The sequence below is a fragment of the Pestalotiopsis fici genome (assembly GCF_000516985.1).
Source record: "Pestalotiopsis fici W106-1 unplaced genomic scaffold PFICI_Scf_8, whole genome shotgun sequence".
Lineage (NCBI taxonomy): Eukaryota > Fungi > Ascomycota > Sordariomycetes > Amphisphaeriales > Sporocadaceae > Pestalotiopsis > Pestalotiopsis fici.
In genome coordinates, this window is record NW_006917098.1 from 136,761 (window position 1) to 410,433 (window position 273,673).

At 47.2% G+C, this 273,673-nt stretch overlaps 80 protein-coding genes across 80 annotated transcripts; 36 read left to right on the plus strand and 44 right to left on the minus strand.

Moving 5' to 3' along the window:
* Positions 1 to 5,325: 5,325 nt before the first annotated feature.
* Positions 5,326 to 6,984, plus strand: PFICI_10742 (Ammonium transporter 1; the record flags this gene model as incomplete). Its single annotated transcript, XM_007839323.1, has 4 exons — positions 5,326 to 5,415; positions 5,513 to 5,835; positions 5,902 to 6,579; positions 6,633 to 6,984. 4 exons carry the CDS (start codon positions 5,326 to 5,328, stop codon positions 6,982 to 6,984), a joined length of 1,443 nt encoding a protein of 480 aa, XP_007837514.1.
* A 4,444-nt stretch (positions 6,985 to 11,428) lies between these two features.
* Positions 11,429 to 13,727, plus strand: PFICI_10743 (uncharacterized protein; the record flags this gene model as incomplete). Its single annotated transcript, XM_007839324.1, has 2 exons — positions 11,429 to 12,039; positions 12,107 to 13,727. The coding sequence occupies 2 exons, from the start codon at positions 11,429 to 11,431 to the stop codon at positions 13,725 to 13,727; spliced, it is 2,232 nt and encodes a 743-aa protein (XP_007837515.1).
* A 193-nt stretch (positions 13,728 to 13,920) lies between these two features.
* PFICI_10744 (uncharacterized protein) lies at positions 13,921 to 14,924 on the minus strand (the record flags this gene model as incomplete). Its single annotated transcript, XM_007839325.1, has 2 exons — positions 13,921 to 14,225; positions 14,306 to 14,924. The coding sequence occupies 2 exons, from the start codon at positions 14,922 to 14,924 to the stop codon at positions 13,921 to 13,923; spliced, it is 924 nt and encodes a 307-aa protein (XP_007837516.1).
* A 2,918-nt stretch (positions 14,925 to 17,842) lies between these two features.
* On the plus strand, positions 17,843 to 18,880 carry PFICI_10745 (uncharacterized protein; the record flags this gene model as incomplete). The annotated part of the gene is made up of 4 exons (XM_007839326.1): positions 17,843 to 18,052; positions 18,138 to 18,250; positions 18,309 to 18,525; positions 18,548 to 18,880. The coding sequence occupies 4 exons, from the start codon at positions 17,843 to 17,845 to the stop codon at positions 18,878 to 18,880; spliced, it is 873 nt and encodes a 290-aa protein (XP_007837517.1).
* A 471-nt stretch (positions 18,881 to 19,351) lies between these two features.
* PFICI_10746 (uncharacterized protein) lies at positions 19,352 to 21,338 on the minus strand (the record flags this gene model as incomplete). Its single annotated transcript, XM_007839327.1, has 7 exons — positions 19,352 to 19,623; positions 19,672 to 19,886; positions 19,949 to 20,023; positions 20,075 to 20,738; positions 20,797 to 20,815; positions 20,872 to 21,118; positions 21,172 to 21,338. 7 exons carry the CDS (start codon positions 21,336 to 21,338, stop codon positions 19,352 to 19,354), a joined length of 1,659 nt encoding a protein of 552 aa, XP_007837518.1.
* Positions 21,339 to 21,884: 546 nt separating this feature from the next.
* PFICI_10747 (uncharacterized protein) lies at positions 21,885 to 23,047 on the plus strand (the record flags this gene model as incomplete). The annotated part of the gene is made up of 3 exons (XM_007839328.1): positions 21,885 to 22,107; positions 22,161 to 22,282; positions 22,346 to 23,047. 3 exons carry the CDS (start codon positions 21,885 to 21,887, stop codon positions 23,045 to 23,047), a joined length of 1,047 nt encoding a protein of 348 aa, XP_007837519.1.
* Positions 23,048 to 23,316: 269 nt separating this feature from the next.
* On the minus strand, positions 23,317 to 24,984 carry PFICI_10748 (uncharacterized protein; the record flags this gene model as incomplete). The annotated part of the gene is made up of 1 exon (XM_007839329.1): positions 23,317 to 24,984. One exon carries the CDS (start codon positions 24,982 to 24,984, stop codon positions 23,317 to 23,319), a length of 1,668 nt encoding a protein of 555 aa, XP_007837520.1.
* A 1,941-nt stretch (positions 24,985 to 26,925) lies between these two features.
* Positions 26,926 to 27,801, plus strand: PFICI_10749 (uncharacterized protein; the record flags this gene model as incomplete). The annotated part of the gene is made up of 3 exons (XM_007839330.1): positions 26,926 to 27,130; positions 27,186 to 27,276; positions 27,339 to 27,801. The coding sequence occupies 3 exons, from the start codon at positions 26,926 to 26,928 to the stop codon at positions 27,799 to 27,801; spliced, it is 759 nt and encodes a 252-aa protein (XP_007837521.1).
* A 420-nt stretch (positions 27,802 to 28,221) lies between these two features.
* Positions 28,222 to 29,334, minus strand: PFICI_10750 (uncharacterized protein; the record flags this gene model as incomplete). The annotated part of the gene is made up of 2 exons (XM_007839331.1): positions 28,222 to 28,461; positions 28,519 to 29,334. The coding sequence occupies 2 exons, from the start codon at positions 29,332 to 29,334 to the stop codon at positions 28,222 to 28,224; spliced, it is 1,056 nt and encodes a 351-aa protein (XP_007837522.1).
* Positions 29,335 to 31,641: 2,307 nt separating this feature from the next.
* PFICI_10751 (uncharacterized protein) lies at positions 31,642 to 33,598 on the minus strand (the record flags this gene model as incomplete). The annotated part of the gene is made up of 6 exons (XM_007839332.1): positions 31,642 to 31,842; positions 31,902 to 32,039; positions 32,116 to 32,385; positions 32,474 to 33,119; positions 33,246 to 33,309; positions 33,400 to 33,598. The coding sequence occupies 6 exons, from the start codon at positions 33,596 to 33,598 to the stop codon at positions 31,642 to 31,644; spliced, it is 1,518 nt and encodes a 505-aa protein (XP_007837523.1).
* A 799-nt stretch (positions 33,599 to 34,397) lies between these two features.
* Positions 34,398 to 36,137, plus strand: PFICI_10752 (uncharacterized protein; the record flags this gene model as incomplete). Its single annotated transcript, XM_007839333.1, has 1 exon — positions 34,398 to 36,137. One exon carries the CDS (start codon positions 34,398 to 34,400, stop codon positions 36,135 to 36,137), a length of 1,740 nt encoding a protein of 579 aa, XP_007837524.1.
* A 98-nt stretch (positions 36,138 to 36,235) lies between these two features.
* On the minus strand, positions 36,236 to 37,801 carry PFICI_10753 (uncharacterized protein; the record flags this gene model as incomplete). The annotated part of the gene is made up of 1 exon (XM_007839334.1): positions 36,236 to 37,801. The coding sequence occupies one exon, from the start codon at positions 37,799 to 37,801 to the stop codon at positions 36,236 to 36,238; it is 1,566 nt and encodes a 521-aa protein (XP_007837525.1).
* Positions 37,802 to 40,234: 2,433 nt separating this feature from the next.
* PFICI_10754 (uncharacterized protein) lies at positions 40,235 to 40,903 on the minus strand (the record flags this gene model as incomplete). The annotated part of the gene is made up of 2 exons (XM_007839335.1): positions 40,235 to 40,626; positions 40,684 to 40,903. 2 exons carry the CDS (start codon positions 40,901 to 40,903, stop codon positions 40,235 to 40,237), a joined length of 612 nt encoding a protein of 203 aa, XP_007837526.1.
* Positions 40,904 to 45,219: 4,316 nt separating this feature from the next.
* PFICI_10755 (uncharacterized protein) lies at positions 45,220 to 46,796 on the plus strand (the record flags this gene model as incomplete). Its single annotated transcript, XM_007839336.1, has 4 exons — positions 45,220 to 45,282; positions 45,343 to 45,590; positions 45,657 to 46,509; positions 46,566 to 46,796. 4 exons carry the CDS (start codon positions 45,220 to 45,222, stop codon positions 46,794 to 46,796), a joined length of 1,395 nt encoding a protein of 464 aa, XP_007837527.1.
* A 434-nt stretch (positions 46,797 to 47,230) lies between these two features.
* PFICI_10756 (uncharacterized protein) lies at positions 47,231 to 48,337 on the minus strand (the record flags this gene model as incomplete). Its single annotated transcript, XM_007839337.1, has 1 exon — positions 47,231 to 48,337. The coding sequence occupies one exon, from the start codon at positions 48,335 to 48,337 to the stop codon at positions 47,231 to 47,233; it is 1,107 nt and encodes a 368-aa protein (XP_007837528.1).
* A 2,840-nt stretch (positions 48,338 to 51,177) lies between these two features.
* Positions 51,178 to 52,782, minus strand: PFICI_10757 (uncharacterized protein; the record flags this gene model as incomplete). Its single annotated transcript, XM_007839338.1, has 1 exon — positions 51,178 to 52,782. The coding sequence occupies one exon, from the start codon at positions 52,780 to 52,782 to the stop codon at positions 51,178 to 51,180; it is 1,605 nt and encodes a 534-aa protein (XP_007837529.1).
* An 8,254-nt stretch (positions 52,783 to 61,036) lies between these two features.
* On the plus strand, positions 61,037 to 61,504 carry PFICI_10758 (uncharacterized protein; the record flags this gene model as incomplete). The annotated part of the gene is made up of 1 exon (XM_007839339.1): positions 61,037 to 61,504. The coding sequence occupies one exon, from the start codon at positions 61,037 to 61,039 to the stop codon at positions 61,502 to 61,504; it is 468 nt and encodes a 155-aa protein (XP_007837530.1).
* Positions 61,505 to 70,697: 9,193 nt separating this feature from the next.
* PFICI_10759 (uncharacterized protein) lies at positions 70,698 to 70,997 on the plus strand (the record flags this gene model as incomplete). Its single annotated transcript, XM_007839340.1, has 1 exon — positions 70,698 to 70,997. The coding sequence occupies one exon, from the start codon at positions 70,698 to 70,700 to the stop codon at positions 70,995 to 70,997; it is 300 nt and encodes a 99-aa protein (XP_007837531.1).
* Positions 70,998 to 72,108: 1,111 nt separating this feature from the next.
* Positions 72,109 to 72,768, minus strand: PFICI_10760 (uncharacterized protein; the record flags this gene model as incomplete). Its single annotated transcript, XM_007839341.1, has 1 exon — positions 72,109 to 72,768. One exon carries the CDS (start codon positions 72,766 to 72,768, stop codon positions 72,109 to 72,111), a length of 660 nt encoding a protein of 219 aa, XP_007837532.1.
* An 8,063-nt stretch (positions 72,769 to 80,831) lies between these two features.
* On the minus strand, positions 80,832 to 82,255 carry PFICI_10761 (uncharacterized protein; the record flags this gene model as incomplete). The annotated part of the gene is made up of 5 exons (XM_007839342.1): positions 80,832 to 81,303; positions 81,357 to 81,526; positions 81,577 to 81,650; positions 81,737 to 81,967; positions 82,021 to 82,255. The coding sequence occupies 5 exons, from the start codon at positions 82,253 to 82,255 to the stop codon at positions 80,832 to 80,834; spliced, it is 1,182 nt and encodes a 393-aa protein (XP_007837533.1).
* Positions 82,256 to 87,046: 4,791 nt separating this feature from the next.
* On the plus strand, positions 87,047 to 89,702 carry PFICI_10762 (uncharacterized protein; the record flags this gene model as incomplete). Its single annotated transcript, XM_007839343.1, has 6 exons — positions 87,047 to 88,075; positions 88,137 to 88,636; positions 88,690 to 88,714; positions 88,772 to 88,844; positions 88,899 to 89,471; positions 89,524 to 89,702. The coding sequence occupies 6 exons, from the start codon at positions 87,047 to 87,049 to the stop codon at positions 89,700 to 89,702; spliced, it is 2,379 nt and encodes a 792-aa protein (XP_007837534.1).
* Positions 89,703 to 90,464: 762 nt separating this feature from the next.
* PFICI_10763 (uncharacterized protein) lies at positions 90,465 to 91,901 on the minus strand (the record flags this gene model as incomplete). The annotated part of the gene is made up of 4 exons (XM_007839344.1): positions 90,465 to 90,843; positions 90,897 to 91,345; positions 91,399 to 91,654; positions 91,705 to 91,901. 4 exons carry the CDS (start codon positions 91,899 to 91,901, stop codon positions 90,465 to 90,467), a joined length of 1,281 nt encoding a protein of 426 aa, XP_007837535.1.
* Positions 91,902 to 92,926: 1,025 nt separating this feature from the next.
* On the plus strand, positions 92,927 to 93,996 carry PFICI_10764 (uncharacterized protein; the record flags this gene model as incomplete). Its single annotated transcript, XM_007839345.1, has 2 exons — positions 92,927 to 93,866; positions 93,932 to 93,996. The coding sequence occupies 2 exons, from the start codon at positions 92,927 to 92,929 to the stop codon at positions 93,994 to 93,996; spliced, it is 1,005 nt and encodes a 334-aa protein (XP_007837536.1).
* A 558-nt stretch (positions 93,997 to 94,554) lies between these two features.
* Positions 94,555 to 95,743, minus strand: PFICI_10765 (uncharacterized protein; the record flags this gene model as incomplete). The annotated part of the gene is made up of 2 exons (XM_007839346.1): positions 94,555 to 95,635; positions 95,700 to 95,743. The coding sequence occupies 2 exons, from the start codon at positions 95,741 to 95,743 to the stop codon at positions 94,555 to 94,557; spliced, it is 1,125 nt and encodes a 374-aa protein (XP_007837537.1).
* Positions 95,744 to 96,820: 1,077 nt separating this feature from the next.
* On the plus strand, positions 96,821 to 98,185 carry PFICI_10766 (uncharacterized protein; the record flags this gene model as incomplete). The annotated part of the gene is made up of 1 exon (XM_007839347.1): positions 96,821 to 98,185. One exon carries the CDS (start codon positions 96,821 to 96,823, stop codon positions 98,183 to 98,185), a length of 1,365 nt encoding a protein of 454 aa, XP_007837538.1.
* Positions 98,186 to 98,830: 645 nt separating this feature from the next.
* Positions 98,831 to 101,057, plus strand: PFICI_10767 (uncharacterized protein; the record flags this gene model as incomplete). Its single annotated transcript, XM_007839348.1, has 3 exons — positions 98,831 to 100,192; positions 100,241 to 100,759; positions 100,812 to 101,057. The coding sequence occupies 3 exons, from the start codon at positions 98,831 to 98,833 to the stop codon at positions 101,055 to 101,057; spliced, it is 2,127 nt and encodes a 708-aa protein (XP_007837539.1).
* Positions 101,058 to 101,792: 735 nt separating this feature from the next.
* PFICI_10768 (uncharacterized protein) lies at positions 101,793 to 102,366 on the minus strand (the record flags this gene model as incomplete). Its single annotated transcript, XM_007839349.1, has 2 exons — positions 101,793 to 102,118; positions 102,192 to 102,366. 2 exons carry the CDS (start codon positions 102,364 to 102,366, stop codon positions 101,793 to 101,795), a joined length of 501 nt encoding a protein of 166 aa, XP_007837540.1.
* A 2,852-nt stretch (positions 102,367 to 105,218) lies between these two features.
* Positions 105,219 to 106,172, plus strand: PFICI_10769 (Lathosterol oxidase; the record flags this gene model as incomplete). The annotated part of the gene is made up of 1 exon (XM_007839350.1): positions 105,219 to 106,172. The coding sequence occupies one exon, from the start codon at positions 105,219 to 105,221 to the stop codon at positions 106,170 to 106,172; it is 954 nt and encodes a 317-aa protein (XP_007837541.1).
* Positions 106,173 to 106,313: 141 nt separating this feature from the next.
* PFICI_10770 (uncharacterized protein) lies at positions 106,314 to 107,585 on the minus strand (the record flags this gene model as incomplete). The annotated part of the gene is made up of 1 exon (XM_007839351.1): positions 106,314 to 107,585. One exon carries the CDS (start codon positions 107,583 to 107,585, stop codon positions 106,314 to 106,316), a length of 1,272 nt encoding a protein of 423 aa, XP_007837542.1.
* A 2,724-nt stretch (positions 107,586 to 110,309) lies between these two features.
* PFICI_10771 (uncharacterized protein) lies at positions 110,310 to 112,014 on the plus strand (the record flags this gene model as incomplete). Its single annotated transcript, XM_007839352.1, has 4 exons — positions 110,310 to 110,786; positions 110,862 to 110,883; positions 110,934 to 111,874; positions 111,976 to 112,014. The coding sequence occupies 4 exons, from the start codon at positions 110,310 to 110,312 to the stop codon at positions 112,012 to 112,014; spliced, it is 1,479 nt and encodes a 492-aa protein (XP_007837543.1).
* A 462-nt stretch (positions 112,015 to 112,476) lies between these two features.
* Positions 112,477 to 112,941, minus strand: PFICI_10772 (uncharacterized protein; the record flags this gene model as incomplete). Its single annotated transcript, XM_007839353.1, has 1 exon — positions 112,477 to 112,941. The coding sequence occupies one exon, from the start codon at positions 112,939 to 112,941 to the stop codon at positions 112,477 to 112,479; it is 465 nt and encodes a 154-aa protein (XP_007837544.1).
* A 738-nt stretch (positions 112,942 to 113,679) lies between these two features.
* Positions 113,680 to 115,927, minus strand: PFICI_10773 (uncharacterized protein; the record flags this gene model as incomplete). Its single annotated transcript, XM_007839354.1, has 12 exons — positions 113,680 to 113,865; positions 113,926 to 114,122; positions 114,183 to 114,277; positions 114,341 to 114,468; positions 114,540 to 114,597; positions 114,654 to 114,957; positions 115,038 to 115,101; positions 115,181 to 115,214; positions 115,264 to 115,417; positions 115,495 to 115,593; positions 115,653 to 115,722; positions 115,793 to 115,927. The coding sequence occupies 12 exons, from the start codon at positions 115,925 to 115,927 to the stop codon at positions 113,680 to 113,682; spliced, it is 1,524 nt and encodes a 507-aa protein (XP_007837545.1).
* Positions 115,928 to 116,423: 496 nt separating this feature from the next.
* On the plus strand, positions 116,424 to 117,525 carry PFICI_10774 (uncharacterized protein; the record flags this gene model as incomplete). The annotated part of the gene is made up of 3 exons (XM_007839355.1): positions 116,424 to 116,530; positions 116,610 to 117,293; positions 117,360 to 117,525. The coding sequence occupies 3 exons, from the start codon at positions 116,424 to 116,426 to the stop codon at positions 117,523 to 117,525; spliced, it is 957 nt and encodes a 318-aa protein (XP_007837546.1).
* Positions 117,526 to 118,314: 789 nt separating this feature from the next.
* PFICI_10775 (uncharacterized protein) lies at positions 118,315 to 119,679 on the plus strand (the record flags this gene model as incomplete). Its single annotated transcript, XM_007839356.1, has 3 exons — positions 118,315 to 118,579; positions 118,631 to 118,710; positions 118,768 to 119,679. 3 exons carry the CDS (start codon positions 118,315 to 118,317, stop codon positions 119,677 to 119,679), a joined length of 1,257 nt encoding a protein of 418 aa, XP_007837547.1.
* Positions 119,680 to 119,893: 214 nt separating this feature from the next.
* Positions 119,894 to 121,780, minus strand: PFICI_10776 (uncharacterized protein; the record flags this gene model as incomplete). The annotated part of the gene is made up of 2 exons (XM_007839357.1): positions 119,894 to 120,967; positions 121,025 to 121,780. 2 exons carry the CDS (start codon positions 121,778 to 121,780, stop codon positions 119,894 to 119,896), a joined length of 1,830 nt encoding a protein of 609 aa, XP_007837548.1.
* An 866-nt stretch (positions 121,781 to 122,646) lies between these two features.
* PFICI_10777 (uncharacterized protein) lies at positions 122,647 to 123,782 on the plus strand (the record flags this gene model as incomplete). The annotated part of the gene is made up of 3 exons (XM_007839358.1): positions 122,647 to 122,689; positions 122,745 to 122,936; positions 122,992 to 123,782. The coding sequence occupies 3 exons, from the start codon at positions 122,647 to 122,649 to the stop codon at positions 123,780 to 123,782; spliced, it is 1,026 nt and encodes a 341-aa protein (XP_007837549.1).
* A 428-nt stretch (positions 123,783 to 124,210) lies between these two features.
* Positions 124,211 to 126,310, minus strand: PFICI_10778 (uncharacterized protein; the record flags this gene model as incomplete). The annotated part of the gene is made up of 4 exons (XM_007839359.1): positions 124,211 to 124,939; positions 125,105 to 125,280; positions 125,339 to 125,741; positions 125,945 to 126,310. 4 exons carry the CDS (start codon positions 126,308 to 126,310, stop codon positions 124,211 to 124,213), a joined length of 1,674 nt encoding a protein of 557 aa, XP_007837550.1.
* Positions 126,311 to 127,425: 1,115 nt separating this feature from the next.
* Positions 127,426 to 128,523, plus strand: PFICI_10779 (uncharacterized protein; the record flags this gene model as incomplete). The annotated part of the gene is made up of 2 exons (XM_007839360.1): positions 127,426 to 127,624; positions 127,682 to 128,523. The coding sequence occupies 2 exons, from the start codon at positions 127,426 to 127,428 to the stop codon at positions 128,521 to 128,523; spliced, it is 1,041 nt and encodes a 346-aa protein (XP_007837551.1).
* A 28-nt stretch (positions 128,524 to 128,551) lies between these two features.
* Positions 128,552 to 130,397, minus strand: PFICI_10780 (uncharacterized protein; the record flags this gene model as incomplete). Its single annotated transcript, XM_007839361.1, has 3 exons — positions 128,552 to 129,481; positions 129,540 to 129,890; positions 129,939 to 130,397. The coding sequence occupies 3 exons, from the start codon at positions 130,395 to 130,397 to the stop codon at positions 128,552 to 128,554; spliced, it is 1,740 nt and encodes a 579-aa protein (XP_007837552.1).
* A 1,120-nt stretch (positions 130,398 to 131,517) lies between these two features.
* On the plus strand, positions 131,518 to 132,496 carry PFICI_10781 (uncharacterized protein; the record flags this gene model as incomplete). Its single annotated transcript, XM_007839362.1, has 3 exons — positions 131,518 to 131,801; positions 131,847 to 132,363; positions 132,416 to 132,496. 3 exons carry the CDS (start codon positions 131,518 to 131,520, stop codon positions 132,494 to 132,496), a joined length of 882 nt encoding a protein of 293 aa, XP_007837553.1.
* Positions 132,497 to 133,374: 878 nt separating this feature from the next.
* On the plus strand, positions 133,375 to 134,886 carry PFICI_10782 (uncharacterized protein; the record flags this gene model as incomplete). Its single annotated transcript, XM_007839363.1, has 8 exons — positions 133,375 to 133,468; positions 133,523 to 133,556; positions 133,611 to 133,948; positions 134,007 to 134,174; positions 134,226 to 134,300; positions 134,359 to 134,612; positions 134,662 to 134,738; positions 134,811 to 134,886. The coding sequence occupies 8 exons, from the start codon at positions 133,375 to 133,377 to the stop codon at positions 134,884 to 134,886; spliced, it is 1,116 nt and encodes a 371-aa protein (XP_007837554.1).
* Positions 134,887 to 135,512: 626 nt separating this feature from the next.
* On the plus strand, positions 135,513 to 137,213 carry PFICI_10783 (uncharacterized protein; the record flags this gene model as incomplete). Its single annotated transcript, XM_007839364.1, has 1 exon — positions 135,513 to 137,213. The coding sequence occupies one exon, from the start codon at positions 135,513 to 135,515 to the stop codon at positions 137,211 to 137,213; it is 1,701 nt and encodes a 566-aa protein (XP_007837555.1).
* A 207-nt stretch (positions 137,214 to 137,420) lies between these two features.
* PFICI_10784 (uncharacterized protein) lies at positions 137,421 to 138,083 on the minus strand (the record flags this gene model as incomplete). Its single annotated transcript, XM_007839365.1, has 1 exon — positions 137,421 to 138,083. One exon carries the CDS (start codon positions 138,081 to 138,083, stop codon positions 137,421 to 137,423), a length of 663 nt encoding a protein of 220 aa, XP_007837556.1.
* Positions 138,084 to 138,603: 520 nt separating this feature from the next.
* On the minus strand, positions 138,604 to 139,824 carry PFICI_10785 (uncharacterized protein; the record flags this gene model as incomplete). Its single annotated transcript, XM_007839366.1, has 1 exon — positions 138,604 to 139,824. One exon carries the CDS (start codon positions 139,822 to 139,824, stop codon positions 138,604 to 138,606), a length of 1,221 nt encoding a protein of 406 aa, XP_007837557.1.
* Positions 139,825 to 141,007: 1,183 nt separating this feature from the next.
* On the minus strand, positions 141,008 to 144,907 carry PFICI_10786 (uncharacterized protein; the record flags this gene model as incomplete). The annotated part of the gene is made up of 6 exons (XM_007839367.1): positions 141,008 to 141,085; positions 141,140 to 142,821; positions 142,879 to 143,701; positions 143,754 to 144,092; positions 144,371 to 144,766; positions 144,890 to 144,907. The coding sequence occupies 6 exons, from the start codon at positions 144,905 to 144,907 to the stop codon at positions 141,008 to 141,010; spliced, it is 3,336 nt and encodes a 1,111-aa protein (XP_007837558.1).
* A 996-nt stretch (positions 144,908 to 145,903) lies between these two features.
* PFICI_10787 (uncharacterized protein) lies at positions 145,904 to 146,872 on the plus strand (the record flags this gene model as incomplete). The annotated part of the gene is made up of 1 exon (XM_007839368.1): positions 145,904 to 146,872. One exon carries the CDS (start codon positions 145,904 to 145,906, stop codon positions 146,870 to 146,872), a length of 969 nt encoding a protein of 322 aa, XP_007837559.1.
* A 563-nt stretch (positions 146,873 to 147,435) lies between these two features.
* Positions 147,436 to 149,320, minus strand: PFICI_10788 (dihydroxy-acid dehydratase; the record flags this gene model as incomplete). The annotated part of the gene is made up of 2 exons (XM_007839369.1): positions 147,436 to 149,191; positions 149,241 to 149,320. The coding sequence occupies 2 exons, from the start codon at positions 149,318 to 149,320 to the stop codon at positions 147,436 to 147,438; spliced, it is 1,836 nt and encodes a 611-aa protein (XP_007837560.1).
* A 449-nt stretch (positions 149,321 to 149,769) lies between these two features.
* PFICI_10789 (uncharacterized protein) lies at positions 149,770 to 150,899 on the minus strand (the record flags this gene model as incomplete). The annotated part of the gene is made up of 4 exons (XM_007839370.1): positions 149,770 to 150,185; positions 150,256 to 150,324; positions 150,395 to 150,497; positions 150,552 to 150,899. The coding sequence occupies 4 exons, from the start codon at positions 150,897 to 150,899 to the stop codon at positions 149,770 to 149,772; spliced, it is 936 nt and encodes a 311-aa protein (XP_007837561.1).
* A 764-nt stretch (positions 150,900 to 151,663) lies between these two features.
* PFICI_10790 (uncharacterized protein) lies at positions 151,664 to 153,979 on the minus strand (the record flags this gene model as incomplete). Its single annotated transcript, XM_007839371.1, has 8 exons — positions 151,664 to 152,140; positions 152,200 to 152,649; positions 152,705 to 152,988; positions 153,063 to 153,286; positions 153,336 to 153,499; positions 153,567 to 153,670; positions 153,732 to 153,748; positions 153,789 to 153,979. The coding sequence occupies 8 exons, from the start codon at positions 153,977 to 153,979 to the stop codon at positions 151,664 to 151,666; spliced, it is 1,911 nt and encodes a 636-aa protein (XP_007837562.1).
* A 505-nt stretch (positions 153,980 to 154,484) lies between these two features.
* PFICI_10791 (uncharacterized protein) lies at positions 154,485 to 159,330 on the plus strand (the record flags this gene model as incomplete). The annotated part of the gene is made up of 7 exons (XM_007839372.1): positions 154,485 to 155,558; positions 155,610 to 155,980; positions 156,085 to 157,243; positions 157,315 to 158,250; positions 158,334 to 158,567; positions 158,627 to 158,856; positions 158,913 to 159,330. 7 exons carry the CDS (start codon positions 154,485 to 154,487, stop codon positions 159,328 to 159,330), a joined length of 4,422 nt encoding a protein of 1,473 aa, XP_007837563.1.
* Positions 159,331 to 159,788: 458 nt separating this feature from the next.
* Positions 159,789 to 160,949, plus strand: PFICI_10792 (uncharacterized protein; the record flags this gene model as incomplete). The annotated part of the gene is made up of 1 exon (XM_007839373.1): positions 159,789 to 160,949. The coding sequence occupies one exon, from the start codon at positions 159,789 to 159,791 to the stop codon at positions 160,947 to 160,949; it is 1,161 nt and encodes a 386-aa protein (XP_007837564.1).
* Positions 160,950 to 161,505: 556 nt separating this feature from the next.
* Positions 161,506 to 162,903, plus strand: PFICI_10793 (uncharacterized protein; the record flags this gene model as incomplete). Its single annotated transcript, XM_007839374.1, has 1 exon — positions 161,506 to 162,903. One exon carries the CDS (start codon positions 161,506 to 161,508, stop codon positions 162,901 to 162,903), a length of 1,398 nt encoding a protein of 465 aa, XP_007837565.1.
* An 814-nt stretch (positions 162,904 to 163,717) lies between these two features.
* PFICI_10794 (uncharacterized protein) lies at positions 163,718 to 166,916 on the plus strand (the record flags this gene model as incomplete). The annotated part of the gene is made up of 12 exons (XM_007839375.1): positions 163,718 to 163,783; positions 163,841 to 163,992; positions 164,045 to 164,262; positions 164,325 to 164,564; positions 164,623 to 164,699; positions 164,777 to 164,997; positions 165,052 to 165,646; positions 165,705 to 165,786; positions 165,853 to 165,959; positions 166,016 to 166,472; positions 166,549 to 166,754; positions 166,806 to 166,916. The coding sequence occupies 12 exons, from the start codon at positions 163,718 to 163,720 to the stop codon at positions 166,914 to 166,916; spliced, it is 2,532 nt and encodes an 843-aa protein (XP_007837566.1).
* A 493-nt stretch (positions 166,917 to 167,409) lies between these two features.
* Positions 167,410 to 169,276, minus strand: PFICI_10795 (uncharacterized protein; the record flags this gene model as incomplete). The annotated part of the gene is made up of 6 exons (XM_007839376.1): positions 167,410 to 167,695; positions 167,763 to 168,072; positions 168,154 to 168,683; positions 168,745 to 168,873; positions 168,928 to 168,985; positions 169,054 to 169,276. 6 exons carry the CDS (start codon positions 169,274 to 169,276, stop codon positions 167,410 to 167,412), a joined length of 1,536 nt encoding a protein of 511 aa, XP_007837567.1.
* A 643-nt stretch (positions 169,277 to 169,919) lies between these two features.
* Positions 169,920 to 171,617, plus strand: PFICI_10796 (uncharacterized protein; the record flags this gene model as incomplete). Its single annotated transcript, XM_007839377.1, has 1 exon — positions 169,920 to 171,617. The coding sequence occupies one exon, from the start codon at positions 169,920 to 169,922 to the stop codon at positions 171,615 to 171,617; it is 1,698 nt and encodes a 565-aa protein (XP_007837568.1).
* Positions 171,618 to 172,421: 804 nt separating this feature from the next.
* Positions 172,422 to 174,117, minus strand: PFICI_10797 (uncharacterized protein; the record flags this gene model as incomplete). The annotated part of the gene is made up of 5 exons (XM_007839378.1): positions 172,422 to 173,290; positions 173,348 to 173,505; positions 173,572 to 173,700; positions 173,761 to 173,842; positions 173,934 to 174,117. The coding sequence occupies 5 exons, from the start codon at positions 174,115 to 174,117 to the stop codon at positions 172,422 to 172,424; spliced, it is 1,422 nt and encodes a 473-aa protein (XP_007837569.1).
* A 1,585-nt stretch (positions 174,118 to 175,702) lies between these two features.
* Positions 175,703 to 179,607, plus strand: PFICI_10798 (uncharacterized protein; the record flags this gene model as incomplete). The annotated part of the gene is made up of 6 exons (XM_007839379.1): positions 175,703 to 176,284; positions 176,349 to 178,393; positions 178,457 to 179,113; positions 179,173 to 179,258; positions 179,333 to 179,439; positions 179,491 to 179,607. The coding sequence occupies 6 exons, from the start codon at positions 175,703 to 175,705 to the stop codon at positions 179,605 to 179,607; spliced, it is 3,594 nt and encodes a 1,197-aa protein (XP_007837570.1).
* Positions 179,608 to 179,950: 343 nt separating this feature from the next.
* On the minus strand, positions 179,951 to 182,417 carry PFICI_10799 (uncharacterized protein; the record flags this gene model as incomplete). The annotated part of the gene is made up of 2 exons (XM_007839380.1): positions 179,951 to 182,199; positions 182,309 to 182,417. The coding sequence occupies 2 exons, from the start codon at positions 182,415 to 182,417 to the stop codon at positions 179,951 to 179,953; spliced, it is 2,358 nt and encodes a 785-aa protein (XP_007837571.1).
* A 406-nt stretch (positions 182,418 to 182,823) lies between these two features.
* PFICI_10800 (uncharacterized protein) lies at positions 182,824 to 184,872 on the minus strand (the record flags this gene model as incomplete). The annotated part of the gene is made up of 6 exons (XM_007839381.1): positions 182,824 to 183,552; positions 183,606 to 183,692; positions 183,749 to 184,055; positions 184,113 to 184,547; positions 184,600 to 184,729; positions 184,794 to 184,872. 6 exons carry the CDS (start codon positions 184,870 to 184,872, stop codon positions 182,824 to 182,826), a joined length of 1,767 nt encoding a protein of 588 aa, XP_007837572.1.
* Positions 184,873 to 186,517: 1,645 nt separating this feature from the next.
* Positions 186,518 to 188,202, minus strand: PFICI_10801 (uncharacterized protein; the record flags this gene model as incomplete). The annotated part of the gene is made up of 2 exons (XM_007839382.1): positions 186,518 to 187,678; positions 187,747 to 188,202. 2 exons carry the CDS (start codon positions 188,200 to 188,202, stop codon positions 186,518 to 186,520), a joined length of 1,617 nt encoding a protein of 538 aa, XP_007837573.1.
* Positions 188,203 to 189,711: 1,509 nt separating this feature from the next.
* On the plus strand, positions 189,712 to 191,082 carry PFICI_10802 (uncharacterized protein; the record flags this gene model as incomplete). Its single annotated transcript, XM_007839383.1, has 1 exon — positions 189,712 to 191,082. One exon carries the CDS (start codon positions 189,712 to 189,714, stop codon positions 191,080 to 191,082), a length of 1,371 nt encoding a protein of 456 aa, XP_007837574.1.
* Positions 191,083 to 192,228: 1,146 nt separating this feature from the next.
* PFICI_10803 (uncharacterized protein) lies at positions 192,229 to 192,762 on the plus strand (the record flags this gene model as incomplete). The annotated part of the gene is made up of 1 exon (XM_007839384.1): positions 192,229 to 192,762. One exon carries the CDS (start codon positions 192,229 to 192,231, stop codon positions 192,760 to 192,762), a length of 534 nt encoding a protein of 177 aa, XP_007837575.1.
* A 183-nt stretch (positions 192,763 to 192,945) lies between these two features.
* On the minus strand, positions 192,946 to 197,194 carry PFICI_10804 (uncharacterized protein; the record flags this gene model as incomplete). Its single annotated transcript, XM_007839385.1, has 8 exons — positions 192,946 to 193,776; positions 193,831 to 194,709; positions 194,956 to 195,177; positions 195,258 to 195,353; positions 195,922 to 196,199; positions 196,273 to 196,699; positions 196,825 to 196,941; positions 197,024 to 197,194. The coding sequence occupies 8 exons, from the start codon at positions 197,192 to 197,194 to the stop codon at positions 192,946 to 192,948; spliced, it is 3,021 nt and encodes a 1,006-aa protein (XP_007837576.1).
* A 1,055-nt stretch (positions 197,195 to 198,249) lies between these two features.
* PFICI_10805 (uncharacterized protein) lies at positions 198,250 to 199,890 on the minus strand (the record flags this gene model as incomplete). Its single annotated transcript, XM_007839386.1, has 4 exons — positions 198,250 to 198,280; positions 198,344 to 199,021; positions 199,079 to 199,391; positions 199,449 to 199,890. 4 exons carry the CDS (start codon positions 199,888 to 199,890, stop codon positions 198,250 to 198,252), a joined length of 1,464 nt encoding a protein of 487 aa, XP_007837577.1.
* A 673-nt stretch (positions 199,891 to 200,563) lies between these two features.
* PFICI_10806 (uncharacterized protein) lies at positions 200,564 to 202,090 on the minus strand (the record flags this gene model as incomplete). The annotated part of the gene is made up of 3 exons (XM_007839387.1): positions 200,564 to 201,089; positions 201,157 to 201,629; positions 201,689 to 202,090. The coding sequence occupies 3 exons, from the start codon at positions 202,088 to 202,090 to the stop codon at positions 200,564 to 200,566; spliced, it is 1,401 nt and encodes a 466-aa protein (XP_007837578.1).
* Positions 202,091 to 202,774: 684 nt separating this feature from the next.
* Positions 202,775 to 203,731, plus strand: PFICI_10807 (uncharacterized protein; the record flags this gene model as incomplete). The annotated part of the gene is made up of 3 exons (XM_007839388.1): positions 202,775 to 202,824; positions 202,888 to 203,430; positions 203,491 to 203,731. The coding sequence occupies 3 exons, from the start codon at positions 202,775 to 202,777 to the stop codon at positions 203,729 to 203,731; spliced, it is 834 nt and encodes a 277-aa protein (XP_007837579.1).
* Positions 203,732 to 204,948: 1,217 nt separating this feature from the next.
* PFICI_10808 (uncharacterized protein) lies at positions 204,949 to 205,614 on the minus strand (the record flags this gene model as incomplete). The annotated part of the gene is made up of 1 exon (XM_007839389.1): positions 204,949 to 205,614. One exon carries the CDS (start codon positions 205,612 to 205,614, stop codon positions 204,949 to 204,951), a length of 666 nt encoding a protein of 221 aa, XP_007837580.1.
* Positions 205,615 to 208,177: 2,563 nt separating this feature from the next.
* On the plus strand, positions 208,178 to 210,046 carry PFICI_10809 (uncharacterized protein; the record flags this gene model as incomplete). The annotated part of the gene is made up of 3 exons (XM_007839390.1): positions 208,178 to 208,934; positions 208,992 to 209,246; positions 209,481 to 210,046. 3 exons carry the CDS (start codon positions 208,178 to 208,180, stop codon positions 210,044 to 210,046), a joined length of 1,578 nt encoding a protein of 525 aa, XP_007837581.1.
* A 443-nt stretch (positions 210,047 to 210,489) lies between these two features.
* Positions 210,490 to 211,820, minus strand: PFICI_10810 (uncharacterized protein; the record flags this gene model as incomplete). Its single annotated transcript, XM_007839391.1, has 5 exons — positions 210,490 to 210,660; positions 210,713 to 211,074; positions 211,125 to 211,248; positions 211,312 to 211,650; positions 211,710 to 211,820. The coding sequence occupies 5 exons, from the start codon at positions 211,818 to 211,820 to the stop codon at positions 210,490 to 210,492; spliced, it is 1,107 nt and encodes a 368-aa protein (XP_007837582.1).
* Positions 211,821 to 212,512: 692 nt separating this feature from the next.
* On the minus strand, positions 212,513 to 213,672 carry PFICI_10811 (uncharacterized protein; the record flags this gene model as incomplete). The annotated part of the gene is made up of 3 exons (XM_007839392.1): positions 212,513 to 212,842; positions 212,907 to 213,474; positions 213,527 to 213,672. 3 exons carry the CDS (start codon positions 213,670 to 213,672, stop codon positions 212,513 to 212,515), a joined length of 1,044 nt encoding a protein of 347 aa, XP_007837583.1.
* Positions 213,673 to 217,887: 4,215 nt separating this feature from the next.
* PFICI_10812 (uncharacterized protein) lies at positions 217,888 to 219,495 on the minus strand (the record flags this gene model as incomplete). The annotated part of the gene is made up of 1 exon (XM_007839393.1): positions 217,888 to 219,495. The coding sequence occupies one exon, from the start codon at positions 219,493 to 219,495 to the stop codon at positions 217,888 to 217,890; it is 1,608 nt and encodes a 535-aa protein (XP_007837584.1).
* Positions 219,496 to 220,004: 509 nt separating this feature from the next.
* PFICI_10813 (uncharacterized protein) lies at positions 220,005 to 221,909 on the minus strand (the record flags this gene model as incomplete). Its single annotated transcript, XM_007839394.1, has 7 exons — positions 220,005 to 220,167; positions 220,229 to 220,392; positions 220,452 to 220,577; positions 220,644 to 220,937; positions 221,004 to 221,238; positions 221,300 to 221,621; positions 221,675 to 221,909. 7 exons carry the CDS (start codon positions 221,907 to 221,909, stop codon positions 220,005 to 220,007), a joined length of 1,539 nt encoding a protein of 512 aa, XP_007837585.1.
* Positions 221,910 to 222,488: 579 nt separating this feature from the next.
* Positions 222,489 to 225,346, minus strand: PFICI_10814 (uncharacterized protein; the record flags this gene model as incomplete). The annotated part of the gene is made up of 6 exons (XM_007839395.1): positions 222,489 to 223,360; positions 223,419 to 223,562; positions 223,614 to 223,875; positions 223,991 to 224,871; positions 224,915 to 225,153; positions 225,204 to 225,346. The coding sequence occupies 6 exons, from the start codon at positions 225,344 to 225,346 to the stop codon at positions 222,489 to 222,491; spliced, it is 2,541 nt and encodes an 846-aa protein (XP_007837586.1).
* Positions 225,347 to 226,360: 1,014 nt separating this feature from the next.
* Positions 226,361 to 227,371, minus strand: PFICI_10815 (uncharacterized protein; the record flags this gene model as incomplete). Its single annotated transcript, XM_007839396.1, has 2 exons — positions 226,361 to 226,527; positions 226,624 to 227,371. 2 exons carry the CDS (start codon positions 227,369 to 227,371, stop codon positions 226,361 to 226,363), a joined length of 915 nt encoding a protein of 304 aa, XP_007837587.1.
* A 557-nt stretch (positions 227,372 to 227,928) lies between these two features.
* On the plus strand, positions 227,929 to 229,126 carry PFICI_10816 (uncharacterized protein; the record flags this gene model as incomplete). Its single annotated transcript, XM_007839397.1, has 2 exons — positions 227,929 to 227,952; positions 228,095 to 229,126. The coding sequence occupies 2 exons, from the start codon at positions 227,929 to 227,931 to the stop codon at positions 229,124 to 229,126; spliced, it is 1,056 nt and encodes a 351-aa protein (XP_007837588.1).
* A 24,396-nt stretch (positions 229,127 to 253,522) lies between these two features.
* On the minus strand, positions 253,523 to 253,936 carry PFICI_10817 (uncharacterized protein; the record flags this gene model as incomplete). The annotated part of the gene is made up of 1 exon (XM_007839398.1): positions 253,523 to 253,936. The coding sequence occupies one exon, from the start codon at positions 253,934 to 253,936 to the stop codon at positions 253,523 to 253,525; it is 414 nt and encodes a 137-aa protein (XP_007837589.1).
* A 1,930-nt stretch (positions 253,937 to 255,866) lies between these two features.
* PFICI_10818 (uncharacterized protein) lies at positions 255,867 to 256,936 on the plus strand (the record flags this gene model as incomplete). Its single annotated transcript, XM_007839399.1, has 2 exons — positions 255,867 to 256,239; positions 256,302 to 256,936. 2 exons carry the CDS (start codon positions 255,867 to 255,869, stop codon positions 256,934 to 256,936), a joined length of 1,008 nt encoding a protein of 335 aa, XP_007837590.1.
* A 1,278-nt stretch (positions 256,937 to 258,214) lies between these two features.
* PFICI_10819 (uncharacterized protein) lies at positions 258,215 to 259,727 on the plus strand (the record flags this gene model as incomplete). The annotated part of the gene is made up of 3 exons (XM_007839400.1): positions 258,215 to 258,752; positions 258,827 to 259,252; positions 259,321 to 259,727. The coding sequence occupies 3 exons, from the start codon at positions 258,215 to 258,217 to the stop codon at positions 259,725 to 259,727; spliced, it is 1,371 nt and encodes a 456-aa protein (XP_007837591.1).
* Positions 259,728 to 259,847: 120 nt separating this feature from the next.
* On the minus strand, positions 259,848 to 260,630 carry PFICI_10820 (uncharacterized protein; the record flags this gene model as incomplete). The annotated part of the gene is made up of 1 exon (XM_007839401.1): positions 259,848 to 260,630. One exon carries the CDS (start codon positions 260,628 to 260,630, stop codon positions 259,848 to 259,850), a length of 783 nt encoding a protein of 260 aa, XP_007837592.1.
* A 1,443-nt stretch (positions 260,631 to 262,073) lies between these two features.
* On the minus strand, positions 262,074 to 263,679 carry PFICI_10821 (DNA primase large subunit; the record flags this gene model as incomplete). The annotated part of the gene is made up of 2 exons (XM_007839402.1): positions 262,074 to 262,251; positions 262,325 to 263,679. 2 exons carry the CDS (start codon positions 263,677 to 263,679, stop codon positions 262,074 to 262,076), a joined length of 1,533 nt encoding a protein of 510 aa, XP_007837593.1.
* Positions 263,680 to 273,673: the final 9,994 nt, after the last annotated feature.

A 273,673-nucleotide genomic window follows, 5' to 3' on the forward strand; every position in this document is an offset into this window, starting at 1 on the left:
AGTTGCTTTTGTTTCTTTTCTTTTCTTGCTCGCAGCGGGCAAAAAGAGTTTCCCTTGGCCATTCTTCATACTTCTAGAGTGAAATTAGAGAGAATATAGGAAGTACGTCTTCTGAATTCCCAAGTCATACTCTTGTATATATGGCCAGCCTCGACCACTCAGCTCGCTTCGCTTTGGTAGCGTATTCCTTGGATTATATCACAATTACTTTTCTTATGGAATTAGTTCTCTGACCAGGTGGTAGATGTGGCGCGCAGTCGCTGGCCATGTATACCCACCCTTGAAAAATTACAGCAAAATGGCGATGGACTGGAGGTACGGCCAGATGGAAAGCGTGACAATTTGTAGCCGTCTGGATTCTCTTCTATTAACTAACTTGAGTTCACGTCCGGCTCTGTGATCGTCAGATTCGGCGGCTCCTTGATCGACATAGATTCTCTCTGGGGTGCATAGGTACCATAGTTTTACGTTGCGACTAAGCACGCATAGGTTTAGTTGACCCTGATCAGCACTCAGTTATTGCAAAGACCACGGCCTGAATAATGGCACAGAGAGATATTGTCTCTTGATTGACTCGCGGTCAGGGACGGTCAGGAGCTAAATAAGCGGTTCCTGGGGCTTAGGTTGCTTCCAAGCATCGGTCAATATTCCTGAGGACAAGACCATCTTTGCATCCAAAAACATGCAGACGATATCGGCCACAGCATACCAACAGTCATGGCCAGAGAGTCGCACCGCACAGGAGCCGCGTAACCGGTGCACTCTACCCAGCCGAACGGCCGACCTTGCCGGCATGTGGCCAGGTTAGAAAACAACAAATACGATGTGGTAATAATTTTGAACAGTCAAATGCCTGGAAGCCAATCAGCGCTCGAGCGCAAAACTGAAAAAATGACCATGCCTTGTACGAAGTATCTAATCTATGAAAAGCGAACGGTCCCCTGCAAGATCAAATCATTCTTTTGGGCAAGATCAAGTCTATCATTCGACGGACAGGCACCCTGTCTTGACGCTAGTGAAATCCATCAACAGGTGGGCTTCATTCTCGAAATTGGCCAGTGTGACGGTCGGCGGGAGCTAAGCAAGCACCAAAGAAAGCGAGCATGATTCCAACACACACGCTTTTGCCCAACTTCCCCAAAGACTTTCTTGTGGGTGTTCTGGTCGAAAGGGGGTGTGGGTTCTTCTTGGTAGGCTTGATGGTGTGCTGCTGCTGCGGCTGATTTTCGTGTGGGAAACAACCGCATATGTGTCGAGATAAGACCAACGATCCCGACAGACTGGTCACTGGTCACTGGCAGCAACTAAAATCACCTATCTTAAAGGTAGCGCGTGGGTGAAGGGTCCCGTTTCGGGTATTACGTACAGAGTTTCATGGTAAAGCAGATCGTAGGGCAGAAGGAGTGGTAACCATTACTTAATGGAAAAGAGGCTTATATCAATCTTCAACGACATGTCTAGATTTGTTGCAAACAGTGCGCCATTAGAATCAACGGGTTGCATGGAAAAGTAGGAAATTGAGATCGATTTCCCCGTGTCGTGCGCGAGATTGAGAGGGACCAGCTCGCCGGGCCGCCGGGCGAGAGCTTGGAGAGGCGACATTGAGGTATCGGCGCCAGCGGGCCCCTGAATAAGGTACATTAAGGTACGTACGACGAGCAACATTGGCCGCCTAGGAAAATCAAAGCCCACGGGTACGAGTGAGGTATAAACAACATCGATGAGAAGACTTATGCCTCTGCTTAATTCCGTTCTACTCTAGTAGTTGTCGGGTTTCTCTTTCGCCCCCTCCAATTACAAGATGCCTACAAAACCTGCCGTGCTTGCCGCCAAGTTGTGGTTTTGTTGACCAGTTTCTTTCCACTAAATCCACACGCCATAGTGCCTCGCGCGCCGTTTGCCCTGATCATATGCTGTCGGGATTCAAAAGTCGCTGCCCAGTGGGTAGGTATGTAGGTCTGTCGGCTGATAGGTGTATCTCATGCATACGCCATGCCGCCCGCCATCTACGCCGAAGATCACAAAAGTCCCCAGAATGATCAAAGATTGAACAGTTTGAAACGCGGAATAATGTACGTTATGACCAAACGAGATCCACGTGTATGCTGTACAGTAGGTCCGGGAGACGTGCCTTGCCGTGCGTACATATACTTCCTTGAAGCTATCCTGGAGAAAGCAGTGCGCCTACAGCGAACAGACTCTTGTCGGCTGCCCTGAGCGCCTGTGACTAATGTACACACAGCACACACAGCACGCGCTGCATTTGTTCAGACCCACGGGAAGTCGCATCGGAAATCGGTCACTGTTTCGAGAAAGGTGTTTTGCTGGTTGAGTAGGTACATCTTCCGCGTCCTTGTCCGCTCCTCTACCTAACAGGTAAGCGAGGAGAGGAGCAATGAGGATTCGAGACGAATGAAGGTGTCTCAATGGGCTGCTACTTTGTTTCTAGGGTCCTGGTCCAATTGCCCAGGCCCATTCGCCCCGGCTTATGCAGCGTCGTCTGCTATTGGTTCTTGGTTTTTCTTATCTCTACGTCTAGTGGATCCCGGGAAGCTTGGCGGCTTACCGAAATGCAAAGCTCGTCTTGCCATGACCCTAGGCAGGCCAGGCAAGTCGACTTTGCTTGGGATGTGAAACGATAGGGAGGGAAAAAAAAAGATATTTGGCGCGGACGACAACTTTTTGATGAATATAGATGGAGATTAATACTACTATGGAATCGAACAACGGTAGGAACACTTGTGTAATCGCCCTATTTGACGCAAAGAATACAGCCGGCTGGCTAGCCACGTTCGCCCAACAGTCACTTACCATGTGGCCAGAAAACCAATAGTTCAACCCTTGACTCCATGAGTATGCTGGTGTGGCCTATTGCCTCCATTATTTGAGGATCCAAGGATGAATACGCACTTCGTTTTGGGGCGACTCAAGCCAATCCTAGCGACAGAGGGTATGTGTCAATTTGGTATAATCCCAGATCAAGTACAAAGCATTCGGTAGCTACCCTAGCTTCAAGGGCTTGAAACATTATACACGACGGCGTAATGGTATTATCTGGGTTATCGATATATAAAAATATGCTATAGAGAAAATCCCCGTACTACTTGGATCAAGAAACGTCTAGACTTACTGCTTTGTTTCACCATTGTTCATCCATTCATGGCGATTGAGCGGGAAAAATTAAGAAATGAAGTTGAACTTCTTGGGGATTGTCAAGTGGACTTTGGTGGAGCAGCAGCACTGCCCCACCATCGTCGGATGGCCGCCGAGGACTTTTTCTTAGGAATCAGCGTGTACGCATAATCCATAACTCCCACCTAAATGTAGTATTTTCGTGTTTGCTTTTCGCGTTTGAAAGCTCACATGGCAGATGTGCCAGACCTGCTGAGTATTGCTTTTTGAGCCGTCACCGCGACTTCTAGATGTCCTGAATCCCTGCGTCACGCGTCACTAGTATATAGTAATAACCTTGCGTCGCTCCACTAACCGTTACACGCAATGCGTGTCTGCGCTGCGCGGGGTATGTCATGATCGTCTCAAGAGGCTCAAGCCCACCATCACGTCTTTGACTTTGCTCTGGGGCTCATGTCAGAGCTGCATATGGCACCTGTGACTGAAAACTTTGATTTTACCTTACCGACTGACCATGCTGTGTAAGCTAAATAACCGCACCACATCAAACGGTGTAGGATCAAGAATTCTTAAATTTGATTTCGCTGCAGAAAATATATCATAATTAGGTATCCTCTCCTTGCGTTGGCTTATTTCTTCTGCATCCAGACTCTGAGTTACCACTTCGAGTTAAGCTTCCACTTTCGGATACGTGCGATGCGGTAAGCTCGTCATGTAACACAAACCTAGTCGTCGTTCAGCTTCTGCAGCCTTTTAAGTTCCCCGCAGGCATCTCCGTTCGAACACACCCTACGTGTCTCAAACTCTGAATTGAGATTTACTGCATAGGGCTCACTCAGGCCAAAAATGGCCCGGGACGGTGTGCGGATGCAGGGCCAGCAAATGCATGGACAATTTGATGAATACCCGACGAGCCTAGGTACCTGGGCAAACATTATTCAACAAGTGGTGTTCACACGGAGCCTCGTCGTTTCTTCCGGCATCTCTGCCCATCTTGTCTGTGCCGCATGGTCATAGTTCAGCTCTAGCGGAGTGTGACGGTCGATTCTCGGACGCCTACATCGAAGGATTCATGCCCCGAAGCGCACCTGGCCTGGGTCAACATCGTAATACTATAGTTTTATTCGAGGACGAATGGGGATCGAAGGCTTCCGATCTCGTCGGCTTCCCGCGCCACGATTGGATGTGCTACCAAACGTTGGTAAGATAGCTGGACACTAACGGCGCCTCTCCCAGATTTCTGTACGTATCAAGATTTCCTTATCTGAAGCTCAACCCCCGCCCCCCGTTTGAGACATGATCGATGCCGTGAGATGCCTAGAAACCTTCAAGAAAAATTCTCTTGGCCTGGCATCAGCCGTGGCCGTGTTGCTCGCACCCTCTCGCTCAGGTCAAGTGTCCCCCGTGAACATCTTTACCCCAAGCGCCCGATGCACCACACTGCTCGAGTCCACGTCTGCCAAGCCGAATAGCTTGTCAACCTGGCTGTCCGGTCGAGCCTTGGGATAGCACCACTACAAAATACGCACGTTTGACGAGTTGCGGCATTCTGCCAGTCATACTCGTCTTAGCTTGCAGGTACACAGGCCCTGCAGTAGCTCTAGCAGCACTGCAGCACTGGGAGGAGCAAGCAGCAGCAGCAGCGCCCGGAGGACCGTTTCTCTTTATGGTCATATCGGGATCCACCTGCTAGTGCCAATGGTCAATTCTGCCAAGCAACAAGGGCCTTATGGGGGGTCCCCCATGCAAGCAGGGGGGGTCCGTAGTCCCTCGTCCGTCCGACTCTCGCACCATACCATAATGCTACTGTGTACTACCACTACCATGTATTTTTCGTACTATGATGCCCAGCAGATTGGAATGTATCCCTCCAAGCCGCCGCGGACGCGACCCTGGCAAGAGGATGGCCCCATTGCTACTCTTAACTTCTTGGTACCTCTGTTCCAGCCCGGCGACTGTTGATGGGCGGGAAGCTCCAGCTTGTCTCTGATCATATTTAGCCTACATACCCTCCCCCCAAGCCGGACAAGTGCTGACTTTACTCGCCCTCCTTTCTTCTTTTCCACGGCTACTAGGTATATATCGAGTCGTTGTGAAGCAAACGACACCTTGAGCAAGTGTCAAGTAAGGTCGTGCTTAGCGCTACCTCCGGCGTCCCAATTTCTTCCCACGCCTTAACAACTGCTTGACAAGATGTCGGCCGGTCTCTATGTCGAGGAATACAATGGCACCATCCCAACGGGTGGTGACTCGCTCACCGAGGACTTGAATGTCTACTATGAGGTATGCTATATCATGGTCAATCTGTATTATCACGATAACACGCAACTATTCCGGATGGAACAGGCAGCGGGAAACTCAGCTAACAAGGTACTCACAGAGCGGTGATTTCGCTTGGATCATGACATCCTCTGCACTCGTGCTTCTCATGATTCCCGGTGTCGGGTTCTTCTACTCGGGTCTTGCTCGTCGCAAGTCTGCCCTTTCTCTGATATGGCTATCGATGATGTCGGTGGCCCTGATCATGTTCCAATGGTTCTTCTGGGGCTATAGTTTGGCTTTTACACACACCGGAAACAACCCCTTCATCGGTAACCTCGACAACTTTGGCCTCAAGGACACCCTTGCAGCCCCCTCGGTTGGTAGCTCAAAGGTCCCGGATATTCTCTTTTGTCTTTTCCAGGGCATGTTCGCTGCCATCACGTAAGTTGGATCTGATCACCGACTGCATCACTACATCTGGGCAAAAGCAACTAACAAAATACCCAGCCCTGCTCTCGCCATTGGTGCTGCCGTTGATCGTGCCCGCATGCTTCCTTGCATTGTGTTCATGTTCATCTGGTCTACCATCGTTTACGATCCCATTGCTTACTGGACATGGAACTCGACTGGTTGGTCCTTCATCATGGGTGGTCTCGATTTCGCCGGTGGCACACCCGTCCACATTTCCTCGGGTGCTGCCGCTCTCGCCTACTCTCTTATGCTCGGCAAGCGAACTGGCTACTCCAAGGCTGCTGGTCTTCCTTACCGACCTCACAATGTGACTCACGTCATTCTCGGCACTGTGTTCCTGTGGGTAGGCTGGTTTGGTTTCAACGGCGGCTCTGCCCTTGCCGCTAACCTGCGTGCCGTTATGGCCTGCATGGTCACTCACATTGCTGCCTCAGTCGGTGGCATCACCTGGTCCATTCTCGACTACCGTCTGGAGAAGAAGTGGTCTGCCGTTGGTTTCTGCTCTGGTGCTGTCGCCGGCCTTGTTGCCATTACCCCTGGCTCTGGTTACGTTGCTCCCTGGGCTGCTGTTGTCTTCGGTGTGGTTGGTGGTGTTGGATGCAATCTTGCCACCAAGCTCAAGTTCTTGATTGGCATTGACGATGCTCTTGATATCTTTGCTGTTCACGGCATTGGTGGTATCCTCGGCAACATTTGCACTGCCTTCTTTGCTGCGTAAGTTATACCAGCACTTTTTCTGGAGCGAATCGGCACTAACTCTCTCATAGCGATTACATTACTCACCTCGATGGCTTCAGCGTCATCCCTGGTGGCTGGGTCAACCACAACTGGATCCAGCTCGGCTATCAGCTTGCCGACTCCGTCGCCGGCTTTTCGTACTCGTTCGTTATGACTTGCCTGATCCTGTTCCTCATGAACTTGGTTCCTGGCTTGAGCCTTCGCGTTAGCCCCGAGGAGGAGGAGATTGGTCTCGATGATGGCCAGCTTGGAGAGTTTGCCTACGACTACGTTGAGCTCCAGCGTCACACCAGTGATATCAGTGCGGGCGAGTCCTTCACTGCCGAGCACCACAGCCAGACTCTCAAGAATGGCGAGAAGAGCCCTACCGAAACCGTCTAAATGCGATACACAGGACTTTTCGAGATAGCACTCTCGGGGGTGACAGGCAATTGGCTATTTTTGATGTTACCTGTTGACGGCCGGTTCGGTACTACTGAGAGAATGATTATTTGTCGGCGGCTCATCATGGTGCATCGTTTTGTTATGGATTGAATATAATTACAAGGTCATCACCTGGCCTCAGTTGCCAGATCATTGTATCTGGTTGGACATACTTTAGAAAATATATACCCCTTTCTTTTCTACCACAATACTCGGCATTTCTTTTTGTTTACGATCAAACTCAATGTTGTGGGAAAGTATTGATCATAAAAAGGATACTACTACCACCGTTCTGCATCATTATATGCTGTCTTGAATTACATCGACTTGCATCTGAAGCAGCATATAATTCGGTAAGCGCTTGAGTTTAATGTTCGTGTGACGCTACTCTGTACTGGCATCCCCCGCTGTGCCTTCGGGAAGTCTAGTCATCGAGTGTTGTTTCTTTGCGAGATACCTTGTGTCGTTGACGCCTTCGTACGCATATACCTATGTCCAAGAGGAAGCGTCACTCCTGTCACGCGTATGGTTCATAACTCTTTAGGCTCGTATCCGGTACAGATTGGCATGAACGCATCATGAATGACGAAAAGGCAATTCATTCCACCCTTCTAGGTGAATCAGCGTCATTGTGTCACGAAAATTGACGCAGTATCCATAGCACATGTTCCTAGCCTTAAGTACGGCTGTAGCTGCTCATCTCGCGGCACATGATGAGTCTATCAAGCCCGCTCTGCAACACTGTCAATTGCGATGATCTGGACTCATCCATCACCACTGGATGCTAACAATAAGAGCTAAAATTCCTGGTGAGTATCTGTGATTCTTCTTTGAGTGTCAGGACGTAAAGGTTACTAGTCCCGTGCCTGCTGCCGCTGTTTTGCCTGCACCTTGCCAGTCCTATCACAGCCACCCAGTGCAAACGACCAAGTGGATGAGCGACATTTATAATGCCAAACAAGCCGCATTCTTTCAACAACAATCCGATGTCGTCTAGAGGTTTAGGATTTTGCGTTTTCATAACATACTGGTACAGAAGACCGCAAAGGCCAGGGTTCGAACCCCTGCATCGGAGTTTTCTTTTTGCCCTCCCTCTGCAAACATCATAGGGATTTATTATAACGAAACAGGATTCTAGTCTAGACTGGACTTTTCAGCTGGCCTATCCGTATCTTTATACAAGAATCTACTACCTGGAAAGCCCATCAACTGATTGAGATGTTCCTCACAGCAACGGTGTAGCTAGAGTCAGCGGAGTGATTGGTGTCACAGGTGGCTCTTGCAGTAGCTCCCAGCTAGAACTTATTGCTGTCGACATTGGGACCTCCTGAATCTCAAAGCGCAACACAGGGTAGTTGGTCTCGTCCTGGTGGCCATTCACATTCCACTTGGTGAAATGAACACAATGATCTCAAAACTCCTGTCGGCGTCCTTTATGACTCGCCGATTCGAGAATTAATAACATATTGTGGCAGTTCACTCTCATCAAAATCCTGAAACTTCAGCGTCTGCGCGTGTAATAGTCTCATTGTTGCAGCAACAGATCCTGAGAAAGCTTCACCTTCAACCGTCGTTAAGCTGTCTGTCCACAATGTAAACGTGGGTATATACTGTAACGCCGCGACAAGAGGTTCCAATGAATCCTCCACCTGCAGAATGAATGGGCGCAGCCGGAGCTTGTGTCTTAGTTTTCGTGCTCGTCGTCTCTTTCAAGGTCGGCCAGAGTTCTATACAACGAGCGCTGGTTATTGACTGTTTGGAGAAGTTCACATACAAACCACACTCATGAAAGCCTGGATGCGTCTTAGGTTGTCAGTAGCAACTTGAGTGACTGGTGCTGGCTATTGCAGCCTTATCATTTGTAGGTGTTCATGGACACCATGAGTGAGTGCCCTTGAATCGGGGCGTAGCCTTTTGGAGCAGGCAGGTGAGGGCTTGCCGGCACACCATTTCTCCGAAATGTTACACACCTACCTGTTGCCGGGCTCATACTGCTTAGTATAGATTACTAGGGGTTACTACCACACACTATATTCTTCGGGAATGTTCACTCTATACTCACGATTCATATGACAGAAAAGGAGTGGAAGTATGCATCGATCAACTCTGAGTGCGCCTATTAAACAGAGTTGGGACCAAGATTTCGATAGATGGACGAAGCCAGTCATCACCAAGCCATTTCTGTCTTTTTCGATGTTCACAGCGGCCAAACCAGGGCGGAAACGGTGGGTTGGACTGGCGGCATTGTTCCAGGGCTTCGTGGCGAATGGCTTTATCTTGATCGAAAACTCTCAACACAAGTATCTGCATGGCTTCACAGCCATACTTCAGTGGACCCATTTTCGGCCGATGTGTCAACCCGATTGATATTCATGCAGCAACTGCAAGGGATCCGGTCAAAATCGAATCAAAACGAGGTTGCCGTCCCTTGGCGTGCGCTGTACAATACCCGTAGCCTACGGATTGGCCAGAATATCGTCAAAAATAAAACCGTCCTCCAAGACGGACTCCTGCTGCATGTTTCCCGTATCATTTCCAAAGTGTAATGTGTCGTCGGTCTGGCATGCAATTCCTTTAACTAGGGAACCATGCGCAACCTCAGCTTGCTGGCCTCGGTGTTCAGTACGACCGTGTTCTTCAAGGTCATATGCCATCTCTATGTAGAGATTCGATGGCTGCTTGTAGGTAAAGTGAGCCAACCTTCTTGCTTGCCAAGTGCTCCACCGTTCGATCAACTACAAGCAGTTCCGTACACCCCATCTCCCGACAGGACCAGGGCGCATTCATTGGCTCGCATCCTGTCACGTTTCCAACGAAGGCCGAATTGTAGTAGGGATATATCTGAGTCAGCCGCCGTTCTTCAAGCTTGGCACTAGTTGGCGATTAGCGACTCCGCTGAGTGTTCAGACGCGCGTCTGGGATTGAATGGATTTCGGCAATCTTCGAGCCATTCTGCTTCCAGCCGACAAAAATTACAATGGCAATAGTGATTCCAATACATAGTATACTAGGTTGGTGTTCGAATTTTTCCTGGTTGGGCAGCGATCGACAGCGTTGCACCAACGGCAAGCTCGAAAAGTGTTAAATGTGCACGGGCACACTGGGAGGGCAGCCTCGAGATAAATGATGAACGATATTTCCACAGAACGAATATGGAAAATAGGATGAATACGGAAAACAGCCAATATGAATGAGTTTTTGGCGGCTTTCAATGCGCCCTCGGCAGGCAGCTCACAATGTGACAATTTGGAACACTAACAGCATCCAAATCCCCACGATGCGTCCCCGCAGGGTCTCTTCTGGGCAAGCTCTAGTCCGAATCTTTTCAGTTTTCTGGGGAACGTTTTTTTGATGTGGAGTTCTTTGTGAATACGGTGGTACGTACTTTACAAAACCATGGCCACTGACGATGGTCATGTAATTTGGCATGATCTCGGACAGACGTCGAGAACATTGAAGAGTATTTGCAGCGCCCATTCCATGTTTATGTTTACACCTCCTCAAGGATTATAAACGTTAGATCGTTACTTGCCCCACGCGATGGCCCAGCACCTCCCATCGGAATTTTACCACCAAAACGAAGCCAGTTTTCTGGTTACTTCTATGACCAGTGCTGGAAGCTTCCACAACCCGTATACAAACAGCATAAATAGTAGGGATAGATACCTAACAGATCAGAGGGTTAGTAGGTGGAGCTTTGTACCAATCTAACGTTTATAATCCTTGAGGAGGTGTAGACTGATTCAGCCTTACCGGCAACACGGCACCGAGCCAAGCAATCAGTGTATGTAGAGCTCCGCTTTTCTTTCCCTGAACGGGTCACGGCACCTGTCCATAGACTTATACTGTACTCGTAGACGCCGTGCCGAGTTCCGTCCACGACGCGGAGCCCAGCAGATTCCTATTTCAACCAAGACTTGGCATTCCCGCCCCGTCTTACAGAACGATCCCCTTTGAGCATTCTCAGCCTCTCTTTTGCACATTCCGGGCTCAGAATAGAGCAAACATGCTGCGGGTAATCTATGGGTCATTGTGCTCCGATGCAAGTGCCCACTTGACTCATTGAAGAAAGACCGTCTATCCCCGAGCCACGGACACATTCTTTTCTGCTTCTTGACTCCGACGTCACCAAAAACGCCTGGCTCGATTGGTCACCGGGCTCGTTCCATGAACCCACAGTACCCCCGGCATATTGTCCGCAGCTTGGAGAGAGTCAGTCAGTCAGCTGTCCTTCCGTACAAAGAACATGCAGGGTGCTGAGAATCTGGGCGAAATTTAGCACAGGCCCGCACTTGCCGATCTTATAAGTTCGAGACTCCAGTTGATCCCACATGGTTTTGCGGACTTGGAACAACACTCCTTTTGCGACGTCCTCGCAATTCGAACCTCGAGAGAAAACACCATGCCGGAACACAGGCATTCCGAGGAGATCCCCCCGGACGCCATGTCGGCCCCAGAGAGGGTTGAATCGGGAATACCAGTTGAAGATGAAAAGTTCGAAGATGAAGTCCTACCGCCGGTTCTCGACCTCTTCCAACCGCTGCCAGACATCGTGGGCAGTCAGGCAGAGGGCGATCCGCTCACCACCCGTGCCCTCGTCGTCGGTGTGATACTCGGTTCTCTTGTCAACGCATCCAACATCTATCTTGGTCTCAAGACAGGCTTCTTGTTCGGAGCATCCATGTTTGGAGCCATATTCGGCTATGGTATTGTCAAACTACTGACAAAGATGTTCCCCAACGTGCCAATAATGGGCCAGCCTTTTGGACCTAAGGAAAACTCCATTATTCAAGCGACGGCAGCTGGCGCTGGCGGACTTGGGGGACTATTTACAGCAGGTCTTCCCGCAATGTACCAACTCAACCTCTTGTCTGAGGACCCCTCGCATGACTTCTCGAAAATGGTCACTTTGACCTTGATATGTTCCTTTTTTGGCCTCTGTTTTGCGATTCCACTTCGAAAGTTCTTCATTGTCAACATGGCAAGAGAACTGCGACTCGTGTTCCCAACTCCGTAAGTCTAAGGCCTTCCCCGCCTCTGTGTCACTCGAAATGTTGCCCAGAGCTAATCAACACTCAAGTACCGCCACGGCCCTCACGATCCAATCGATGCATGCTGCCAGCAGCGAAGGCGCGCAGGCCATAAGACGGATCAAGGCTCTCACGTTCACTTTCTTGGGGGCATTTATCCAACGCGTTGTCTCTTACTATGCGATCGGTATCTTGTACGACTGGCACATATTCACCTGGTTTTTCATCTGGGGAAACTACAACAATGCAGCGATATTTGTTGAGAATTGGGGCTGGTCGATTGAATGGACACCCGCATTCATCGGGAGCGGCATGCTGGTTGGTATGAATACGGCTGTGTCCATGTTCTGTGGCACGTTATTTGCGTGGGGCATCTTGGGCCCAATATTGGTCCACTATGGCGTTTGCATCGGCATTGCCATGGCGCCCGAAAGCGAGCGCTGGCACAACGTCGTGTCGTTTTCGCAGATGACGGGCGTTGACCAGCCTGGATACGTGCCTTCACCTCGATACTGGTTTCTTTGGCCGGGAGTTGCTGTTCTCGTCTGCTGTTCACTAGCAGAGCTGCTCGTCCACTGGCGGAGTTTCTATTACGGCATCAAGTATGCCTGGAAGAATTCATCGTGGGACTTTATGCGCAAGAAGGGTGGGCGAAGCAGAACATATCTTTCTAGCCAGTCTTCCCGGCGTCGACCTTCCATGTTCAACGAGAACGTGTTCACGCACGAGGATCCTGCCAAGGAAAAAGACCAAGTGCCGACTTGGGTTTGGGGTGGAGGTACGATAGCCATGGTCGTCGTCGCCTGCATCATCTCAGAAGTTCAGTTCAACGTCAACGCTGGACTGGCATTGTTGGCATCCATATTTGCCATATTCTTTGCCTTTCTCGGAATCCATGGTGCTGGAGTGACGGATATTGCTCCCTTGACGGCTAGTGCTAACGCCGCGCAGCTCGTCTTTGGTGGCATCACTTCCAACCAAGGACTGGCGGTACCACAGCAGCAGACGGTCAATCTCGTGGCGGGAAGTATTGCTTCGGGAGCTGCGGAAATGTCTCAGGAATTGACGTCGGATTTCCGGACGGGCTATCTACTAAAGACTCCGCCAAAAAAGCAGTTTTATGCACAAGCGCTCGGTGCCGTGGCTGCCATGTTCATCGCACCTGGTGTTTTTATCCTATTCACGTCGGCGTATCCATGCATTATACACCCAGACGAGTACGCAAACTGCGCCTTCTCGGCCCCCTCCGTTACTGCCTGGCGAGCTGTGGCCCAAGCCGTGACCGAAGACAGCCTCGACATCCCTCCCTCGTCGGGGATATTCGCCTGCGTCCTGGGAGCTATTGCCATTATACAAGTGGTACTCAAGCACATGTACCTAAAGGGCGAGCGTGAAAAATATCGGGACTACCTGCCAAACTGGATGGCTGTGGGTGTGGCGTTCGTGATCCCCCAAACGGTTTACAGCACCGCAACTTTGATGGGAGCCGTGGTTAGTTATGCCTGGTGGAAGCGCAGAAGGATGAGCTACGAGACATACTGCTACGCCGTTGCGGCTGGGCTTATCGCAGGCGAGGGCCTCGGCGGTGTCATTGGCGCTGCGTTGCAGCTCGGTGGTGTTGGCGGCGATGTCTACGGCACCCAGGCGGGCTGCCCATTGGATTCATGCTAGATTTGATAATGTAATGGCCTTTGACTTTTCTGATGATTATCACATAATCCATAATGTTGATGAAATTGATTACAAGCTTTATACCCAAGCATGCAAAATGCTGTTACTGTGACAAGTGCATATTAGTCGTGCTTCCAGTTGAGTAGAGGCCTTCCACTGATTGTCATACGTCATAAATTTGGCATGTTCTGTCTCAAAAAAGGATAACCGCCGCCAGAACTGCTATAGCAAAGGTGATTGTCACTGGCCCATGCGATCTTGAAGCCATAGAAGCTGAAGAGTCGCTTCCATCTCCAGTATGATTGGCTCTCGCGCATGTTAGTTGCACAGTGGGCTTTGTGCCATCAGAAACGTCGGCTCGGGTGTTCCAGCCCCAGACCACCAGAACCGGCCACACCGTCTTCACAGCGTTGTCATAGGCCGTGTTATCGTCTCCATCATGAGGGCCTGATGCCGTCACAAAAACCTCCGTCCCATTAAGGTGATCGAGGGCATATTCTGCAGGGATGTCAGCCCGTCCATTGCTTATCCGGCACATGATGGAGGTGCCAGAACGATACGGAAGGTGTAAGACATACGCTGTGTTGTCAAGTTGGCTTGACTCAATGAGTCGCCGCAACTATCGGGGATACTTGGTTGTCTGTAGCAGTCCTGGAGCTTGGCAAACTGGTCGGCGTACGCATCCTGAAAGTCGGAGATGCACTGAGAACTCAGCGAACTGCAAGTGCCATTGTCAGCGGATGACGTATCGTCCTCTCCAGGGCCGCCTGTCATGACTGTGACACATATCTTCCAGGTCGTGTTGTCGGCCGCAGTGTCCGGGTCCAGGGCTGCAATGACGTCGTCGGGTGCTCGAAGGTATATGCTTGTCCCTGTGTAGACTTGGCCAGTCGCATTGCCTGGATTCAGTGTGTCGGCATCAGAGATGCTACTCGTAACGTTGACGGCGAGCTCCCAACCATCCACAGTTTGTGGCGGAGACGTGAAGGCCTTGGAGATGTCAAAGCCCGTGATGGGGAAACTGCCCGTCGCATTTGGACGCTCCAGGTTTTCCTCCCATGTCGATTGGTCAAACTGGATCGCGTCGCCCTGAATAATGGTGCCCGACCTCGGCCAGCCCGGAAGGGCCATCGACGCTGGGAGAAGGACGAGGCCAAGAGCTGCTAGAGCTGATTTGCGTCCGGACGTGTATTCCATATTGATGAATGATTGATAGCCAAGGCTGTCTAAGGGGGCCTAAATAAGCTTATACTGCTTCAAACACGGCATCCTCGGCTCCTGATATATATAGTGTGGTAAATTGGCTCAGAGTCGACCCATGCAAGTATTCATTTTGGAAAATCTGGGGAACCCCCGTCGCTTTGGCGCCCTCCAAACAGAGCCACGGCATTTGGGCATGCAAGATGCAGATCTCGTGTTAGTCTCGTGACGGGATGACGTTGCAAAAGTAGCCCGGAGGGGCGTGAGAACAAGTTTAGGTCGAGTAGGGCTGTGCCCAAGCCCCGCGATCCGCTGTCACACCAAAGACTTCGGGTGTCTTTCTAGGCCAAGGAACGTCAACGACTGGCTTTGAATCTGCATGTGGCTGCATGGAGGATGCGGGGGAGGGGCTGACGTTGGATTGTTTCATGTTTCGTTCAATGTTGGACACATGGACGGGAGTAGGATACCCCTCACTGGATGCCGCGCCTGTAGAATCGGCATGTTCCTTGATGCCTTACAGATGAGAAAGTACAATTGATTCAGGCCGATTGCCTCCGCAACTCCGAGGCGAGGGGTCAGATGAATTGATCCATATAGCAATTGGAAAAATCAATCCAGTTGAGTGATACTGGAGCTTGGGATGTACAATCAGTAAAAGAGCTCTCGATTGTCAGGTTGTACGGTAGACTTAAAACTCTTCGGCAGAAGAAGCGGTTCGGTATCTTGGTTTACGAGACTTCGGGTCATGATTTCACCAGGATTAGACCGGCATTCCGACGTCTACTTCCACCCAGATGGCTCTTCAAGGGTAGACCCGTGTGTATGTGCGTGAGGGTAGATACGCCTCGGCATACTGTGGCAACAGTCCGTTGCTTCAGCAATGTGCTCTTCAGTGCTTACACTTGCGCCAGACCATATGCTCAGATCACAACGCGAAGAGATGAACCACAGGCCTCCGTGATCGCAGCAATAACACCGTTCGATATCAATGTAAGGTGGCCCAGCGATCGCTAGCCTTGGTCATGTCGGCCATGCGTTGTCAAAGTCCCAAACTCGTGAATTTTGCAACCCAAGCCTGTTGTGCTCCTTGGTGTGCCTGGTTCAGCACCTCATTCCAGTCTCACAAAATACGAGAGAGCATGCTTAAAACTCATGGCAGCTGTGCTTTAGTCCAGATGTCATATGTCGAGAATTGATGAAAAAGTCCATCTTCAATGATAAAATACTTTACGAAACCTTGTCGTTCTGGTGAAAAGTGGGAGTTATATTTACAAGATCTTCTGATATATTGGTAGCTAAACAAACCATACGCAGATTTGCGTGTGGTCAGCGTATCCCGACCTAGCTTTGAGGCCATTTCTGAAAAGATGCGGCTGATTTTATTTTTCAATGGATATTCGCGTCTATACCAACTACATGCTCGATAAACATCCCATTGCCAAGTTGATCCTTCAAAATGGACGACCCAACGGGCGATTCTGGGGGTATCCCTTCATTCAAAACCGTATCTGTAGCGTTGAAACCCGTAGTAGAAAGAGTTGACAGAGACTAAGTGGAAGAGACGTCCCATTCATCTCTTTTGTGAGCCAGATGGTTGACGTCGGGATCTGCAATACAACTATTTTAAAGATCGAAGTGGGTGAAAGAGGGAACAGAATCACTCTGACCATTGCTTGGATAGACCATGTAGATGTCTTTGGTGTTTGACGAGTTAGTTCCTTGTTTTTGAGTATCAAGAATTCTAGTGTAATCGGGGTTGCTTAAATCCAGACAATCAAGTTTCACTGCAGCGTTGGTAACGATTATCTCATCCGTGTAATGTTCCCACTCGTCTGCACCTGTCTTTTTGTGTACCAGGTATTGCTGCTGAAGTTCCAATTTGCCACCCGCTCCAGGTATTGGTGTTGTTTGTACATGCGACGCCTATATACCTAGGCAGCCCAGCATAGGCTTCATCAGGCACGAGCTTATGATAATGAGAAGGCCGGCAATATAGATGAATAGTAAAGCAGCCATGCTGAGTCCTTCCAATTATCTGTGCGAAATTGTAAATTCTCGTTGCATGCTGTATCAGTCTGCTTCTGCTACATAAAATTGGACGGGCGGGATCGGGATTATTGGCTAGAGGACCTTGTGAGGGCTTTACGGAAAATAGCATTTGCATTGGTCGATACCCTGTTGCGGACTTGCCATCGAGGGCGACTTCATACGGCTACAGTGGTAGAAATATGTTGCTGTATATTTACATGCTGCGACGCAGGGCTACTAGGTATGTAGTTGGTATCGGGCAGTAGCAGACATATTCTAGACTGGCAATCAGGCACAGTCAATAGGTGCCTTGTGGAAGATCAAGACTGTACGAACATTTTGTTCGCGGTTTTAAGTCGCGTCAATTCAAATGATGTATGAAATCAGGACAATTGGATACTAGGTACCGAAGACTTGTGTGTTTAAACAGGATGTTGCAAGAGCGTATCGATATCCTAATGACAGCTCTCTAGTACTCTGTAGTCTTGGATGTTACATTATTGATGCAGGTAGTACGGCACGATAGAGCACTTGAGCGTGGGGGACTTTGCCCCGCCCGCCAAGGTACCTAGTTCACTTTACTCGGGTATCTGATCTGAGATAAGATGATATAGCAGCAACTAGCTGCTCTCCTCTCCTCTACCATGTTCTATTCTTAGGTACAATCTTCCTGCAATATAAAGACTCGCTTGCAGTAGCCATGCAAGTCTCTCTGGACGAAAGAGCCTCCGCGCTGTTGCTGTGCCGCAGCAGGTTTCAGCAGGTGACATGAACTCCGCATAGGACTGGAGAAAATAAGGGTATTAAATCAATCAACACAGCCTTTCTAGTCTCCGCCTGAAGTCGCTTCTCTCTTCAATACACTGATCAAATGGACCATCGTCATGGCTAACATCATGTACCACGGAAACTGCCATTGTGGTGCCTACCGCTTTGAGGTGGCCCTCCCCAAGATCACGCAAGTAATTGCTTGCGACTGCAGTTTATGTGCTAAAAAGGGCCATTTATGGGTTGTGCCATCCCCTAGCGAGTTTAAAGTCACAAGAGATGATGGCAAACTGGTTAAATATCGCTCCGAGGCCTTGCATAACCAGGTGAGGACATATACCTACTCTGCCGAGACAAACTCCATGTACCGCGGCCAAAACGACGGACTTTGCTTACAAAGCGATTTGGCAGTTTTGCAACATTTGCGCTTCACCGGTACTGGGTGAGCATGTGGCTGGGCCATTGGCAGGAAAGCTAGCCATTAACGCCCGCACGATTTTGGAGATTGACCCATTCGAGTTTGAGTATGCTTCGCTATCAACACTTTGGCCATCATGAAAAGCTAACTTGAGCGCCCCAAAGGGTCGCTAATATCCATACGGATGACCACAGAGAGACACCAAGCACTGTCTCTTCGGATGGCACCGGAGCAATACACAAAGGATCTTGCCATTGTGGCAAGGTACTGGTAGAACTCTTGACTCCTCTAGAAGATGAGTTGAGTGAAGACAATTGCAGTGCTTGCCGCAGAGTAAGCTTGTCCCAAAGAAAATCTGTTGACCTCAGTGCATGCCGCATAGTTCTGACTTTCATGACAACAGACTGCACAGGTACTGACCTATCCTACCAAAGAACAAGTCCGCATTGACGGCAAGGAACATACACTGGAATATGCCCGGGGAAACAAATGGACTGCATACGCGTTCTGCGGAACGTGTGGCGTCAGTATGTTTGTGGAGAATTACGGTCCACCAGAAGGTGCAAGTTTCTTTGATAGGGTCCCTGCCGAGAGACGCGAGTTCGTCCTGTCAGTGTATCAGAAGAACATAAACTCTCTACCCGTGCAGGTCAGAAGTCTGGATTCAGTTGACTTGGGATCATTAAAGGTGCAGCGCAAGAACACTGGAACCGAGGGCTACGTTCTAGACCCGTAGGAAAGGGAGGGTGCATAGCTCTCTTATTGGGGATATGGTCGCTCTACACAGACCGGGCATGCGGTGACTCATCTCATTCATGGGCAAGCTAGTAAAATAGGGTTGTATCAGTAGTGAAGCAATGATGGATTAAATGATGTGATTGTCCGAAGCCAATGCTGCCTAATGATTTCACCCTTCCGCCTCTGCTCTTCCGTCCTCATGCTGCTGAGTCCCTTCAGACCATGAAATTATTACGCCGAAGCCACATTTGACACAATTCACCAAACCTGATTCAATCGTTTGTGCTTCATCCTTCAGTTCATATTAGATTCGCGGGCTATCCTGCCAACATCCCCGGGCCAGAATATCCAGCATCCGGCGGACTGTGGGGCGCCCAGGTACCCAGTCAATAAGGCCCTTTGCATAAGGTCACTTATGATCAACTCTACTCAATTCCATCTTATGCACCGACACAAACGTGAACTCTGTTTAAACTCCAGGTTTGACCCCATCAACCCCCTTCTCTCCTGTTACGACTATGTCCTTTCTCTTATCGCCCAAGCCATCCACGCCTGTTATGAATTCCGGCTGCATCTCTAGCATGAAAGGTGAACTTCCACGCTGACGCTCCTGCGGGAAGACGAGGTATAACAGATAATACGTCGTGAAGGATGTAATAAAGCCGTAAAAGTAGGCAATTTGATAGAGGTGATCCCATCCATTATTATTAGAAGTTCCCTGAACCGCTCGCGCAAACCCGGCTGTAATGTGGTCAGAGAATTACTGGTACTTGTCGGCAGAAGACTTACGTAGCAACGGCGCCATCCCCAGAATCCATGCAGCGAAGCCTCGGAAATTGAACCCATGTGTATACCAGTACGCGCTTCGATGATCGCCCAGGTACAAGTCGCCAACGTGGTACTCTCCGCGGCGGACCATGAAGTAGTCTGAGACAACAATGCCTGTCATGGGGCTAAGAAAGACGCTCCAGCCACTCAGGACCGTGATAAAGGTGCCGGGGTTTCTATCATATGCATCACGTTATTATCATCTGGCAAACGGATTCATGTGAGGGCGTTGACCTACGTAACGTAATTCCATGGACAAATGGCAATGGCCACGACGGTCAAGATATAGCAGCCACGGCGAATATTTATCCACCTTGTCCATATTAGTGGGGTGCTTGTACATCATGGGGATAAAGGGACATACTTGGGACAGAGAGCAGCCATGTCCATTCCGGTGCTTACACCATTCAGCATTTGGCACAAGGCCAACTGGTCTGTCAAAAAGCCAAGCCCTGCAAAGAAAGTCCCTGCGCGTGCCGCCGGAGTCATACTGTGGTCCTGAATAGTGAGAAGCAGTTCAAACGGATTCCATATGTACTCTCCGTAAATGGTTGCCGCTCCAGACGTGATTAGTATACCACACAGGGCTGTGACCACAATAAAAATGGGCGCCGTTACAAATTGTCCAAAGAGGGCCGAATTAGGACTTCGTGCATAACGAGTCCAGTCTGATTGACCTAAACAACCCGAGGCTTGTGAGCCTACAATGGACTGCAGCCCAAACACTGCATTCCAGCTAAGCGCCGAGCCGCTCAAGGTTGCCGGCGTGCTCATTAGAACTCCTGGGCCCCCAGCTACCGACACAGCCCAACCTAGCATTCCGAACATTGTGGCAGTGATCATGACGAAAGTGATGCGGAACGGCAGCTGCAACTTTTCAGGGGGTATCATTGGGAGCGGCAAGAAGATGACAATAAAGACAAAGAAGCTGATGAGACTGGCAGTGTCTGTGTTCGATGATTCCGGTAGAGTGTTTCTGAGGTTCACGAATGCTGGACCAATGATGGCACGGAGCATAATCTTGACAGCTACGAAGGTATTGTTAGTAGACTTGAACATATGACAATAAAAGTCACATAATCATACCTTGTCCTCCCCAGTAGGCCTGGCCGACGGTGATTAGCCAGTAACATCCAGCGACCTCGAGCTTTGTTGACCTACTTGAATACCCATCCAGACACATGCTGTGACAATTCGATTGAGAACCGGCCAAAACCCACCACGCATCCCCCAAGATGCGCGGCTGAGGACAGTGAATCCCAAATACACATGACTCCCCGGCCAACCAGCCAACACGGCTATGAGAGCTGAAATGAGTGCAACACCCACGACGCATCCTATGGCTTGCTGTGCATTAAGTCCGAGCGATAACAGTGACGAGCCGGCCGTCCACGCCGTAGTGTTGATCCTGGAGAGTCAGGTCAACGATATGCTCCAACCGGGACAGGATGCACGACGTACCCGCAGATCACCCAATACCCGGCAAACCCCTGCCATGTCCAAGTCCTTCTGTCTTCAGGAATGGGGATCAAATCGCGATTGCACCAATAAGTATTCCTGTAGTTTGCGTTCTCATCGACTGGACACTCCAAACGTTTCATCCAATATGCAGTCTTGCGTTTAGACATTGTCATGATAAATTCTCCGAGATAGTTGGGATCTCCGGAATATGAAAATCAATCGAGTCTCAGGGCAAATGGTATGGCTCGACATCATTGGAGACGTTTCCTGGAACCAAGACTATAAACAATATTTGGCAGGATCAAAACAGGGCGATTCTTTATCATCAATGCTACCCTGTGATATGCTCCGCGATCGACATACGATAAGCGAGTCATCGGGGTAGTATTACAGAAGTAGTGAACGATGCATTTAATTGGGCCATTTGGAACGAAATCTGATTGCCAAGGCCATTTAAACTTTAGAGCGGTATTTCCGACGGATATTCGGAGGAGGTCCGCAATCATAATCCCATATCATGTTCATGCCGGTTGAACCAGTTACTAACCCCGCTTCTCGTGAGGTCAAGAAAGTAGTGATAAGGGATGCGTGATGTGATCTTCAGGTGACAATCGTGGTTTGGTACTTGTAGATTACATTTGATCAATGCACCAGTCCATACGTTCAACAAAATCAATTTCCAAACCACGGGGAGGAATAATTTCATAGTCAATATGGCATCCTTACCTATTATCGACTTTGGCAAGTGGCGGAATGGCAGTACGGAAGACAGGCAGCAGATAGCGCAAAAGCTTGCGACTGCGTGCAAACAAGTTGGATTCGTATACATCATTAATCATGGAGTGCGGGATGACCTGCTAGATGATGCTTTCGGCTGGTCTAAGAAGCTTTTCGATTTACCAGAGGAAAAGAAAATGCTGGCCCCTCATCCGCCAGGTAATGTCTGCATATTGAGCATTTATAGCCTCAATACTGACTGGTGTGGGCAGGTCCGAATGTGCATAGAGGATACTCTTGGCCAGGACTTGAAAAGGTCTCTCAGTATATCCACAAGGAGGACCAAGACTCGGATGCCGAGGACGAAGAGTTGAGAAAGGTGCAGGATTGCAAGGTAAGAGGGTGTGCTTTGGAAGACTGTATCAATTGCTGAGACTACATTTCGTGGTGAAAATAGGAAAGCTACGAAATCGGAAGTGAGGATAACGCCGAGCAGCCTAATGTGTGGCTTCCTGAAGAAACTCTTCCTGGTTTCCGCAGATTCATGACGGCATTCTACGGGCATTGTTTCGACACAGCAAGAGAGATCCTGCGAGCCGTCGCGCTAGGTATCGGCCTAGAGGACGAGGATTATCTCCTGCGCTTCCATAGTGGTGACAACAATCAGTTGCGCTTACTTCACTACCCACCAGTCGAGACAGAAAAGCTCTCGAGTAATGCTTTGGCACGGATGCCGGCCCATTCAGACTGGGGTTCCATCACCATGTTGTTCCAAGATGACTGCGGGGGCCTACAGGTTGAGGATCCCAACGTCCCTGGCACATTTGTCGATGCTACACCACTCAAGCGAGCCCTGGTTATGAACGTGGGAGACCTGCTTATGCGGTGGAGCAATGACTATCTCAAGTCCACGCTTCATCGTGTCACAGTCCCGCCATTGCAAGCGAGCAAGGACGGCGCAAGGTTGATGACCCGTGCACGGTATTCCATACCTTACTTTGTGAGCCCAGACTCAAAGTCGCTTATCGAGTGCCTGCCAGTGTGTTCAAACTTGGAGAATCCGGCAAAATATCCTCCCGTCATTCAAGAGGATTACAGACGACTAAGAGCGAAGCTACAGTATCCAGAGACAAAGGCGAAGACAGTGGCAGTTGCTTAGGTAACCGTAATGTATTCAAGGGAATTTTTAATAGCCAATTTTGGTGATTGAGTTTTGATGCGATGCAACTGTGCTAGTCGAAACTCGTAACTCGACGTAGATAGACACATGGGATGTGCGCTTTACTTTTTTCTTCTTGGTGAGCGCGAGGGGAAATACTTACCTCGCGCTACTAATTCAGTTCTGTTTCCGCCAATGCTATTCATGTTTTCTTCGTTGCCGAGCAATACATATATTGGAGGCTCGAGATACAAAAAACGTCAGGCCTATTATTCATCATGTTCTTCCTCCACCCAATCAAGGGGCATCCGCCAGCCACCAACTTGTCGAGCTGCAACCGCTCTGGCATTCTCAGTGGCACAGATGAACAGGTCAACTCTACCTCTAGTGACGGATAACAATGAACCATCACCATAAAACCCTATCTGACGTGTGAAGTCTGCTTCACCAATGGTGTCTATCAGTCTAGTACTTGCCAGTCCGTGTAAAAATGTCGAGGTCGGTTCTTTATCTTGAGCGAGAGCCCTCGCTTGTGGATAATGACACCTTGGCATCTCTCCACCAAGGAAGATGCCTTGTTCTTTCGCTCTCGCCTCCAGATCTGCCACATAATATGGTTCAGCGCATTGCTTGGCTTCGCGATAGAGTACTGGGTGCGGATCTGGACGAAGCTTGTCCCAGAGCCGGCGGTAGTTGCAAACAATACAGGCATGCGCCACGGCTTGTTTCATCTCCGGCTGAACCCTCACAACCTCTTGGAGTGTTGATTGATGCGGGCGATGAGGGTACCAGATCATATAAGGCAAGTGGTTCTTTGGCGCATTTGAGATGCGTGCAATATCGTTTGACATGATATAGCGAGCGTTGATGGCCATTGAGATATTCCGTATCTTGTAAGGACTTGGGTGGTCTCCTGAACCACAACGCTCTGGCAATCCCTGTGCAAGCTCTCCGCTCCACCAACGGGCGAACGCTGCACTGTGGTGGATTCCGCGAATGACACAGAATGCCTCATCTTGAATCAGATGTGGACGTCGAAGACGCGCATAGCGGTCAACATTGCCCTCGTAGGCGGCTGTTAAGATGAGCAAGTCTTTATTGATAGGCGGAAGATCCAACGGTAATGGCGAATAGAGCAAGTGAGCGTATTCTGGCTGCAGAGGTGGATCGTCAACCTCTATCCGTGAATTTATATCTTGTCGTAGCCAGTCTTCGGTGATATCCCAATGCATTGTGGCCCAATGTCCTTTGAGGGTGCCCTCTTCGTCTGGATCTCTCAGGTCGAATTTGGATCGAACTGCTGCATCGTTGTTTAGGTACGCCGCATGTGGATTTTCGAGGTTAATCGTTCTCTCGTAATCGTTCATGACGGCATATTTCACAGGGCTCGCCATGATGAGATCAAAAATCTCACCGCCACTTGTCTTATTGTCCTGCGCCTCCTCTGCAATGGAGACATCTGGCAAGAGCTCCAAGGACTTGTACAGCTCATTGTAGCCTGCCACCGCACAGGCACGTCCGACTTGATATCGCATGGCAGGGTATTGTTTCGCCAGGTCTGCATATGTTTGCTCCGTCGCCAAATCGGGATACCAAATGCAGTATGGGTAAGACTCCGCGGAGTTCATCCTCGGGATTTTGTTGCTCATGATGAGACGGGCATTCCTCGCTCGCGCAAACATTGGGAATTCATCGGCCTTTGATGCACAGAGTTTCCTCACTGGTCTTGACTTTGCAAAGTCGAGATTCCGGCGTATGCCAGCCACTACGCAGGAGCGCACATGATCATGTCGAAGCTGATGTTCTGGGGGAAGACGCTCGCTGCGCAAAACAAAACCGAGCACTTCTTCTTCATCGTAGAGATCCTCCTCATCAGAGCTACTTGTGGTATCCTCTTCATCATTGGCCAAGTCCTTGGATGCGACACGTTGAGACATGATGCAGAAGAGCTAAGTAGTGAGTAGGTTGTTGATATTGGGAGAATGGTGTACAAAAGATGAGAGGAGGTTCGAAGAAAGCCAGTCATCTGGAATCTTGAAGTACTGCGCCGCATGACCGCAAGCGCTCTGCTGTTGCAGGATGCCGATTGGATGTTGCGCCGAGGCAGATGCTACTACCTACGGGGTGTTGATGGATAGAATTACTGCTTGGGCTAGCCGCTAACTAGGTAAATTATGAGTAATGCTAACAGCGCTATGTCACCTTGGCTAGCAGCGCTATGCATCACCATATCCCGTTATCTGCACCTGCATAAAGCCTGCCGTAAATAGGAGAACAGCGAGAAATTATAAGCCTATTTCGAAAGAAACTAACTTATGCGTTGCATCGTGAGTAATTGGCTTAATTACTTACTAGGTATCTACTTTTTGAATAGGCCCTCGTCGTCAAAAATAACGATAAGTGCAGCAGCTATTTACAGCAGCTATAACACTGCGCAAAGGCTTAAGATACTACTTAGATAAATAAAAATCAAATCTAAAGCTATTTCTAGTAATTAGAATTTGAAATATAAAATGTTGGCGGGCTGTATGCAGGCGCATATTACGGGATATAGTGGTACATAGCGCTGCTAGCTGAGGTGACATAGCGCTGCTAGCATCACTCTAAATTATGGGCTTCGAGCACTCTGGAGCATGGGCTTTTTACTCTTTGACTACCTATATAGCAAATGCACATCATACTTTGTATAAGTCGAGTCGAGAAAGACCGTCAAGTTCATAAAGAAAAGCTTCACTAAATTAACTTGGTATTTTCCAAAAACTACATATCCACAAATTACCTGCATAATCTGATCTCCCATCCGTAATCTCTGCAGTGCCAGTATCCTCAGTGCCGTCGTACGGGTCCGTCGCTAGCACCCCAAATAGTACCTGCCCGCCTAATACTCTAAGTTGACTCTGCCCTTGCCTACTAGCCTGCCGGCGCCATACACTCTGGTTACTAGGTGAATACCTAGGTACCTACTTGACTTGCGTCCCACTCAGATTACTTAAAGGACTCGGTAATAGGTAAACGCAATACTAGTCATTTAAAAACTTTCCATCTACTGGCCAGAGGCACTCCCAACGAAAGGAATTACACCAAGAGAAATCATCAAGAAGTCAAGGACACGTGATTTTGAAGATTTATGGAGGCTGCAGACTATGTGTACACGCCAATACCTGGTATTGTGAGTACTATTGCTTCTACCAGATGATCAATCTAGCTAATACGTTTTCTCAGGAGGAATCAGAATGATCTCTCTACTGCACCTATCAAGTGGCATCAAAATGGAGACATCTTGGCAAAACGCCTTGCAAAATGCCTGGCCAATGATTTCTTGGTCTTCCCTGCCAAGAAATATGTCGTGCCTACATCTGGTTACAAATTACAATAGTGCCATCATTTGGAGGTTGACTCAACACCCGAACCTAGGTACCTATTGGGCAATTTGATCATCTTAGTCTTTCACCATGATTTTTTCACTCGAATAATTACAACTTTCGCACATAACTGTACCGAGCACCGAATTAGCGCATCTAGGAGCTTATTTAGTTCCTATGTTGTGAATGGTGGCTTTTTACAATCCCCGCGATTCAATTACCATCGCGGAGGTGCCAGCGGGGCTTTGCATACTGGCCTGAGTCCCGGTTGGCCGCATGCCTGTGGGTGGGCCGCTGCCAAGAGTATATTAGCATAAAGTCTGGCTCTATATCTAAACTTTTCAATCTCAATATAGGTATGATTTCAATGTTGCATCATTATCTACATCTCCCTAATCAAATATGAAGCTGCAGTCTATACTACCCGTATTGTCGCTTGCTTGGGCTGGGGCCGTGGCCCATAGTCATGTTGAGCCCCGGTTAAACCAGACAGTATGGCTCTGTGGTGACAGCACCATGGCTCCGGGAGGCGGGCACAACGGAACTGAAGGCTTTGGGCAGTATCTGCAATATTCTTTCGACTCTGATTTGGTTCGCATCAATAATTCCGCCTATGCCGGTAGAAGCGCCAGGACATTTACGCGCGAGGGTCGGTTCCAAGCCGTGGCGGACAAGATAGTCCCTGGAGATTGGGTGGTTATTGAGTTTGGGCACAATGATGGTAGGTTTTCCGTTAACTTGACACTTTTATGAATGATCCATCTGACATTGTGCAGACGATGGAAAAGGAACAGTTCCAGCCAATGACACCAAGTCTCGTGTTGTTTGTCCCGGAATGGGGAACGAGACGTGTATTGGGTATTACAAGTGAGACCCCATACGCAAAACCAGACCTGTGTCTATATTCCATGACTGACTAATGAAAATAGCAACCAAACCGAGATTGTGCAGACCTATGTGACCTATCTTCAGAATGCCTCATCCATCTTCCTATCGCTGGGAGCCCGCGTTATCATCTCACCACCTACGCCAACGAACCCCTACCTGACCGCTAATGGCACCTTTGAATGGACGCCAACCAAGTACTCCTATTACTCGTGGTACATTGTTTCGTCTTTAGGCGGTCCCGATGCCGGGATCTATTTCGTGGACCACAGCAGCTACAATGCACAAGCTCTCCAGCGTTTAGGTGCCGATATTGTCAACGCCGGATTCCCAATGGACAATACACATACTAGTCCATATCTTGCGGATATTTTTGCGCGCGCATTCATATTGGGCTTGAAATGCGGAACAAGTCCGTTGCAAGATCATGTAATAAATGCGACGAGTCGTATCCAGAGTCCGGAGTTGGGCGGTTGTTTGAGTGTCAACGATACGCTGCCGATTTAGTCCGGTAGTTTGATGCACGTCGACCATGACAAGCATGAATAATATAAAAGATTTGATTGTCCATAGTTTCAATTCTTCACGTGGTGCCTTCAAAAACACTGATGCCATTATGGTCTCCCTGAGCTTCTGTGCCGATACCAAGGAATACATGGGCAGAGACCTCGGATTCCCTCTTCTTTCATGGCAATAGATGATACATGGCAGACTGCCAAGGACATGCTGCACCGCTATAGGCATTGCAATCTGTTCTTTCGTGGATTTTGGTCTTTACATGGCAGCGCATCTATGCCTCGATACTTGGCTTCTTTTATATGCAGCTTCAGTCAGTATTATTTGACTGCTGGTTCAAGAGTTAATAGTGCCTCATGCGCCGCGTTATGTGTCATATACCCCGTATTTCCAGGGGCTGTTGGGCCGGATCTACAAAGCAATGGGAGGCCCGAATGGATCATCCGCATTTATTGTCTTTCGACGCTTTGCATCTGGTTCCCCAAGTGATCCACCGAAGACCGCGGCGTCGTCTTTCAGTCCAGGTTTAGGCTTCTTCTTTTCAGCCTGCTCGCGGCGGGCCTTTTGCAGCGCAACTAGGTCCACCCTATCAGGGTCTCGACATTTCTTGAGTTTCTTCACCAGTGGTTTCATTGCCTTATTTGTCTCTTGCTGCGAATTATTAGCTTTGACAACCCAAGTGGACAGATGATCAAGCCAGGTACTTACGCTACCCCAGTGCTCGGTCATTCTCTCTGGAGGCTCCTTCTCGAGCATTCCACGGCATGTTTGGATAACGCTCCAGATTTGATCTTTTGCTGCCTCGCCCTGTCCTGCGAAAGCATCTCTCAGCAATCGTTGCGCCAAGCCTTCATCAGCCATCGCCAGTGCAGCAAGCATAATTTGACTGGGCGTGTAGTGGAAATAGGCATCCGTGACAATTGGGCTGAACTTTAGAATCTCCCTCGCTCGGGCGTGGCCGCGATCTATCCTCGACTGCTCAAAATCTCCGAGACGCCGCAATTCCATGATTGTGCCCTCGAGTGCCCGAAACGGATGTTTAACGTCGAATGCAAACCGTATGCCCTGGCACAGGACGTATTCCGCAGCCAATACCACCTCGGCGCTCGTATTGGGGAATTTATCTGCAAACTTGGACAAGCGCATGTAGTATCCCTCTGCTTTACATCCAAAGAAGAGGCATGTCTTGAGCAGTTCCGTAGGAGGGTACGTCATTATGCTGTTTGTAACGTAGAATCGTCGCAAGAAGATGGCAGCCGTCGCTCGGATCTCGGTGGGAAGTTCTAGGAAGGCGGCCGCTCGCAGGAGCTCGACGGTGTAAAATGTGAGCAGCGATAGCTCCTCGGCCGGCGTCAGGAACTCGGGCAACGGATCGACTGGCGGATTGGAGCCTTGAAGCCTTGCAGATATGGCCGTCTTGGCCAGGTTGTTGCTATCAGTGCGAAGCGTTGACAGCTGTGAAGGCGTAAACGACCAGAGGCGAAACTGGCTTGAAGCCCTGTAGCGGGCGTCCTCAGTAGCCATGGTGAATGAAGTTAGGGCGCTCGTCGTCGTTCAGAAGCGTCGCAAGTCTCGGTGGAGTAGGTTTGAGTTAGGTATGCCTCGCGGTGCCTTCTCAATAGCAAAAAGCGCCTCTTGCGAATCTATCACCTGCCTTCCAGAGGCGAAGCGCTCGGATTGCGCAAAAGGGAAAGGAATGATGCCTGGCGTTTGTTGGTGCAAAGGAGGGATGTCGCGGCTTACAATGGCGCCCACAGCTCTAGCTACGGTGCCTTAGGGAGCTCCGATAAGACACAGTAATCGCTTGGACAAAATCTGCACTGTACAGCGAGCCCCTGTTATTATGGTATGGATCATTCCAAGTTCCAACGCCATCTGATCGTAATAGCTTCACTTCCTTTCATGTTGTGATAGCTCCATCCCCCGAGATATTTATGCATTACATCAAACTACTTGGTATTCGACACAGTCTATTTGTCTGCTCCCTCTGAAAGCTGATTGTGATGCCTTTTGACTCTGTCTCCCTTGGCCATCTCGACTCAGCTTCATACAATCGTGGTCAACTCAATCTTTGCTGGTGTTGGTAGCTCGCTGCCGGCGCATTCCGCAAGAGGTCGAGCTCGACTCACAAAGATCCTGTGGCGGATTATGGCATCTGCTGTGACTGCCAATATACTGACAGCACACAATGCAGTCACGACACCACACCATGTCGAATCAACTTGCACTCTGTCCTTGGATGATTCCTGGCTGAAGGCATATTTCATGCCGCCGCTAGCCACAAACGACAGCGAAAATGTCGCCACAAATGTTACACATAGGTAAAGCCAGAGAGGCAAGCGTGTCTGTCCTATAACAATGCACTTCTTGGCCTGTCCCGAGCTGTTCCTTATCTGCTGCCCCTTGCATTCCCCTACAATTTTGAAGAGAGAGCCAAACGCGAAACCAACGAAAGCCGCGATCACAGGTTGAAACTAAAAATCCAAGTGTTAGCAGCAGCCGATCTCAAACAGCAAGCTTCATAGCTCGGCTGGTTGTTCCTTACGTATGAATGAATCCTGAGGAACTCTTCAGAATCATGGATCGATTCAATGCGATTCACCAGCACGGTCGCACAATTGATGTATATGGTCATTGCTACCATGAACCAGCAAATGGTAGCATCAAAAAATGCGTGGATGTATGCCTTTCTCTGGGGGTGAAGCCACTGTCTCGACCAGGAGCGGCCAAGCCCGCCTTGCCTGCTGAACTTGATTCTTTGGAGTTTTCCAGGCAGCCCTCGTCGTCTAGGGGCATCATCAGCATGATGACTACTTATAACTTGGCTGGCTGGCAACGATTGATCAACCGACGGGCTGGCGGGGCGAGAATCGGGCATGGCTGCTCAAATGAAGTGTAAGAGATGGGATGGATCTTTGCGGCTATCTCCATCCTTGCTTGGCGGCTTCGAGGGAATAAGTCATTTTAAACACGATAGGTCGTAAAGTTGTACAACTTTGTCTCTCAAGCAGTGGCTCAAGCCCGTACTGGCACCTCGTTTATCATCAATAACCACTGGTTCCCTCTCAACCTGCTCACGGCTACACTACAGTCCATGGACCAACGTATTGTTTGCTATCACGGCCCATTCCTGTCCGACGCCATCCGAGAGAAGACCGAGCGGTTATGGCCGAATCGAAGCAGATATATTCAGTCGGTTCGGGGACACAGGTTACGCGAGGCAGATGGTTGCGTGCGACATGTCACGCACGCACGACCACAGTTGCTACGTCGAATGCGACTCGCCGCTTGTCTGTCGGCTAGTTCCCCACCATTGTTTGCTGCATTTCATGTTTCGTGCGCAAGCGGAAGACTCACGATCACGACAAGTGGTTGCGAGGTGGACCACCTGCTTAATTTACAGCTATACTTTGAAACACCGGCTATCATTACTTCCAAAAATCACCGTGAAAATAGCAACCTACTTTCACGGGCCCGGACCAAGACATGGTGGAATATCAGCATTGTTGGGAAATGACAGAAAGCATTTGATTCCTGCTGAGCATGCGCTACAGCACCATCATCTGCATCATTGGAGTCGCACTGCCAATTGATCCATGTGCACAGCCCAATAACACGGGTAAGATTATTCTTGGAATTATTGCAATTAGTCTGTCTTTGGGATCTTCAAAGAGTATTGTCTATAGCATACCGGTCACTGCCCGGTCACTGCTTTCTTATACTTGAACGGTTCAGTGCTTCGGAGAAACCAGAGGAGACTAATTTGTATTATAAGGTCCACATTATAGCGGGAAGTAATATGTGTAAACATCCACGATGCCATTACGTGACTCATGTTTGCCTCAGCTTCACATTGACCAAGAAGTCTTTTGGTTTGAGCAAGAGGTGATTGGTTGTCACCCAGGACGACTGAGGTCGTGCCAATTTCCCAACCAGTTCAAAATCAAAATCGCGCATCAGTCGCGGAACCAATTTGCATATCTCTAGCATTGCAATATGACGCCCAATGCAAGTTCGAGATCCAGATCCAAACTAGAGACAAAGAAACCATGTGTCAGTATTTGACCCTCATCATCAATTGTGCTACTCACAGGCATCGAATGTCTATTCATAATGGCCAACTTGTCAACGTCGTCAGTGAGCCACCTCTCTGGACGAAACTCGTCGGCGTCATTGCCAAAAAGTGCAGTGTTGCGATGCTCAACCCAAGGGTTGATTGCGACAATCGTCTATATTGCAATTTGTCAGCCTTTTGGTTGAAATGAATAAAAAAAAAAGAAAGAAATCGATCTCAATGAAACTTACTCCTTCTGGAAAGAATCTACCGCTGATTGTCGCGCCGCCTTCGGGAACAACTCTTTCCAGGGGCAAAGCTGCTGCAGGGTGCAGGCGCAATGCTTCTTTGATGACGGCTTGGAGGTAGACCATGCTTTGGGTGTCTTTAAACTTCACTTTCTTCTCGACAATTTGATATCGATCAAGCTCCTCTCGGAGTCGTTGCAAACATGGTGGGCTCTTGAGCAAGTAGTAAATGATGGCAGATAGAGAGTTGCCAACTGTATCTGAGCCAGCGGCCTGTGCTGTGATCAGTGGCTGCATAACATGTTACGTAGTAGAGAGCAAAAGGACACGGTAGACTAGACGTCAATCAAACATCACGCACCATATTCTGAACGCAAGCAACCATGATGTGTGTCGTTGTAAAGGTGTCTGGAATGCGTGTGTGCTGGGCGTAGAACTTGGTGAGAAAGTCGGTCGCTTTGCCCGATCCATCATCTGCTGCATCTGAATCAAAGGCTTTTGGATTGCTTTGGTGTTCCTCGATACAGCCTTTGGTAAAGCTCTGCACATACGTTCTGCCCATTCCTTTGGATCCAGCCATGTAGTTCATCATGGGAAATATATACGGGTGAACGAACGAGTATATGCCTGCAAGGGAAGCATATGCCGCCATGTTGCTGATGGCCTTCATGACACCTTCGACATCTAGGCCTCTGTCGAGAAATCCCAGACGCTTAGAATAGGTGATTGATCCAATAACGTCGAAAGCGTAGCACTGCAACCAGTGGCGCAGGTCAAAGTTAATACCACCATGCGCCATTTCGACCAGCCTCTGGCTGACGAGATCTGCACACTCGTCCACATATGGCTCATAGGTCACAAGTGAGGACAAGCTGTATGTGTGCTGAAGTAGCCTGCGGTTTGCCGCATGTCTCTTTTCGTTCTGGTCGGCGAACAATGTCCATGCCCCTGGAGACTTCCAGGCGCTATACCATGAAGACTTGGGGAAGGGTGACGCATGTCCATAGCTGTGGGGATGAATGTGTTAGCTTTTGGTTCCCTGCAGGGCGCTATAGAGGCTTATATCATGTTGACTCCGTTGTGCGTTATGATATCCCACCAGGACATCATGTGTTTCTCAGCCAAGTACTGACATGATTTTTCCTGCGTCGAGAGTGGCGAAACTGAATCGATTGGGACCGTAGCGGACGATGGGACCTAGATAAGGTATTTAATATATCAATGTGTCGGATGGCCTCGTAGAATCCGAGCGTTGCTGCGATATCCGAATGTTATATTTTCACTTACCATATTGGTCATGCAATCTTTTGTTGGTCAACTCAAAGTCACCACGACGTATCTTGGCCAGATACCACAGATCGGTGAAGCGGGTCACGAAGGGCCCTGGGATTGAGCGGAGCGGTGATACAAATGGTCGGACAAGGATTAGAGTCGCATAGACAACGATACCACCAAGTGCGAGACACTGCAGAAGTATGATACTCATGTTGGTTTTGGGCTTTTGGTATATGTAGTACGAAGTCTAGCCGAAGGTGGGTTCAATCTCACAACGTAGAGGGTTAGGACTCAAGACCGTCTTTCTTGGTGAAAGTTCAGGGCGTTATTCGCAGCTCAAATATTGCTAAGAATTTATCTTTCGGGGGCTCAGATATATAGAGCAATACGAGCTCCGCCAACATCGGTAAACACCCACGGGAATAACAGTCCGAACACCAATTCGCGAAGAGGTTCTCCGCAAGTACGTATATAAAGAACCAAGGTAAAATGCAATGCGACGTGGGCAGCGCTTGTGCGGGGTCAAAGACGCAGTAGTGTCTCATGATGGCGTGGATATGAAAGTAGTGAATATCTTGTAATATCACAAGCCGTGATTCTTCTATGGCGATGACTTTGTGATTCGCAATTATTTTGCGAGTTCTTCTCATCTGGTTACGCGAGTTGACCTACGGGAACTCGTGTGGGTGATCATGTATTCTTGGCCTGCAGCTGGGCGCCAGCTGGCACTGAAAGCTCAACATTTTGGGAGAAAAGGTTTTGGGCCGCAAGCTTGTCGGTTATTCTAGAGGGGCTGCAGAATTGGAGAAGTCCAGCAACTGTGCTCATAACATTAATTACATTACGAATACGTCAGTCAAGCCACTGTCTCACTATCTGCGTCGCCATTTCACAATTGACCAAAGCTCCCTGCCTACAGAGTACATGCAGATCGCTGTGTTACACACCCTGGCTCTGATCCCTCGCACTATAAGCCAAAGACCTGGGGCAGCTATTTCTTGCCCGTCATAATGGCGGCGTCGATTTCAGAGCTTCCGCCCGAGCTGCTCAACTTGATCTGCAATTATATGCACACCAAGCAGGAGATTGCAAATTTCTCCCAATGCTCTCGTCAGTTTCGTGCGGTCGCCGCGCCACATTTATACCGTCACATCGATCTTCTCTCAACTTCTGTGTTCAATCATGCTCTTCGCAAAGATGCCGTGAGCCACCGCGTCGAAGCTCTAGTCAGGACCTTTCTACGAGATCGCAATTTGGGCTTGATGGTGCGACACCTTGCAATCAGACTGCCAGAGGTTGTTCAGAACAATGGGAGAGCATTGACACCTCTGGACCCGCAATGTGAGGATGTCGTAAAGGCCATCCTCCCAGATAGTTTGGATAATAGCCTGCTTGCCCAAACAGGCATAGTTGGGTCTACGTCTAGTGCCGGTTCTGTCGACAGTGGAAGCGATTGGGAAGAAGCAAATGGCAGCGACTGGGAGTCTACAGATGAAAGCGCCGATGAGGATGAAGTTGAGATACTGACCAATCACAATGAGTCGATCCCAGTCTTTGAGACCGAAGCAGACCGGTGGATATATCTTGCTGCTAGAAGCAAGGCCATTCGCGGAAATGTCATGTTCACGATACTTCTCTCCTGCATACCAGGCTTAGCCACTTTGGATCTCGAGATGCCTTCTGATGGATGGCGGACTGGGTTCCTTGATCGTGCTCTCCAAAGAGACATGACTCACCACAATGCACCATCACAACCAAGCCCATCATCGTTTCTGGCCAACCTTCGCCATATCTGTTTTGGATACACTTCCCCATTGCGACGAGGAGAATCATGGGTTGGGCCGTTTGTACTTCCATCACTCGAACAGATTTATCTCCACAACCTGTCCAGTCTAGGACCAATCCTCAGTTTTGTCAGGCCTCAATCTCTCAACATCACCCATCTGGAGCTCCGCGATTGTAGAGTTCCCGCTACGTCTCTCATCCGGCTTCTCTCTAGTCCCAAAGCGCTCAAAACCTTCATTTACATTGTTGGCGAAGAAAAAACAAGGGAGGACCACTTCGCGCCTATTAGTTACAGGTCTCTTCGTCTTTCCATGGAGAAACAGAAGGACAGCCTAGAAGAAATCTGGCTCGACTACCCGCACGACTATCACTGGGGCAACAGCACCAGCCAGAACACGGCGCCCATGGGAAGTCTTACTGCCTTTACAAAGCTCAAGCATCTCCGCATCGCCGGCACCTACATATTTGGTTTTGTGTGGACAAGCAATGTGGATGAGAGACGTCTGGTTCGAGCACTGCCAGAACAGCTCGAAACGCTTTGTTTGTGCCACGCCGACGAAGACGATGAGACCATTGATGGAATCACTTTTGTGCTGGACGCCAAGAAAACGGGCCGCTTCCCCGAACTGAGGGAGATCACTCTCGAAGCAGGGGCCATGTGGCATTTTGGCAATCGTCGTGACCTAGCGCCAGTCCTCGAACTTGCCGAAAGCGTTGGTGTCTACATGAAGCTTATAGATAACCATAGCGACCAAAGACTCGAGGAAATGTGGGAGCGAACTCATGCAGCTCTTCATTTCATGGAAAATCCTACGCAGAAGTCACGCAGAGAAAGTCCTTGGGGCTTTTACAGGGAAAAGTCGTGGCCCGTTCGAGTGAGTGGCATAATGCAGATGCCACAATACAGGGATATAACAGAGAATACAAGAGTGGTCCGAGCATCGGATGACTCAGATGATTCATGAGGTGGCTGTACGTCCGCTTGTAGCACACTGTACTCGGTCGATGCTGTCAATAGTAGGATATATGCTGGAAATCAATATGACTTTTACAAGAACGACTTTTAACGCCTCAAATCAGGGTATAATCCGACCAAAGTATCCCCCAAAACACCCTCTGCCAATTGCAAAGCCTTTCCGCAATAAGTTTTTGCCAGCAAATGGCATCCGGTCAAGACAAGTTCTTCCCACATGACCTTCTCAACGTCGTAGCCAAAGTCTCGAATTTGACTTTCAGCGGAGCCCCAGAGGCGTTGCGCGCTTCCCGTGGCATTTTTCTCAAATAGGGGACTCCCGTCCTGCAACAGCTGCTCAACATCGAGTTTGACAATGTTATTGTGGATGAAGAATGGCTTTGCGATCACCTCTTCAGCTTGCCTGGTCATCGTGTTGTTGGAGCTATCCTTGCGCTTGAACTTCTTAAGCTCGATTGGGCCCAACTGGAAGCCTTTGCTAAATTTTGCGCCGGGCGCATTAAACAGCTGCCAGTCTTCCCTTGGGTCCGCTTGCTTCATGCCAGCCGAGTGCCAAGTCTCATTCAACCTCCGTCCCATGACTGTCACACGGCTCTTGACATCATAAAAAGGGGTCTCAAGAACAAGCGCGGCATGAAGAAATGTCTCCTTGTCGCCTTCGCCAGCGGCTCCTTGACTCAGCATCGGATAGTAGAAACGTGGTCCGAGAAAGTTGTAATACAGTGCGAGGAGCAGATCGCGCGCATGCCGCGACTTATCGTAGAGCATAATGCCGGACTCTGAGCTCCGTCTTTCAGCTAGTTGAGGTACCGGTATATCTGCGATATCATAGGCCATATGACTGGCTGTGTTGGCCCAAAAGTCGGGCCATACCACCATGCCTGTAGACGTGTAAGGCTCCGCCATGAAGAGCAGGTCTGGGTTGTGCGCTGGAAAAGCGTCTGCGTCCAGGAAGAGGATCTCCTGGAAGGGGGAGAAAAGGAGGGCAAAGACCTTGAGCTGGCATTTCTCTTGCTTGATGGAAGGTGGCGCCACGTCAAGAAGCTCGGACAGCACGACGCATTCGGCGCCCATGGATGGGAAAAGTTCGTCGCAGACATGCTCGTCATAGTCTTTGGGGGTATCAAGAAAGGCCACCACTGGCAGTCTGGAGCCTGCTCGTCGCAGCATACGCAACGAAAGGATGACCATTTTGAAATACTTTCCGCCCGCCGTTGTAACTATGCCCCGGGTTCCTGGTTGATACGGCAGACCGGGAGCCATCGTGCTGGTAATGTCGAGGAAGGACTTGTGACTGCCTCGTAGGTAATTCACTGCCTCTTCTGGAAGTCTGGCAACGTCGAGCCGATGATGTTTGGGGTTCTTGTCAAAGTCGAACGCTTGGTCCGCATCGCTGGAGCCCCTGATCAACCTCACTGCATCTACCGTGGGAGTCACATCGCGCAGGTGGTTCCGAAGAGCATGCCAGTATTGTTGTACTCTTGGCGACCGAATGTGTTCTTGCCCTGATGCAAGTTGACTGGCCCGAAGAATGGTTATTTCTGCGTGCTCCTTCCTTATCCTGTCTGCGAGTTCGAAAGAGAGGTACAGAAAAGAAATAATTGCAAATGCGACGAGGATGCGCCAGGCTCGCGGACGTAGGGGCCGAAGAGCCATAGCGTTGTACTTGAAGAAACAATGAATAGAGTTGAGAATAGAGTTAAATCAAGAATAAATGCAAAGAGACGACGAGAGATGACAATCTGCAAATAAATTTGGAAACGTAAAGATCGTCAGTTGTAGGGGGTGATATATTTTGCTGTCGGTTGTTGGTGTTGGTTCTTTCTCATTAGGTCGCCGAATACCTTACCTGTCTGCTCACAGCGATGGTCGGACAAGATGGCCAGTCTCCAAGGCTTGCGATTACGCATGTTCTATCCGGTTCTCGTGAAGTGGGCCAGGGTGTTCCATATATCATAGCGAAGGGTCGTGTCGCAGCAATCCGGGGGTGGCCGATGGGTTAATTGGCTTCGGTATGCAGTTTCATAGGTTCGTCGCACCTGTCCGTTGCTCACAAGACATTGTTTCTTGAGTGGAGACAAAGGGGAAGAGGTTGAAACAGAGAGACAGCAAGAGAGAATATAGAACACAGGAATTCATAATATTTCAGTTTAGACAATAGGGAGCAAACTAATCATCTTGATCTCGAAGGAACCGTCTTCTTTTTTCTTTTTCTTTTCCCTCCTTTCCGTGCATGGCGAAAATCATACTTTGTTTTTTTCTCTGCCCAGGCTAGCCCGTTGCCCGCCCACCTGGAGCCTTGTGAAGCGCCGTACCATAATCGCGAAGGAGCAGCAATGAATCATGTGTATTGGTAGTACGATATTCTCGTTTGTCTAATTGCTAATTCCCACGCATCCTCACACAAACGCATACAAATTGGGCGATGAAGTGGATCAATCAACCTCGTTATGAAGGCAGCTGAAGGGTGAACATCGGTCATGCTAAAGATTTCCAGCCTGAGACACCTCTCCAATCGATCAAGGGGGCTCAGTCCACGTAACGTCCACAAAGATGGAAAAGGTACGATTGAAAGTCCTGCATGTCTCTAGTTTGATTGATTGCCAGGCTCGCATTTAGAGACTGCGATTAGAGTTACGATAACAAGAGTTTTCGGCACTTGTTTGTGGTCCGATTTTCGTGTACTTTGATGCCTCCTGTTTCCTGTGAGCGTGTAGAAGGTTTTTGGCGGCGGCCGCCAGGCTTTCCGGGCGTTGAGATGACAGGAAGAGGTTGTCGTTGCAATTCTTTTCGCACTGATAGATTTGCGTTATGCTATAGTGACGGAGTATAGTCAGATAGATTTAGTGTCATGGCCACTGCCAGTTAGAATTAGCAGGCATATTAACCTGTCCAGCACACCCGCTTTTTTGACTTGAGTGACAGCTATCATAGATGCACGGCATTTTTGCTCCACTGTCTCAAGTGTCAACTCAAAATGAGATCATTCCATTGAGTCATTTCTTTTTCTCTTATCAAAGGCCATGTAATACTCGGTACACACTCAGAAAGTCAAATAGATCAGCTCCAATCATGGGATTACTCTTATCCGATTGTCCCTTCAATGCCAAAGCCATTCCCACGTTTGTGGGCGGCTGGCAACAAGTAAATGTGCGCCCAACAGGATTGGCAAGCATGCCGCCGCCACCACCAACAACCAAAGAAATCACGCTCAGCCCAGCACGGCACAACAAAAAGGCTCCTTTAAAACACCCGTCCAATCAAGCGTCGAACCACGCATAATTCCTGTTTCTCTTCTTCACAGAAGGCCGTGTCGATCAGGCTTCCTCGACCTTGCGAGGCATCACTAGTCTTTCTAATTATAGTTGTCGTGCGCGACCCGGAAACGGGTGAATGCTGTCTTTTAATGACATCCCCATGCTTCCTTATGAAACGCATCCGAATTGTCAAATCAGCTTTGCGCAAGTTGTTAAGATTACCTACATATAGTCTTACCAATTGCCAAAGGGTATAATCAGCAAATGCGATAGTGATGTTGCGATTGTGACACTACAGGTCCGTGCTGGGCTATGTTGCGCATTTCGCATGAGGGATTGCTGGATGCAGAGGACTTGCCCAATCATTCTTTGAAGACCCTCTGCGAGAATTTGGAGTTAGCAAGTGTCACAAGAGTTCCATCAACTCTATATTAGCGGTTGCTTCTTTCGACTCGATTTCGGCATATACACGCACAGTCTTCTGTGAACAAGTTGAGAGGCGAGACAATTGTGCAACGATTTTGGCACCAGGAATCAAATATATCGATTAAGGTAGTATTTACAATTGATTTTCTGGCGTTTTGATTCAAGTACAAAACTTTATCAACCCGTATTAACGTCCATCACTAAAGATGCCGGCAGTTTTTTATGCCAATGTTCCTGGTTTTCTCATTGACGATGCATGATCCCTTGGCGCCATCCAGTAAGCAAACATGCCTTGTCCTATGATACCATTGCCCAGAAGTCCTGTTCATTGCTTCTTCACATCAGTATTATTGATGCTTCGGATCCATCCATCCGTTGATCCAGGAGTCGCAATAGTCAGGCCACTTTAGATCATGGCAGCGAGAGCGCCGAGGACGAGCATGCCAACAGAGCCGGCAGTAGCGACGGCGGCACCGGCAGTGACGACGGTCGACGGGGCCGAGGTGGCCGAGGCGGTGCTGTTGGTGTGGGCCTTGGTGCTGGTGCTGACAATGGTGGTGGGCACGTAGCTGGTGCTGGAGATGACAGTGGTCGGGTAGCTGCCGCCCTCGCTCTCCGAGGCCGATGTGGTGGCCTCGCTGACGGTGCTGGCGGCCGTGGTAGTCGGCTCGGCGACGGTGGTTGTCTCAGCAGCGGAGGTGGTCTCGGCGGCAGAGGTTGTCTCAGCAGCGGAGGTGGTGGAGTCACCGCCGGCCTCAACGGCGGCGCAGAAAGCCTGGGTGGCTGGGAGGACGTCGTCTATGATAGCGCGTTAGAAGGATGGCTTTGTATTCATGGAGTGAAACTTCAACTTACTGACGGCGACAGTGGCACCGCAAGCGCTGATGACACAGGTGGTGGCGTCACCCTGGATGGCGGTGATGTTGTCACACAGACACTTGTAGTCGGTCTCACCGCAAGTGGTGACAGCGGCCCTCGAGGCGTCAATGCAGGGGATGGCGCAAGAAGGGATGGTGGAGATGTCCTGGGCGTAGACGGTGGCAGCAAGGGCCGCGGCGGCGAAAGCGTACTTCATTTTGACGGTTGGGGGGTTTTTATTGGGTTGACGGAAAGACTACAGTGTCAAAAGTAGAAGAAAGACGTAGTATACAGTCAACAAAGGTTGATATGAATGGACTCGTGATTGGAAAACGAATGTATGGATGGATAGGGAAAGAAGGTAAAGAGACGTAAACGTTGCAATGGAGGGACACTCGAGCTTTTATGCCTCCTCCCCTTTTCCATTACATCCGGATATCCTCAACAATACACAACCACCGTCATAACGTAGCAGCATGGTTAAAACAAGGACCTGCGACCATGAAGCGCAGGCCACTATTGGGCGCAGGACGTCGGGCCGTCCAATCGACTAACATAGTCGATACACTTGGTAGACTTAGTAGAGGCAGGGGTTTAGTCGCCATATGTTATTCTGGTTTCGTAATAGTATCACCTTCCAGAGGCTTAACGAGAGGCAAGATATATTGAACTTGCCATATTCGGGCCAAGCTCCGATATGATCTGCAATACGCTGACCTGGTTGGTTCGCCTCTCTAGTCTGGGGAAACAAGGTAGCAATTATGCTTGTCGGGCTACGGCCTATGATCGACGGTTGTCGGGCTCTTCGGTAGAAACAGGTCTTGTCCGTATGCATTCATACCTGCACTGCGAGTACGTCCAGGGTCAAATCATCGATTGGATCATGTGAAAACCGTCAGGAATCCCTCGTATTAAGTGAGACAAGGAGGCAACACAGGGCAATATTCACCTCGGCTCAATTGGGGTAATTGGGGTCTGACTGGCCCTTAGAATCTCAGAGTTATGCAGTAAGCAGAAAGGCGATTTCTGGCGAGAATTAAACAATCACAAATGACCGCTGCGATAATTCCAAAGTCACAGTTCAATTTCCTCAAATTTCGGCGCATGGGATGCAACCGTAGCGGGTGATTATTGAGGGTAGCATTACTGCAGGTACGCAGGCGCGAGTGGTGAGCATGCCGAAGGGCAAACAGCCTGCACGCACTGATTCCATACAGCCGACCGAACGAGCGAATGGACGTATTGTACATTTCACGTACGAGAGAAAACGCCACTATTTCCCATAGGATCAAACAAAGAGGTTATGTTCGCCGGCCGAAAGAACCAAGAAACCAGGTACGTGCAAAAGTTCGTTCACAGACCCAACTCTATCTCTCGGAAGTGGGTACGCGAATGGGCTTAGCGCGGCCAAGGTTCATCTTACGCGCCAGGGGTTGTTCAAAATCCGGGGGTGGAGCCAGGCCTGGGCTAAACCTGTTATGAACTTATGCGTTGTGTGGATGTGCTGATGACCACCACACCTCCTCTTCGTCGTCCTCTTCGCGTCGTCTCCAGCCATTCCCCGGACCTGGGGGGGCCCTGCAGGTCTTCGCCCGTTTGGCACTGTCCACTACGTATATTCATGCCGAGGTGCACCTAGCTTCGGCAAGTCATCGATGAGAAGCAGCTGATGATCATGTCATGTTGTATTCGGCAGCATATGATTCTCTTTTCTCGAGGTTAGCGAGATGAGGCGGAGCTGAGAGGCTGATGGTGATACTGTACCTCGCTGCTACCACGTCGAGAAATTGGCATCGGCAGAAAAATTCTCTCACGGCAGTTTGTTAGTGGTCCCTTCCATTCCAACTACAATAGTCCTTGGAATTATGTCCGGAGGCAAGACAGCGTGATCCGGGTTGTGGTCCCCGGACAATTAGTATCGAGCATTGGTGGATCTGGAAATCACCTCACAGTCATTTCCCCAGATTTTATTCCCTGCACAAACCCCCGATCCCGAGGTCAAGCTTCTTCGAGTGGATCACATTTGAGGAGAACGAGATTAAGAGAACAAATCAGGGCAGCTACATGTGCATTCAGAGCATTTTAGCAAAAGTCTTGAACGTGTTCTGAGGACTGGAAAAGATCAATAGATTTCTCACTTTGTGGTAACTGGACAAACAAAAATTCGGAACCAACCTCAACATGGTGTCAGCAGTACTTCTGCGTAAAAAGACCGGCTCGCTCACTCCATTGCCATATTCATTGGTCCCGAAGCTAGAAGTCTAGAACTACTTGAAGTGACGCTTGCTCATTTCGCTCTTTACTCGCCTATGCATCGGGCGACGCTATGCTACGTTCATGCATATAACTGCAGCAGCAAATCTCCCAAGAGGCACATAGCACCATGTATTGATTCCAGGCTGAAAAAGTCCGACTGCTTGGCCTGGTTTCGCGCATGTGAAAGCGGCAATGAACCAGTGGTTATCCAGTCACACAAGTATGACGACCGGAGATTGCATTTACAGGAACGGTCATCTGGCACAGGGTCTTGATCCCCAGGATGGAAGAGACCGTGTATATTCCGTGACGAAAGTGATATGTCTTTTGCCATCATGATCTCTGGTAAATTTCATTCTTCACTTAGATTACCTTTTCTGTGTTGGATATTTTGAGACACTTTGATTATTCTTTCTTGGGCCATCCCCCTGAGCCAGAACCGCCCGGCTGGTAGCCAGTCAGACCTTTGACCGACGACTGCTTACACACAAGTGGGTGCTATAACTTACCGCCGTGCATCTAAACTTGTGGGAATTATAGTTAATTTTCATGGTGGGATATGGTCTCTCAGTGTTGTCACCTTTTCTTCCAGCTTCACCTGTTACCAGCGGACGCCCAGCTAGTTACGCAGCTACCATAGCCCAAAGAATAAGGGCGAGATCTGGCCCGCTGTCAGCTTCTTATCTTGGGAGAAAAAAAAAATTCCATATCTGATCTACGCTGTATATCACGGTTCGCGATGTGGCATTGCGTGTGCTGACGGGAACTAAGTTCTCTTCTGTTCTTTCCCCTAGTTGGTGCTGGCTAACACTAAAGGCCGCGACTAAGATACTCAACTCGATCACACCCAAAGAGCGAAACAGATACCCAATGCCATCTTCATCAAAAGCAGTGGCCTGAATATTCAGGTCGTCAAACTGCAAGCACTCGCTACCTCGAGTCGACCGCCTCGTTCAGATGTCGCAGTGGTACGAATGGGGGCTCAAGAACACAAGCAAATGTCCTCCAGCTTTGGCTGTCTTCTTCATGAAGAAGCGTATTGACTTGGGTCAAAGTTTAGCATAAGCTGATCTCCATTTTGGAAAAAAGCACTTTGCAATTGCCGAAGACTCCCGTGATAGTACCATCATTCTATTTTGACGGATCAGAGACCAGGACGCGCGACAATCGGCTTACCATATGACTAAAAGGGACGACTCACGATACTACGAGTATAGTAAGTGACGCCAGTCATGACTGAAAGCGGAAGCGGACCGTATGGGTCCACTCGTCACAGTCCGACGTCTGAAGTTGCCCAGCAAGACACAATTAGACTGAACTAAGATACGACTGGCATTTCAGGCCCGACCACGATAACTATCTACCTACCTGCCTGCTTACCTGCCTCCTCTCGGCTCGGTGCTCTCGCTCCAGCTTCATTAAGCGTACAGTGACGATTCGCGCGAAGGATTTCTCCGGGGGCAGCCGATGATTCTCTTAGCAACAATGAATGACTCGGATTCATTGCCTGAGCGCAACGCTATTCGCACCTCTAGCTTGCGTGAATTATAGATGACGAGGAATCAACAATCAGTTCTTCTCAAATATGACACAAGACCAGCCAAGGGCAGGAAGAAGGAGAAGAAGAAAAAACCATTCATCTTTGCAAATTGCCTCATCCTGAAGCTGACGTTTCGGCATTGCGGAGTCCTTGACGCGTCCCTGTCTTGTACCAGCCGAATCATGGTTTGACTATGGTCGCAGATTCTCGTGAAGGAGTCGGCCATTGCTTGTAGTAAAAATATTGCCGAGTATCATCAATTGAAAATCTCGTCAATTTAATCTGGGAAGATAATATCAATAGAAAGACTATATACTACGAACACGCAATTGAAGTCAAATTGACGACGTGTGTTTTCCGAACTCGGGAAAAAGCTAAAATAAAGTCCAGTCGCCGTGGACCCTTAGATCTCTTCCTCCCCCCTACTACCTACTAGGTACACTACGTAATGTGTCCTTGACCTGCGCGGAATTTCCAAACGCAGTAGACTACCCCGCCAACTTTCTTCAGGGCACTAGATTGCCCCTCCAAACCTGACTGCAGTCACATCCGAAGCTGATTCCATTCGAATTGTTCGGTAGTAAATTGTCGACAGCAGGAGAATAGGTTTCAACTGCCACAAAATTGCGAGCAAGATGGAGTTCGACACGAAAACCCGTAAGCAACGTCTACTATTCGAATGATCACCGTCCTTGCGCGACGACAGGCTAAGAAATACGCGTTGCACAGCCCCGTACATGACCAGCGACAAGACGTCGTTTGCGTTCATCTCTGCCCGCGACCGCTGGCCGGTCATTATTGTGTGTACACTCGTCCATGCGCATATTGTAGCGAAATGAGGGCTAAACGCAATTTCTTAGACGCAAGCCATCGACGACGTCTACCGAACGATCACCCAGACCAACGACCAAGCCAAGGTCGACGAGGGCAAGAAGATTGTCGAGGAGCTTGCCAAGCTCAAGTATGAGCTGCAACACAACCGCCAGTTGACGCCCATCCAAGATGACGGAAAGCCAGATATAGCACTCTACAATCAAGAGCTGGAGAAGCTTGGGCAGGTCGCATGGTTCAATGTTCCATGGCTGTACAGCGAATGCTACCTCTACAGGTGCGGACGACTCGAAAACCCATGAGCAACGCAATAAACACGCACGTCTGACTGACAGCAAGTTAGGCGCATCGCGACACACTTCAGCCTATCGCAGCACTGGAAATCCTACGACATCTTTGCCCGGCAGAAGATGAACACGTTCCGGTCCTCTCGGCCGGCTGTTGTAGAATTGGCCGCCCGGTACAAGGACCTCGTCACTCAGATCCACAACGACAAGAGCAAGACCGGCCCCGAGGCGGACGAAGCGCAAAAGATTCTCTTCTACGAGATGATGGAGATCTGTCTGTGGGGAAATGCCACTGACCTGTCACTCTTGACGAGTCTGACGTACGAAGATATTCAAAAGCTGCAGGGCTCCGAGGCACGCAAGGCCAGCGAGAAGAACATCTTGATCAACGACCTGGACAAGGCTTTTGATGTTCTACGCAAGGCGCGCGACGAGGGCAAGAAGGAGCGACGCGTCGACATCGTCCTCGACAATGCTGGTTTTGAGCTGTATGTTGATCTGATCCTGGCGGGATATCTCCTTTCCGCCGGCCTCGCGACCAACGTGGTTCTGCACCCCAAGGACATTCCCTGGTTCGTGTCCGACGTCTTACCCGGCGACTTTGCTGCCCTGCTCAGTGCCCTTGCGAACCCCAAGAACTTCTACGAGACGCCCTCGGATGACGAGAAGCACCAGGATAAGGTCCCCGAGCCCTTGGGCGAGAAGGAGGCCGGTGAACTCTCGTTCCTCTTCCAAGAATGGGCAGGATTCCACGCCGAAGGCCAGCTCACCATCCGCCCCAATGCTTTCTGGACTCACGGCGGCAGCTTTTGGAGGCTGCCAGCCGAGAAGAACCTGGTTGAGGATCTCAGGGCTAGTGAATTGGTCATTTTCAAGGGAGATTTGAACTACAGAAAACTGACTGGCGACGTGAGTTCCGTTACTTGACCTGACAAATCATTGAATACTGACTTTTCATAATGCAGGCTGCCTGGGATCCCACAACGCCTTTCACACAGGCCATTGGCCCGCTCGGCCCTGGATCTGGTCTCAATGTTCTTGCACTCCGTACCTGCAAAGCAGATGTCGTGGTTGGACTGAAGCCTGGCCAGGATGAGGAGATTCGTGCAACTGAGGGTGGAGGCGGTGACAGCGGGGCCCGGAAATGGGCTTGGAGCGGCAAATGGGCCGTAGTGTCGTTTTCTGGAGGCAAATGATAGATTTGGAATAGAACATCAAAAAGCCGGATTATAGAACGTAGATGATCATAGAGGAATCAAGAATTACTATTCCAAATCAGGATCCCGAGCCAGCTCACTGGCAACAAACAACGATATGTGATGGCTTCAACAAATGAGACATTTTACCTGGAAGCATAAATACAAGCCTCCATTGGCAACATACGATTGTATGATTTGCTGTGTCCCTGTTCTGATGATATATGTATGCGGCTTTCTTTCCGCATATCCACGTATTATGACTTTATGGCTTCATACCATCAGGACTAATTCACGAAGTTGGGCATCATATCTATTATTTTTCTCTACCCAAAATTGAAAAAAGGAGCACATTTATTTTTCTTTGCTTTTCCAAACCCAGCAACCTTTTTGCTCTTTAAAAGAGAACCCTTCCCAAACAAGTAAGTTTAAGTCTAGTTAAAGACAACAGTCTTGTGGCCGTTGAGGAACACCTTCTTCTCGCTCCACCACTTGACAGCGGCGGCCAGGACCTGACTCTCAACGTTGCTGCCCTCCTCGACCAGCTCCTTGGGGCTCAAGCTGTGGTCGACGCGGGCGACACGCTGCTCAATGATGGGGCCCTCGTCCAGATCGGCGGTGACAAAGTGAGCGGTAGCACCAATGATCTTGACACCGCGGTCAAAAGCCTGGTGGTAGGGCTTGGCGCCCTTGAAGGAGGGCAAGAAGCTGTGGTGAATGTTGATGATCTTGCCGCTCATGGCCTCGCACAGACCGGGCGACAGGACCTGCATGTATCGGGCCAGGACGACGAGCTCAATGTCGTGCTTCTTGATCAGGTCGAGGATCTGGCGCTCCTGCTCCAGCTTGGTGTCCTTGTTCACGGGCAGGTGGTGGAACTCAATGCCGTAGCTCTCGGCCAGGGGCCGGTAGTCTGGGTGGTTGGAAACAATGATCGGAACCTCGATACCGAGCTGGTTGGCCTTGGTGCGGAACAGCAGGTCGTTGAGGCAGTGGCCAATCTTGGAGACCATGATGAGCACGCGCGGCTTGGAGCTCGTCGCCCGCACGTCATAGTCCATCTGCAGCTCTTTGGAAAGCTCGGCCAAGGGCGCGTCCAGGGCCGCCGTCGACTCAGCGTGGCCAAAGTGCACGCGCATGAAGAAGCGCTCCGACGTGCGGTCCGAGAACTGCTGCAGGTCCAGGATGTTGAGCTTCTGGCTTGCCAGCAGGCCCGTCACAGCGTGCACGATACCCGGCTTGTCGGGGCATGACAGCGTGAGGTAGTAGTCCTTTCCGGCAGACATCTTGGCTTCAAGTTTGTTCAGCTCGGCGACCTTTTTCTTGGGCGGGCTGCTGCTGCTGCTGCTGTAGAATCTGGCCTGGGACCGTGACTGCCAGCTGTTGAAGCTAGCGGCGATGATTGGTGACTGAGAAGCTGGTCTGCCTGTGGCGGCAGTGGTGGTGGCACTGGAAACGGCGGCTGTGATGCGATTTGTTGTGCAGTGGCGCCGGCCGATACTCGTCAGCCTGACAGTGCGACAGCTGAACCCGGCGATCATCTAGCCCGTGTCCCTTGGAGTAAAGAAAAATGGTTTGAAGATTGAATTATGTTTTTTTTATCGTTCCGAGTCATCGCGGCCCGGCCCTCTGCAGGTTTGGTTAGAATTTGCAGGCGGTGACTAGCTGTGACACATTAGTTTGTGCCCCACCCATGGCATGGCTCCGCTGTCGGCTCATAGTCATTCGTAGGTAGCTGGGTATGTAATTAATGGAAATTAATTGGACTGAGACAATTCTAGATCATTTAACGTTTCCTGGTCCGCATGGCTATAATGGAAACAATCTATTGTATGGTAACCGGGCAGTGTATAATTACTAGCCGCCTGCTATATAGTGAATGGGGTAAGAGACGATCTCTCAAGAGTTCCACCAGTAGCGTTGCGATACCTGAATTATGCGACTCATGATTCGCTTATCAGCAGCAGGTACACCAAGCGAACATGTGGGGGAATATACAGCTGTAGGGCGTACCCAGATCGATGTACAGAGTCATAGTACTCAGATGTTCATTGAATTTTACATTTCAATCATCTAGTCTCATTAAAGTTCCTATTGTCGCAATCCAATGATTTGGCTCATTGTCAATCAATCGTCGAGCATGGCAAGAGTGTACCTAGAGGTTCGTCAATACATTGAATGTTTGCAATGGTGTCGAGCAGTTGAATTTCCGTATTGTCGTACCTTCGCACATGCATATTTCCATTATTGTACTATCTCAGTCGTTGTGGCACGACCTTTTTTGTAATCTTACCATAACGTGATCAGTAAGCACAAAAACATCCTGATACTATCCATATCACCTTTTCAACAACAAACCTGTTTCTAGAGAAGAGAACTGTAGACGGATCAACCCCCGCTACCTCGCCTGCAAGTCAATTACTTGCGTACATACCTAAACTTCCGGGTCGCCCAAGCAATGTACTGACCGCTCTTCGGCCGCCTGGAGAATATTCAAGAGCACACGCATCCCAGCTATAAGCCTTGGCGTTAGCAGTCACCAGGACGCTATGGATGTCTTCTTTCTCCTCGATGTACCTGTGGAACTAATGAATCATTTGCAACCATTGTCTCCTGCCTCACTTTCCAGAGCGCCGGCTTTTCGTGGAAGTCGTCGAGGATCGCGGGGGACAATGAGATCTCTGCAAGTTGTCGCAGACATGAAAAACCATGCATAGTATTGCAAAGCCCATGATTATGGTCTACCATGAGGTTAAGCGGCTAGGCATAGAGTTTGAATATATCCCTTGAATATATACCCCTTACTTCTGCCGAATCGCCTGGGGCTCTATATTGGCGCCACGTGCAGCGTTCATGGACGTGAGGACCGATTACAACATTGGTTACCCAATGGCCGAGGCAATAGACCATATCCATCTAGCCGCTCGCAACGTAGAGATACAAAGGCTTTGGTTCCCGCATACACCAGAGATACACTTTGCCTCACTGCCTTCGCCTTCGCCTTCGCAGCATTGGAGACAACACGATGAGGTGCTTGGAGATGATGTTCCGGTCATTTTGATCCCTCCGGAGCTCGAGTCCTTTACGTTCACCGGAGCGGACCCAAAATAGATAATCCCCATTCGCAACTTCATCATTGCAAGTGGGCGGCATATTTCCGAGTCTCGGGACGATTGACATCCCGGAATATTTATACGAACAGCGTCTAGAGTGTGTTGCATAAGGATTGATCACGGATGAGCTGGTGTCGAGGTTTGTTAATTCGAGGCAGAAACCTCATCGGAAAAAGCAGGCTAATCGAGATATGACGTGAACGAGCCGGGTTCTATGTCTCTCCCATATGCAGGATCATTTCCAGCTGTCTAGACCCCCAAGGCGTCCCGCACAACATGATTATTCGCTGGGGGAATTCGGTACCGTTTTCTTACTTTCAAACGCCCTAGGGCTCTTGATATTCACTGCGCCAGTGATAGTCTGCGCAGTCAGAATTCGACTGTGGACTGAAGCTCCCAATGCCAAAAGGTTCACACATCGTACCAAGTCTAGCGACTCAAAGAAGAGGGAGATCAAACCCTATTTTCTCGTCTCTTGTATATCTTTTTCAGTCACCTTATACGTGAGCGTGATTGGGGTGAGCCTGGGGATGAACTTTGATTTCTCTAGACCGGCCAGTTGCGATCTTGGAGTCCTCGCAGATGCGCCGAACGCCTTCTCGCAACGAGACTGCAATCCCAGGACCAACCCATTCTTGCCGGAATTCATACATGATACTCTTCTGTACGTAAAGAGTACATTGCACTCCTCTGCCAAGCCCACCTTCGAGTGCGGCTCTCTTGGCAGCCCCCACCATCTCCAATCCTTGGCTGAACGAGTGACAGCGGCGCAGCTCGGCATTCAATGCCAAGGCGCCGTTGGACACAAACATTACTCCAATGTCAACGTGGCACAGGATTCTATACTTCGTTAGATGACGACGACTGCTCGACCTGGCGCAAAGACATGACGAATCGTCTGACATCAATAGATAGCCTTGGGGCAGTGCGAATTATGATTTTGTTTTCCATTACTGATACAAAAGTTTGCATGAATTTCATCTCTATAGTAGCACTTCATGATATGTTTGTGAAAAAAAAAAGAGGCTTAGAAAAAAGCATTATTCCTGGACAAGAGCCCTACTACCACAATTATGAGAAGGGCAAAGATGCTAAGCAGGACAAGGGAACCATGAACATGAAAGGGGGTTACTCAATGCTATGCACATAGTTTATTGGGAATATCAACTCAAAACTCCAGAAGAATCCTTCATGAAAAGATGAACTGTTTTAAAACGATTCAAACTCCAGAATGCCTCGACATTAAAAGGGCATATGCTTGAATGTTTTTACAGAGCAATCATTCCAACTCCAACGGCAGCTGCAACAAGGGTGTACAGACCAATGGCAAAGTCACCAACGGTGAAGGCGCGGTCCATACCAACGGGGGCAGCAAAGTTGGCAGTGGAAGAGGATCCAGAGGTCGAGGAGGCACCGGTGGCGGTAGCAGCAACCGAGGCGGATGAGCTAGCAGCCTCCATCAGAGCATCACAAGTGTCATCGCTGACGGGCTCGCTGTTGATGGTGGCGGAGCCATCAAAGTCGCAAGCAGTGGAGGCCGAGTTCTGGTTCTCGTAGTAGGCCTGGAGAACGGCACCGAGCTGCTGAGTGGAGTTGCAACCGACGTAGGGGCCGTAGACACCAGAAGACTCATCGTGCTTAATGCTGGAGCAAGCATCCTCATCCTGGGCGCAGATGTAGCCGAAGATGTCGCCGTAGTCCTCGGTGTCCAGGTCGGCGGAAGGCTGGCAGGTCAAAGAAGCGTACATGCACTCGCAGAGCTCACGGTTGGGGGTAGGAGGCAGAGCCTCGGCAGCTTGCCAGTCATCACCAGTAGCAGGGCAGGACTGAGCAGAGTTGGTGGCCTCGTAAGCGTCCATGGAGGTGGAGGAAGGAGTGGCGGCGGCGATCTTGCTGGACAGGACATCGTAGTTCTCCATGGTGCTAGCATCATCACCGTCGAGCTCGACCAGACCGTAATCGTTGTCCTCCTCGAAGTACATGTAGACAATACCACCAGAGAAAACGCCAGTCATCTCGTCAGAGAACAGGGCAGTGGTGTCGTCCCAGGTACGGCCTTCGGCGCCACCTTGGGTGTTGCAACCATACTCAGCAAAGAAGACGGGGACGGAGTAGTTGGAGAAGAAGTCAACCTGGTCGCTGTAGCCAGACGCCTCAAAGCTGCTCTCACCGCACCAAGAGTAAATGTTGTAACCGAAGAAGTCAATGGCCTCGCTCTGGTTGCCGCAGTTGAAGTAGTCTGCAAGGTTGTGGCGAATGTTGGCATCATCGTTGGCAGCGTAACCAACACCCATCCAGCGTCCACCAGCAGCCTGCTTCTCAGCAATGTAGTTCTTGGTGTCACGAACAGCAGCCTTGACGTAGGCAGAGGCGTCCGTGTTGGAGGCGTTGTTGGAGACCTCGTTTCCGGCGAAGAAACCAATGACGTTGTCGTACTGGCTCAAGTCGTCGACAACGGCCTTGTAGCGGTCAAACAGGTCGACATTCCAGGCCGGGCTGTCTCGGTTGATGGAGAGAGATGGCTCACTCAGATCAGAAATGACGTAGATGCCAGCATCGGACAGCAGCTGCATGCAGGCCGAGTGGTCGGAGTCAGGGTTGATGGCATAAGTTCGGATCACGTTGGTGCCCAGAGCAGCGAGAAGGGGGACATCACGCTTGCAGTTGTCCTCATCGGCCAGGGGATCGACGTAAGTGTCCGTGGTGGAGGAAGTGTCACCGCCAGCGGCAGTGTCTTGCTGGTACGCAACACCCTTGATGAAGAACTGTGTTCCGTTCTCGTAGAAGAACTTGGTACCCTTTACGATGACGGCATCGAGGGCGGCGACGTTGCTCGCGAGGAGCAACGAGGAGGCCAAGGCTGTCTTGAGCATTGTGAATATCTGTGTGTGGTTTTGCAACAAGCGAATAAGTGTCGTTTCCTTCCTTCTATGTTATAGTGATGTGGAAAAAATGGCGCCGATGTAGCTGAATAGCTAAACGTTTTGAAAAAGATGGTGTATCAATGAGTGGCAGAACTAATAAGTTATTCTTTAATGAGTGTGAGGGACAGAAGATTCCTTTTCTTCCCGATCGCAACCTAAGTAATTACAAGAGGACGACGAAAGAGAAAAAAGAGAGTTGAACTGATCAAAATGCAAGAATCCAGAAGTATGCCATGGAGGAGGACATTGGGGGGTGAAAAAGGGCTTGCTCGTTGCCAGCGACCAGGCTAAGACCTGTTAGTTTGATACCCAGAAGACCCACGCAAGGATAGGGGATGCTAAGTGATTGAGATTGGGACTAGCGCATCACATTCTCCATGTGGATTTATTTGGAGCCCGTTATTAATCATAACGAATCGATGGATGGATGGATGGATGGGGGCGCATGGATGCCAGGAACAGCGGCGAGAAGGGGGAAGGCAAGAAAAGTGGTGATGGCGCGTCTCCATAATAGCTGCTGGGGGACGCGGTTATTGTGTGTTTCATTCGCCGCCTGAAGAAGCCCTCGAGAGGTTGTCTGTTTGTCCGTCTGTCAATTTGTCACGATTTTACTTGCCTGTAGGTATACACAATACCTGCTGTGATTTTGTTTTTGCTGGAGCTCAGGCAGAGGCGCAGCGGACGATACCACTAATAGCATATAGATGCAACACTAAATAACAGCGGTACTTCGGAAATGAAGCAACAGCAGCATTGTTGGATGTTGTTGTTCCCCGACTTGCTGCTTGCTCTACTGTTGCTCCTGCTAGACAAAGATGGGCGAGATGGGGCGATTGGATTGGCCTGACCACGGGCTGCCATGGAGAAGCTCCACGTTCATTTCGTCTGTCGAGTTGCGGGATCCACAATGCCAGCTCCGAGCCTTTGACATCCCAGCCAAGGACTGCAAGGAGATGGGACAATACGATGTTGCTGCATCTGGGCCCCCTCTGTCCGTCTCCAGTTTCAGTTGATCGCAGCCCCCGAATGCCCGTCGGTGGTGGTGTCTTGATGGTCTGCTTGTCTCGCCGTCGATAGTCTTATAACTTGCTCAGGACAAGACGTGGAATTGCGTACGACGATTCGGACCTGACCAATAAGATGCTCACCAAGTCCAGCGACAAGAGTTGACCGGTTGCTTGGGAGTCTTGAGGGTCATTTGAGTGGTTGGTTGGCATTCTTGGAAAGAATACTACCAGGTTGGCAAAATGGCAGTGCTCTGCGCTCTCGGTGCTGCACTCGGGACCATTCATCAACGATCTTCCAAGATTGATTATGCGAATGTACTAAGGATTCTTGGCACGATCAGCGTAGGAGCCGATGCGCACATTGCATAGGTACGGCATGCCACACTAATTCCTTGTGTGTTCGAAGTAGTAGCTCGCACATACCGGCAACTCACATTGTGGCTTTGTATCATTTGATGCTCCTTTCCTTTCATTGAGTCTCTCTTGCTATCATGTTCTTCTTGCGCTGCCCGGCCTTCCAAATCCGAATAAATGCAAGAAAGAAAAGAACAGCGCTACGCACCCCCTTTAGTTAAGCTTGGCCCACCGCACTTACTCTAAACTTTTCAGAGTTTTTGGCTCATGGGCACTTGCCACAGTTTGCAGCCGCCGGGCCCCAACCTTACGATAACTCTAATGCCAAGACCCTGTATTCGCACTACCCTGATCATCAATTGCGCGTCCCTCTCAATCTGCCACGGGGTTGGACAACGGGGTCATCTTTTTTAGTGTCCACTATTGCATCTGGCAAGCCACTATCCGCCAACTGGCTTGACTGGCAGTACTCTGTAGCTGGCTGCTGGCTGCGGGCTAGTTGGCTAGAACATTACATAGTACAAACCATCCAATGTCTGGCCTCATTTCATCTCAATTCTTCCATGTTTCTAGAAGCCCCAAATTTACTTGTTTCGAAATCCTTCCCGTACATCCACCAAGCCAATCCGCCAACACCATGTGAAAGATTGACGGCGTCAGTGAGATGCACATATAGGGAATGAGGATGCACAAGATACGCGCGGGTTGTTTTGCACCGCCTCGTTAGCCTCGTACATTGTCCCTGCCTTGCCTTCCAATTCGCTCTTGTGTGTCGTCTGCCAAGCCTGCTAGATGCCGATACATTCCCTCCCCGGCCTTCCCGCCCTGCTAAACCACTTGATCGGCCGTCCCCTTATTTATTTATTTTCCTTTCTCTGGCCTTTCTTTTGCGCCGTTTCAAGCCCGTCACGTATCAGATAAATTGGAGCCGGCCGATCTCTTCTCATGCATAACTCCACCCTCGACGTCACTCGCTGGCCGTTGGGTGAAATGCATGTCTCTCGCCTGGCAGTCTGGAACGGGCGCATCGTTTCAGCCATCGGCCGAATCACCGTTGCCAATCAAATGGATGCTTGTTGATGATAATTAGAAGAATTGCCAGAAACTTCGGTCCGGGTCTGGGAAGTCTTTGAAGGACCGGGCATTTTTCATCTCTTCCTAATTTTGAAATATATTGATCCCAGTCCATACAGGACGGCATCCCACAGTTCATAAACTTCCTTCGCCAGCTGCGAAAGAGCTCTGCGCGACATGACCGTTTGCTTGTCTGTGTCACTGGAATGGCGTCGGATGAGATGAGAAGGAATAAGGTGAGCAAACAATGTTGCGGAGAGTATATGATCAAATTTGGCGGCTTTGACGAGATCCTACGAGGATCTTGATTACTGCTGCAGTAAAGCAAGAAAATGCCAAACAAAATGAGCTTGCTCAAGGTCAAGGTCAAAGAAAACCTAGAATCTGCAAGCCTCAAAAAGCCCGAGAAAATTGAGGCTTTTATAACATCCAGCCCTCGACAAGTTTCGACTCGCTGCCCAACAATAGCTCGAGCTTGGCGGCGAGGCTGTAGCCTACCTACCCAACCTCAACGGCGTCATCTGAAGGCGATGCCCACCACTATCCGCTGATGCCAAGCTACCTTGCTTATGCCGTCCGCACACTTTGGCAGCACAGCCGGCAGAGAAATCTTGACATGCCGATGACTGCAAAAACACATCATGCAAACAGACATGCAGCTGCATTACACCGATCCTGACCCGGCCTCGGATACAGTTTTGCATGGAATTCAACAAGAGTATACTCAGGCATCGGACCGGTGGTGCCCATCTCACCAATTGTGGATTTTTGCGATTTCGGCCGCGCTATGTCTGGGACTTTCAAAAACAAACACGGCGCCGATCGGTGCGTAATTTTTTTTTTTTCCCTTTCTCGAATTCTCTTCCTTACCGCAGAGCTTTGATCCCCCGATCATCAGGAGAGCAACCCAAGTCAGCTGGCTCCGAAGACCCCGCAACACAGCCTCTGTCAAACGAAGTATGGGGAAGTTGTGTCGACGATCATGCACCTACTGCTCGCACACATCAGCTGCCAAATTACGATACTGCAATTAGCCGAGTCGCATTCCTGTCAGGACCGTATTTCATTCTAGACACGAGCTCTGCTGCGATTCCTTGCTGGCTCAGGTTTTCGGTCATGGGTCGTTGCATTCTGTGGCCCACGGAGAACTTTCTGGATTGACTCATCCATAGGCTTGACCAAGACACCAAGTGAAAGGCCCTACGGATACTTGCTGACATTGATGGAGAGGGCGGCCGAAGGAAGGCAAAGGTACAAGCCCGTAGTGCCGCCCGCCTTACTGACCTTGCGCAAGAGCGACTTGAGCTTGCATGGACTAATCATGTCCTCGTCCACGCTGGAACACAACCAGGATTACAATCGTCGCAGCGGATGACAGCTCTGCTACCATGAGTTGGGATATCTTCACTGATACCGCGCCGAAGTAAAAGAACGTCGTTCCATCTTGGAGTACATCTCGCGCATTTCATTTTAGTCAGCTCCAACGACTTGACCAGAATTGGCGTATCCTAGTGACACCGGGATCGAATAGCCTGGTTTCGATTTGCCAATGTCCAAAGATAATGTTGTGCCCGAATGCCGCAGCGCGGTTACGAGACAAGAATGTCTTTACAGGAATGATTCAACGCAAACAGGTCTGGATGACAAGCGAACAGAAGAGATAATCGCTTATCACTATGCACCAGCTGCAGTCACGCCAGATACCCGTCGAGGACGGCATCCGAGTGAAACCAAGCACGTCAACGCTTTTACTCAAATGTGCGGCCTTGGTCAATTCAAATTGGCAACCCTTAATTCCTGGCTACTTGATAAGAATGTCTCACGAGGAATTTCAAGGTGTATCTTACCAACCAAAAAAAAAAAAAAAAAAAAAAAAAAAAAAAAAAATCAATACTCCTCGTCTCATCATCCCTTGCGGAACGGAGGCGTAGACATCGACTCGGGTCGAATAAGATCCGTTCAGCCATTCTATCGTCCGCTTTGCATACTAGACACCGAACGTGCGCGCGTCGACAAGCATTCGGGTGGCTTCTGGCCAGCGCGTGGCAACAACGAGCAACGCTTCTTGACACACTAGAAGTATGTAGGTTTCAGCCTGGCGGCACCCAGGCTCTGTACTGAAGAGCCGGCATATGAACGACCCCTCCCGTCGACCGCAACACAAACAGAGGTCGAGGCTGCAGCCTTCCGCTAGAAACGACTGTCTGGCGGACACATGGCCCAGATATATCTAGAGGGGCTCTCAATTGTACCTATCTCACTGTTCTCATTTGCTCAATCCCTTGCTGCACGTGAGATCTTAGCAGAGGGCTCAAATGCCCTTATCCGGTCCGACCCGATTGATGCACCTCCAGAATCCCGACAGTTCTGTACATGTAGCACATCGCAAAGTACCTGAAAATGAGAGAGGCTAACGTACGGCTTGAGGTGACATGTGGCGCTGTGCCGACGAGGGGGCGATGAGCTTGGGCTGCCTTCAAAATAGTTGTGATTGCAGTCGCATCATGTGTAACCCACTCCCCAGGAATGGGCCAGCGAGAGGGCGCACCACCTTGCCACCTTTGCAGGTTCCAGCCCCGAGAAGACGATGGACTAGCCAAAGCCAGACCAACTATGCCCAATAACCAATTCGCCGTTGTCAGCCTTGAAGACGACTTTATACGAATATTGACTCGTCAACTCTCGGTATGCAACGAATACAGGGCGGCACAAGATAGGGTTGAGGATCTGCACTTGCTTCACATCTTATGCCGTCACGGGCTTGCTCAATTGATTCCCGCCCAGACTCGTTGCTTTCGTCGCACCCCGCTCGCAGTCACATCTGATCAACTGATCCAGGACGATGTGTGACGCCCAAGAGAGAGAGAGAGAGAGAGAGAGAGAGAGAGAGAGAAAGAAAAGAAGATGCCGTCTGAGGGCGGCGTGGGTAGACAGACCCCTGATGGGACTTTTCTTCTGAGGGGTATTCTCGTCACCTCGGATGCATTAAAAAAGTACTTTAACTCCGGATCCCTGTCCCTGGGCTGCGATCCGGCTGCCAGAAATGGCCTCATAATCTATCCTGGCTTTCCATATATGGTCAAGCCACAACGCCGTCGCATGAATAGGACAGGCCGCATCTGGAAATCGTGCTGACCTAGCTGTACTTTTATCGTCTTCTTTGAGCGACGGTATCCTTATCGTGCTGTCTTCGGGAATACGGAGGCTGAAGTTTTCGTCCCGCTTCTGGAAGCAAAAAGGACTACCGGTTGTGTGTTCCTTGCCAAGAACTTAAGCGACGATCTTCACGTGCTTTTTTTTTTCTTCATGGTGTGTCTCAGGTTGATAGATGGCGCTGAGAGGCGGTCAAAAAAAACCATCCGCGGTAGCTGCTTGGGTCACGTGGAATATTCGAGACGAGAGGCAAGAATCACCATGCCGGCCGTAACGTCGCCTTTTCTTTTGTATTTTGCTTTGACGTTGGAACGCTTGACCATGTCCGCAGAAACTGGCCAAGGAGAACAAACAAAAACAGTCTTCGCGGCTTAACAAGGTGAAAGACACACCTGTGCCAAGTAAACAAGCTCCAGTGACGCTGCGTCCGAGAAATGTAACGACGGCCGAGACTACTGCCTCTAATCGAACCCTCCCCGACCTCGAACTTTCCCACCGAGAGGGTCGGGGAGAGCAGAAAACGAGACGCATGATCCGCTTTGCAACAACTTGAGCTTCAACTTAAGAGCAGAGAGACATGATATTTGTTCGTTCGGCACAATATGACGGGTCTCTTGATAACGGGCTCTTTGCCGTTGTCGCACAAGGAATTGCACCTCTTGGAGCCCAGACCTCGACCGTAGAAAGTAAATCAGAGATTGGTATCCCAGATTGCTTGCTGATGCAGCGATACAATGCTTCCCCTGCTCTTTGGTACCATTTCACCGGGCCGCAGTGATGCAGTCATGAGATGAGATGATACTCGAACGACTAATTCGAAACCAAGCAGGAAGCCCTGTACATACATACTCCCGTTCTTTTTTTCAGCCTCCCATCACATCTAGTTGTGGGGCCTTTCAGTTCTTCCCCTGGCGATTGGCCTTGTAAATATGCAAAGGCTAGCCAATTCCAACAGCACGATCACCCCGGCATTAGCTTCGTGGTTCCAATCGTCAAGATCGTGAGTTGCATCGAATTGATCAATCCAACCATCCGGATACCGGCTGCACCCTGTTGTCAGGGAACACTCAGACCTCCTGTTCCCACCAAACTATCACTCTCGGTTCCTGTTCCGAAATGGGTTCGACTTATAGGGTTACTGGTTGACACAAAGCTCTGGGTCCTCGAATCTCTCCTCGATTCTTGTCTGCTACGTTGCCCTGTTGCCACAGCAGCCCTTTGGTCATGTAGAGAGATGTCTTAACTTTTGTCTTAATAATGTCTGTTCTTTACTCCGGGAAGTGCCCGCAGCCACCACGAGGGCCAACCTCGTTGGACCACGCCTTTGTATTAGGGTGCCACGTGAAGGACAAGCTTGTTTATTCCCCTATTCTCCTTTATATGTCTCTCTTTCCTTCAGTCTTCAAGGCTCACAGCCAAATTTTGTGGTGGTCGGACAAGAGACGGGCTTCCAATTATTGATAGCACAGCTGTAGATTAGGGGGTCGCGAGGGCTTGAACAACAGGGGTCTTGAGGGAGTTTTTGATGTCTATCGTGAGGTTTCTTGTGGTACTGGCGTTGTGGGCTATTCCTCTCAAATCTCGGGGCTTCAATCTTGTCTTGATCTTGTAAATGGTGACAAGAAGAAACAAGGCGTGGAAAAAAAAAAAAAAGAGGTCGCGTCGGTACTTTTCGGCGTTTGTGTCGCGTGCGAGCGCTTGGACTACAGTCGCGGTGTGCGGGTCCTCGAAGGATGAGTATCACGAACCGAACTTTGGTAGCATAGGGAAGTGCCGCGTGGAGGAAAAACCAGATTATACTGGCTGATTTGTTCTCACCATTGAGGGCGGAAGTCCTCCAGGGGGGGAAGACCTAGAGACACACCACGAGGCAAGAGTCCTGGCACATGGGGCCTGGGTCTATATAAGATCTATCCGTCGGCCTGGATGGGGATTCTCCTCGAACCATCATCAGAAAGGTCCTATCTCCAAACGAAGCGAGGCAGACCCTTGAGTCAGTCACTACCCATGATCACACGGCAGACCTATGAAGTGATCATCTTGTTATAACAACACCACGGCATCAAGGCGTCACCAAGTCCCAAGACCTAGACCGCTTTGCCTTCAAACTCTATTGCACATATCGCTAGACACCTCCACACCATCCCAGTGCCGAGATCATGCCATATTGTGCCCGGAGCAGGAAGAGCTGAACATCAGTGGTATGATACGTAGGATCCCTTGCGGCATCATACACTTGATATCCTGGCTTTACCGGAAGATCCGATCGAATCAGATCAGCGACTTTGTTACAAAGAGTGCCTGGAGCATACAAAAGTCGACGTGCCTGGCCTCCCTCACCATAGACATACACATACTAGATAAGCGACAAATCGAGAACAATTTGCAGCAGTCTATAACATCACAATCAAATACAACATCCAACAAGCCTGTTGGGAAACCCCCTCATAGAGACCCCTCTCCAGAGAGCTCTCGTCTGGCGGCCCAAGCAGATGCCAAAGACGGCGTCTCTCGGAGCCATGTGTACCTACTATTACCTACATTACCATCATGTCCAGCCATGTATGCGGGACATTGAGTACAGCTTACAATACGACTTTTGCGAAAATGCAACCATGGTACCATCGGTACCATCGCCGTCTAGCCCCCCGACCAAGAGGAAAACAGGCAGTAGCGGAACCGGTGGCACGGGGCGGTCAGGTCGCGCATCCTCGTCGTCGACTTCCGGTTCGAGGTCATCCGCGGCCACGGCGTCATCATCATCATCATCCTCGGCGCAACAGCAGCAGCAGCAGCCCGAGTACGTCCAGCAGCCCTGCGCTTCGCTCATTTACGCGCCCGAGTACAACATGGCCGAGGGCAGCATGATTGACTATGCCAACCCGTGCGCGACGGGCGGGTGTCTGGTCAGCCCGGGTTGCACATCGGGGTCCTGCCGGCTTGAAGACTTGGGCGGGCGCTGGATCTGCTGCCAGTGCTACCGCGGCGGCAACACGTTTCGCTGGTGCGCGCACCCCATGAAGAAGGTCCCCGACACCATGTGTTATCACGTCGTTTGCGAGAATTGCTGCGCGGACAGCTAGAAGAGCTGAAAGTCTCCAACACGCTTCAAATGGGGCTTCAAGGGCAGGACTTGGACCAGGAAAATTGCTGGTCGAGCTATAAATCTGAGAATACAGTACTGGGCTGGCTAATAGGCCCCCGAGTTGGTTATGAGCTGAGTTTGGTCATGTGTGGAAAAATTCAGCGAGAGGTGGTAAATCTGATCTTTTGGGTTGAAACTTCGTGATCCATAAGACGGACAAGGCATGTTGGGGGTGTTCCGTTGTTTCTGAGTACGAGTTTTGGGAGGAATTCTCCAACTGCGAAAGGTTTAAGCGGATGTTGATCCCAGCTGGACACGAAATATTGAAGATTCTTCTTCCGATGATGATGATTGAGGTAGGTCATGGCGAGAGGAAGAGATAGCGGTGTAGACACGATTATGGGGCTCCCAAATATCTGTTGGGGGAAGTTTCGGTCTCGTGAGGCTGAGATGTGGAGGATGAAATCGACGAACACGGGGGCTGTGTTCCGCCTGGCGTGCCGCAAATTGCTTTCTTTTTATCTCCCAATATCGGGGCGAGATCTTGTTGATTCTTTTTTTTTTCTTTCCCCTCTCCTCCCCTCCCCCCAGGCGACCGACGGACTGGGGTTTCAAATGGCCAAGAACACGAGCAGCCACAGGGCGCCGTCCAAAGCGATATTTCTGAGACGGGCTTCGGGTGGCTCGGGGAGGGGCTCGAGGGGGTTGCCAATGATGTATTGATTTTCTATCTTTTAGGATTCTCTTTGTGTTTTCCCCCTCTCGTTCTTCTTTAGTGGGGACTCTGGTCACGGGACCTTTGTTTTTCTCCTCGGCTTTTACTCTTCCTGTCATGCTAGCGAAAAACCTCTTGATCTTCTTTGCAGAGTATTTGACTCTTATGAATTGACATGATTGGGCGCGTATACGCAAGAAAGACAGAATCAAGAACAGCAAATGCGACAATCGCCGACCATGGCACGTGGACCGTGTTGTACATGAGGCCCTGATGAAAGCTGAAGCCCCCCAGTCTCTTGGTAAACAATGACGAAGTTCGGCAAGACGGCTTGCTTTCTTCTTCTAGGGCCACGGCTTCGTAACCGAAAATAGTAGGCGCGGGTAGGTAAAAATTGCTGCCCATCTTTTTAACAATTTTTCCATTATTTCGACGGCTCAAACGGGTGGTTGCAGATCATCATCAATCCGCGTATGAAACATTGCCTGTTATCTGAAGAGATGTGCTGCAATCGGAATGCCGTTGGGGGACCCTGTTTCTCTTCCTTTCGGCCATAAGGTGAGCTGGATAAGCCGTTTTAATGATTTTTTCTTCTTGCCGTTCGGTTGTCAAAGCTTTTCACACGAGATTTTTCCTCCCCCCCTGCGCCAACTACCGCTGCTTGTGCAAATAGCTTTTTTTTTTTTCCCTCCTCCCCTCAATATGGCAGCAGAAGCAGTTTCGTCACAGGCGTGCTGGGGAGGAGGCTTTATCCGACAGGAACCTGGTCAACAACGTGGCAACCTGGTTCAATATTTCTGAGCTATGGCTCACTAATATCGCCGATGATGGGTCAAGCTGAGGATGGCCGACAATGAGAGGGGAGGCTCTCAACAAGAGCTGTGCTCAGTCGTCGGGTATAGATATCATGGCTGGAAGGGCTCCGTTGCTGAGATGGGGAAAGAGAGAAGATCAGAAAATAGCAAGACAGTCTCGACTATATCATCTGCTTGCCCGCCACTGTTATCAACAAAATATACTCATAATCGAGAAGCAGTATCTTGGTTCTTTGCGCATCTTTCCACCCCCTTCAAAGATCTTGACGAGAAAAAGCAAAAGAAACCGTTTCTCTTACAAGTAGTAAAGTTCGCGATTGCATCAAAAGCACAACAGCAGCACAACGAACCACAACCGTTTCATCCGATCAATCAATCAACCAATCGGCCAGCCCACCACCATGTGTACAGAAACGACCTACACTCTACCTTGCGAGCACGTAGTCACACGAATGACATACTGCTCGAATGCGACGTCGAGTTCCAAGCACTCGTCTTCGTCCTCGTCCTCGTCCCGCAAGCACAAGAAACCATGCAAAAGGCTCGAGCGCATGTCGGTCGGTCACGCCCCTCCAACCGAGTCTGGCCGGGCGGCCAAGTGTCCCTTGTCACCGTGCCCGTTTGAGAAGAAAAACGGCCTGTGGAATTGCTGCTGGTGCGGCAAAGAATGGAACACCACCGGGAGGTGTTGTTGTATCATGATTACCAACCAGCAAGAATACCGGTGCGACCACATCTGTTGTGAGACATGCGAGGCTGCTGTCGAGTAATGAGGCAAGGTGTAGAGAGTGAGAAAGAGAGCAAATACATGGGAAGAAAGTTAGAGAGAGAGAAAGATAGACCGGGCCAAAGTGTGAGAGGGTGAAAGATCAAAGAGATGGCGGTGAAGCACAGAGCGACCAACTAGCTGGTGCCAATCAACGTTGGGCGTTATCACAATTGATAGAGGTTTTGCAGATGGGCGATTCGATGCCTGACTGCGGAACACATGGAAAGCGATAAATTGCCTTCCTCGGGCGATCTTTGATGTTGTACATTAGAGTGGTTTATGGCGTTTCAGTAAGCAGATCTCGCTTGAGTGCCTGCATAAAGAATTTTGTGCCAAAGAACGTCAGAGCGTCTTTCATTTCATTTTCAATGTAACTAAATGTGACTACCGCAATCAGAGAGTCCCTTGTACCGAGATGAGCTGAAATCGCTGTGCTACTACCTGTGGCGAAGTACTGACCCAGATGGACACAGGTGCCCAGTCTGTGGCGTCGAGGTTCGCTATGGATTAGGCCTTCAATTCGCAGGGTGTGTAGTATCGACTCCATAGAGGCAGGGGCAAGGCTGACACGGAGGCACCAATGAGCAGAGATGAAAGCCACAGAACTGGAATTATTGGATATAAAAGACAAGTGAATGGCGTACATCAAAGAACTAGGCACGGGACGTACCGGTACTGAACATAATGCCACACGGATCTAACCGAGAAAAGTTGATGCAAGCAAATCTGGCCAACGGGGAGTTCCTAGATGTAGAGGAGGTAGAGATACTCTCCCGTACGTACGAAAAGGAGGAAAAAAGCAAAATCATCCCTGGCGCACGGTACTGATGGGGATGCAGCAAGGACATCCCCGGGCATTTCTGCGCTGAAGACTTGGCTGAGTGTCTTGCAGGGTTTCCGATGACCGGGTGGATGGGTATGAAGCCTTAAAAGCAATGCCGGACCACACTATGACCGCATAACTCCCCTGGGGCCCGGCAACTCTCCTGAGTCCCGATTGCTACCGTAGATCGATCTCGCGGCGCACAATAGGATCGGGCCAAAAGTGGTGTCGTGCAGCAGACACACAACCAGGGCCTGCCGGCCTATCCACCTGGCTTAGCTACTACTACCTGGTGTCAGGCTTCCAGAGCAGCTGGTGGACGCCATCATTGGACCGGATGCGATAGGGACCAAAGTACGGTGACCTTGTCGGAACCTCTAGAGTGACACATGACTTTGAATACCCGAAGAAAGAGGCGGTACAAGGGACTTTTGACGACATATTCGATGGTAGTGCATGTGTATTTCTGTCCACTCACAGCCCATGCAGCTGAACTCACATCTCCTGGGCTATAGCAGTCGGCGTCCTAGTCTAGAACGGACTGCATTGCAGCCTGTGGACACGGACAGCTGGCATGGATGGACAAGTGATCGGTGCGAAGAAGAAAATTCTTGCCCGAAACAGCAGGCCAGGCACAGTCGACAGTGAGAATCGACATGATTCTCGTTTGTGTGAGCTATCAGACATCGATGTATAAAAGACCAAGAGTCGTGGTCCATCATAATGGCATCAAGAGCACAGCCCAGGCCATTTCTTCGCAAAATATTAGAGTCCGTCATACTTATATTCGTGTCGTCGCATTTACCAAGTCGATCTTCATCATGTGCCACGGCCACCCGCACTATCATGAGTGTCAGCACACTTCAGTCAAGTGGCTTTACTGTCCAGAAGCCGGCTTTGACCTAGAGACAGGTTATGAAACGCCTTGTTCAAATCCGATATACTCGGCACCCCAGCCATCAACTCTATCATGCCCACTCCAGAATTGCCACTACAAGACCCTGAGAGGCAGTTGGACATGCTGTCGGTGTGGCTATGATTCCAACACGCAAGGCTGGTGTGATGGCCAAGTTGAGGACGCAGGCGGATACCACCTCTCGGGCTACCCGGAACCGACTGTACAGACATGTGGCCATGGCTGCTGTAGCAAATGCATTGGAAACGGTAGGAGATCATCACTTTTCTATGTTTGAGAATGTAGATTAACCAAAAGATGACAGGATCGTCATCGTCAATCTCAAGCCCTGAGCCGACTTTTGCAGTTCGCAAAGGCAAGCACCGGAGCAGACGGAACCACGATTATGATTATCGGACGAATGTGTCGGGAACAGAGACTTCTTCCACCTGTTCCCCAGGCGCTGAGATGGTTACTTTCAGTTCAGACGTTGCATACGCAAAGAAGTCGAAGTCATCAAACCGGGAAAAGAAGGATTCTCGACGCAGTCGGATGACAGTGTATGCATAGACTGCCGGTAGCAGGCAGCATTTGAAGCCGCGGTATTTTGTTGTTTCACGTGTTATTTTGGAGATCCAGACTCCAACGCGTTGGACTCCGTGGGCCTCCTTGATAGAGCTCATTAGTTTGCTCATGTCGAGGTATTGATGAATATAGCACTGTAATTGCTGAAGCTTTGCAGACTAAAGCACCTGTGTGGAATACACTTGATCAAACGCGATCAAATGGCGTTTCCCGCTTGTGCACCTGTTCGAATGTTACGTGTGAGGTCTTGACAGAGTTGTGCTTGTGTGACTTGAACCCTGCGGGCTCGCGGCGATACACAACACAGAGAGCACGGAGGCGGTATCGAATTGAACACCGCAAAGCCCTCCCTTCGTCTGATTGTAGTGGAACGAACCGGGAGGACAATTGTCAAACGTCCGATTCCAAGAATCAGGTTCCGTGGTTTCGGCGGGATGCTGTGCCCTTAGCACGGCGCCGAACACGGCCGGATCGGCAATGCTGAATCACTGCTGGTTGCCGTTGGATCGTGCGTCAGATCGATTGGATCTCGGGTGTCACGAAACCCAGATCGTGCTTGTTCATTCTGCAGTCGACCGAGGGTGCCTTGCGCATGGAGCCAGAGAAACCAAAGCAAGCGAGCCCACGTACGTTTACGTGGAAGAGTCCATGCAACATCAGGTCTGACACAATGCGACCAGATCTCGCGGGCCAATATCCTGGCCGTATGGTAGAATCCTCGTAAAGATCTACTGGCTCAGGACGCCATACTGTGGCGTAACAAAGGCCAGCATGTGGGTTAAATCAAACGAAATCTGCATACATCAATGTTGTATGTAGCCAGTGCTGTGAACGCACTGCAGACACTTGGGACATTCTCAAGAAAGAATTGTCTGCGTTATCCTACGATGCGTTGTACCAAATCAGGATTATCTTAGGACCCTCCCGTTTGGCTCTGCCACGTGCTAAACCCTGCCACACAATGCACTGAGGTAACAGTGCATACAGGGGCTGCGAGATTTTAGACGAGTCTGGCCATCGCATCTAACGTGATCCAGGATACACAGACTTCAGATGCTAGTGGCTCTTGACAGTGAGCACCCAGTACAGAGTACGCAGCAGTCTGTTGATTATGTTCCAAATGCTGGTGCTGTGAGCAGACGTTGTCTCCAAATCAGCTTGGACAGGTGATGCTAGTATCTGCCATGGTTGTTCCGGAAGCCGTAGGCAGCGATGGCCCAACGGATTAAACTGTGTCGATCACCAGACTTGGTTACCATCCAGGCAAGCAACCAGGCGAGGTGGAAGCTGGTGTTTGATTCTGCTACAAAAAGTTGACTGGTTGGTTCATAGTAGGCACACTTGGCAACTTGGCTTTGCTTATGAAGCGCTTTGGTAAAGGTGGTGTGGGTGCTCAGTGCTGGAGATACCGATCACCATTGGCGGATGCGCACGTTGACGCTCGAGGCGATAAGTGACAGGTGCTGGCGCGAATACAATCCTCGGCTTACTGGCAGGCTGGCATGCTGGTAGAAACTGAAAAGGATACCTGCACCACCAGACCATGTCAACCACTCTTGTCTGGCACGAGTACTGCCTACTTCATTGCATGTCAACTTGGTCAAAGTTGCCAACCAATTGGATTGTGTTGTCGCTGCTGTTGATTGGCATTGCATTCTGGATGCCGAGGTAATACCTGAGAATGAGCGGAGCTGGACCTCAGCCAGGCTAAGCTCGCGACTACAAGAGAGTCGTAGTGATGATGTTAATACTGGACACTCAGAATCAGACCAAACCACAGCCAACGAGGCCTGGCCATCTCTAATGAAGTTGCTATTCCCTTACCCCCTGCCTCATGACGTCGAACAAGATGATCACGAGAAAATTTTCTCCCACATTGACCATCAGAAATCCAATCCAACCCGACCCCCCGGTGTGTTTCAGCGCGATGAACGAGAAAGCCGTTGATGACAAAGGGTAGCGCAATGGCCTACACAGTAGATTGAGCCAGACTAAAGAAGGGAAAAAGAAAAAAAAAATAGGTCCCCTTACGTACCCAACATGGAGTTGAAAAGGGCACCGAAGAAGGAGTCCCGGCGGTCGGTCAAAGTGGGAATTTCTGGAAAGGGGAACGGGAAATTTCTCCACCTGTACGAAATGATAATCATCTAGGGTAGCGCGCGGTCAACCCGTCATCGTGAGTCCAAATAGGAAAGAGGTGTGGCGGAATTAGACATGGCATGGCAGTGATAGCCAGTCGCCAGTAGTACCAGACATGAATAGTCTTATTGCTAGGTAGTAAGTGTCGTGGTGTACACTGTCATGGGTTACAAAACACTGGGCAATCGATTAGTGGTTGTCCGGGTATAATCGACTTTGACATCGCGTTTCGATCCGTCGCTGGACTCTGATGCTGCATCTTGACCACATGGCATCAGATGAACTGGCAGTGGACCTAGTAGCAGGTAGTCGATGCCCAGCATCTTTTTGGTGCGAGAGGAGGGAGGGAGGGGTGATGGGGAGAGGAAGGGATCTGCCTTCCTCCTGCAAGATGCCTGATGGGGTCGCATTGGAGGATCCTGCGGCGTGCGCTTGCCATGTGGCAGAAAGCACGCTAAACGCATTTGGGGGAGCGCCATTCATGGTTGAACTTTCTTGAGCGGTTCGATTAGTGCTCATTGCCGGACGCGTTAGCAGATTTAGGTGCTTCATGGCAGTTCATCCCCGCCAAAACCCCGTTTTCGCAAGTGATTTCCAGGTACCCTCATTGAAGCTTGCGGGCTGGCAGGTACCTGTATCACATTCAAGGTTAACCATTACAGCACATCAAAATAGGCGCGCCCCGAGACAGAAGCATGTTGCGTAAGATCGACCGACGGTATGTATATGAGCCTTGAACTTTGCAAGAAAAGCATGTAAACAAGAAGATACGTGTCAATTTCTCTTACCCTCCTTTCAAGGCAGACGAGTTGGCAAATATCTTTTCCCAAATACTTCCCACACTTATAAGACAAACTCATTTCAGCACTTGATGAATAATTCTCAAAAGACGGGAGTATCCCGGCTGTGAATAGGGGGGGTCACCCATCAAGAATTGGACAGTGGACACAGCAATGTGCACAGTAGTGCGGTGTGCCCACCTGGAAGTTGCAACGCCAGGCCCTACCCATTCAGTCTTATGCCGATCCACTCGCGACCGCTACAAAACTCGAGCGGTGGCGGTTTGCTCCATTTGGCAGTGGGCTCATGGGCGCAGGGCCGCTGGGGTTTCGTTGGCGCGATGGAGCCTCTGGGGACAGACTTTGAGGGATGATGGATGTAAACTTGTTATCAGTACCTAGCACGCTACCTAGTAGCGCTTAGACATCCTCATAAGGCACAGCGTCCAAGAGTAAATGTACAGAGGCCCTCTTCTTGATCGAGCGTCAAACTTGACGAATTCGGACGAGGAGGAGGAAGAAAGATAGATACACTTTCATAGGCATTGGATGGAGGAGAAATGCAACAAGGTGATGCGCCATAAATATTGTTCTCTCTCTGTGTTTCGTAGTAGCATGCCGCTGGGACCCTGATCCGAACCTTGCGAATTGTAAGGTTCTTGTTGTGCCTAGGCCGAAGCAGCCCAGTCACATTGCATACAGGTACCTCGTTCACGGTTCTCGAGCCCACCTCGAGCGGCTAAAGCAGTTTTAAACAAGAGTCGTCCGTCCGCCCATTCGTCGAGAGCTAGCCAGCCGTTAAGCCCCCTTCGTTGTCGCTGCCTCCTCCAGCTGCTCCGTTCAATCCCCGTACCATCTCGTTGTTCATCCTGCTGCTTTCCCACTCACACCACACGCAACACCACTCCTCTCCTCTTTCGACTCAAACCAGACCAGTTGAGGCCCGCCCAACTCCCGGCCCTCCCATTCTCTTTTCGTTTTCCCCAAAGATCATCGCAGCCAAAAGAGTCAAGACGTTTGATTTGCCTTCTTCATCGACTACTTGGACAAGATTTCGCACCGGCAGTTTCAATTCCACGTGCCCGTGCCACCGTTACACCACATAGCTGCTGTGCCAAAAACCCAAGTTCTAAGAATTCCCCTCTCATCCTAGTCTACGGCGACGTCAGCTATCCCGAGCTATCTATTCGGCCATTCCACATAGCCCGACGAACCAGCGCAAAAACATCATCCACTTACTTGACACCAACTTCCATCGTCGACTAGTCTGCTGCCGCAAGCAGTCACTCATCTGCTTTTTTTTTTCTTTCGTTTAGCAGTCTCCAATCCACAAGCACAAGACTTGCGTCTCGGATAAATTGTCTAGATCCAAAATGCCTGCATCCTTGGACTCATCGCGCCCCATCATGGCCCCTTCGGTAGGTTTGGTCTGGTCTAATCCAATCCACCACCCATTATGAGGACTGTCCCGTGCTCTATGCTTTCTTTGCATCCCCATGCCCAATCTAATTGACTGCCGAACCCCTGTTTTCTTCGTCACTTTGAACATTTCTCAAAGTTCTATACCTATTTCACATTACGCCAAATCGAATCGGTTTCCTAGCCTCTGAACACTCGCACACCTCCTCGATCAAGACCCAGTCATCAAAGCTAATTCTATCTTCTTTCGCAATGAAGGCCCGAACTTCTGTCCGCTACAGCCAGTACAGCATGCAGGCTCCCTCGGTCGCCACGACGGACAGCGCCCACGCCGAAATCAGCAACATTGGAACCGGCCTGGAGCGCATGGAAAACAAGGCCCTCACCAAGCAGCGCGTCGAACTCTCCGAGGCCAAAACAGCCCATATGAGCAAACTGGCACTTGGTGCCAAGTTGGAGCGCGCCCTCGACCGTCGCATGACCAGCCAAGACGCCGTTATGCGGCCACGAAAAGCCAGTGTGTTGAACGAGAAGACTGCCGTACAGGCATAAATATGCCAACTTGTCTTTTGAGCGCCTCTGGCCCACGCGGCCAAGTTTTGCAAGAACCCAGAGAATGCACCCATCAAAGAATTCGACTGTTTAGCGAGCGTGTACATAAATATCAACGACAAATCGCTGCGCCGCTTTGTCTCGTCTGCCGAGACTACAAATACGAGATACCACGGAAGACACTGCTTGTACCAGACATGCTATGCTGGTTGGAAGGATGACCGAGAGAGGAAGAGAGGAGAGAGCAAGAGTGACGAGAATGCCAAACGTTGACGCGAGCATGATGGCGAAGTTGTAGATTTTTGGTTCGCTCACGCATGCGATGAGTCCAAAATCATGACTGGTTTCTTTTGTTACGCACAGTATAAGGGAAAGGATAGTTCTGAGCCAAGAGCCATGGCAAATCCAGGACATGATAGAGCCTAGTTTCAAGCCGCGACTTTTCGGCGCGCACCTATCAGGTACAGCTCAGCCAGACACTTGAGAGAAGCGCATGTAGATTTGGAATGTCGTCTCAGAAATCGTACCATACCTATAGGAGTTATCGTTATTTTCTCGAGATTGGAATGCACATACATAGTCTTTCAAGTCAATTCAAGATTTTGTTCAAGTGATTAGTGCCGTGTTACATTCTCGATTTGAGTCATTGATACTTGTCAGACCATGGTGGAGCATTTGAACCCAATTCCTAGAGCTTGATTTCAAAGTCAATTTGACTTTATGGTCGAGTTTGAAAGTCATCAAGCAGGAATCAAGGTCGGTTGTTAGTTGAAAATTCCATTAAGTAATCATTCAGGACGGGCAATAATGCCTTCTTGTTCTCCAGAAACGCCGATGTAAACTAAATGCATAACCGCAACCACGAGACACGATGGTATTTTTGTACAACTCCCATAACAGTTTGGTCATTCCCCTTCCATTTCGGTTGTGGCAAGGCCAGCACACTCCATGATTGGTGTACAGACAAGTCCACACGATGACTCGCGACCTGTCGTAGTGTCCATGGCCAGGATGCAAGTACAAAGCCGAGGACTTGACGCACTAGACGCCGGCCGCGTTACATGAGCCTGTCTCGCATATACTATCGCCACTTGTATATTATCTGCGCCTCTCACGAGCTCTTGGCGGCAAGCTTGGTCTTGATATCAGACAGCAGCGTCTTGAGTTCAGCCTCCTCGCCCTCCATCTCGAGACCTCTCGATACCCAATCGCGGGCCTCGTCCAGTCTTCCCATCTCGTACAGGCAGCGACCGCGGCGCCACCAGGCCTTTGCATTGCCGACCCGCTTGGCTTCCACGCTGGCCTCGGCGTCGACGGCGCCCTCGGCCCAGCTTTGCAGGCCCATGTGCGCCTGGGCGCGGTTGGCGTAGAGGCTGGCAATCTCCTCGCGGACGAGCTGCTGGGGTTCCCAGTAGGGCCGCTTGAGGGCCATGTCGATGCCGAGGCCGTAGAACTTGATGGCTTCGGCGTACTTTTGCTTGCGGTAGCAGTCGTTGCCCGAGTCGCGCAGCTTGGTGACCTGGGCGCTGCGCTTGGGGTTGACGGGGATCGGGGGCGGAGGCGTCTGCGAAGGAGTCTCGAGAGTCAGCAGCGAGCGGTGCAGCGTGTTGAGTGCCGCCAGCTCGGCCTGCAGCGCCTTGTTGGATGCCAGCGAGGGCGCTGAGATGGCTTTGGTCTGAGGGTCGATCTGCAGCGGCAGGATCTCGATGATCTCGTCCACGGGCGGTAAGGCAGGCGCCGGTGCTTGGCGCATAGGTTGTTGTGCGTTCATGATGTCGGGATGTGTACGTGTGAGTGAGAGAGGAAGCGACGAAATCTGGTCCTTGTCGCAGGGGAGTGACAGGAGGTAATTAGACTTTGATGGTCCTTGGCTGGTCTTTATTTCCTCAAAAGATTGGACCGATCTCGTTTTCTCTGCATGTAGTGAAAAATGCCGTCGCAATTGAGATCCTGAGTACCGATTTGACGCTCGTTTGTCGGTCGTGGCTCGTCAAGAAAATGATGGTTGGTGTTGCTCAAGAGCAGTCATGGTAGGTGGTCTCGAGGCCAGCACAAGACCAAGACCCTCTGCTGCCACGTAGCGGGACCAGCCTAGCTCGCCAGTCAGTAGGGTATCTACTATGCTTATCGATATAGGCGTATTACCTAAGCCACCAACTTTTCTGTCAGCCACGCTAAAAAGTTTCATAACTTCCAATTGCGGGGGACGAGAAGGAAACAGTATTAATTGGCCATATCGAGTATAACACTCACTGTATGTCGCTATGATCCTTGCATTAGTCTCGCTTATGTATCGACCGCTGTTAATGCATGCTTGATTTCAGCCGCTCTCTAATAGTCTAATTGGATTGGCACTGAGCAGCAGCTTTCATTGATATGTCAACTTTTCTGACTTGCTTCTCTCGCTAGCTGGAAACTCTGTGAACAATAGATCGTCCTGCTCATCTCGTCAAAGTCTGCCGCTCACTCCAAGATCAGTAATCAGCTCGTGATGACATCCTGTCAAAGCAATTCGATATCACCGAGTTCACAGTTTGACCCATTTTACCAGGTCCCGGGTTCCAGGATTTGAATATGCAACGTGTTTTTGGACGTGCAGACAGGTCGGCTACATATAAAATGATCTCTCACCTACATGTGAGCTGTTTTGCTCTAGCAAGTGTAAGTATCCCCAATAGGCATAGTATATTGTTCTTTTCCTGAAACTTGATCGGTCCCTTGTGGTACAAAGTGGACAATTCCTTGAGTGTTTCATTGATTTTCTCGCCTGCAGGTCTTGGCTCGTCTATGCCCCAAGTACCTTGGCCATTATCTACGTACCTCTACTTTGTCGAGTTCAGAACCGTATCTTGAAAATATGACTTGTCACTTTGGGTCGCGGAGGTCGGAACGTCCCGCACCCGATTCCTCGGCGGATTGATGGTTCTCCTGCATGTAAGCTCAACCAGATCGCATGCTGCAACAAGTTATCGGTCCCTAGGGCACTTCTATTCGGAAGTACTTGTGGAAACTTTGATGAGTGCGGTCGGCCCGTCGAGTGTCGGTAGAGCTTGGCCGGAGAATCCAGCCTAGCGTAGTCAGAAAGTTGCCAATCTACCAGTACCTGTGAGAACTGTATTAGCTATCGTTGCTATTTCTTGGTCGTAGAAAGCACAGGGGCGGTGAGAAGTGCAGAAACCGGATGTGAACTGAAATCTCCAGAAGTCAGGCGCGCGTATCCTACAGCTCATTGCATGGTGCTGCATGGCCCTTGATATCTCGCGATCTGTTCCATTGGCCGAAAGATGCGGAGGCCCTCCGGATTCTCAAGTCGAGGCTGATCTCAGCCTTCTCAATTTTGTTTCCTGCATGAAGTACGTCTTGGACCCTTTCATTTCGGCCCACCCAGGGTTGCACACAGAGTTGCATACAGAGATCTGGACCAGTAAGTGTCAAGCTGCATCAGTAAACTCAATCTAGCCTAAGTGACCGGTCTCACGCCTGCCAATAATGTCACTAGAAGGTAAATATGCGTGATGATGTGTCCTTCAGTTTCATGTAGTCATGGTTGTAGATGCTGCCTAGAACAAGTCTCATTATGCTACGTCACCTCTAGATCCTTCAAAATATTGTGTTCTATTTGATACTTCATCTCCTGGCAGCCTCGTTGTGAACACGGACGTTCAGCCACCACAGATTGCAACCGTGTCAACTTGCATATCTTCACCGCAACTGCTTGTTCCCCCCTACCGCGATCCCTGACAAGGGAAATCACGCCACATCTTCCGGCTGCGAAAGCACTGGGTAGGATGCATACCACCATCCACGCGCTACGATCCTCCGATGTGGCAACGTACATGCCATGAAAAACGAATTGATTGGAATGAAAAATAGATCTTGAAAGACAAGGGCCATCGAGCGATATCTGCGCTCGGATATGGAACTTGACACGATCATCGGCCTCATCCTGGCTCATGAGGGGAATCTCATACACGAGGATCTGCGCCTTGCACATCAGAACGCTCCACTCGTGATCATTAAAATAGTCTTGGCGGACTGAGAACGGCTTCCTAATCCGTACTAATAGCCTCGCTCTGGGTGCAGAACTTGTGAACTCGAGTACCCGGTGGTACTGATGCGACTTGGAAGACGAGGAGGAAGGAATGACCAAACCTAGAACGGACCTATGAAGTACTTGAGATTGGTCTTTGACAACTCTAGTAAGTCTTTCAAGAGCATTCCTCCATCACAAGCATAAACTTATACACAGTACAACTTTGCCTGTGATGCTTTTCATCTCAGCTCCGTCTCTTTAGGGTGCCGATTTCTTCTGAAAGGCCTCGACAATGTTTCGCAAGCAGTGGTTTTGATTATATAAGCATTATGGCGCTGTTTCAAAGGATCAATCATTGCTTATAGCTTCACTTCTTCACTCAGCCCGTGTCCTGGGCTTGTAATTGGCAGGGTGCGCGGAAATTATTTCGCGACTGAGCGTTTCCATCAGCATACTTAGCAGATTGTATCATAAGTGTCTTATGCCAATCAACCTTTCAACAGAGTCCATGTTGAATATACTCTTGGTTCCTAATATCTGTGTTATTTCCGCTTCAAAATGAATGCCTTTCGTAGACTACTTGGAGAAGTGTTAGCCCCAGGGAGTGTCGTACTTGCGTGTAGCTTCAAGGGCAAGTTTCATTATCTCAACCTTTAGTATTAACCCCTGCACTATGATTCGCCATGCTGTGGTTGTATATTCTGAGAGCCATGCCGGAGGTCCATCAGAGTGATCAAAGCTAGATACCCGGCATCTCAACTGAAATCCATTGACTGATGGTGAGTCCCCCGTAAAAACCGAGGGTGATTTGAAATTAGACCAAAAATTGGAGCCCGATGGTATTTCAAGACTCTGACATCAATAGCGAAACAAGGTATGAGATTGCTGTGTTGTAGTAATGTCTCCTTGATATTTGTTGTCGCTTGGTCTATTCAAACAGATTCGGTAGTCCCAAGACATAACGTGCTGCAGCATATTTCAAGATGTAATTATGCATATCGTGATTGAACGTCTGCTTAGCTCGGAATTGCCTCCAGAGTCGCCTGGATAGGCTTGATCGAGACAGCATAGCATTGCGTTGCTTATTGAGCTGTGCATTAGGTGTTTTACTAGAAGCCCAAAGTGATGTGACTGAGTCCTTGTGGTTCTTTTGGATATAAAGGTGGTATATCTTTGGTCAATAACTTGTATGATGGTGGCTGTCGTACTTCGAGACCAAACACAATGGTTCATTATCACACTAATCAACTCCATTGACAAGTCTGATTCATTATACTTTACATTTCTGGAAAAAGCTTTATTTATTTAGATATACAGTATCTCGTGTGATCATAAGTCCGCAGATTCGATTTGGCACCATCATCCTCAGATCATCCGTACATGGATTATGAGCACTGAATCATCAAGACTGGGACGAAGAGTGGTAAGGAAACCCGAACTCTGTATTAAGTTTGTACCTACATTAGACAAGTTCTGATCATGTTTTGCGCAGGCTTCCAAGTTTTGAAATCACGAGTTTGTGATTCCAATTTGGATTCGGTAAGTTTGATAGACTATGTCACTTTCAGCGTATCTTGGAGCAATGATGCACAACAGCCTGGTATATAGATTATAGAGGCCACTTCAAGGTATAATTGCTCCTGGTAAGGAATCACCGAGATCATTATATCGTTTGGGATCTAACGGTCACTTCCCATATAAAGGAATATTAGTTATCGTCGAGGATTTATTTGGGAGCTCAGAAGGATTTTTCTGTCGTGCTAACTTCATTCATATGCATACGGCAAGTCAAGAGTCAAGTTGCAGCTTGGCTGTCTAGATGACTATAGCTTTGAAGAGAGTCGAGCATATCCATTTTGACTTGATACCTACGAATGAACCCACCAGGGTGCGTTCGGTTTGAGAAAGTGTGCTTGTGATATTTGACTGTTGGAATGATGCCAGAAAAATAATTATTCTTCCGCCTTTAGTCAAAAGAGCATACAATAAAAAAGTGAACAGCTGTATAATCACCTAGCCGACGTAAACATACCTAATCATTGTGGTATATACTAGCATCTTATGTCAGACCTTTCGGATGGCAGATGAGTGAGCTTTGGATGAAAATCTCGTGGCATTTCAAAGTGGTGTTGAAACATGTTTATCATGAAAATATTCAGTAAGGGCTCTGAAAGACTCATTGATCTAGTGCAGATAAACTGAACTTGGATGTCCATGAATCACCTATTTCTATGGGCGTGCGGTGGAAAGTCCTGCGGAATCCAAAAGGACGAATATATTACTGGTGCTGAAATATTCAAAGGTACTCACATACCCTCATATCCGTAAGGGAAACATGTCTTATCATATAAGTAGGAAATTATTACTTGTTAGCAAGAGGGGACACCGCCCTGGGATTCACTAATCCAAATGGCGATTCTGGGAAATTCTTGAGAAATCGAATATCGAATGAATTGTCGATGGCTTATATGTGATTAATAATCCCCATATTCATAGTTCCAAGTATTTGATTTGATAATTCTCCTCTGTGTCCTGATGTCGAGAATGTTACGATTGATTACACAGCGACAATGAATCCAAGGACTCAAAGATACTATTAGTCTTTACGACCTGAGCCGCTGCTCTCATTCTATTTTGTACTTAGATTCATCTGTAAACCGAAATTTGAAAAGCTTACGTAGACTTGTTGAATGCAAGGCATTTATCGCATTGACGTTAAAGAGTTTGTCTGTTACTAGACTGAGCCAGCAAAAGTCTCCCTATGTAATCCCGTTTCTGTGCGGTTTCCCCTCCTGCTCAATTTCCCGCATCTCCTGATTTCCTTCAAGAGAAAGGAGAGAAGAACATAAATCAAGTATATCGAAACCTTTGCAAATTTTCGTAGAAGCCACGGAAGTATTTGCTGACTTATTGTATTGCGGATATGAATCCCGTGATAACGCTCAAGCAACCCCTATTCTTGCACACACCTGGTTGAATAAAAGTTCGGATCCATTTCCTCAAAATTTACATCTGACCCGGATAAAGAGACATTGTCGCGGTTAGAATTGACATAATAGCCTGAAACTCGAATCCACACACAATTTCCTCAAATGTTGATGCAATATCTTCCAACACGAGAGTTGCAAAGCCGGCAAGTTAAACTGGCACGAGTTGCCATATCGAACACTCAATTATGAGACACGCAACTTTTCCCGGGTGTCTGCACTACGCACAAGAATCTGCCACCAGCCGTCGCGTTTTAAATTATTAATTGAGCCAAAGTATGCTACGAGGCAATGGCAACCGATACATGGCTCATTAATTGAAAGGAAAGCCCAAGACATGGATTATCAAACTGCCTGGTTCATGTCACTCATTCCACGCATGGTCACTCGATTATTTTTGAAATGTAGGGTCAGAGTTCTTGGAATTTTGAGACGGTAGAAAGAGGGCCAAGCGCCGACATTGGAGTTCCATGACATATAAAATTATGTCGTGCCCGACAAGACCCCAATGTAGTGTAACCAAGATGCTCAAATGTGAGCGCGGTCGACCCAACGGGCGACCGCCCACCTCTCAAACAATGCCTTAGTTTCACAAGAACAAAGAAAGCCAGTACCCGCCTAATACGATTGTCGCAGCGCAGGACCCCTCCTCATGAAAACCAATCGCTATGCGTGGCGGCTAAGACACGACGACGATTGCACCGTTTTGAGCCTCACCGGTTGATGGATGATTTTTTATCATTCCTTTCAGACATCCATTGATGATTCGGCGACTACTTGTGCAGGCAACCTTTTACTGGGTCATCGGCGTCCTCGGAGAGATCCATCCTAGTTTCAAAAAAGACCTCAACAGCTCAATTAGCACAGCCGCTCGTGCGTGATCCTCCAGCTGATGTACCAAGTAGTCGAGTGGGGAGTGTCAAAAAAGAGATATATCGCCTAGTTTTTGCTTTCTTGTCCTGTTGCTCACCGAGAGTGGTGGCGGTGGGCCAAATGAGCGCGTATCATGGTCCTTTTGGCCAGCAGACAGCAGCAAGCACGGCAACGTTACTTGATCTGAAGGACCCAATGCCAATGAGATGGGAGGGATAAGTATACGTTGGCCTTGTGGGTCAAGGATGATGTAGAAGCAAAAGGATTAAGGAACAAAAGCACTGTAGATAACCGCCGGTCTGGGCAATCCTGCCGATGGTAGTGAGTGACCGCCGCTCGGAATGCCGGGTTGGAATAAGTAACAACATGAGGATCCCGGAGGATCCAGCACAAGCATGGGAAGCAACTATCAGGGCCTTTGGATATAAGCTTTCTCGTCGTGGTGGACTCATTGAATTATGCCATCTTCCGGCGCTTACATGATCATCATATTCTGTGGTATATGCCATTTGCCACGAGGCCACTCTCGTACCACGGAGGCGAAACCGTTATTTCGTCATTGCTTTTGACTGCATTACATAGTGCTGTACTCTGTACAGTAGCTACACACAAGCAATCAATGTGTCATTGATATCCCTACTCTCAAGTTGAGATAATCAACTCTTGCCGCGGGAAATGTCCCCGCTGAAAGGCTAGCAATATGACTCTAAACCTGATCTTCAACCGCAGACGAGTTGCTGTAGTACTCCGAGGCCTCGACTTCGATCTCCGAGAGGACCAATTTCGGCAGCTTCGCGCCGTCATCCCGCGCGCGGACAACCTAATATGCTGAAGGGGTCCTCTGAGCTCTTTGACTTCGTTGACTCCCTGACTATAAACAAGTGCCGACATGTGCGGAAGCAACCTTATCAGTTGAGAAAAATAAAATAAAAGGATCACCGACTAGGTTCAGCGCCGCTCGAACTACACACTGCATATGGCAGCTCCCAAAAGCAAGTTACAATAAAAAATGCCTTCATCAAAAAGAAATGAGTACGGAAAAAGGAATTATGAGTTATAGTACAACTGGCAAATAGAAGAAGAAAGTCGTTGCTCCTAACCATGGATTCGGGAAAAGAAAGAAATACCTTGTCTTGCTTGTTTCCTAGCGTGGTCAGAAGTCATGTGGTTGCCCACACCGGTCTCTTAAGCGCCCTGATCCAATTATAGATGATTCTACTATGATGTAGTCTTTTATGCAGCAGAGACGTTATTGCCCACAAATCCGGGGGTATCGCTCTTACTAATGAGGCAGCCGCTCAAATCTTGCATAGACTTGATCGATGCTTTTCGTAGACCCTGACTTAAACTGTGAGTTTGGTGTCTTTTGTCCTCTTGTAGTTAGATGCCGTACTGCTCACTCGAAGCGCTCAAGGGATTCATGACGAGCGAGGGGTAAAGGCCAGTAAAGATTCCAGGTCACCTGGGAAAGATAAAGACAGCAAAGCGCAGAGAGGGTGAAATTTGGCTAGATAGGTATTTAAACTTTGGATATTGCTTTTCCAACCAACCGAAAAAATGTACCAAAAACGCTGTTATACCACTCTAAGAACACTTGCAAGCAATCCCAACAAAAAAAGTTATTTCTCGTTCCCATGACACCCAATTAGCGCACCCAGACCGCTGGTTCCTGTTCAGCTGTCATGTGAGAGCACGTGAACTTCACTAGATGTTTCCTGATGTGCCGCAGGACCACCGGCTAGCTGGACGGGTTCCTCTTCCTCTTCATCTTCATCGTCAGGCACAAAGGCCGCCGTTCCGGAGTTGTACCTGTTTGTAAGAGTTATATTAGTCATGAGTCATTCGAAATCCCCGAAATGCAGTGTCACGCTGATATAGGACCATCTCAGACTTACTATTTCCATAGTTAGCATGAAGAAACAAATTCTGAAGGGGTCAACTTCAACCTACCTTGCTCTCAATATACAAAGGCATTGGTATCACCGGATAACTGTGATTGATGATTTTCTTTGACCTCTCGCCAAAAGTGCAATCCCAGATCAAGTGAAAGCCATCAGGAATGGATAGCCCAAGCGTCGGGTTGTGCAGCCAAAGTCTGACGAGATGCCGGGATGTTGATTCACCGTCTTGGTAAGCTTCTCTAGCATGAAGAACTGTGTAGTTGTTCAGAAAGACCAGATCGCCAGCGCGATGGTCAAGCTTCACTTGGTGTTTACGAGCCACAGTCTGGAGGATCATCAAAGCCGCCTCCTGCTCACCAGTAAGTGGTGGCGCTCTGTTTCCCTCGCGTGGTCCCAGTCGTGCAGGGTCCATAGAGAACATCAGGTTGCCTCGATGATATGTCAAGAGGGGGCATCGAATGAATCCCTTGGTACTACTGTAATCCAGTCTGTCAATGACTTGCAACTTCAACCTGATAGTTTGTGAAAGCTCAGCTTCCCTTCACGTTGCGCCGGAGACACGTACCTTCTCACGGGCCACTCCGCCTGAGCAAGTGCTTGTACAACCAGTGGATGGTTCTCCATGAGATCATTATAGATTGCACGAACTGCAGACACACAGGTTTCTCCACCGACCTTGGCACATTGCCGAACCTGGAGTGCAAGGATATCGGTTCCCATATCAGTGTGAAATGGCTAATGAAAGGTCAGCCATAACTCTGACTGGTACGACTTTGACTTCTCACCAAAGACACGTTTGTGTGTATGCCATGTCTTCTCTCGGGCGGTGTCGTCCAAGACTTCTTCTGAACAATGTGTGCTATTTCAGTTCGTCAGAAATTTGAACTATAGTCTTCAAAAGGTAGTTGGGGGGAGGAAGGGGGAAAAAAAAAGAGGACAACGTACACAACATGGCCCCCTTCGAGCTTTGTACACCTCGTTTCTGGCCTAGATAATCTCCAACACCAAGCTGTATCATCGTGTTGTCCTCATCAGAGTACATTGTCGAGTCAAGGCCTCTAATTATGACTACCCCATGGCCACGATGCAGCTCAATAGCACAACGTTCCAGCCAAGGACCAATCGCCGGCAAGACAAAATTCTCACGACTGATCTCATCTCCGTCCAGCCCCAGTTCTGAAATGAAGGGATTAGGACTAGCTTGAGCAGGATCCTTGTGGGATTCTCACCTTTGAACCTGGAAAGAGCCTTTTCAATCTCATCGATGTGTTTCCGGTCCAGGTTTAGGTAATGCACTCGCAAATTCTTATACAACTTGCCATCGGGGTCGACGGCATGATCAGGCCAGTTTTCCAGTGGTGAACATGTGTCGGTCTTATCGAAGACCAAGCCAATATCTCCCACCGATCCCGAGTGAGAGCCAAAGGAGTTTTGGAGAGCACGAGGATGAATGTGAGCTGTCATGTTTTTTGTTTGCTGCTTGCGTTGGAGAGTGTCCGTCGACAAGACATCAAGAAGCCGTCACCGGATCCGTCGCTTCTATTTAAGTACGGCTTCATACAACGAGATGCTTTTGCATGTCTGGAAATCGCATACGATTGAGAATACTTCGACCATGGGACACCGCTTGGTATCGTGCAACCAATCGCACAACCTTTCAGGGGTGCGTTCAATAAAGATTAAGGGGGATCAAAAAAGAACGTAGACATACTTTCCTAGTCTCATGCTTGCCAAGGGTATAATTTTTTTCTTTCTCAAAGACTAACAATTAGGAGAAGCCACAGGACCTCCACAGCCGTTGATGTTGCACATGAGCATCGGTGAAGACCCAAAGTATACACGATGCATACTATATCGGAGGGATCCCGGTGAGAGGAAAATTGGACTCTGCCGGAAGAAGACATGAAGGAGGAAAAAAAAAAAAAAGAAGAAGACTTCATTCTCACCGGCGATCACCATGCCCAGTCAAAACTTCTATTGCGTTACATTCGGAAAGTGGACTCGTAGTATCATCCATCCATCAAAGGCGAAGATATAATTTTCAGAGGAAGACAAAGCCGGCAAACGAATAGAGTTGGACCACATTGGACATACCTCTTGAGCAGGGGTGGCAAAGTACGCAACTGCTGTAGCATCCCAGAGCAGAGAATATCCAAGGGCACGAGGTTGAGAAGCAAGAGGTCGCAGCGGAGCAATGACGTTGACCCCATGGGTTGTTTTCTGCAGTCTGGTCTCAGAGGCAAATGTGCTCGGATGTGAGAGAATTGCGAATAAGAACGACTAGGGTTGGTAGGTAGTAACTTCGACGGCCGATTGACGTGGCTCCAGCCAGGAAGGCTCGATCCGAAGCATCATGTTTACTGACGATCTGAAGTGTGGGAGACAAATCTTTGGCGTTGTATTGGGTCAAGAAGAAGGTGAAGCCCGATTGCGCTGTTACTTGTTGCTGCGGCGGCGGCTGCGCGGTTGAGGGCCTGAGGAGGCACGGGCCCAGCCAGGTACTGACAGGTGACGCGCGCATCTTGGCCAAGTCCCAGTATCCGGGTAGGGGAAAAAAGGAAAAAATAAAAAAAATAAAAAATAAAAACGGTGGGGAAACTATGGGAACTGGGAAATAACACGATGGAAGAAAAACAAAAACCAAAGAAAAATCTAGAAATTAAAGATAAAAAAGATAAAATAAAACCATGGAATTTGTCAAGTAAAACTTCATGATGGAGGTGTTCGTTGTTATGCAGACAGGCCTCTCTGGCGGGCACACCGGCAAGGAGCGGGTTGCCAATCCTGGTGTAGCAAGCCGCTGCCGCCGCCGCTGTCGACAAAGAACGACAAGCCATGCAGAATGTACGCACTGCGGCCGGGCCCGCAAGTGGGCTCGTTTAGACAAAGGATATCCTGGAAGATCTACGAGTTGATTTGGCACATGGCCATCGGAAATGGACTGCATTTTTGATGTATGTAGGTATTTTTGCGTAGGCGGGCGGCGTGGGCACGGGAGATGGCGAGTGGTGGGTGCGGCAGGTTTTGACGATATCTATCTACCTATAGCAAGCACCGTAGCCAGTCGCTTAGGTTGTCAGAAGACCTGCATACATGAGGTATAACCTTTTGGCAATGTACCGGTCAAGTATGTTTGGGGTGGGTACATACATCAACTATCCGAAATGCCGCCTTGATCGATAACAATGATCGGAGTTTCATGTGCTGATATCCTCTCCTTCCAGCAGGTCTTTGTACCTACAAGTAGTTGCCCACTTGCCCATCTTGACTGCAACATATGTACTAGGTAGCTATTGTGAGTGGTTGGCGAGAGAATACAGGCTTCCGTAGTGTGGGCGCGCTTCTGGAGGTATTCAGAGACGGAGCAGGCATATCATCATGAACATTGAGGAAACAGCAAACGTTGTCTTGTCTATCATCTCGAAAAGGATGGAGAGGTGATCAAGGGGATGCATCAGGTCGCCCCGAACTATCCTCTCATCCCCGCCCTCTTTCCCACCCCCTAGCCACCCTTCCCTCCCTTCCTCTCAGCCTCGCGTGGGGTTTCACGTTATGAGCTTTCAGCACCGGCACGTAGCAAGAGCCTCGGTGACCCCACATATTCATTACATGCTGCACTTTATCACTTTATTGCCGCCCGTTGGGTCGTCCCGTGGGTTAGGTACAGATAGGTCAGTTAATGTAATCAGTCATGTACCCAGGATGCCAGGTCTGATCCGGTTGCAGCATTCTTAGATGCTGGTCAATCAATAAGCGTCCACCTCTGCCAGTGACTTGAGTAGCTTGGGCGGCCTGGCTGATTATCTTGCATCGATTGATAAAATGTTCGGCAGGCAGGTACATTACATACAAATGTGGGTATATTCTGTATACTCTGTACGTACTTTCAAGAAAGTCTCGGCCTTTATGTAGGCTAGGCTCAGCTTCATGTTGCCACAGTAGTACATACATGATATCCTTCGCCTGCCATTGTATAATCGATACCCTCCCTACCTGCCCCAGCCGCATTTGCAACATCGAAAAAACCTTTCTCCCCCCCCCTTTCGATGTCAAGCAGACATGGAGTACCAGAGCGTTTTCGAATCAACAAGCAAGATAGTAAAACTATCCGAGGGCGTCTTGTGGCGTTGGTGATCGGATGCTGGAGATTGCCGGAGATTGAAAGCGCGTGTGTAAAATCCTGGTAAGCGAGTTCATTCTAAGGAAACCGGTCTGGAGAGTACGACGCTGATATCTGCTGGACGCCGGCAAACGATTGAATGGAGTAATTAGGTTTTGTACCTTTGCCAATAGCCGTGGACCAGCCAGCGAGACTTATTGGACCCTTACACAGACATGAAGGAAGTAAAAAGTGAAGTACCTCCAACTGTTGCTTACGCACGTGGTGTACATTGATTACGTGCTGTACCCCCGCTTTCCCGCTTTCCGTCTCTGCTAGGGCTGGGACCGGGGCCTGTCCTCTGGAAGTCAATTGCTCTGATATGGAACAGGCGCCTAATTGACCCGGTAGACTAAGTCAACGACATTCCAGACTCCAGCATGAGGTGGTAGGTTTATTGCTTTATTTCAACTGCTATGCAGAGCTTTGAACCGGCAATCCAGAGTTCGTCGTATCAGACTGCTGTTAAATTTCTTTTTCCTCTTTACTGATGACAGATTCACGTTGTCAAGAGTCATCATTATGTGGACGGGCATGGGATTGTGGGGAACGCCTTTTGTTTTCTACCGCCGAATCCGCTTTCACTTGGTGACCTGTATGTTGTTGGCGGCATGGCGGTTGGGCTCTTTGGGAATCTGCTGATGCGCTCTGGTGTTGCTTTTCCATTGAATGAATCGCCGCTTTCATTATTTTCTTTTCATATTTTGGAGAACCGCTCGAGTGTGCACCACTATCGCCTGACCGGCTACTGACCCTAGGTCGGTCGCGAATCTCCGTTACCCAAGTCTAGAAGCCCTGGAGGTCCTCTTTGCTGCTTTGCTGCTTTTTCTTCTTTTAATTCGGCCTAGTAATTCGGCAATCTTTCTTCAAGAGAGGTGAGCTGGAAATTATCGCAACAACAACCCAAAAGAAATTTGTTTAAAAAAAAAAAAGAAGGGCCCGAGGGAAAACAAAAAAGAAATAATTAAAAAAATTAAACCAACAACCTACACTTGCCGACAGCCCCCCCTGCAATGCTAGAGCGGACTGATCGGCTGGGAGGCGGTCACTATCAAGCGCGGCTGAGCGAGACCTTTTAGAAGAAGAGGAAGAAAAAGCAAAGTTGCTAGGCCACGGCAGAGACAAATTTTCGAAACTCCTCATCTGGCACATGGAAACCTTCCAACTCGTGGCCCAGAGACCTGCAGCAAGCAAAGCAGCAGCAGCAGCAAGCAGGCAAGCAAGCACGCACGCACGCACGCACACAAACAAGCAAGCAGGCAAGCCGGCAAGCAGCACCAAGCAGCATCATCATTGCACGACGACAAGAAACGTTGTTGGGGCCGCGCTTCGCTCCCGCATACATTGCAAACCACCGCCAAGGGGCACCCCAGAATAGTCAAACCGACCAGACGTCTGTCTCAATTTCTCTGCTTTCTGAACCTCTCTGCTTTCGTCTCTACCTCCTGTCTTTGTCTCTGCGCTGCGCCGCCAATGCCATGCCCCGGACCGACATCCCTGGCGTAGTGTCGCTAAAGGCAAACCACGATCATTGTTGTTGTATGTACTACCCACACACCGGTATAGACCTGGCTGCCGTTGCCTCACCGGTTCAAGAAGTACTCCACATCGATAATTGCCTCTCACTCGCTGACGGCTCGTTTGGACTTTGGCTACAGTCACACGAACTGACGACTGAGAGAAGAGTCCCTGCGGTACTCTGACCCTCCTCCCGCCATTGCTGGCGCCCTCCCCTGGCTGCCTGACCACGGCCCTGATCATGGACAAGAACCCTATCCTGCATGCCGTCCATCCTTCTGTAAGGGCCCTGCTTTACTTACTCCCCCTCCTGACCTGTATAGACCTTGCCAAGAGGGTTGGGTAGTAGCCCGCGGGGGGAAGGGCGAGAGAAAGAAAGAGATAGGGAGGGAGAGAGACAGACAGACACAGGAAGAGAGAAAGATAGAGGGAGGAAGTGAACATCAATAGCAGCAGCTGACAAAGCCTGTGGCCAGCAGCGAAAGAGGGCTCGGCCCGTGTCGTCTCCCATGTTAGCCCCTTCCAAGAACAAATCCAGGTACCACGATGGTAACTCGCCCAAGAGAGGAAAAAAAGACATGGCTACCGCAGCCGACGGGTCGGTGGAGTACTGGCCTTGTTGGCATCAGGCGAGTAGATTGATGTTGCCAGTCGTCACCACTGGCGCCCTTTTGAGTTCGGTCTCGTCAGCTCCTGCAGACCAGGAGATTGGGATCGATGTCGGATATCAATGTGAGCCAACCATGGGACCGGGAGGGCGTTCAAACCTTCTTGGTGGGGAGACTCGCAGGGCCATGCCCAATGCGGCCCTGCAGCCTCCAGTCTACACCACCGTTCCTTACCAATATGTTTCGGACTTTGCTCAAGTTCCTACTGCATTCATCCCGAACGGAACCCCTCTCTGTGTTCCATCTAGTAGTGCCTTCGAGTTCTGCGTGCCCGTCATGCGCTACCAACCTCTCGATCCTGGTTGGCATTGCCAGGACATGCCGTCTCATCAGCCTTTTACTCAGGGAAACCAGAATTATGATGATTTGCCAAATGAACCCGCTCTTGGTGATGATGGCTCCGCTACCATGAGTTCCCCTCACTCTGACATTCCCCTCCCCGGTGACATCCCTTTCTCAGGCTTCGACGGCGTGCCTTATCAGCATCAGCACTACCATGATCTGTCATTTATCGATTTCCCACTGATTGCGATGGATGATAATGGCTTCCCAGTATATCAGCCGATGGAGGAATTCCTGCAACTCGGTGACGACTCAGACCACCAATACAGTCCGGTCATACCATTTTGCATGTGTCCGGAATGGCCTGACTCATCTCAGTCCAGTGTGGACAGCCTCTCCAGCATTCAGGATGAGCCTTATCAAATGATCCACCCGGTGCTTCCCGTCGAGAGCGATTACTTTAGGCACGAATTCACGGAGGAGTACAGCACCACACCTCCCTCGGGCCCATCGAGAAATAGTTCTCGCTCTTCTCGGACAGGGGAGACAAGGAACACTGGTGGTCGTAGCGGACCACTCGACCCCAGTGCACGTGAACAGGCCAGCAAGACTCGCCAAATCGGAGCTTGTAGGCGATGTTCGTGGCAAAAGAACAAGGTGAGCTCCCTTTATTCTCCCTTTCACGCAATAGTCTGTATCCGACTGATCTAAGCCCCAGTGTGAGCCCGGCCCGGATGGAACCAACGGTCCGTGCCTGCCTTGCTTCAAGATTCTTACCAATGATTCGAAAAAGGTTGTCCACCGGTTGCCATGTAACCGATCTAAATTGACAGACGCTGTCATGTTCCGTACCGGCGGACTAAACTTCACGAAAAGGCGGGGATGGGAGGGCGCCGCGATGATGGACATGAGACCAGATGACTGGGCGGACGACTCAATCATCACAATCCGCCTAACACTTGGCTATTGTGATCAACCTATCGAGTTGCAAGTCCGCAGGTTCGTACCTCAGGAAGGCGTCGACATGATCTCACGCTTTTGGCTGGATCCACATGGTCGACAGCAAACGACGAAGATCGCACCATACGCGCTGCACAACATCAAGGCACACAGGGCCGTATTGGTGTCGCATGTCATGGCGAATGCGTTTCAAGCAATCAAGCGCTATGCGGAGAACAAAACCGTGCACCCTATAGTCACGGAGACCTACAAAGTCGCGTAAGATCTTTTCATCAGGCATCGATGACTTTCATTTGGCTAATGGAAAACAGATGGGACCACATGCGAGCAGTTGACGTAAGTTGAAACTGTCTAAGAAGCAAAGTCTAAAGTACGGGCTTACAAATGAGACAGTACCAATCGCCGAGTAGCAAAGTCAAGGCAAAGGAGTTTATGGAAGATTTATTCAAACTGTGGTTTGCCATGAGTGAGCTCCCTTGCAACACCACTGAGATAATCCACCATATTGACTTTCTTCAAGAGAATACACTCGGATCGGCATGGCTTCTTGGAGACCCTGGTCAAAGAGAGACGCTCTACATGAGCCCCGACGAAAGAGACGGCCATCCGTTCCCAGACAAGATCAGCGCTCCACGCTTGGTCTGCCAGCAGTTTGATGCCATCAACTACTGCTCGATGCTAAACCCTTGGCGAACAGCATTTTTCAAGAAGTTGGATCAGATCATGGCTGCGAAGATTGACCCCAAGATGCTGTATACTGTTTATCTTGCTATCTTCATCCTGCTCCACGAGGTTTCCAACACGTCAAAAGACCGTTACTGGCACGCCAGACACAAGAAGGATGTGCAACGACGATATGACATGGAACTCTTCATGGAGCAGCTTCATGATGGCGCCAACCAGCTCTTGTACGCATGGCACTACTACAAATGTGGCTTCAACCCCCTTGATGCCAACCCAAACGATGCCAACCCTCTTGACGCCGATTGGGTGAAAGTCACGGATGAGAGGACGACGGATATATTCAACCACATGACCACAGACCAAGCAAGAGTGATGGTTCACCATGCCAAGGAGAGTAGCAATGGAACAGGTAAGGCAAACCTCATGCAACCAAAGCGCACCACTACTTACCGCTTGAATAGTGCCAGAAACGCGCGCAGAAAGGAAGGGCTGGAATGGGCTCGTCTTCAACCCACAGGAAAAAAGCCCGCTCATCTGGGAACGTGATATGCACTTTGTTTCCCAAATGTTCAATGACGATTGGCAGCATTCCCGTGTCTGGAGTCGTGCCATTGATCATGGACAACCGCAGAGGCTTTGAAGGGGGTTGACTGCGGCGCTGCTTTCTGCCTTTCTCTTCTCTTCTTATTCTTCCTTTTTTCCACAACTGTCTTTCCAGGTCGGGCGGGGTATTGAAGTGAGCATTCATTTATTACAGTACGGTTTTACTCAAGCATGTTAACGGACAAAACCAACACATTCAAAATTAACACATGTCATGACTCTAGACGACTTTAACGAGCAAACATCAATATACGGTATCTTTCAACTAGATATCTCAAAACTGATTCGCCGCGTCTTATATTCATGAGCCAGTGTCCCCTCTCCTGTGTAAAAGAGTGACGTCCAACTAGGGCAAAGCTCGCAATGCAATAGGTATACGACGACAGTTGCTTGACCCATGACAAAGTTTGCCGGTTGCGACGATATCACACGATAGCTACCTTGTGATATGGAACTAGAAGTTTTAGACACTTGAAGTTGAATTCCACCCGGCAATGATTCATCGTTCCAGAGTCACTTTACTGATGTCAAAAGAGAAAAAGTATTAACGAAAACGCTGATATCTGAGGTCGCCATGGTTGAAACCATGCTTTAAATGGCAAGTGGAGTTCCCTTACGCCTCGAACACCCAGCCCTAGCTGCTAGAAAAGTGTCCCCGAGAAATAGAGAACCAGGGAAGTCAACGCCGCCACCCGTAATGTTGTAATATCCGTGGTATCATCCGTATTCCTTGTATCTTTACCTGTCTTTACCATTTCATGCCCTTAGAGTCTGTGTATCATCATTGATTCAAGGTGAATCAGTTGTTAACCCTCGATGCTGCCCAGCTTTGAAGGCTGTTCAAGGCTTGGAGGATTAACCTAAAGGTCAAACCGAACGCGCCAAGCATGATGAAAATCTTGATAAACTCCCACCAGTGACGAGTTCGCACCTCAGTTTCGATATGTCCCTTGATGCCAGCTCCATTTGCGGGGAAGCGACCTGTGGAGATGTACTGCTCAAGCAGGTCATCCTTCTCGTACCACCGATCCTGCATCCACTTGGAGAATTTCTCCTCATCATCCAGGGGCATATCTGCCAATGCAAAGCGTCGCCAGTAGAAGTTGACCGACTTTGGCGGTCTTCCGCGGAAATAGGTGCTACTGAGAGTGAAATATTCCTCACCATATCCTCCCCGGCTAGACAATAGTTAGTATACTGGGTAATTTGGGTTTGATGATGCATAACTTACGGGATGCCCTCGTAGGCCACAGTGCAATCATAGACGTATTCCACAGTTTCCTGTAGCTCGTTTAAGCAGAAGAAGGTACCGGTGCTCCTAGGTAAGAGGAGATGTCTCGGGTCCTTTACTCCCGTCTTCTCTGCCCACTTGGCCGACTTTGCTCTACCATTATTGGACAGATTCGTGCCCTCGGGGAATAGGAGCAGCCACATTGGGTTCAAGAATTCCTCTCCATCTGGGCTGATGACTTTCTTTCGGAGTTTTTGAAGCCGGTGAGCCAATCGGGGCTGATCAGTGGCCATCTTCCGTGACATGAAGATGAAACCAAACAACAGGCAGCCAGGCCCTATAACAGGGATGTATTTGAGTGACTCTTTGAGGATAATGTACAAATGGCCATGCATAGCTGGGTTATTTGTATATCCGACCCACCATAGATACAGCCAATCCGTATATATCTGCATTTCTTGTCAGCCTCTGTAGACTCTACCCATAGGCGGATTTTTTCTACCTGGTGATTCGCAATCATGACTAGACGCTCGGGAAAGGCACATTCAATTCTACCGTCGGGAGTGATACTCAACTGCCCAGCCACCGATGCATCTCCGCTGACCCTGATCTTTGTCGGCGCCCACCAGTGAGTCATGGTTGTACCGAGGAGTCCAAAGGACTGTTTCGTAAGGGCCATGTAGGCATAGTAAAAGTCGCGGTTGAGTAGGTACAGCGGACAGCCAAGAATCTGCGTAATATGAATTCTGATGACGCAACTGTTAGAGAAGAACCGTACTATTTTTCATTTTGTGTTGGGGTTCCATACACAATACAGGACGTGGCAAAGTATATGCCAAAAGTAAGCGCTCGCAGCGCAGAGAAGATCGGACCATGTTGAGCCTTACCAGAAGGGTGAGCCTCCTTTTTCTTCTCGTCGTCGCTTGGGGTTATGCCGGCGGCGAGGTTCGGAGCCGGCACGTCGTCCTTTGCAACAGGCCGCTGACGAAGCTCGGCGGTTGACATGGTCTCTTGAGATTCGGAAATGTCGTGGTTACTCTGAGCTGGTTCGCATCTACTTTCAGCGGTGTTGAGGCGGTGAGCTGATACACAGTGTAGTATGCGCCCAATAGAAAAAAGATCGGTCGGATAACGTCGCAGCGTAAATGATGTGGCCGGTCTATGCCTCCTCCATGGTCAGTCCATATTGCAAGCAAGTCTGGTGGGCGCTCAAGTGCTGGAAGGTCTCGACTTCCAAGTCGCGTGCCTTTTCTTCCTGCGCGGAGCCCAGGACCCACGTATACGACGACCCCGAGCAGCCGAGAGCTTGATGGAGGGGCAGTCTTCGGTATCGCACCAAGCTTACCTTCGTCAGAGAAGGTCAGAGCATGTTCATCAGCATCGCAACATGACCACGTTTCTGCTAGAAATTACTCGTCGCAAGCTTGCTTATTGAGAGACGAGGGAGGATTGTCGGAAAAGAGTAGCGATGCACGAGTCGTCGGCGGTTGCCTTCGTCGTAGGAGTGCAGCGAGTGGGACGGGAATTCCAAGTTTGAGATGGACAAGTTGGTGCCATGTGGTCAGTCAGTCATCCATCCATCAGGCACCAGAGTTAGATCCAGTCCACGCAGTTGGCATGCCACCAGCACGCTGTTACTGACAAACTGGTCTTACATTGCGGCGAGCTGCGCACTAAAGGATCTGCCAACCCCACTAAAGCATGAGCCTGGCAAGCCTAAAAAGATGGCTGGCGGCACATGCCGAGTCAATCATCAAGCCTTCCAATCACCAAGCTTGGCACCCTAGCAGATCCCCTGCCTTGGAAATATTTAGCTTGAGCTCCAGTACTGTGACAGGGGGGAGCTTAACCGAGAACGTTCTGATGGGCCCTTTGCGGACTTGAACATGTTCCCATGAAGCCGGTTTATACTCCGTCGGATTTAACAGCTTCCCGTCGAAAGCTGAGGAACTCGTGTATCGTAATCAGGATACAGGTCGACTACAACAGTTCTGATAGCTGAGGCACGAGGGCTCTCTCTGCTGGTCCAAATGGGCGTCCATTCGCTTTCATACCCTGCTTCGGCAGGCAGTAACCCAACCTCGTCCCGCGATGTGTTGATATTCTTTATCTCCGGCAACCCCGGATTGATTGACTACTACAGTCCATTCTTTGAGAGCCTGAGGACTCTGATTGATTCCTGTCCTGATCTGGGATCAACGCGGTTTCACATCTATGGCCAGGATCTTGCGGGATTCGGCGAAGATGACCACAAGCCATTCGACGGGCAGAACCCTCCCCACGATGTGGAATATCAGATCAAGAACTCGTATGACGCGCTCTCGGCATTACGCATAGAAGACGGACCCAAGAAGTCCCAGCCTTACGATGACATTTTACTCATGGGCCACTCGGTCGGGAGCTATATCGCGCTTCAGATCTTCCACCGTCACCTGCAAGACGCTTCGGCGGCACCTCACGTGCACCTCAAGGCGGGCGTTCTATTGTTCCCCACGATCGAGCATATTGGCCGGTCGCGGCAGGGCCGGCAGCTCGATCTACTGCGACGCACGCCCGTCATCGGACCGAGCGCGCACGCCGTTGCACAGGGGTTCCTACGTCTCTGGACATTTGGCGCGCTGCAGTGGTTCGTCGGTAAGGTCCTAGGCTTCCCGCCGCACGCGGCCGCGGTCACGGCCCGTTTCCTCAAGAGCCGAGATGGCGTCTGGCAGGCCCTGCACATGGGCATGGACGAGATGAAAGTCATTGGCGAGGACAAGTGGGATGAGGAACTCTGGGAGATCGAGCGCGGTATCGATCAGCAACAGCAACAGAAGCAGCTGCCGCCCAAGTTCGTCTTCTTTTTCGGCAAAAATGATCACTGGGTTGCGAGTCATCTGCGTGATGCCTTTATTGAAAGGCGGCAGAAGCACACGGAACGTACGAGGCTGATGATTGACGAGGGGAACTTGCCTCATGCATTTTGCATTAGTAAGTTTTATATTAGGCTCTTGATGTCATGATTTATTGTCGATGAAACTAACATGAGTGAAAAGATCACAGCGAGCCTGTAGCCGAAAAGGTCTTGCTCTGGGTTCGAGAGATATATGAACAGGAATAAACCTTGATGATTCTGTTGGCGCTGGAGCACTCATCGCATTGCGACGGGATCTACGCGGAACGGCAAGATTTGAAAAATTAGGGGAAATGACCGCCCAAAAAACCTCATAGGTATTCTCGTGTAAGGCTTGGATACAAGGAAAGGGAAATGGATCATAGACAAAAGGCGCAGCAGAAGAGGGATAGTTTGAGGAAACGATTCGGAACGCGAATATATAGGGAAAAAGTACACTGATGCGGGAGGGCTTTCCCCTTTGCGTAGATTTGCTTTGAAGATTCGTGGACACTCGCACGCTTGGACATGTGCAACTAAGTAATATTGCATGCAGCTAGACTTTTTAAAAGAACGGCCGATTGAGAGATTTTCTATGCGCTATCGATTTCATTCATAGAGAGGTAACATGTTACACGACGATCCGTGTCTTCACTTACCAAGAGTGAGAACAGTATTACACAGGCCATTTGTTGACATATAATGCACCTTCAGCCTAGATCTACAAATTATCGAGATGATTTATTCATAATCTCTATACACTACAGGAATATTCCATTAAATATATTAGTTCAAAGAGATCTCCTTTCCACTTCGGCTACTTTCTCTAACAGCCTCGATAATCTTGAGCACTTCGCTGGCCTGAGCAGCCGGCACTGGAATATCTTCCTCCTTGCCGCTGGCAATCGACCCGGCCAGGAGCCTATAGAACTCCTTGTATGTGGGAGGCTTAACGGTGGGATAGCTCTGCTCCTTGGGTGTCGTGCCGTCAGCGCCAAAGGTTGTCAACTTGCCAGCCCACTCGGCAGGCTCAACACCAAAGTTCTCATCGGCAGGCGAGCGGCCGTTGGGCTTCTTCTCGTTAAAGTCCTTGAGCTCCGGCTCCTGGGTGTCCAGGTTGGACTTGCGGAAACTACCCTTGGAGCCGCGAATCCAGAAGCGCGGCTGCTGCTCCTCGACGCTCAGGATGCCAATGCGGATGTGGGCCACCATGCCGTCATTGTAAAAGAGCTGAGCCGTGACACTGTCCGAGTCGTCCTCGGCCGCCTTGATGACGCCATCGCGAGAGTTGATGAGCTTGCCAAAGACGCTGGCCGGCTTGCCAAAGAGGGCATATACTTGATCAATCAAGTGCGTGCCCAAGTCGTAGACGGCACCGCCGCCCTCGCTCACCTTGGTCGTGCCCTTCCAGTTGGTCGGCTTCTCGAGCTTGTACCTGTCAAAGTGTGTCTCAAACTCGACAATGCGACCCAGAGTGCCCTCCTTGATCAACTTGGTGGCAGTCACAAAGTCGGCATCCCAGCGGCGGTTCTGGTAAACACACAAAACGCGGCTCTTCTCCCGTGCAAGGGCGACCAGCTTGTCTGCCTCGGCCGAGGTCGGCACAAAGGGCTTCTCACAAAGCACATGCTTGCCAGCGTTGAGAGCCTGGCTGGCCATTTCAAAATGTGTAGGGGGAGTTGTGGTAAGCACAACAAGATCCAGGTCTGAATCAGCAAGGAAGCTGTCATAGGTGGTGTAGTGCTTGAGATCTGGGTAATCGGCAGGAGCGGAATCGTTGGCCTTGGGTGATCGTTGAAGGATAGAGTGCAGCTTCAGCGAGGGAGTGACTTTGATAAAGGGGATGTGAAAGACCTTGGCGGACAAGCTGTGCCAACAGATTTAGCAGGATATACATTTGACTTATTTCATTGATGAATATTGAAACTTACCCGTAGCCCACAACTCCCACGTTGAATGTCTTTGCTGCAGCCATTTTATAAGATTGAAACTTTGGACGAACAGGGTGCAACTGAGATGAGAGTTTTTGAATGTGTGTGAAGAGAAATAGGCTTCAAGTCAAGATTTGGCAAAAATATTCGCTGCCTCTCTATGCACTTATATACTTGGACAATGACTCTGTCGGCCGAGACTCGAAGAGCGACTATTCAATTGGCGGCGCATTGTTTCGCATAGGTCGGCGGGGCAGTTTGTCACAGAACCCCACCATGGCTAGTTCATGGGAAGGTCCTCCCGAAAGCTGAATAGGTGCAAGCCGCGCATCGATCTCGGCGGGGAAAATGTCTCCGGGGGGTGAAACTCGGCGAGAAGAGACCGTGTAGCAAGGCACCAAGCTGCGATTTGTCTGGATACTAGGCGAGAATTATGAGAAATCAGTGTAGAGGTATAATATCATTTTTAAAACCAATGGCGGAACAAACAAAAGATGCAAGTCCATTGCGCATGTGATTGCTTCTACACTACAAATACACTACCATGCGGAAATGGTCCAGCTGTAGACAGCTTCATATGGCAATGATGTCATGCTAAAGTATAAGTCCCTGCAATGCGGCTGCGGCTTATCCACCTAACTGTGGCGTCCATATATTTACAATGATTGGTATTGACACCACGAGTCCTGCATCTGCTTAAATATTTCATCTGTCGACCTTGTCAAACAAGAAATTCGTCCTTTTCGACGCCTATTATCTGGAAGCTAACAGCTATGGGAAGCTTTGACAGCTCCAACGGAGGGGTCTCCTTCGCTTACCTTGCCTTAGCTATGAGAGATGAATAACGTAATCGCTAATTGGTCATTTTTGCACTTAGCGCGCATAGCGTCGGGACTTTTTTTCCTCTGTCACCCAGCTCTCCGCCCCAGGTAACATTTGCATCATGATCCCAAACCTCTAGAGCCAAGGCCGTATACTCGACAAACGCGGTCTTTGCTTGAATGATCATGAAGACCTGAAAGCACGGTACTTGATGATATTCGAAAGCGTGGGACATCCACCTGAAGTCTTGCGCATACAGCCATGAGCGCAAGCATTTACTTCTAGACGAACAAACAAATATGGCTGCCATCCGGAGCAACCTGGGCATGCGACTGCCCCAAAGCCTGAAAAGAGGCTTCGCCACCACTGCGTGCCGCCTCGAGATACGATCTGTCGATCAACTTCCTGGTCGCATTACCCCGCGATACAATAATGCTGCGACATCGTCTCTCCTGGCCTTGGAATGGCCCGAACCTCCTCGCAACGTGCTGATAGTACCAAAGCTATACGCGCCAAAGGTTATCAAGTCGGCAGTCGAGTTTGTCAAGCATGTCAATGCGGAATACCCAAACATCAACTTTATCTTCGAACATCGCGTTGCCTCAACAATTCACGACTCGCTGCCTTTTCCGATTTATACTTCGGAGCCGACACATTTTCCGGCCAAGATCGATCTCGTGGCGACACTCGGAGGCGACGGCACCATCTTGAGGGCAGCGAGCCTATTCAGTCTGCATACGAGTGTGCCTCCGATACTCTCATTCAGTATGGGAACCCTAGGATTCTTGGGCGAATGGAAATTCGAAGAATACAAGCGAGCGTGGAGGGAGGTCTACATGAGCGGAAGCCGTGTCGCGGTTAGCGATTTGCAAGGACCACACACGCAGGCTGCCAACGGACGTCACGGATACGACGAAGACACGTTGAAGAATGGATGGGCTGGTTTCAAAGGCAGAAGTATGGGAGCCACCCGGACCAGCAAAATTCTCCTCCGGCATCGGCTCAAGGTCGGCGTATACGATGCAAACGGCATCAATATCAATGAGCATCTGATGCCCACATCTACAGCGGCTCTGCATCAGCCCCTTCCCCCTGTGCCTCCTGCTGTCAAGGAATTGTCCAAGTCCGGCGCACCAGTCATCCCCGACTTGCATGCTATCAACGAGTTAGTCATTCACCGCGGTCCCAACCCTCATCTGGCCATTGTGGATGTCTATGTGGGCAATCGCTTCTTCACCGAGGCTGTGGCCGACGGTATCTTGATCAGTACGCCAACTGGTTCTACCGCATATTCGCTTTCAGCTGGAGGAACCATCATCCATCCGTTGACAAAATCAATGCTCTTGACACCAATCTGTGCTCGGACTTTAAGCTTCCGTCACCTGTGCCTTCCCCTGAACAAGAAGGTTGTTCTCAAAGTCAGCAAAAAGAACCGAGGTCGCGAACTGGAAGTCAGCATTGATGGAAAACGAAGAGCTGGTGTCACCATTGGAATGGAAATCCGGGTCACTGGTGAGGTCGTCGCCCCCGACGCTACTGGAAAGTGGGCTGGTGGCGTTCCTTGTGTGATCAGAAGTAGCGGACAAGGTGACGAGGGAGACGACGATGATGGCTGGGTAGTTGGACTGAACGAGAGGCTCAAGTTCAACTATCCTGTTGGATAAGCATGGAACACGAAAGGCTTCAACCATGGTCCAATTTGGCGAAAATACCCTTTGATTGATTATATGCTGGAGTCGGCTTGTTTAGGGAAAACTTGGCTTCATTTTGACACTTGATGTATATATGTATTGGATCTGTCATTTCCACGGGGCATTCCTTGGTGTTTGTTATCTAATTTCTTCCGGTTGCCTCATTTCAGAGATACCCACAGGCTCATATCATCTCAATACTAAAGAGAACATATCTTGTGTCCAAGAGGTATTCTCTGCCTGTACGTATGTGCCGTCTCGATTCCCGTTCCTTGCGATTAATCTCCCTGAAACTTTCCCGCTTGTCTATTTCGGTTCCTGATCGCGGACACGGGTAGGTTAGTCATTTGGATGACGGAATGCGCATACAGCTCAAACCGTGAGGTCGTTAGGTTTGAGAGCCGATTAGGCTCGGAATGTCCCCCATTCTAGTCAGAAGATTGCAATAAACCTTCAAGCCAGCCTTAAAATAAGGACAACGCGGCACCCGCTGCCGTATAGTACAACCCAGGCAGCCCTCAATATTCCATGGTCATACATATACTGTGCATGTTATTTCTATTTTGTATCTTGATTCTGCTGTGCTTCGTCTGCTACTCAATCTTCACTTTCATCACAATGACTGTGGATACAGCAGACGAAGCACCGCCCATCACATTTGATGGGCTTTGCTCTGTTGAGTCCACAGACCGTCTCAATTTGATCGACAAAGTGAGAGCAAATGGAGTTGGTGGTATTATTTCACTACCCCAGCTTGTGGTATGTGGCGATCAATCTGCAGGAAAGAGTTCCGTGCTCGAGCGCCTCACCAAAATACCTTTCCCTCGAAGTGACAGCCTCTGCACGAGATTCCCTACTGAGATCATCATTCGTCACACTTCGGGTGCTCGCCAAGTCATCGCCACTATCCAGCCCCACGAGACTCGGTCGGCAGACATCCAGGAAAGCCTCAAATCCTACCAGCGTAACATCGACGATTTCTCAGAATTACCTTCCGTCATCAAGGAAGTCTCCAAGTTGATGCGAATCCGGGGCTTTACTAGTGAGGAAGAGTGTGGAGGTGCTTTCGCTTCGGACACGCTCCGCATTGAAGTATCAGGGCCTAATGGCTTGAGTCTGACCGTTGTGGATCTGCCTGGCTTGATTTCAGTGTCCCACGAGGGACAAACAGAGGAGGATGTCGCCATGGTTCGACGCATGGCCGAAAGCTATCTGGAAAGTAGCCGAACTATCATTTTGGCCGTGCTCCAAGCTAGTAATGATGTTGCCAATCAGGGCATTGTACAGTTGGCCAGAAAGCATGACCCTGATGGTCAGCGGACAGTTGGGATCATCACCAAGCCAGACCTGATCAATGCCGGTACCGAGGCCAAGATTGCAAGACTCGCCAACAATGTGGATAATATCAAATTGAAACTTGGATTCTTTCTTCTGAAGAATCCAAGTCCGTCCGAAATCGGACTCTCTGGCGACGCACAATGCCAGCTGGAATCCCAATTCTTTGCCACAGCCATTTGGCAGTCCCATTGCCTGGACATGACCCGTGTGGGTATATCAGAATTGAGGACGTTCTTACAGCAGTTGCTGGACCGTCACATTGAAAAAGAACTTCCTAAAGTTCAAAATGAGGTGAAACAATTACTCATGGCTACGGACACCAGACTCGCCACTCTGGGGCCGGAACGCACAACTGCCCTGCAAATCAGAGGCTTCCTGACTGGAACGAGTATGCGCTTTCACGGGCTGATCATTGCAGCTTTGTATGGGAATTACCAAGGTTCTGAGGCTAGGTTCTTCGAAAGAGATGCGAATCGATTGCGTGCGATGGTGCACCAGGCCAACGAGACATTCGCCGATTACATGCGCACAAATGGGGCTAAGAGAAAGTTGGTCGAAGAAAAGGAAGACCAGCCAAATCAGGAAGATGAATCAGAAATAATTCTCGCGACCAAGACGGAATTGTCTCAGTGGATCACAGAGGTAAGCATGTCTCTGCATGTTATATATGTTACTCACCATTATGTGCAGAGATACACTGCCACAAGAGGGCGCGAGCTCCCAGGAAATGTCAATGGCGTATTGCTGTCTGAGTTGTTCTGCGAACAATCTAGCAGATGGGGTCAGATCTCCGAGAATCACGTTGCAACAGTCACACAGATAGTCACTGACTGGATGCGGGAGGCATTGGCCTTAGTTGCCGAAGAAGAGCATGTCCGAAATCAAATTTCAAGTATCTGTCAGAAATCTTTGAACAGTGCGATACGAGATTCCGCAAAGGAGTTGCGTAAGCTGCTCTCTGATGAAAAGCGGCCGCCGATGACATATAATCATTACTATACAGACAATGTTCAGAAGGCTCGCAATGACGCAGGGGCCAAGAAGTGGCAGCAAGCAGTTAAGGCTGCACAAAATGAAGAATGGTCTGGCAAGATGAACATCAACATGAAGGAACTCGCCAAGTTTCCTCGCTTCTTTGCCTCTGTGAACGTCAACATGACGCAAACGGCTTGCGCGGATGCTGAAACTGGACTCACTTCATATTACAAGGTTGGTATCATGATACATGTGTATTTTATAGATCTAATTGACTCTTCTCCAGGTAGCGATGAAGATCTTTGTCGACAATGTGTGCCGCCAAGTCCTTGAGCGTCATATCCTGCGTTCAATGTCGGAGCTCTTCACCCCTACCACAGTCGCCCAGTTCTCAGATGAAGAATTGCTTCGAATCGGTGCGGAGACCGAAGGCCGACGTCGTGACAGAGAGCACCTGACACAAAGAGCATCAGCACTGCGAAAAAGTCTACAGGATCTCCGAGGCTACGAATCCCGGCAGCTTGCCCTATGAACCCCTGAGTCATTTCCGCCTCGATCGCGAGAATTATTTCTGATTCATCTTCCTGATTTGTCTGGTGTTTTTTTCTCTTCTTTTTTCTTCTTTTTTTGTAATCATCACACTGCTTCGTTAAATCAACTGGCGCTGTTAAGGACTTTGAGGAGCTCACTCAAAAACTGCTCCTGGGGGCTGAAGGAGTGCTGCGAAAGCAGCCAGCAATGTTTCCTGATGTTACGTTTTCCAAGTTTTGTGCACGGCTTTGAGATGTGACTGTGCATTTCTGAACGTCCGATGGATATAATGCTTTCGTTGGTTTTTCTCCCTGTATGTAGATAGCAAACCTCGAGCTTGGTTTTCCCACTGGGTTTTCCCAAGCTTGTTATGCAAATGCAGAGGCTGAAAAGTTGTACCAAAATAAGGTACATAAATACATTTGTCCAAATTATGATGCTTCGAGACCAATCAACAACCAACAAGTGCCTGGTCGAGTACACGTCCAGTTATAAATTTTGCATCATATTTGAGCCGCCAGCCGTCGAATTGGCCGTGGATACATATCAATTGACACGTACCTATCTAGAAACCTAGGTTAGGTGGATTGACGTACCAGGTGTTGTTTCCAAACACCGAGATGTGCAATGTCTTTATATTCGTGCAACACATTTATTGGCTACAGCTATCAGAAATCCCAGAATCCCTAACTAACCCTACGCCAATTGAAAACAAGCCCTACTAAATCACAAATATCTAAGTGCAGCTGTCACTTCCAACAATGAAAGTGCCATCCGAGTTCTCACAGCCGCACTCGCCAGAGCTGGGATCCTTGATACAGGTGGTTCCGACACCACTGCTCTCACCGCTGTCGTCCCAGAAGAAGGTCCAGCAGTCCGAGTCCGAGTCGGTCATTTCGCTGCTGGTAGGCACAGTGCAGCTGTAGGCGCTGCAGGTACCGTAGGGTGCACCCTCGACATCGTCGTACTGGTGGTCCGTCTTGAAGACGGCAAATGTCTGCGACGAGGTGCGGGTGTTGTAGGCGCACTCGGCAGCCTGGATGGACTTGGAGGTCTTGGAAGCTGTACGCTTATTGTCAGTCATCAAACGGTCCTTTGGAGATGTGCTTGTTCTTTGCAAGTCGGGATATCTTACCAGAGCAGTTATAAGTTGAGGGACACTTTCCTTCAGTGTTGGAAGTGGCAGGGTCGAGAGTACGCTTCTGCACTTGAACCTCAGCAGAGCGCTGGAAGAGGTCGAGAGGCGACCATGCGGCGGTGATGGATGGCAGGACGGCGGCCACGAGGCCAAGGACCATAGTTGACTTCATTTTGAGCGAGTGACTGAGTTGAGTGAACAGCTGAATGTCTGGTCCAAAGAAGATAGTGCCTTCAACGGATTCTTCGAGCGTCTTATATACAGAATTGAGTAGTTGGGACTCATGTCGTATTTCCCCTGATTACAACGGCAGTTACTGCCCCATGCCCGGACGGGTATCCGTGCTGGCGGATCGGGGAATATACGTCAAACAAAGCTTATTATATTTCACGGGTTGCCCATCTCCACCGTGCCAGACCTAGATTGCGCCCAAATTGGAGCCGGGTATCGGGAGTGGAGGGCGCTGATTCGCAAGGACCCGCTCCTCAAACTCCACACGGCCTTGGACCGGGGTTCTTCTCATACGGGAGACCGGGGGCATTATATAAGAACAATGCCATGGGCCGCGCAATAACAACAAACCAGAAACGAGAAGTGGACACCTGGGTGCCGCCTCACTCTATTATCCAGTGTCTGGTTTCCTACGTATTCGAGAAATCTAGGCCTTGTGATGATCATCCGTAGTGGCGGGTCTAGATGGGATGATGGAATGTGCTGTTTGAGCGAAGACGGAGGCTCATCTATTCATCCAAACACGCAACATGCGGGAGCGTATTGGATGGGCTGAACGTCATGCAATTGCCCCTCTGGCTATGGAAATGAGCTGCAAATGATGAGTTGAATGCATCCTGTTGCTTCCCGTGGCAGACTGGACAAGCTTGGTCATCTTTCTTCTTCTTCCTCCCCCTATCCAAGCCGCATGTGGATTCGGGTGACACATCTGCCACGGAACAAAGATATTGCTTCCACAGAATTCCTTCATCATCTTATCTACTGAGCTTCCCATTTGGCGCCATTGTCTTGAGTAAACGGTAGTGAGATGAGCTTGCTGTGAAAGATTCACCATCACTCATGATTTGTACCTCACATCAGCCATGTTACACTGTTTGATTCTCAATGTTTTGTATCACAGTGGCTGCGCCAAGTGAGTTGCTTCGACCAAGGAGGAAGACCCTCCGTCGAATATATCTGCCAGAATGGTAGCAGAAAACCAGTATTTGCGACGCAACAAATGACCCGAGCTAGACCGGTGACGAGGTATCCTAGCTTCAAAATGCCGAAGCTCATCAACTGTTGTATCTCAGTCCTGTCCGATAGATGATGGCTCCCCGCAAGGCTTCAGATGTTGTGTTGTATTGTATAGTTGTGGCCGCTGAGGGATGGATGGTTTGTAGATCCTTAGCTCTGGGGCGAGACAGCTTTGAGCGAGCATCATAAGCTCAGTACCGACTTTCGTAGTTGCAATATCACCTTGCCACTGTTGTTGTGTTTCTGCTTCAAATCCAAACCAATTGAACCAGGCAACTGCTGAATCGTGCATTGCAGGGAAGCTGAAATTGGCGAACCTGGAAAATCCAAGCCTACAGAGATGCGCCTCCGTCCAATGAGATGAACGACCTGCTTGATTTGCCACAACAATTGTCACTCGACTGACAATTGGTGTTGAAGCATGGGCGAAATCATCCCCGGTTGGACGGGGCCTAGATGGGCACATGGTGATACACAAGTTGCCTGCCTGTCACCCTATGGCATCCAACTTTACGGAATCCATCGGACGGCAAGTCAGTCAAGCAAAAAAGTGAGACTATTCCCGCTCTTCATTGTCTGATCGTGCCGCAACTTCATCATGTTTTGACGTTTGGGCAGCTAAGGCAAAGATTAGTGTACCTCCCAGTACTGTGTATTGCAGGACCCTGCAGCCCTGATATGTTTACTGAATGGTGCTTGTCTCCAAGCGGTTTGGGCTCGCATGTCGACTCCACAAGGCCTGCCAGGGCAAAGCTAGATTCCAAATCAAACGGCGCGACGTCTGATCTCAATGTTTACCTAGGCCATCGAAAAGCCCTTGAACTTGACTTTAATTGTTGTTGGTAAAATCTTTGTTCTGATGACATTGGAGAGAAACGCTGACTTCAATGCAACAAGATTCCAAATCCGACTCGCGATATGCGGGTGAGATGTCGTTTCGATACCTTGAGTACCCCGCGGGCCGCCACGCACCTTCACCAGTGATGGCTTGCTGATGGGGCCTTATCCAGGCACAGCGCATTAGTGCCAATTGCCAGTGGTCCGGTTCCCTGAATCGGAAATCACAAGGAGGCAAATGCCGTGGTCAGATCTCGTCGGGCGCCCGAGAATCCCGTGGCGGAAACAGGGGCAATGGCGAGTAGAATTGGAGACGGCCCCGGGAATGTTGGAAGACGCATCTAGGAGCGGACAGCAGCAAGTATGGTTCGAGCATTTCCAGAAAAAGCCATGGTATAGCCTCGCCTTGATGCGCCACTATCTTTCCCTCTTCTAGAGACATTCTAGAAGAAAGTCACCATGGGCTGATGGTGGACAGATTGCGATCCGTCGTGTTTGTTGATCTTTATAGCCGAGCTCGGCGCCAGGGCACCCATTTAACACGCCCCCCAAAAATGCAGGCAGCTGGAGCATCCCATTCGTCGACGGCCAAAGTGGCATGATCCGGGATGGTCCATCTCCGACGGTTAGGCTTGTCATTTCGCTAGCGCCCGCGAGAAAGGAGGCGGTCTCAACAGTTTCTTTTCTTTTCTAATTTTTTCCCCTCTCGCCGCTCTTTCGCCCAATTCTGTTTATTATTATCGTTTCCCCTTGTGACTGGGCCTGTTTCTTATCTGCTCGCGATCGCTGGCTCGTCGTTATCTTGCGCGGAAAAGGTCCTCGACACCACACAACATTGACCCGTCCGACGTCAATTGACAACAACAGCGGCTTGTGCCTGCATCGACCAAAGAATACCTTACCTACCCCTCCAGCAGCAGAAGCCAATCCTTCGCCGCCATGGACGTTGCGCTTGAGCTACTCGATCCCCTAGTCTTGGACAAGGTGTACGCCTATGTGCACCCTGCGCCAAACTCCATTGCAAACTCAACTTCAGCCTTTGAGACTACTGCTGCTCTTACCGCCGAAGATGGCCCCGTCTCAGCATGGCCACGCGACAACATCTACCGCCAAATCATATCGATTCTCGTCCTCACCCAGCTCGGCGCCTGCATGCTGTACTGGGTGTTTTCGGCCCTCTCGTACTATCTGATCTTTGACCGCCGCCTGGAATACCATCCGCGTTTCCTCAAGAACCAGGTTCGCCAGGAGATCATCTCCTCCATGAAGGCTGTGCCGTTTATCAATCTGATGACCCTGCCCATCTTCCTCGCCGAGGTGCGGGGTCACAGCTTGCTGTACACCAACGTTGACGAATATGGCTGGGGCTTCATGGTCCTTTCGACGGTGCTGTACATGGCTTTCAACGACATCGCCATTTACTGGATCCACCGCATCGAACACCACCCCAGCATCTACAAGTACATCCACAAGCCTCACCACAAGTGGATTGTGCCGACACCCTTTGCCGCTCTGGCCTTCCACCCCGCCGATGGTTATGTCCAGTCGCTGCCCTACCACGTCTTTGTCTTCATCTGCCCCATGCAGAGATACCTCTACCTGGTCATGTTCGTCCTTGTCCAGATCTGGACCATTCTGATCCACGACGGAGACATGATTACGGGCCACTGGGTAGAGAAGTTCATCAACAGCCCTGCCCACCACACTCTGCACCACATGTACTTCACCGTCAACTACGGCCAGTACTTTACGTGGGCCGACTACTACTTTGACTCGCACAGGGAGCCCCGCCCCGAGCTGGACCCCATCCACGAGGCTCTGCGCGTCATGCGCGAGAAGGGCCTCGTCGACGAGAAGGGAAACCCCATCTCACAAAAGCCAAAGTCCGAGTAGGCACCTTAATGAAGCGATAGATTTGAAATTTCTAGTACATACCTATATATACCTACATACGGCGTCCCGGTCATGGACACAAAGTCTAGCCGAGGTCTACATCGAGCCACGATACTAATAAACTTAATTGATCAATCATTTCTATCTATTAGCCTCTTTTGCAACCTTGATTCTGTTAGCGACTACCATACGACTGTATTTTCCCGTATTTCTCCGATAAACCTGAGCCTGTGGCGAGGTCAAGTCGGGGCACATCAGATCCAGGTTACTGAGATTCCTTTCTATCTGCTCAAGCGTCCTCGTATTGTCTACCTGGAACATGAGCCCCTCGCAAAGGTGCAACGCCTGCATTGTCGCGACATCTTGAAGACTATGGCCGTGTTCGATGACCGGAGCAGATTGCCACATGGCGTTCATAAGCAGCCCAATGTCTTCGGCGCCAAACAGCTCACTCCATTCTCCTGCCGACATGCGCTCCAGGTCTTGGTGGAGATTGGAGAGCTCCGGCCGCAGGGGATACAAGGGAATACCAATGTACCAGAGCGCCGAATCTTGCTCAAATGCAGATACCATCTTTCTCACCACTGGGTTGGACATATCCGCTCCAGACCATCCCCATATTCTCAACTTCTCGGCCGATTTCAGATCACTGCCGTTGGCGCATATCTTATTCTTGGCATAGTCTCTGCAGAAGCGGAAGAGGAGCTCTTCTACCGCCAATAAATCATCAATGTCCAGAGATGACATCTGCTGAAGGGTGCGTCTGGTCTGATTGCTAGTAGGTAACACGACCCTGGCGAGCTGGTAGAGATATCTCAGCATGGACTGGCAAAGTTCAGGATGCGTCTGATTGACTCGAAAGAGAACCTGACAAAGACGAACCATGCCAGACGGCGGCGCATTCTCGAGAAACGAGCGCCCTCTGTCCATGCAGAATGCAATCACGCCGAATCCATAGTCTACGTGACCGTTCTTCACCATGGTCGTCGCAGCGTCAACGAGATGGAACCAGCGGTCGTTCATTACAATAAGCGGCTTGCCAATGCTGCGTTTTCCCGATTCCTCGGGCCTGAGGATCGAAGTAATATCGTTTCGGAATCCTCGCAGTAGCCGCTCGGGGTTTTGTAGTTTCTCAGGCGGGTTGAGGATTTCTCTTAATGGACTGGGATGCGCATGCCGCTCGGGGCTTCTCCCCTCCATGGTCTTCGAAGCTGCCGCCAACAAGCTTGCGACCGCCCTTTTGAAATGAGTATACTTTTCGGGCGGTAATCGACGAACATAGATGTCGATCTTGTCCATGGACGGCGATACGGCATGGGGTTTCGTGAGGGTGCGGTGGGCCACTATCCTGACAACTTGATCATAGCTCAAGCGCTTCTTCAAATTCCATTTTCGAAAGTGATGCTTGTACATTCTCATACTGCAACTTTGAGTTGGCGAATGCAAATTCTTGGCCGTTCCAGCAAGCGACTCACGTGGCGTGAAAGTTGTGTTTGGTCTGCACTATCATGGCTTCTTAGTATTACGGTGCTTCCTCAAGCTTCCAACGGCGACGAACTGTGATGCATGACTTCCTCGAGTGTAAGACTCTGGCCTAGGTACAACTCGGTGAGAACATGACGATTGGATTCCCAGTCGCACGCCTGGGCCCACTCATGTAGAGGCATGGGTGTCGTAGTAGTTATTCGTCAAGGTCTCTCGCCGTCGTGATTTTGCGGGGAAGGATAAGGTATAGAGCATTGCCAAGAAATCAATAGGAATGAAGGGGGCCGGGTCTTGTTATCAGACTGGCCGCCTACTATATATTTCTCGACCAGGAGAAAGGCGAGCTGGCGAGCATGGCTGGAGCTGATTAGATGGTTCGGATATTGTCTGAATCCACAGTTTGCGGGGATTCCCTGGGCTGATGCTAATGGAAGAACCCTGGCGATAACCACCATTGGGCATGACGAGATCATGATCATACCCAGCGCCCTTCCTTGCCATGATGCAGTTTGCACATGGTACCTTTTGAAGACCAAGGAAGGAAAAAGAAGTCAACAACAGAAAATTGACAAGAGTGGTTCTTCATAGCCTACAGTTGATAGTATGAGTCGCCGTCTAAATTACGATTCTTGGAAGCGGCTTGGACTCTCAGTGACGCTACTTAGTGCATCGGGGGTGGGACCTGGGCGTGCCGGCTTCAGCGGTGAGGAGTTTATTCGGTGGGCTTTGCCGGGCCGCGTAGGCATTAGGCATGCAGTGGCTCGCTGTTCTAGGCCTGACTCGTGTCTTGTGGATGTCCGATTGTCATGCGCGGGAACTCGGAGGCGAACGCCAACCGAGAGCCAGACAGACTTGCTAACTTTATGATGTGTCTTTTCATGTAAATGCTACCACCTGTCGATTACAGTTCCGCGCATATTCTCGAAAGGATATCAAGTCGAGCTGGAACAAGCGTGCATTAATATAGTTAGCGACTGAACAACCGGTTTTCAGCTACCTTCAATGGCGCCAATAGCTGAACGTGTAGAGTATAATTCGTACACTACTGGGTCTTGCCAGCTGAATACCTACGCTATTTATTCCTTATTTATTCTCTCAGCATAAGCACTATGGACTGCGCTGAAATCGGCCACTACAAACCACAGCCTCGTGCCAATGTTGGCAATCTTGGTTGTGTCGCACGTTATCCAATACTGCCCGTGAATGGAGAGCAAATGCGAATCCAGATGGCGCTATTGTCAGGCACGTCGCCTTCAATGTCCAGTAAGATGACCCAGGTTCAGCCCATCTTTCGTGCATATTCCAGGATCTCAATGTCGCCGCCAATAAAATCAGGAATTGTTCGAATAGTGAGTATTGTGTGTTGCAATTTAGCAAGATAAGGCTGGTTCTCAGGCTGTTCTCTTTTCAGTGTGAATTATTTCTGGAGCGAGGCTGCAGGAAATTAGGATTAATTGCACGAATGTAATCATGACCCTGGCCATGGCCAGGAAAGACCATAGGGGTAAAGATTATGAATGGCAGAAAGGGTCATCAGCGGTTGTTGATTGTCCTATTTCATGTGACTCGCCAGCATAATTAGATCCTTCCAATAAGTGCGATGCTCACGACTTGGCGAGGTAGTCTTCATTGATTGACTGATTGATGACACTGGGTGAAGCATACGGATCAAAACCCATGCTCTTTATCTACCATCCCAGTCGGAAGAACAGGGGCCCGATGGAAAGCATTGCAAGTTCGTTCGAGACTAAAGTAAAATCCTTTGATTTTTATTTCAGGCTCGCTGGTCGAATCCGATACGACTTGGGGGCCGCTGATCGGTGATCGCGTAGATACCTACCCAGTATGTACGCAAGCGCCATCCGTGGTGGGAGCAAAGGAAATCATGTCAAATCGAGCATGAAACTGGAACAACTTATTGAAGATGGCAATATCACACAGTTTATGATCTTTGTTGAGATATGATACAAACCAAAATGTTTACTTTATTCCCCACAGGGGCGCGATACTAGTCTGTTCCTTCGAATGTCTGCAGCAAGCAAACTGTCACGCCGGGACTGGTTGAGGTTAGTCTCAGCCTTACGGATGTGCTGAGATTCAACAATGCTCAAAGTAGATGTGGCCGGGGTTCAGAGCTTTTCCAACTGCAGCCATCGGGGTCTTTTGCCTGTACCGACGCGGCCATCGCCCATCTCGGAAGATATCTCCTACCGATGATTGGTCCATGACTTAATGAAAATAATCTTGGCTGAGAAAAATTCGATCATGGCTGAAAAGAATTATGGTTTCTCTAGGATGGAACCACGCATAAGGCTGTGAGCGTGGCTGCTAAATTCTAATCCTCAAATGACTTGCAGGTCGAGCTAAGATTAGTGATAGTAGCACCAAGTAGTAGCTGGAGCTAATGATTCCCAGGATATTTTTGAGTGGCTGATATGACCTGAATTGCTATATATAGAAACACATCAGCATAGTACCACCACGTTGAACGAGGGGGCCACGAGCGTAAAATAGACTGACGCTCCTTGAAATATTTGACGGAGAACTGCCCCGTGTCGATTGGAGAGTTAAAATCTACTGTCGCATAAAACGAGGAATATTGTTTCATATATAATTACACTATTCATTATATGTTTGCCTCTAATTGCACTCATGAGCGTCGCCACACCTGAAGTTTCGGCCTCATGGTCTTACCCACCCTTCAGTCAATTACAAAACAACACCGACTGCAATATCACAACGGATTATATCGCAGATAGCGTGCTATTGATAGCCCATGGTCAATACCTGACCAACCGCAAGCTGGGAGATACCGGCCTCTTGACTGACTGGCTAGACTCTCTGGTTCCCACTGGCTACGGCGGGCTCCCCGTCACTGACCCTGACGGCAACTACAGCTCCTTAAACGACGCGCTTTTGCATGAGGAACTCCTGCTGCTGTGGTATTACGGGGTTTGGCTGAATGACACAGCCCTTGCCAACTTATCGGAAACCGAAACGACAGCCTATTACGAGATAGAAAACCAAACAAACAATTTCGCCTACAGTTGTATCAATGAAGCAACACGGGAGAAGATGATTTGCGACAAGCTCGATATTCAAGGAGACCCAGACGTTTCTGGAAGAGGGGTAACGTTGCCTTTTTACTGCCTTCAGTCCTGGGTCAAGTACAGCTGTGACTAACTGCGACTTATGAACTCTCAGATGATGCTGGCATATTATATTCGTAAGTGTCCATCAATCGGCTTATGGACCACCGACGTCTGACTATTATAGTTATTGGTCTAACAATCGTCTATTTCTTTACACTGATTTTTGACCGAACGCGTCTTCCAAAGACCAAACCAACTCAAATTGTGCGCTCCAATACCTTTATCGAAAGATATGGACACAGGGCTATTACGGCACTGCGACAGACTGTCAGCAGCTTCCTGGTCGCCGCGTTGGTCTTTGCAACCGCAATGCTTGGTGCCACTGTCGCCCGCTACTACGCCTACTTGAGAGATCGCAACGACGTTGACGCTGATGATGTGTCATTTTACACATGGCTAGGGTCGGCAGCCATGTCCTCCTTCTGTGTTTTTCCTTGTTTGGTATTACAGACTGTCACGGACATATCACTCTCGCGCTATTCAAGGCTATTCCTTTGGTGCGCTGTCATCAGTCTTGCTGCCGCGGTCTGGGCACTATCCATTCCAAGTATCGATCACTTCTTCGAACTTGCACAGGCATATGGTCGTTACGAAACATGGTATTATAGTAACACGACTTACGAGTTGTCCCAGCAGGACTGGGACTTGTTGACTAACAACGATACCATGTACCAGACTGGCATCTACAGGGCCATGATATGGGAAAACCATTGCGATACGAGCAAGTTGAAAGACCGATTACGGATACTTCTCACAATTGGCCTTTGTATACAGGCGCCGGGGTTCATTTATTGTCTTTTTGCCAGTCTTGCCGCCATTATATCACATTCACACTTACCGCCGCTTTCTTGGCTCTGGAAACACATCGAGCCTTTCTCGGAACCAATCAGGCGGGTCAACAGGATTGCGCGCCCTATAATAGGGTTCATCTATCTTGTTGCGGCATTGGTATTCCTAGAGTCCTTTATCGAGTACCGAAATGTCGCCAAAAGGCTTGCGCCAAGCACAGACACAGATACGGACTGGAGCTTTGGTCAGATACTTGCTCTGGCGCAATGGGCTCCCGTAGGTTTGGAGTTCATGACTCAATGGAGAAGTAAGCACCTACCCCCCTCCTTCTTTACCATTAATATTGCACTTTGTGTCTCACCTTCATTTCTTTTCAGAGGAACGAGCACAAACAAGAACACAAAACCGAAAGATAAACGGAGGATTTCATGATCACTACCAATCCTCGAGTACTTATGAGCTTGTCCGTCCGTCCAGTACGTACGATTCTGGCAGGGTGGTCTAGCATGTAGTGTGTTATTTGATAGTTTCAAGATGCAAAAAGTCATCTCTTATTGAAAAGTGAAAGTTTTGACTTTCAAAAGTGTAACAAATCTTCTGCCGCGATTGATTGATTCGGCATCCATGTGACTAAAATGAACACGTTGGGGCCTGGACGGCGCAGAAGCCAGGTACTATCATTGCGCGCCTCTTGCTCATAACATCTGGGCTGACATATTTACAGATTCGTATACTACTCTTGTTGCCTCGAGAATTCTTGAACATCATTCTCGGCGCACGCAATTTGCAAGTTTTCTAGTGGCACGAAGACATATCAACATGTCCGTCTTCAACCATCAGAATCAAGCCTCTCGCAGCCGACCCTCTCCTCTATGATATCAATCACGAGCAACTTCATACAGCTCCGGGTTGTCCAGTGGGATCTTCCTATCAATCCGCATGCATTTGACGAACCATTTCCCATTGGATCGGTCCATGTGAACTATTTGTCTTGCTCTCGCAGTGACCGACCTGGTGTCTTGCCCATCCTGGATACAATGGTATGCGATGACTTCTACGCTGATCCGAGCTTTGTGAAGAGACTCGGACACGTCAATAATCGGATTCCCAATGTGATGTTGAGTAGCTGTAAAGCCGGATAAGAGCTCGACAGTCTGAGTCCAATACTGAATCGGCGTGACTTGGCTTGATGCAACGTTGTCTAGGTGGCCTGAAATGTCGAAAGTGATTTCAGAGTCTGGCTCGAGAAAGGATAATAGAAGCTCTTTGTCCAGATCATCCTCGGCCTTTGTGAGCAAAACAAGCGTGTTGTAGATTTCATTTTGGGCGACGAGACGTTCCATTCTGATGACCAATGTGAGTTGGGGGACAACGTGATGCTCAACTTTCCCAACTTCATAATCAATCCAATGATGGACATGTGGCTTTTTATTGTCAGTTCTGACCTTGATCAGGTTCATTGGTGCTTACTCCCGTGGTCGTTAGCCCTTCTTAGATCTTACTTTCTAATGCTCGTACGGAACTACTCGGCATCAACCGACAGGATCTAGCTGCTTTGATCTCGTCGGAAATTTCTCTAATACCGACAACGGCCAAGCAGAAAGTATAGTCATCATCAATGTAGTCTCCTTTGCTTCCATAGGATCGTGTTTACAATGTAAGTTGATCAAATGTCACAACGAAGACAAGTTAATCGAAGCCCCGAGTTCTATGCCAATTTTATGATCAAAATGCACAGAGCAGGCGACATAGGTAAGAGTTGGGGCGGTTGGGGGCGGGGTAACGAGCGATATGCCCTAGGAGGGACCTTATGTTGACGCAATAAAAGCATCGTCTAGCGGGAATGATTCCCCAAAGTTCGTACGCTGGAGGACACCTCTGGTCGCAAAGACAGCATCTAGGCAAAGATTATATGAAGGGCCAACTAAGCAGGTCAATGCAATGCAGTTATAAAACACTGTTGGACAGAAAAAGCCAAGGCGAAAATATCAATGTGACCTCGACCTTGAATCTCTGCCATACATCACACCACTATTGAAGTATTCGCAAGTAAAAACTCGATAGACTTGCTCGAGCGTCACTCAGTATGAATATCGAAACAGAGGCGACCTGTCTCCCATTTCTTCTAATGCCTCTTCACTGTGTTGTCTCCTCACATCTTCCTCCGTAACATGTTCCCTCTTGTCATTGATCTTCTTGTAGCAGAACTCCAAGATGAGAGACGAAACAATGCCAGCACATGCTAGAGAGAATGCAGTAGCATACCCCTATCCAAACATTAGCTGATTCAACAATATCGGGTTACCATAGAGCAGAAAAAGACGTACACTTGGATATTTTGGAGCCTCGCTGTCTCTGTAGATGAAAGATCCAAATATTCCGCCAATGTTGCCTAGACCGACGAAATATCCGATCGCCATGGCCCTCTTGTTCTGAGGCGCGGTATTACTAATGAGCCATGCATTGACAGTCGGCGGGATAGGGTAGAATCCCACACATGCAAGGCAAAGCGCAAAATAACAAGCTATAAAACGAGGTTTAGTTAGAGACTTGAAATTTAGTCACAATTGCTACGATAGCTTACCAGGTATGTGCTGTTTCTGTGTTGGTCCAAAAACATACAATATTGCATGGGCAACAATCATGCAAAGATCAGCTACAATTGCAAACGGCATGCGCCTAAATGTTTCGTTTGATTGAGCAATTACTTCTCAGTGGTAGCGCCATTTGTAAATGTCTTACCAAGTAATTCTGTCTGCGAGCATTGCTGAACTTATAGTCGCAATTACCCCAACAGTGTAGGGAGGGATTGTTAAAACTTGTGCCATCGATGATTGATAGCCCATGTTCTTGATAATTTGTGGCATTGTCTAGATATGAAGCCGCAAGTTAGAATTGTCCTCCTAACGCAATGCTTCATCATGGTTATGGTTGTACTCACAAATTTGAGGGCATAGTTTGGGCCTGTGCTCGATAGATAGACGATTGCCAACAAATACCTATGTCAGAATCAGTATACTTCGCACCTGTCGATCAATGCCAACAAGCTCATCACATTTGCCAATCTTTGAGGACTTTGACAAGATTCTTCCAATCGAACTTGTGACCGCCTTCTCCTTGTCCATGGTGGCGTCTCCCAGGGACTGCAAGTTGTCGAACCTGTAGGTAGCGAATCTCCTCTGGGCCAAGGAAATAACCAGACGATCCAGGCGCATCCGGCATCAGCAGCATTGCGACAACGCCAGCGATGATGGATGCGAGACCTTCGATGATAAAGATCCAGCGCCATGCCCCATAGCCGCCAACTCCATCCATTTTGGCAATGGCATAAGCTAGAAGGCCAGAGAAGGCGCCCGCGGCTGATTCAAACAAGTTTATCAGTCTCAGCCCCAACTAATACAATTTATTTGCAGGTTTATCGACTTAAAATTTAACTTACTTGCGCTCGAGCAATAGAATATTGCAATCCGTACCTGCGACTCATTTGGCAGGTACCAGGCACTCTGGTGATTTTTTAGTGTTTCGCAGGCAAAAGTAACCCACCGATCTTGTCAGCGCCGATTGATCAGAGAGTCTACTCACCACAAGGTATATCGCACCAGGAAAGAAGCCAGCTCTATCGATAGGTCAACATCTAGCAATGGCACGTGCGAGATCTTCCATACTCGAAAGCCCCGAGGAACAGCCTCGTAACACAAAGGCCGGCATAGTTCTGGACAAGGCCAGATAATGTCATCACAATGCCCCATCCTATAATCATTGCTCCAAGGAACAGCGACGGACGTTTGACTTTGGATAGCATCCAATTCGAGGGAATTTCTTCATATTCTCTTGTCAACTCCATTCCGTCAAAGTAAGCAGCACGAGAGTAAGTATCATTCGAGGTGACGACTCACCTAGAAGTATATACGGAATAAAGAAGATGCAGAGAGCAATGTTGTATTTGACGCCATCTAGTTGAAGGTCGGTATCCAAACCTTCGATTTTCGCATTGCCTAGAAACGCCTGCCTGAGTACGACTCATCAACATAAATCAAGAATTAATATGGCATACCAATATTCGATCGGTCTAGAAATGAGATGAGGTACAAGATTGTCAGCATTGGAATCAGTCGAATGTCGACCTAAAAAGGCCAGGTTAGCTCTTGCACCTGGATACTCTAGACGTCTGGGCCATCTTGCTTTCCAGATCACTCGCTTGCGTTGGGCCTCGGTGAATGAAGCCAGAAACTCCGCATCTTCAGTATTTAAAGCACTCAGGTCGCATTTCGGATCAATCCGGCTTTCGATGTGGACAGGCTCCTCGGCTTTGAGCTCGGTATCAGCCATTGTGGGCAACACTCTAGGTTAAACTTGTTTTAGAGTAATTAAGTCTCAGCGTTGAGGTCCTGATATTCACCAAACTGAATTGACGAAACTTTGTGCATCTTTGTTCAACTACGAGACATTGAGCTCTTCCAGCGGCCCCGGCTAACCCGTACTTGGCGGACTATATTCATGCGTTCCCGTCCCTTGGATCTGGGGTAATAGCACTAAGACATTGGTTTAGGGTCCTGGCAAGGATGGCATCTGCAGCCTAGACATCTGGGCGGTATCTGGGCTTGAAGCTTGATCGCCTTGGCTGCGGGGAACCCCGTATCTATGACTTCTAGAGCTTACGCAAGCCCGCGCGGATTTTGACAGTCCGGGTCTCCACCATATTTCCATTGTACTTTAATCGAATTACGTGTACAGGGTAGGCATTTTTTATTGAGCTTCAACCTGGCGGCATCCTAAGAGAGCACTTACACTTCACAACATTGCACACACATTTTGCCAGAAAAAAATGAAGCCCACTATTGCAATCATCTCAATAGGTGAGATGGGTCTTGGGGTGGCACGGTTGCTGAAATTTCATGGTTATCGCGTTGTAACGAATGTTAGTGACAGAAGGTTAGTTTGTCTTTCTCACTGTAACCATTTCACACTCACTTCTATAAGAGCTGCACTAATCACGTACGGTACCATGCAGTGAGGCAACCAGAGAACGTACAAAGACACATTCTATAGAGACGTTGCCAAATGACCTGGAAATTGTTGAGCAAGCCGACTACGTGTTATCGGTTGTCCCACCACGGGATGCTCTTAACACGGCAAAGCGGATACAGGCAGCTGTCGAGGCGTCCCCAAATGTAGGATCCAATGGCAGGACCATAGAGTTCCTAGACCTCAATGCAGTCTCCCCGCAATCGGCGCGCCTCATTGCGGCTGTTTTCGACAATACGACAGGCGTTCGCTTCGTTGACGGTGTTATCAGTGGGGGAGTTCCACACGAAAAGTCGTCATTAGATGGAACAGAATGGCATTGTCCCACACTCCTGTTGTGTGGCCCGAACAGGGTTTCGGATCCAGATCTGACCAGAATCTTAAACATGGAGCATATGAGCGAGAAGATTGGGGCAGCAACCGCGGTAAAGATGTGTTTCGGCATGACAACCAAGGGCTTCATTGCTCTTGCGATTCAGTCTTTCACGACGGCCCACCGATTGGGGGTCCTTGATGAGTTGCAAGACTTTTTAGGGAGATACAAGCCAGCAACCTTGAAAGCGGCCCAGGATGGATTGGTGAGGATGCCACACACAGCATACCGGTGGTACTTTGAGATGCTCGAAATGAGCGAAACAGCTGCAGAATACGGCGGATTTGATAAGACTCTGTGCGTAGACAAGTGCATATCAATAGTTCTCGTAAAAGATGTTTGCTAATTTCTCTGGAAATACAGTTTCGAAGGCGTGGCCGAATGCTATAGGCTGGTCAGCGAAGACACCATATTGGGAAGTGAGCTCCCCGATGCAAGGGTTCGTGGAAAGACTGTTGAGGATGTGGTGGCACTGATCAGTGAAGGAATCGATGCAAAGAAAAGCGGGCAGTCTACCAGCTCAGTGTGAAGTAGATCAATGCTCTTTGGGGGGCTGACGGTGCTCTCAAGTACTATTCATGCGAGTCGACTTAATGCGTGGCAGTTGTGGTTCATAGCAAATGCAACAGATACCAATGCGCAACGATTGCCATGAAATCCAACTTCCCTTACCGAATCTGATATCACGGCGAATAAATAGAGATACAAGAAAGTGAACATTGTAAAAAGTTCTGGACGGAAAGCGCTCGCCTTTCTCTCCGGGAACATTGGACTCGGCTTTGGTCCTACTTCGAACATCTCTTGGCCAGGGCAGTAAATGTCCATCAGCTAAAAGGCTTCTGTACCAGAGGCGAATATGCCACCATCCCCACTGAGTCACTGGGAACAAACCATTTTGGTCGAAATCATGTTCCTGATACCAATCGCGGGTGTTAAACGCCGTTATACTCCATCTATCTACATACCTAGTATGTATATACTTGGCCTAGTACTATGGACTTGTCGGACTATGGTGCATGTGCACAGACTTTTGCAGGGTCATTGTAGTATATAAGCCTGCTATGAGGCACTGCTTACGGAGCTGATTGATGCAATGCGGGGAACCTGGTCTTTGCCGCACGCCGGACCCTTCATGATCAGCCCAGTACCATGGAAAGGAGACAGTGACGGGCATCAACTTTCCGTCGCTACCAGAAGCACGAGTACCAATTCGGAATATAACAGTCCGTCGTCTCCCGTAGAGTCTCTAGGCTTTCAGCGCATGTTCGTTAACCCACAAGAATCGGAGCATAACACTTCGCGTTGAATCATCGCAACAATGTCCCGGAAGGAAACATATTTTCCAGCTTTCCCCGGTCATCCTCGACCCTTTATTTCGATTGGACTTCCCTTTGCTGAGGCATGCCGACAGCACGTGACAAACACATTCAAGTCGAAAAGAGTATATATTATAGTCTCAAAGTCTATCAGCCAGACATCGACCTTCGCAGTCTTGCGAGACGAGCTTGGCGACGCTGTCGTTGGTGTTCGTTTTGGGATCAAACAGCATGTTCCATGGCAGGACGTGCTTGAGGTTGCTAATGGTATGGGCATTCACAAAGATACACTCGAAACCATGACTAACCAGTCAATAGACCTTCGCCGCCTTTCGGCTGATCTCATTGTAACTCTCGGTGCTGGATCTCTTACAGATGGCGCCAAAGTAGCTTCATTCGTAGGTAATCTCCATCGATTTCAATACGCAACATCGCGCACTGACTTGACCTATCAGGCTTTTGCGAATTCTGCCTTTACTCTTGAGGATATGGCTAAGCTACACATCGGTGCAGACCCGAAGCCAGACCTAGAGAGTCTCCAGGCATGCAGGCTACCAATCATCAATATTCCCACCTCGCTCTCAGGCGGGGAATACACGCCTCGCGGCGGCGCCACAGACTTTCGCACTCACCAGAAGGCTTCCTTTCAGCATCCGAGTATCGGTGCTTCATTGGTTATACTGGACCCTGCCATTACGGTATCAACCCCGGAGCGCGTCTGGCTTAGCTCGGGGATCCGCGCTGTTGATCATTGCATCGAAGGATTATGTTCGATTTTCTTCGATGGTCCTGCAGACGAAGCTACCAAAGAAACAGCCGAAGATGCGTTTACAGACGGCTTGCGACTAATTTTGCCAAACTTACTACGCGCAAAGCACAAGCCGGAAGATCTTTCAGCACGGCGGAATTGTATGCTGGGAGTGATTGGAGCTGCCAAGGGGCTCAAGGCAGGAGTCCCTATGGGCGCGAGCCATGGCATTGGCCACCAGCTTGGTCCACTGGGAGTAAGTCATGGCGAGACAAGCTGTGTGCTGCTGCCGTCGGTACTGAGATATAATCACCGCCACGGAACAGCTAGTGCGCGCGAACGGCAGGCAAAAGTGCTACACATCCTCCAAGATCTAGGACTTGATCTGTTGAAGCGAACCGACGAGACTCCGGAAGCGAGTAACCTGGGAGATGCGATGGAAGCCATCGTCTCTGGACTCGGCTTACCCACGACGCTCGATGAGGTCGGAGTCGGCAATGAGAAATTCAAGGAGCTAGCAGACAATTCCATGAAGGATAGATACATACCCACCAACCCTGTGACTATCACACATCCAGATCAAGTGTTGGAGATCTTACAAATGGCAGCCAGACCTTAACATGTTTATAGAAATTATCATGTACAATCTCTATTAAGAGCAGTTGATTCATACAATCAAGTCGTCAGACCGGAATACATCCGAGGAACTCAACTGAATAACATACGTCCAATCGAGTCGCCCATTACACATGAGAGCTGGACATTCATCCGACTTAATCTCCTCAAATTCACAGTGGATTTATTGATAGACACAAAAACTGCTGATTGAATGATTACAAACGTGCTGCAAAGCTTGATTTGAGGTCCTCGACGACTTCATCCGCAGCTCTCTCGCCACTGCGCACTGCGCCCTCCATGTAACCCTTCCACTCGCCGGCGGTTTCGGTGCCAGCAAAATGAAGGTTTCCCAATGGCAGACGTAGCGCATCAGGTCCAAAGGTATCAAGAGTGCCAGGTGTGATGGATGTGCAAGGGCAGCCATAACCCGCCCACTCGTCGTTGACCCATTCGTACATGACTGTCTCGACAAACTCTTGCTGGACAATATCTTCCGATTGATAGAGCTTGCCGATCTGTGCCAATAATGCCTTGTCGCGAGCCTCCGGGGCGAGCTTGGCCCATTCCTGTCCTGGTGGACCGGCCATGAAACAAGTGAGGACGTGCTTATCGTCGGCCGGGCTTGAGGTATCGCGCACAACAGCGGCAGGCCCAATAAATGACTGAGCAAGGCCACAGAAGCCTTTTTGGACCCAGAATGGAGATTTGAAAACAGCCATACACTTGGTGTAGTATCCATAACCCGACGCATCCGCCCATGCTTGCTTGACTGGATGAAGCGGCGGCACGAAGTTGATGGTTTTGAGCACAGGGCTAGGAACTGTCGTGATGACCTTGGAGGCCTGATATGATGCACCATCTCCAGCAACAACATCAACATGTCCAGACCCAGACTGGAGCACCTCCTTGACTGGACTGTTTAGGCGGACCAGCTCACTAGGAAGGGTCGCAGCAAGACCCTGGGCGAATGATTGTGTTCCCGTCCGGATGCGGAGGTGCTGACCACCGCCCTTTCTATCAGATCGCATATTCAACAGACCACCGCCGGACTTGCAATAATTCAGAAAGAAAAGCGCGGAAACGTCCGAAGGGTTAATACCCAGCATGGCTCGCGTCCAGGTAGTGGCAGTCAACAGGGCCTTGTCTTTGGCACCGCGAGACCTCAAATAGGCTTCGAATGTCACCGAGTCCAGGTCCGAATCACTCGGTCGGAAGACATCTAATGCTTGGCAATCAGCCTCGACCATGTCACGGATGCGAACAATGTCGTTCACGCTCGCAGCATCGAACTAGAGATTAAAGGTTAGCCAGGTCCATCGGCATGTAGTGATTTCGGGTGATTCTACCTTTGGCATATCGCCGTAACCAAATGACGAAATTGTTCCATCTGCATCTTGAACAGCAACATTGCCTTCTGTGTTCTGCTCAATCAGCTCCAGCCCAAATTGACGAGCCAAGGCAATCATTTTGGTCTGGTTCGTATCATTGATCCATGCCGCGCCAAGCTCGAGCACGCCGTTTCCGTCCGCCATCGGCTGGCTCCAGGTCTTACCGCCGACCCGGTCTCGGGCCTCCAGGACAATACAGGAGAAGCCGGCTTTCAGAATACTGTGCGCTGCAGTCAAACCCGCCAGGCCAGCACCGATGATTACGACATCGGTTGATTTCTGACCTTCAAGATGCAGGGGCCGTGGCACCGACGGAGGCTCAGAAGGACAGACGACGACCGCTTCAATCTCGACCAACCATGTGGGATCCGCCAGTTGGGCAACAGGCACCAACGTCATGGCAGGTCGATGGCCTTTGAGGAAGCGCTCAATGTGGCGCCGGTGCTTTCGTTGCTTGGGTTCATAATTGACGATATAGACGACGAGTTTGGCAATGTCTTTTACGGTGGCACCGCTGGCGAGAATGATTTTGCGGATACTCAGTAGGGCAAGATGGATCTGCGACTCGTAATCATTCGGGACGATTCCAGCTTTGTTGGCACCGGGTTGTCCTGAGATGTGGACGGTCCGGGCCCCTGCTGGAATGATTGTCGCTGGTGCATGATAGAGTTGAGAAGTGTTGTTTAGGTCCAGTATCTTTACCGCAGGTGCCATTTTCAAGTCCAGTGTATCTGTGAGATGAAGCTACGGTGATTGAGGAGTATCATAAAAGATTGATGTACAATTCCAATTGGATAGTGATCAAAGCGGCCACTGAATCCCGTCCTTATATCCAGACGATAAATTCCGCGGGCCACTTGGACATGAGCACTCACTCGACTGAATGAATGCGAGCTTCAAGACCCGCTCATGGGCAAATGCTCGTCGATGTTTGTCGCCGATAGCGCACCAGAGATATGCATGCGTGCATGATTGTAGTATCAGTGCCTCCAACAGAATACATTAGGTACATGCCGGCGAACACAAGAGGTTAGATAAGATGCGACGCCGACCTGCCACGTTTTTTGCTTTCGGAAACGCACCGCTGGCGCAGTGATAAGGCGTCCATAGGCCCGTCGCTAGGTCCTGCCCTGACCAGTCCAACCGATGGTTTTCGGTGCAGCGGGTGGAGGTGCTTAGCCTGGGCGGAGTGTGTGGGGGGCATGCGGAACACGCTCCGAAGCCCCTAAAGCACAAGATCATCTGCCTACCAGCAGTGCCTAATCCTCCAAACTGCCCAGTGTAAGTCAAATTACTGATTCTATGATACCATGGCATCAAAAAAATCTCGCATTCTGTGAACTTGGCATCGCTCCAGAACCGTGCGTGGATAATTTTTGAGTTGTCAAAGAATAGCCATCTGAGTAAATTTACTAAAGAAGAATCAATAATTCAAATCATTGTTATCGCGGGTGGAGTCGAGGGACGTTGAGGGTTTGAATTCATATAGTATATATAATTCTGAGCAAGTAGTAGCCTTTGTCATCCCAAAACATGGACATGGTATATACCTGTTCAAGGCGGATTAAATCTTACCCAATATGACAAAGGTATTGCTGACAGGCGGGTCAGGCTTCATTGCCAGTACGTGTGACGAATTTTGCCTGAATAGTATCGTTTTGTCTAATCATTAGGACAGCACATATTCTTGAAATATTGCTCCAACGCGGCCATGAGGTCATAACGACTGTCAGGAGTGAAGATAAGGCTACTCGAGTACGGGACGCGTATCCTAATTCTGCCATCACCGTGGCTATCGTGGCAGACATCGTCAAGCCCAACGCATTCGATTCGGTTGTAAAGACACCAGGTCTCCAGGCAGTAATTCACAGTAAGTTGAAGAAGCAAGTATCTTCCAAGAAACATGTTAATCGCGGACTCAACAGCGGCCTCGCCCTTTCACTACAATTACACGGACGCAAAAGCAGAACTCTTGGACCCTGCATTGCTAGGCACTACATCGGTTCTCAAAGCCATTCATGAGCTAGCTCCTGGAGTCAAGCGCGTTGTAATTACGAGCTCCTTTGCTGCCATGTTGTCAGAAGAGACGCTTTCTGATCCCAATACCGTGTTCACTGAAGCCAGTTGGAACCCATACACCTATGAGGATGGTTTGAAAGACGACAAGGTTAAGGCATATAGGACATCAAAGACTATTGCCGAGAAAGCCGCTTGGCAATTCATGCAGGATCACCAGCCTGGGTTTGAGCTGGCGACCATATGCCCACCGCTTGTGTTTGGGCCGGTTCTTCATCATCTGGATTCCTTGTCGGCAATCAATACCTCGAATCAAAGATTTGTTGACATGGTCCGAGGAGCCTGGAAGGATCAAATCCCGGAAACCGGTACTTATCTTTGGGTCGATGTGCGTGATGTCGCCCGCGCGCATGTTCTGGCTTTTGAGAAATCGACAGCCAGAGGCCAACGTTACTTCATCACCGCTGGCAGATTCAATAACAGAGACCTCGCAGCCATTGTACGCGATAGTTTTCCTGAACTTGAAAGTACGCTCCCAGATATTGAGATAACAGGCGGTGGTTACCCTGAGGCCGGCATCTATGGTTATGACAACGCCAAAGCATCCAAAGAGCTTGGGATCGATTGGATGTCACTTGAAAAGAGTGCGACTGACACCGTTAGGAGCCTGCTCAAAGGTTATTGTCCTGCTCGTATTTGAATAATTTAACAAACGTTTATTTGATACTTTCTTGATATTGCTTGAAACCTGCTGGACGAAACATGATGCGTATTCGACGGCGGACTCGGTGGTGAATAGCCTTACTACAGCGCCTCACATAAAGTTGATCCATAGCATTGTCATCATGGTTTTGGAAACTCCAAATGCGGTTCTACCTTTCCACGGTGTTTAAAGTTTGATTGTATATGCAAACGATATGTTGAAACTGTAACAAAGCGATGATATTTCCAATTGAATTATACTTGTATGTGCTGTGCAAAAACACGTATAGGCCTTGGGGCATTATACCGCGCCTTGAGTACACAATCAGCTGAAATTTCGTTCAAACAGCCGATACTACACTTTAGAGATAACCTTTGACCAAAATAACCCAAGATGAGCAGCTGCCTCTTGGTCTCCAAGTCACGTTACGCGCCAACATGCGTTCTAGAAAGTAGTCGCTGATGAGCGGCGCGTAGTTTCATCTTCAAGGGCTGCTTCAGGCCTGATGAGGCCGAGTCGTCTTCAACGGCAATAATCTCATTCATACCCGTGCGCAGGTCTACCTGTTCTGAGGGAATGATTGTATGCTCTTGGTGGTGCATAAACCGATGTACTGCAAAGAGCACCAGGAAGATCGGAATGCCGAGATACGATGTGAGAAAGATGGAAGTATCCCACTGCCCTGGGAAAAATACGGTGAAGCCATTGAGAAGTAACAGAACTGAGAAGATTGCGATATTGGCGTATGCAGCGTAAGGTTGTAGTACGGAAGTGTAGGGTAAATCTTTGACTCCTTGCACTTCGCAAGCTCGTGTGAATCTGAGGAACACGAAAGAAATACATATCCAAGAAATAAAGATAGCACTGTTCGTGAGATTGATGAGCCAGTTGAAGACAACTCCAGTTGATGTCCCGACGTTGAGATATGCCAGCAATGCAAAACTGGAGCAGAGCAAAACTGCATAAATGGGCAGGCCGTTTTTCATGCAACGCGAAAAGATCTTTGGGGCACCTCCGTTGACTGATGCAGAATACAGTGTTCGGCTTGACATGTAAAGATAGGCATTTGCCGAAGACCAGGCGGATATAACAATACCAGCATTGACAACATGGTCCAAGCCTTTGATGCCAGCCTGTTTGATGCCAATAACCCACTGTAGAAACTCGTGTTAGTATTTCCGTTTTCAGATTTATAAATAAGTTTTTAATGGCTCCAAGGAGTATCTAGTCTTCGAGGATTCTACTACAAGATTGTGCCTAGAAGTATTGGCATTCAAGACAAATACTATAGGACAAGAATAACACAAAATATCACTTACGGGGGAAGCTGCTGCATCACTAGAGCCACTGGTAAGTCCTGAGGCGTTGCTTGGACAAATGACACCAATCGCAAGCGCGCCAAGTATGTAAAAGATACAAAGCCTTAAGATGAATGTATTTGCGGCTTTGATCAGGTTGCGACGCGGAGATTTCATCTCGCCACCAGTAAGCACGACTGGAGAAGAATATTAGCAATATGTAAATAGACCTGAGAGAGATGAAGCCTAGCGTACTTAGCTCTGGACCGAAGCCGAAAGAGAAAGACGAATATACCAAAGCGTAAACAAAGGCACAAACTCTCCCGGCAGCGCCGTCAACCAAGTATGAGTTCCAAGCTCCTGGTTCCTGCCAATAGCCAAAGCCGAGGCGCTCATGGTTTGGCCCACCACCTAAGCACAAGACTACAGACAATATCAATAGCGCCAATAGCATAATTACCTTTGTTGAGGCGAACCAAAACTCTGTCTCGGCATAAACTGCTACAGGGGATAAATTTAGCCCCACGACGACAACCAGCAGAATAGTAACCCAGACGCCAGTATGAACGCCGTTGGGCCAATAATCAATGACCAAAGCCGCCGCAGTGATCTCATATGCCACAATGATTGCAAATGAGTACCAATAAAGACACGCCATCTAGTGAGTCGAAGTATGTTAGCTTTCCAATATTCTCACGAGTGTATGCAGATTCTATAGAGATTCTAGCGAGTGCCATAGCTACGTGTAATAGATCGTTCTCTATTTCGAGGCACACAATTTGGCACAGGGCAACGGATTGTTAAAAGCAAGCATTTCTTGAAGAAAAAAGAGAAAAAGAGACAAGAAATTCAAGTACGTACTGCAAATCCCAAGCTTTTGGAAGCATAGCGGCCTGCATATGAAGCCATGGACGAGCCTGGTAGTGGCAAGTAGGCACTAACCGTAGTCGTCGCCGTGATCATGGAGTAGATGAGAAAGCCGAGTACGCAATAGGCGAACAGAAGGAACCCTGGACCGACACGGGCCAATGCTTGACCGGAGCCGACAAACAAGCCAGTTCCAATCGTACCTCCTAATGCAATCATCTGGCTGTGCCGGGCGGTGATCCCTCGATGTGTGCTTGTCCGGACATTATTGCTGATGACGCCTGCTTCGACTTGTCCCGGGGAACAGGATGAAGTAGGCGCTAATTCATTGGGATCAGGTACTTTCTTCAAAGACGACATATTGACGGATCCAATCGTGACGTAGGTTGCTTTGAGCTGAAGATGTAATTACTCCAAGCGAAACACAATCTTAGAGGCAACTGGTCAAACGTGTATAGTCAAACATGCAAAAAGAAGCAATTGTGACTGAACCATTGTTTGCAATTCTTCTAGACTCTTAGTTCTTGAAAGCCATCTATTTATAAGCATCACACTGCAGCAATTTTGCCAGTATCGCATCACTTATCATCCTTTAGTTCAGCTAGCCACTGGTGTTCATTATCAGCACAACATGATCTGGAAACCTTGAGATTAAGAATAACCATGCTCCCGGGGACTAGAAGATAAGCCGCTGCAACATTGTGTAGATACGCGACTTGGAAAATAAAGAGCCGGGACTTGGCTTACCAGGGGCAGCACGACGATGGCGGCGTATGCTTCACTTGGTCTTATCATTGCTGTATATAAACTTTGACCTTTTGTGGGGCACTCTGGAATTGGAAGGTTTCCGCTATAGGATCTTTCCTTGGACAGTTTGAGCCCGACTTTTTGCGATAGGTCGTAGTACAAGGTGCATTTCGGTATATAACTTGCCTAGGTCGTACGTATCGCTCTCAATTGCCCTCCCATATGTACCTATGCAGTGCGCATCGCTAGCGACTGCCGATTGTCAACTCAAAGAAGGCTCCTCATTCCATCCCCCAGTCCTATCTTGGTGCTGAACAGGACGATCTACACTAATCCATCCCACCAGCGATCTAAGATGAGGAAAGGCATGCCAGGAACATGGATCAATCTAGGCCAGGTGAGTTTCTATCAGACCCAAGAGCAAGTTTGCTGCCATCTGTAAGAAATGATGGCATGCAGTCACAGGCGAGGTACGCAGGTAACGCCAGTTGATCCCTCATGAGGTTTGCGAGCGGCACCAGTGTACTCAACACTAGAACCCCGCTATTACGCTGCTGCAATGTGCGCAAGACGCAGCGCTGTGCCTACTATATAGTGCTAACAGCTATAAATACACAAATAAAAGTGCTTGCACCATGAATTAAATAAAAGTCATACTGGACTTAAAGATCATAATTGAAGTCTAAATCTCTTCCAATATTCTATTGAGTGTCACAGACCTTCCAATCATGGCTCATTCGAAAGCGCGCGTTCTTATTGTCGGCAGTGGAGGCGTTGGTACGCTGGCTGCTTACGCTCTCGAGACTGGCGGCAAGGCCACCGTCACTTCAGTCTTCCGTTCCAATTACGATGCTGTAGTCAAGAACGGCATCACGATTGACTCGATTCAACATGGCCATGATATCAAGGGCTGGAGGCCTTCAGAGGGTAAGTAATCCTAGGGAATCACCGAAAAGATGCTGTCTTGACTAACCATGTTTGCAGTTCGAAATTCTGTGCCAGACGTGGAGAAGGAGGGTCTTGAACCATTTGACTTCATTCTTGTCACGATGAAGCATATCGCAGAAGTTCCGCCGTCAGTCTCGGATGTCATTCGACCAGCCGTGACAAAGGGAAGGACCGCGATTGTGCTTTCTCAGAATGGCCTCAATATTGAAAGACAGGTCGTCGCCACGTTCCCCACCAACCCAATCATCAGTAGCGTCTCTACAATTGGTGCGACCGAAAGGTCCCATGGCAATATCTTCCACGACGATGCAGACTCACAAAAAGTCGGAGCCTTTACCAACCCTGGAGTGCCGTTTGAAGTTGCCGATGAAGCTGCGCGGCGGTACATCGACGTATACCGTGGGTCTGGCAAAGTCGAGGTCATTTACGAGCCAGACGTCCTAAAAGCACGATGGCGCAAGCTGGTGTACAATGCGAGCTTCAACTCGGTTGCCACCATCTTACAGACAGATGTTTCGCGTCTGCGAATGACGCGGCACGCAATCGACGATCTCGTTAAGCCAATCATGTACGAGATCATTGCAGGCGCAAAGGCGTATGGAGTAGACCTCCCGTCTGACCTCCCTGATCAGGTTATTTTGCAAGACGAGATTGATTGGTACTTCAAACCCAGCATGTGCCAGGACATTCTCAAAGGCAATCTCATAGAGAGCGAGGTCATTGTAGGGGAGCCACTTCGTGATGCCGAGGCAAAAGGAGTTGCTATGCCTACATTGAAAGTTGTGTACGGGTTGTTAAAGGTATTGCAAAAGCAGACACTAGAGAAGAAGGGCCTGTGGGAACCAAAATTTGAGGAAGACAACCCGTACAAGGGCTAAGGTCCAAGATTGTAGAAGATTTGATATTTCATGTCAGCATGAGCACTGACTGCATTTTCATCATTTCCCCCCTCCAGCGAGACGTGGTCCTCAAGTCTTTAGTTATCCCCGACTGCCAAATCTTTACCAAAATCTCAATCCCAGTTCGGGGGCACTCGAAGCCATATACTTCCACTCGTCTATACCAATTTCGGAAACGCAACTGCAGTTCTTCGTCAAACGACTCGCTCGCCGCGATGAATGCTGGCCAGAAGAGTGGCGCTGCCAGAGTTTTTGATTGTGCTTTGATGTCTTCGATAGACTCGATGCTCTCGAGAACCTCTTGCACAAACTGCCGCAGGTAGTGGTGCCCTATGAGTCGGATGTTCTGAGCGAAATATACAATGATTGCATTGTAGAAAGCGTGAGTGGTCAGCCTGATGATTTCTGCATTAATGGATGTGGTACGGATCGGGTGGTCTTCTGGCAATGCTTCTGCCGTCCACGTCATGATCTCATGCTCGAGCTCATCGCACTCTAACATCATGGAGGCTGGTATTGTGACACTTTGATCTGCGCGCCGCACCTTGTCCAGGGAATGAATTAGACGGATTACCTTGCTCAGTATGAACAGTAGACTTTGCGGTACACCATATATACCTTGAAATGTGACCATTTGCCTTAACGTTTCTTCTGATCCGGGCGACATTTCGTCGCCAACCACATCGTCTCTCAGAGTTGGCCCCGACGTCGCTAACACCAATGGTTGGGAGAATAATTCAAGACCAGCCTCAGAAATGGATGGATTTTCTTTACCTAGCACTAGGGTACTTTGATGTATAGTTTGCAGATAAAAGAACGTGCGATGCAACGCTTGAGCTTTGATGGAATACTTCTTTTTCCACTTTTTGGCATAAATGATGAGCTGGCTAATACCGCTTAGATGGAGGGCGCAGGAAGCTGTATCGCCAGACATGACCTACTTGAACAATCAGCATATAATCAAAACAGGAACTTTGAAGCAAGAGATGATTCACATTGATGGATATCATTGACAGCATGGTGGCAAGGAAATCTTTGTATCTGGGCATCGCTTCAGGTCTAAAGTCGTGCTCTACAGCCAGTTTCAGATGCTGGATAGCCTTGCCACGTAGAAGTATTGCCTCATTCGACCAGTAAGCAGCCTTGTCGACTTCTTGACGGTTCTTGTGGTCATTTGAAATGCAAAAGGCACTGATCGAGAGCAGCGCACTTTGCAGCGCCGAGCGAATCCGCGTAACCGAGCCTGTAATGCTCAGGTCGCCCACGCTCTGTATCACCCGCGGAAGGTGGATCAGTTTCCATGGCGTTTTGGGGTTTCCCACAACACAGAAGAGATTGACAACACGCTGTGAGTAATGGTATAGTAGAAAGCGGTCTTGGCGCGACAGATTTACCGGCATGGGAGATTTGTACATTGTGCCGCACGCTTTGAACAGCGAGAGCTGTCCTCGATTGTCAGGTGCATCGATTGGCTCTTCAGATTCTTCAGATGAGCTGCCCGAAGTCTGAGGACTGACTGAGTACGGTGCAATTGCTTCGTGCGACTCCAAGGCACCAAGCAGCGGAGATTGCACCGGGGTGGTGGGATCGTCATGGCCAAGGACAGGCTCGAGGTCGGATGAGGTAGATGCAGAACGGATTTGAAAGTCAACATCAAGCCAGTTCTTGCCTTGCCTGAGTTCATGATATGGCGAATCAGGTCTGTAGTTCTCAATGGGTGAAATGTCTGGCACGGGGGATGGGCTGCGTGCCAGCTGATGCCCATCATTTCTGCCAGCATCAAAGACCCCCCAATAACGTATAGTGGAGGTACCACTATAATCTGCGTCCCTGTGGCCCCGCCTCGGCACCATAGTGTCTATAGCGCCCAAGATCTCGTCGACTTGGGAACTTGGTAATGGTGGTACATCAGGCTCTACTCAATGCTAACATTAGCCTCATACCATAGAGTCTAGCACTTTTTCGACACGGCAGAACATACCAAACACGACCCTGCGGCGCCGGAAACTCCCACCATTGACTTGGAACGACGCAGTGGTCGCCCGCTTCGATGTGGTCTCATTAGATAACGGTTGCATCCACTGTAGCCGTACGTGGTAGCCGCCGCAAACACTGCCCTGTTGGCGGCATTGGATACATCCAGGTCGCGCCTCATCGCATTTCACTTTTCGTGCCCGACATGTCCAGCATCCCGTAAAGGTTTTGTGGTGCTTCCGATTATCGGCATGGCGGGGAGATGATGACATTGAATCATTAATGATCACGTCGAATTTGCCGTCATTTGGAGCCAAGCAGCGCTGAATACCTAAAGGAAAGAAGGAAAAGTGTGAGCGTAGTAGAAGGCAGTTGGGAGCGAGCGACGGATACTAATAAATGATCCACAGTGTTGGAGATTGCGGGGTGATCTAGGCGATCTCTCTTATCTTGCAGCTACCGGTAGGCCATGTTGGTATGTAGTGTATTGTGCACCGGCTCAGGTTCCGTGAAACTTACATATTGCCAAGTGTCACAAGCCTGGCCTATGACGAGTCGCTGATTTGATCGTCAAACTTTCAATCCAACTTCAAGACGATTGGCTGGACAATGGGTCAGTCCGGTGGCAGGCGACGGGCAATCCTGGGGGCCCACCATCGCTCTCAATTGCCTCAAAAAGACGACTCGGCTTTGCCTCTTGCGCACCACCAAGCTGCGGGATGGCCTTCCTTGATCTCGCGACTACGGATCACGGTGGTGGCAAGTCTCTATGGAGGAGGTATCACCTGTTTAAGTCTACTAATTGAAGAATTTTGATCAAGATGGTGACCTGATGCAATAGTCCTTGAAATGCTAATTGGTATATGCTCGAGCCGTCTACATATCAAGTAACTTGAACGCTTCACCCTTGATCTGCTCAAGTGCATAATTTTGCGTTACTTCTCTTAGACTTTTGTACCACATCTTTGTCTGCATTGGACACCTGCGGTCATCCACAAAATGTCCACGATATCCACTATTGCCGCCCAACATGCGAGCCTCGCGCTCTTGTCAGATGTGCCCCGGCAGCCTCAAGTCAAAGGAGGCAAAGACGCCGTTGCGACAGGAGGTTATGATTTCGCAGGTATTCCTGAGATAAATGATCCATACAAGAAACGCCAATGGCAACTCGAGCACATGGCAGGCGCATTCAGAGTCTTTGCTCGAAAGGGCTTCACCGAGGGAACGTCTGGCCATATCAGTGTTCGAGACACCGTAGATCCAACGACCTTTTGGATTAATCCGTAAGTTGTGTCATGGAATCGCTTTTGATCACTAACGCAAGATAGGCTAGGTGTCCATTTCGGCATGCTCAAAGCCAGCGACATGGTTCACATCAACGAAGAAGGACAAGTCATTGGCGGAAACAAGACGGCAGTCAATGCGGCGGGATTTGCAATCCACAGCGCCATTCACCGCGCCAGACCCGATATCAATGCGGCATGCCATACTCATTCAAAGTATGGAAAAGCTTGGTCCAGCTTTGGGAGACCGTTGGATATCATTAGCCAGGACACTTGCAACTTTTGGGGCATACAAGCCGTGTATAATGATTTCGGAGGAGTCGTCCTGACAGATGAAGAAAGCCAGCGTGTGGTAGATGCTTTGGGTTCAAAGGGGAGAGTCTTGATTCTCCAAAACCATGGAATTCTGACTGCAGGTGGCACAGTTGACGAAGCAGCATATCTCTACACCCTGATGGAACGCTCGTGCGAAGTCCAACTGCTTGTAGAAGCTGCAGGGTTGGAAAAGAAGATTATCCGGGATGAGAGTGCCGAGTACACTGCGAAAGTCAATGCCGACCCCGTAAGTGTACGTCAATATTTATTATGGACATATTTGTTGATATCTACCCTAGGAAACATTGTATACTGAGTTTCAGCCCGACTTTGAGTATGAGATCTGGAAGTCTAAGGGAGAATTGAAGAAGGACTTTTGAAGAAGCGCCTTAGCAACTGCGCGGGAGCGATGAATTATTCATCATGTATTTGACTATATATAGCATCGCTCTAGGCAGTTGATTGAGATACCTCAAAGTTTGGCAGAAACGTCGGCTGCCTTCAGTTCAACAAGTAGCCCCTTTGAACAGAGCCCGATAATTTCCAGTCGTCTCATGCCAGTATTCTAAACCTACGAATGGCCCGTTGAACAATCTTCTCGTATTGTAAGAGCATGTGATATGGGATAAGACTCCTCCGAAAGAATGCTCTTGTTCAAACCTAGACATTACGCACCAAAACACATCTGGGCAAAAGCTTTGCAGGCCACGGTGTTGGGCCAGGGCAGTGGGGCCGTTAGCCGTATCCATGTGAGTTTATACCTAGACCATGCTCACTTGTGCGTGTCAATTAACGGTCTGCCAAAGGTGATTCACGACTAAACAAACAAACCGGATAACATGTCACGAACAAACAGAGACTGACTGGCATCGGGACGGGACCCGAGTACAGTCCTTATCTGATTTTGACAGGATTTACGGCAGGTCAACGCGACTAGGTCACCTAGTAGGCATATGCCAGCTTAGCCACGTGCATATGCTATGTGTACTGGCTGCATGGCCCCCGCCTTCGGCCATAGTGGGATACTTGGAGGCGACCCGAGCAGCCTCCTATTGGACGATAAGCTTTCTGTCAACATTTGGTTAGACTTTATAGTCGGTTCGTGTGGAGTAAGGAAACCACAAACGAAGCACTTAAAACACCACGACATTTTCAATGCTCTCCCGGACTACGTCGTAATAATATTGCATGAAATCACCATACAATCGTAAGAAGTTGCCAAACGAGTACACAGAAACACCAAAGCATACAAGTGACTATGGCGAACCGCGGGCGTACTCTTGATGGCCAAGCATTCTCAATGAAGGACCTCGAGAGGCTGGGCTCTGCAAAATTGCCCATTGCTTACAGAGGTGGGCTACACCCAGAACTTGCTCAAACGCTGTGGTATCTCTAATAGATTACAGAATATTATAATGAAGGCGCCATGGACCTCATCACGTAAGAGACTAGCAGCCAGACGCCTTATACTGCAGCTAATAACACCTCCTGCAGACTTCGCGACAATGAAAATGCCTACGATCGGTACAAGATCCGTCCTCGCGTCCTACGTAATGTTTCGAATCTTGACCCTACCACACAAATCTTTGGTACAACTGTATCTTTCCCGCTTGCATTATCCCCCCTTGCGATGCAAGGGCTGGCGCATCCAGACGGCGAAGTCGCAACTTCAAGAGCCGCTGCGTCAATGAACATCCCCATGGGACTATCGACGTATGCAACATCGACATTAGAGGACGTTATTGCTGCAGGAAATGGCAACCCATATGCAATGCAATTGAGCCTTTTGAAGAATAAAGATGCCATGGCACGCATGATCCAGCGGGCGGAGAGTATGTATGCCAAGTCACCCATGAGGAGTTTTGAAATCAAGCTGACATCAACTGATAGAGGCGGGTTACAAGGCACTACTGGTCACTCTAGATTGTGCCCGACTTGGACGACGATTGAATGAGTACCGTAATGCTTTCGTTCTTCCCCGCGGTCTTGAGTTTCCAAACATGTTCCCGGGAGTGGACATTTCCACCATGGACGACGGCGACGACAGGATGGCATATGGTGAGCTCGCTGGGTCTTTTGTGGGGTTAGAGACTAACTCAGAACATGTAGACGACTCCATGGAGTGGGCCGATATGATGAAGTTTTTACGAGACACAACCAAGATGCAAATCTGGGTTAAAGGAAGTAAGAAGATCCTGGGGGCGCTTGTACAATCAAAAAATTACTAATCACGAGATGCTAGTATACACGAGCGACGATGTCGACCTTGCGATACATCATGGTGTTGACGGAATAATAATATCCAATCATGGAGGTCGGCAGTTGGACTCGGTTCCAGCAACTTTGGATACCTTGAGAGACGTGGCTGGTGTTGCAAAAGGTCGAATTCCCATCGGCATCGACGGTGGAATTCGTCGTGGCACTGATGTATTCAAAGCACTGGCTTTAGGAGCTGACTTCGTGCTTGCTGGTCGTCCCCTGATATGGGGATTGTCTGTAAGTCAAATGGAGGATATGACTGATCGATTACTGACTTTTGTACCAGTATGCAGGAGAAGCAGGAGTAAAGCTTGCACTAGACATGATTTACGATGAGTTTCTGATCGCTATGGCGTTGGCTGGGTGAGTAGCGCGTTCAACCACTCGTAGCATCGACATATTGGGCTTCTAGACTGATTCCCAATCTTCAAATAGTTGCCGTACAGTTCCAGAAATCACCAAAGAGCATTTGTCCTTACTCGAACCGAACGGCATCTTGGCAAAGCTCTGATAAGCTATGTTGCTTCCAAAAGCCAGGTCATCACATGGTGCTCGAGTACTAACACGCCGGATCTCGGGGGATTGGCTGGTGTCTGTGGCATGGCGAGAACAATTAGTGCACAACCTCGCTCAGCCTGGAGACAGAGTCCGGACAGCAAGAAAACATTTGTTCTTCAATACAATTAGTATCATGTAAATATCTGCTCACCATAGGTACACTCTGCACGGTTGGCAAAGACTAGGCAGCAAATGAGTAGTGCCGAAATATGTCGTCGCTTAGTCTAGTGTACTGTACTAATCTAAACCTTAAAATCCACTACAACGGACGCGCCACGTCTCTAGAACTTGAGTAGAAGAGAAGGTCTTCGTATTTTGAATGATTTCATTCTCTTAAATAACCCGCCTCGACCAATCGCTTGTTGGCGCGATATCTTAAGTCAGCCGCCAAGATTAGGCTGTTGCCTTGGCATAAAACGTCTCGACTCGTAGTTGAACCCTTATATATATGCAGTCAAGGCCATTGTTCAGTTTTTGACATGATGTCGTTGAAGAGTTATTTTCAAACAGGTTCTACATTCATCTCTGAAGTCTCTCGTATCTTTTCATGAAATGACGACTACCTCCGAACTTCCAAAAATGCTTGTTGAACTCTGCCCATGGGAAGACGCTCTCGTGGTCGCCTCAGTCAATGGTCAGATTGAAGCATTGCAAGACGAATTGGACAAAGGCAGAAACGTGGATCTTCGAGATGTAGAACACGGTCGGACCTTGTTAATCTGGGCAGCCGAGAATGGCCACAAAGACGCTGTCCAGCTTCTGCTCGAGCGCGGCGCCGGCGTCAATAAGCGCGATCTCCAGGGTCGGACACCGCTGTTGAGCAGCGCAGCGAGTGGGCATGAAGATATTACAAAATATTTACTCGCAGCCGGTGCTCACGTCGAGGAACGGGATGTTTCTGGTCGCACGTCGGTCATTCTTGGTGCTCAAGCATGCTCTGGTCGCGTTGTCGAGTATTTGCTGGAAGCAGGGGCGAGTGTTGATGTCCAAGAGTGGCGCTACGGTCGGAGCGCATTGTCATGGGCAGCAGAGAAAGGATGCGAAAAGGCCGTTGAGGTCCTGCTCAAGGCAAACGCCGAGGTTGACCTTGCTGATAGCCTAGGTCGTACCCCAATGTCATGGGCGGCCATGAGTGGTCACGCAGATGTTGTCAGCCTTTTCTTGAAGTATAATGCCAACGCTAAGGCAAAAGACAACGAGTATGATCGGACGCCATTTTTGTGGGCCATCAAACGGGGTCACGAATCTGTCATACAGGTCTTGAAGGATGTGTCGCCGCCGGAAATAGGACACGGTCTGGTTCTGCGGCCTACACCGCCCTCATCAAATACACTTGACGACCTGCAAGAATTATTCAAAGCAGTCAAGCCGGACTTCGATTGGAGGAAAACCCAGGGCGGTGACCTTTTGATATGGGCGATCAAAGAAGATCGCGAAGAGGACGCCACATTTCTCATTGGCAACGGAGCGGACATGAACGCACAAGACGACGAGGGGATGTCGGTTCTATCCCACGCTGCATACAAGGGTCATTTGTCCGTAGTACAGCTCCTGCTAGCGAGCAAGGTAGATCCAGATTCGGAAGACGAACTCGGTCGGACTCCCCTCTCATATGCTGCCGAGGGTGGGCGCAACGAAATTGCCAAGCTACTCTTGGAAAGAGATGTCAACTTGGAGTCTACAGATGACACGGACATGACGCCTCTGTTATGGGCAGCATGCATGAGCCATGAAGATGTCGTCGCTACGTTGCTTGAAAAAGGCGCCGACCCCGATGCTACCGACCGCAATGCCGTTTCCGCCATGAGTTGGGCTGCCGAGGAAGGGAACATAAACATTGATATAATACGCCGTCTTTTGGAAAAGGGAGCTTCACCGGATGAGGGCATGGAAGCATCGCCACTGATGCGGGCCGTGTGCAGTGGAGATATGTCATTGATTAAGCTACTACTCGACAATGGAGCAGACCCCTACTCGGAACTTTATGACGTTTGCGAGTGTCCACCATTGATGCTCGCAGCTTCTCATGGTAAGAAGGAATTGGTACAGATATTTTTGGGAATGGATGCTCCATCAGCCGAAGTCAAGAAGGAACATAGCTGGAAGGCACTGGAGGAGGCAGCTCGAGAAGGCAAGATTGAAGTGGTCAAACTTTTGCTGGAGAAATGCAGCTTTGAAGAGGAGGATTGGAAGGAAGATGGACCAATCTGGTACGCTCGAATGCATGGCCACCGAGATATTGTCGGCTTGCTACAACCATACTATGGAGAGGAGGAATGATCTTTCACGCGCGCTGATGCTTATTGCAAGGCGTTTTGCAGCATTGGTTTCGGTTGAAACTATAGCTACCTACTTCTCCAATACTGAATAAACCACAGGCAAATCAGTTATGCATATCCGATCTCGCGATGGACTATAGCAGCCTATTTGTCGCCCTTCATTCCAGACAAGATCGCAGGCATGTTCAGGTACATAGCAGATGCAGACTCATACAGAGACTGTCGTACCAAATGTCGCCAATGCCTCTGTGCTAGCCTTACGACCATCCATTCTTGCAAAATAAGCCTCCACGTTCTTGCGCCCAGGTGAAAGGACCCAAGAAGCTGGACCCATGACCATCATCTTCAGCAATCCGTAAAAGTGAATGTCTGCCGCAGTGAATCGATCTCCACACAGCCATGTCTTGCCCTCTAATTCGTCATCGAGAAGGTTTAGGAACTGATTGATTACGACCTTTTCATTGACTTGCGCCGATGGGGTAGGAAGGCGGTTTCCCTTGTAAAAATCAATGGTAGCTGGGTCGTTGCGATACCACGAGATCACAGGTTGGGCGATTTCGAGGTCCATGCGTCGCAACCACATTCGAGTTTCTGCCCGCTCCTCCGGCGTCTCTCCAAAGAGACTCTTGCCGCCCTTGGGAATCTCGTCCAAGTATTCGCAGATGGCCGTGATCTCTGTCAGGACAAAGTTCTCAGAGATGCGCAATGCGGGTAGTTCACCGCGGGGGTTGACGTCTCGACGATAGGCGAGCCTGCGATTTTCTAGAGACATGATGTCGACTTGCTGGACATCGAATTGAAGGCCACCGCGTTCAAGGACGAATAGTCTGACCACAAATGGGTTTGGTGCTGCGGCGTCGTAGAATTTCATTTTGTCCGATGATTATAGGATGTTTTCTAGGCGTGAAGCAACTTTTTTTGTCTTGAGAAGGGAATTGTGTGAAATTAGACAATGGATCATCTTATTTATACCGATTGTTGAAGACATGTCTTCGTGACATCATGAGATCCAGATGTCTATGGTGTGGATGATACAGACACCACTAAGACGGAGTTTATGTACCATGAAGAATATACTTCCGCGTGCACAGATCCTCCTGCATATTTTCAACAAGATGCGCCTAGTTAGGCGTGTGCTAGTGAAAGCCTAATATTTCCTCCGTTTAACGCCGTGAATGCGAATGTCTGAATGATCCACTAGAATCCACAGACCATTCAAGTTCTAGTCGGGTATTTGCCTACCTTAGTAGACGTATCATACCTATTGAGAGGCAAGGCAGTTGGAGGCGATGGGATCATTGTTTTTGCCAGATCGATCAAGAACACAGACGCGAACTCGGAAAGCGTGTGCTACGACTTGTAAAGAATGGAACGGAAGAATACATTCATGCTCACTCAATCTCCATCTCCTCCTCCTCCTCCTCATCCTCCTTGACTTCGTTGCCCTTCCGATTCTCCACCCACCACGTAGCGGCCCGGCGGCATCCCTCCTCCCAGTCTACCTGCTCCGTGTACCCCAAAACACGCTTGGCCTTTGAGATATCATAGGCGCGAGCACTCGTCATGATGCTCACGGCGGCCTGGCTGAGTCGCGGCGGCTCGTCAATGATCCAAGCCCACCACTCAAAGGCCCAGGCTACCCACATGGCCATGGCAATGGTCACGACGCGAAATTGCGGATTCTTCGCGGGGTTGTACTCGTCGGCGTCACGGGGTGGAAAAGCGGTGGACGCTTGATCAGTGTTTGCCGACATGACGTTGTTGTGATTGTGGTATTGCCACATGGTGCGTGCAAAGTCCCAGTATGTGTAGGCGCCGGCGTTGGCGACGAAGAAGGCCTGGCCTCCGACCGAGTCCCGGACTCCACGCGCCGGTGAGAGTAGCTTCTCGGCCGCCAGCAGATGCGCGTGCGTGCTGTTGCCCACATACGTGGTCGCAAACGGCTTGGCATTGGGCCCGATCTGGAGCCCGCGCATCGCGCCCGCTGTACGCATAATGGTCGGCGTGACGTCGTTGTCGCGCTCGCCGTAGATGACGGAGGGTCGGACCGAACAGGTGCGCATCCCGTCGCCATTGCCATTGCCGGCCTTGTCGCCGTCGTGGTCATCAGCCGCCAGTACCAAGACTTCGGCCTCGGCCTTCGTGCGCGGGTAGATGGGGACGTTTCCGTCATTGTCCTCGTCTGGCATGGCAACAACCGGCCAGGTCTCGTTGGCGTTCACAATCTCAACGCCGGCCCATTGGACCACGGATGCCGACGAGGTAAAGATGAAGGCTCTCACACCAGCGGCCTTGCAACTTTGCAGGAGCAATTCAGTCCCCTCGACATTGACCTCCCGTACCATATGGTCCGGGACGTGCTTTCGTGTGCCGACCACCGTCGCTGCGCAGTGAAAGACAACGGTAGGCTTGCAGTACCTCAGGCAGGCGTCCACGTGAGCCGTGTTTGTAATATTTCCTTTGCGATAAGTAACGCCGGGAATGGTGTTGGTGGTCGGACTGCGAGATAATACCGACACCTTGGAAGTTGGGTAACGTTCTCGTAGAGTCCGTACAATATCTGAACCCTGGAGGCCACAACCTCCTGTTATCAGAAACGATTGCGAGTCCATGACGGACGGTGAGGTTGCTATGCTGTGCCTCATGAGCTCTCCAGACGTTATGTCCAATAGTTCTTCCTGGGGGCGTCTGATGAAAGAATCAAATAAGAGGCCCTTCTATCATAAGAGGAGCTGAGCCCTCTTTGATGCAAACTTTAATTCTCTCGATCGTTGAAATCACAATGAGATGTTGCAATGGTCGCTTATTCCTACCAGCCAAGATCAGGGCGATGGAGCTTCATATAAATCATCAATCAGCATGATCGACGCCACCGACTGACCCCGGTTGCAGTGCTGAACCAATCCGGACTAAACAGCTGACGGTGCAGCCAGCTCCCAGTACTTCAAGGGATGCAGTCAGGCATGTTGCACTATTTGCGTGAACCTGCTACCATACCAGCGGCAGTAATATGAGGCGTACGCTCTGGGCAAAGGCATCATAGATTCCGACTCTGAAAACGTTGTCTTCTCTCTTTTGCCGAGCCATTTGCTTTCCGAGAAGAAGCTCCAGATCGGCTAAAAGACAAACAAACCATTGGGCATGATCCTCATTATTGTGTGATTGGTTGTATAAGTGAAAGGTTTCTAGCCGTTTTTAGCCTATGTCGCGTATTGCGAGCTGACCCGCTTTGACTGCTTCTTCGAAATAGAACTGATACCCCCCACGTAAATCACCTGGAGAGGTGGGCAGGTCCCACGTTTGGGGTATACACCTCGAGTCACCGAGACGCATCCAATCGCAACGCTAGGATCCAGTGGTCAGGGGATCATCCACGGCCATTTTGGGTTTCGTATTGCTTCTTACTTCAGAGTACTTTACTATTACAGTGAGAATGTACAACATCATTCAATCAATTGAATATGATCACTATCGGCTTCTTTTGTCCGTCCTCTAGGAGTTTGAAGATGTACAACGCGCAAGATGAAGTACGTCTTCCCTGCCTTGCTCCCAAAAGACACAACAGACCCTAGAAATGAAGAATAAACAAAAACACCTCCATATACGCCAGACAAGTACCGATGCTTGGTCCAGTCCAGACCGGTCATTGTCGACCCAAAACTCCAACATACGGGTATCCCCTTCTAAACAAGGTACTGCGCTCGCTCAAACACCAAAGCAGTTCTTTATGAGATCCACTGGCCATGCAAGCCGGCTGTTTCAACCAAGGTATATTCAAATGTCATGGCACACGGCTCATCGCTTTTTGATTGAGCGGCCGGTCTTGATTGCTTTGAGCGGGCCGCCTTGCTGCCCTGGTTTGGCTTTCGAGACCTATGGAAAATGGTTAGCAACAGTATGTTCGAATACGAAACGGGAATTACTCACAGTTGTAGCAAAGTCCAAGCTGCTAACTGTCTCCTTGATGTCCACAGCAAGAGGGCTGACCATGACAAACATGAGTGCTTTGGCATTGCCACCGAGACAGCCTTCAAGCAGCTTGGTGAGTGAAGAGTCGCGGTACGGGATATGGCTGGCGTTCTCTGCTAGAGCGGTCATTACCTTGCTCAAAGTCGACAACGATGTGTTGATGCTGGCCGCCTCCTTGAAATTCTGACCCTCGACTTGCGACTCCTTGACTCGTTCGGAGCCAGCAAGGTCGATAAGGTTCAGCACACCTTCGCTCCTGTTTCCATCGACGTCCACACCTTCGAGTTTGAGGGTGAAGACACAATGAGATCGCGAAGAGGCGCGATTCATATTGGTAGCTGCAACGGTACGGTTCTTGTTTGCCGTGGCAAGCATTGTTTCCACCTCTGCCGGTGATCCTAGCCTCGTTGCTCGCGACTCCACGTAATACTTCTTGGTGTTGGGGTCTTGACGAAGTTGGACCTCATTTCGACTGCCATCGTCACTAAGCAAGTCAAAGAGCTTCTCGTTGTAGACCTCTGTAAAGGAACCCCACATCTGATAGGTCCAACCGGCATCTTTTAGAGACTCAGCCTGCTCATAGATCATCTTCATGGCGCTTGGAATGATTGAATCCTGTTGTGCGCTCATGGTAAATGTCTTTCCTGATCCAGTCTGGCCGTAAGCAAAGACGCAGACCTTCTGGCCGTCTAGAGCGCTTTGAACGAGTTGGCTGATCTCTTCAAAGACAACCTGATTGCCTTCCTGCTGCTCAAAGACGCGCTCAAAGTCATAGGACCTGTCAACAAGCTGCTCTCCGTCATACTTCTTGATGGGCACCATGAGCGTCATTTTGCCAATATGATCGTCATATTCGCCAACGTCGGTCTCGATCTGGGCATTGGCGGAATCATTGCGGCCAGGGCGTATGCGACACATGACACGGATGTTGCCTTTAAGAGTTTGTAGTTGGTCAAACAGCTTTCGCCTCCTTCGTTCCTCGACTCTGAGCTTTCCCTTGTACTCTTCGGCTTGCTGTTCTGCTTGGGCTGCTTGTTCGACTGCAGCTTGTTTTTCCTCTCTGATGATCCGGAAGTGTTCGACTTGTTTCTGCTCGTCGCTCTTCAGGTGAATTAGTGCGGCTTGACCAGATGTCACTGCCTTTTCAAGATCAGCAATACGTGCCTCTCGCACTGCTACTAATCCCTTGAGATCACGCTGAGCCTCAAGCAGTTCCTCTTTCTCCTTCTTTACTTGCGCAATCTGCACAAATTGTGCTTCCAAGTCTTTGCCATTTGCCTGGCTTCGCAGCATCGCGCCCCGCTTTTCCTCTTCGAGTAATTGCTCGAGCTCCTCAAAGGCCTGATGAGCTTCACCCAGTTGCTTCGCGAAGTCGGCAGCCAGCTCTTCTTTCAGCTTTTCGATTCTTTGTTGAGAGATTCTCTCTAGTTCGTCCTTCTCGCGATTAAACTGGCGTAGTCTTTCGTCAATTTCGTTTCGATGTTCGCGCTTGAGGTCTTCGGCGTCATTCCGTCGCGCTCTCTTTTCATCGTCGAGTTCCCGTGTGAGGGCATGGATTTTGTGGTTAGCATCTTGAATCTTAGACTGCAGTTCCAATTTCGATGATTCGAGTGCATTTTTTGTCTGTTCGAGATCGGCCACTTCATACACGAGGTTAGATTGTACCCACAGAGCGAGGATGTCATCTTATAACTTACCCTTTTGTTTTTCCGCAGCCAATTCATTTTCAGATGACATCCGTCCGTTAATGGAGTTGCTAATCATCTCCTTCATGGCTTTTACCTCGGACTCGAAGGTACCTAGTCGTTCATCTACGTCCCATGCTACAAAGTTATGGAGGTTAGATCCCTTAGTCAAAAACGAAGCCTTGGTCGGCGAAGGGGACATTAAAGGGGTGACAGCTTTGTACGAAGAATTGACACGCGCAAATTGTTGAATCAAGTCTTTGGAAGTGGGCGTTTTGGGGACCACTGGGATATCCCGACGCTGTTCTCTTACTGGAGACCCGAATGTGTCCACGCGCTGGCGATTGCGCCGTTTTACACTTGCTGGGACCTTGAAAGTTGGTGTTTCTGTTTCTTGGGAGGAATCCACTGGATCCTGTGTAGTGGATGATGCCGTACTTCCTTCACTAAAGTTGAGTGTATCGAGTGCGCGACAGATAGAGGCTTCTCTAGCTGCAGGGAGTGACTGAATATAGGCGGTGCTCATATCGCTGACAGAGTGGTACTTCCGAACTTTCTTGGAAGTAATGGGAACCTTGCTGTTTGTGGAGGGTTTCTTTGCCAATGGCTGCTGGGTATCCGTACCATTCTTGGTTGGTTCCTCGGCCCTGACGCCCATGGACGTTATGGGTCTGTTGCCTCGGGCGGCTGTAGATCGTACGCTTGCTGATCGCGCGTGGGCAGTTCGGGAAGGCGGCCGAGCGCCCGGTCCAACACTGCTTGCATAGCTGCTCGTCGAGGTATTTCGGGAGGTGTTTGAGTTATATGAGGCGACCGAGCGAGTAACGGGTCGGGTCTGCATGCCATTTCAAGTCAGCGAATATCCCCCGCCAGTAAAAGATCAGAACTTGTGAAGACGTGGTTCTTCCCAGAGGAAACATGAGCGGGCATTCAGATAGACTTGCGCTCCCAATCGCCGCGGCAGCCGTATCAAGTGTTTCGGGGCCAGTCTGAGTGTCCCATCCCCGAATTGCAGCATCGAGTCGGATAGAGACGATGCTCCCGGTGGCCGTCTGTTTACTGAGCCAGGACATGAATAAGGTGAATCGCTTGAGTCGGTTGAGGATTGAGAGCTCTCCAGGTAACGGTTGAGCGCAGCCATCTGTAACGGTTGCTTCGTGGGTTTGGGGCGTCATCGCTTTCTTCGAGGACCCGATAACAGACTCTTTCCGATTTGCGCGGTGACGCTGAAGCGTCACAAGCAGTTGTAGAATATTGAAACAATCCCTTCGAAGCATTCGCCAGATCTCTCGGACACAATGGCGCAGACGACTGTAGATGACTGCCAATACCAAGCATGATAGCGCCAGGACAAGTTCCAGGATGCGTACTTGTAAATTGTCGTCCGAGTATTGCATTTTGTGGTTGTGATCCGTTTCTGATTAAAGCGCATCCGTTTCCAGGAATGACCCGATCATGACAGGGTGAAATTGTGAAGACAAATTCAAAAAATGTTGCAACTTACTGATTGCATGTCCCGCAGAGACGTGCCCTTAATTGTGCTCCGAACGGGGGTGGGTGCTACAAGGCCAGACTTTGCCGAGGCCTGGGGAAACTCGGTGGCTGCCTTCTCGGACAGAGTTTTGCGTTTTGGTTCTGGCTGAGAAACTGTATTGGCCTGAGGTAAGCATGTGGCTGGGAAGACAAGGTGTTGAAGTGTGTCAACCGTACCGGCGCCCTGAAGACCGCGCTTGATACCTGTGAGAGATGGCGGGGCCATTGCGGATTGCGATCGCGTGTTGGTCTGCGAGTCTGTTATCTCGTGCAGGCCATGATGCGACATGGCAGATGAGGAGTGAAGTTGTGGCAGTCGGGATGTAGTGCTTGCGCCGAGACGCGGAAGCCCAGATGGCTTGTTCATCTGCGCAAGTCGTTTGTTAGAAAGTCGCGTCCGAGAAGGAGTTTTGTTTTGCGACCAGAGAGTGCTCGAGATCGAGGGGTAAGGGGTTGACTGTCTGGGGCGGGCGAGACAAGAAAAACGTACTGGATTCTCCGTATCCATGTTGGCGAAAGTGCTCTTGCGGCGTATTGCAAGCTGGTATCCAAGCGTAGCAAGGAGCAAAGCCCCGGTCGGAGAGGCACCGGCTGACGATGCAGTAAAGGACGGCGTGTTGACAGATGCTGGTCGTGGGAAACGTCGACGTGACGGGCTTTGATGGGTTGGTGAAAGAGAGGCGACCAGATGCCACATCAAAATCTGGAGAGCAAGTAGCTCTATGGAGGCGTTCTAGTGGGCTTATGATGCGTTGGATAAGTCAATGCCTGTACCAAGTCCAATTAAGCTCCGAGACGTTTGAGCCAGTTCCACGATTGGGTGCATTAAATTTACTGCTGTTGATTTCGCGTGATGGGTCGCTGCCGGGGCAACGAAGAAGACGTGAGGAGAATAGAGCGGGACCAGCTGGGTCAGCCACAAATAATGGCATATTAGCAGCGCTAATGAGCCACATTACTCCCAAAGCCACACCAATTCGGCTTTGGTGGGATGACGCTTCTCTTCCATATCGATTGAGGAATTGGCCATAGCTCTTTGGCTTTCCGTCCCGCCTTCCCGCTCTCTGTGCTTCTCCTTGATCCCGACTACAGGGTACCATCACATGTCAGCTTCTCCAACCAATTGAGCTCTAACCGCATTTCAGATATGTATGTATGTCATCTAATGTCAGCAGCTACAGGCGGCTAATTTTAAATCCTGCACCAGTTGCCTTTTCTTTAAGGTTTCAACATTTACGTTGACATCACGAACTTCGACTCTACTTAAACTTCTCAACGGTCTGTCACAGGCCAGCCCCGATCATAGACAGACAGTCGTCAACGACGACGTCTCATCATCCAAGACTCCAACCTCCACAACTGTCTCATGTCTCGGTAGCTTTGCTCACGCGCGCAGCCCGCTGCCCAACCACTTGAGCCTGTTCTCCGCCGACCTTTCACCCCGACTTGAGCTGACAGCGTACTGCTCGACTCTCGAACGAAGCCTATCGCATTTCAAATTGCCATGGAGAAGTACAGCCAGTTTCGGGATCGCGGTAGCGGCGTCTCGCCGTTCCTGCCGCACGTCACCCCAGTTTCACCACTTACCAAACTCTGGCACATCATCGTCTTCTCGATCCGGCTTCCCTTGTTCGCATTCTATGCAGCCTGCTATTTCCTGGTGCTCACGCACCTCCCACTCCCAGTAGTGCTGCGCAAGCTCCTGCTTTGGGCAATGCTAGGCATACCAGGCATCTGGTGGGTAGATTTACAATTGGATGGTGTCAAGCGTGGCCACCTGCATGAGCAGCCTGTGGAAAGAGTCCCGCAGCCCGGAAGTATCATTGCAGCCCAGTTCACAAGTCCGATCGATGCGCTATACCTGGCCGCGATTTTCGACCCGATTTTCACCGTCAGTTATCCAAACACTCGAAAAGTTCACCATATCTCTTTGCTCGGTGCCATTGTCCTCGCTTTGGCACCGATCAACCTGCAGCCCCCGACACGCAAGAACCTCACAACACTGCGCCAACTTCGTGAGGATTATCCGCACCGGGTAATTGTCGTATTCCCCGAATGCAGCACGACGAACGGCAAGGGCTTGCTGCCACTTTCCACGAGTCTCTTGGGCGCTCCAGCCGATGCGAAAATCTTCCCCGTTAGTCTGCGATACACACCTCAAGATATTACGGCGCCCATTCCCGGGACTTACATGACATTTATTTGGAATCTACTTTCGCGACCAACCCACTGCATCAGAGTGCGCATTGCCGAAGCAGTCACGACCAAGTCAGACTTACCCAATGGTTACGAAAGCGACGATTCTTCCGACGACGAATCCCGCGAGGCCGAGGAGCCTATGACTCCTGCGGATCGCCAACTACTCGATCATATTGCTGAGACGCTGGCACGACTTGCGAGGAATAAAAGAGTTGGCTTAACACTACGCGATAAGGTGGCATTTGTGACTGCTTGGACAAAGGGTCGAAAGTAGGGGATACCCCCAGGATATGCCCCAGAACAAACTTTGAAAACATATTACAACCAAGAGACTTAAGGGGCAAGTTTCGCATATCTTGACATGGCTGTAGACTAGGATCGGACATCGCCTGCCGCTTCACCGCAAGGACCAATAGCATCTAGATAGGTAGTCAGGCTGGCTCAAACTCGGACATCTCACATTTCAGAAACAGACCAGCACGTCTCCATTATCAGTGGCATCCTGATGAACCTAGACTTTGCGATTACCGAGTACTACCCCTTCTCTTGGTGTGATAACAATTGCCTCTATATGATTCATATCTTAGGTATACTTGTAATCCAAGGGAAACATTTTACTGGCACCGTCAATTTTTTGGAATAGGTAATAAGTATAAAGAATTCATATTCGCAAGACGCATACGCCGATTTTCCGGACCCCAGAATGCAAACCGGCCCGCAAGCCCAGATTGGTTATCGTTTTGTATATACACAGAAATCTTTGATACAGCAACGCAGCGCACAATTAAAACCAAAATTCCTTCACGCATTCTTCCATCAACCCTTACCATGACCCGCTTAAGCATTGTCGGTCACACAGCCGGACGAGGCATCCGTCACCAGCTTGGCATACTTGGTGAGAGTACCCTTCTTGTACCGGGCCTCGGGGGCCTTCCAGGCAGCCTTTCTCCGGGCGAACTCCTCTTCCGAAATTGTGGTGTCAATGACACGCTTCTCGGCGTCGATGGTGATCTCATCGCCATCCTGCACCAGTGCAATCGGACCGCCGGCCATGGCCTCGGGCACGATATGGCCAATCAGGAAACCGTGAGAACCTCCAGAGAAGCGACCGTCGGTGAGCAGGGCAACGTCCTGACCGAGACCGGCGCCCATGATGGCGGACGACGGCTTCAACATCTCGGGCATACCAGGTCCACCCTTGGGACCTTCGTAGCGGATGATGACAACGGTCTTCTCGCCCTTCTTGATCTCGCCGCGCTCGAGCGACTCAATGAAGGCATCCTCGTAGTCGTAGACGCGAGCCTTACCCTTGAAGACGAGACCTTCCTTACCGGTAATCTTACCGACGGAACCGCCAGGAGCCAGCTGGCCGCGGAGGATCTGGATGTGGCCGGTGGGCTTGATGGGGTTGCTGAAGGGGCGGATGATCTTCTGGTCCTCAGGGAAGCGGTGGGGCCAGGCCTCGACGTTCTCCTTCATGGTCTTACCGGTAACAGTGATGCCGCTGCCGTCAATCAGACCCTCCTCGAGGAGGAATCGGAGCAGGGCCGGGGTACCACCAATACCCATCATGTCGGCCATGACGTACTTGCCACTGGGCTTCAGATCGGCCAAGAAGGGAGTGCGGTCGCTAACCTTCTGGAAGTCATCGACGGTCAGCTTGATGCCAACGGAGTCGGCAATGGCGATCAAGTGCAGCACGGCGTTGGTGCTACCACCCAGGATGTTGACAACAACCATGGCGTTCTCAAAGGCTTGCCTTGTGAGAACGTCACGGGGTCGGATGTCTTCCCTCATAATATTCTTGATGGCCTCGCCGACACTCTCACACTCCTTGACCTTGTCCGCATGAGCAGCAGGAATACTACTGCTGGCGGGCAGAGTCATACCCATGGTCTCGATAGCGGTAGCCATTGTGTTGGCAGTGTACATACCACCGCAGGCACCTTGACCTGGGCAGGCGTTGCGGATAATGTCGTAGCGCTGGTCCTCGGTGATCTCGCCGGTAATGTACTGTCCGTAGGCCTGGAAGGCATTGACCAGGTCAATCTCAGCGCCGGCCTTGCTGCATCCTGGAGCAATTGTTCCACCGTAGACCATGATACTGGGTCTGTTGACACGGCCCATGGCGATCAAAACACCGGGCATGTTCTTGTCACAGCCAGGAAGAGAGATGTTGGCATCGTACCATTGACCGCCCATGACAGTCTCGATACTGTCGGCGATAATCTCTCTGCTCTGCAGGGAGTATCGCATACCAGTCGTACCCATGGAAATACCATCAGAGACACCAATGGTGTTGAACCGGTAAGGGATCAGACCAGCCTTTTTCACAGACTCTTTTACGACAGCCGACAAATCCATCAAGTGCATGTTGCAAGGGTTGCCCTCGTACCAGACGGACGAGATACCGACCTGTGCCTTCTTCATGTCGGCATCATCGAGACCGGTGGCGTACAGCATGGCCTGCGAGGCACCCTGCGACTTGGGCTGTGTGATGAATTTTGAGACCTTGTTGAGGTCGCTATCTTCGGCTCGAAGGGGACGGGATGTGCTAAGAAGACGACTGGTGTTCTTGTCAGCGCCATCCTGCCTTTTGTTTGGATCATCACATCGCATTCATTGCATTGGCAAACACGTACGCATATTGAGTCGATGGTGCTCGACAGCTCCGAGCAAGAGCTGCGGGAGCTTTCGCCCGCAGCAGAGTCTGAAAGGCCATTTTGATTGAACGCAACTACTCAATCGAATTGCCAAGGAATGTGCCTGTGGATGGGGACGAGACGAAGGGAATTTGGAATTGACCCTTTGTACACGAATTGGGTCGAAGCGACACTCGGAGGAGATCGTCCAAAGCTTCGAAATGAGTCAATTGAACCAAGACAAAAGTCCAGTAGATCAATTGTGAGCAGTGGATTGAGCTTACCTACAGCTCGCTCCCAATTGACGGTCCGTGACAGGAGCTCAGCAGCTCCGAAATTTTGGGCGAAATCGGCACAAAATTCTGGGACAGGCCTCGGGCCTGTCAGCCAAGTCTGCTTACCACCCCCAAGTCCCCGCGAAAAGGCGGAGCGACTGACGAATATCTGCACAACTATTGGCTGCGACTTCGGTAGGTAGAAACTATACTACATTAAGGTAGCAGCTCCACTTGCAATCTCTGGTTGAGATTCAATACCAAAGATCAGCTGTAGTCATGATGGCAACTATGGACAGCATAAGTTGTGATGCTCCAGCTGGATATGGTTTGTTCTGGGCGATTTCCTTGAACCCAGCAATGGCGTCCATATATTGAACTCCAGGTGAAGAGCCTTCACGTTCAGCAAGGACCCGCGCGACATACTTTTCCGCTTGATCGACTTGCGCTTGGAGCTCGATGCAGCTCGGCAGAACTCTGGCCATCAAGGGACGGATGATTCGCGGCAAGACTCGCAACTGTTCCGCAGCATGAGCACTTGCAAATCCGTACTTGACAACGAGGTCCAGCCACTCCTGATCGCGGCACAGGGATTCGCCCACAAATATTCGAGATGACATTCTGGTAATGATCTTTACGATAATGTCTTTAAGGTTGACTTCGTTCCACTCTATGGCTAGTCAATTTGCCGGTTTTTTCTTCTTCTTCTTTCTTCTTGCAACGATTGTGGATTCACCCACCTTGAGAGTCAGGAAGCAGCTCTTCCAAAACGACAGAACATTCATTTGATAATGGAGTCACCAACTCAGCTATAAGTACGACTATGAATTAGTTACGGGACGGAGATCAAAGGAGCTTTTTAATCCTTTGGATACTAACCGAGGTTTCTGGTTATCTTAGATCTCACGAGTGTCTGCAACGACTCCTCAGACGATGCTGCCATTTTATATGGTTCGAACCCTGGCAGATTGGCCTGGAACATCTGTAGACATGGTGTTACTATAGCCTTATCTTACTTGTGTGAGACTTGCCTTACAGTCTCAAGTTGCCCAGTGAAGCTCAACCTCTTGTCGTTGCGTATCTCGTCGCCCTGCTGCGGTCGAAGAATAATCACCTCACCAAAGTCGCTGATGACACGGAAAGGCTTGGAGCCAAATTGATTGACTGCTGAGTAGATTATGTCCCTGGCTGAAGTGGTAAATTCCCGGACTGCCCGGCTGCTGGTCAATTCGTAGCTGCGCTTAGGGTTAACGAGGGGCAGGATAGTACGGCATTTCCAAGTATAAAGAACGATGACATTTGGTATAACAAGCAAAAAGATGACTGCGACAAGGTCCCAGATGGTCCTTTCATGCTCTGCAAGTAGATTCAAATCGAACTCCATGGCGATAAATTGTTGAAGAGATAGTTGATTAGTTCGAAAACACGATACAATATGGTTCTGGTTCGGCACGTTTGCTTTTGTACAACGAACCGAATCATAAATGACGTAGGAATATAAGTATCTAAGAGGCATATATGCCGAATCGGACGTTGCCAGAGCCGATTGTAAGTCAACCCATCCGATCATCCAAGAGGTCAGTAGCCTCAGTCCTCGGGGTGGGATGGTTCTTGGCAAACCCCGAAATTTTGAGTCCTCCGAGTCACGTCCGAACCGGGCCCGGCGGACGACCCGTGCATAGCTCACGACGCGCTATCAATCGCTTCATTGTTCCATCCATTTCGCAAGCAATGGGCTCCGATTCATTCAAACCCACTGAAAAAGAACGAAAAATTAGCAAACCGTCCATGTCCTTGGCGTCAAGTACAACCGCGGTAGAATTCATCATTGAAGGCTTCCACGCCAAGAGATAATATGGCAACACTAGATAGGCTGGACCCGAAGGTAGATAGTCGCTGATTTCTATCAATGGAAGAAATTCAGCGTTGTCAACTAGAGCAATTACATTGACTGAGCACAGTCTGCGCACAACAGCCTAGATCAATCCGAGACTGAATAGAACTATCCTAAACTAGGAATTACATAAAATCAAACGCCAATTAATTTTAATCGAAATAAGAATGTAGACTCTCTCTCTTTCCCTCTCTTTCTCTCTCTCTTTCCCTCTCTTTCTCTCTCTCTTTTCCCCTTTGGATTCGGGTATACTCTCATCTTTGGCGCAAACCGGTCCAATGCTCACCGACCCGAGTGTTGAGTGTGGTGAAAGCTGTCCAAAGTGGTGTCAAATCGGCATGTACGCGGACTGCATTCTTGAGCAACGCTTCAGCTCGCAACATTTGTTTCATGTCTGCCAGGACTCTTGAGTCCTCTTTCTCCGACAGCACGTAGTCATAGATGCTCGCGATGGCAAAGGGGCATTGATATGCGCCCCAGATCCAGGATATCAACCATGGCGACGTGAAAGACTCCATCAACAGATTAATTGTATCGAGAACCTTCCGAGCAGCATTCAAGGAAATGAAAGCGCCGGATTCAGACTGGACGATGGTTTTTTCATTTCTTGAATCATCGGCCGCATGTATTTTGCGTTGCATCATAATAATGCTCATATATGCGGTAAGTAGGAGATCAGAAGCAGTCCAGCAAACATTGAAGTCATTTAGCGACTGTCTAAGCCATGTCTCCTATTTCAGGTGAGCATAGAGGCAAAGGCTGAGTACGTATAAGAAAGTCTTCAACGTACAACTTGCCAATCTTCGATGATATTTGTAATATCAGAGCACAGATTGTTGATGGATCCTTCAATATCAGAAGATGCACTCTTTGAGTTCTCCAAGATTTTGAAAAAGTCCATCATAATAAAGGTGATCCGCGACGTAACGATAAATGCAGTAGCCGAAGTCACTTCTTGTGGAGGTAAGCGACCAATGTCGAAGCTGGGTAGGTTGACCTGGTAGTCGAGTCCGGAAATAGTTGGGGGTCTGTCGAAACACAGACGGAAATGGTAATCCAACGCAAGCAACTGCCAGAATCCCTTCCTATCTTCATTTGCTGCGTGGTGATCCTTTGGCATTCTTCCTTCCATAAGGTAGTCGTCCATACTCTGCAGGCTAAGATTTTGAGCGAAGCGGCAAGCACGAGAGTGCAGTTCCCAACATAGATCATAGTCGAAGTTTGCTGCACTTGTTCGACACTGTTCGAGTGAGTGTCAGCAATTTTGCAACAATTTTGGAGAATTCATTGCGAACCATTAGAATCGCTGCAACAAAGTCCATGGCAGTGCATGTTGTCCCTTGATCCCAAGCCGAAACAAGGTTGCGACAATGATGGTAAATTCGACGTGCCCACTTCATGTCCCCGTAAGCCAATGTGGAACGGATCAAAGCCCCGTCAATGAGCACGTTGTAGTAGACTAGCATTGCTGATTGATCGATGTGAACATGCGGCAAGCCAGCGAGGTCTGGAATGATTCTCATCAACTGTTCGTTTATCAGATTGGGCCACATCTCAAGACCTCGATTGATAAAGAATTCTCCAAAGACAAACAGTTAGTATGGACGAATCAAGTTGAGGTATACAGGCTGTGAAGGCAAGATTGGTCCATACCGTTGACCCAGAGCTTTGCTTTATCCTTGGGAATTTCAAAGATCAGTGCTTCACTATTCTCCGAATAATTTTCCAAAGATGCGTCCTTCATTTTCTGGATTGCACCATCAAGGAGCGATAGAGGATCCAACGTATTGCCAGATGGACTAATTGGGGACTGTACACTGTGGCCCCCAGGAGTGTCCAGATTCTGCAGTTGGAGTAACGATACATCCGTAGCCACCCTGTTAGAGCGATTAGGACGGATTGCATGACAGGAATGGTGGCAGCTACCCTTCAATGATGAACTCTGATTCTTGATTGTCGATATCATCATTCGAAGATGCCGGGGTTGACTGTACCGCCGGGTCGGTTACTGTACGATCCGTGAGGATATTGCTGCAAAGAGCCTCTACATTGCTTAGACGGTCAAGAAGACTAGATAGCATGGGGTCTGTCTTTTTCCTACAAGTCCGCTATGTTTAGCATGTATACTACCAATATGGGGACATTACGGAAACGTACGGTGCACTTGGCCGCGGTCTCCTCCGGCTCCTCCCAGGATATTTGCAATCCAGCCCCTTGTTGCTGCATCTCTGGCACGTCGGCTTGTCGCGGGTGCATCGAAGCTGAGCCACATGAGCAATCAATATTCTGTTTTCTCTTCACGATTTGCTCGATGCTACTCACCTTGCTCTGCCTGCAACCTGTGCACTGTGAAAACCGCGGGTGAGCAAAGCCACATACCGGAAAATAGCACGATCGGTTGGTCCGCTTACCGAGTAAGGATGCAATGGAGTATCGGACATTGCAATTGCCTCCTGGGCGATTCCGAGATGCTCCAGGTACTTGGTGGATTTCCCGAATGTGCTATATTGCTTGAACCACCGATTCAGAGACGGGTTGTGGTTTTGAGGGGCGAGGTTGCAGATGGCCATTGTGATCGGACGTTGCCAAGGCCCGAACCTGCGAAGCGCCAAGGGCCTAATTATTCGTATTTGGGGCTGGCAGAAGTATCAATTAGCGAGTGCCGTGCCTAGCTTGTATCGCTAAGGCGTCAAATCTACAGCGATCTAACCAAGGAATTTGGCAGGCTTACAATATGAAGACGGTGAAAGTGGCACCGTGCCAAAATGTGCTAAATCTGGTAATCAGCTCTTTCGCACTGTTTACCACTATAATCATGGCGTGAAGCATTATCATAGTAGCATCTCGGACTTTGCCAAGACATGCGCAAGTGCGATACTGTTGAAAGCGAGACCACTGTCTCCAGGTAGAGTTGCAGATTGACAGTGGAATATCGAGACCGATCCAATAGGAAGTATAAAATATAGGATATTCCATTAATACTTTTAGCTACGGAATCATAAAAAAACACCTTGAATACGAATTCAAGTACTTACTGTGTCTTCATCGCAATTTATTGATATTCTGGTTGGAAACATGGAATCGGATCCAGGTGCGACGGGAGTCTCTTCCCACAACGAAAACAAGACTCCATCGTCAAGAAGTGGCGCTTCAAGCGGAGCTGGAAGCCTGACTATTTTTGACGGCAATGAACACTCCGTCGACGAACACCATGCTCAAATGAGCGTCGAAATCATGGAACTCGCCCGACGCTTTACGAACCAGTCACAGAATCAAGGTTCCGACTTGTTCCCTATGGTCATTGGCAGCAAACTGGATCCAAACAGTGAACAATTCGACGCGAGATCCTGGGCAAAAGCCTTTTACAATGTCAGGGTTCGCGCGTCTGAAGGAAAGGCTCTCCGGACGACTGGTGTGGCCTTCAAGAACCTCAGCACCTTCGGTTTCGGTTCAGCGACCGACTTCCAGAAAAGCGTTGGCAATGTATACATCGAAGCATATGGGATGATTCATGATCTTATCCATCCAAGAAAGCGTCGCATTGATATTCTTCAAGATCTCGAAGGTGTTTTACACAGTGGCGAGATGCTCGCGGTTCTCGGTCCTCCAGGCTCCGGTTGTTCTACATTTCTTCGCGCGATATCGGGTGAAACTCATGGTTTTCACGTCTCCAAAGACTCAGTCCTCAACTACGAAGGTGTTCGGCCTGACCAGATGCAGACAGCCTTTCGCGGAGAGTCGATCTACACAGCCGAAGTCGACGACCACTTTGCACATCTGACTGTTGGCGACACTTTGTATTTTGCTGCCAGGGCCAGATGTCCAGAAACGCTGCCCGATGGTGTTTCACGCCATGAATTTGCCACGCACATGCGGGACGTTACTATGGCTTTGTTTGGCATCTCGCATACCCTCAACACTCGCGTGGGCAATGACTTTGTGAGGGGTGTAAGTGGCGGCGAGCGGAAGCGCGTCACTATCGCAGAGGCTGCACTGAGTTTCGCTCCATTGCAATGCTGGGACAACAGCACTCGGGGGCTGGATAGCGCCAATGCTGTCGAGTTTTGCAAAACCCTGAGAACACAGGCCGACGTGATCGGATGTTCATCATGCGTAGCCATATACCAGGCACCCCAATCAGCTTACGATGTGAGTTGAGAATGGGTTACCATTGTCGTTCAGGTACTGATTGCTTGGCAGCTGTTTGACAAGGTGATGGTTCTTTATGAAGGACGTCAGATATACTTTGGAAAGGCCCGCGATGCCGCAAACTACTTTGAAGAGCTCGGATTTGAGCGCCCTGCACAACAAACTACCGCTGACTTTTTGACTTCCATGACCAACTCTACAGAAAGAGTGATTCGAGCAGGATGGGAAGACAAGACACCCCGTACTCCAGACGACTTTGCCAAAGCTTGGAAGTCTAGTTCTGCGCGTGCGCAATTGATTCAAGAAGTCGATTCCTACATTAGCAATCATCCTTTTGATGGAGATCACTTCCAAAATTTCTTGGATGCCCGTCGCTTGGACCAGTCCCAGCACCAGCGGCCGCTGTCGCCATATCTCATCTCGTAAGTATTTACTAACAAAATATGATATTTTCAATTTTTGGAGGTTCATCTCGGTTTATACGATCAAGTATACATTAAAAAGCTAACAAATTTACGCTCATCAGATACTGGGAACAGTTCACCTTGACACTCTGGCGAAGTTGGACTTTGTTCCGGACTGACCCTTCAGTCACCTTGACAATGCTAGTCAGCAACATTTTCGAGGCTCTCATCACAGCAAGCATTTTCTACAACCTCCCGGCCGACACATCTAGTTTCTTCAAACGTACGCTTCTTTTATTCATGGTCATCCTCCTCAACGCCTTTGGAAGCATTCTAGAGATCATGACCTTGTACGAAAAGCGCAGAATCGTCGAGAAACACTCGCGGTACGCTTTTTACCACCCAAGCGCTGAGGCACTATCAGCCATGATTGCCGATCTTCCGTACAAGATCATCAACGCCATACTATTGAACACGACACTCTACTTCATGACAAATCTGCGCCGTGAAGCTGGGGCATTCTTCTTCTTTCTTTTATTCTCATTTACAATCACGCTCACCATGTCAATGATGTTTAGGCTTATTGGGTCAGTAACAAAATCAGTTGCCCAGGCTCTTGCGCCCGCATCGATTATCCTTCTGGCGATCGCATTGTATACTGGCTTTGCAGTACCACCCACGTATATGAAGTCATGGCTTGGCTGGATTCGATGGATCAATCCGGTGTATTACGGCCTGGAAAGTGTTTTTGTCAATGAATTTGTTGGACGAAGTTTCTCGTGCGCCCACTTTGTCCCGTCCGGACCAGGGTATGCAGACTTGGGCCCAGAAAATCGTGTATGCCAAACGGTTGGAGCTTCCCCTAGCGAAAATTTCGTCGACGGTACTGCATATCTTTTGAGCTCGTACGGGTACAAATCCGCTCATCGTTGGAGAAACTTTGGCATCCTCGTTGCATTCATGATTGCCTTTATGGCACTTCATCTGCTTGCCACAGAATACATTGCTTCTGAACGATCACAAGGCGAAATCTTGGTCTTTCTCCGGAGGACCCTCAAGAGGGCACAACTTCAAGATACTGACGATGTGGAGACACAAGCCGCTTCGCCGTTGCCGCGGGAGTACGAGAGTCAGCCATCTGACACCGAAAAGATTGAACAGCAGACTTCAGTGTTTCACTGGAGCAAGATTTGCTACGATGTCAAGATTAAAAATCAGGACCGTAGGATTCTGGACAACGTCGATGGGTGGGTCAAACCAGGAACTTTAACAGCGCTGATGGTAAGTAGGCAGCATCAGAGATACCTACCTATGCTTCACATCTGTTGATCATTAATTCTAACATGATGCAGGGTGTATCCGGTGCCGGCAAAACGACGCTACTTGACGTTCTGGCGGACCGAGTCACTATGGGCATCGTGTCTGGAGATATGAGGGTCAACGACAAGATACGTGATGCGTCATTTCAACGCAAGACTGGTTACGTGCAACAGCAGGACATTCATCTTCATACTTCAACCGTTAGGGAGGCTCTCAATTTCAGTGCCATTCTCAGACAGCCATCACAGTATACTCATGATGAGAAACTAGCATATGTGGACACAGTCATCAGTCTATTGGGTATGGAAGAATACTCTGATGCCATAGTGGGCACTCCGGGCGAGGGACTCAACGTTGAACAGAGAAAGCGGTTGACTATCGGTGTCGAGCTTGCTGCTCGACCGCAACTTCTTTTGTTTCTCGATGAGCCTACTTCTGGGCTTGACAGTCAGACGTCATGGTCGATATGCAATCTTATGGAGAAACTAAGGGATAATGGGCAAGCAATTCTTTGCACAATCCACCAACCCTCGGCAATGCTTTTTCAAAGGTTCGACCGACTGCTGCTTCTTGCAAAGGGTGGAAAGACTGTCTACTTTGGAGAGATTGGAAAAAGCTCTCATGTTCTTCTCGACTATTTTCAGCGTCATGGTGCTGATCCCTGTCTCGAAGAGACAAATCCGGCGGAATACATGCTTCAAGTCATTGGGGCTGCCCCAGGAGCAGTCACAGACATTGATTGGCCTGCAGTATGGCGAGGTTCAACCGAGTGCGAAGCTGTACAGATGGAATTATCGCGTTTGAGCTCGAATGTGACCCAGACCATTACAGCGACTGGAAATGAGACCCAGGTCGAGTTTGCCGCTCCGTTCCGGACACAGCTGTATCAGACAGCCAAGCGTGTATTTCAACAATACTGGAGAAGCCCTGGTTACATCTACTCCAAGACAGCTCTGTCTGTGGGTGCAGTAAGTGACACACGATGCTTTCTTGCCACACTTATACCGACACCGCCTCCTTTATCGATTACTAATTTGAGTATTGTATTCAGGCATTGTTTATCGGCTTGACATTCATGAACGCAGAGAACACGCAACGCGGGCTTCAAAATCAAATGTTTGGCGTGTTTGTGTTTTTGACTATTTTTGGTCAAGTGCTAGAGCAGATTCTCCCTGTTTTCGTTTCTCAACGAACGCTATATGAAGCTCGAGAGCGTCCTTCAAAGGCCTACTCATGGAAGGCCTTTCTGCTGTCTAACATCTTCGTGGAGATGGCATATAATACAGTAAGCCCTTTTTGGTTCACTACCATACTAGTATCAATGTCAAAGCTAATATATTGCAGTTGATGGCTGTCTTGTGTTTTGTGTGCTGGTACTTTCCCATTGGTCTTTACCGCAACGCCTATTTTACCAACACTGTTGATTCGCGTGGCATTACCGCTTTTCTACATGTGTGGGCATTTTTCATGTTCACCAGTACTTTTGCCAATATGATAATTGCGGGCCTGGAATCGGCGGATGTAGCCGGAGCCATTGCCAATTTGTTCTTCATCATGATGTTCCTGTTTTGCGGGTGAGTTGATAGCATACTATCTAGCGACACTTGACTCAGGCTAATCTCCCTACCAGTATCTTGGCAGGACCAGACACGCTACCACGCTTCTGGATCTTCATGTATCGCGTCAACCCATTCACATATGTCGTGGAAGGATTCATGGGAAATGCGCTTGGAAACTCTGAAGTACAATGTGCAGCCAACGAAGTCTTGACGTTTCACGCCCCCAATAGCACCACGTGTGCAGAGTACCTGGCCAACTACCTGGACAACGCCGGAGGTTATCTGATAAGCGGGACCTCAGAGCAATCTTGCCAATACTGCCCAATCCAGTCTACAAATTCTTTCCTGGCCAGTCTCAATGTCGATTTTGCCAACCGATGGCGCGATTTTGGGTTCGTGTTGGCCTACTGCGTATTCAACATAGTCGCGGCGATAGGCTTCTATTGGTTGGCACGGGTGCCAAAAGGCAAAAAGGTGAAGACTGTCTGATTCGGCACATGTCTCATCATATCCAAGTCTTCGGGACCTTGTGCCTCACCATGGACTAAGGTCCAGGGTTGATGGCCAAGTCGGAAGCATAAAACTGTCAGAGGATTAGGCACCGCTAGGCCTCCTTAGCGTCCGAGCCACAAAATTCACACCGTGCCCCAGGCTTGGAAGCGGAAAGTTCTTGGGCATGTGAAATGCATTCTGACTTGATTTTGAAATATATTGATAGGAATTGAATTCAAATCAATTCTTGGTATGATATGATAATGATAGGCAGACAGATGTATAGTGGCTGGAATATTGATTGCTGCCTGGAGACTATTGTTAAGTGGGGGCGGTAAGCAATTCGTGGTACGGACCTGGCGTCATCTGTACTTCCTAGTACATACATTAGCTAGATTCCATCACTCAAGAAGAGTTTACTTGCACTTTTTCATTTCCTTCTCACTGCATCAATCATGTTTCTACCACGGGAAATCCTAGACGCCATTTTTGGCTATTTCGCACCGAAATCTAGTGCTTTTGACCTTTCTATTGAGGAGCATTGCGCCAATCGGAAAACGCTAGCGTCGCTATGTCGTGTTTCCAAGCATTTCAAGGCTATTGCTATGCCTCAGCTGTACGCCAACGTGCGCTTGTTCGACGGCGACATCCGATTTTTCACAACTACCATTTTGGCAAATCTTGGAACGAGGAGACTTGTCACGCGATTGAGTCTCGAGTTCATGTTGCCTGGTACATGGGATGCGAATGAAGTCAGCGAAGAAAGACGCCAATCAGTGCCAAGGATGGATCAAGAACAATGGGACTATGACCATTGCTTGAGGGAGACATTGGCGCTTTTGGGTCAGAATGGCATCGCCACCGGCGTTGGAGGCGCAGATATACTGATCGCCGAAGGACTTGAGCTCCATGATCAATTCGAGGAAGACCTGTCCGCTGTCTTGTTGTTTGTGCTGCCAGAGCTCCAACATCTACAGGTCAAGTTGGATCCGATGTCTGACTTGGAAGACTATCAATCTGCTGGATACTGGAGATGCAAAATGTTCTTGCAAGCTCTGAGGTTGCCGTTTTATGCCAAAAGCCAGCGACCGAACAGCACCAATCTCGACATTCAGCCTTTGACTCCTGCATCTCTTTTCAACCTCCGTGAACTAATCTTGTGCAGCCCATTCGAAGACCCTGGCACAGTCAAAAGCACGTGGCCTCCGATCGTCTTTGGCTACATAGAAGAGATGCAGCCATTTTGGGGATTGCCAAAGCTGAAAAGCCTGACTCTTGAGCGAGCCGAGTCGACCACCCCCCTGAGAATGCCCAAGGATGCAGTTTCTTCGGTAGAACATCTCCACCTTGTCGACACAGCCATACCACCCGGAGAGCTGCCCGAGCTTCTGAAACATTTCCCTTTGCTTCGAACCATTACATATGTGCCTGCAGACTATAGCGGCATGCAAGAGTATGCTGAACTTTCTTTGGATTGCAGAAGGCTCAACAAGAAGAAAATTGAAGACGACCTGAGATCACTCAACTCAAAACTTGAAATCATTAAAGTTGAAATACCCGAAGTACCCGAATGGGCTCGAGAGTCTGACAGTGAAGAGGAAGATGAAGAAGACTAGAGAATGTCTGAGATGTAATAAGCACAAGATCGTGTAGAAATTGCAAGGCACTTCATAATTCTCTAGTCATCCAGTTTCGTTATACCGCGTAGTCTGAAATTGACTCACGTAATGTAACAAATGAACTTTGTCTGAGCGCCCGATAGATAAAGATTAGGAAAAGAAGTTGGTATCAAGGCTTGGTGTTCGGTTCTTGATGAGCTTTCGGCACGTACAACGGCGAGATTGATTAGAATCAGGTGCTGTAATCATCGTAATGTTGTGTTAGCTCTGTCATTCTTCTTTGTGGTGATACGGGGTTCCCGCAAATAGTGACATGGAATAATTGATAACCGTATTCGGTAATCCAGAGCGAGCAAAGAACTAGTTGACTTGGGTTACAATTTAGCCATACCCACTCAGTGCTACAATAGGTATAAATCCACATTAGCAAGATGTGACAGCAATCAAGAAGTACCTAGTAGTGTCAGTAATTAGTTAAGAGTTATCTCCGGCGCATATTGATTTCTACCTGATTGCTACATTCACAGTGCCAATTGTTTGGTTGATAATCAATATGCGAGTATCTGAAGTACACGCGGGACCCAACAACAGCGAGATCGCCATTTATGCCAGACTGCTCATACCGGGCCGCGGGAAGCCTCTCCCTAATGCCGTAGTGGGCATCTCGGTGGTAGACAAAACAATCACACACGTGGGACCGCAGCATGACTTACCACATCGATTGTCCAATGCACCTCGCTTCCAAGTTGGCTATTTGCTCCCTGGATTGTGGGACTGCCACACGCACTTTGCAGGCGTGACGAAAGTGGACTTCCCGAGCATGATTCAGACGCATCCAGCCACTTGCGGCGCCGCCATAGCCCGCGGCTTTCACGATACGTTGATGGCGGGCTTTACCAGCGTGCGCGACGTAGGCTCTTTCGCCATCGAGGCTCACGTGGCTGTTCAGGCAGGACTACTTCTAGGTCCCAACGTCTTTGGATCTGGAGGCTGCATAGGCATCACCGGTGGCAGCAGCGATGCCACAAACCTCCCGCTAGACTGGGTCTACGCCACCCAGGGCGTGCATCACACAAAGCCGTGGCCGGGGACAAGCAGTCTCGTGATAGCCGACGGTGCCGACGAATGTCGCCGGGCGGTGCGGCAGCAAATCAGGCGTGGTGCCTCGTGCATCAAGGTGATTACAACGGGCGGTGTAATGTCGACTACCGATGATCCACAATACCGACAGTACTCTGATGCAGAGCTCCATGCCGTCATGGATGAAGCCAAATTGCAAGGAAGGGCCGTGGCAGCACACGCTCACGGCAAGGCTGGCATTCTTGCTGCTGTGCGAGCTGGTGCCCGTACCATCGAGCACGGAAGCTACTTGGACGAGGAGGTGGCTTCGCTTATGAAGAAGTACGACTGCATTCTAGTGGCTACTCGCCATATTGTCGAGGCTGGCCTTCGAAGACTGGATAGGATGCCTCCACAAACTGCTGCCAAGATGGTAGCTATATCAGCACAGCACCTGGAAGCTTACAAACTAGCAGTAAGATCAGGTGTGCGGATCGCCTTGGGCACAGATATCTGCAGTTCCAACGTCGCCGAGGAGATCTCCCACGGGAAAAACGGCCACGAGCTCGTCTGGGCTGTCACAAAAGCAGGCATGTCACCGCTGTCAGCCATTGAAGCTGCCACTGCTACCGCCGCCGAGACTCTAGGTCCGCAGACGCCGAAGAAGGGCTTGGTTAAAGTCGGGTGGGATGCCGACTTGATTGCCCTAGACGAAAACCCTTTGGAATGTATTGGTGTATTAGCTGAGCCCAAAAACATCAAATTCATCTGGCAAGGGGCAAAGCTGGTCAAATCCCCCAATGACTCATTCTGGCCTCCTTCGCTGGATGACTTGGTAGGCTGGAACATGATTGAACGGGCCGAATGTGCTGGTTGTGGTCAAAGCCATTAATCGATTGATTCTGAGCACCGCTCAGTGACCAGTAGTTCATGTTGTTTCACCGATCTATAGAATCACCCCTTTATTTCTTTAGTTATTGAGATGCCTAAGTTTGCAAACCTAAAGGCGTCTGTAGTCCGTAATTACAGCGAGCGCATCGTAAAATCAGAATAAATCGACAATTCATATTCAATTCTCCGGATGAACACCAAGACTAGAGCATGTCACAAGATACCAAATGTGTTTCCATTCATCTCAGATATTGCGATGTCCTGCGTGGCCTTTTTGCCGATGCAGCACTACAGGCTAACTCATTGATTTTTCGTGCCATGTTTGCTATATCACGACGGCTTTTCTTTCTCTCTTTTTCTCTCTCTTTCTTTCTCTCTCTCTCTCTCTCTCTGTCTCTGTGTCTGTGTGTTTGTGTGTGTCTGTCTGTGTGTGCATTGACTTGGGTATCAGGAGACTACTTGATGTATATTTTACTGAGCATAACCAGTCCGATTAATCCTTGTAACAGGTACTGCTTGCGTACAAATAATCAATACCCATCTCTGACCGCGCGTAACTTCGTTCCACAAGCCTAAATGCGGGCGTGGGGCCACGCTAAGCCAGCCCGATATAGTATACCGTTGGGGGCGGGTCATGGCCGTGTAAGATAAGCCGAAAGGGGCGTTCGGGAACGAGGCCTCTAACGCCTCGACTGAAGTCTACTTTGCATAGATGCCGCAAGCACAAAAAATTGATGATGCCTCCGTTCCTTCGGCAAAGTATCATTCTTGTTGCCTAATCATCTTTCGTCAGTCAAATTGGCAATTCCGTCAACATGGCTAGCAAGGATCAGGTAAACGAGAAGGCCAATGCCGATGTCGGCAACGGCGAGGTTCTTCAGGTGGGTGAACCTTACCGAAACTTTTGATCAACCGACAGTATTCATCCATGTTCATAGACGAGAACCTCTACCATCGATCTGGAAGCGGACAAGATCTTTCAGGAACTCAGTTTCTCGCACGCTGATTTGGAAGCTGCACGCGTCCAGGCTCAAACGTTGACGTTGGAGGAGGCAAATGCCATACTCGAAGAGTACCTGGTGCAACATGGGTCAGTCATGTCCTGAAAAAGTAGCCGCATTTACTAAGATAGGGCCCCGCAGCGAGGACATGACCATTCCGCTCAGCACAATCGCTACGGTTAGATCCATCCTTGAAAAACTTCAAACTCCAAAGGGCGCCGATGAATATCTTGACCACATTACGCGCACCACTGCTGCCGTTTTGAACGGAAACTCAGCCTATAGAGAAGTCCGCGCCTCCGTGGACCCGAATGATGACGTTGATATACCTGTCAACACGATCCGAGCCTGGGTGATTGGTGAGCTAGCCAGACTTCTTTCCGAGTGCGGTGCACGATCCCTAACTATATTTCTTGGACAGGTATCATCTGGGCCTCGGGTCTTGCTGCGATAAACCAGTTCTTTGCCCCACGCCAGCCGGCAATCACGGTGACAGTGTACTTGGCACAGCTATTCGGCTTCCTTATGGGAAAGTTCTGTGCTGCGATACTTCCCACTACCGTGTTTCTCAGCGGCTCTAGGTTGGAGTTTACTCTGAATCCGGGTTCCTGGTCTCTCAAGGAACAAACGGTCGTGACAATGATGGCCAATGTTAGCTACGGTAAACTCGCGTGGTGGCTGTTCCTCAGCGAGAATGGAAAAGCTGATTAAGTATTTAGCAACTCCTCTCATCTCGTATCTGTTTTTCATGCAAAGGCTTCCCATATATCTTGGACAAGAGTGGGCAGCAAGCTATGTAAGTTATTACCAAAGTTTTGCCGTTCCCCTATCCCTCTGATGACAATGGTACTGATTCTACGTCCGTCTGGACAGGGATACGGCTTTTGTATGCTGCTCGCCACACAGCTTATGGGCTACGGACTAGCTGGAATATCTCGCCGTTTCCTCATTTACCCAGCGAACATGATATGGTATTTTGTTTTGTCACAAATGTCCATGAACAAGGCATTCATCGACAACATCAACGTGCCAGCCAATGGCTGGAAGGCCTCCAAATTCAAATTCTTTTGGGTCGCTTTTGTCGTGGCCTTTTGGTAAGTCAGAAGACGTTTACGACATGCTCGTTTGGTTAATCTTACATCAAATAGTTATTACTGGTTCCCTGGCACTATATTCCCGACAATGACCTTCTTCAACTGGATTACTTGGGTCAAACCGACGAGCGTCACAGTGGCAATCGTCACAGGGACATATTATTTCAACATGGGCTACAACCCCCTTCCTACATTGGACTATCAGTGGCTCGCCACTTTAGATCCCTTTGTCACTCCTTGGTTCGTTCTCGTCCAGATCGTCATCGCCACGGGCCTTTGGGGATTGTTGGTGATTATACCGCTGTTCTTTTCCAATACTTGGTACACTGCATATCTTCCTATCAACTCGTGGTACCCGTACGATAACACCGGCCAAATCTATTCAACGTCACTGATCCTAGGAACCGACAACAAGCTGAATCAAACTGCATACGAAGCCTATTCTCCAGTTTTTCTCCCGGCTTCTGTTGGATTAAGATATGCTGGAATGATGGCCATGATCCCGGCTCTCTTGACAGGAACCTTCGTTTATAATCGTAAAATGATTATCCCCATCTTCAAAGGCCTATTTCAACGGGATAAGAGGTCGGGTTGGACATCTGATGTGCACTATCGACTTATGCGCGACAACTACGAGGAGGTCCCTGATGTGCGTGGCCCGCTGTTTCTTGTTACCATGAATTCTCCCAGCTGACATGAATTGAAAGTGGGTATATCTCGGTATTTCCCTGCTAGCCATGTGCCTGGGATTTGTCGCCATCTATGTCTGGCCCACCAATCTTCCTGGCTGTAAGTCTTTTTATCATTGCAGAAAATTTGAAGTTGTATGAACTGCAAACTAATGCTTCCATGAAGGGATCTTCCCATTTGCTTTCTTCTCTAGTGCCATTTTTATCATCCCCATTGGTATCCTTTGCGCAATTACGGGATACCAGACCGACCTTGAAATTCTCTTCAACATTGTAAGTCTCCGCCTGTCGCACCTGTCAGAGTGGCTGATGGCTAAAGGATAACTTAGATCGGTGGCGCGGTCAGTGATGGAGACCCAATATTCACATTTGTATTCAAGACGCTGGGAAAGTGCCTCATTCAACAATCCATCTTTTTCACATCAGACATGAAGTTGGCTCACTATGCCAAGGTGCCCCCACGGGTTACGTTAGCGTGTCAAATTGTCGGTACCTTTTTTGCTTGCATCGTCACTCTGGGCGTAGTCAACTGGCAAATCACCGGAATTGATGGCATATGCGACCAGAGTGTACAGCAGCGGTGGATATGCTCTGGCGTCGCGACAAACTGGACGAGCGCGATCGTTTGGGGTGCCCTGGGCCCCCGCCGCCTTTTTGCGCACACGAGCATGTTCAGGTTCATTCCCATGGCGCTACTCGCTGGCGCCATCTGGCCGATCCCATGGTATTTTGCGACCAAGAAATGGCCCAATAGCTTTCTGCGATATTGCCATCCACTTGTCATGTGTAAGTTCTCTAGGTATCTTTGCCAGAGTGTAGGTACCTATGTATTGCAAACACGTCAATTAACGGCTCTTATTAGTGATTGCTCCGATTTTATGGGCGCCCCTCAACTTCTCCAACTTGTGGGGGGCGTTGCCCATCTCCTTCGTGGCTGGCTACTATGTAAAGACACGCTACGTCGACTGGTGGAACAAGTACAACTATGTCCTTTCGACCGCCTTGATCTCTGGAATTGCCATTTCGCTCATCATACAAACGCTTGCAATCACCAATCAAGGTCTCGCAGTAGGTCTTGCCCTTACATAATCTATTTGTCAAATTGCTGAACATATTTAGTTCCCTGACTGGTGGGGTACCACACAGTATTACCAGACTTGTGATTTGCAGGACTGCCGCTATCTCACAGTCGCTGAGGGCGAGACTTTTGGCCCCGCAGAGTGGCATTGAGCCGGTGTCAATGAGAAAGAAGTAGGTTAATTGGTCAGCAGCAACAATCGTCGAGTATCTTCGTGCAATTCCAGGCTCTGGGCGACGGCGATGGCAAGCTGCATCGATGAAATAGTAGTGGTTGTTTGTTACATAGTAGATACTTCCAGACGTGTCGGGACTCGGCGCATTTGATGCTACGCTCGAAGGATGGATGCAACCTTGTAGTTTAGTCGCGTCTTGCTGCTCAGGAAGTAGACAAGCGCAGCCAGGCCAAAGGTGGTTGAAATATGAAATGTTCTACTCTCGCCTAAGCCGACGTGAAGAGGAAGATACAATCGAAATATACATCTTAGTTGATCCTACGACTTATAAAACAGAGGTGCTAAAGAGGAGCTATCTAATTGCTATGCACTTTTGAAAATAGATGCTTTCAATCCTTGGCCAAAGTCTCATATAACCACCACACGCCTGCTACTAGGATAATGTCTCTTTACAAGTCCTTTGCGACTGATTAAGACAGGTCCTGGACCCTCAGTAGTCCTCCATTCGCTAACCATCGACCAAAGATACTTGTGACGGCACCACGTTGATCTGCTGGCGACATGTGGCCTGCGTCCTTGACTGAGACAAACTCTAGGCCCTTCTCACGTTGCGGTGTACCTTTCCAGACTCCACCTTGGTGAGTTTTGCCGGCTCTGTCAGTCCATGTCCAGGTTCTAAAGGCCTTTTCGGCACGATAGGCTGCGTGCCTGTGCCATGGGAGATTGTCGTACTCTCGTATAATGCCCGGCTGGTTGCTAAAAGTGCGGACATGTTAGCGTTCCCTCAATTCGATGAGCAAAGTAGAGAATAGGGCTGCCTTACCAAGTAACATCATACTCGCCATTTAGCACAAGAACTGGTACAACAGAGCTGGGATCAACTTTGTCCCGTGGCTGAGAAACGCCTCCATTGAGTAGATATGTGAGGTCCGAGGTGGTTGGGACAGAGATCCTTGGATCTAAGGCCCATTGTGTATTCAAATCAAAGTTGATTGAACGAAAATCCAATAATGTCCGAAATCCAAGCTCCTGCTGGAAGCCAGATCGATTTACGTAGTCCGTCGGAGACCCTGTGTTGTTTTCAGTGTCTACACCAACGCCGCACAATGGAGGCTCTGGGCAATTTCTTCGCACTAAGAGAAAATGTAAGAAAACTTGATGCATTATGATTCGTCTTTGAAAAGTGACCATGTGATGAAATTGGTGTGACTTACAATCATATGGGCTCAACCGATGTGCCTCAACCTCTGCGTAGAAGTATTTTTCGAGGTTTTCCATGCAGAAAGTTTGGGCGGTTAGGCATACTTGTGGATCCAGAGTGCGTTGACATATAGACGCGAGCCTCTCGCATTCAGGAACCGCGGCGCCCATGGCACGACAGGTCGTCTCATTGAACCTTACCAGGTTGGGTGGTTGATCTGTGCAGAAGACATCGTAGTGACCGGTGGACAGCGGATTCGAGTCAACAAGAGCATTTACGAGGATCAAGCCTCCGAGTTCGATCGACTGCAGCGGCCCTGCTGACCACGTCTGCTTCTGGCGTACAATGTCTGCTGCGTAGCGAGGAACGTAGCGGCCACCAAAAGACTCACCAGCAATATATAGCGGGACTTTACCAAACTGGGGAAATATTTCCCCGTACCAAATTTTCAGCATTTGTGTAAAGTCTGGGGAGGATTCTTCTAAATTGCTTGGATACTTGCTGCCGTTCTGCAAGAGGGAGAGGCCGACTCCGACCGGCTGACTATATTTATGCACCATGAGCACACTTTTGTTGTAAACTGGGAAGAGGATCTTGAGCTTACTCGATGAATAGCATATTTGCATGATTTGTCCAACTGTCGTGGTTAGAGAATGTTGCATTGCTATGTTCGTTGATTGAGCAGGGCCCGACTTCGTTGAACAGGCCCACCAGCGAACTTGCCCCGGGACCACTAGATAGAGTGATTAGCAAGAGTTTCATGCTGGAGGATTTTGAGGTCGCGTACCCGCTGAGCCAGATAACGACTGGTCGATCGTTGGGGCTCTCGCGGCTCTCTACAAACCCTGAATATTACAATTAGCAAACTAGACCTTGGTAGAGCACTTCCTCATGTTACAGTTCCTCAACTCACAAAAGAACATGCTCTTGTCGTCAGTCACATTAATCTGACCAGCAAAATGGCGACTGCCTGCCACGCAGGTCGAGTCATATTGCTCCCGAACTGACCAGTTGTCTCCCGTTGCACTGGCTTCAGTCTCCAAGTGTTGGGCAGAGAGCACGCGCTGAGCATCCCACGCAACAGCAAAAGGTGTCGCATAGCTGAGCAGCGCTAGCGCTGTAAGTGACGAAAACATCTTGATTCTTCTTGGTTGACACTGCAAACTTGGTTGATGCTGTCACGACAGTGTTGAATGGAATATCATCTATTTTAATGTACAGAGCAACTCCATTGACTATACATAGTATGTACCTTATCTACAGTAGGTAATATGGCCTGTACGTATGGCGATGGTGCTACGACGCAGAGCTGACCAAGGTCAGGTCCTACAGGCGGCCTGAACGCAAAGTGCCCCGCCCAGCCCAGCGCTGTCAATGGCATAGTAACCTCCTAGTAGGACCCGCTGCAGCTCGCACCCATTGACCAAATCCGGAGATTGCAAGCAGATATACTGCATCGGTACATTGGCGGGAGTCTGGACCGGGCTATGCAAATCTGCCCATATCTCCCATCATTTCATTGGGCTTTCGCACGACATCGCTACTGCTATGCTGGAAGAGTTGCGAGGGGACTGAATTGGTCTCATGACTCTTGCCTGCCCAGGACTCCTGAGCGTATGCAATTGACTATTGATTACAACAGACATTCCTCATTCGCAGTTCGCGATCAGAATGAGGCCTAACCGATGGGTGATCTTCCTAACCCTTGTGTTTGTATCATATGCAACTACTCGAATACTCTTCAAATTACCAAAGACCTTCAATATTCCTCCCAAAGCCATGTCTGAGACTTCGGAAACTTCGATTGGCTATGTTATTACTCCGGTGTTCGACGGCGAAGAGGTGGCCCAGGCGCTCAACGTCCAAGTGACTTTCACAGGAAGCGCAGCGCTCAAGTGTGACGACGTTTTCTTGGCTACGCCTGTTGAGATTGCCAAGGTGGATGTTGGCCGGTTCGACTTGACTTCCATCTCTGCCCATGACAGTCTTGGTCAGCTGGACCTAATCCACCATGTCGATTCGTACGGGCCCCCTATTGTCTTTCAAAAATGGCGTGTCCCACGTCCGACAGAGGGCCCAATCACCATGAATTATACCGCTCTACCGAGATTAGTCAACAGTTCAACAATGAACGCCCCTTCTTTCGAGCTCCGGCAACAATTTGGTGGTCTTTTAGGGTCTGGTTATGGCTTTCTTGCCACACCACCAGCAACCAATCATCAGCTCCACCGGGTAACTGTGAGCTGGGATTTGACGGCCGCACCACCTGGAACGGCTTCAATTTGGACTTTTGGGGATGGTAGCGACCCAGTAACTCGAGTAATGGATGTCAATGAGATTGCAGGTACCTATTTCATGGTTGGCAAACTTGAGTCCTTCGTAAAGGACCGCTTTGGGCTGTACTGGCTCGGATCTCCCCCAATCGACACAACGCAGCTAGGATCTGAGTTATTCAAGATGTTTGATAGAATGTCTAGCTTCTTCAGAGATGGAGTTGACCCATACCGCGTTTTCTTACGATACAACCCGTTTCCTGGCTCAATGGCGGGGACGGCCCTGGTGCGCTCATTCATGTTCAGCTACGACGACGACGATCGTAAGCATCCGCGGCCATTCAAAGATTACTTACTGTTCTTGAGCCACGAGTGCGTCCACAACTGGGTGCATTTGGATCCTGCTGGTGCCGACAATTGGTATGAGGAAGGTCTCGCCGAGTACTATTCTCTCCTCTTGTCCCGCCGTGCAGCTTTATTCTCAAACGATTTGTTCCGCGACGAGTTGAACAAGAGATTGACACAATATTACACAAACCCTCTCGTTAATAAGTCAAATGAAGAAGTTGCAAAATTGACCTGGGAGTTTTCGGATGCGCAAAGAATTCCCTACGGTCGGGGCCTTCTTTTTGCGCTCAAAGTTAACGCCATCATCGAAGCACAGGGCAAGCCCGGAGTCAGCACCTCGCTCGATGATGTTGTCTTGAGTTTAGTTGATCTGGAACGAGCCCAACAATTGAACGGGCTATCAGACTATCTGAAAGCAGTGGGAGACCGCATTGCTGGAGGCCAAGAAGAGGCCCAGAAGCTGTACGATGAAATGGCTTCCGGTGTCTTGGTAATTCCACCTGCAGACAGTCTGAAGTCGTATGGTTTGACGCTGAGACGCCGCGATGCTCTCGCTTGGGAGCTCGGCTTTGATGAGTCGAAGGCGATCAAGGGAGAGCGCATCGTTAGCAACGTTGTTCCAGGCAGTGCGGCGGCAAGTTGTGGTTTGCAAGAGGGCGATCGTATCGTGAACAAGATCCACCTCGACGACCAAAAGGCAGATGAGAACCGGGTTTTAGATCTAACTGTCCAGCGCGGTGACGGCGAAGTACTGTACTTTTCCTTCTTGCCACGTGGGCAGCAGACGGTTGAGCGATGGGTGTATGAGAGCAATGATTCTAAGGACACAAATAGCGGAAATAATGTTGAGATATAATGCCAGGCAAGTTTATGGACAGCTTGGTTGCAACTTGCAACTCAAATAAGCAGATGATTTGAAAATGAAACTCGAGATACCTAGCCGTGTTTGTTAATTTGCTGTTTTGATTGAGAATGCTAGTGGCGAGGGTGTTCAGGAACGCCGAATTTCTATGGATCATCAAAGAGCAGCCTGTTGGAAAACACCATTTTTATCCTACCTATATACTCATGCTTACGTAACTGTAGTAATATTTCATGACAATAAAAAGCTCGAATGGAATAAAATTTAAATTATTATTAATTTTCTTTCTCTTTCTTTTTCTCTTTCTGTTTTCTTACTTTTCTCTTTTCTTCTCTCTTTTTTCTCCCTTTTTTCTCTATTTTCCCCCCTCTCTTTTTTCTCTTTTTCTCCCTCTCTTTTGTTTTCTCTCTTTTTCTTTTTGCATTCTTTTTATAATCATGAGTACAGTCACTTTAGCTAGGTAGGTACTTACTGCGCAATTTGATGTTTTCCAATAGTTTGCCCTTTAGGCAACCGTAAATTTCGGGCTTGTACTTTGTATTAGAGTTTTCACCGATATGAATAGTTGCATATAAAGACTTGGAGCCATCTTAAAACAAAAGAAGCATGCATCAATATTGGTTCATGTAAAACAGGAACTCAATGTTAGTCTCGGTAATCCGTTGTACTCGACCTTCGGCAGTCCCTGTCCCTCAATCCCAACAGAAGACCCCGCCCTTCTAGGCTGTCGCTCCCTGGCGACAGGTCAACTTCAAGCACCTAAGGTTAGCCAGGTCCACAGACAACCTACTACACACCTCAAAGCTCGCCATTAATCCACCTGAAAACCATCTCCCGTGTTTCTCTGGGCTTATCTTTCGGGGCCAAGTGTCCCGCATCGTCGATCTCAAAGAAACTCAACTGCTCATGCTTCTTATGGAATCCCCAGGTCGACCGACTTTCAGCATGCTGGGGTTCTAGGAACATCTCCGCGTACGGCAGCGCCCGGAAAGCCGCCTGTCCATGCCACGCCAAACTATCGGCAAGATAGCGCGTCCCTGGAGCATTGCAGTACCAGTCCCTATTCCCCACATAGATCAGGGTGCGCAGTTGGTGTTTATCTAGGAGGTTGTTGAGCAGGAAATCGGAAGGGTAGCCAATCTCGCCATTGTTGCCAAAAGCTTGTTCAAGGTCATAATTGAGAGGGATGTACGAGGCAGCGTCATCCACGTGGAGTTGCCTGCGTACTTCGGTGGTGTTGAGCCACTCATGTAACGTCGAGGGCGGCATGCATAGTTCTCCTCCCTCGTCATCCTCATAGCAATGCTGACGAATATCATAAGGGCTGCGTCCGGTCCTGTCAATCATGCCAACAATATGCTTCCGGCAGAAACTGTTCGATGCTCCACAAACGACAGTGTCGCCATCGCTTTCTTTGCAAAGAATCGACAAATCCTCGCATCGCTGACTGTGCACAAGCATCTCATCGCAATCACTAGCGTTGAGAAACTTCTTGCCAGGTGCGCCAAACTCCTGCACACAGGCCAGTTCATAAAAGCCTCTGCGCTGCAGCACGTCATTGAAAAGGCCATTTCCAATGAGGATGCCCTGGAGATTGATCTTTACTTGGTCATGGTTTGAGATCTTCTGTCTGTCATAGATTCGGCTTGCCAGCGCTGGCACATAACCTAAAGAGTCAGAGTCAGTTCATGGACTGCTGTGCTTTGTGAGGCAGGGAAACGTACTGCCGCCATATGATTCACCGGCGATGTAGAATGGCTGTTTTGCATATTCAGGGAACCCATCCATGAAACCAACCAAAAAGTTCAACAGGTCCGTGGTTGAGTCTCTCAGAGTGCTCACTTGCTGGCCGGAGTACGAGTAACCCACATTGATCGGTTGACTGCATAGTGTCAGGTATTACCGAGATGCGTTGTCAAAGTCACCAGCACGGACGTTGAAAACTTACTCGATGAATATCATAGTAGCATTAGAGTGCCAGCTGTATTCATTGGCAATTGTTGTTCCATTCTCGGCGTATAGGCATGGGCCGAGTTCATCAAATAGCCTGAATGTTACACCTGATGCTCCTGGGCCTCTACGTCTGGAGTCAGAAAAGTAGCAATTAGGGGAAAATGCTATATGAAGCGGAACTTACCCAGTGAGCCAAAGGATGACTGGGTCGACTTGTGGGTTGTTCTCGCTAGGAAAGCCCCAAAAATACATGTGGCGATCATCTTCTGCAGAATAATGTCAGAGTCACACCCTTCTGCACGTGTCCTTGTTTGGATTTTCCAAGACCTCAAGAGAAGGGACGGGGAAGAGACGAACCTGTGTCCACGTACCCAGAGAATCCGGTTCGCCCGCTGCAAATGGACTCATCTGTAGGTTTAGATCGCACCCGCGCGGCCCTTCCCGGAAGCCGGTACAATGGCGACTGAGTAAAATACGCCTGAACCTCTCCCACCCAGGCGGCCAGCAAAAATGATATGGTCGCTAACCTAGAAAACACCATTTTTGTTTTACTCCCACTACTCTTGTTTGCACATTCCAGAGCCTGCCCCGCTCAATCCTGTGTCTATTGTTCGGGAAGTAGTTTTATTGTATTGCGACTTGGATGAAGTGTAACCCACGTCTCGACTCTCGCAATGATTGGCCAAAATAGGTGTATCGCTTTTCTGCAGAATATTACTATCTAAGGCTCAAGCACCCCCTGGTTAACCCAAGGTTGTCTGCCACGAATGTGGCACCTCGCTCTGCATTGCCCGATTGAGATAGATAAAGATATTCCCTAAGACGCCCAACCCTGCCCGTCCCCACATGGTGCAGTCGCAGCCAATCATATGTAGTCCCCATAGCTCAGGCCACGAGCACCAAGCAGCTTCAAAACGACAAAGGCATCACTGCTATGCTTGAATCAATTTTGTTTTAGAGCTTTAAATACGCCAAGCTATAGACTCCGAGTCTCAAGGACCGAAGATCACATGACTTGTGTCTCTTGCACGCAGGAGCAAGGCATCGCTCACTTATCGTTTTTTTTTTCCTCCTCGGGAGTTTTCCAACACTAATAAGAAAGTGACGCTTATGCGTCGTAGCCAGTCGTGGCGGCCTTGACTTTCCAAAGCTTCCAAGACAACATGGACCTATCTATCTTCTATCTCAGATCACGTGACGATCCGTTCTTTGAGAGAAGTCAATTTCTGCATTCGACAGATGCCGTTTCTTTGGAAACGGATATAATTGAATCATCAGCATGGAATCGCGATAATTATTTCCTGTAAGTACATTGTTCCAGAATCATTTACGACAAATATATCACGGCCTTGAGTGCTTTTTCTTTCTATACTTTCTTTTTTCTTTTTTAATTCTCAGTTCTTTTACTTTTTATTATCCTCTCTTTTATCTTTTTCTTCTTCCTTTTCTTCTTTTTTCTTTCCTTTGTTATTGGCATCTTAGCTAGCTACCGAAGAGCCTGCGACTCATTGGCAACTCTTCATGTATTAACAACAATAGTGACTCCCTCTTATACAATACTAATAAACATGTTCCAGGACAGCACAGGTTTCTATATCTTGCGTTTTTCTGTCATGTGTCTTCTACACCATTATCAAACAGCCTCGCTTGTCGAGCAGGGGCTTATCTGCTAGACACACCTGTCTTGGAGTGGTTCGTGCAGCGTATTGCTTAAAATGAAAACTGAGTTTCGTAGTTGACCATACATATAGGCAATCCAGACGGTTCTCTTCACAATACTCGCAGCGAGCCTCTCAGCATCCATCAGAGATAGTGCCAAGAGCAAGGTACCTCTGAGCTCCTTGATGCTTGCAACAGTCATATCTGCTGTTACTTTTGTCACATTATTCCACCCTTCTACGAGCACAGCCCGTGGACTCGCCCACTTTGCGTTTGCCAGTACATGGGCCCTGCTTGAATCCGATTCAACCGGATCCCTTTTCACATTGCCAAGATGCATCGCCATTCTCTACGGATGTTCGTTTGCAATTGACATGACATACCCTTTCACTCAACGGACCTTGGAGCTTCCCCTCGACCGTCTGCCCCTTTTTTCGTGGTTGTCATTCTCATGGATCGGCATCGTTATGACACAATTCTCAAAGGAGACTTTAAGCGAGAATACTCTCTGGGAGGTCGATGAGATGACATCTGTACAGCAATCTCTTCATCGTGTATTGAGTGCATGTCCAGAGTCGAATTGGACTGAGCGGAGGTTGATTCCCTTTCTGCTGTGCAGCTTCACTAAACCATTATTGACATCTGCCGCACTGGAACTAGTTACCACGACCGGCAAGCTCCTGCAACCGTGGCTTCTCAAGCAGTTTTTGAGTCATCCATCTTTTCGCGTCGTGGGGTACATGCTCTGTGCTAGAGTCATCACAGCACTTAGCAGTACACATAGCTTGTTCTTACTAAACTTAGTCGGAGTTCGAGTGAAATCCTCTTTCGCTGCCTTGATCTGCGAGAAGGTCTTGTCTACATCCGCCAATCCCAAATCGCCTACTTCTTCACCCACGAATTTGACCGAAGTGGATACAAACCGTATTGTGGAACTCATTACCATGATCCATGCGCTTTGGGCGTATCCATTACAAGCTTTGATATCGCTGAGCTGCATCACGTATCTGATCGGTTGGCAGGCCATCGTGTTCTCCTCCCTTGTAATGGTATGTGGATTGACTTCTCACGAAAGCCCAGCTGAGTTGTATTGTACTTACATCCTCCATCTAGCTTTTTGCATATCCTATTCTCCATATCCAGACGAGCCGAATGCACGTTGGCATGGGAAATTTCATGGCCGCCAAAGACAAGAGAATCAGCCTGACAGAAGAGATTCTTACGCAGATCAAACCAGTATACATGCTCTCGTGGCAGAAATATCTTGCTGATAAGCTTGAAGAAGCTCGTTCGCAGGAGCTCCACATCCTTGGTGGCCTAGCCGGCAATCAGGCCATGCTGATGGGGGTTCTCGGGGCAGTCCCTGAGCTAATGTCGTCGGTTGCGTTTCTCTCAGTCTTTCTGAAAAGCGGTCAACTCGATGCACAATCTATCTTTCCAACCTTGGGGTATTGGATTATTCTCAAGGCTGCCCTCCCCGGTATATCGTCAATGCTTCCGCAACTATTCACATGCATAGTATCATTTGACCGCATCCGGTCGTTCTTGGGTGTCATCTCCTCTGAGGACTGCCCAGATTCTACAGAGGTGCATCATGGGACCATCCGCGCAGATGACCTGTGTTTCGAGTTGGGTGGCCAGGGTCTACTGTCACATATCAATCTCGAGGTCAGATCGCCAGCACTTGTTACTGTGACGGGACCTGCTGGCTCTGGAAAGTCGCTCCTATGTCAAGGCCTGCTGGGTTTCATTGCGCCAGCGTCGGGGAAATTGACTTTGTCTGGACGACTTGCTTATGTTCCTCAAACCCCATGGTTGGTCCGCGGTAGCATTCGCGACAACATTATATTCGGAAGGCAATTTGAATCGGACTTCTACATGTCCGTGCTGCGGGCTTGCGCACTTGACATTGACATCTCCGAGATGCAAGGTGGCGATGACAAGCCCGTCGGCGGTTTGGGGGTGGCGCTGAGCGGGGGACAAATGAGCCGTATATCCATTGCTCGTGCACTTTATTCTCGAGCCGCCGTCTATATCTTTGACGATCCACTGGCAGCTCTCGATGCCAAGGTCAAGGCTCATATCCTAGAACACGTCTTTAGCCCTCAAGGAATGCTTGCCAATGCTCTCTGTGTAGTTGTCACGAACCACTCAAGTTTGGTGCGTGCCTCCCACTACCATTTCAACATTGAGGATGGCCGGTTTTGTGAGGTCAAGCCTGACCTCATCGATATTTCTCTTGACAACACAGCAACGAGGTCAGACATCAAAACGCACGACAGCATTGTTGCCGAACCGCTGGCAGCAGAGGATATAGATTCCGAAACCGTCATGCCAGAGGACAGAAACTCGATTCAGCAGGAGTATCCCCCCAAGGATAAAGGAAAAGTCTTGGAAGCCAATACTACTCTGACCGTATCCCAGTGGTCAATCTACCGAAGCTGGCTTGGAAAAGCACATCCAGCTGGCTGGTTTGCAGTCTTTGTCTTGATCGTTGCGGGGAAGATCAGCAGCGGATACTCAACCTACCTACTCAGCGTGCTAGCAGGTGACACGGGGAGTGCGGCATTGCATGACCTCGCATGGTTCACTGTCATTGGTTTGTTGCAGTCACTCTTTAGTGCTGCTTTCCTAATGGTGACATATCATCTATGCCTTATCCCGGCTGCGACGAAGATGCATGCCGCCCTCGCTTGCTCAGTGCTGAAAAAGCCATTGTCCTACTTTGCTACGAGGTCAATCGGCAGTGTTTTGAACCTTTTCACAAACGATATAGGTAAACTCGACGGGACCATCACCAGCAACTTCCTCGCCTTGCTGATGGTTGGATCAAATCTCGGTCTTGTTATTATTGTCTTACTTATACCCTCGCCGATTGCACTTGCTTATCTGATGCCGCTGGGCTTTGTCTATTTTGCGATACAGGCTAGGTACCTGCAAGTGGCCTGTCAAATTAGGCGTCTCGAGCTCGAAACGAGGATCCCCATAATAGACAGCATTCATATGTCGCAGTCCGGCCGCCAAAGCATACTGCTTTATGGGCAGCGCAACAGGTTTCTCGCCGACCACTATAGCACTATCAATAACAATGTTCGCATGATGGTAATATCCAGTGCGCTCGAAGGTTGGCTTCTTCTTCGACTAGACATCATCGGAAGGTAAGCTCTTCGAAAGCCCAAGACGAACAGACGTCAAAGTCTAACAGTCTAACGTGCATTCAGCCTGGTCCAGGTCCTGTCAGCACTTTCAATGCTATGGTTAGGGCTTGATTCGGCAAAACTTGGGTTTGTTATGAACTACTCTATGCAAGCTACGGCCATGTTTCAGGCTCTTGTTAAATACCGGACAAATCTTGAGCTCGACATTGTCTCGGTAGAACGTATTGAACGTCAATGGGAGCCCAACATCGACACCAAGTCTGATGATCTAGCAGCGGATCAGACTATCTATGACGCCTGGCCTAGGTACGGCGAAGTGTCTCTGAGAGGCTATTCTGCATCATATCCAAATATGGCGAAAGATTGCTTGACAGACGTATCTCTTGAAATCTCTCCTGGGCAAAAGGTCGCGATTGTTGGGAGAACAGGCTCTGGCAAATCCTCCCTAGTTCTGGGAGTCATGGGATTCCTCGAGCAGAAATCCGGTATGATACAGATTGACGGCGTTGATATCACGGCATTGGAATCTACGCAGCTTAGGTCAAGACTTTCTGTTGTGCCTCAGGATATCCCCGTCTTGAAGGGTACTTTGCGAGCCAACTTAGACCCATCTGGAACTAAGTCTGATGACGAGCTTCTGGAAGTAATTCAGGACTGTGGACTGCGAGTTGCATCATACAATGATGACGATATCTTGGATATTGCTATAGCGGAAGGAGGGTGAGTCTTCAAACACGCTTTGACAAATATTGCTCACTGACTTGTTCACAAAACTGCAGAACCAATCTATCGAGAGGTCAACTTCAGCTACTTGCCATTGCCCGCGCATTGTTAAAAAGCAGTAAAATTGTCATTCTAGACGAAGGTATACATTGGCGCAGCATATCCATATCACTGAGCTCGATTATCGTTAGCTAACCTTGTCACGTAACGTCACAGCCACCGCTTCTCTTGACAGCAAGGCAGAGAACTACGTCCATGACCTTTTCCAAAGCAAGCTTAAACACACTACAGTTATTGCGATTATCCACCGCTTGGAACGAATTGTGAGTTGTTTGAACGCTACATGATCTCGTTCGCCTCTGCTAACTTTACAGACTTCTTATGACCGCGTCATTGTACTTGATTCGGGGAGGGTGATTGAGTTCGGCTCGCCTTTAGCCCTGGCACAAACTCAAGATTCTGCGCTGTCCCATTTAATAAACGCCTCCTAGCTTGCAAATTTTGTGGCTTAGCTGGAAGAGACGTAGTGCATGACAGATACCTGTTGCACTGAGGCAGTTAGTGCTCATCGAGAATTACGTGCTCGGGAATACGGATGAAATGATCATATATTAAATAATCAGTGTTTTGCAACATGATTTCGTTTTGGTGTTTCTAAGTCATATTTCTAGTAGTGTTGAGACTTCTTAGTCACGCAAACGGGAAAAGAAATGCCTATTGATAAGAATGAGACAACCGCTCAAGAACTGAAAGTAAGGAATTATTACAACCGAACCTCCCTATCCATTCTCAGTCACTTAGGATAGCAGACGATGAATGAGTGTAAAATCAATACTATTGAACGTTGACCATATCTAAAAATGGAAAAGCTTCGCAGTCTGTCATCGCTGTCCTTCCCAAGTCGTCATTCCTCTGTACTCTCCCCAGCATGACGGCTTGGATTGTCAATCCGCCTGCCCCGATATCACAGAGCTCCTGTACCTCGAAATATGCTTCAAGGGCAGTATATACCAACTGGACCACACGGCCCTTGTGCCATTCTTCCATGACCTGACGGAGTACCCGCTTCACAAGATTGATGGGGAGTCTACCCTCTCTGGAACCACCACTATTCTCCATTTTGGATAGGTAGTTATAGATCCATTCAAGAACCTTGATGGAACACGACCTCATGGAGACCTGTATCAAGACCCACGCAACACCAAGCTCGTACATATTCTCCGTCAGGCACGAGTGTATATCAAGTCCTGCCGCGATGCGGAGACAAAGCATCACCCATGGATCCACACGGTTATTGGCCCAGTCATTCATGGTAGGAGTGCCAATGTTACAGCAGTACTGGATATTGTCTCGTGAGGCATAAAGCTGCGCGCAGCAGTAACGCAGGTAATTCATCGCGGCGTGATGAGACGAGAATACAAGGGGCCGCACTCGAAGTTCCGATGACTCCACGTTTGTGCACATCATGTCCTTGGACGAAAAGCTTTCCGCCGGTCGTTGACTCAGAGACAAGGACGACTCCCACTCATCCAAGAGCGACCTCTCGTGATCCATAATCGCATATAGGTCGAGAGATCCATTACCTGCAGCAAAACCACTTTTGGTCTTCCACCGGCCTATCTGCTTCATCAAAGAAACCCATGACCGGTACAGGGGGCTTGATGAATCGCAACCAACAGTCAGTTGTAGTAATAACAGGTCCGACGCTCTAGAGATGGTGCATAGACGAAGCATGATGAAAGCGTGGTCTGACGAAGTGAGAGCAATATTGCGCTCCAAATCAGCTCGAAATTGAGGTTCGCTGGCAAAAATAGACACGGCTTCACTCGTGCGAAAGGGCAGACAGTCGGTGACATGCTGTGCCTTCAAATCGGCCCATGCAATGACCAACTCCACTCCCAATGGAGACTTTATGATTGTCTCGTGATTAGAGATGACGGTGCGCTCAATCTGTTGCAAATGATAGTAGCTACCATTAAAGGTACCCGAACCAATCTCGAAATAGGTGCAGAGAATCACGACGACTAATTGCGCCGTCGTCTCCATGGCATTTTCGCCCTCTCGGGCTTGTAACCCCAAGCTTTCCAGCGCCTGGCTATAGTAAGCCAAACCATCGGCGTAGAATTCGGGGTGACTTTGGCGGGATTCAAGCTGGATCTTGTTGCCAAAAGTCTCGGATTGATTCATGTGCGCTGCGCCCAGAGCGAGGACAGCGTACTTGACGACTTCGTACTTTTCGATGAACGAGTCGATGCGCGAGAGTACGGGCGCCATGCGTGGCAGTAGATGAGTGCGCCAACGTCTCAAGATGATGGGCTGTCGTGAGGGATCGCACAATTCCACCGTCTCTGTCGGGCTCTGCGTTGAGATCCTTGGCGACAGGCTATAACCAATCTCAGCGGCGCGCCAGTCGCTCAGGATCTGTGTAAAGTTCAGCAGTGGTGGTGTCCACGCTATTGGGAATGGCCCGTATGGGTTCGGCGTGTTGGAGCTTGGATGATCCGACGCGTGTTCAATACTATGCGATATGGATGCTGAAGCGATCGCAGATGGTGATAGAGGACTTCCTGAATTGTTCTGATCAAGCAAACTTATCAGAGCGACTGGATCACCAATCTCGACCTGTCCAAGAAGGCTATTTTCTCGGACGCGTCGAGAGGCGGGGTTGTTTTTTTGAGCTCCCAGTGAAGATGCATTGCGAAGATCCGAACTGTTATCTCCCACCTCATGGTTGCTTGTTACAGGCGCCCTTTCGTTCTCAATGTCGACATACGACGCTTCATTTGATTCTTCCATCGCAGGTGAAGCAGCCGGTGGTGCATTTGGGCGTGGAGATGGTCCTTGGTTGCCCGCTGCTTCTGGGCCGTCTCTCGTGACATCATTAACAGGAGCAAATTCAATATTCACATGTCGCTGCGGCGTTCCAACGGGGTTCGCCTCGTGACGAGTAGCCACCTCATCATCGCGAAGTGTGGTTTCTGATGCAGACCCATCAACAGACTGCTTGATCTTTTCGACTCGTTCCTTGATGACGGCCGAATCATCGCGAAAGACAAACCTAGGACTAAAGTCACATTTCAACCCTCTTCGTGCACAGGCGTGACACGTCGGCTTATGTTCGTCACACTACTAGATTCACTCAGTGACCAGTCATCCAGGAAGTTAAAAGCAATATCAAGGCACCTCTCGCACCTTGAGCCGCCGCTGTCGGCAGGGATAGCAACCTGTCCTCGAACGAGTAATTACCCGTTTCCGCTGCCCAAAGCTTGGCATTTCGTGATTTCATGTGCGGCTTGCACATTTGGATGGTTAGAAAATTGTGTTCATGACTGGAAGTATGCAGCTTTCCCACTCGATTCCCATCAGGTTGAGCCTGGGACCTGACTAATCAAGCCCCGCAGAGATAACAAGAAACTGGTGGATTGTACAATGTACGCGATATACTAGCAGCGGAAAACAGAGCTGAAAACGTGCAAAGTTGGGACCCATGGCTCGTTCTCGAATACCAAATCTGGTAAGGTCAGTCTAACCACAGCGCTCATAGGCTAGTGCCAACACAAGCACAGCGCGTCCCCGTGCACCTTTGCAATATTCGTGCTTGCAAGTTGAGAAATTGAGCACATTACTGTTGTTTAATACATGAGCAATATTTATTGTCTATTGATTACATTAAGTATCATGATTGTCGTCGGTGAAATGCATCATGATCATGGAGCACACTGATAGTGATCCAAGCTGGATGTGGAGCACGTGTAGCCAGGCCAAGCAGCGTCCCAGGGCCCCTCGGCTGTCTCCGCGTTGTACCATTCTGGTTTCTCGTTCCACTTGAACAAATCTTCCATAGCCGATGCAACCTGTACCAGTTTCGCCTCACCGTACTGCCGACCATAGACACCCATGGCAAAGGGAGTTGAGAAGCCGTCCATGCCAATTGGCACCGACGCGATGGGGTAACCGGCGTAGGAAGGCATCGGGGCACATGCGGAACTATAGCCACCAGCCCGGCCATTCGGAACAAGCAGACCATCGAGCTCAATGATGGTACCATTGTCCAATACCCACGCGTGGGCTTGGTCAATGGCCTGGCGCGCTGTGAAACGCCCCCAGCCAAACGCCGTCCAAAATGTGCTGTCCATTGAACCGTTTGTCGCAACACCAGCATCATAGAAACTCTGGCCCGAGGTTGTATCCCACCACCAGGTGTTGTTCCCCAATGCGCCCGTGGTACTATTGTGAGCAATATTCCAAGCGGCCATTTCAGCAAGAGAGGTCATTCCCTGGCGCTCGTCGCCTTCTGGGAAGGTCCAGTTCTGCAGCCAATCGCCATAGCCGACGGCGAGGAGAGTGCTGAAAGCAATGCTGTGTGCGAATTCCGCGGGAACAGAACTGGCTTGCCCGGCTCCATAGGCACTCGCAAGGCCGCTAAATGGGCTGTTCTGTTTGGAAAAGTTAGTGTACCTTTCAGCGGTGGGGCAATTGAATCCAATACCGTAATGTTATAAATCTCGGCACCCGCCGCCTTGAGCTGTTCAATGCGCTGCTCATAAACCTGTCTGATGCCGGGGCTGTTCATGTGCTAAATATTCAATTCTGGTAAGCAGGTCGTCTTTCCAGAAGTCTCATCGTACTCACAGCATTTGTCGACCAGTAGGGATCCCAAGGGAGGCCTAGCTTCATTCCCTGCAGTGCTTTCTTCTCAACGACGTGTGCCGAATATCCATCATCCGGATAGTGTCCAATGGCTTGGTAAGTGAGGTTGTCATATGCATCTGGGCCATGCATGATATCGAGCATCATGGCCACATCCTCCATTGATCGAGCCAGTGGCCCAGGCGAGTCGTGGTAGTAGCTACCAGTCACAACACCATGACGTGACACGAGTCCGGGCGTCGACTTGATTGTGTACAGCCCGAGTTGCGCGGCAGGGTGAACGAGCGATCTTTCTACACAGTTAGCATAACGAATAAGTTCCCTGGTCATGAAATGTGTTCCTCACCCGTAGGTTTCTGTGCCGATGGCAATGGCAGCTTGATTGATACGAACAGCCACAACGGAGCCACTGGAGCTGCCTGCTGTCGGCTGCGTCAAATTGTATGGGTTTCTTGTCTGTCCTGTTCGGCTGGAATATCCACTCGCATAGTTACTCAATGCACGATGGTCTGCCGCCTCTGACATGGTAGTATGGCCCAGCAACACACCGCCGGCCGCACGAAGCTTCACTACCGCCGTGGCTTCGGAGGAATATCGACCACCAAGGAAGACAAGAGTACCTTCGCTAGTATTGTGCTTGTCGTTGGTGTAGTAATTATCCTTGACAAGAAACGGTATACCGTGTAGGGGCCCACGGATCTTGCCTTCAGTTCTCTCGGCATCCATAGCCTCGGCGATTGCAATGGCATCGGGATTCACTTCGCTGATGGAATGAGTATAACTAGAGTCACCGCGTTAGTTACTGGTTCGGTTTATCCACACAATAATCTCACTTATTAGTCTGCTCAATCCGAGCAAGATAGCACTCGACGAGATCGCGACTGTTCAGCTTGCCCTGGACCATGAATTGCTGCAGTCTGTCCACTGGTACATCCTCAATATCGACATTCTTGCATTTTGGAACTACAGATGCAAGATTAGTCAATGCACAAGTGCTGATCTGCCATTCTTCTTTCCAAGTCCTTACGAGGGAATTGAGTGCTACAGGTGGCAACGACAGCGCCGGCAAGGCCCAAAACGGCTATGCCAATCGAGGAAGGACGCATGTTGCTTGCCCGACAGTCGCCTACCACTACAGAAATGGCAGAAAAACGAGTTGAGGAAGAACCGGATTGCCCGGGATGAATTAAATCTATATCGACCATCAGACCATCGACGGCGAGCCCCGTTATCCGATATGACCGATGTATTATGGGGATCGTAATTTTAGTCCGGTCTCGGCAAGATATGATCGGAAGCGTCGCCGACGGGTCTCCGAGCGGGACGGAAAGCCAAGCACATTGCGGGTCAGCAGAGATTACTCTTTTTAGTAGCAATATTGCGGTAATAATTTCCCCCAATCTTTATAACCGACGCCTCCAGGCAATATTACCCAAAGTCAGGCTTTTTATCAACCGACCGCAATTCGTAGCGGCTCCGTGCCTGAAAGCCAAGTCAACTTAAGTAAGCTACACTCTTGCACAGGCTCCTAATACATCGACGGGGCCCCGTCGATGTGATGTAAGCGTTTTTTTTTTTTTTTTACAGCGCTTCATAGCGTTCTGCCACTTTTTACAGCGCCTTATAGCGTTTTGCCACTTTTTATAACGCTCTTATTAGGGCATGCTGCTATTATTATACGAAGAGGGCAAAAAGCATGCTCGCAATCGTTGGGAAACGATTACGAATAAGGACCTATATGCCTATAGGACTGGGACGGGATTAGTGCCATATAATATCTGCTATAATAATTTGCTATTGCGGCGTTTCGCTATAAAATAATATAGTGCTGCATAAAATAGCAAAATGCTATATAAAATAGCAAAGCGTTATATGGCGTTATAAAAAATGGCAGAACGCTGTAAAGCGCTGTAAAAAAAACGCTTACATAATATCGACGGGGCCCCGTCGATATATTGGGCGCCTCTTGCACAAGACAGCGCATTAATGGGCAATATAATTCGTAAAATGTTTCGAAATCTTCCCTTGGCCACACAATCGCTGCTATACTCATCGAGGCCTACCATGTGCTTCTGATGCATTATTCTCGCCCGTCTGAAATGAAGGAGATGGACTATGAGTCTGGTTCTATTATGTGCGTATAACGCTATGGCAATTGTTGCTAGGGCGAAGGGATGGAGCTGCGCTCAGGTCAATCATGCTCGAGTATATAAGCAGACATACCAAAAGCTGCCAGCTCGCTAGGCCCAACAGGCGAAAGTGGTCTCGCGAACTCTGTGAAAGAAACCGGTACTACTGTTCAGGATGACCCACTATAGCCCTGGGACTAATACCTAGGACTAATACTGTTCTACACGGAACCACTACTAAAGGTCGCCAATAACCTATAGATCCACTTTGCCTTACAACACTAACTTTCGGTTAGAATTATTCAGTAGGTTCTCAGGCATTTTCAACCCTATGTAAGTTAGTCGGTTCGGAAATAGAAACATGGTTGCCTTAACAGAAGACCTGATTAAGTCAGCCTAACTTTCGCCAAGCCTTCACAAGTGGTAAGTGGATCACAGCCAGCTCCCGCGGGTCATGGTTCGTTCATTGCATCCGCATGGCATCTACGAAGTACACGCACGTTCTATCGTACAGGTGCGTTTCACCTCGACTACACGTAGGACCGCATTGTTATAGACCGAACATCCGCTGCCGTATCCAGCCACGTTACTGCCAGAGCCAGTGTGTAGTTCACCTTTGTCATTAGAGAGCCAGGATGGAGATTCTCGTTGTCACTGTTACCTTCAGGGTGTTTGCGCTCTTTTGAACCCCTTGCCTACGTTTTACATGCATGTCAGAAACCATGTTGGCAAATCTTTCTGTGCTGAAGAACCGAGTAGTGTGGAGGGAAAACTCACGCAAGTCTCGCAAAAACCCCATGGCGATAGGCGCAGCCGCGAAGATCGCAAGAACCTGGCCCAGCGTCCAACCCTGCGTGAACCAGTCTTGGCCCAGGTCCAACAGGATCTCGGTGCGGAATTTCGTATACAGGACGAGAAGAGCCCAAGTGGCGGCCCCAAAGACGAGCACGTCCACAACTGCCATGATAAACACGACCCGGCGCCGCCGCGGGTCGTTCTGGATGAGCCGGTGGCGCTCGCGTATGCGCTGCAGCCGGCCGGCGGGGGGTCGCCTGCCCTGGTTATTCGGCCGTGGTATCGGGTGGGACTTGTCGAGCCGCTTGAAAACACAACGCATAACCAGCCAGCCCACCACGACGCGAACGACGATATATGCGACGATGCAACCCGTGACGATCGCGATATTCTTGCCGTCAGGCGTGTAGTGGAACTGGCAGACGGTGTCCGAGTACGTTTCGAAGCTAAACGTGGGCGAGCCCAGCGTGTTGAGCGCGGTCAAAAAGCCCAGGCCGACGGTGAGCCCAAAGCTGAGGAAGATCAGAATGTCGCGGATCGTGCTTGCGCGGGAGCGGAGAAGGTCGGGGTCTCGGTCACCCTTTGGCTTGCGCTCTTCTGCCATCCGCGTGATGCGGTGCGTGCACGCGCCGGTGCGCCAGGCCAGGATGGACGAGCTCAGGGACAGCGACGCCACCCACGCGGCGAGCAGCAGGTCCTTCTTGTAGAAATGTGCCCGTGACATGATGCCTGGGATGTAATACACCGCAAGGGCAACGGGTAGTGCCAGGTTAACGACAATGATGGTATCGGCAAACCCATCAAAGGACTTCATGATGGCGCGATAGAAAATGTGCCACCGTGAGCCGGGTGGCCTGCTAAGCTTGGAGGGCGGCAGGTTGTATTGTTGTTCCTCGTGGATGTGATACCCTAGCCCGACGGCCTTGACCGCCACAATGAGAGCATAGAATGACAAGACGGCTGTTTGGAACCACGAGAACAGGAAGATCTATTGCCAGTGGCTGCGGTCAGTAAAGCATGATGATAACCACGGCCGACTGACCCAAAAACACTCACTCCAGGGCCATTGATATCCGAAAGTTGATCAGGGGAGAAGCCGACTTGACAGATTTCGCTTCTGCACTCGTGAGCCGGTTGATCGATGACGCTGGAAAAATAGACAAAGTCGGGATGCGTGGAAGGGTTGGTTTCGTTATATGCGGACACAGTGGCGTTGTAGTTGAGGCGCAGCCGGTATTCCCACTCCAGGATATCGGGGAAGCTGGCTACAGCTTGTAGATCGACGGGGAGCGCGTTTCGAAAATAGGCCGCAGTGGTGTTCTCATCTAGAGTTGCAGGAACCCAGAATGTCGCATTGGTGATCTCGGGGATGTCCACTTGGACCAGAGAGGCAGCTTCGACATTAAACCATGATGTAAAGAAGTCGCCAACGAGCGAGCAGTCTGACGAGAAGTTGAGAGTATCAAGCGCTGGGGTTGTCCAGTTCTCGAACTGGATCACAGTGTTCGCCATTGCAGATACGGTGCTGTGATTTCTGGGTCGACAAGTTCGTTGTTATCGTCAGGCAAACACCAGTTTTCATCTTGGGCGCCTCCCAACTATATATATGTATGTATGTATGTGTGTGTTTGTCAGGCGGTGGACAGAAGAAGTGCCCACCCTGGAAACTTCTCAAGAGCGGGCTTCGAAAGTCTTCGCGTATAATGATCTCCTTCTCAAGGCTGCTTGCAATTTGGACGACTTGAGACCCCAGGATTACAGGATCCTTACCAACTTTTCCCCCGGTCATTTGGCTGAAGATGGCGAAAGTGCTGTGAGGCGACTATGGTCTGGGGCCCCGTTGGCATTACACATCAGGCTCATAAGGCTCTGGTTTGAGTTCATCTGCCGGGGTATGCGCCAGTCACATTCAGCTTGACAGCCTGCCTAGTAGTGCCTACAAGCCTGACGATAAGAACCTGAATATACGCAATGTGCAGAAAAGCACTGCATTAGGTTGCGGCTCAGCACGCTACGAGCCAGGGACTTGGATGGGGAATGGCTCGAATCCTGCATACTGGGAAATCCAATATTAACCTGCTTACCTAATTTGGCTCTCGTAGAAGCAACCACTTCCACTTCGAGACACATATCCGCGCAGCTGAAAACATATACCATGCTAATAGGACTGATACCCGGTCCTGCTGACGGTGACTAATCGCACAGTCGTGGCTCTGCATCAGTGTCTGCACCCCTTTTCCGGCACCTGAGAGCCCAGACCGCCAGCATAATCTGATCGGCAATGCCCCTACCGCAAATGTCAGCCTTCCGTCTTTTGCCAAGAGCCAGGGGCCGCAGCCTGCAGCGACACGACTTCGAAATGATGGCACCTACGTATCTGAATTTTCTACATATCCCAGTTACGTTGAAAAGTGTCATGTCATGGCTTTGCCATCAATAGGTAGCTAGGGACGTGCCTTCAGCGAGAGCCACCGAAGGTGATGCATTCTCATGTCATACACTAAGCACGAGGGCATAATGATAGTGATTGATGGGGAGTATGGGGAGTATGAGCTACGCCATAATTGCCCTGCTCCGCCTTGGAAATCGGAGATGTACTCCATACATGCAAAGGAAACAAGTCTACACATCACACCGTGGTTTCTACAGATCCCTTTTGATCACACTAGACACTAGCGGCCTATTCACGATCGATCCCGGGGGGGCAGGGGTGTTAGGGACGGACACAAGATTTTGGTGCGGCCGTACAGGGGTCTGATACTTTGGCTTTGCATGACTAGCTATTGCTCGAGATATGTCAGCTTGATTGGATGGAATGAAAGCATGGCTTCCCTGTCCACGACACAGCCGCTCCTGGCGTCCGAGCTAAAAGTAGAGCCTCCTTTGCTAGGAACGGATATATGAACGACTGGGGGAAACTGTTGCAACCATACAAACTCATTTAACGGGCGAATTTGTGCTCGTACACTTGAGACTTCACCAACCATCGAACTTTACGGGTCTTTTTTGTCTGCCTACAAGATGGCTAATACGACTTGCATCAGTGCCTCTGTTTGCGTTCCTACGGCAGCTGTCTCGGCACCAATGGGACAGGTTTTTGCCTCACCGGAGGACCTAGTCCCCACTGCACCCTGGCGCTCCTCGCTCTCGGTATTTTATAGCTGTATATCGATCCTCATTCTCTGTCCCTGGACGGGCCTAAATCTCAACCTACCGGCGGAAAGTGATTCCACATGGTCCAAATTGGTTCGCAAGGCCAAATGGTGCTTGATCACCATCTGTGTCCCTGAGTATGCAGCAGCCACAGCGTTGGCCGAGTTGCGTGCTGCTCTAGCATCGCAACAACTTTTCAGAAACGAATTACACGTTAATCATTGGACGCTGGCCCACGCCTTCTTTGCCAATGCCGGTGGCTTCGTTCTCGAGTATGAGCCGACACTCCCACAGCTGCTCAAAAATAAGACGACTACAACGACAAAGCATATTGTGGATAGTGCAAAGACTGCATTAGGGCTCCCACTACTGGCGGAATCTTCGGATGATATCGAGCCCGCGCCAGGCGCACAGCTACAGCGCATTGCGCTTACCTGCGATGGGCTGGCCATTTTAATGCGGTTGGGCTTTATCACCCCGTCATCAGCCATACTGGATATTTCAGTCCAGGAGCTTGACGACAAGAGCAAGACGGACGGATTTGCCAAATTCATTGCCGTGGTTCAGACCACGAACTTTGTCATACACCTCGTGGCGCGAATGGCCGAGCGCCCTTGGCGAGTTGGGACGCCTCCGGAATATGTGACGTGTATAATGGTCTTATACTCGATAGCAATATTGGCTTTCTACTGGCGCAAGCCCCAAGGAATCAACCTTCCTATCGTCATTAAATGCGGCCGACTTTCATCTCGCAAGCTCGAGCGCAAGATGTTGGCCAAGCTACGCAAGGCGCTTAAGGTCTATCACTACTCGGTCAACGAAGACTGCTCAAACGTGCCGCGCATCCCTTATGGCCGCATTCAACTACAATCTTCGCTCCGAAAGCTCCCATTGACAGAATTAGCGCTATTGTTGCTCACCTCCAGCACAAATGTATTAACGACCATATTCGTCTCGGGTGTCTTGGGTCAACCTTGGAAAAAAATCTGGTCCTTCGCTGGATTGATAATGAGTATTCTGTGGATCTTCATATGCATGCCGCGCATTGTGGGATACTGGCTCCCTGAAGCCGTATCGTTTCGTCGGACACTGCATGTAGTCGGATTCTTAGCGATGCTCTTCTACTTTCTCTGTCGGCTGACTTGGTATATTGTCGCATTCTATACTGTCTTTGCAGCACAGCTCCCGGCGGGTGCTTATATGACGGTCGAGTGGTTGAGTTTCATTCCAGAGTTCTAAGAAGGGACCTTGACGGCGGAGTATGCTCACCCGCGCCAGGGAAGGGGGCGATACGGAATAGAGAGACACTTCTGCTGTGACACAGAGCACTGTACCTCGATATAGAGAGGATGAATCGGTGATGTGCTTGAAGTTGAGTAGTTTCCTCACGTTTAGAAGCCCCCGACATCATCCTGTGCGTATATAATTACTGTGAAATGGAATGCCCCATATTCACTCCAGTGTAGTAGTAACCCTAATATTAGAAATAGTAACAATAGCTATCATACTTGCTTGTCCAGTCCGCAAATGCTGTGGTGGGGTCCTGATCAATGAACCCCTTAGCTCGTGGAGTTGCTAGATCAAAACAGTGATCTGCGGTAGTTCAGTTGCGTTTTTCTTCACTTTTCATGCATTTTCAATTCATTTAATAATATATCTCAACTGGTACTCGAAACATACAATTCTACACTTAGATGCGACCGCACAGGATGCAACCCTGAAGTGATCAGGCTACTGGCCTGATCACGCAATAACCTAAAGATGTTGGTTGTTTGGTTGAGGTTTCCCACCAGATCCATGCTCCAGCCTAATGCTATATTATACTGCATGCTTAAAAAGCGTTCTTGAAGTCGAATTAAATAAAGACTGCCTCACCCTCCCAGAGACCGTGACCGGTAGAACAGCAGCTATGACTTATTGCCAACTATCTTCGCGCCAGAAACACCCCCTTACTTTTTGACTTTCTTTTACGTCGACGTCAGCCTCCTCCGACAGTCAAGACACGGCGGCCCGGTATACACAATTTAAAAGGTTTCTAAGCCTGGATGCTCCTTTTTAAACGCAATTCCCGCAAACATATTACGACCAAGGCTATACGCTAAGCGTAAAAGGCGGATTAAATTCCAAAAAAAAAAAAGAAGAAAAAAAGAGATTTATTACGCTCGGAGTGTCACGACAGTCGGATCAATACATGATTAGGTACGATATAGTATTGTATAGGTAGGGGTAGATAAAGTACAAAGCTGAGACTTGAATCAAATTTCACCAAATGACGCGCTATCGGCGCTCCTTTGGCGGACCGTCATAGAAGTGCAGAATCCGATCGATTCGCTGCCCGAGGGTGACGACCCGCAATCTGTCTTCAATATTGCCATTGACGCCCGGATGCGTATCAATCCACCCGTTCACCCGCAGACACTGGGCTGCTTTCTTGCCTATGTGTCTGTGAAGTTGCCCATCCGCACCATGCTGTCTAAATGGAGCTTGGCCGGTATTGCGTTGCGAATTCGACAAGCTGTGCTACGTGCTGGACCGGGATACACTGAGGATGTCGGGGCATTCATTGATCACCACGTGACCTACGTCGACCGCCTAGTCCCCACGGCGTTCTTGAATGTCCCCGATTTCAATTTTGTGCAATCCTCATGGGTCGGCTTTGCGTTGTATAGCCTCGACTGGGGCCATCTTGGCAAGATCCAAGCTGTGCGCTCGCCTAGCTTGGGCGTCATTAATGGCTTACAGGTGATCTTGCCAGTACTTCCGGATGGTGGAATAGAAGTTTTGATTGGCGTCGAGGAAAGCTGTCTTGACAGGTTTCTGCGTGAACCATTGTGGAACAAGTTTGCATCATTTGCACTTGCATCTGCTGTTATCCAAGGTGCCGCCAAAAGACCACTACCTCTGGTATCTCTCCAATAGAAGCCTCAATCATGAACATTCCTTGAAAGGCGAATCGGCTTCATTGAAGGGGAAAGGAAAAAAAGAACTTCGGTTGACGTTCTAGACCATGAATCTGTACTGTGTATCTTAATAGCTGGTCGTATAGCTCTTCCTTTTAGACCCAAAGGGGCCGGTGAGTTTCCAATGATGAAGGAATATACGTTAGGCAAAGGATATCCACATTTGATTCTCTTGCATTGCCTTGTGGATGAACCAAGGGCTTTGTTCTGTGACTGGCTGCTTCCATACCAGATTCAGTAGCTTTTTCGTTGCTCGAATATTACCCAAGCCAATGGACTTGAACATGGTAGTCAGACGACCACATAGTTCTGCACGCTGCTCTTGGTCCGTGATGCAGCATCCGATGACGGCAATGGCCCAGCAGAGACTGGTATTTATGCGTGCCATTGGACCCAGTTGACGCAGCAGAGTGAATGCTTGCGTCAGGGAGTTTTCGGTCTGCTGAGAATAAAGCATGGCACCATCGTCTTGTTGATATCCTTTCAAACAAGTGAGGAGATAGAGATGGACGGCTTGCTGGTATATCAAGGAGCAAATGACCACGTCCTGGTCAACCACTGTAGTCGGACAAAAAGCAAGAATTTGGCTTTCAAGGGATGAATATGTTGCGAAATCATCGAACTGCGGAAATGAGGGGTTGACTGTTTTTGATAAAGCCCTTCCAGCAAAACTGGCTATCTCTGGTATAAGGAGTAGCAGTGGCAACCAAGTCCCACATAATTGCCCGACATACCCTGAGGTGGCCAGTCTTTGCGCCTCGGCCACCACACCAGGGTCGAGTAAAGGTTTGGTACAGACTGTGGCGTCAATCGATATCATGCTGATCAGTCCAGTATATACGTAATACTCGGTAATAAAGTTCTTCATGGCGCGAGGGATATGATTGTCCGTATGAATTATCAGCTGTGCTACCAATGGTCCAGAGGCACTTAGATGATCAAAGATTGCGCCATGTACGTCTCCTCTGGCTGTCTAGGTACGAAAACCCTGTTAGCAGCATCACAACAAAGGCGTCTTTCCACTTACCTCGGTAAAGCACATTATTAAAGCTCCGAGTGTGACCCATAACAAACTGCCTTCACATCCACTTAGATAATCTTCAATGGCGGACTGGAAATAGCGAAGAGCACTAGCATAATCCTGCCGGACGGCCTCCAAGGTATCACCTCTGGCTATGGCTTGATGCGTAGCAGTTTGTGTGAGGACCAGTTGAAGGATAAGCTTGTTCACAAACATGAGTGGGACCATTTGTGTAATGAAAGGGTTGTCGGTCGTCGAGCCATTGCCCATACTCAGCGCTGTCCGCGAGGTATAGTAGCTCAAAAGCTGGAAAGAACGTGTTTGGAGTCCGGGAAAGCAAGAGGGAGATGACGGAATCGAATGCATCTCCAGCATTGGCATTAGCTCAAGAGCCCTTAGATGCCCATAGTGTGATTCAGGAAGGGGGGAGCCGAGAATTGTATCACTCGGCAATGCCTCCGGGCCGGAATGGCTGCCACTCTCTGAGTCCGCTTGGACATCAATACCAAGCTGGGACGGCAGAAATTCTAGTGGTTCATTAGAATCAGGTTCAACTGACTCCAATCGTGTCTGATGAGGCTGTCTTGTTGGTGTTTCAGCTTGTACATTGCAGACGTCAACAGAATCATGTAATGATACTTCTTCCGGGGTGTGGCTTTGTACCGGGACATCCTTATTCAGAGAACCTTCCCGGTTATTAGGAGAACCAGAGAAGGAAATGTTTGTGGCTTGTGATGAGGATTGCTCCGCACTATCCATGAGAGTCCGATTTCCCTGGACACTCTTGTCCGAGTCTCTTCGTGTATGGATTTCAACAGGCCAGCGGCACGTGAGCTGATTGCGGGAACATCCCGTGCACATGGGTTTGATCTCATCGCACTTTTTCTTTCGACCCCGACAAGTTAAGCAGCCGGTTCTTGTTCGAAATATAGGAGCACGTCTGCGAGAGCAACCCTGACGTCGCGAAGATTGGCGACTACTGGAGGTTGCCATGGCGACTTTCTCAAAAAGCTGGCGACCCGTCGACCCGCCCGGTAGAGAGGCCGCAGGTTCTTGATGCTTTAGGTGGGCCGCATGCGTGAGCCGCGACGACCACTGCCATCAACAGCCCCACAGGCAGAAAGCTATCACCGTACCCGTTTGAACGACTGACAGATTCGTTGGACCAATCTCGGATTGCTCTTGGTCCAGATTCTGGCAATGGCGATTGGGCGGAAGCAGGTGTCGATAGATCTCGTCATAGGTCAACCCCAGATTACGCATTGTGATCGGGACCGCGGGGATGAACTTGAGCTCGCTAAAAATGATCAACCTGGTCTCGATAGTACAAGGATCGTTGTAGACCAGTGAACCCTAAATCGAGACAGCCGCCGACATTCTTCAAAACTGGCACTGATGATGTTTCTATTATTTCCCATCAAAATTCAACATACTACCTTCCATCGCCACTCCTTGTTTTCAACTTTGGTAAGATATGGGGTCTCATGAGATGGCTCCCCAGCGCGGAAAGTGATATGATTGGCTGTTGGCTATGCCGACAAGGAAGATAGCTGATGTGGAGACCGTTAATCATACCCATGAATAAGCGCGAGCCATGCAGGTATGTTCTGAGTCGTAACAAAAAACCACGCACGCCATGGCCATTAAGTGCGCTTGTAATAGAGTGCGTCCAGTACAATAGAAGAAATACAGGAATCATGAGCGGGGAGAATCATCCGAACAAGAGGGACTTCTTCGTTATCCCTTGCATCGATGCATATTTGTCACCAGTAGGCAGTATACCTGCGAAACGAGTAAAGGAATGTAGGGCTAGGGACAGCCTAGGCCGTTGAGAGTGCTGAAAGAATTCACTAATGACACCTTGGCAGAACATCTTTCACCCTGAAACTAGCCTTGAACCTTTCTAATTTCAAATACTCGAGGCACTATTCTAGGGAAACTTTTGAGACTGTGTCTATAATGACTCTTCGGCTACCATCCCTTCCAAGGCAGCCAGGTGTCAACCACAACGTCCCTCTCATCCGCCACGTAAAATACAAAAAATGCAGCTGCCGTAATGCAACAATGATTGCAGTAGAGATACACCCTGTCTCCAACCTTGAAGTTGTCAATCACTTTGGCTTCTCCTTCAGTCGTACCTAGAATGCCGTGCTCCTGCGATAGCCTGATTGGGCTCCAATCCGGCTTGCCGACCACGCGTCCATATCCAGAGTAGTCGCTCGTTTCCCGCGACAGTGCAATGGCGCCCGCATTGACGAGGGCCTCGTTGCGCTCGGGATATACGCCACACACTTCAGTGGCGACGCGAATAGCTTGGTCTGATTCGCACACAAGATTCGTAGATACCTGCTGAAGGTCGTTGCAGGGGAAATTGCCTGTCGCCAGTAAGTTTTAGCAGATGATATTTTCATGCCGGAACCAACGACCAATCATTTCAAGGCTTCTTACCTGCATGCAGTTCCAACTTGATGTTCGATGGGACTTTATGCTTGAAGGCACTGACAACATGGGCTGTAGGTGTTGCACCAATCGATACAACCAAATCCCTACTCTCGGAAAGCAGGGAAGCTGCGTGTAGTACACTCGTGATTTCGACATTCAGGGTCTCTTCAGCAGCTTCCCTAGAACGACCGCCGTAAGAATGTCCGGCGTGGCAGTAAAACCCGTAAATGTTTGCGGCAATGGACTTTTCAGCACGCTCCACAAGGCTACGGAGGGCCGGGCTTTCAGTGGCCACTCCAGCTCTATGGGATCCAACATCCAGCTTGACAAAGATATCCCATGGTTTTGATGCACTGTAAGCTTCCAAGACGTCTATTTGTTGCTCATTGTCGACCATTAAGGTAATTCTCAATGATTGTCTCAAAGCATCAAGCTGGGGCAAGTAGCCAGGGCATACGGGTATTCCATACAGACAATAAAGGGGTTGTTAGCCATTACTCTATTTGATCGCTCTGTTTCTGTTCTTGTTTTTTCTCATGATTCGGGAAAACCACAAACCTCGTCCAATTGTCCCTCTTTTACTAATGGCAGGAGACCTCGTATCTCTGCCAATGTTGATGCGACAACGCTGCGGTACTTGCCATTACCGAGCATCATCCGGGTGATTTCCAAGGTCTGATAGCAAAGTGTGAATCAGCTATCAAGCTCTTGCTTTCGCCGCAACCCTGGTTAGGCTTTTGTTGGCAAAGACACATACTTTGAGAGTCTTGACATGCGGACGAAAGTCAATTCCGAGATCTTCGACATCTTTATGAAGCGCAGCGATATTTTTCTTGACAATGGGAAGCGAAACAATGAGAGACGGAGTCGGCAACTCTGCAATGGGTCGGCCGATGTAGTCCTTGTGATGCTCGAGTGAGAAATCCATGATAAAGACCCAACGCAAGATGTTCTGTCTGGCAACGATGGTAAGTTTGCACTCGGTGTCAATTGAATGGTCAATAATCTTGCATTCGGTGAATCCAAACGACACACCGATACCGGTAGGTGGGGTTCGGCTCTGCTCCGTGCCACCGATGGCGCCCCCCACCCCGCCTGGCACTAAGGGCGGAGGCGCTGCGCGGTTCGCCGCCTAGGAAACCCCCAATGACATGAATCGTATATCGTGAGTGGGACCATCCCAATCAGACCAAGCTGCAATCGCTAGAATCACGGGCTATTAGTAAAACAAGCCACAAGAGATTTCCTTTGATTGATCATTCTTTATGCCGCCTTCCCTCCCTCAGGATCAGCGTATAGTCCCGTGTGTCTAGTCCCACGTATATCGTGAGGTTTCGCTTGGTGGTTCCTACACTTTATCGTATGACCTTGGCAAATCCAACTGCGCGCTCCTGGTTATAATAAGCATTTGCCGAGGTGCATAGGTACGACCAGATTTGGCGACTGGCATAGTGGTGGAACCGCGTAAACCACGCAAACACCTAGCAAACCCGCCACTTGGTCTGTACCCATGCGATATTGACTTTACTAGGTGCGATAAGGCTATAAGAACGTACACAGTATTGCGCAACTAGTATTGCTACATTCGTCTGTAAGGAGAAGAACTTGTTTTATCCATGAGTTTCTTGGTATGATGGTTATTTCCGGGAGTATGAACAGACTGGGGATGACCCCAGGAGAAGCTCGTTGAGCTTGATGATGGATGTCACGTGGGAGTACTTTCAATACCATTTTCTGAGCATTTCTATTGCAGATGAAAATTATACCCGCTTCTCTTCGTTGGAGAGCTGAGCCTAGGTGTTGTTTTTCTTATTCTTCTTTTTTTCCCATACTAGAAATACGCCGGATTTTCCTTGGCCATTTGCTTGACTGATACACCAAATCGCACTAATGATTATGACGCCATTATGACTTATACTTATATCTTATTCTACTACTCCAAATTCTTTATTCTATTCCCATTTCGTTTTGCATCAGGCATCTTTATACGTGTTCGATATACCTAACAAACTCCCTGTTACACCGAGTCAGCAATCATTATTCAATATGAAATCTCACAACGTGCCAAGCGACTCACCAATCGGTCACAGCTTCTCGCCAAGCTCTCAATTCGTGTTCTCTGGTAATCGCATAATAGTCAACGAACTCGTTGCCCATAATCTCTCGGGCGACACTGTTTGGTGCTTGGAAACGCGCAAGAGCCAATTCGAGAGTATTGGGCAACTTGTCGGGTTTTTGTCCCCCGGGCATTTGGGAGAGTGGGGGCAAATAAATGTTCATTTCGCGTTCAATTCCACGAAGTCCAGCCCGTAAGATGGCACTCAAGGCGTAGTGTGGGTGAAGATCGGCGCCCGGGATGCGAATCTCAAAGCGGGTTGCGCCGGGTTTGCACGTTGGCGGCGCAATCACTCGAATGCTGGATTCACGATCCTCCAATCCCCAGCTCAATGTGATAGGTGCCCAGAAATTCTCCACGAGACGCTTATATGAGTTGACATTTGGCGCCACCATGGGCATGATGTCGGGGAGGGCATCGATCAAACCTGCGAGGAACTGCCGACCAATATCAGACAGATGAGCCACATCATCAAACGGTGCGCTTTCATCCTTGTCCTTGCGAGCGAACAGGTTTGTGCCATCGAGATCAGTGAGTGAGATGTGAATGTGTCCAGAACTACCGGGCATGCCATGCAGGGGTTTAGCCATGAAACAAGGCGTGACGTTGTACTGTACGCCTAGAGCTTTGGTGAGAAACCTATATTCAATTAGCTACAAGCGGTGCGACACTTTTGGATTAATTGCCATAATTTACTTGAAGATGGAGACATTGTCAGCCATTCTCTCTGATGACGATACCGCCAGAGCGGCTTCATAGACACCAGGTCCACTCTCAGTGTGCCAACCTTCAATGGGGCAACCGAGCTCCTTCGCAACGTCGTATATGCTGTGGAAGTAATCCTTGGTCATCAGCGGGCGGGACACACTGTAACCAAACATGCCTCCAGTGATTGGGCGTAGAGCTCGAGGTGCGTTGGCGTCGAGGAATGAGGCGAGGTTGGGTCGCTGCCCTAAAGATTCGTATCCATCCTGGCCTGGGGTCTGGAAGTTCATGAACTCCAGCTCGACTTGTGGGTATGTCAGTGATAAAAGTGCTCCGAGCTGACTATGCAGGGCTCACTTACCTCCAGCGAGTCCTCGCATGCCCTTATTTGCCAAGGTCAGTGTAGTCGAGCGAGCGATGCTACGACCATCGGCAAAAACTGGCACATTATCGATTTTGAACCTCAATAAGAAGAATGGGATATTGCTCTCAAACGGTAACCGCCTATATGAGCTCAGATCGATCTCGGCTATGAAGTCTCCATGGCCCCCCTTTTCGTTGGCAATTGAATTCTTCTGCGTATACAATACATCATGCATATCCCATGCGAAGATTGCAGAGCTCATTCCAAAACCATCTTCAAGACTGGACAGAAACTTCTCCTTGGACATGATCTTGCCACGAATTACTCCGTCGCAATCTATGCCACCGACCTTGACCTTGTCGTCCTGATCAAGTTGCTGAGCTATGTTGGTGATAGTGACTTGCTCACTATCAACGGCGCGATGCTCTGTGGACTGCATTGTAAAGATCATTTCCAGCTGTTGTGAATCACTGCACACAAATGCGTTGAGAATATTTGCTTCGACAGAAGGTCTTGAAAAGCCCCGGGGCATGTGAATTCAATGTCAAATTGTGCTGGATCCTCAAAGAAGTCTTGGCGTGGGATGAGATAGAGATCTAGACAAGTGCATAATCAAGTCACATTCAGTATCTGCAGTGCGAGAGTTGTGCCTTGAACCCGACAGCGTTACCCGCGTCGCATGAGGAAGAGCGCGGTAGCGTACCGCCCAAACCCCGTAGTCGCGGCTATAGTGCCTTGGTCCACTTGTACCGCGCTCCCGGATAGATGAGTCTGGGGCTGTGACGCACCTAGGACCAAGGGCATCCTGACTAACTATTCTGCTACGCAGTCATTGATTCAATTCCAAAGGCCGATCGTAGCAGAGACTTGACTGAATAGGCCCGAGACGGCCACACTGTTGTGGAAAGCTACTTTGGTCGAGCCAAACGATACGTAGAGATGGTACGGGCTGACCCAAAGCCATTAAGCCTGTAGTTTACAGTATATTTATGCACAACACATCTACAACAAAATTCATATGATATTTCCTGCCTTGATGTCCTGTATTGATATTCATGCTACGTATCCCATCCGGGTAGACTAGGTACTCGACGCGCTAAACTTCTCCAAACTCATGCCTGGTCCATCTTGACGTGGTAACTCTTCAACTTGACAAAAGCGTCAAAGCCACGTGGTCCTAGGGTACAACCTAGTCCAGACTTCTTCCATCCGGTCCAAGCTAGATCCGGGTTGGGGTAATCGCAACGATTAATAAACACTGTACCCGCCTCCAGAAGCTCCTGCAGCTCCTCACCACGAGAGATGTCCTTGGTCCAGATACTGGCGGTCAACCCATAGTCGGAGTCGTTCATTAGATCCACGGCCTCATCGTCACTTGCCACCCTAGTTACAGGGATAATGGGGCCGAAAGTCTCCTCCTTCATAACCATCATTTCATGAGTGCAATTAGTCAATAGACAAGGTGCAACATAATTTCCGTCAGGAGATGCGCTCTTGAAGGTGGTATTCTCTGGGGTGGAATCCACGGCACCCTTGGCCAAAGCATCATCAATTTGCGCCTGAATAGCTTGCTTGGCGGCACGCGACACCACGGGACCGACCATTGTCTTGGGATCCATTGGGTCACCAAGTACGTAACTGCAGAGGTTAACATAATCAGCAAGTAGTACGAGGTTATCTCTTTTGGATAATGGGACATTCTTACGACTTGAGCTCATCTTGAAGCTCTTTGATGAATGCGTCGTGGACGTCGGTGTGGACATAGATGCGCTCGACAGCACAGCAGCTCTGTCCCGCATTGAACACGGCACCATCGACCAGCTGGGCTGCCACATATTTCACGTCGGCGTCAGGACGTACATAGGCAGGGTCATTGCCTCCCAGTTCGAGATTGACGGGGATGCAGCGGGAAGCTGCGGTCTCACGAATGGCAAGTCCGCCAGCAGTAGATCCAGTGAAGCTGACCAACCCGACCTCTGGTAGCAAGACGAGCTCCTTCACTAGGTTTGGATCCCCAGACTGAACTATGGTCAGCACATCCTCTGGTAAACCAGCCTCGTGAAAAATTTCCAGCAGACGCTCCCCGACAAGGGGCGTCTGTGGCGAAGGCTTGAGAATGACACTGTTTCCAGCGAGAAGTGCGGGTATGAGGGAGTTGACGATGATCAGATACGGGAACTAGTAATTTGAATACATTAATAGCCGTTGCGTAGCATGAAGAGTAACATGCCACCTACGTTCCAAGCAAATACGACCAAGGTTGGTCCCACTGGAATCTTCTTGATGAAGCGCTTAAAGCCAGACTCTTCACGGCCAGGTATGGGCGCTAGAGCTTCTTGCACGATGTCAAGCAGGTAATCTGCACGCTTCTGCATGGTCTCTATTTCCTTGTGGCTAAAGGCAATAGGTCTGCCCATCTGCTCGGACAATTCACGGCCCAGATCCATCTTTCGCTCCTGGACCAGTGCGAGCGCCTTGACAACAATATCGCGTCTCTGTTGCAGTGAAAGCTTTGAGAAAGATTCGAAGGCGACATTGGATCGCTTAGTGATATCCTGAGCCTGCTGCACGGTGGTGGCAGCACGCTCAGAAATCACCTTGTTTGTGGAAGGGGAAATGGTCTTGATAGTAGTAGACATTGTTGGCTCAAGTTTCGAAGGACAATACAAAGAATGTATAGCAGCAAGAGATGCAGGGTGGCATGTCATGAAAGGGGTGTCATCTCAAGCTAGATACATATTATGCTCCGAGGGCCGCGCTGGGATGAGATTCAGTCAGTTTGTCACGAGTGATTGCCATTTCACTAACTCATGCCCGAGAGACGAATTGTAACATCATTTTCCCTGACAGGCAATCATGCGGGATCTTCATTCACACCAAAGTTGTTGTCGAAACGCGCGCTACGCCTTTCTCCCCTATTTACCGCGCTCCGACTCCGTACCGCGATAGCGTGGACCGCGCACGACCCCCTGCTGCCGCCACCGCCAGAGAACCTCTGTACATGGCGGACCGGTCAAAAATACCCGAGGAGCGATCTGGTGATCCTCATTGAGTAATGTAGAGGCTCGCGGGTAGACGCTCATGGTCATGGATCGTTATTTCGTGTTTTCTCCACTCCATAGATCGTGGGCAATTGTTCGAGACGATTAACATTATAAATACTCAGAAAGGCGTGCTGATGAATAAATGACGTTCATAGCCCACCATCAACACCGCAACTGATGCAATTATCACTACTCGAGCAGTCTTTATTTTGAAATTGCGCAGCTTTCTTGTCCTGACACAATCTTCAGCATCGCAGAACATAATCCAAGGGTAAGAAAATGGTCAACAGACTCGCAGGCAAAAATGCCATAATCACTGGTGCTGCTGGGTGCGTATGATGCTCGATTCTCCAATCTTTGAGATTTGAGAGCTTACAGCAGATAACAAACAGTGGTGTGGGTCTCGAAGCTAGCATCCTCATGCTACAAGAAGGCGCCTCGGTCTTGATGACGGATGTCAATGATGCCACCCTTCAAAGAGCGTTCGCCAAGGTGAAGCAGGTGGTCCCCAATCACACGGGAAATGTCGCGGCCAAAGTCGTGGATGTGTCAAAAGAGGCTAACATTGAGGCTGCCGTGAACTCTACTGACGAGTGGGGTGGAGTTGATGTAATGTTCAACAATGCTGGCATTATGCACCCCAAAGACGGTGATGCCGAAGAGTGCCCTGACTCCATATGGGATCTAACTATGAATATCAACGTCAAGGGCGTATGGTTTGGCTCCAAGCATGCTGTACGATCTCTCCGCAAGCACGGCAAGACCAAGGGCAGTATCATCAACACGGCTAGCATGGTTGCTATTGTCGGCTCTGCTACTCCCCAGGTCGCCTATACCGCCAGTAAAGGCGCTGTTCTCGCCCTGACCCGCGAACTTGCCATTGTTCATGCCCGTGAGGGTTATCGCTTCAACTCGCTTTGCCCGGCCCCTCTGAAGTATGTTAAACTCCACACTGTGCCATTCGCGTCCATGCAGCTGACCCAATGTCCCGGCAGCACTCCCATGCTCCAGGAGTTCCTTGGCGACGACAAGCCCAAGAGGTTTCGCCGTGAGGTCCACTTCCCCACGGGACGTTTCGGGGAGGCTATTGAGCAAGCACAGGCCGCCGTCTTCCTGGCCTCTGATGAAAGTAGCTTCGTTATCGGGCACGACATGGTCGTCGACGGTGGTCTGACCAAGGCTTATGTCACACCTGAGGGCTCCGCGATTGCTGCGCCCAAGAATCAGGGACACTAGACTAGCAGCAATTCGATATTGAACAGAGGCACAATACTTGACTTATCTAATGATACAACTTTGTTGCAAGAAATGTCTTCATACGATTGACCGTGCATTACTGGTTGATTCTTTTTAAGCTATCGGCGTCATATTTACATTAGGGTACATGCTTCTAATAGAATCACACGTGTCACTTAATGTTGAAATTGCTCACAATTTCAAAATACCAACTCTGACTGCTGCCTTTGACTTGGGAACCGTATCATGTTGTTGCCATTCTCGCTGTCTCTGCATACCAGAGAGAAGTCCAGGGAACATGTACAAAGTGATTGGGGGCTGTGAATCCTTTCGATCATCACCTATGGTAACTCTCCATTGATTTTACTCATGTCCTGAACTCATATTGCTCTGAGTAGGGGCTCCGCGCACATCGTAAGCTCGATCATCGTCTCTATACTTGGTGCCCTTTATCTGGCCTTTGCCACTGTATTCAACGGCATGATTACAGCTTGCATGGTACTAATGTATGACTCGTACGCTATTCCTGTCGTCTGTCTGCTGGTCTGAGGACGCTCAAATATCCAGCCCGGGCCGTTCTGGTTGGGCAAGCTTGGACACTTGTGCAACTACATACTGTTACTCTGGCTTTGCTTTACCTTTGTTGTAAGTCAAGATCTCTGAAAGTCGCCGCCCCCAAGTATTGTGTTCCGCCGTTCACATTGTTACAAAAATGTAGCACGACTGATATTCTGGAAGTAGATGTACTCTTTTCCGCCAGCATATCCTGCCGTGGCTGGGAATATGAACTATTTTTCGGTTGTTTACGGTATCGTTGCTGTGATCTCGGTGACTTGGTGGTTCCTTGTGGCGAGACGGACCTATCAACCTCTTCGGCAAACCCAAAGTCACTAAATGAACTACCGGACCTGTCAATTCAGCTGTCACTATAGCCAGCATTGCAACGAACACTACATAATCATAATTGCCAGATGTTCAATCTTATTAAACGAGCCAGTTTGGACATGTCCTTTCTATCTAGCTTGACAATAGGCGAGCAAAAAGAGGGGACGCGGCTAATGTGAATGCGTGCGCGCCGTTCGAATTCTTGATTTTCAAATTGGATGCGCAATGATTATCGCCTGCAAGATTCATAAACCCTTTAGTCCCTGAGGAACCAGTTCAACAGTATATCCGTCCTAGAAATCAAAGGCCATGATTAGTTTTCTTGCTCATTATCACAGTGAAACTGGACAATTAAACAAACGCCGGTGTGTAAAACATGCGGGATCTTTGATGAATGCAATTTGTTTGAAAACGTCATCATAGCTCTTGTGGAGTTCGCCTAATCCGATACCACGCTGCGCTTCCCATTGGCTCAGGGGGATAGCTTCCCGGGTTGAAATGCCCAAGTCTTTGATCACTTCCACCCCATGACGCTTGAGACGCTGCAGTGCTGTCGCAACGTCGGGCACGGAAAAGCCCAAGTGTCCCAGGCCCAAATTTGGGGGTACGTTACCGGTACTATAATATCCCTCGGGCTCGTTCTCTGATCCGTGAATGTGATATAATTCCATGAGACCCAGAGTATGAGCGAGAACGGGTAACGTTTCCTTGCCAAACGCTGAAAGGTCTAGCCGGTGATGTTCTGACTGCGGGTACCCGAGGTAGTAGATAGTGAAAGGTCCAACGTTCCATGTGAAGACTGTACGCATGCCCATAAGGTTCACGTAGAAATGCAAAGACCGAACGGGGTCGCGCACTCGCAACATGAAATGATTGAGTTTGTATCCGATTGTTGGGTTGTCAGCCGACAACGGGGGTTCGTTTCCCAAGCCATTGGAGAAAATCTGCCCAACCGGGAAAGGTGATGATGATGATGCGCCTGATGGTGACTGAGCCATTCTGGAAGGACTTGATGACTTAAACTCAATAAGAAGAAATGGAAATAATACAGAAGATGTGCTTCGACAAGTAAGGGCGGGGAGAATGGTTTAAATATTATACTCGTGTCACACCCCCACTTAGAACTTAAAATTGGTAAGGAACGAATCCTTTTTAGTAAATGGGGGTGTGGCACGGGTAGCCGTTGATTGAGTTGGCATGGCGTAGAACTTGTATAAAAGGTGCATAACATCGTATTAGACTCCGGAATTTCAGAGTGCATTTTTTTTATGTTGAAATCGATTTGCTAAAACTTAGTGAAAGTGGTTTCATGGTAATATTTACTTAAAAAGATGCAAACAAAATTATTACGTAAATGAGCTTGAATTACGGGTTAAGCTTGCCCAGTTGCAAATATTGCTTATAAAGCAATTTTAATCTCTACGTATTATATTCAGTATAATTCGACCATCCTTCATATCACAATATCGTGATATATGTTTTTATTAATTAAGCTGAGCCATTCCACGACCACGAACCTAGTAACAGTATGGGAACCATCGTTTCGTGAGTCGGCCCTTATCGGAGTTAATTAATAAGCGTGGGGATGCGCTTATGGCCGAAATCATCGAGGACCAATCACAAATCTCGAAGGCTTGATTGATTTGAAAATTGGCTCTAAATGACAACTGGTAAAATGCCGATCGAATTTGCCGGCTGCATATGGCCGTAATTTCCTTATGCGGTGTAATTGTATCACACTTTATCTTTCACAATTTTATGTGGCTAAGATTTACGCAAACCTCATGGAGTATAAGGATTATCGATTTCCTCTGCCCTGCTAATAAAAAATTCAATAGACAAAGAATTTATTTCAAAGCCGTGAGTAACTTGTATGTGAAGTCACGTGTGTTTTAATGCGAAAAGTTTACCCTTATATTGATTTGCTGCTAATAAATTTTAAAAAAAAATTAATCATTAATGCACGGTTAATTATAACAAGACATTTCTTGCAACGCAGTTATACCGTTGTATAATTTGAGTATCATGCTAGTATTCAAGATCAAATTGCTCCCATTCTAGTGTCCCTATTCATGAGCGTTGGTCCACTGTTGGCTCGCTGCCCACGCTTGTTGACTTACTTGAACATGAGCGATTACCATGCCTGCGACATGCATGTATTATATCATAGACTCATTCATAACGAGAGGTTTGGTGCATTTCATCCACACCTATTTCGATTCTGCTGAAGGCTCCTGTCAGAGATCCGATGAAGAATTTGAAACTCAGTTCCGCAGGTGGTGCGAGTATGGAGAAATCTGTGGTTCAGCATCCTTTATAACCTACTCAGCTGCCAGTCAACTTACAAAATCTATTATGCGGGACATGACATTCGGCTGTTTCACGCTTCCCGGTGTCAGTTTCTTCTGCGTAGTTGACCAGAGAGCTTTGTATAATTTGTTTCGCGCCAGTGACAGAAAAGTCTGGGGAGAAGTCCCGTATCACTCGCCGAGAATGCTTTCCGCAGATTGACCAATCTTGTCAAGCAATGTATCTAAGCGAATCACACCTCAGTCATATCACACCAAGAGGGCCAATGCGGGACATACATCTCAATCTACTCGCGGTGCAGGTGAGGCTGAACGTTCGACGCTTCAGCAGCATTACTAGCTCAGACGGTTAAGTCCTCGGAAGGTCTCGTACTCCTCGACACCTTGGCCGCTAGGGGCCCACACGAGAACGTTGACACTGATATCAAGTCGTCATTCCTTGAAGCCCAGATGTTGCCAAAGGAAAATTCTACTAACGAGCGCCGTCCAATGGCATTGAGCTTGGGACGAATCAACCACGGGCAGCAAATTGTCTGGAGTTCGGCACTCTCGCGTCCCGAGGCCATCGCCAAGGACAGCACATTTATTAGACCTAAGGATTTTCATCGCAAGACTGCGATTAGTCAACCAAGCTGCTGAACATGCCTGATTAAGAACGGATAAAAGTGGACTAAATCAATGTCCGCTTTCGCGTTCGGCAGGCTGCATCGGCACTACGAACCAGGGATTTCTGAACCTCCACCCCCACATCTCGATGCGCTTACAAATTAGACCACCATGTAGTAAGAAGCTTACCGAAAGGGGTTGCAGGTCCCTGGACACTTCATGCGGCTCCAACGAACGCACACACTCTTCGTTTTAGTCAAGATTATACACCAAGAAGTTTGTTACCGGCATTATTCTTCGGCAGTATATAGCACTAAAGCTACGTATCTAGGAAAAGTTTGTTTTTCACTCGCCTGAATGTGGCTTCGATGCAATGTTTCTATCACATGCCATCAAGGGAACAGAAGCATTCTTCTTCTTTTTTTCAGTCCCCATCGGCAAATTCAGGATTGGTAGATAGCACTCCTCGCCTTTAGTTTACGCCTTGCTATGGTGTTGAGTGCTGCGTGCCGGTAGTTACCGCGGTACTGTAGAGCTTCTTCTCGATATATATATACTAGGTATGTAATAAGAGTTCGCCGTTAATTAACACACTTGACTAAAATAGAAGAGCATCCGTGGAAACCATCTACAAACACCGATGAAAATGTTTCTAAAACACTTTTACAGCGGTGCTGTGCTTAGTGCCGTTGGGGCGCTGGGCTTTAACAGTCATTACAACGATCAAAGCTGCACGAGCGCTACTTTTTCAGCTCTTGGTCTTCCCGACATCGAAATTATCAGTCTGAATGTGACAGTCTCCCTTAACGAGTCTGTTGCAGGTCAAAACGCACCTGGAGATGCCAACATTATTTTTGCGCCTACCGGTAACGGTCCTTCGAATGTTGATTTGTGCAGGATCACGGTGAAGTACACGCATCCAGGTCAAAATGATACCATAAACACTTACATTGGTCTGCCTCTGGATCCCACCAATTGGAACTCACGATTTGTCATGAACGGCGGAGGAGTGTGGGTTGCCGGCACGCCCGACGTCGTCTTGGAACCTGTCTCGAATGGTTTCGCGTCAACTTCGACCGATGGAGGCCACGACAACAGTTTGCAAGTCTCGGAGTGGGGCCTCACCAGTCCAGGTCATGCAAACATCGTTGCCTTGAAGGACTTTGCAAGTGTTGCATTGGAGGAAGCCGCAAAATTGGGGAAATCTGCTACGTTGCTATACTATGGCACCCGGCCAGAATATTCATACTGGAATGGATGTTCCACCGGTGGTCGTCAAGGTCATATGGCTGCTCAGCGTTTCCCAGAAGAGTTTGACGGCATCATTGCTGGATGCCCTGCAATTAACTGGGACAAGTTTCCCCTGTATGAATTCTGGCCTGTTCTCATGTCCAATATACTTGGTACGTTTGAGAATTGCCATCCCCTTGCAATGTCACATGAGTTGATGATACCTTTAGACGTTCGGCCCCCAGCTTGTGTTCTTCAAGCCTTCACATCCAGTGCCATCGCGGCATGTGATGACTTGGATGGCGTCAAAGATGGTAGTATCTCTTTGCCTGGTCAGTGTCGCTTCGATGCCATGTCCATGGTAGGACAGACCGTCAACTGCACCGCCCCTGAAGGAACGATACAAATTACAGAGAAGATGTCCGAGCTTGTTAATTTCATCTGGGATGGGGCATCTAGTGTTGATGGCCAATTCGAATGGTACGGTACGTGGGGTTCTAGATTCAGTCCAATTTGTCTTTACCAATCTCTTCCGCTCTCACTACCTTATCCCTCCCCTTCCCATTTGCTTTCTTGTGAAGCCAAAAACATATAGGAGTATTGATGCACGCTTCCGAAGCACAATCTGTACAAAGCTGCGCCCAATGTCACTAACCTGAAGAAAGGCCTTCATCAGGACGCAATCATGACTTTCCTACTTTCTACGAATTGTACAACAGTGAACAATTGCTCTGTCACGCCATTCACCGTCGCAGATACCTGGATCACGACTTTTTTGGCCCAAAATTCTTCATATGACCTGAAGAATATGTCTCATGCCGAATTCGATTCATTCTTTCAGCAGTCAGTAAACCAGTACCGTTCTATAATTGGAACAGATGACTACAATCTAGGAAAACTAAGAGCTTCCGGCACCAAGATGATTACCTGGCATGGCATGCAAGACCAGCTGATTCCTCCCAACGGCACAATTGATTATTACGACAAAGTCCAGAAGAATTCACACAATGGCAACGTCACTGACTACTATCGACTGTTCCTAGCCCCCGGGGTTGGCCATTGTGGTCTTCTTTCCACTGGCTTAGATCCCAGTAACACAATCTTCTCAGCCATCAGAGCATGGGTTGAGAATGGGACGGCACCCAACACTATTCAGGGGACTGGGCTTGCAATTGCGCCGTCCAACACGGATGAAATTCGGTCGATTCAACTCTGTCCCTATCCGTCAATTCTTACTTTTACAGGAGCGAATCCCAACGAGGCTTCATCATTCAGTTGTGTATAAATACTGGGTTGGAAAGGGAATATCGTGCCCCCAGCTTAGTGCTCATGCAAGAGACCCACTTGTACAATTTCGAAGACCGGACAAGAAACGATCAAGGCACCCCTTTCAATTTCGACAACCGAACCTTCTCCGAGTCGCAATAGGCGTAGGTGGAATGCATCAAGCGTCTTATTAAATGCGGTACATGATATAGTACATAAGTGTCGGAAGCATGGTGGTCGCTAATGATAAGGTATACACTTGAGGGAGGGTGGCTGATGATATAGTCAACAATTGTAGCGCATCAAACCAACATTAGTACGTATTAGCACGACTCCATGGTACAATGGTCATGAAATCAACAGCCCCTAGCAAAAGACAGCTGCAGCAACCGCTAAGAAAAAGACCCTTATCTATACAATGTCGCCCCTCATCCTGCGCCAATATCGATGAATTAATACAGATCAGGCCAACATAATGTTGCCCTCTCTGAGATCTTTTTCTGGAAACTGGGCCAGCGGATCCTTCTTGTCAAAAGCATGCATAGCGCGTTGTTTGCGCGAGAACTTCAAAATGTTGAATTTGTCCCCACCAATTTTGCCACGAGAGCCATGACTCTTGGCGTAGGCTGTGAACTGGGATGTGCGTTAGTAGTGCGTAGTCTGTTGATTAGGGGTATGCTCCTACAGTCTTCTTCCAGTCCCATCGATCAGCCTTCTTGGAACGGGCAAGGGGCTCGATGGTGCCGTGTTCATCCTCGAGGGCCTCCAATTTGCTCTTGATGCCGTAGCAGCCGGCGGCGACAAGGTCGATATTTGCCTGCTTTGCATACGCAACAATCTCCTTGCGCCAGTCAAGATTATCTTCCTCAACGCCACAGTCATCGAGGCCGTCGGCCCAGGAGAGGTATATGGACATGACGAGACCGAGGTCTTTGATGAAGGTGTCATTTCCAAGTTGCTGGACCCGGTCAAGCTCACTGAGTGTAGTCAGAAAGGATCGACCAATCAGCCCAATGGTTTGTGTAAGACGCTCGCCATCTTCCAACACTACAGACTGTTCAGTGGGCTTTCCATGTATACACTGCAGACTGACTTACTCATCCAGGGAGCCAATTGCTCTACAACAAGCCAGTGAGCCATGCCGGCAGATGTTGCCCACATTTTCTTCCAAGACTGTTCGTCCTTGTCCTTCTTCTTGAACTCCGTGTCAAGAGATGTCAGCTAGGCGGTGATGTTAGCGGCAGATCCAACCGTGGTCCTTCTGAATAAATCTCACTTGCTTACCAAGTTCTCCACGAGCTCTTGGATACCGTAGCCATTAAAGTCATTGTAAATATGCATGCCGAACATGTCCGGATTGGTATATGTAGCCAGGCGACGATATTCGCAGATCAAGGTCCAGGTTTCCCATAGGACAATCCACTTGTGATCCGGAAATTCTGCCACCGGCTTCAAGGCAACATTGCTGTCCTTGAGCATTTCATCGTAGTGTTCTTCCAGCTCCTCCTCGTCGAGTTGATCGTCCTCATCCTTGTCCTCATTCTCGTTCTCGACGTCGAAGAAGTGGCGATTGATGCAGTAATACTCGTATGGATTACGTTTGGTTACATCTTCGCCGCTTGCCTATGTTGTATACATCAGTTGACCGTCGGGGTAGCAGCCAGCGACCACGGGAGACTGACATTGCTGCTCTCCTCTCCAGCGCTCTCGGGCTCTGATTCAACAGCCTGACGCTTGTTCTTCTTTCCCTTGGCCGTCTCGGCTTGGGCATCGGACTTGCGCTTTGGTGGCATGGTAGATTGATGGAGTAGTCTGCTTGTTAGATCTCAACGAGACTGTAGATTGTCGGAGGAGGAGAACATCGTGTTGAGCTGGAGATTCCATAGAAGTGTTACCAGGCGGGAAGCTACTAGGGGTTCAAGACGCGCCATCGCCAAATTTTGGACCCTTGAGGCGCGTCCCTGACCCAGGCTAACGTCATTGTGGGCCTGCGGGGAATGCGATATCAACACGCTAAAACCACTGATTAGCGGTCATTATTGGTGGAGTTTTAGTGATTGGGAGGCGTGAAACGAGAACTGGAACTCAAATGTTCTTTCTTTTACCCGTATGTTTTTCTCTTCCACCCATGTCTGGCCTCTGTGAGCATTTGCAATCCACAGTCATTGTGGTATTTTACTTGGTAGACTGCCACAAAAAGAAACCAACTAATTCACCTTTCGCGCTGCCCCTGCATGGCAGACACATTGATGCCCAACTGACCCTGCAGTCTTGAACTTGCTTCTGCCGTGGCTTTCGTGCCGTGTTCGTGTTATTGTTTGTTTTCTCGTTCTTGGTTCTTGCATTTTTCAATCAGAAATCTGTTTCTCGGTAATTACATGCGTATTGGTAGGTACCAGTGAGCAAGACCTGTATAATACACGAGCGTAATTATAATAGATGTTATATATTACCCCTCCAATTCCTAGGAAGAAATACGTCTATGCTATTGTGCTTCAATATATTCGGCGCAAATTGTCTCCCCACGGATATCCATTACTTCGGCAATTGTGGTATTAGGCACGATGCCGACCATCCAAAGATTGTGATTCAACGTAGTCGTGTTATACTCATCATTGTCGTAGTCCATGACACTGCTGGATGGGAAAAGCCACCCGTTTGTCGTCAGGTCTGACAGCGAAGGAATGCTCTGTCCATTCATCTCTACAAGACGAGTTTCCAGGTCCTGGGACTGCCATTTCCACCAAAGTCGATCGAGGTTGGCGTGGTGCAAAAAGAAGAGGGGATCACCGGGACTTCCAGCTTGATCGGACAGCTAATGCATCGTGGTTAGATTCCTTTGTCGGCTTGACGCGATTGTAGAAATAGTATAAACTTACTGTGCCGCCTACTGCCAAATGAGCAGAGCTGTGGGGCTTAGCAACCCAGCATTGCCATGCGTCACTGTAATTTGTCGTAGCCATGCAAGCATCCGCATAAGAGGTATTTGCCCAGCTCCAGTAAGATTCATCGTACTCTCGGCTTAGACAGTACGAAGAATAGTTGGCAACTCCCCAAAGCTGATTGAGGTGCAAAGTAGTGTTGGCAAATGCGCCGTCGGTTACACAGCCGTTGGAGGCAGTTCCAAAACTCAGATCGTCCGCGCCCCAGACCGACGCAGCAGCGAGCGACGGATCGAGTGAAACATCACGCTGCTCGTCCCAATACGGTTGACCTCCTGTATAGTTGCACTCGGTTTGCAAAACCTGCTCGTATACCCGCATGTAGTAACGGTGCCAGGGAAGAAACGCGCCCACACCGTGGATTATGTTGGACTGATGAATGTGAACCCAATGCAGCTCGTCATATCGGTTCTTGGCTCCAGTGATGTTTGCTTTAGGGGGCGAGTTGAAGAGACACTTCACTGCGTCGAGGTATTCTTGCTTCTCATTGTCTTCAAGTGTATGCCTGGTAGTGTAAGTTGATGTGACTGATGTTATTGTATCATGAAGCAGCATACCATGCTTTTCTTTGACTTGGGTTTTTGCAAGTTCCATTGGAGTGCGAGATACTTGAAACACTAGGAGTGCATCTTCCGCTAGCAGGCGACACGGCCAACGCGAGAATCAGGCCAAAAAAGGCATATAGCAGTCTTAGGGATGCCATGATGGACGTGAGTTACTCTGCTCTGATCACCGAAGGGGTGGCTGCGCTGAGATAACATTTATACCCAACAACATCTACGTTGAACAATAGACTTCTTGGCACATGCAGGCATAATCAAAAGTAGCCTCTATAATATCATTAGTCTCTCAGCCACCATGACTATGGGGTATACACGTCAGCGTCATCTCCTATAATACGTGGACGGTCGCTTACTAACATGACAAAACAGAGTGGTACCACGGGAATTCATAAACTATCGATCCGAGCATGCATACGGGCCGCAAGACCCGCTTGACATGGCCGGTGCTTCCTTGATTCGGATTTGCCGTGTACTTGGCGAGCACGCCCAATTCGCAGTTGATGCATGTATATTATAGAACCTCTACCGCGGATGACTATTGCACAAGGTCACTGGCTGCGATTTGCACTAGAGTGGAGGCTCGGCTGAAATCAATACTTTGGTTCTGGGCTTAATATGCAACAAGCTTATGAAAACAACTGCTCTGTAGATAAATCAAAGACCAAGACCGATGGGGCTCGACGCGCAACATCGTGGCGGAATGCGGATGGCCAAGGCGACTATAATCACCTAAGTGGATGAAGGGCAGGAACTAAGTACTTGGCATTTCGGTGTGGATGAGAAGAGGGTAACTTACTACTCAAGAAAATGGTTCTCTTTGCCAAATGTATTGGTGGGTCACAGGTGTGCAGCAATAAAAATTTGCCAATACATTTGACACGAAAAATCTTCAAAATGGATACTGGAGTGAAAAACGGTCGCTATTTATAGAGTTAAAGCGTTGAATCTACGTGAACGTCGTTCTTTCACCTGACAGTGCCATACTAGCTCGACTACCGAGAGCCGGGAAGTATTTGTTGCATGGTGATGACTGCGCATCTCCCTCATTACGTGCCTAGCACCTAGGTGGGTATATAATTGGTATGATTAGCCAGATGGTAAAGTATTGAGACACCTTTAAATGTGTGAGGAACAGCTAAGTTCCCCCCTACTTATGGTTGCAAATATTAAGAGCATCATGCGCTCTATAGCTGCGGTTAGAATAAATAAGTATCATAGAATAGAAATGAAGAAAAGGAGAAATTAGCGGGAAAAGGAAAAGAAAAAAAAATTAAAAGGAAAGCGAGTGAAAAATATAAGAGAGAAGGAAAAAAAAAGGAGGAAAAATAAAAAGGAGAAGGAAAAAGAAAAAGAAAGAAAACCAGAAAGAAAAATAAAGAAAAAGAGAAAGAGGGAAATAAATAGAAAGAGAGAAATAAAGAGAAAGAGAGAAATAAAGAGAAAGAGAGAAGGAAAAAAGAGAAAGAAAGATAGGAAGAAAAAAAAAGAGAGAAAAAGAGAGAAAAAATGGAAAAAGGAAGGAGAAAAAAAAGAAAAGAGAAAATAGCTATTATCATGTATATATCGTTGAGATAGGCTTTTTCAACACTTTGGTCTCTGGTGCTCCGCAAAAAGGCTTATGGTGAAAGGATGCGCCCACTTTGTGGACAAGAGCGAAGATATCTGGGTGTGCCAGCCATTTATTCACCTTCCGCCAGGTATTTTCAGAGAGGGCAGAACCAAAGTTCAAAAATTCTAGGTCGTGCCCGTTGAAAATAGGGAATAATTAGCAATCCCCGTATGTTCTCTTGCTATTAAATTTCAAGATCTTTGCACTGGGGCCCCTCATAGCTTATGATATGACAGACAACACTTGTCAAGAGTGATACTCTTCCCAAGGATTGCAAGTGGCCCGAGACGATGCCGCAGCCAATAGCGTTGAATGGGACGGAAGGCGATATACAAAGTAACCTTGTGGGGGTCGAGCCATGTAGGACCTCCCTTCCTGGTTGTCTCCGGAAGGAAGCGGCGAAATGGCCGAATGGCGCGGGGAAATGGCCGAGTGGTGGGCACACCTGCCGCCAGTCACCTTATTGATTGTCATATGAGGTACACATTCGGGCCGTGGCACCCCAAGGTATCATACTACACAGCCACTGGTGCTGAGGTTCTTGGGCAGACATAGACTACGACCTTGCAACATCAATTATACGGCAGTCACAATAGCACAAGTGGCATTGCACCATCTCACTTTCCAACCACCACCGGATGACGCATCGGTTGTTTACCTACGTGGGTGTCGCCTATAAAAGGACTCGCGGGGGACAGTGCCGGCAGATCCAACTTAGCCCATTACATTGTTCTTTTGACCATCAAAACCTACCGTTGATCAATAATAACTACTCACTTTCATCTCTGATTCTCGATTGTTTCTAGCCACTGGCAAGATATTTTGCTAAGCAAATCTTTTGACTATATCCCAAGACATCACACCACCAATCATGAACATCCGCCACACTGCCAACAAGTCGTCGAACGGCTCGACTTCCCCATCATACTCGTAATTGCGGTCGAAAAGAACAGTCAAGAGTGGGATGAGGGTGTTGGCATTGCCTTGCATTGTCTCACGATTTTGCAGAAGTATCAGATCTTTGGTGTCGAGGTCGAGATTCGGGAAGGTCGATACGAACATTTCGCCGCTTCGAAGGAGATAGACAACAAAATCAATCCTCGCGCTTGGAGATGGGCTGCGCCTGAAACGAATTGACTAGTCCAGCTTTTTTTGTCATTGCCCGGATACCCCTTGACATATCACGTGAAGCTGCAAAACGAAAGTGCAACATTCTACGGTCTGACCTGTCGTCATGTGGTAGATAGCAATCGTGCACCTCACGAAAGCTACACAATCTCCGGAAATGCCCGACAATACCACGTCCAAGAAAACAATCGTGCATTCGAAGACTGTATCAAACAATTCAAAATACACGAACACTATCTCCAGTTCCGGATCAATCCACTCATAAAAAGGAAGGAAAAATGGGACATGTTCTATCAGCACGAAGAGGATATGGAGCATAAGCGTTTCACGGACGAAGACGCGAAAAACCTTGACGATCTCGAAAAAAAGGCCGACTATCACCGCGACATAGTCAAGCTCTTGGAATCGATAGAGGACCAGGATCTGAGAAAGATCGGCCATTTGGCCTACCACCCGACTTTCGAAAGCTCTATCAGAGAGCCGGGGTACGTTACAGATTGGACCCTTGTTGAACTGGACGGGGAACAGTTTCCACTAGGTCCCCAAAATAAAGTGTTTGTTGGGAGTACTGGGGTGGAGAGTATGTTACGGTTTTGTGAACTTTCGTACGAAGACCTATCACCTATTGAGGGTGGATTTCTGACGCTGAAGCTGGAAAGGTTTTGGACGACCAGCTTGGGAAATGTTGATTGTTCCGGAGGATAAGCAGATGCATTTCAAAGTGCTCGATGAAGATACTAGGTAAAGTTCAAGAAGCCAGGCTTCGATTTACATTAGGCAGATAGAGCATCAAGTTTACCTAGCATTTACCTTTCAAGCTTGAGACCGTCTTTAGTAGCTGTGAATTTGCTCAGATCAGACAGGTAACAATATCTCTTCAACGACTGGATAAGATACATTTGCGCAAAGTGACAGCTGACACTGAAAACAAGATGAATACTGCCCTCCAGCACCATTAGTGCTCACTGGGATAAAATGGTCGTAGTGGATGAGCCACTGTAGCGTAGCAGCACCCCACAGGCACGATGTGCCTAGTAGTCAACCCCTCGGGTAGCGCCCTAGGCATCTTCTTACCACTACTACAAGTGAAAAACGTGCAGAACTCAACACGGTCACTCAAATTGGGACCACCATTTCTTGCCACTCTGTTTGATGAAACCTCCACCGCCAATCGTCTCCAGGGAAGAACCAGGAAAGCGTGCTGCCACCCACTGGCAAAAGCAACAACTGTGACGCCTTCCCCAGTGTTCCTGCTCTTATGGGCAAGACATTCCCGCCAGCGCAGCAACCGCTTTGGCAGACATTCGCAGACAAAACTTCAGCTGCGGAAAGATCTCCACCCGTTTGCGCTCTCGTGGCTTCACGCGAGAGAATGGCCGTCTTGCTTCGTTGATATCCAAAATGCCGGAAAACGACTGGAAACAGCACCGCGGGGTCTACACACAAGACTTGTCCGTCTTCGTGTTACACGACAGCAAATATTGAATCACACTCGAAAATTCTCAGTTCACGATGCAGGTTCATCGGTTGGCGCATGCTTACACCAACCATTAGATCGTTGAAAGACGTCCAGGTATGGTTAAATATTGTCGGGTGGGAATGACGTGCATCCTGTTTCTCAGTTCTCTTCAGTTTTGGTGGCTAAGAGTTGACGAAGATCAACAGTTGCGGTCTTGAACTTGCGAGTCCGAGTTCGTTTCTCAAAGAGAATGTCCAACTCGGCAGCCAGCCTGTCCTTAGTTTCTGGAAGTCTAAAAAAGGCCCACACCAACGAGACGAGACAAAAACCTGCCCAGACAAACGCTCCCCGCCCTTTCAGATTCCATGCGGTAGGATTGACAAGGGCTGCCTGCAAAAAATGTGCACCCACAGCGGCGGCTAGGTAGCAGGCTCGAGCAAAGGTTATGGTCCTATTCCTTAGCCGAGCTGATGGAATTTCAGAGATGATTGTAAAACACACGGGACCTATGGTGAGATAGTAGATGAGGTTGTTGGCGATTAGCACGGCGCCAGAAGCCCAGACGAGGCCTAATCCAGCAACATTGGGGATACCAAAGCACCCAACGATGACTTCAGACAGCAACATGCCCAACAGGCCTAGTAGGTACAATTTGCGCCGGCCGAGGCGGATTGCTACGAACCAAGAGATGATGGTTCCTAGGCAGTTTAGAGCCGTCATGCCAAGGCCAAATGAGAAGGAATCTTGCTCATCAAGTCCGCCCTGCTGGAGAAAATACGTGATTTGGCTGGCGAACCAAGTACCACAGGTCACCTGGCATACCCAGGTGATGGTAGCGATCTCTGTTCGTCGCAAGTTGGTCCCCTTGAACAGACTCATGTAACCTGTGCCAGCCTGTAGCAACCTTTCATGTTCGTTGGTGAGCTGAATCAGCTTTAGAGAACTTTCAACCTCTTTATCGCTGACTTTTGATGAAGCAAGTCTGCGTAGGGTTTTTCGGGCATCATCGGGACGGTTTTGTCGCAGGAGCCACCAGGGAGACTCGGGCGCAAAATAGACTATGGCTGCAATGGGCAGGATCCATATCCACTGAACCGCAAAAGGGATACGGTATGCCCACTCATCCGTACGTTGCAGACAGGCAGTCAGAACACCCACACTCACAAACCCTCCAAATGCCCAACACAAGTTGATGTAGCTTGTGAGGAGAGAACGGAGACTGAGGGGGGCGACATCGGCACTGTATACACTGGCCATCCCCTGGAACATTCCCCATGGTAGGCCGCAGATAAGCTGCCCGGCCGCCAGCATTGCAAGGTTTTGAGCAAAGAAAACGATGAATATCGCCATGGAGATGAAAACCAGAGCCACTTGCATGGTACGTCGGAAACCGAAATATTCGACCAGCTGGCCGGCGAGGAAGAGACCAAAGAATGCACCAACTGAGGAGATGCCACTGAGTACGGACTGCCATGTCGAACTGAGTTGGTAGTCACCATTTGTCAGCGAATGGCCATACTTGTGGCGAAACTGGACTACAGAGAAGAAGTTCTGCATAAGGCTCATGTCGTAGCCATCCATGACGACGGCCAGAGATAAGCCGACTGAGTACAAGATGGCCTTGGGGTATCTCTGCATGGCTTCTCTAACCGTCATGGTGTGTTCAGTCGTGGCAGCCTCAGTCGCAGCCTGCATGAAATCATCGTTTTTGGCAGTGTCCTCTATGCTTGCTGGAGACTTTTCAATGTGGTGGATTCCAGATGACATTTTTCTCAGGAGAATTAGATCGTAGTAGCGGCGTGCGGTGTGTACAAAGGGCAGAGACGTGATTAACGCAAGCTGATGACTTGCGCTTACTAGGGATTCCTCGTTGAAGAGCCGCTGAGGATACGATTTGGCAATTGACGCCTAGGGTGAAATGAAGCAGACCGGGAACGAGAAACAAACGCCCGCAATCTTTAGATTCTGGCCCTGCTTTACCCCGTTCGTGACAGCACCTGATGTTGGGGTAAATAAGGCGGGGTCTGGGGTTGAGACGGTCACTCGGCAGATGATGCGGACGTTACACATGAGCGGCATATCGCGGCCCTCTCTGCAGCCTTTGTTGCGGTGAACCCCCGTGTAGGGCATTGTTATTTTCTAAATCTACTCAGAGGGATACATACAGTGTCCCACGGAAACAAGACCACATGTCAACCTCGAGCGACAAGGTGGATATTCATATTGTATTGATTAAACACAATACGCCATCAATTTGACCGTGCATAAGAAGCACTTTACAAGATGGAAACCTTCAGCCGCGGCCCTGGTCCATCCTTGTAAGAACGCGTGAATCCATCATACGACTTCATGTCCAGATCCGTCAAGGTATCGTCTGCTGTGAGATCAAATCTGCTCACAATCATGGCCAATGCGAGCGTGAGCTCGGCATTCGCGAGGCTATACATGATAAGAATCCCGTTTTTTCACATTTCTGACGTTAGGGCTGGGCAACACTTACTTGATGCCGAGGCACTGTCGGGCGCCTTTGGAAAACGTAACCAGATATTTGTCCAGTTGCCTCCCCTCGTCCGAGAGCCACCGTTTGGGGTTGAATGTTTGAGCATCACTTCCCCATATCGACTCATCAAAGAGAACCATGTAAGCAGATATGCTGACAATGGTCTTGAAAAGCCTTGGTTAGTCATACAGAACGTGATTTCGGACTTATCCTGAGAACTTACACCTTCGGGAATCACTTTTCCGTCAACCTCGAGGACGCCGGCCTTTGACTGTGGTGATGGCACTACACGTGGCAATCTCCCAGGAACGGCATTTGCAAAGCGGAGGGCTTCTTTCACGGTAGCGGACTATTTGGGTTTGGGTCAATGCGTGTGATCAGACACTGGAAAGTGTTTTGTCCATATATGACTTACAAGGTAAGGGAACTGCTCAAGTCGGGTCAAATCAAAGTCCTCTGGTGTCTTGAGGTCGGCGTTTCGGATTTCATGCTTCAGCGCCGCATATACTTCTGGAATGTGAGTCAACTGATACAGAGCTACAGCAAGAGTGGTTGCCGTAGTGTCGGAGCCTGCTACGAGAATGTCGGTAGCTTCGGCAATCAAGGATGTATCATCTAGCTCAGTGAGATCGTCGAACACAACTGCGTGATCGAAAGACTTGCCCGCTGACTTGAGATCCTTGAACTTTTCGACCACGGATTTGATGTTCTGATTGCAAAGGTTAGTTTGATTTATCACGTCTTGGAGAAAGGCAAACACAGTCGGGGCCATTACCTCTGTGAGACGAGCGAAATGCACAGCGGGGCCGCCCAGCCAATTTGTCAAGGCAAGTGGCATATTTCCCATCAATGCGCGAAGCTGTGGAATATACATCATGTCCCATATTGAATGGGCTGCAAGGTCGAGAGCGTGCAGAAGACTACTTTCAAACGTGCTACCTTTTGCACTGCTTAGTGTGTCCAAAGAACGTCCGAAGGCGATATCCGAGATTATATCCAGCGTCAAGCACCTAAACACGTGAGCTGGATTCTTTTTTGAGACACATCAAAGATAGATCGAGCGAGACGTACCTGGCAGCATTATAGATGTTTAGTGGTTCCTCACTGTCCGTCTCGGATCTCTTTGCTAGCAAGTTGCACAGCTTCTCCATTTGCCTGTATAAAACATTTTGCAATTCTCGTTTAGATGTTTTGGAGAAGAATTTACCGAGGAGCTTTCTTCTTTGACGGTGAAGTGCTCGATCAGTCTCCACAAACACTGAGTGAGGAGTTCCGAAAGCGTCATAAAAATATGGATCTTTTGTGAAAGCGTGATCTTGAGAGTAAATGGTATGATACAGGGACGAGTCGGATATGTGGACCTCATTAGGACCAACTCGCAGCACTCTCGTATCTTTTGCCAGTCAGCATCAATGTGTTTGGCTAACCATTGTTTGTGGTACGCACTGTATCTGCGGTGTAGTTCCTCGAAAACCTGTGGTGCTTGACCAGACTTGCTGATTGAATACAACCACCATGTCGAAAGTGCCGCTTGTCGTGGACCTCTGAAACCAGCCAGTGGATGGAGGCATAGCTGGTAGAGTACGCGTGCCACGCAGTATAGACCCGCGATGAAAGCTGCGCTTATGAGCAGCTCCCGGCCAGGGGCAGCTTCCGAGAGATTGGCAATATAATATGACATATTTTGCAAACGAGGGATGATTCAATTGACAGCTAGGAGAACTTATAATTTACATCTGCTTGAACGATTGATAGAAAGTCTTGTCCTGTAGAGATGACTTCTCGCGAAATAAATAATCAGGTCGGACTTTTCATTGTCGTCAATCTGCCGAAGTCTCTCCACCTTCAAGGAATGGTTTGTCATCCGTGATATCCCATTGGTCCTCACACTTGTCTCTACCAACTGAATATACAGCACCCGCAAGAGCCATGCGTATGTGGTATTGGGGGCTGGCTTGACTGTGTTGCGCTATACCTGAGGAATGGCAGATGGTGTCGGGATCGGTGGGGAGCTAGCCGCGGCCCGCCTGCGAGACATCCGCTCTTTTCTGTTCTGCTCGTCATTCCCCGCCGGTGCCGAACACTCCTTGCAGCCTTATAACACCCCACCGGCTTTGCATGGGTGGTAGGTCATTGGCTATACTCAGATCGGAGAAGGGGTTCTTTGAAAGCACAGCTACAAAGAGCAGAAACCACAGAATGAAGGTCATAAATCTGTTCTTTCCCCACTGAATAAAATAATAGGAAAGTCTCAACCCTTTTATTCTGAATCCAAATCCACCATCTCATCGTTTTTGATTCGCGCAAAGGCCTTGGCCAAACTTTGGCATAAGCCAGACCAGGTCGTCTGCTTCGTAAGGATCTTGACCGCATCACGCAGCACGATGTTGTGGCTATTGGGCCCTTGTAAACAGCCTATCCCGGTAATGTACACTTCAGTGTCGTCTCCTGCCAAGATCCACTCTCTCACATCCTCTTTCTTCGCAAGCTTGTCGACCCGAACTGCTGATGTCTTCGGCCCTACCGGGTTCATGATACTCGACAACCGTGACTGATCCCGATTTTCTTTACCGAACTTTGCGAATAACCAGAGAAAGCATACCGCGACACACAAGTTGAGTGTATCGTAGCATGCAAAATGCCGAGCATTACGCAGCTTTGTAAAGATGGTAGTTGCATGCCAGAGACAACGGCGAGCTGTCTTCCTGTCTTTCTGAAGAATCTTGGCAAGGCAAGACCGCGACTTTTCCATCTCTGCCTTGTCTGTCTGCCATCCGATAGCATGGTATAGCCTTACGAGAGGAACATGTCTCAAAATTGCCAGAACATGGATCAACAGATCTTGCGTGTGTATTCTACCCAGTTTTGCATATGCTTGTTCGTCAATGACCTTATCCACGATTGAAGAGGTTTCAAAGGAAACCTGCGGTGAGTTTAGAATGCCATCTCCGTGCACGTCTTCTCTCACATACATTGATTGCAGTCTCCTTGATGATCGCATGTGGTGGCCACGCAGTCTATCATCAACATAGAGCTCGAGTGGATATGTTCTCATCGCGAAAGTCATTAGTTGCGACGAATCTTGAGCCAATGCCGACTGAGCATTCGCAACAGGTTGGCAGGCTGGTGAGTCTTTGGACTGTAAGCTGATTTGCTCTCATATTACCTTTGTAAGGAACAGCATACGTACCTGAGCTCTGGTTCAAACATTGCCGCCATTCCATGGCCGTCTGGCACTGCCATAGGCTTTCGTTACAGGGCAGATCTTGGACCAAATCCGCAAGATTGAACAATGGTGGTTGGTCAAGGAACACGTACTCAAGACACTCCAACGCTGTTTGTATGAGTTACTAGTAGAAGACCAACGTTCGTTCTCCAAGCTTACCGTGAACACAATGAATAAGGCGAGCCTTTTCTTCCGACAATAGCCAGGCGCGCCAGTCTTCATTTCTTTCGCGGTCAGTTTTATCATGACTCCGTTGATTTAGGTCGTCATGATGAGCTCTATTCTTCAAGGCGTCAACGAGCATACTTCTTTCCCACTGCAACATAACGTGGAATGATTTGCTTCCTGAGAAGAAAAGTAGAACATGGCGTAGAAAAAGACTTTGTACAAAGGCAGTGTCCACTCCCTTGTTTTGTATTGCCTAAAGCTCGTGTAAGTAGAATATCAAGATAGTCTCCGTGGAACAGAATTAAAAGCAAATTATGACGGGAAAAGGTAATAAAAAATGCATATAGCGAAACGAGTCCATCACATACATGATCTCGGAGAGCCCGACTCAACAGGTCCTGAAGCACCAAACCATACTCTTTAGCAGCTGGTATTGCTGAGTACTGGCTTCCAATGGCTGCAACAGCCACTAGAACAACCCAATGCAGGCCAGTTCCTCTCAGTTTTGTGTGATGTAAAAATGGAAACTTTGGATCGAAATATTCTAAATAAAGTTCCACAAATGCATGAAGAACGTCTGTGCTAATAAATGGAGATGCTTCGCAACCTCGTTGCTGCGTGTAAAATATATGTAAAGGTTCAATGTGATAATCTGAGATCATGGCAACATGTCCAAACATTTCAGCCTGGGTAGCTTGGACAAGATCTGGTGGCGGTGGAGGGAATTCGAGGCAAGGAAGATGTTTACGTGGCGAAAGTGTAAGCGGATCGAATGGGCATTCTGAGAGGGACGTAGCATGATTAGCATCTCGAGATGCACCCATAATACTCATTTGGCTTTCATTGATTGGGTGGCTCGAAGAAGGCGTATTTCCAGGAAGTTGATGCGGCTGGCCATCGCATGTGACTGCCTCAGCATGAAACAGGTCCAGTGGTGGGCATTGGTAGACCGTATTTGCTGACAAGAAGGCAAATCCTGATCTTCCAGCGTCGACAAAGTCCAGGAATGTAGGTTCGTGTAGGTCCAATACGGAGGGCAAGCTGCTTATGGCCGACCCGTTGTCTATGTTCCAGGATTCGTGGGACATTGGCGGTGTCAACTCTGTCGGGTTTCCTATCACGAGTGGTTGATTCATCTCTGCAGGACGATACCACGACGCCTGTGGAGAAAAGTCTGGGTGCGTAGCAGTTTCGGTGCTAATCGCTGTATGTTGTTCCACATCAGAATAATTTTGCGTTGCTTGGGAACCTGGTTAATACCGAATAATTAAAGCAAGTCTTAGTTGTCCTACCAGAATCGACATCCCCTACGTCAGTTGATTGCAGGGCTTGTACTCCTTCTTCATTCAAAATCCTGTCTGGGCGGTACTCGCAAAGACTGTTTTGCCGCATGCATCGACGACAGGGACGACCGCCTTCGCATCGTTGTTTAAGTCTGGCACAGCGGATGCATGCTTGTGCAGCACGCCTGTTGTTTTCTGACAAGTCGCCCTGAGAATGATGATTGGTCCAGTGGCGCAATAGTGAGTCTCTGACGGTTCATTAGACAAGAAGTACTACAGGGATAGCAAGCTCGTCTACCTTCGTGGAAACGCTCGATTGCAGATGTCACAGCGAAATGGTTTGAGCCCAGAATGCCGGAGGGCATGACGGTCACGGTGCTCCTTGCGCAGAAACGTCTCGCCGCACTGCTCACAAGCAATGAGACCAGTGGAAGGTGACATGATGAAAGGATCTGGTTGTGCCAAGGTTCGACTCGCAAATCAACCCATTGTGGATCGCAGGGCTGCAACCCAAAGCAGACTGATTGTAAAATGCCCAGGCGGTAGCACGACCAGCATTCACTGGAGTCGACGGAGAAGACGCTGTTGATGAAGTTGGTTAGAAGACATTGACTGAGCAAGCTGTAGTGACGGGAGAGGCGCACAAAAGCCGAACCAAGGGACGCTGTAATCAAGCAACTAATTTAGCTCCCCACCGCATCCGACACGCAATTATACAGGGGTCCTCACCCCTCGGCCCCTCGGCCTCTCAGGCTACATACGGCGGCATCTAGCCTAACAAGCGCTCTAAGGAGATTGTAGGCACCTAAATCAATCCATCTGGCAAGTCACCACAGCGACTATTATATTATCATGTCTGTCTGGACAATCAATGTCACTTTTTGGTGGACAATTTTGCGCCCAGATAAGTCCAGCCCCGCGTTGGGTTCAAATATAGTATTCTTTGTCCCACTTGTCCCACACTACTTTGATCCTATCATGACATGTTGACCAAGTCCAGGTCAGTGGCACATCCAAAATCAACTGCTTTACGGCCAAGCAGCTTGCATGGACGTGCGATGGATTAGAAAGCTTTACAGGAAGCACATGAGGACAAGCGCTATGGTATGAAAGCTGACTCATGGATTGTATGCCGTGGCAGTATTAATTTGTCGTCACTGAGAATACGGAAGTATAGTCGATATCGGTATGAGTTTGATAAAGCCGAATAAATATTGCCTGTACTTCCTGTCTTGCCCATCACGAAGAGACACGCCACAGTCTTTGTTGCTTACAAATCTAGTATGCTCTGGAAATTATGAACGAGTTCGGCTTTTCTTCTGAAAGATCAATAACACATCTATACGGGCAATTATCATGACGACTTTCAAGAAAATTTATTTTTAACGCTGCAAAACTGTCTCTAGTAACAATTTCACAACAACTGGAATGGTGCAGTTACTTGGCTCTATTCTCTCAAACCCAACCAACAAGGTTCATGGTATACATGTCCGCATCGCCGGCAATTTCGTCTTTCTTCTGCAACATTTCCTCCGCATCCCAATTGGCCATGACAAGTTTGCCATTCAGAAACTTGGCCTCGTCGCTTACCAGCCAATTGAAAAAGTCGCCACTCAGCTCAACTATTCATGTCAAGTCAGTCACACATATCCAATCGACAATCTCTATTCTTGAACACTGGAGAGATCAAGATAACTTTAGGCAGATTGTTCACGTACCATCATCCCAGGGAAAGCCCGCAGTGGAGGGCGCAAACTTGAAGCTCATGGTCGATCTAATGAGGCCAGGGTGGAATTGCACAACGCGGACACCATTGCCCAGCTCGGCCATCTCGTGGCGGAAAATCTCAAACACCTTGGTGGCGCCAGCCTTGGAACCGCGGTAGCTAGAAAAGTTCGGCATATAAGGGCCGTGGATGGCCGAGGTGCTGGTGTGGACGACGACGCCGCCAGGTTGCGCGTGCGGCACCCACGCCCGCAGCAGGTTGAAGTTGCCCCGGATGTTGACCTCGAAACCGCGCCACCAGTCGTCCGCGTCGGATCCAATGACGGTGTTGAGGTCCGACATGTAGCCTGCGTTGGCGCCCAGGATGTCAATCTTGGACCCTGTGCTGTCGACAAATGACTGCAGTGCCGAGGCGATCCCGTCGGCGTCTACGAGGTCCACAGTGTAGAGGAAGACCCGTGTATCTTGGGATATCTTTTCAACGACTTCCTTGGTTGCAAGGAGCGTTGCTTCGGTACGCCCAACAAGACCAAGAGCAGAGATGCCGGACTTTGCGAGGGAAAGGGCAATTGAATTTCCGATGCCTCCCTTTCCGGCGCCGGTAATGATGGCCGTCTTTCCCCTTGTAGACAGTCCAGGTCGATTGGGACTGATGAAGGGGTACGATTTTGTGTGATAGACAGCAGTTGTACTTTTGAAGTATTTTGCAAGCTCTGCTTCGGAAAAGCTTGGTTCGGACATTTTTGGATGGATCAGGTAGTTGAGCTGAGCTGCTTTTAAGTCGTATTATTCGCAATTAAATGATTTGGTTGCATCCAAGATTTTTCACAAATATCTGAGGAGCGTCTGTCGCTTTTTATCTACAAGTGGCCATGCAATCTCCCATCAGAGACGTTCAAGGAGCGATCCAGTCATGTTTACATTTGTCAGCTGTAGGAGCAGACGAGATTGGTAAGATTCATTGTTCGAAACGGTTACTACTTCTTTGTTATTGAAGTTGTTCCGACTTTGGGAAATTTCTTTTGTGTATTTTGCAGTCCGGCTCCGGAATATTTGGTGTTGTTGGTGATGAGATACGTGATGTTACGTGATCGGACGGATTCAAGGCCGGCCAACAGGTATCCACTCGGCGTTCCAACGGGCTCAGGCGGCGCAGCAGCGGCCGAGATAGAAGCTGACAAATGAATGCCCACAGTATTTACTGAGCGTGTTCCCCCGTGTCACGTAACTGTACGTTTGCTCGGGGCATCTTTTCGAAACGGTACAATAATTGCTTCCTCCCAGACTACAGACTCGCAATGGATGCTGAACAGGAGCTCAAGGTGAGTTCATGTTCCCAACCCCCTTTATCCATCCCCCTGCATAAATATTTAGTGCATAGCCCCCTTCCCGGGCCCCGGCCACCCCATAATCGTGTATGCGGAGAATTGGAGCTGACTGGGTCCCTCCGTCCCCATTCAACAGCGGCGCCGCGAAAGGGGCAGATCGGCCCAGGCCGCCTTCCGTAAGAGACAGGCCCTGGCCGTCCAGGAGATGCAACAGGAGAACAAGCGACTTAGGGAAGCCCTAGAGTCCGTCGTCAAGATTGCACGGCATGACGACCGCCGTGATCTTGTATCGGTGATTAGGCAGGGAGCCGAGGCGGCTGGGATTGATGTTGAACATCTCCCGGCGCCAGGTTCAGAATATGTGCTGCAACCGAACGACAATTTGGGATCCTGTGGGGCGCGTGGTCAATCTGAGACTTCGGCAAGCAATGTGTCTTTAAGCAGCGAGCCATCGCGTCCGGAAGTGGATACTTCCAAAGAGGCAGATCTCGCCGTTACTCGTGCCTCACAACCGGCGTTCAAGGCGACGAGATGCATGATGTGGCTGAACCCAATGCGGTACATGCGCCTTGACAAACCGCCTGAGGATATCGTGCCATACATAGGTGACGCGGCGAACACGCTGGCCGGCCATCTGTTCTGGGCCGTCATGGAGCACGCCCGGTCTGATTGCCACCACGAGCACCACGCGCTCAGCCGCCAAGAGCTTTCGACCAGCCAGAACCCGTGCATCCAGCGCATGATGCGGCACTCGATCGCCATGCAATCCATCAGCCACGGCTTGATCAAGGCCATGGTTGAGGCGCGGCTCGAGTACCGCCACCTGGGCTACATTAGCGCCGAGTATGCGGGTGCCGCCGACCCGGACACGGTCCGGAGCTTGCGGCGCAGCGTAGCAGCAGAGTTTGGTAGTCGTGGCCAAGACGAGAGTGTCTGGGTTGATGCCATTGGCGTCGAGTCCCGCGTCCGCTCGCTCCTTGGCCCTGATTATTTTGCCACGCTGGAGAGGGCGGCGCGGAGCCCGGAGAGCGCCAAGGCGCATATATCGTTGTCGTGGGCTTTGGACCGGCTAATAGGGAGTTTTATATGCTTCGGGGATGGCCCTAGATGGAATGTACTTGAAGTGGACGATATATTCTCTTCTTGGCTATCCCACGTAGAATGTTGATACTAGATTATGAGAATGAGCCGCCGAAAGTATACATACGCACATTACCACGAACGTCATGATTGCCTCAACCATCATCCTGCTCCCAGCCTTTCTACACTTTAGATATGATCATAGTTGAGGCTAATTGATTCGATGATTGATGACGGAGTAAATGTTTATTAGTTTCATGTATAGTATCTTGACATAATAAATAGCAAAAGTCTCCGCACAAAGTCCAATTTCTATACTCTCTTCTTCTGTTTCGATCTCCTTTTTCTATTTCTATATTCTTTTCCTGCTGTTTTTTTCGGTTCTTTTTCGTAGTTCCTTTTTTTTTTTTTTTTTTTTTTTTTTTGTCATTGTAGAATATTATTGCTGTTTCTCTCTAGTATTTCACTTTTACTTTATGGAAACTACCAGGGCAAATCCTGGCAAATTCATGATATGAGCTAAATACACAGACAATTTGCATCCGTTTCATAGCATGTCAGTAGATACCATGCCATGGACTCGATATCGATCACTTTTCTTCTCATTTTAGCGCAGAATCATTCTCATCACTGTCGTTGGAGACATCACGCCCGCTGGCCAACTGTCCATCATTTTCACCGCAAATGATACTGCCAAGAAGTCTTCCTCAGCCACGGGTGTTGTTGTAGCACGGAAAGAATTTCGCAATATCAGAATGGCCAATCACACATAATACCTTGGACTTCTGCCCTTTCTCGAAGTAGCTGTCTTGTTCAGTTTTCTACGCTATTGCGATTTTCATCGTCCACGTGATCTTCTATCCATTTCTCTGCGTCTGCAGACGCTCGCCGTCGGAACATTCGGAATAATTAACTGAAGCTATCTTCATATCACAAATCATTGTTCTGGCCTTGACAAGACATGTGCGACAGCTGATTCACGTTTATTACTAACAAGTCAAGTAATGGCCTGGGGACCCACGGTGGGCAGAACCATGTTTCGTTTCGTTTCAGCCGCTCGGCTTTAGTAGTGCTTACTAGCAAGCGCACAATCATTAAGCTTATCAACTTCGGAGCCTTGTGCCCATCGCGTCCGAGGAGAGGGGCCGAGTAGGGCGAGACGGACGAGAGCCTCCGGGTCTTCATGACCACAGTATGCGTTCTTGTCAGGATGTTGGTCCTGTCAAGTTCTGACAGCCATTTCCTTTATTCATGGTTTCCTTAAAGATGCCGAGTAGTCAGTTTTTCCTGGCTTAGTTTGGCAAGCTGGTGAGCATAGCACCACCACATTTGGTAAGGGCTATGATAGAGGCACCTAGTGGGCATAGTCCGGACAATGCTGGGGAGGTCCATTATATCTAATTGGTTCCCGTTCTTTGCTGCCTGACTCACTACAATGGCACGACTTCTGATATAAGGTTTTATCGTGGCTTTCGAAGAGGGAAGGGGGGTTTTGGCAAGGATACTGCACCGCCTCTACAATACAAAAGTACCGCCTCACTGGGCAATGCGAGATGCAAAATAGCGAAATAGCATAAGATATAGTATTGAGGCCATGAGCAACGTGCCAAACGGTAAATAGACTGTCGAGTGGCAGCTGGAGTCCTCGGACACCGAGTAAGACCACTCAGGCTGAGTGTTAATCTGAAGAGCATTACGTAGTGCAACTTGCAGGGCTCCCCAGCCAGCCAGCGTCTATTGTGAATCCCCGAAAAGATTGATGCGGAGTCAATGTGAATGCCGAGATAGCGACTGGGCACTTTCAAACTCTGTGTCCACCGAGAGGTCACAAGGCTGATATCTATCTACAGTAGAGTTTGAGCCCAGCCCTCGGATGTAGGCACCCTGGCGCTGCAAAGTACTGCAAGCGTGTCGTGGGGTACATTCGAATTTGGGCCAGCTAAGAGAACCGCTGAGAGAGCTCTAGTCGTGGAGACAGTCGCAGCAATCCATTGTATGAGCTGATCACTTGGAGGAGTCGGAGACAATATAGACTACTTGGTCTATATTGGCACACTATATCTCTGAACTGTAGAGATGCAACAGCTAGATGCGAGCGCGAGTTGTGGGCACTCTGCCGAAACAGCCGGTGCGAAACCGACTGGTCGTTGTTGGGTGAAGCACTAGGACCCTGAAAACCACACTCACGATTGGCGAGTCTGCAATTGTAGCAACAAGACATGGGAAAGCTTTGACCAAGCAAGCCTATTCGTAGTAGAACGTAGTGCGCACATGGCTCGGAATATATCTGGAAGTAGGGACACGACGGGGTTTCGGAGAGCTTGCTCAAGGTTTCCTAGTATCTATATGACTCGCGAGACATGTGTCCGCTCCGAAACACCGTTGGTTGACAGCCGGACTAGCGAACAACGCGAGGAGGCGGGGAACTCGGAGGGCTCCTCGAGAGGCAGTGCCTAGTCGAAGGATCGCCAGGAACCAAGAAGCAGCGCAGCTTTTAGTGCATAGTCAGACCATAATCCTTTTGCAAGCACACAGGTTGAGAGGGGCAACCAGCATCCATCCACCATTCGCTTTGTCAGCGGGTAGTGTTTCCTGTAGCGGAATTAAGTTTGCGCGCTGGCAGTGAGTCAATGGTCATGAGTTCAGTCCGGCGACACCGGCTATCGTCTAAGCAGAGGTGCGGAATGTAGACCGTTCAGTATCTTGGGCGGCAGTTAGTAGAATCTGTCTATGATTCCTCCAGAGTCCATCAATAGCGGGTACAATGCCAACGACAGATCGACGAGTGTGAACTTTGAAGGCCCCTACGATAGGGGACCTGTGGCCCCATGTCCAAACCAGGATATCAGGAGGAGACCTGGCTTCCCTGGACGACATTGAGCTATGGGCCAGCCAAGCAGAGATTATGGTTCTTCATTTCAAAAAGCGCTGGGCGTTGGTCTGCCAATTGCGTTGCAACCATCCGGTGAGCCACTGTGAGCCTCGCAACCTCCTTGCCAAATGGCCTTGTCGGAATTTGAGGCGCTCTGGAGTCCTTCGCAGTATGGTGGAGGGCAATGGGTTCCACGAAGGTCTCGCCCAGTGTCCAGCGTCGATCCCTGCGGAAAATAGAAGTTTCTCGACTATTAAAGAGAGACAGATACGACGTGGAGAGGAACGTGCGGAGGGAAAACAAGACCCAGTAAAAAGTCAAGGGGGGCTCCTTTCACTGCCGGTCTGACGATGGACAGAATACCACGTAAATCAAAAGAAGAATGGAGAAAGGCCCAGAGGTTTTGAGGGTGTATCTATTGACAGTGTTACGGTAGAGCCAATGCATTGTACGTGTGCTGATCCGGAACGTCGCGGGAGGCCCCCCCAGGCCCCCCATGAAATGAACGACAGCGCTGTTACTGCAGCTGCATTTGCATCCTACAGGGCTGGCCAACAGGCAGGTGCCAGTGGTGCCAGATACACCGGAGCAACGCCCGCGGTTCTCCGTTCTCCACAGGCCATGCTCAATCCCCAGTTATAACTTGGAGCCTTGAACCTCTTATGATCACGTCGAATCTGATTGATTTCCCGCCTGGAGCATGCAGCCTGTTTCGAACTTTCGAGGGGTGGCTCGGGTCTAGACCGGACGGTCAAATTGTCACCAAGGTCCAAGCGAGACGGAACCAAGGAATGGAAAAGGACCATCATCATCACTTTCACGTCAGAGTTGTGTATTAGAGATATGGACTGAACAAAAGGCCTTATGCAACGATGAGCAAAGAAGGAAAAAAAAAACCAATTCGTAATGCAAGTCGCGTTTTCATGGCATGTGCTTTTCTGTATAGTGTTTCGGCACTGCTCTGCTTACATTGTATGATGCGTCTAGCAAGAACCACAACGCACAAGCTGCATCCCGGCGCAAGCATTTCGACAAGGCCTCATTTCCTCCTTGTCCCCCGCCTCCCTATGCATAACACTATGCGCCCTTTTAGGGTCCAAGGACCCTCGAAACCACCCAGGCAGCCCCATGATTTACTGTAAATGCGATTCTACCGTAATTGACAATATAGCGGTCCTGGATCATTGACCGTACTACATGAAAGGAAAGCAAAATTTCATCCACTGTGAGATACGAAATGAGTGGACTTTGGACCTATGAGAATACGCCAGCACCATCTTTTGTGTAATACTGTGCAAACACGCCCACGTTATGGTTTGATATACGGTGCCACAGAAGGATGAGTCAATGTTTGGCTGACAATGGAACCGGTAATTAAGGCGTGCACGTAAACCCAATCAGACAGTAAGACATTCAGAAGAAAAAGCAAAACAGAGGTAAACAAACTGCAGACTCCTCATCCTCAATGCCTGCCAACATGCCTGCCCTATCCGGGAGGTAGCCAGCTCTACTCAATAGTTTTCAAAAGTACACGCAAAGGCAATAGTGAAAAAGACAAAGATTTGCAGGCTTCATCAAAGTTCAGCTGGTATAGCTGAATTAGTAAACGGAGGCGAAAGAAGGAGGCGTCGCCCATTTCATATTTCATCGTGCGTGCTATCGATCGATGGGGTGGCAGCCAATCAAGAGGCGAAGGATAAATTTCCGCAGGTGGGCGTGGGCAGGTTTGATTCAAGTGACTGCCTGGAAAGCGCGCACGCAGCAGCAGCAGTGAAAAAAAGCTTTCCCAGAATGCGGTCCGTCTCCACACAGCCGACAGGTCTGGATCGAGGTTTTGGTGATGGGATCTGCTTCTTTTGAGTCGACCTGGCGCCTTACCCGAAAAAGACGCCCGAACCCTTGGGGAAGGGGGAAGCCTACTGTGTGGTACATTGTAGCTAGGGCGTAGGGGAGCAGTAGGGGAACGCCTCCGTCAACCGAAGCCAGCCAACGACGGGCGTCGATCATAGGCGTGGGCAGCACTCGCAAGCTCGCCTCCCATAACTGGAGCCGTCCGTCCGTCCCATCGAGATCAGCAGCGCGCAAATCCATCTAATCCATCTCTTGACTGGCTCGACTGGTCGGCTACCAGCGCAACGGCGTCGCAGGATGATGCTGCCCAGGCATCGAGTATAATGGCTTGCATCGCCCGTTTCCCGCGTCGCACTATTATGGCTAAGAGACCCTAGCCACGCACCACCATGGGAATTTGTCGACATCCCATAGGAATGACAATCGAATTTTGGCACAATCTATGGCAACAATTCGATGATCTCGATGATGGGCCCGGATGTATGCATTCACGAGGATCAACAGCTAATTCTTTTCAACTCCCCCGTCTCTGGTAGATTAAGTAGCTGGTAGTAGACGAGGAGAAGACGCCGCTCCCCTTTTCTACTATTCCCAGTAGACGTTTTGATCGGGATCGTTCGAGGTTCGATGCGACTGTAGATGCAGATGACAGGAGCGGGGCTGTTTTCCACCTCGCTTCACTGTCTCTAATGCTTCAATGCGATTTGATATATGTCCTAAGCAAGTGCTCCTACTGCCTGCTATTTCCGATGTCCGAGAAACCATCGATGATCTGTCTATCTAGCTCCCAGGGATGATTGAAAGAGGAGTACAGTAGCGTGCAAGCAGTCTCCTTTGATTACCTATTATTTTATCTTGAGCCCAGAGAGAGCCTGCCGCGCGCCGACCACCCTAGTAGTATATCCCTTATTCAAGTGTCACTAGGTATCAGGGACAGGTGTTGTCAAGACTAGAACGGCTCCCATCCCATGATCTAAAGGCCGAGAGACTTCTTGGGGATCACGATTGCAGTGCCTAATAGAGGGGGTTCGCCATCGCAAGTGTTTCGTCCTTGTCCAATACGACAGCTTATAAACCTGGTCTTGTTCCCCCGTCCAGCATTATCAGGTCTCAAAGACCAAAAACCAAAAGAAAAGCGAAGTGCTTACGCGTTTAGGACCCCAAGAGATTTTCTTTGAAATCAATCGACACCCAACCGGACCTGACCTGAACTGACCTGACCTGGGATTTCCTTTGGGCTGTGTACATACAACTTTTCAAACAGATCTATTTTGTCCCAAAAGAACACATTTCCACGGAAGTCTTCAAAACAGTGGCCTTATTTTCTGTTTCGTCGTCGGCAAAGTCCATTAAACTTTCAAACTATATTCGACAGAGGTCCATATTTGCAACCCTCTCAGTAATTACTGTCAAACAAGTGCATCTTATCAAGGAAACGGATCCTAGACGCTGGGCGCACGTCCGTCTGTATTTACGGTTTACCTGGTGACCCACGCCAAACCATTTTCGTGCTCCGTTTCTTGTCCTCACGGCAACGGACTGAACCCTCGGCTCAGTTCAAATTTTTTTTTTTCCCTCTCGCAGCGGTCCCACAGTCCCGCCAAGCAGTAGCCAAGACCCAAGACACTCCCCGTGCTCCCAAGCTGGACGGACCCTGCCTGGCTGTTTCTTGTGTGGAATTGGTTACAAGCCACCGCCCAGTCCTGCGCAGTCCTTGGAGGCCCAGACAACCCAGACAGTCCAAACGAGAGACACCCGCTGGAATCATCAGCCCACGTCAATTACTCGAGCCCGACGGATCCGCAGAAGAAGAGCGAGTTTTTCTTATCAACTTTTGCTGCCGTGCTCTGGCTCTTTGCAAAGCCCACAGTTTTCTCACATCCGGCCAAGCCCAGCCCAGCCAGCCCAGTAACCAGACCACTTCTGCACCCCGGCTTGGTTCAATCAATCAATCACTGCAGTCACTCGAAACGGGCAAAGAAGAGAGTTCGTGCCATATCATACGCCAGGATTACTACATGATACACCCCATAGTAGTACAGAATACGTACTACTCTTACCTAGCGCTACTGCTACCAGACACATCCGACTTACAAACGCACACTTGGGGCTTAGGTCCTCTCACCCCGGCATCCATCTCCCTGCCCTGCAACAGACAGAGTTGTTGCTGCTTGCTTGCTGCATCCCCCCCCCTCTGTTCAAATCTCGTTTTTAGTCCACTGCACCACAAAAGGCTCGCTCGCTCGCTCGCGCGTCCCACACGCTATCTGGTCTGTTTGCATGCGACGTGCCCGACTCCACCCCGGCCAAACTATCAACGAACCTTCTCCATTTTTCTATATACGGGAACCAGCATATTTACACACCCAGGACCCCCCTCCCCTTCCCTTCCATCATAATAAACCCAGCCAGTCAATAGACAAAAGACCACCAGACAGTCCCTTCAAAAGGACCCTTCCGGAATCAACATCACTCTACCCTGGCCATAGACAAGAGACTAGCCAACTGACTCTTCTCAAACGATCTAAACATCGATCCATACTTTCTGAATCCATATTTCAAAAGCTCCATCTTGGATAAAGCACAGGGACAAGGACCCTGAACCTCGTTCTACCTCTTCCCGTACGATTCAAATACCATCCGATCCTGCCTCGACTTAGTCCACCCGGCTTTGACCTCTCCCTCTCTCTCTCACACACACATACACACACGTCAACACATATATATTTCAACCACGCTTCCACAATGTCGACTCGACCTGCTGAGAAGCTTCACTACTCTAGCTCATCATCGTCATCGTCATCCGACTCGGACGTATCTATACCCTTTCGCCACAGCATGGACTCCGTGATTGGACCAGTTGCCTCAGTAGAGGTGCTACGGTGTCTCCGCTGTGCTAGATCAGTGGAAACTACCTCGACAGACGACCCAATGTCGCAAGGAATGGTCCGCATTGGAACCAACATCTACTATTGCAGCCGCTGCGCCAAGATGGTCGGCTACAAATGAATGAATCACCCTACGTTGTGACGGCTTCAGCTCAGCATCACTTATCACCAAATATTACTTATCTATCTGCTCTCGAATACCAAGGACGACGCAATTGCACGAAACCAGACATGGCGACAAAAAGGCCTCCCGACTGCTGAACTTGTGGTGGCCTCTCTCTACTTGGGCCGCCCTTCTGCGCCAATTGCGATCACGACAGCGAAAGAAACACTCGCAACAGATGAGTGCGCGCACTTGCAGCACGACAGCAATTCAGCAACAATCCGACCTCAAATGAAGTTTTTTTTTTCTTTTTTGGTTGCCTGTTTAGCTTGGCGGTACTCATATGCCGCATTCCGACTGGCGCTTGGCGATCAGGCACGGCCACACTTGTTGCTAGTCTATTATTGGCACGTCAAAAGTCCGCGTCAAATCTTATCAGCGCAGCCCAACAGAGGCATTACTGGGGGGAGGCGATGGTTGCACAGAAATGGCATTTGGGTGCGAAGATCGCCATTGGGTATCGATTTTTGACTTTGCCCTATTCGCAAGGGCTTGCTGCCACCAAAAAGGCCATTTACGGCAATGGACAGGGCATTCAACCAAAATCCCCACAAGCACAGATTACGCGGGATCCTCTGCGCAACCAGGGTTTGAGGCTCTCGCGAGCTACTCCTGTCCAACACTTTACTCTTCACCATACTTGGGGCCTTGGTGTTTTGGTGGCTTCGCAACGCCGCCAAACAGTCGTTCCACTTTTGCGCATGCAAATGGCGAAATTTTTCCTTCAAGCCGAATTTCCCTGCCGTCGTGAAATTCACTTGATTGGGGGAAACCGACACGGAAGCGAGTGCAACTACACTAAGCTAAGGTCCCTTCTATTGGTTCTGGCTCGTGCAGCCGCCTAGCGGTCGGCTTACGTCACTGCGCATGGTGCGCACCAATGGCATTTACAGCGTGCCTATGGGGTATCGTTGAGGTCTCCATTGTGGCTTTCCTCTCCCCTGACACGTTCCTCTGCCGGTTTGCAATATGGCACCACCCAATGTTGCGCCTATGACGTTGTTTGCATGGAATCTCATCCAATATGGCCCCAATCTGGCCCTCTTGGCTTGAAAAAAGCTCGGGCAATATTGGGGCCACTGGTCGGCGCGTCTACCCTTTTTTGCAGAGATGCGGAGATTTTTTTTTTCTAAATTTTTTTTTTTGGCATTGCGAAAACGAGAAAATGTCACGTCGGCATCCCAGCCAGAGCCATATCGGTCTGTTCAAGCTGGGAGCCGCCGAGTCGCGGGCACGACTAATTTTGGACGTGTGGAACACGGCTACTACTACTTTTCTGGTTGATGTATTGATGGGAACATGTAAAAAGGTATCGGGGAACACGGAACGGATACACACAATGTTCGCATGAGCAGCGCTCAACTCGTACGAGCAACATGAAAAATGGTTTTTTTCTGCTTCTTGGCTCGATACCCTTTAGTTTAGCGATCTACTCTGATATACAAAGCACAATGCACAATTACCATTTACCACGTGGAATTGATTGATTTTCCTCGCCTCATTAGATACAAGTGACAGTGATCAGCATCGCTATGATACCATAGACTTCAATCCATTGGGGGGAAGGAGGAAGCCTTCCAAACCAGATCTTCGCAGCCCTATCCGGATCTTCACAATAAACTTCCCCTAATGCGCTCTTGCCGTTCCCCTAGATCATGATCCAAGGGACCAACAAGCAAGCCAAGTGGCTGCAAATTGGCACTGCCACAGCAGCCAACAGCGTTCACGTTCCTCGATCAGCATGAAACAATGCGGGATCTACACTACAAGCATCCCCCACAAAAAAAAGAGAGAAACATTGGCACACATAAGCGCAGATCTGAGCTCGTGGCTTACAGGATTGTAGATGAACAAGTTTCTAAATAAATCCCACAATGACCATTCACCTGTCTTTGTCACATAATGAGGTAGTAATGCAGAATATACGATATAGGTAGCCAACCTCTCCAGAATAGATCCTCGTGTTACACAACAGCACACGAAACAATGTATACTTATAGAATTCAAGCAATCAATAAAGCCGCACCAGATGCATAGACACCTTATTCGAAGTTGCAGAGAGCCCGAAAAACCGTTTGCCCGCAGAAAAGTAAATAGCAAGTTCAAAGTGTTTGGGGGAAGGGGGGGGGGGGGGGGGGGGGGTCCTTGCATGAACACTAGGTGCGCTCCCCGCGATCCCGATCTTGCCCCTCCATCGGTCTGGTCTCAGAAAGGAAGAAAAAAGTGGTTGTTTCCATTCTTTATCAACAAGAGCGGCACACATGATCTACGCCGGCCACATCATACAGTAACACATCATGGGGAAACCATGTCAATCCACGTTGTTTCTTTGAAATCATACTGACAACATAGATATGCCCAACGAAAACTTGTCCATGTGTTGCCATGATAACACAGGCACGCAATTTGACATGCGCGAGCATTTCAGGGTCCAGAAAGCATTCCAGGATAGAACGTTAATGGCTGCACAGAATCGTCATAGGCCTTGTCTGATGTCACGCTACCATTTCCGAGCCGCTCGTCTTTAGACGTGGGGAGTGTCTTTTTTTTTTTTTCCCTCCCAATTACGCCAATTCATTCTTTCGCGTACGTGCCCCCCGTGTGACCGCATTTTCAACAAATGCCAAGTAATTCCGAGTACAGGGGTCCTAGTGTAGTGTCATGTTTTGCCGTCCTGTCTAATTCTTATTTTCATGGGATTATAATCAAGGAAGTAAAATGGAAGCCGTGCACTGACCGACTTGCCGTTCTCTTGGGATTCCATCCGTGTTGTAATCCTCTCGGCATGGACTGGTCTAGACTTTCTTTTTCCATTTCCATAGTCGGCAGTCGACTTTGCCCTTTTGAACCCAGGCAAATGGAACCCCGAATCCCTTGATCCCCCTCAGGGTCTGGACCCTTCTGCCCTCTGGTTGCCCGGTCACGATCTTTTGGGGGAGGAAGGCAATTTCGCCATGGAGGAGATTTGTGGACACTTGTTGCCTGGGCGAGAGGGATCACGATGATAGCTTCTTATCCCAATATAATCGATACGTACCACAAATGTCACGGGGAACCGAGATTGAAAGAGGGACTACGGATCTTTCTCTGGAGACACTAAATCGAGACTGCTACTCCCCTCTTCTATACTAATACGTGTTACTATACTACTAGTATAGCAGCAAATACTGAGAAGAAATTAGGCTCACGGTCATCCATCCAGAGAATGCTCATTATTGGGTACTTTGCTGCGGACCTACATCCACTTAGTACCAGCCTCTTGTTCAGCTTCGTTGTGCTCGAGTGTTCACGTAGTAGGGAAGCCTTTGCGTCGCTCCGGTCCGGGGCCCTGCTGTGCCATGTCATGTCATGTCATGTCCGGCCATTTTCCCAATAGTCCTTTCCAGACTCTCTTGGCTCCACAGAGGCCCGGCCAATGTCTTCGGGGGGAGGCCAGGGACAAGACCAGGAAGCACCAGCCAGCCAGACTGGACCGGAGAACGACGCGATCTTCTTTCAGCCGGTGTCATTGGTTCGTTCGAGACCTCTGGCGAGTGACCACGGTGAGTTTGTGCGTCATAGGAAGATGCTAATTTCGTGTCTAGCAGCAAAATCATTGGACGGGAGATTTTCTTGTTCTTTCTGTGGGAAATTGATGGGGACTTAGTGTATTTAGTATAAATAAACGGATCTGGCTACATGGGTTTAGTTAAATAAAGTGCACAAGACCTAATTGCCTCCTATAGCCCACCGGAAATAGCCGTCAAGCCGGAGGTCCCGGGGTCTAATGCTTTTATTTATTAAAACGAAAATTATACCTATTACTTTAGTTAAAATCAATTTTTTATACGCTTTTTATAATAAGCGATTTAATCGAAATAAAAAAATAAGCCCTATTATAATAATTTATAATATAATTTATAATTAAATAATAGTAATTATATTTATAATTAGGTTATAATTTATTATACCTAATAAATATACGAAATACTTAAAATCCTTAGGTCGCATCGCTTTTATAAGCCTATTAGCGGCGTTTTCCGTAAATATAATTTTTTTAATTAAAATATTCCTAATAAAGACTTTTTATTAAATATAATAAAAATATTTCTTAATATGCTTTTTTATAAATATATTAGTTTAGGCCTTTGCTTACGCTTTTACGCTTATATTATTAATTAATAAAAAAATTGCCTTTTAAGGCATTATCTTTAATTCCTTTAATAGGTTCCTAATAAATACGGCTTTATAAGCGCCTTTATTAATAGCGTAATATTTAGCTTTTATAATAAATTAAATAATTACGCTTTATAGCTTTAAATTTTAGCTTATTAAGGAGCCCGCTATAAACGTTATTTATTTAAACGTAAATTTAGAAATTAATTTATCGCTTATAAAATTAGCGTTAATATAAATATATAATTTTAATTCCTTATATTTAATATAGCGATAAAATCGAATATATTTTATCCCCTTTATACGGGTGCCTTAAAGGTATTATAGCACCTTATTTAAATATTTAATATAATTAGGGGATAAATTATTTATAAAGCGCGTTTACACCTTATTAGCGTATACTATATTTACGCGCAGCTTAATTATAATATAATTTATTTTCCCGAGCTTTTTAAAATACTAATTTTTGGATTCCTAATTGTTAATCAAGGTGGTGCTTTCCTATTAGAGTTTAAACTGGTCTGATATAGGTGTCAATTGTGTAATATATTAATTTATATTTTGCGCCTCTTAGTTTTAATAAGGTATACGCTTATTTAGGTGGCCCCGGCTAATCTCCGGGAAGTCCTGTACATCTATCTAAACACTATAGGGTTAATTTGTGTGCTCAAGCACACCCCAGTATATAAGAACCATAATCTACTATCTAACACACCCCCTTAAATTTACGATTTATCGTAAATCTAGCTATACTTAAATTAAAATTGCTAATTAGCAAAATATAGCTTTTTTTAAAGCTATTCGTTTTAATTACGATAAATAACGTTAAATCTTATTTATTACAAAAAGTTCTGCTATTTGCCTATTAGCAAGCTTTTCGTTAATCCATTTATTATTATTTTATTTAAAAATCTATAAATAACTCTAATCCTTTTTTTTTAGGCTTTTTATCGTAATTAATAGTTATAGATATTTATATAACGGAGCTTTATTTTTAATAACGCGATTTCGGCGTTAATTAAATTAATAATCTATTTATTATTATATTTAATAATAATAATATTATTATCTAATTATATCGATAATTCTTTTAATAATTGGTTAACGAATAGTGTTTTTTTGGCAATTTACGCTAAAACAAATAATTTAGCTTTTATAATAAAAATAATAATTATATTTTATTTATTTAATTGCTAACTAATTAATTTTCCAAATAGCTTTATAATAAATATTTAGGTATTTTTGCGATCGATACTATTATCGGCAAATAATGCGTTATTAGCAATTACTAAATTAAAGGATTTTCCAATTTTAAGCGAAAGTTTTTTAGTGTTAATTAGGTAAATTAAAGCTCGATTAGCAGCTTTTTAATATGCTTAGCTTGGATTATTAAGGAATCGAGCCAATCTAGCTATTACGAATACGATATTTAGTTTTATAAATATAGCCGCGAATAGCAGTAATCCGATCTTTTTTTAATATTTCTGTATTTCGTAAGGAAACGCTATAATTAATTAAAGTATAAGTTTTTCGCAGCTTATTAGTATTATATAAATTTTTTTTTATTTATAAGCTTAGCGATTTTTTTAAGGTAAGCCTTTTGGGAGAGCTAGATTATTTTGGATATACGATTTCTAATTATTTTTATTCTAAAAAACCATTATATTAGCTCGCTATTACTAATTTTATATTTTTTTATAAAATACTATATTAAGTAATTAATAGCTTTTTTATTTTTATTTTTATATACGATAATTATATCGTTAACGTAAAAAAAAACTAGCACTCCTTTTTTAATAAATGCGCAGGGCTTATATAATATCTAAATATAACCGATTTCGGCTAAAGTTTTTATAAATTTTTTTTATTATAATAGCGGTAATATCCGTAGTTTATAGAGTGCTTTATTTAATAATAATATAGCGTTTTTTTTTCGATATTTATCCGGTATTTTTATAAATATATTTTAATTAATAAAAGCGTATATAAACGCGTTTACTATATTATATTATATTAATTTAAGGTCGAATTTCGCTATAATCGCGATTAGGGTGCAAAATAATTTTTTAGCTAATATAGCCGCGTAGGTTTTTTAGTTTTAGGATTTCGCTTATTAATTATCGCAAACGACGAATTTTATTTTATATTTTTAGAATCTCCCGTGCTTATCGAATTTATATACGTATATTTATATATAATTAAGGATTTATTTATTTTTTATTCGTAGATTTTTCCTACTAATTTCGGTCTAAAATCGTATATTTTTGTAACTTTATAAATAATTAGCTTTTATTTAAAGGAATAATTTGCTAAACGGATAATAATGCAATTTATAGTGCTATTTAGGGGGAGCTAGGATTTCCGCTTTATAAATTTTTACCTTTTAATAAAAAGAGCATTTTAGCTTCGCCTTATCGTTTTAATTATTGCCTTATTTTGTTTTAGGAACGGCTTTATAACTAGCTAAAAAAGCTATTTGCTATAGGATTATTTTAGGTCCTTTTTTTAATAGCGCCGTATTTTTAATCGTAATCGCCTTTATACTATATATTAATAAAGCTAATAAAGGTATTTATAATAAAATTTAAAAGGTAAATTTCGCTATAGTAAAAGGGTATTATTTATTTTTTCTATTTAGCGTTACTTTTTTATTTTTTTAATTACCACTTTTTTTTTAATTATTTTAATTATCGCCTAGTAAAATATCCTTTACGGCGGTATTTTTATTTTTTGGTTTTTATAAAATCTCGTTTTTAAATATTACGTAATTAATTACAAAATCGGCGATAAGCTAGGTATCAGTATTTAAAAGCTTATTTTTAAATATATCCTATTTTCCGTCGCATAATTTTTTTTATTTATAATTATATTTTTTATATTAATTAATTTATTTTAATTAGGAATTTAAATTTTATAAATATTAGATAATTTATATCCGATTAAGTATCCCACCTATGCCTTAGGTGCTAATCGCTATAAACGGCCGAATTTTTATTATGCCGTTAGCGTTATTGCGTACGCTTTATATCCGAATATTTTAAAATAGGTTTAATTAGGCTTATAGCTTGGATTTAGAACTCTTTTTGCTTTCGCAACTACTTTATAAAATTTTATATATAGTATGCGCTATCGGGAATTATAATTCGGCGTACGATTATATAAATATACCGCGGTTTTGCCGATTTCGGGCCAAAATTAAAAAAGAGTTTTGCGCTAATGCGTATTACCCGTTCTTTTTTTTTAATTATACCTTTTAAGCGTTCGGCAGCTTTATTTTAGGCTTATATATATAATGCTAAAGGCTCGAATTTAATATATTTATTTTTAAAATATCTTTTTATTACCTATTTGATTTTTATAATTTCGTTATCGTATTCGATAATTTTAACTTTAATATTATATTAAGTTTCTATTATGCCTAGGAACGATTGGAAAGCGTTAATTAATATAACCGCAATCCTTTCCGTAAAATAATAATCCTATATATATCCCGTTTACCGATAGGTGATTAGTATTTAGGATATATAGTCTTCGATCCTTTTAGTATAATTATAAAAATTTATAGCCAATCGTTCGCTATAATTTTCGTTAATTAGCCGTAGCGCTCGCCGTAATTAGCGCGTAATTTTTATAAATGCGCAGGCTTTATATTTTATTATAATTAGTCTTTTAATTTTCACCTTTTAAAATAAATAAATAAAATATTCGAAAGCTGCCGGGCTTAAATATTTTATTTTATAGTACTATCGTATAGCTTCCCTAATTAATAATAGCCTTTTTATCTATATTATATATTTTTTCCGGTAAATAGTAAATAACGCTAAAAATAATTCGTAAAATTTATATTCGAAAACGTATTATCCGTATCGGTTTTAAAGTATATTAATTAAAAATCTATCTTTTTTGCGTAATATTATAAGGTCGTTTTTATTATCTTAATAATATCTTCGTTTTTATAATTAACGGAATAATACTAATATAATTAGTAATTTAGGATAATAGGCTATATTATTTAATAATAATACTTTAAATCCGAATTATACAATTATTATACCGTACCCGTAAATAAATAATTTCCGGTCGCCTAACTAGATAAAATCGTAATTAAAAGCTTATTTATAATTAATAAGCTTTATTTTTATATTTATAATTAAAATCGTTATCGCTAAATCTAAAATAATTAAATAATATAAAAGGTAATTTTTTATAAATATTATAAAATTATTTTATACGTTTGCTATTAGTCGTCCGTTTTATTAATTTATATTAATCGGGAACGATTTTTTTTTAGTTATTCGTAGTATGCTAATTCGGCTGGTTTTAATCCTTTTTATATTATAAACTTATTTTTATAGGTTAAAGTTTTTTTAAGGGCTTTATTTATTCGTGCTTATACTTTATTTTTAAAAACGAAATTTAAATAGGCTTTCTTTAGGAATACGTAAAAATATAAATTAAAAGCGTAAGAAAAATAACAAATAAAATATTTAATATCCTTTTACCTTTTATTATAAATAATTCGTTTACCCCTTTTTTTACGTAAACCAGCCGTATTTAATCGGGAAAGCATTTAATTTTTAATAAAATAAGCGTTTTTATTTTATCCGTTTTAAGGCTATTTTTTAGCTTTATTAGCGTAAATTATAAAAGCGCTTTTCCTAATTTTTAGCCTAATCGGCTATTAAATGCTTAAGCTTTTACGGAAATCGTTATTTATTACCCGATATTTTAAATTCCTATTTAAAATGCTTTATTTTTTATAAATTTAATAAAAAGCGGCCTATTATAATATAATTAAAATAATTATATTTAAAAAATTTATAGCCTAAGCTAAATTATTTTATATTTTAATTATTTGCTTTATTTAAGCTTTCGCTATAATTATTTTTTATTTATTAACCTAATTAATAGCTTTTTTTAATATTTTTAAAGGCTTAAAAGCTTTTAAATATTATTTTTTTGCTTTTTTTTTTATTATTTATAGCTAATTTGCTATAGCGAGCCTTTAGATTTTTATATTATTTATATAAGGGCTTGTTAATTAAGCAGTATATAAAGAAAAAATCTAAAAAAATCGTAATAATTATTTATTTTGTAATCTTTTTAATCGCCGTATATTGCTTAGCGTATATAGCTTTTTTTATTTTATAATAGTTATAATTAAAATTAAACGATTTTTAACCTTTTTTAGTAAAATCCGTTATCGTTTATTCCCCGTTTTTTTTATTTTAAATACTCGGATCGTCGCTTTTATTTATAACTTTAAAGATCGCTGCCGCGGTTTTTATATATTTGGTTTTTTTTATATCCGGTTTAATTAAGGTTTTAATTAAAATCGTTTTATTTTTAAGGTAATTAATTAATCCGGTAATTTATGCCTAGATTTAAAACGTATATTTCTAATTATTTTAATCGGAGGTTATTTTTAACGATATTATTAGGCCGATTCCGGCTTTTTTCGTAGTTATTATTTTCGTAACTTCGGCGGAGGCACTAAGACTTTTAATTATTAATTAAAGTAATGCTTTTTTATTAAAGTTTAAATTAATTTAATATAAGTATTAATTATATAATATATTAATTTATATTTTGCGCCTTTTAGTTTTAATAAGGTGTACGCTTATTTAGGTGGCTCCGGCTAATCCCCGGGAGGTCCCGTATATCTATTTAAATATTATAGGGTTAATCCGTATGCTTAAGCACACCCTAGTATATGGGAACCATAATCCACTATCTGACACTAATTAACGTAGCCTTTAAATTTATAGGTTACTACCATTAATCCCGGATTAATAAGAGTAGCAGCACTCTTAATATTTTAGCATCCGAGTTTTTTAAATATTTAATCTAAATACCTATCCTATAATAATATAATATTATTATTTTCCTTTTAAATAATACGTATTCCTAAATACCACTTAACGGCACTTAGGTATTATAATTTTAGCTATTTATTTAGCTATTAAACTAATTTTTCGATAGCTTTAGTATTCGCATATATAATTATAAAATCGTTTATATAAAAAGTTAATACCGTTTTATTAGCCTTATTTTAATAAATAGCATTATTAGTCTTTAGTTTTATAAAGCCCAGCTTTTTTAATTCCTCCCTGATTTTTTATTATTATTCGAAGCCATTTTGCTTTAAGCTATATAAAAGGCATAATAGCCTAATTATATTACTAAAAATATAATTATATTATTATATAATATTAAAATATTAAAATATAAATTCACTTAAATATAAAAATTAGCATATATAAATCTTTTTATTAAGCCGGCCTAATAAATAGGCTATAATAAAATCGATTTAAAAAATCTTTTAGCCTTTAATTATAATTATCGCGATTAAAACGCGGATATTTATTTGCTTAGCTATATTAACAAAAATTTCCTTATAATTAATTCCAAAAGTTTAAATAAAGCCCTAAGCTATAAGGCGTACCTTTTATTTATTTATATTACCGGTAGAATTATATTTAGTTTTATATATTTATTTAAATTTAATTAATAGCTTTTGCTTTAATTTAAAATTATTATAATCAAGGAATTCGAACGTTTTTTTTTAAATAGCTTAATAATTTTTTTTGCTATAGCTTATTGCTAATTAGGCTATTTTTATATATTCTTTGCTTAATTAATTAATAATAAATTAAAGTTATATTTAATAATTAATATTAAGTATTTATTTTATATTTATTCGAATAAATTATTATTAACTAATAATAAATAATTATATAAGCCTTTATTTAGCGTAATTAATAGCGCGCCTTTAAAGCTCGGATTTTTTTTATTATCCTAATTATAATCCTATAAATTAATTAAAACGTAGTAATTATTTTTTATAGTTATATTTATATATACGTAAATATATTTATTTAAGCTTTAACGTATTATAATATAATTATAATTATTATTTATATATATTATAACATATTTAATTATGCTTTACCGTATAGCTATTTATATTTAAAAAAAGCCGGTTTTAAATCGCCGCGCTTTTTATTTTTATTTTTTAATTATATTCGGATTACAAGGCTTTATATAATAAATTAGCTTTAAAATCCTATATCGCAGCTTATTTTAAACGTATTATAAAAGTAATCTAATTATTTTTAATAAATCGGGCTAATTAGCGCTTTTATTAAAATTTTTATAAAATATAATATAGGGAATTATAATAAAACGTGCTATATCTAATATATATATTTTATATAAGTATTTTTTAGCGTAATTTATAAATATACCCTTTAGCGCTTTTGCCTGCAATTTTTTAGCTTATATTTTATTTTTTTTTAAAATATATATAAAAATACGCGATTTAAAAATTTTAAGGTGCTTAACTAATAGGCGATTAAATATATTTTATAACTAGAAGTTATTTTTTTAACGCTATTAAAAAATAATTAGTTTTTTTTTAATAAATATTATACGGTTTAAAACGATAATTTGTGCCTTACAGATTTTATCTTAAAATACCGTAAAAATATTTATTTAAATATAAATAGCGCGCGTATTATTTTATAATATTTTAATTACGCGCTTAACGGCACCGTTTTAATATTAGTTATTTAATATTAATATAATTAATTCGATACCTTTTTGCTATATATAGTTATTAAAAAAGCCGCCGCCAAAATTATTAATTTTATTAATGCGAATTGCTTTAATTCGGCGCCTTTTTTTCCCGAATTCGTATTATAATTAAGCGATATATTTAAAAAAATCGCTTTATAAAATCTTTTTAAATAAAGCATCGATAAAATATAATTTTATAATTTTACGGTATTTAATTAATGCAAAATAACGATTATTACTTAAATTAACGGGTTTAATCTCCTTAATATTAATTTATAATAAAATCGCTGCAAAATTTGCGCGAATACGTATTAAATCTGCTAAATCGATCCGAACGCTTTTAGCTTTATCGCATATATCGCATATTAATATAAAAATGCTATTTAAATTTAAATTAATGCCTTTAATAGCTTTAATCGTTTTAATTAGCCGTTCCTTATTTAGATAGCTTAGTCGACGATATTATAAAATCGTTTATTTAATTAACGGCTTCGTTAATCCGTTTAATACTATTAAAGCTTATATATAAAATGGTTTTTTTTGCCTATATAGCCATAAAAACCATTTTTTTTTAGTTATATTAATAATAGTTAATACTTTATTATTAGGCGTTTTAATAAAATTATTATAAATTTTAAATTTAGCTTTATATAGCTTATTATTAAAAATTATTTTTAATAGGAAATTTTTAACGTAATAATACTTTTTAAGCGTTAATTTCTGGCGTTTGCTTTTAAAACCGCGTTATACGGTTAATATTTAGCTATATTTTATTAAATATATTATACCGTTCTTAATTATAATAAATAACCGATTATATTTATTTAGTTTAATAACTAATTTAGCGATAAAATTAGTTTTATCGTTTATAATATAAATATTAGCGCTTATATTTAATAGCTATTATTTGCGTAAATTTAGCGTTTAAATAGCTATTAAAATAAAGAAATTATAATAATTCGTTTTATTTTATATATACGGATCGCATTATTTAGCAGGTTTATAGCGCTTATTATTAAGCGTAATTTATAATTATTTAATTACGCTAAAAGCAACCCGCGTATAATAATTATAAGCTATTTTTTATTTTTTTTAATTTTTATTTTAATTAAAAAATTCTATAATTTTAGCGTTTTTAAATTAATAAAAGGAATTATTATTTATTATAATTAATAATAATTATTAGGAGCCCCGGAGTACGCCTATAGACGCGCTTCCCCGGCCCCGGCTATAACCTATATTACGCCTATGGTAATTGCTTTTATTTGCGCTTAATCGTATAATTGCGTTTAATTATATAGGTAATTACGTTAATTACGTAAAATTAAAATTTTATTCGTTTATAGCTTTTTTATCGCATTTTTTTAGATTTATAGTTAATTCGCCGATAACCCTTTTTACTATAATACTAATATTCGCCGTTAATTTAACCGTTATTATTAGTAAATAATAAATTAGCGTTATTTTTATTATTAATTATTATTTTGCTTATAAATTTAATTATAAAGGATTATTAGAGTTATATAAGTCCTAATATAACGCTTTTTAAAAAAATGGCTAATTAATTTTTTTTTCGTTTTATTTACTTTAAAGCTTTATTTTTAATAGCTCCTAAATATAACTAAATTTAATTATTTAAAATAAAGCGTTAATTATTAGCGTTATAGCTTTTTTATATATAGTAATTTTATTCGGTATTAAATTTAGCTAGGTTTTTGCTATTATAATCGAATTTATATAATTTTTTTAATAATTTTTGCCTTTTTTCGATAATAATAAAGTTAAATTAACGGCGGAAAATATTTTTTATTTTTATATTTATTAAATAATATTTTATAATTATTAATAGCGTTTTATTATTAATTATAGCCAAAATTATAATAATAATAAGTTTTTTATTTAAAAGGTAAATAAGGGTTTTTGCGATTTATTTAGCGGCCTATTTATTAAGCTTAAATAATATTATATAAACGCGATAATTAAAAATTCCTGCTAAAAATTTTAATTTATCGATTTTAAATTTAAAATCTTTTAAGCAAGGAATTAATATAATTAAAGCTTGCTTTAATATGCTATAGCTAGCTATATTAGCGGTTATTTGCCTTATATTTTTAGCTATAGCTTCCGTAGCACCCGTTATAATTGCATGCTTTATAGCGCTTTAGCCAGCTTTATTAGCGATCGCCTAAATAGTTATTATAGCGCTTTAATTACCTTTAATTAAAGTGCCCTAGCTAATAATATAGGGTTTTAGGTAACCTTTAATATTAGGTGCTATATTATAATAAAAGAAGCTATTCGTAATATCTTTTATATTAATTATGGTGCTATTATATAGGAAATTAATAGGGATTTAGTATATTTAATATAAATAAACGGATTTAGCTATATAGGTTTAATTAAATAAAATGCACAAGACCTAATTGCCTCCTATAGCCCACCGGAAATAGCCGTCAAACCGGAGGTCCCGGGGTCTGATGCTTTTATCCGTCAAAACGAGAGTTATACCTATTACTTTAGTCAAAGTCAACTTTCCACACTTTCAAGGGTCCCGACTTTGCATCTTAATTCTTTTGACAGGACTAGACTATATTGGCGCCAGCGGTCTCCCTTTTTCTTTTTCACGAGGTGAACGGCCGGGCGCTAAAGATTTCTCCCTAGATGCACAATGCCGCGGTCTCGAACTGTCACGAGACACGAGGCAGCGTACGCGCGGGAGATAAGAAAACGGTGAGGAAATGGTCAGATGACCGAAATGACCTTGGACATACGTGCAAGTCAATATCATCAAAAAAGGATTGGCTTTCCGTCCTGGGCAAGGCTCGTGGAGTATGTTCTTTCCTTCGATCTGCACCCCTCCGGACCAGCGCTGGAACTTGAACTACACGAATCGTCACGATCTAAACAAGAGATGCCGTTTCCCGCGGAATGCTTTTTTCATCATATGCTTTGTCATGCGCTGACGTGTGTAGACTTTTTGCCGTATGGTACTACGGAATATGCACACCAACATGTGTGCAGATCTGCACATCCATGGAGTCATACATAATCTGATGGTGAAACGTGAGATCGTCGAGGTTGTCGAGGGGATATCCCGACCATTCTGATCTTTATCTGTCTCCTCGTAAGGCTACATAATACATACATACTGCATTGGGCACTGCCTAAAACCCAAGCGACGATCGCGGGAAGCATAAAGTAAATCAGGCAACGTGGAGGCCTGAAGCTTGAACAGCCTGACAGTTCAAAAAGCAAGACACAATGGGAATTGCACAGGCGGTAAGGTGAGTGGGTTAAAAGGTGAGAGGTTGAGTTTCTTCGATCCCCGGGCAATGGAACAGATCGCGGGTAAATGTGGAGTCCTACGTATGGATCGGATTCCTCTATACAGATCAACCGTTGCCAAGGACGGGATCGCTCGTCAAGCCGGCCTAAACCCAGAAACGGATTAAGCACAACCACATGGCGCGCCGGAAAGAGTGCAAAAAAAGATGTGAATAGCTTCAGATTGTCTGAAACTTTACTAAAAACACCATCAGGGCGCAGGAAATTTTCATGGGTTCGATCGATCCCCTCCCGGAGCATATTCTCCTGCTCTCACACTTTGGCAATGTTCACCACCTCTAATTCCTCCCCCGGGTGCACGCACGAGCACGCCTGCCTTGATCCCCCATGCCAAAAACCTCAGCTGCGGGTCTCGGTTGTTGCAAATCGTAATGCCCAAAGACGGCACTTTTCATCATGCGGCTGAAGTCCAAGTCATTTTGATTTTTCTTTTTCTTTTTCTTTTTCAGCACGGGAAAGTCGGCCGATCAGATTAGGAGAAACTCGGATGGCCGGGACAGTGCTCCAGACAATGGGCGGCACGGGCTTTGGTGAAAATAGCGCTATGGTAAGCATGACAACATGAAGCGTAAAAGTTCCCTATTCACACTACTATACGTATGCACTTGTCTAGCATTGCGCGGCTTTGCATACTACACGTATACATTTGGTATTTTTTGAAAAAAATTAAAATTTGTCCTTGTCTTTTTTCGTCATAATTTCTTCTCAACGATCAGCATATCTGGTACTATTCCCGACACCGTGGTACACTAGTCCAGCGGGCGGTTCAAGAAAGATCGCTCTGCAAATCATTGTTTTTAGTGTCTGGGCAAACAAGAAAGTCTGACTCGAGACACGTTCAGGTATGTTGTGAGTTTTACCGTTAGATACGGTTCACATCGTGTGATTTTCTTTTGTTGTCACATGGTGTATCGATGCAATCTTTTCGTCTCCCCCGAGTATATACCATGTCCGTTGCATAGACGCTGGATACATCATGACTCGAGAGTTTTGCTGAATCAGCCGTTGCTACTGGGATATCACGGGTGGTGTGACCACCTCTAATAAGTTGGTCTTCGATGCAGTTAATGGTGGAATTGTGTTGCGAATCGGCACTCGGCCACTGCTACTACGACCCGAGAATGAGATTGTGCTCGCCAAGCCTGATATTTTTGTTTACTCATCAATCACAGAAGAATCGAGTCATTGCTTATCCAGGCCAGGGCCCATCACGAACTGGGGGTTCGCATATGCGGCTTGAATTTGTTCACTGAGTGGGTCGTGTCATTCGTCCCTGTCTCGGCCGAGAACAGTTTCGGCCGGCACGCCTCATTGGAAGCAAAGCAAGAACGGGGGGAAAAAAGAGAGAAAAAAAGAGAGAAAAGAAGAGGAATAAGACGGGAAAGCAGCATCATATTCTTATCAAGCTGTAGACAAGCGACATTGGTTAAGACTGCATGCGAGGTAAATTTTCATTTGATTCGTGTTAATGGTATTTCCCACGCAACAAATTAAGGATATTATGTTGCGGCTACTGCAGTTAAGATCAGTGAAAGAAGTAAAAAGAATAATTATAGATATCGGGGTATCAAATGAGTTTTCTCAGCCTCCCGCTATTTATCAAACATGGTTTGCAGACTTATAACGATCCCTTCAACGCGGAAATGTGGTTGCCGCCATGTTCTTGTCGTTATTCGGCACAGGCTTTTTACGAGTTGGTGAAGTGGGAGGCGACTTTAATGCACCTGTCAAACCTTTGGGAGAAAGACAATCTTTGAGATCAAATTCCAGCTGCATTGGCGAAATTCTTTTCGCGCCATCTGTTGCGTTGTGCTGAGCCCTCGTGGAGGGGCCGGAGCCGGGGCCGGCGAGGGGAAGCTTCGGCGTGTAGACGGCTGCCGATTCAGCCAAGGTCGGCAAGAGTCCGGATCGCTTAGTTGGGGTAAGCGGCAGCTCCGTTAGCGATGCATCGTTGGACAACTTGCGGCGCTTGGGGCTTGGGGTGCCGACTAGGCCTCCGAGGGGTCTTTTCTCGGGTGTCACTGTGATTTTGATTTCTCGATACATGATAGCCACAAATCTATTCGGCGTCTATCTTGTGCTTGTGCTTACGGTACGAGTTGTTGCAATGCAAATTGTGATCCATCATGCCAAGAACGTGTACAGACGCAAATTAAACACGGTTTATATAGATCGTGAAAATACGTGTCAGTGATCAAGTGCCGCTTTTGTGGGCAGTTACAACAAACTCCCATCACCTATTCACTTCGTCTTTTCAGCAAGGTGATATTTTATCGATAGCAAGACTCAACTAGGTTAGGTACTTGGTGTTTGACGGAAAGAGTTGATACATCACAACTCTGCAAGCATAGCATAACTAATGCCATGAGTATGTCCTCAAGCATAGCGCCCGTTGTTCCAATTGACCGTGACTGAAGCAAACGTTGGTCAACCGGAATGTAAACGGAGCTTGGTGGCGAATACACAGCCACGAGATCTTCGCTCTCGCATCAATGCCTGAACTACATCAATCGATAGCCGCTATCTCTACCTATATTCCGAGGACGATTTTGAAATCTGGAAATACGATAACCGAAATTGCAAGGACCCCGAACAACGAGACCCACACCGCTGCCCAATCTGTCTCTTACTGGGCTTCTGCACTATGCTTATTCGTCCACTGGCCCGGAGGCTATCTCATTAGCGCCCAAAGTACCCCTATTCTTAGCACCCTGAATCGCGACTAAAAAGCCTTTCCAGACAACGGTCTTTTCTCGAATTCTTCTAGAAGGTGAAAAATCTTACGATAAGGTAGAAATGCCCCGTTTTCTTGAGGACCCTGAAGCGGATCGCGTTCGTGATCAAACGGGCCCCAATCATCTGGGCTTTTGTTTGGGGATGCAGTCCAATCGTCCCCGTCGCGATCCGCCATGACAGCCCGTCCCGTTCATAGCAAGTCGGTCTAGTCTTCAAAAGGGTTTCGACTGACAACTGTTAAATGACAGAACCGCTGGCTTCACCGGCGTGGAGAAGTCTGGTCTTGCTCCATCCGCGACCAGCCGGTGAAGACACGGTCGGCGGTGACCAGACTCGGCGCTTCCGTCAAACGTAGCCAATATTCCAAGGTTGGGTATCGAAACCGGCTGTCCCGACAACAAGTTGCTGACTTGTCTGGGTAGGATAACTGGATCAATGGACCGTGGATGGCAGCATTGGCGCCTGGCTGGGGCCTATTATACACTGATACTGCTGATGGACAGATTCTATTGGACGACCTTGTCTATTCAGTTCTGTCACCCTTGCTTACAGTAGCAGCCCAATAGTGTTGATATATGCACTCCTCTAGATGCGAGAATTGGTATCTGACTCATCAATGCCATGTGCTGGTGTTTTCTAGATCACGGCGATGATAGCTTTTGTATTGCCGTTTGAAAGCCAGTGGCAATGCTCATATACCATCGCAGCAACATACTATGGCAATGGGCATGGGAAAAAGTCATGCTGTGAAAAAGGAATACTATTGGCTGTGGAAAAAAAAAAAAGTCGCACTGCGAGTATGCCACAAGATATGCGCAGGTAACTCTAAATCAGTCCGCTAGTATCTCACCTGATTTGCTTAAAACATTCCGAATTTATCATCTGGGATTAAGAAGCAGAAGCTCTATAGTTGACCTGTATGGATCACATTCAGGGAAACATATTCCGAGCTCGGGTTATAGGTTCGACCAATAGCGCTGAAGTAACTTCAGTGTGTGTAGTTCCCCAACCTTGGCTTGCTTACATCGGAAACCCTCATGGGGAGCTAAAACCCGAGCTCGGCTTTGAGACAACCAGCCAATGAGACTGGGTGAATTGATGTCTACATGACACTATAAAGTTCTCCAATCTTGTCCCGCTGGCCAAGATTAAAAAGAGGATAGGGAAGGTAGAAGAAGTAGACGAAGAAGAGGAACTACCATACTCTCTGACAAATAAACTTCAATATCTCCATTTGAATATGCTCGTGCGATCTAGTTTTCAGATTCAACGCATTGCAGCTCGGTCTTTTGCCACTGCTGCGAATACGGCTACTCGCATCCAACTTTCTCAACCTAGACAGCCGACTGTTGTGAAACCAACTAGAGATCAACTTTCACTCCTTGATGAGAGAAACCTCGAACGTGCAGTCCGAGCGATCCATGAAGATGGCCTCGTCGTTGTGGAAAATGTCATCTCTCACGACGTCATTGACCGCCTGAATGAGAAGATGATTCAAGACGCTCTGGTGCTTCAGGCTCGTGGCAAAGATGGGCCATTTAATTACAATCAAGGAAACCTTCAGCAAGACCCTCCGCCTGTCGCGGAGCATTTTCATCCATCTATATTTCTTAGTGAGCCTAAGCCTCCATCCCATCAAGCACAGCAAGGAGATTTACTAAGAATGCCGCACTAGATCCCATTGCGACACAAATCACATCAGCCATTCTCGGCCCCAAGCCAAAATGGACCTTTTGCTCGGCCAACGCAGCCATGCCTCCGCTGCCCGGCGCAGAACCGCAGCGGCAGCCCGTGCACTCGGATGCTGATTTCGCTCATCCGTCACACCCATTTGCCCTCGTGGTCAACGTTCCCCTCGTCACCATGAGGCCAGAGAACGGCTCTACCGAGGTATGGCTCGGCACTCACACTGGTAACATTACTCAACAGGAGGGGTCACATGGAGATCGAGCGAGTGGTCGCATCAAGGAGGAGCTCCTCAAGAAACAGACAGAGAGAGATCCTCCTACACAGCCCATCATTCCCAAGGGCTCTATCATAGTTCGGGACCTTCGTCTTTGGCACGCCGGGATGCCGAACAAGACTGACCAGGTCAGGATTATGCTCGCAATGATTCATTTTGCATCTTGGTATCGGAACCCGATGAGACTCGAGTTTTCTGACGATATCAAGCCAATCATTGAGAATTTGGATTGTCAGGGAAAGCTCGAGGTCCAGGTCCCGATAGAATGGGCGACGCGCAAGCGAGCATTGCAAAGTTATCTTGACAGGGGCTTTGGTAATAGCTATGACTTCAATCAAGCCTTATAGAAAGTCCATCGAAAACTAACCTGGCCCGAACTAGGGCAGGATCACCGCCAACCACGCTCAAATGGCGACATGAAGTTTGATATTTGCTTGAGAGATAACAGTGCGCGGCCAATGAGAATGTCACCAACACTGATAGTGTCTCCAGATATATTTCATGACCAACATCGGCAGGTTCTTGGTAATATCTGCATGCTTGACCACTCCTTAGCCATTCCAATGAATTTTTTTTTTATTATCACAAGTTTCTATTTTATCTATTCAAAATACGTGTTAATGGTTGCGCCGCTTGTGAGTTAATACGATACTGCAACTACGGATGCCCAGAGGGCAACTGTTGAAAAACTAAGATTTGGATAAAATCACTATAATTATAGCAGCAAAAGTCCACCACCCTTTTTGGGATTTCTTCTTAAAAAGAAAACCGGAAAAAAAAAAGAAAGAAAAAGAAATGAGAAAAAAGAAATAAAGAGAAATGAAAAAGCAATGAAAAAAAATGGGGGAAGAAAAAGAAAGAAAAGAATAATAAAATTAATTAATAACGTCAGTAAGGCTGAAATCGGGGGGTTTCAATAGTTTGTCCTCTGGTGCTCCGTATGCAATTCTGAATTCCTTGCCACATCGTGTCACGCTATAGGTCTGAACTCTGATAAACAAGATTATACCTTATACAATACCTGATGCCCAAACAAGAATAAAATAAGATTTCTGGGAGTTTATTTCATTGTTTGGTTACCTAGATATGTTCACATATTTACCCAGATCCTGCAGGCCAGAAAGGCGGTGTTTCGGGGAAAATAATTGACTTTGGGGCTACTGGGCGCCTATGAAAACACGCCGATGGGGCCAAGCCAGACCCGGCCTCACACTCCACCGCGCCCTCTGATGCTGGTCGTTCTCATGTCCATTGCAGACAATGATCCCAACTTCTCGCGAGGCTTATACTGTTGTAGACTCACTTGTTTCATTTACTGGCTAGATAAGCCAGTAGCACTGGTATTGACCTGTGTCGTCTTTCCGTAGTATCCGCGCGCGAATTGGTTTTCCAGATGGGGGCGCGATGCCAAGGGCATTGAACCGAGCAGGTACGGCGACTCACTTCTCTCCATGTACAAGCCGAGACTAACACACTATAGCTTGGTAGGCGAGCCTCCTGCATACCTTGCACTTAACATCAGATGTCCAGAAGACTACCTGGCCATGTATGGGACTCGTAGCTAATACTTGATGCCGCAGCAACACGTGTCGTAAACGAAAAGTTAAATGTCAGTTGTCTATATTATGCTTGTTGTCGCCGGACCTCACACTGATCGATGTTCATGTGTAGGTGATGAAGCATCACCCGTCTGTGGGCCATGTTCCAAAGTTGGCCGCTACTGCGATCGCACGACGACGGAGCGTCGTTTCGTGGCCTTTGCGGCGACTGGCGAGGCTGCTTGGTCAAATGAAAAGGCATCGTCCTCATCACTCATCACCATCAACCGAGAGTGCCTTGAGAAGCCAGAGATAGCCGGCTACTTTCACCACTACATTACCCATGTCGCGCCTTGGTATGACCTCGGCGATGAGTCTCGACACTTTGCGCTCACCGTGCCTCGGCTCGCGCTGGACCAGCCACTTCTACTTGGGGCCATCATTGCCCTGTCCGCAATCCACGTGGCGCAGAGCACGGGCAGCGCGACCGCGAAGAGGGCGGCCGAGGTCTACCATGGTCATTGTATTCGATCCTTGATTGAACTTGATCAGTCGAGCGTCGTGCTCGAGAATGGTGTCGCTTTGGCGGCTACGTGTTTGCTAAGGTCCTTTGAAATTCTGAACGGTGAGATCGATACTCTCTCCTGAATTCAATGTACCCTCTGAAGAGAATGAGTAGTCATCTGACTGATGAGGTAGAAGTTCACGATCCCCAACGGCATCTTCGAGGTGCCTACTCTCTAGCGTCACAACCAGCAGTCGTTCGTGATGGGACTTTTACTGTACTGCACCAGGCCGGATTCTGGAACTATCTTAGAGAGGACATAACGTTTAGCTTGTTCGAGGGCTGCCCCTTGAAGGTGGACTTGGACTTGGCGTCCAGCAGTCTGGCCGTCACGGCGGCTCGATGCCCGCTGGACTCGATATCGTTGTTGCTGGGTCAGATTCTCAATGCCGTACATACGAGTACAATGTCATGCGACATTTGGTCCGAGTTCCAGGAGAGATTGACGTCTTGGTATAGTTCCTTGCCATTGTATATGCATCCATTCTCGACTGGAACACAGGCTGCGCGATCGATAGAAGGTCCATTACCTCGATCGTGGTTTTTGCAAGATACCTATGGTTCGTACATGTTTCACCGCCGCTCTTCCGATTTTATTGTCCCTTGCTGAGCTTACATGGAAACATAGCATCAGCGATGCATTACTTCTTGACTGCCACATGTGTTCTCACCACTTGTGCTTCGGAGAATCAGCTTCCTCACATGGCGCAGCTTTCTGGGATTGGCAAGGACAAAACACCTTCCAAGGAGGATATACTTGAATACAGTTCACTTAATATTTGCGGGATTGCTTTCACGACCAATACACCATCCGTCCTGGTCAATGCATTTGGTCCCATGTTCTATTGTGAGTCATTTTTGAGTTTGAAGGAATGTGCCGAGGCTTACTCGATCCCCCAAGGCGGCAATTTCATCAGACAGGAAGCAGCACGGCAGGAAATAATACGGCATCTACATGCGTGCAAGAAAATTGTCGGCTGGCCTGTGGAGCGTGTTGTAAATTTGCTATGTAATGAAGTTGCAGAACAGAAATAAGAGACTAATCGCCAGAACATGTAAGAGAAACTTGGATTTCACCGTGTAAAATGATTGCTACCTCTACGCGACTCTGTAGCAATGAGAACTTGTCAATCTAAAGCTTGATATCATATTACTCTACACCTGGGGCCAGAACCCTTGTTCCAACTGCAAGACCTCCTTCCACACTCTCAAAGCCGTCTCATCGACATCCGCACCACTGTGCGTCTCGGCGTACTGGTCCAGACACGCCTCAATCTCGTCCACAAATGCGCCAAATTCAGCAGACGTCCAGTTGGGTATAAACTCCTTCCTCAACGCTCCGCCATCGAGATCGTCCTCGGCCTTGGTCTGACTTGCCTGGCCCTGGTCCCGGGCATATGTCCACGCCTCGTGGTACACCTTTTCCGTAGCCCAGAGGAGCACCAGCCCCTCAAAGACTGACTTGTTGGCATTGCCGCCCGCGCCAAAGGAATCAAACAGGTCCACATATGCAGCCGTTGTCGGATTCGGTCCAAACTCTTTACCGCTGCCGCCGCCGCCGCCGCTGGACCCCACTACCTTTTCGGCCGGGACCACTGCAGCCAGGTCAAGCCCGTACTTGGCCGCGGTATCCTCAAAAAACGCCAACTCCACCAAGATGCCGTCTAGGGAGCTCTTGAGGACCTGCACGACGCGCCACTCGAGCGTCTCCCGGATGGGCCGGTCGGACCGGACGGGCAGGCGCACGCGCGACAGCAGGCCGCCAATGAAGCGCGCATAGGCCTGCGCGTACAGCCGGTCCTGCGCCAGCCACTGGGACAGGGTCGTGGGCGGGAGACGGCCCTGGCCCGCGAGCTGGAGAAAGGGCGATTGGGTGGCGCGCTTGTAGGCGTCGGGGGTCTGTGGGTGCGAGAGGAGGCGGGCGGTTAGAGAGGGCATTGTGCTTGTGATCTAGATATTTTGTATTGTGTGAATTTATGAAGGCGTTAATTTAAATCAACCTTCTGGATTGGATGGATCACCACTTTGTCAATGTGAATGTGTACTGTTGATTTTGCATATATATATATATATATATTTTACACTGATGATTCTTGTGCAAGTTGCGATCTGCTACAAAAAAGATGGGGCAAAGGTGGGCATTTTGGCCGTCGTTCAGATGAGGTGCTTACGTTGGGAGACACCATGACGATATGTGCTGACCCAAAAGTAAAATGCAGACAAGCAGCACTTTGACTTGTTCGCGTCAACCTAATTGTCTTTTTTTTTTTTTTTCTTTACGGCTGACAATAAACATTTGGTGTTTGATAACCGCACTCGCACATGTTGGAGAGATGATCCAGAATGGGCGTCAACCGGTCGTCCTCGTCCAGCTTTGGTGTTTTCCAAAGGGGAGAAAAAGACTGAAAGCCAAGCTGCAACACTCCGCCGAAGAAACACATCATTCCGGGGAACCTCGGCATCAGTACTAAACTAGTCTCAACCGCGCACTCGGGTTTTCTTCTTGTCCTTTTTTACATTATTATATCATTGTGCCGCTCGCTCTCGGCACGTTCCCTCGGCGGTAACCCCGGACTGTTGAAGAGGTTGGGGTTTGTGGATAGTTTTTCGCAACGCTAAGAGAGTCTTTCTTTCTTTCTTTCTTTTTCTTTTTCACACCTCCAGAATAACCGTCACCAATGGAAATACGTGGCACTCATCTGGGCTCGGCTCGGGAAAGGTCCGTTGTTATTTAGCGCATCCGCTGCCTTGGATCCAACACCGTTTTCCCTCTCCATCCTCACCGTCCTCGTAGAGAATTCCAGCCTCGATGACGTAGGCGGTACTCCAGTAGCGGGGAGCAGTGAACTAAGGCAGGTCGCACATTAGAGCCCAGGTTCTAGACCTCGGGCTATTTCTCTGGCGCTGCCAATTGTAGCCTACTATACAGGACCAAAGCGTAATGCCCCCCTGCCTTGACAACGTGACCAATGTTTGATTTTCAGGTTTCCCATGTCAGATCAAAGTCGTATTACACATGCTACTTCGTCACGTCAGGGTCCCCCTTTTGATACCCTTCCTGCAGCCAAGCTAAGCAGGAACTTGTAATTAACGCGCTCGTGGGCAACTAAAGTAGGCTTGCCGCCAAAGGATTGAACGTCCGAATACCGTCCCGAACAACAAGATGCCGTTGATTTCCAGTTCCGTTTTCGCGACGGATAACATCAGCGTGTATCCGTAATCATGCTTCATCCCATCCATCAACCGTAACGCCAACGTATGTCCTCGTGATGTGACAAGGCTGTCGTCCGGACTACCTATCACTATAGAGGAACCATTTCTAGAAACAAGTAACAAAAACCAATGGCAAGACGTCTATCTATATGAATATTGAAAGAAGGGTTATCCCTCCATCTTCACATCTTCGCTCTTTACGCTGCTGTCCTTTCCTAGGTTCTTAAGTAGATAGCTGCGCTTGAAATACTCGTTGGGATGTACAATCGTGTCTAGCTGGGCCGCGGTCATGATATTCTCATCCTTGGCACGCTTGATCTCGCTCTTATGAACGTGTTCAAACACACTAGAGAAGAGTTTGTTAGTTGTCGAGTCAAGTAGGAATCCATCAATACTGATGACCTGTTGGGAACACTTACCGATTACAGGCCAAGTGGAATTTCTGTGCTTCCTTGTCCTGCTTGACACCTTCTAGGACCGACCTGTCCGAAATACCGACAGCTTGTAGCAGGGCAGTCAGGTTCTCCTGGTTGAAGTGTCGGTACGGACAACCATGCGCCTCACCCGGACCTGGTGGGTGCTCCGTCAATATCTTTTGACACGAGAATGGCGAGTAACCGCCACCACGTCGGTTGGAGTCGCCTCCAACGTCTCCGTACGCGTGCCGGACATTGTATCTGTAGTCCTTGTTGAACTGGTCATCGGTGAGCTTGCTGAATGACGTCCGCCAGAAGATCAAGCACTCCTCCAGGTTCAGGCCGATGCCCTTCAAGAACAAAGTGTACTGTAAACGACCATAGTGCTTGAGATGTGCGTCGCGCCGTAATGATCGATGTAGGTTCTGCATGCATAGCGGGAAGCTGGCAGAGAGCTTGTCCACGTTTCTTGCCGAGATGTCGGCTCCACCAACGGCGGTCGTGCTGCTGCTGTAAGAAGCATCTGGCGTGATAAAGTTCTTGGAGAGATGATCCAGAATGGGCGTCAACCGGTCGTCCTCGTCCAGCTTTGGCAGCGCCCGCGCCGTCAGCTCCAGGGCGCGCTCTAGTCGCCCTGTAAACTCTGCGACCACCATGCTCGTCTGCTCCCTAGCAGGCACATACGCCTTGCCACCCTTGAGGAACACCCTCCTCGTCTCTACCAATTCCGGGACACGTTCCCAATCAACCTTGAAGAAGCTATTGTCATCCTCGGTCTGCTCTTGCTTCTTGCGGCTGTCCGCCATGGCTCGGAGTTCGTCACTATACTTGCTGCGCTCCTCGGGGCCAACCTCTTCCCAGTCCAAGTTCAGGGTCTTGATAAACTCTTTGAGCTCTTTGCGGTTATGCTCAGCATCGTCATTCAGTCTCAGGCGGAATAGCATAGTCTCGACGCGGGTGAACCTCCTCCTGAGGTCCTCGGTTGATGCAAAGGCTAGTCGCAGAATAAAATGGCTGTAGTGATCTTTCTGGCGCTGTGCTTGAAGCTGGGAGCTGTTGCTCGAGTTTGTGTCAAGAGGCAGGTACTTTTTGAGCAGAGGCTCCATGTGTTCAGAAGTATCCTTGACATTCTTATTGCGAAAAGAGCAGGCTTCGAGCTCGGCCAGAATGCGCAGGCGATCGATGGCCCATTGTTCGAATTGCTCAAGCGTGATGTCGGCTGTTGGTGGCAGCGCGTAGAAGTTGAGTCGGTTCGGATATGCTGTCTTGGCGAAAGACGGGTCTGCAAACTGTTTCGTGCGATGATCGAGAGTCGCTCGCCGCTTTGGGTCGATGCGGTTGTAGTTTGAAGAGAACATGGCGGCAGGCGAGGAGGATCGGGTTGATTGACGTGTCCTTCAACTCTATTTCCGCTTCTCCTTGATAATGGCAAGCAATCGTGCTCAATACGTCCAAGTGAGTGCCTCGTCGTCGCCACAAACTTGAATCGCTTGAGCCGAATCTTTGGTGATGGCGGCCTTGTTTAATTGAATTTCCAGGTTGATCGCGACTCAGTATGGAGGGGACGCGACGCGACGCGGCGCTGGGAGCAAAATTGACCAATCAGGTAATGTGCAATGCATCGGCGGGGCACTTCATAGTGTGGGAAATTGATGGGGACTTAGTGTATTTAGTATAAATAAACGGATCTGGCTATATGGGTTTAGTTAAATAAAATGCATAAGACCTAATTGCCTCCTATAGCCCACCGGAAATAGCCGTCAAGCCGGAGGTCCCGGGGTCTAATGCTTTTATCCGTTAAAACGAGAGTTATACTTATTATTTTAGTTAAAGTTAACTTTTTATACGCTTTTTATAACGAGCGATTTAATCGAAATAAAAGGATAAGCTTTATTACGATAATTTATAATATAATTTATAGTTAAATAATAGTAATTATATTTATAATTAGGTTATAATTTATTATATTTAGCAAATATACGAAATATTTAAAATCCTTAGGTCGTATCGCTTTTATAAGCCTATTAGCGGCGTTTTCCGTAAATATAATTTTTTTAATTAAAATATTCCTAATAAAGATTTTTTATTAAATATAATAAAAATACCTTTTAATATGCTTTTTCGTAAATATGCTAATTTAGGCTTTTGCTTACGTTTTTACGTTTATATTATTAATTAATAAAAAAATTACTTTTTAAGGTATTATTTTTAGTTTTTTTAATAAGTTTTTAATAAATACGGTTTTATAAGCGCTTTTATTAATAGCGTAATATTTAGCTTTTATAATAAATTAAATAATTACGCTTTATAATTTTAAATTTTAGCTTATTAGGGAGCCCGCTATAAACGTTATTTATTTAAACGTAAATTTAAAAGTTAATTTATCGCCTGCAAAATTAGCGTTAACGTAAATATATAATTTTAGTTCTTTATATTTAATATAGCGATAAAATCGAGTATATTTTATTTTTTTTATGCGGGTGCCTTAAAGGTATTATAGCATTTTATTTAAGTGTTTAATATAATTAGGAGATAGGTTATTTATAAAGCGCGTTTATACTTTATTAGCGTGTGTTATATTTGCGCGTAGCTTAATTATAGCGTAATTTGTTTTCCCGAGCTTTTTAAAATATTGATTTTTGGATTTTTAATTAATATAGCTTTTAAATTTATAGGTTATTATTATTAATCCCGGATTAATAAGAGTAATAGCATTTTTAATATTTTAATATCCGAGTTTTTTAAATATTTAATTTAAATATTTGTTTTATAATAATATAATATTATTATTTTTTTTTGGATAATGCGTATTTTTAAATATTATTTAGCGGTATTTAGGTATTATAATTTTAACTATTTATTTAGCTATTAAATTAATTTTTTAATAGCTTTAATATTTATATATATAATTATAAAATCGTTTATATAAAAGGTTAGTATCGTTTTATTAGCTTTATTTTAGTAAATGGTATTATTAGTTTTTAGTTTTATAAAGCCTAGCTTTTTTAGTTTTTTTTTAATTTTTTATTATTATTCGAAGCTATTTTGCTTTAAGCCGTATAAAAGGCGTAATAGCCTAATTATACTGCTAGGAATATAATTATATTATTATATAATATTAAGGTATTAAAATATAAATTTACTTAGGTATAAAAATTAGCGTATATAGATTTTTTTATTAAGCCGGCCTAATAAATAGGTTATAATAAAATCGATTTAAAAGATTTTCCAGCTTTTAATTATAGCTATCGCGATTAAAACGCGGATGCTTATTTATTTAGCTATATTAGCAAAAAATTTTTTATAATTAATTTTAAGGGTTTAAATAAAACTTTAAGCTATAAGGCGTGCTTTTTATTTATTTATATTACCGGTAAAATTATATTTAGTTTTATATATTTATTTAAATTTAATTAATGGCTTTTGCTTTAATTTAAAATTATTATAATCGAGGAATTTAAACGTTTTTTTTTTAAATAGCTTAATAATTTTTTTATTATAATTTATTGCTAATTAGGTTATTTTTATATATTTTTGCCTAATTAATTAATAATAAATTAGGGTTATATTTAATAATTAATATTAAATATTTATTTTGCATTTATTCGAATAAATTATTATTAATTAATAATAAATAATTATATAAGCCTTTATTTAGCGTAATTAATAGCGCGCCTTTAAAGCTTAAATTTTTTTTATTATCCTAATTATAATCCCGTAAATTAATTAAAGCGTAATAATTATTTTTTATAATTATATTTATATATATATAAATATACCTATTTAAGCTTTAATATACTATAATATAATTATAATTATTATTTATATATATTATAATATATTTAATTATGCTTTACCGTATAACTATTTATATTTAAAAAAAGCCGGCTTTAAATTGCCGCGCTTTTTATTTTTATTTTTTAGCTATATTTAGATTACGAGGCTTTATATAATAAATTAATTTTAAAATCCTATATTGCAGCTTATTTTAAACGTATTACGGGAGTAATCTAATTATTTTTAATAAATCGGGCTAATTAGCGCTTTTATTAAAGTTTTTATAAAATATAACGTAAAAAGTTATAATAAAGCGTGCTATATTTAATATATATATTTTATATAAATATTTTTTAGCGTAATTTATAAATATATTTTTTAGCGCTTTTACCTATAATTTTTTAGCTTATATTTTGTTTTTTTTTAAAATATATATAAAAATACGCGATTTAAAAATTTTAAAATGCCTAATTAATAGGCGATTAAATATATTTTATAGCTAAAAATTATTTTTTTAACGCTATTAAGGAGTAATTAGTTTTTTTTTAATAGGTGTTATACGGTTTAAAACGATAACTTATGCTTTACAAATTTTATCCTAAAATATTATAAAAATATTTATTTAAATATAAATAACGCGCGTATTATTTTATAATATCCCGATCGCGCGTTTAGCGGCACCGTTTTAATATTAATTATTTAATATTAATATAGTTAATTCGATACCTTTTTACTATACGTAATTATTAAAAAAGCCGCCGCTAAAGTTATTAATTTTATTAATACGAATTATTTTAATTCGGCGCCTTTTTTTTCCCAAGCTCGTATTATAACTAAGCGATATATTTAAGGAAATCGTTTTATAGAATTTTTTTAAATAAAATATTAATAAAATATAATTTTATAATTTTATGGTATTTAATTAGTATAAAATAACGATTATTATTTAAATTAATAAATTTAATTTCCTTAATATTAACTTATAATAAAATCGCTATAAAATTTACGCGAATACGTATTAAATTTACTAAATTAATCCGAACGCTTTTAGCTTTATCGCATATATCGCATATTAGTATAAAAATGCTATTTAAATTTAAATTAATGCCTTTAATAGCCTTAATCGTTCTAATTAGCCGTTTCTTATTTAAATAATTTAGTCGATAATATTATAAAATCGTTTATTTAATTAATAGCTTCGTTAATCCGTTTAGTGCCATTAAAATTTATATATAAAATAGTTCCTTTTGCCTATATAGCCATAAAAACCATTTTTTTTTTAGTTATATTAATAATAATTAACACTTTATTATTAAGCGTTTTAATAAAATTATTATAAATTTTAAATTTAGTTTTATATAGCTTATTATTAAAAATTATTTTTAATAGGAAATTTTTAACGTAATAATATTTTTTAGGCGTTAATTTCCGGCGCTCGCTTTTAAAACCGCGCTATACGGTTAATATTTGGCCGTATTTTATTAAATATATTATACCGTTTTTAGTTATAATAGGTAACCGATTATATTTATTTAATTTAATAACTAATTTAACGATAAAATTAGCTTTATCGTTTATAATATAAATATTAGCGCTTATATTTAATAGCTATCGTTTACGTAAATTTAGCGTTTAAATAGCTATTAAAATAAAGAAATTATAATAGTTCGTTTTATTTTATATATACGAATCGTATTATTTAGCAGGTTTATAGCGCTTACTATTAAGCGTAGCTTATAATTATTTAATTACGCCGGAAGCGACCCGCGTATAATAATTATAAGCTGTTTTTTATTTTTTTTAATTTTTATTTTAATTAAAGAGTTTTATAATTTTAGCGCTTTTAAATTAATAAAAAGAATTATTATTTATTACAATTAATAGTAATTATTAGGAGCCCCGGAGTACGCCTATAGACGCGCTTCCCCGGCCCTGGCTATAACTTATATTACGTTTACGGTAATTGCTTTTATTTGCGTTTAATCGTATAATTATATTTAATTGCGTAGGTGATTGCGTTAATTACGTAAAATTAGAATTTTATTCGTTTGCAGCTTTTTTATTACGTTTTTTAGATTTATAATTAATTCGCTAATAACCCTTTTTACCGTAATATTAATATTTGCCGTTAATTTAACCGTTACTATTAGTAAATAATAAATTAGCGTTATTTTTATTATTAATTATTATTTTATTTATAAATTTAATTATAAAAAATTATTAAAATTATATAAATTTTAATATAACGCTTTTTAGGAGGATGGCTAATTAATTTTTTTTTTATTTTATTTATTTTAAAGCTTTATTTTTAATAGCTTTTAAATATAATTAGATTTAATTATTTAAAATAAAGCGTTAATTATTAGCGTTATAGCTTTTTTATATATAATAATTTTATTCGGTATTAAATTTAGCTAGGTTTTTGCTATTATAATTAAATTTATATAATTTTTTTAATAATTTTTGCCTTTTTTCGATAATAATAGAGTTAAATTAACGGCGGAAAATATTTTTTATTTTTATATTTATTAAATAATATTTTATAGTTATTAATAGCGTTTTATTATTAATTATAGCTAAAATTATAATAATAATAAGCTTTTTATTTAAAGGGTAAATAAAGGTTTTTGCGATTTATTTAGCGGTTTATTTATTAAATTTAAATAATATTATATAAGCGCGATAATTAAAGGTTCTTATTAAGAATTTTAATTTATCGATTTTAAATTTAAAAATTTTTAAGCAAGGAATTAATATAATTAAAGCTTGCTTTAGTATGCTATAACTAGCTATATTAGCGGTTATTTGCCTTATATTTTTAGCTATAGCTTTTGTAATACCCGTTATAGTTATATGCTTTATAGCGCTTTAGCCAGTTTTATTAGCGATCGCCTAAGTGTTACGAATATACACCCTTGCATAAAAACAAACAAATGTGTTAGCGCTTAAGGAAAAAAGGGAGGGGCTTAGCACCGAAAGCCGGGAATAGGTCAAAACGGGAACTACTATCCTTAATAGCTGCTAGCTAGCTGCCTAATAAAATTATAATTTTGGCAATAATCTAAATAATTAAATTATTAGGATTATTAAATTTTATCGATTTTAGGGCTATAAAATCGGCTTAGTATTATAATTTAAAAAATATTAATAAAAAAATAAATAAATATATATTATAAAAAGATTTCCTATATAAATAGTTATTATTTTAGTAATTAATTTAAGTATTTATTTTATTTATAAATAAAATATTTAATACGCTTTAACGATTATATTTATAAATTAATTCGATTATTTTTATTTTTAAATATTTATTGCTTAATACTTTTTTTAAAGCTATCGTTCCCTATTAGCATAAACCCCAACACCTTTTATATTTTAGGTTTATTTTAAAAACCCGTAATATAATCGTTATATTTTAATTACTTTTATTTAGGTATATTACTTTTAAAAAAAACCTTAAGCAATATTTAGCAGAATATCGTTAACCGGAAAAACTCCTTTTTCCTTATCCAAATACTCCTAGCGCTCGCTCGCGCAAAAGATAGAAAAAGATGATTTCGAATTAACTAAAAACCAATATTTGGAATTAGTTAAAAAAATCCGCGCACTTAAAAAAAAAACCACCTTTTTTACGCGTAAAGCCTAAATAAAATAAGTTATATAGGAACTATAGAATTCTAATAATGCTATAACTAAGGCAACTAATATTATTTTTACCCTAATTTATTCCGAAAAGCTTAAATTTAGCATATTAGCGGCTTTTAATAATATTCCCGGATTATTTTAAGGATTTCTAGCCTAAATCCGAGCTTATTAAACCTTTTATAGTAATTAATTTATAATAAAAAAATAAAAAATATTTTATATTATATTTTACTTTAAAAAATAAGCATTTGCCTAATTCGAACTTTATTTTTTGGACGTAATTAAATACGGATAATAAATAAAATTATATAAAGCGGAAACTTAAAATATCTTTTAAAATTACGCAAAATTTAAAGCAGCGCTTCGATTCCTATTTTAGGACCCGGACGAAAAACGATAAGCTAAAAGGGAATTTAAAAACTTTAAATAAAAAAAATCCGCATTTAATTATATAATAGATTTTAAGCGTATTATCGCTAAAATAAAATGCATTAATAATATTAGGATTATATTATATTATTAAGGATTTAAAAACGGTATTAAGGATAAATTTAGCAGGATCCTTAAATTATTAGCCGAATTTAATAAATATAGCGAATTTACCGTTAAAATCGATAATTAATTATACGCTCGGCAAAACGAAAAAAAAAGGAATTACCCTACGCTACGTTTTTAACGTAATTACGCTAATATAGGTAAACTACGAAATAACCTATAACCTAAAAATAATTAGCGCGATAAAACCTTATATAAAATTTATAACGGATAAATAGATTTTAACGCTATTTAGCGCAAAAATAAATTTAAAATTAAATGCTATAATTACGATAAAATAAAATATTATGCTAACGAATATCGCTAACCTAAAAAATTAGGATTTAAGCCAATGCTAAAAGGCAAAAAATAATTTAATAGCATTAAAAGGGATAATATACCCTATAAATTACTTTTTTAAACGGCGTGCTTCGACGACGGATGCCAAATATATAAATCTAGCAAAAATAAAAGTGGATAGTACCCTTAAAAATAAAGAACCCTAATAGCTATTAAATTAAAAAGGACCGTATATTTTAGAAAACGAGGATAATTTTAGGATAATAACGATTATATATTTTCGGATGCCTCGGAAAACGAAGCATACCACTAAATAAAATAGGCAAAAGGCCAGAATTAGCAAAATTTATATAATAATACCTCTAATTATAAAAAAAGCATTAATATCGATATAAATTCTAATAAGCAAAAAAAGAATAGATTCGTTAGGCTTATCTAAAATAACGATAAAAAATATATTATCGATTATATATTTAAAAACGGAATTAGCTATATTTATAATATAATTATTATTATAATAAAATAATAGGATACCGCATTATAATTTGCAAAAATCTTTTAAAAAAAGACTAATATTTTATAAACCCGACGAACCCTAAAAGCAGCTATAAGAAACAACGTAAAATTTACCTATATATATTTAATATATAATACCGTAGCATAATACGGATATATTGACCCTAATTATAATATATATTTATAAAATAAAATCTAAAAAAGGATATTTCCTTTACGATATAATAAAAACGCTATTTACTATTTTTTTAAAGCGGGAAAAACAGAAAATATAAAAATTAATTATATCGATTTTCGAAGATTTATAATGCTTTATATATAATTATAAAATTTAGACCGATGCCTAAAAAACGGGGATAAAAAATAGGAAAAATGCCTATATTATAATTGCGAACGCTACGTAATAAAAAAAATTAAAACATAGCACTTCCTTAAAAAATATAAGGTAATAAAACGTATCCGCGTTATAGCTACCCAACTAAGAAACGATAATACCGAAAATTTAGTATAAGCTATAAATAATAAACACAAACTATTTATATATTTAATAGCTAACCTATTATTATAACTAATTATCGAAATAATAAAAAAAACGGGAAAAACCTATATTAAAATTACCACTAATCTATATTTCGTATACCAAAAATATAAAGAGTTAAAAAAGCCTTTTAAAAACGATAAAAAATAAAAAAATACCCCTAATATATAATAAAAAATAAGCGAACCATTTAAATAATACGGAAATCGACCCCTACGAGCCAAAAAAAATTTAAATATATTAAAATAACAGGTATATACGGCCGCCGAAACGCAACGAGCCAATAAACGAATTAATAGGAATTCGGGAAACGACTACGGGCATTTTTAAAGCGATAAAAGTGGACCCCGACCAAAAAGTCCATATATGCCATAAATAGCACTAATATTAACGAATATTTTATAATCCAAATTAAAATTATAAACCAAAAAATACAAGCCCTAATAAATACGGAAGCTTAAGGAAATTTTATTTCGCTAATAATCGTTAACGCTTTATAAATATTATAAAAGCAGAAAAAAACGCCTTACGCATTTAATATTATTAATAAAAAACCTATATCGTATAAAAACGGAATTATAAATATAAAAATTGCGTATATTTAAATTTACGTTTAGGATTACGAAAAAAAACTTAAATGCGATATTACAAAAATCACGGATTACGATATTATCCTAGGGATACCCTAATTACGAGCGAATAACCTTAGAATAAATTAGAATACCGGCTAATTTTAATAAAATATATTAAGAAAAAAGTTAGCTTTTAAAAAGCGCTAAAATAAGCCTTTAAGCAACTTTAAAATATTTAAATTTTATTTTATAATTAAAAATATTAAGCCGAAACTCGAGACTAAAATATTAAAAAAATACTAAAAATTTAGCAACCTATTTAGTAAAATATTAAAAATAAGATTATTAAAATATACGAAATATAACTATAAAATACCCTTTTAAAAAAAAAAAACTATATTTTATACTAACGTACCTAATAAAACCTTAGTACGAAAAGGCATTAAAAAATATTTAGCGGATATGCTATAAAAAGGATAAATTATAAAATCTATTTTATTTATAAAGTATTTAATATTTTTTATACCTAAAAAAAATAAAAACGGGAAACCTAAATAAAGATTTTGTATTAATTACCGCAAATTTAATAATATTACGATTAAAAATCGATACCTTTTATTTTTAATTAAAAATCTACGCGATAAATTATACGAAGCCTAATAATTTATAGCCTTAAATTTATTTAACGCGTACGGCTTAATACGAATTAAAAAAAAAGAAAAATAGAAAACCGCTTTCCGTTATAAATACGGATATTTCGAATATAAAATTATGCCTTTCGGATTAATTAACGCACTAATAAGCTTTTAAAATATAATTAACGATATTTTAAGGAAATACCTTGATAAATTCGTAATAATATATTTTAACGATATATTTATTTATTCCAAAAATTTTAACAAATATTAATAATACGTTAAAATAGTGTTATAAAAACTATAAAACGCGAACCTGCTAGTTAACCTAAAGAAAAGCGAATTCTACAAAAAAAAAGTCATTTTTATAGGATATATAATATCCCTTAAAAAAATTAAAATAAAATTATCTAAAATTTTAGCAATAAAAAATTAGCTTACCCCGATTTCGGTAATAAAAATTAGATTTTTTTTAAAATTTATAAATTTTTACCAAATATTCGTTTAAGGATTCGGAGGTATTACCGCATTATTTACGCATTTAATAAAAAAGGATATACCTTTTAATTAAATACTCGAAGCGTAAAAAGCCTTCGAAGCAATTAAAAAACGAATTACGGATAAATCCGTAATATATATAGCAGATTTAAAATAAAAATTTAAAATCGAAATAAATGCCTTAAATTACGCTATAGGCGGATAGCTTATATAGAAAAATAATAACGGGAAATTATACCTAATTGCGTTTTATAGCAAAAAATTTACGAAAAAATAACTAAACTATTAAATTTATAATAAAGAATTTATAGCTATTATCGAAGCATTTTAGGAATAG